Below are 288,358 nucleotides of genomic sequence, written 5' to 3'. Positions count from 1 at the left end.
TTAATATTTATTAATTGGCTATGAATATTTATTCTTAACTTCTTATAGACTCATTTGTAGTCCCAAGGCACACAGCCCTGCAAGGAAATCTACTCAGTTGTAAAAATAAAAGTTTTTTTGTTTAAAGCATTAGCAATGCAGGTCACTAAGCAATTGAGCTAGAATTAGATTACTTTTGCCGCCTTGTGGTTTTTCGGAAGGGGGGAACAATCAGGTCGATAGGATTGTGCTTTGAATAAGTAAAGAGACTGTAGATTAGAAGTCAACTGTGCCTCCCAGATTTCAGATTTGCTGCTAATTGGAATATGTACATGTCCAATCTTGCCTCGTTGGCAAAGCTTCCTTAGCAAATAAGTGGTGACACTTCGTTGTGCCTTGGTTTGGACAATTCTTATCACTTGAAATTATCTGGATGAGACCTGAGATACTGCATATGCAAAGCACACGTTGGGGAGGCGGCACACAAAGAGATGGACAAATCCATCAACTTCAGCTCCTCTCTATTTTCCTTTCTTTTTCAGTCTTAAATTCAGTTATTCCACATCCTCATGAAGATTTGCCATTGTTTTGGTGTGAATTTCTCCTAACACACATTTTTGTATGCTGTTTTGAGTAATGTGCACAATTTGCGAGCACTTCCCCCTAATATAAAAAGGTAAGGTAAAGGTACCCCTGCCCGCACGGGCCAGTCGTGTCCAATTCTAGGGTTGTGCGCCCATCTCACTTAAGAGGCCGGGGGCCAGCGCTGTCCGGAGACACTTCCGGGTTACGTGGCCAGCGTGACGAAGCTGCTCTGGTGAGCCAGCACCAGCGCAGCACACGGAAACGCCGTTTACCTTCCCGCCGGAGCGGTACCTATTTATCTACTTGCAATTAGGGGTGCTTTCAAACTGCTAGGTGGGCAGGAGCTGGGACCGAAAGACGGGAGCTCACCCCGCCGCGGGGATTCGAACCGCCGACCGTGCGATCGGCAAGCCCTAGGCGCTGAGGTTTTACCCACAGCGCCACCCTAATATAGTTCACCCTGAATGTTCTTTTCACTAACAAATGCATCTTTTGTTTGGGTTCAAGCATTTGTTCAAGTGCTAATTAGATGGTTTCCCATTAAAATGCAAACAAAATTGGATTTCTCCCTGAACCCTAAACACACAACTTGTGACTTGGATGTGACCCTACTGACCCAATGACTAACACTCCTCTCCCTTAGAGCACACATTTTGCTATAGCAATCTACTCTGTCTACAAGCAGCATTTGAAAAAGGCAATAAGAACATAAGATGAGCCTGCTAGATCTACTGGCCCATCTAATCCAAAATCCTATTCTCACAGTGGCCACTCAAGATGCCTGTAAGAATCCTGCTGCATTACCATCGCTTTACACACACAGGTTGGACTTGTAATTTGTGACTTTGGGAAATAATACTGAAGAATAAACTTCCCAGGCATGGCATGCAAATTCTCACCTGCCCACTTACTGTTTCATTGCTTTCTGGCCTAATGAGCACTAAAAAGGTGCATGTATCTTAGATTCAGTGTGGTGGTTCTATTGCTAAGCAGCTGTCTTTACTTTTTGAAATACTGTCAAAAGTTCTCCTGAGCAGATTTGGAAATGAACTGAGGACATGTAACACCCACCTCAAGATGAAGTGACTTTTATGAGCTGAATTCTTCTTCAGCTCAGAGAAGCATTCTGACCCATCTCTGTTGCCCAGGAGCAGTTGGCAAGGAGGGGCACCTCTGTGGACCTGGCGTTCCAGCAGTGGCATTGCTGGTACTTACCACAAAGGAGGAGGAGGAGGTAGTAGGGACACTAGGGCTATAAGGGGACACTGGTGGACCAGGCTTCTGCACCTAAGCAGCCCTGACCTCCCTGCCGCCGTATCTCTCCCCACTGGCCACTCCTGCCGCTGCTGAAGAAGAAGAAGAGTTTGGATTTGATATCCCGCCTTTCACTCCCTATAAGGAGTCTCAAAGCGGCTTAACATTCTCCTTTCCCTTCCTCCTCCACAACAGACACTCTGTGAGGTGAGTGGGGCTGAGAGACTTCAAAGAAGTGTGACTGGCCCAAGGTCACCCAGCAGCTGCATGTGGAGGAGCGGAGACGTGAACCCGGTTCATCAGATTACGAGACTACCGCTCTTAACCACTACACCACACTGGCTGACACTTCCCACTACTCAAAGTTGTCACAACCTTCTGCACCCTTCACTTTGTCAGTTGAGCAGGAGCAGCAACAAAGGTGACAATCAGCTACAGGAGGAGTTTCCCTCCTCTCTCCTCCCTGTCATGTTGGCTGACCATGCACTAGGTTGTGAGGAACATAAGACATGCAGTTCTTCCATATGCGAGGGGGAAATTAATCTACTTTGCAGGTGGCCCATGTAGTGTCCTCTAGATCCCATGAAGAGACCTCCAACCCTTTCTGCAAAACACCGCTTTTATTTATTGTCCTGTCTGGAAACCCAAACGAGGAGAATGAGTCATTTCCCTGCTTTCTCCTCCGTTCAGGGACCAGCCACCTTCCAACTTAAAGAAGGCCCGTTAACGAGAGAAATTCTTCATTCCACGGAAATTAGGCTGAAACCGGGAACGCCCCAGGGCAAGTTCACAGAATTCCAAACCCCCATCCGCACCGTTGTCTTCTCAAAACTCCAAAACCTAAGCCTTTATCAGTTTGGTCCCCAGTCTTGCCTCAAGATAATGGGGAATCTGCTTTAAGGAAGACTTCAGAGCTGACTCGGATGAGCTGCAACCCGTTATGGAGACAGCCCTAGAGTAGTTCCACCTCCAGAATGCCAGACTGGAGCCTGTCCATTGGACTTTGTTTCTTTGACACCGAAGAGACTGCATGCCTTCATCTTTGAAGTCTGTCCTTGAGCTTTGGCAACTGCTTAGTCGTCTTCTGCCTGCTGGCATGAGTCGGTGTCTTCAGCGGTTGTGAAGATGTGGGCCGCAGCTGCTCTCCTCTCCTTTTAGTCAGCAGATCCCGCATTGCTTGCATCAGCTGCTGCACTTTCCTATCCTGCACTCGGAAGAAGAGTTCCGCCAAGCTGGCAGTAGGTTGAAGATACTCTTGGGGCTTGGGGATCTCCTCCTGTTGCGTGACAACAACGGGGCTTGTTGCAGTCGGCAGCAGAGTTGAGGTCCCGACCACATCCTCAGGCTTAGCTTTCTGCTGCTCCGTGGAAGTTGGGGTGATGACAGTGGGCTTGCTCGAGCTGGACTGGGGAGTCTCTTTCTGGGCAACAGAGGGCGTTGAGACAAGCGGTTGGGGAGAAGTCGTGATTGTGGAGGACGTGGTAGCCGTGGGCGCTTTGGTGGTGGTGGTGGTGGCCTCTTTGGGCAAGGTGGGAGATTCGGAGACACAGAGGCACAGAGCTTTGGCAGAGGTAGTTGTTGATGCAGCAGTGGTAGTAGTATTGGGGTGTGTGGCAGAACTTTCTGCAGCAGTGGAGACTGTGCTGTTAGGAGGCTTAGAAGAGTGCTCTGTAGTTGTGGCAACACTAGTATTGTCGGGAGCAGCAGTGGTTATATTACTTTCTGTGGCAGAAGGGCTCGTGGAAAAGGATGCTGCAGTCGTGGCTTTAGATCCTGTGGTGGCAAGATCAGGAGAGGATTCTGTGAAGGTGGAGAGTTCAGTGGTGGTGTCCAGTGTAGGGGGAGATTCAGTAGCATTTGAGGCAGAGTGAGTAGTAATGGAGGTGGGGGAGGGGGTGGAGGAGGGGGAAGGGGTGGAGGTGGAGGAGGGGGTGGTGGTGGAGGTGGGGGAAGGGGTGGAGGTGGGGGAGGGGGTGGTGGTGGAGGTGGTGGAAGGGATGGAGGTGGGGGAGGGGATGGAGGAGGGGGAAGGGGTGGAGGTGGGGGAGGGGGTGGAGGTGGTGGAGGGGGTGGTGGTGGAGGTGGTGGAAGGGATGGAGGTGGGGGAGGGGATGGAGGAGGGGGAAGGGGTGGAGGTGGGGGAGGGGGTGGAGGTGGGGGAGGGGGTGGAGGAGGGGAAAGGGGTGGAGGTGGAGGAGGGGGTGGAGGTGGAGGTGGAGGAGGGGGTGGAGGTGGGGGAGGGGGTGGAGGAGGGGGAAGGGGTGGTGGTGGAGATGGGGGAAAGGGTGGAGGTGGGGGAGGGGAAGGTGGGGGAAGGGGTGGAGGTGGAGGTGGAGGTGGAAAGCTCATCAACAAATTCTTGAAGTTCCATGGCAGCAGAGGTAGAGTTGTACTGAAGAAAGGACTCTGTGGACGTTGCCACAGTGGTGGTGAGAGGTTCAGGAAAACTCCCACTGGCTGACACTGGAGGAGAAGGGCTGAGGATCTGAGGCGAGGGTTCTGCAGCAGTTGAGGTAGCAGTGGATACAGGAGGCTCAGGAGAAGACCCTGAAAGCACTCCAGGCAAGAGCTCTGTAGTGATTGGGGCAGAAGTAGCATAAGTCATCTTGGAAATGGACTCCGCAGTGGCAACAGCATCAGTGGTGGTGAGAAATGCAGGAGTGGTCTCTGTGGCAGAGGTGGGCGTGGCCATGGGGGGGTCAGTTGGGTCAGAGGTAGTGACAAGAGGCTCCAGCAAAGATTCTGATGCGATGGTGGCAACACTTTGGGCGAGGTTATCGAGAGAAGACTCTTCGATAAGTTCCAATGGGGATTTAGTTGCAATGGTGGTTGTAGAGGACACATGGGAAAGCTCTTCTAAAATGTCAGGCAAGGGCTCTGTAGTAGCTTTGTCAGAAGTGACAGTGAGACGCTCAGGAGCCAACTCTGTGGCAGCCAGAGCAGCAGGGGCGCGGAGAAGCTCAGAAAAGAACTTAGCAGCATCTGTCGTAGAGGGCGACACGGCTGCGAGAAGCTCAGGAAACATCTCTGGGGTGGTCATGGAAGCTGCAGGAGAGGCCCTGAGCAGGTTAGTCAAAGCTTCTTCTATAGATGATTGCACAATCTCATCAGGTTCTGTCGGGGGGCTGATGATCTGTAAAAATGTCCTTGCTTTGTTCCTGTCACCTGGGCACGGAACCCGCTAAACAGAAAAATAAAATCAGCATGCAAAACGGAAACAGAAATCTTCCTCTGGGGTGCAACAGCTCATCAAAGCTATCAGTTCTCTGCCTTTCTTTTGAATGAGGCTGCATATACCCCTTACATTTTAAGCAAATTTGTTGGGAGCTCTAGTTCCCCCCTCACAGAGCAGTCTTAAGAAACTACAGTTCCCAGGATTCTTGGGGAGGGTGGAGGTATGTGCTTTAAATGTCTGGTGTTGCATACAGCCAGAAATCGGGACTCCTCCTTATTTCTCTAGGAAGATGCTTTATACCGAGTCAGAACCATTGACCCATCTAGCTCAGTACAGTCTACACTGACTGGCAGTAGTTTTCCTGGAGACATGGGGGGTTGAGCTTGGGACCTTCTGAATGCAAGACCTTGTGCTCTCCTGCAGAGCTGCATCCCTTCCCCAAGGGTTAGGCCAAAAGGGAAAAGCTCACATCTGAAGCTTCCAGAAAGAGATTGAACTGACCCACCTTAAATCTAAACATCCTTTTTTCAATCACCACCACCACCACCCCTTCCTCTCAAGGCCTGGGGCAGAGATGGCACCCTCCTCATTCCACATACAGAAGCTCACCTTACACCTTAAGAACAACAGTAGAGATGGGGTCACATCCTCCACCACAGCTGAGGGGAGCCAACTACTTTAGGGAGCACAAGGCCTAGGAACAGACAAAGCTCCCTTCCTTAGGTTGTGTAAACATGACACTTTAAAAGTGCTTCCTTTCCCTCAAAGAATTCTGTGCTCTGTATTTTAACTCTCATGTATTTATGATTCCCAGCAACTGTTAACAAAGCCCAGTGCCCAGATTTCTCTGAGGGGGAAAGGTGTTTTAAAGGTATAACATGTATATAACCTCATACTGAGTCAGACTACTGGTCTGCCAGCTCAGTACTGTCCACAAACTGGCAGCCATTGTTCACATATGGCAAGATTGATAACCAAGAACAGACCATGACTTATGAGCAGGTTCATGGTTAACAAACCTTGGTGAAGCCCCCAAGTCTGGTTCAGACAATCCAATTAAACCATGGTTTCTAACTATGGTTAAGTGTTATGTGCAGAGCGAATGAATGGTGTATTCAGTGAGACCTAAGTTATAGTGGGATCAAACCTACTTTCCTTGAAAGGTTCTCCCCTTCTTTTTTATCTACCTCTGCCATAGCTCCTTGTTTTCTTGGGCTATCCTTTCTTCCTAATAGATTTCCCAGGCTCGCCTCTTTCCCTCACCTTCACATAGTACTTCCTCAAGGCGCAGCGATAAAAAGCAAGGTTACAAAAATCTGGGAAAGTTGAATGTTCTTCCAAGTCAGAGCACACCCGCCCTAGGAGAGAGAGAGAGGCTGAGAGTTAGAGAAGAGCAGATGATCTATCCCTACTCACTCCTTCCATTTGATCTCAGTTAGGAGACACTGCCTACCAGAGCTTCACTGTAATAGTGACTGTATCATCATGGTCCGCACCAGGGGTGCCAACTTGAATAAAATATGGAGGGAGGGCAGGTGAGCCCCACATAATCGATCACAGGATGACACATGCACACCATTTGAATGGCAATGCCCATCAACTGGGGGGCAGCCCCCTCAAATATTTTATTAGGGGGCCAAAGGGACTTCGGCCCCAAGGTGTTGGCTCCTATGGTCCATGCCCACTGTTGGGAATCTGAAAGAGGGGTGTGCAGTAGGGGTCTCTTTTCATCTGGGTGCTGACCCCTTTGGCATGACCAAACATTAAATTAATTGCAGTTGCAACTTGGAGATCCGCACTGTTATCAGTTATCAGCGCCAGCAGTTGCTGACTGGTGACTCAGAAGGGCTCCTCATCAGTCCAGCCTGGCTCTGCCACCTTGCTGGGGTCTGAGCAGTGGGCAAGCAGCAGCCCTACTTTCCAAAAAGACCATCTGTGGCGGTTGCCCCATCATTTTAATTTATCCAAAATTTAATGTTGCCGGGTACAGAGTTATGGGACTCCCGAGCCAAGGAGATAAGTAGCTGCATAAAGGCAGCCCTGTATAGGCAAGTGGTTTTTTTAAATGTTTAATGTTTAATTATGTTTTTATATATGTTGGAAGCTGTCCAGAGTGGCAGTCAAATGGGTGGGGAATAATAATAGTAGTAGTAGTAGTAGTAATAATAATAATAATAATAATAATAATAATAATAATAATAATAATAGTAATAATAAGTTCCTATTTTCATCGGAGAAATGTTGGAGGATATGCAACAATCTCTGTAGGGCTCCACATTGGCTATCTCTGCAGTAGGCGCTGATGCAAGTGTGGTTCCTCCCATATTTTATTTTAAACACGTCCAAAACAAGACTGCCAGTTAGGTTTGGCAAAAGTTATTTTAGTGAAGGTTTCAGAGGAGCTGAAGTCTTGCAAGGAGCTTTGTTACGATCTAAGAGCTGGGATTTCCCCAAGGCTAGTCCCAATCAGTTTACAGAAAAGCTGAGACAACCCTGTCATTCTTATTGTTTACCTTCAGGAACGACTCCATGGTTTTCATACTGGTCCAGTGCCCGGATCAAGGAATTCTGGCAGCCATACATGGCTCTTAAGAAGCAAACAGCACGGATTCGACGAGGGCTACGAAGGATGCTAAAGAAGTGCTCATATTCGGCATCTGAGAGTGGCATTCCAGCTAGCGATGGCTCTTGTATCTGTGTGTCTGCTGCAGCGAGGAGCCATTTTGAGAGTACTGTGCAAACCAAACAAAAGAGGCAAAGGAGTGAGCCTTGGCTTAAGCCTCTATAATGCGTATCAAGGTTGCAAGGCATAGATCCCACAACTTGGGCTGCTGTGCTTTGAATGCCAGCCCTGGTTTTTTTTAAGCCCCGGAGCATCCTTGGCCACAGGGGATGATGTTGACTGAAGGATTCTGTGGCCCTGTCTCTACACTGTAGGTTCATGGAGTAAGGAAATGTGTAGATCAGCTCTAGGCAGCATTCCCACCAGCCCCAGTCGGTGCCTGACTGGGGCTGATGGGAGTTGTAGTCTAAAACATCTTGGCCAAGGCTTGGGCAGATAAACGGTCTCACTCACCAAGAGCAAACAGGAACACCTGTGTGGCTGAAAGCCCCCTCATCTTCCTTGCTGAGGCTTTGGGCACAGGGTCGGTCTGAAGGAGGAACCATTAGCAGGCTGTACAGATAAAGGAAGTTCCTGGGTTCTTTTGAATCCTCACTTTATTCTGTTTGCTGGACCACTGCTTTGGTGGGGTATCAAGGGGAAGCGGCATGAAAGGCCAACCAGGAGCTCCTGCCGTGGCCTAGGTAACCAGGAATGCTTGTGACATCACTGGGCAGCAAGGTTCTTCCCTTCTCACCTTTGCCAGTGAAATGGTGTGGCCTGATTCTGCGTTGCTTCCTCTCCTCGTGGGAAACTTGCTGCTTTTGATGGCGGAACCAGCTGGGCATGAACTTGGCTGCCATCTCTCTCAAGAAATAAGGATGTGGTGAGTACTCCTGTGAGTGCGGCTACAACCTTTTTATCAGTCAATTAATCAACCCGTTTTAAATCAGATTGGCTGAGAACCCCGTATTATTTTTTAAAACTGCTTATGTTCTGATGTATGGGTATCGCAGGGACTGCAAAATTATGGAGAGAAGGAGGACCTTCCACGAACCTGCCTGGCCTCTCCCAGCAAGTCTTTCAGTGGCCAATCTCTTTGCAACATAGCAGAAGGAACAGTGAGGCCAATTCTGGCCTATATCTGTTGAAATCTTTTGATCTTTGTAAACTGATGATGATAATTATAATTATTTACATTTATATCCCAACTTTCCTCGAAGGAACTGGTGGCATAGATGGTTCTCGCTCTCATCGTTTTATCCTCACAAGAACCTTGTGAGGTAGGGTTAAACTGAGAGTCGATGACTGGTCCATGGTCACAGTGTGAGCTTCATGGCTGAGTGGAGACTTGAACCCTGGTCTCTCAGGTGCAAGTCCAGCACTCTAACCACTACACCACACTGGCTCAGGAAGAGACCTCTGCCTGAAACTCAGGATAACTACTACCTGTGAATATGCACACTAATGCTTGCTGTTTCAATGTTCTGACTTGGTTCCAAGGTTTGTTCCTGTGTACTTTTTATATCAATTAGTTCACACATTAGCTTTGCGTTGTCAAGCATACCAAAATAAAGCACAAAAGAATTGAGTGATATATCTGAATGAGAGAACTTCGCCCTTGCAATATATATATTATTTGGGTATGTGTGTAGAAAACTAGCAAACCTAATAGACCTGGCAAGCCTGTAGGCCTGAACCTATTAGCCAAGCCTATTGCATTTTGTAGGGCTTGTATAAGCCTAAACATTTTTGGGGTTGCAGTTTTAAGGTAGGGTTGCTTCCTATGTGATTTACTTATGTGGGCTACTTACTCATTTGAAAAAATCTAAAAGCACCGTGTGCTGTAAAAACAACAACATACCCTGGTTTTCATTTCTATATTAGATAGCGTGCACTGTCATATGTGACAAACTGAAGATTGACTGTTCTGTGAAAGGTATAAATAAAACTACAAGAAAAACAACAAGCACAGTCTGCAATGCAAAGCTGGAAGCAATACAAAGTAATTTTGGTTGCAATCCCAAACCCACTTATATGCAAATAAATTTGATTACAATCAGTGGAGATTACTTCCAAATAAATAAGGTTACAAATAGGATGTAAATAAGAGATGCTAACACCTGAAGGGATTAAATAAAGAGAATACAGCAGTGGTTGCAAGCAAGGGTTAATGCTCAAGGGGGGAGGGAATACAATTTAGAAAACCTCATATTTAAAAGGTAGGATGAACTGCAAAGAGGGGGGTTAGAGCAGTGTTTCCCAACCTTTTTTGGGCAAAGGCACACTTGTTTCATGAAAAAAATCTCGAGGCACACCACCATTACAGCCCCGTGACGTCAGCGCGCAGCGTCACGTCGGGAGGGACGCACGAAAGTGTAAGTTTCAATTTCCCCCCCTCCCCCTTGCCTTCCTTCTGTGCCAACCGCCAAAAAGCCAAGAATTGCGGGACCGCCGGCGGAGGGGGGGAGGGCGAGCGGAGGCAGCGGCGAGCCCCGTTCCTCCCCATCCTCCCCATTCCGTGCAAGGAGCGCGAACAGGTGTGAGAAGGGGGTCAAACCTGCAGGTCGGCGCCGGGGAACCTCCAAGCTTTGGGGGTGGGGGGGGGAGGAGGCAGCAAAGCGAGGCAGGAAGGAGAGCGCGGCTTGGCTGGGTGAGCTTTGGCAGGGGCAGGGAATGAGAGCCGCGAGGCGGGCGCTGCGGACGGAGGCGCTGCCCGCCGAGCTCGCAGGCAGCCAGGCAGGCAGACGGCGAGAGCCCCGCGCTGGGCGGCCTCTCCTCGCCGCCCCGCCTCTCGCCGCCCGACTCGCCCGCCTCCCTCCGGGGACGGCGCCCCAATCTAAAATTTGACTTTTTTAAAAAAAAACTTTCGAATTTTTTAATTTTTGCCGCGGCACACCAGGCAACATCTCGCGGCACACTAGTGTGCCGCGGAACAGTGGTTGAAAAACACTGGGTTAGAGGTCTTTCCTCCTTTCTCCCCCCCTTTTTTTTGCATTTGAGTCTAGGCACTTAAAGTGCTTCTAGGTAGCTTTGAGCATTGATTTTGATTTGTTTGCAGGAAGATTTCACAATGCTGGCTACTTAACGAACATTTATTCTACAAGTTTGTTGTGCAAGACCTCCCAATCAACGGTAATGGCACGACCCGAATTTTCTGGTATGTGACTGAATTTCCACCTGAAAACAGAAAGTTTAGAAAAGTCTTGCCAAAACTAATTTAAATCCGTGGATTGAAGTGCACCTAACTTGCAGTGCAGTCCTGTGCATGCTTACTCAGAAATAAATGCCACTATGTTCAGCGGCGCTTGCTACCAGTGACATGTGCTTGGGGTGGGAATCTTGGCATAGGATGGCAGTCTTAGGGTGTGTCTATGCTAAATGCTTTAGTGTGGCATTGCAACATTTCTTTGTCTTGTTATCTCTTTCATGAAAGAAGGTAGCAGCAGGTGCATATTGAAGCATGGACAGTTACAAAGCATACAATGGTTTCCCACACTGAGTGGGCAATGCTAAATATTGTCCCTTTGGAAGTATCCTTATATCATCCCATGGATATTTTCTCAGAAACAAGTCCTGCTCTTCCACCTAGGGTTGCAGCTTTATGATTTTCCATCCCTTTGCTTTGAAGTCTGTCCCCTTGTTTAGGTTTCTACTGTTTCATCTATTGTTGTTTTATATTCTTATTGTCTATGTATGTGTGTGTGTGTGTGTGTATGTATAGTCTCACCCTTCAATAAAACATCCAAGTAAGCTACCTCACAGGGATGTTGCGATATCATATCAAAATGGGGAGAACCATGTAGATCCTTCTTGGAGAAAAGGCAGGATGTAAATGCAATAAATAAAATAAGTGTGTATAGGACTGCAGTCTTAGCAGGCTTCTGATGCCAACCTTTGCTGTTGTTGGTTTTTGCAGTAAGACTGACTAGGAAACCTATACCAAACTTTCCCTACGATTAAGTCGTCCTGGTGTAGTGGGTAAGAGTGTGCGACTAGGACCTGCGAGACCAGGGTTCAAATCTCATGAAGTTCACTGTATCCCTACCTCGCAGGGCTGTTGTGGAGGTTTAAATGAGGAAAGGGATGTATATGCCACCTCGGGCTCTTGGTGGAATGGGATGTCAGCGCAAATAAAATAGAATAGAATAAAAATAAACGGGGATTGCTTCTGAGTGTACATGCTGTGAGACAACTTCCCATTGGTGACGAAACGGCGCGCGCGGAGGCGGTGTCATGTTCTTGTTGTTTTTCTTTCCCCGGGCGGCTCACTCGATTGGCTGACGGGACTTTTCCCTAGCCAATAAAATTTGGGCGGGGAAAAAACCAACCCGCCCCGTCAGGCGGGGCCTTAATAGCTGAGTGGCTCGCTCTTTCTCTCGGGAAACCTCTGACGTCAGCGGGAGGGAGGCGGGCCGAAGTAGCTCTTCTCAGTTTGGCGCGCTTTCGAGCAATTCCAGAAGGGTCCGTGGCGGCGGGATATTTGGGGGGAGGGGTGCGGGTTGGATGGTGGCCGCAAAGGGTAAGAGGTGGCTGAGTAGGGCGCTTCGCGGAGGGAAACAGAAACGTGCTGGGATTCCAGGAATCCTGTGCTCTCTTGCCAGGAAGTACAGTGGGACCTCTCTTTTTTTTGGGGGGGGGGGCAGGAGGGGACGCGGAAAGCTCCTACCAAGTTAGACTGTTGGTCCACCTAGCTGACTGGCAGCAGCTGTGCAAGATTTGCAACAGGACTTTTCCAGGCGTACCTGCAGGCGCAAATTAGAACCTGGGAGGTTTTTCATGAAAAACGCTGTGGCCCCGCATAGGATTGTGTTGCAAGCCCAGCCCTACAAGGTTTTGGAGCCTCCCCCCCCCAACACTGAGGCTCTAAAATGCCGCCTTCTCGTCCCCTTAGATGTTAGCCAGGACTTGCAGTGAAATCATATGCATGTGTGTGCAGGATGGCATATATATTTTTTTCTAAACCACCAGTAGCTTATCTTGTTTTAAGTACTTGGGCAATTGTGCAACAAGTACAGAGTATGAAAGGGAGAGATGCTCCATGGTGTACTGGTGAATATGCAGCCTTGCCCTGTCTCTAATATCTTGGAATTACTGTAGTTTGTCCTTGATTACAGAAACAGGAAGCAGCACAGAAGCTGAGGGGCATATGGGAGGGTGTGTGTGTGTGTGTGTGTGTGTGTGTGTTTGTGTATAGAGGGAGTGTTCAAAGATGCCAACTCCCCCCACCAGCAGTCTTGAAGAGGGAGAGTCCAGAATTCTCCCATTTTAAGCAGCATAATGTAGGCCTAGTATTAAGGTTGAAGCTAGAGTTGCCCTTTTTCGGCAAAATTGCAAAAAACATACCGTTTTTGAGCTATTTTTCTGAATAATCGGCAAAAACAACATTGCCAACATGGGCTGCCGTACGTCTGGATTTCCCCAGACATTTTTGCTGATTTCTGCCTGGACGCTACTGCCAGCTGCAGTATTCCAGATATGTCCTGACCTATGCCAGTCTTAGTTGAAGCTGGTTGTGTAGAATGCTGCACCGGTAAGCAGCGTTTTGCCACCTTGTTGGCACAGTTGACGCAAGCTGCATAGCTCATCTGCTTTGCATGCAGAAGATCAATCCCTGGCATCCCCAGATAATGCTCCTTGCCTGAAGCCCCAGAGGGTCACTGCCAGTCAAGGTACTGAGCTAGTTAAATCTAATGGTCTGGCCTGGTACGAGGAATCTTTTGAGAGCCTGCATGGCATAGCAGTTATTGTGTTGGGCTAGGACCTGGGAGACCAGGGTTCACATATCCACTCAATCATGAAGCTAAGTGTGTGACCTTGGGCCAGTCATGGTCTCTCAGCCTAATTTAACCTCAAAAAAGTGTTGTCAGCATAAAAAGGGGAATAGGGGGGGAAAGGAAGTTGCAGCACCTTGAGCTCCTTGGAGGAGCAGTGGGATACAAATGTAATAAATAATGATAATATTAAGGTGGTTTGGAATGCCTTGTAGGCATTGGGCGTAATCTTTGATAGATTCCACTATTGGCTGGGTTCCTGGGATAACTTCAGATGCGCACGTAATGGGAGAGGGCCATCTTTACCGTCCTCCACAGGGCCTCCCTTGTGGCTCGTGTAATGTTTTATTTCAGCTGTGCTGATAATGTCCTTTTTGCCCGCCTTTGTAGAAATGCTAGTTTATATATGGTCAGGGTTAAGGTGATTCAGATAACTGTTTTATGGGTTTCTTTTTCATTTCAGGAGATGGCTGGGGAGAGCCAAGAAGCCGCCAAAACGAAGTTTCCATTTCCTTATGTGCCATACCCCATTCAAGAAGAATTCATGGCTAAACTTTATCAGGTCTTGGAGACTGGGAAGATTGGTATATTTGAAAGCCCAACTGGCACAGTAATTCTCTCTTTATTTTTTAATAATATTTGAAGCGCTGACAATTCCTCATCTTTCTGCTACCTAGGCCTCAAGGTGGCTGTGGGAGCTTCATATGGCTGGAGAAGGAATGCCTTGCAACATGGAGGAAAGGCTCTCAGGACTTGGTTGCAGCCAGGGAGTGGGGTGCTGTGGAAGGAGGGGAGGGAACGGGAGAAATAGTGTGGTTTGCTGCTTAGGAACATAAGGAGCTGCCTCACAGCAAGACAGACCATTGGCCCACTTTGCTTGGTGTCGTCTACACTGACTGGCAGCAGCTGTTTCTCCTGGTCCTACCTGGAAATACTGGGGATTAAGCCTAGTGTGCAAAGCACATGCTCTACCACTGAGCTACAGCTCTTCCCCAAAGTGCTGTAGCAACCCAGAATTCTTAGCTATGTGGGTTGCAGCAATAATCTGTCATTGTGAATAGACAACAAACAGGTATTGGCTTGTTGGGAACTGTAAATAATGTCTGGGCTTTTGTATTCTAAATTTAAATGCAGCTGCCTAGATTCTTGAATAAGTGGTACAAAGGCAACAGCAGCAACTCTGAATTTTATTTTTAGGGGAAATCTTTGAGTCTCATTTGTGGAGCCCTCTCGTGGCTCCGAGACTTTGAAGAGAAAAAGAGACAGGAAGAGGCCCGCCTGCTGGCAAACGGAAGTAATGGGAAGAGTGCCAAAGAGCAGCCTGAGAAGGGAAGCCAGGCATCGGCCGGGGAGCCCGACTGGATCACCCAGTTTGTGCAGAAGAAAGAAGAACGGGAAATGGTCCACAGGCTGAAGGTAATGCTGCTTATTAATTAGAGCAAAGCCTGTCTAGGTGGCGAATTCAGAGATGTAACTGTAAAAGAATGATGAGAACATTAAAAAAATAATCAAGAGATAGCAAAAGCCTTGCTGGATCATGCCAAAGGCTCTTCTGGTCCAGCATCTTGTTCTCACAGTGCTAAACAGATGCCTATGGCAAATGCCTGAAAGCAGGACTAAAGTGCAACAGCAACTCTCCCCTCCTGTGATTCCCAGCAATTGGTATTCAGAGGCATGCTGCCTCTAACAGTGGAGGTAGGCAGAGTCAGTAGACACTGGATGTAGGAATCATTTTTCATCTTGTAGCTTCAGTTCTTCTCTCTGAGCCATGTACATTTAGCATCACCTTTAAATCTTTTGCATGTGCCATCTCTTTAAAGAACCCAGAAATACTAGTTTAATATAGAACAATAATTTGTAACTCCAAGCCAGAAAGAGAATGGTGTCCAAACCATAAGGAAAAAACTTAACTGAAACGTTTAAAACTCATGGCCTATGGCTACACTCCTGCATAGAGCCAATAGCTGGAAAATTATCTCCACAGGAGTATAAGATGGCAGCCCTTCCAACTCGAATACCATTAAACTGTGGTGGTATTGCAACACCGAAAGAACAAAAAAAGTTTCAAATATTTAATAGAGAACTAAATAAGTATTTGCTCACAAGTCTCACTTTACTCAAAAGTTCTCTTAGAAAATGCTACTTAAGCTATTTTTAAAAAGAGAAAGATTCTGGCTAGTAGCATCTTGAAATGTACCAGGTGCTACATTTCCTTGTTAAATATGACAGTGTCTTTAGTGTTTCGTACTACTGCATAACCATCTTGATTCTGCCTGCCCATTGAGTACAAGGTGAATTAGAAATGGGGGAAACATATAAAGTGAAAGATTCTTCTGGGGTATTTTCTCACGAGCCTCTTTCACCTGTGTGAAAACTGGGTTATAGCCACTGTTTTAAAACCTTATGCACCAGGTGGTCTAGAAACGTATATAACCTAGGAAAGACTGAAGTTGGGAGGCTCTAACGTGCTTGGGATTCACAGTGGGTACGGAAACGGCTTGCTGTTTTCGTTCCAGGACTTATGGTTGACTTTCACAGACTGTTGTTTCAATTTTTAGGAGGAGCAGGTCAGGAGGAAGAAGCGAGAAGAACGTCTGGAGCAAATTCGCCACAACGTGCAGCTGAAATACACTTCTAAAAGAAAGGTGAGAGGACTCAGATACCACAGGCCTATCCTTCGGTTGCCAACAGCACAATCCCAACCATGTTTAATTGCAGCTTCGTTGATAAGTTGTGGTTCCCGGAATGCTGAGAGTTCCATGGTTCGTGTATTGAACGCTAACTAACTATTGGCAGGGAGAAAATGATGAAAAACTGAGCCAGGGGAGTAGAATAAAATGACTGGCACTCTAAAGAGGAAAACTCTGCACTTGTTGAAGGCCCCACTTGTTATTCATTATAAGGCTGCTGTATTGAGTGGTTGGGTTCCCCCCCCCCCACATTTGCTTTGATTGCTCTTGTTATTGACACAGTAGTTGCCTACTGCTTGTGTTCTCTGAGAAATTTCAAGGAATACAAATAGCATTTTTCTCTGGTTTCTGGGGGTTGAACACTAAGTTCCTTAAACACTAAGGGTTTGGAGCCTTTCCTTATAGGACAGTGAGCTAACTGACTTGGAGGGGCTGACAGTTCCATTATGCTTATTTCAGAGGATGGAGGCGGAAGAGGCAGAGCAGCTACTCCAGCTCAGTAAGGACATGTTGTCTCACCCGGATGAGTTGGGTACTTTGGAGCCGTTGGATCGGAGTGAGGAAGATCTGATCCTTGCAGAGTACGAGAGCGATGAGGAGAAGAAAGTGGGAAGTAGGTAAGGATGGCAATAAGATGGCAAGATAAAGGGGCATCAGAAGCAGGCTACTTGAGAGCCAGTGTGGTGTAGTGGTTAAGAGCGGTAGACTCGTAATCTGGGGAACCGGGTTCGCGTCTCCGCTCCTCCACATGCAGCTGCTGGGTGACCTTGGGCTAGTCACACTTCTCTGATGTCTCTCAGCCCCACTCACCTCACAGAGTGTTGGTTGTGGGGGAGGAAGGGAAAGGAGAATGTGAGCCGCTTTGAGACTCCTTCAGGTAGTGATAAAGTTGGATATCAAATCCAAACTCTTCTCCTCTTCTACTTGGTCCTACGATCGCATACTAGACCTAGTGGTCACCAAGAAGAAGGAAGCAGCAAATCACAAGCAGCGAAGGCCCCATCTGCTCTTCTCATGAAGATTGCAGCACCTTCTAGGTGTAGAAGTACAACTTGGGTTTAAGGGTTGGATATGCCAGAATAATCATCCTCTAATGCTGTGGATTGTCTTTTATGGCGTATCTCGAAAAGCATTTCACTCATTGTAAAATAAAATATTTCATAGGAAGTCTCTCTCCCCCCCCCCCCCGTGTTCTGCAAAGTCATCAGAAAAAAATGAGGGGAAACTTATGTCCTCCCCACTCCATTTCCCCTCTTTTGTGCCTTCGCATTGCTAAATAGGAATGTGCTGGCTCTCTGTCGTATGTGGACAGAGACCTGCTTAAAGATGGGGAGAGACGGTGTCATACGTGCTCTGGATTATGACACAGATGTTTCAGAGGGGCTACAGGAAAGAGAGACACAATTGTGCTTTCACCCCTTAGGTTAAGTGAAGAAGACGATGATGAAGATATAGAGGAGGAGCATGTAACTAAGGTAAGGCTTCAAGGGGCATCTGGTTCCTGCTCCAGCAGCTGACCTTCAAATCTGTAGGTGGGAAGTTTCATGACAAATTGGCAAGAATTCCTCCAGCTTCTAAGGCTCAAATTAGATAACTGCACACATACATACATACATACATACATACATACATAATACAGTTAAAATCCAGTGAGAATCCCATCTGACTTTCCTACCCTCAGTCCAGTCACTATCTCAGTTGCTGAAGTCTATCCCAAGTGGAAGAGTTTTGCCTGTTTTTCAAATGATGTTCACATCTGGCTTTAGTGAGCCCAGGGTCAGGCTGATGCCGTTGCATACAAAATGTTTCCCTTCTGGCTGTTTGATCCCTTCTGAGATGCATGGGCCCAAGCAGTTGCCTGAGAGCAGACTCTGGGCCAGAGTGAGCCCCCTAGGAGCCAAAGTTTTGTATTTGTTGGGCAGGCCTTGCAGATGCCTCTGTCCTACTGCAGAACAAGAGGAAGAGAGCACAAATCCTGCATTTCTAACACATCTCAACTGGCCCTGTATGAATTGCTTCCCGGTTGTGTTTCTCTTCTGTTTCTCTTCCTCAGATTTACTACTGCAGCCGAACACATTCGCAGCTGGCTCAGTTTGTACATGAGGTTCAGAAGAGCCCTTTCGGCAAGGAGACGCGACTGGTCTCCTTGGGGTCTAGGCAGGTGCGTAGCCCTCTGCTTTTCCTTGGGCAAGCTGGGTTGCTAATGAAATTTCCCCATGGGCGGAACTAGACAGTGCTGACCACTGGGTTGCCATCAAGGTTAGCTAGCTGTTTTCCCAGTTCCTCCTCCCCTTCCCAGGTCTATCCAGGTGTTCAGTCTGCATTCTGGCCCCGGCCCTCCATTCCTGAAGGGAGGTTCTAATCACATTCAGCCTAAGGCACTTGAAAGCTTTATGGTAATTGCCCCCCCCCCTTATTATCAGTGTATCCTCTTACAGAGAGGCTTCGAAATGGGCTGAAAATGTGAAGGTCAGGAACGAGGCGGAGGGGCACAGTCCACACGTGGTATGTGCCCTCCCCGTCCATTTGCTGAATTCTTTAACACAGTGGTACCTCGGGTTAAGAACTTAATTCGTTCTGGAGGTCCATTCTTAACCTGAAACTGTTCTTAACCTGAAGCACCACTTTAGCCTATGGGGCCTCCCGCTGCTGCTGTGCCACCGCTGTGCAATTTCTGTTCTCATCCTGAAGCAAAGTTCTTAACCTGAGGTACTATTTCTGGGTTAGCGGAGTCTAACCTGAAGCGTATGTAACACGAGGTACCACTGTGGAGCTGTTGAGTAAGGGTATGGAGTATCCTGCTTGCCTTGTGCGATCTTCCCCACATCAGTCAATAAAATGGGGCAAGGGAACACTTGGCGTGATGATGCTACGTCACGTGTCTCCCTTTCTAAACGTTTATGGGGAGAAGAGGAGGAACTGAATGTATTGTCATTGTGGAAACACCTTGTGATCTACATTGTGTCTATTCTTAGAACTCCCTAGCATGGAAATAGTTTCTTGGTGGCACTTAGGAGCAGTTGAAACAGTGATGTGTGATATATATATATATATATATATATATATATAGGCTATATATATATAGTGAAATGCCACAAGGTTAGGAATTGCTGCATCCACCCCCCCCCCACGTTTGTTGTATTTTTAGGACCCACCCTGATTTTTGTGACTGTATTCTCTGTTTGTTTTTTTAAAAGATTGTTATTAATTTTGCATTTTAAATGGTCATAACCCACCCTGGGACCTTAGACTGAAGGGCGGGTGCAAATGATAATTATTTAATTAAAATGTTCAAGATGCAAACCAGAAAAATCATCTTTAGAAATACAAATTCTGAGTAAGAAATTGGATACTGAGCAGCATGACACCCTTGTGATATTACAAATACTGAACACCCTTTGTCCTGGATTTGTGTGTCTGCAATGCTTATGGCACTTCATACCACAGAAACGATAATCTCAAATAGTTTTCCATTCCAAAGATTCTGAGGTGCTGGAGGGGGAAACATTTAAATATGGTTTATTCATTTTTTACCTATACATACATACAAAAAAGTATATAACTTTATAGGGCGGCAGTCAGTGCTAGTCTAATTCTGAGCTTGAAGTTGATGGGCATAACTAATTTAGGTTCATTAATTTCAGTAGATCTTGGTTGAATACAACCCATACATTATAAATAAGTTATTCTTGTAATCCTATTACTTTTATTTCATTATTTATAAGTAATTATTCTAACCTGCTGCCTTATAGATTAGTAATAAAGTCTTTCAATGTTTTTTATATTTCGTCTCAACCGCAAGAAAAACTCAAACAATTCGCCTCTCATAATTCTGCTCCGTGTATGTTGTGAATGTCTCTCTCTCTCTCTGTTTTTGTAACTGGTTTCTGCTTTTTCCTGCCTTACCTGTCTCAGAACCTCTGTGTGAATGAGGAAGTGAGGCACCTGGGAGCCGTCCAGCTCATCAACGACCGTTGTATAGAGATGCAGAAGAATAAACATGGTAGGAAAGTGTCACATGCTGGGAACAATGACTTAAATGGTGCCTAGTGTATTTCAATAAAACAATGAACAGGGTGGTGATACAATGACTACGGCAATCAACACAAGTTAATGTCACAAAGGGAGCTGTCTGTAAACAAACAATAAACGTCCATAAAAATTGCAAAAGTAGTTTCTTTCCCAAATAGGTTTTATCTTTTTTTAATGTATTTTTATTAAAGATTTTCTTGATTTACAAAAGTATGTGTAATGTCTCTCTCTCATATTTTTTCCATGTAACATTTTTACAAATCAGTTTCATTTGTTGAGACATTAGGAAAAAAAGGGGGAAAGAGGTGGAGGTGGGAAAGGTGAGTGGGGTTGGGTGATGATGTTTCTATTTTACCTAATATATGTAGGGTTTTGTGTCAGCATTGCTTGTGCAGGTTCTTTGCTGTTCACTTGTGTTCCTTTGGTGGTGAGAGAGGTTGGGGTTGGCCTAGGGTGTGGTTGTTCATTTGTGGTTGGCTGTGGTGGTCTTTGTTTTTGTGTGTGAGTGGGGTGTTTTGGATCAGGTTAGCCATATTGATTTGTATGCTGTTGGTGGATTTTTGTCATTGACTTTTTGGGCTGTGTGTGTGATAAAGGGGAACCATACCAGGGTGAAGGTGTCCCTGTGTCAGTTTCAGTTTATTGCTTAATTTTTTCTAGTAAGGCTGTTTCCCATACTATTTGGTACCATTGGTCCATGCTTACTCCTGACAGGTCTCTCCAGTGTCTGGCTATGATGTTTCTGGCTGCTGAAAGTAGGTGGGTTATAAGTTCTTTGTGGTTTAAGTGGGCATTATTGTCTTGGAAGATGTTTAGTAGGGCCATTTCTGGGGTGATTTCTAATCCTTTCTTGGTTATTTTACATATTTCTCGTATGGTTGTTGTCCAGAATAGTTGGATTTTGGGACACTCCCACCACATGTGGAGGTATGTGCCTGTAATAGGTTTTATCTTAAACAATTGCAAACATAGTAAATAAAAAGTTCGCTTGTATTATATCAGTGGTTCAGTTCTCATTTCTTCTCTTTCCAAAATAGATCTTATCTTGAACAATTACAAATGCAGTAATAAAGAGCCCACTTGTGATATACCAGTGGTTCAGTGCTCCAACATTGCTAAAGACCTCGAGCTTTGTAGTAAATAATGTACAAGAGAAGAAAGCACGTAAATGACTTAAAGCAGGGGTATATCTGTCCCCATCTGCATATTCCCATCGGGAGGAGCATAGAAAGAGGATGATGTCCTTCAGTTAGTTAAAACGACTTGCCATTTTTATGGACATTTATTGTTTGTTCACAGATAGTTGCCTTGGTGGTACTATATAGTGCAATTCAATGGCAGGTTCTACCATCATCAGTAAAGTGGGGCCTGCAGTAAAATGTTTTTTTTTTTTTTATAAAATTTTTATTGGTTTTACAGATTTTTTTAAAGACAAACAAACACCTAAAAAGACATACAAACACGTATAATTTCAAACCTCTTTTCATACACCTCTTTTCCGGGACTCCCCCATACCCCCCCTTTCTGCATCCCAATGTCCATAATTTTGCCTGCAGTAAAATGTTGCAGTGGGGAGTGCTCCTGTTCAGGGTTCCAGCCAGCCATGTCCCCAGAGCACTTTCATCTCTGCTCACCAGCGGCTGGCAGCCCCTGGTGGATTACCCTCAAGGGGAATCGGCCCTCTAGAGAAAAAAAGGTTGCCCACCTTTGTTGTAGGAAGGGCCCCTCGCACTGCTTTCACTCACGTTAATATGAACGCCTCTTTCCACTTGGCTCTCACAACTCTTCTTTCTGACCTTTTTTCCAGAGAAGAGTAGCACAGGAGAGGAGGCAGAGGGGAAGAAAAGGCGTGTGAGCCGAACAGTTTGTCCATTTTACTCCTATGAGCCCATGCAGCTCCTTCGGGATGAAGTTCTGGTTGAGGTGAAAGATATTGAGCAGCTGGTGACTCTGGGGAAGGGAATGAAGGCCTGCCCGTATTATGGAAGCCGATATGCTATCCCAGCTGCTCAGGTGAGTCCCACAAAAAGGCAAACCAGCCGCTTTCCTTTAGCCTCAAATTCTTCAGCTGTTGAGCAAGGCAGGTGAAAACCATGGTGCTGCATTTGTGTGTGTCTCAAACACTGGGCTAGAAAATAAAGTAGGCGAAAGCACATTTAGAGCCAAGTGCACAAACTTGGACTTCACGATTGCTAATTGTTAGAATTACCTAAATAGTTTACCTCACCTAGTAGCATCAGTTGCCTTAATTGGCTATGTAAAAGACCTACCGTATTTTTCGGTCCATAACACGCACCTGACCATAGCACACACATAGTTTTTAGAAGAGGAAAACAAGAAAAAAATGTTCTAAACGAAACAGTGGATGTATGATTTTTGTAGTTCATGCTGTGGCCACAGACGTGATCTGACGGTGAGTTTGGAGTAGCCCAATGCAAAAATCCTGAGGATCCATGTGGATCCATGCTTTGTAACCACGTTTTTGCGCCATTGCAGCCCCATGAAACAGTGGGTGCGTGTGTGTTTTTTGGTGCAGGCTGTAGCCATGAATATGCTATGTGATCTGATGGTGAACTTGGGGTGACCCAGTGCAAAAATCCTGAGGATCCATGTGGATCCGTGCTTTGTAACCACGTTTTAAGTGGGGAGGGAAGGAAAAGCATTCAAGGGACAAGGAGCACGCATGGGGTGGGTGGAGAAGGATGCTGCTAATGATGCAGAAGAGGGGTTTAAGGGGAGAAGGAGCTCACGTGGGGTGTGTGGAAAAGGAGCTTTTCGGCGAGCTGAGCAGGGAGGGGGGAGAGAAAGAGCACTGTTGCTTTAAAGGAGCCAACCGGACAACAGCCACTTACAGCAGTGTAAGCAGCTCCTTTCCTCTCACGCTTTGCTCCTTCTCTCCCTCTTTGCTGCTTTACGCAGCTAATGGCAAATCCCCTGCAACCCAAGTCCTGCTCAGAGGATCAGCTGAGACGCTGGGAGAATCGTAATTTCCCACTCTCCCTTACCCCGTGCCCTCCTGTCCCCAGCAGCCTTTTAAAAAACTTTTTTACTGGTTTTCACTGCGCTCGTGGCTCAGAGCCCTCCTGTGCCCTGCCGTCCCTCTGCAGCCTCATTGCTCCGTTTAGAGAGTGTTGCTAGCTGAGACTACAGCAGCTGTTGCTGGCTACGCGGCGCTTTTTCCGGCTCGCTATGGCTCCCGTCTGTCCCTTCTCGCGTGTAAGCGGCTGCTGCCCGCTTTGCTGCCATGGCTCTCCCTCCCTCCCTCCTCCTTGACTCCTCCCCCTCCTCTTGACTGACGGCAGCCATGGCTCCAGTCGAGTGCATTCGCTCCGTAACACGCACAGGCATTTCCCCTTACTTTCTAGGAGCAAAAAAGTGCGTGTTTTGGAGCGAAAATTACGGTAGTCCTGTTGGGAGATAGATAAATTACAGAAATTGCCTCCACCCCATCGCTGCTGATTAATTAAAGTGCTTTCCGTCGGCGGAGGGGACGCTGTTGGATATGACCCAGATCAGATCAACCAAAAGTGATTTAATTGCCTGGCAGCAGAAACCTGGTAGTGGCTTCCTTTCGAACTGTTGCCCTGTTGGAGCAGCGGTAGCCAATGTCGTGCCCTTCAGATGCTGTAGACTGTGGCGCCCATCATTCCTGACCATTGAGGGCACCCTATTGCCTAACTCTACAATGGAGGAAAAGGGCTCCGTTTGTTGCCTCCTGCCTTATATGCCTCTCCCAGGACCTTTTTGCCTGCTATGCACTGGCAACCTTGGGTTTGCCACTGAAAGTACACTCAGTGGGGACTAGAAAGTAGTCCATATTTGCAAACGCATCTCGCCCCTACTTCCTGTTCACTCTTAATTTTTTGTGTGTGTTTTGGGAATGCATTTGCACCATGTGTGGTGGACCTTACTTACCTTTACTCCCATAAACGTGACAAATCGCCCTTGTAACCCAAGCCTGTGTCCCTCCTTCAGCTGGTGGTGTTGCCATATCAAATGCTTCTGCATGGAGCTACTAGAAGTGCGTCTGGGATCAAGCTGAAGGATCAGGTGGTGATCATTGACGAAGCCCACAATCTGATAGATACCCTCACCTGTATCTACAGTGCCCAGGTTAGCGGTTCTCAGGTGAGCCAGACCTCAGAGCCCCTGCTCTGCTGCGTGTTTTTTGGTCTTCCACCATAGAGTTCACATTTCCACAGTGGTGGGTTTCTCTTTTAAGCTGCCTTCAATGCCAACATTTTATTTCTATTATAGCTGTGCTGCGCCCATTCCCAGCTGTTGCAGTACATGGAGCGCTACAGGTAAAGCTATTTACAACTCGGGTTGACATGTTTGAGCACAGTGTGAAACTAGGGTTTTTTGCTATTTACATGACTGCCAATCTATAAAATTATTCAGGTGGCTTACAAAGTAGAAACAAGCATCATAAATGGCCCAGTTTGGACATTATGCTAAAACCAAACCATGGCTTTGCACCAATGAGCAAACATGTAGGCTCTTGGATGTAAGATGGCAGCCACACCCCTCTTCCCTGGGACCTGCTGCTCCTGTGCTAGGCAGGACTAAGCCATGGTTTGGCTTACTGCTATACCCAAATCAGAACTTGTGGTTTGTCTCACTCCAGACAAACCACAAGCAGTAACTAAAGGTTTGTTCTTGGTTTACTGCTCTTGGTTTGTCTGGAGAGAGACAAACCACAGTCTTAGGTTTGGATGTAGCACTAGGCCAAACCATGGCTTCGCCTCGGATAGCATAGCAGCAATAGAGCAACATTGCACTGCAGTGCATGTTTTCTCACACGTGCTCAGCCATGTTTTAAAAATTCAACTGTGGGAAAAGGCGAAAACAAGCATAAAGCACAGCACAAAACTTTCCTTCTAGCAGAGAGAGTGTAAATCAATTTAAAACTATATTCTCCCTTTGCATGTTGAAGAAAGGAGGGGGAGCTTGCAAGTCCCAAGAGGAGGTTGCTCATCCGTGAAACAGCAATACGTGGTTTGCCATTACAGTAAGGCGCCAGTCATAGTTGTCTATATGTGGCAGTGCTTATTCACCACCAAGGGCTTCATTCTCCACCAGGGGCATAATTCTAAAGCCCAACGTAAGCTCTGTTGTGTCAGGAGCACTGCCTGTTTGCATTGAGACACCGTTTTATTTCTGTAATAGGAAGCGCTTGAAAGCAAAGAACCTGATGTACATTAAGCAGATTCTGTTTCTGCTGGAGAAGTTTGTGGCTGTTCTTGGAGGTAAGAGAGAATGTGGGTTTGTTGGTTTCCACTCTGCTGGGAACAGGTTCCTGCTACTTTCCTCAAGCCAAACCAGACTTTGAGAGACAGTGTTTGTCTCAAGGGAGGTGAAGCTGATCCCTCATTATATGGGCTCCCATTGCTCTGGGAGCCTCTGAATTTTCTTGTGTGTGAATATGCAAGAGAAAAATTGAGGAGAGCCTGAACAGTCCCAGTTGCCTGTACTGACCTTGTTTCTCCCCTTTCCCCAACCCAGTCCTCCTTCGGTCACCTCTGTCTTCCACCTCTGCCTCAACCTTTTCCCGGTTGCCATTTTTGTTCATTCTAATAGGAAACTATGCAGCAAAATGAAGGTTTTTAAAGAGGTACATAAAGAGGAATCTGCTTATTGCACGTGGGTCCCCCCCCCCAAGTGTCTGCTCGTGCTTTGGCTATACGCCATATAATTAAGTCAACTTCCTGTATTTACCGAACTTGCTACCAGCTTAATGTAATCAAATTCCAAATTGCTTGTTGAATTATTTTTTTAAAGCATGTACAAATGCAATAAGCCCTTTAATGAGAAGCAAATTGGAATCTGTGTTTAGGGATGGATACAGCCGTGAATGCACAGCACTGGAACAAAATATTTCCTTGTAGGTGGCAGCCTTGGAGAGTGACAGAACTTCAGAATTGCGTGGCCTCTTAGACATAACCTACTTCTGCCTCTTGCTCAGTGTAGGGGTCTGCAGCTATAGCGTCCTTGACAAGTGGTTGGCCATCCCCTGCAATGGAAAGCCCATCATCCCTGCCCCACCTCAAGGCAGTCTATTCCACTGTCAAATAGCTCTTGCTGTTCTTAGTGTCTCCTCAAGTTTGGCTGAAATCTGCTTCCTTTCCATTTCTACCCATGAGTCCTTCTGGAGCAACAGAAGGACTGCTCATCTGCAGTTACTCGAAGGCAGCTCTCATGCCTCCCTTTAGTATCTTACCCACATTTTTCACCCGTTCCCTCATATAGACGTGGTTTCCTGATCCCTCACCCGATAGCTCACTTCTGGACATATTCCAGTTTAAAAAAATAAACAGAAATCATACGTTGAACCCGGAAGTAGACACGGTACTCCAGGTACCAGTTTCTAGGCAGCTGCTGTCTGCAGCTGTAAATGATTCTTTATATGGCAGAATCCTAAGCATGGCAACTCAGAAGTCACCCCTGCTTTCAGTGGCACGTGTGAGCTAATATGTGCACTTAGGAGTCCGCCCTTGTCATCTCAGCTCCCTGTTTAGGATTTTTTGGGAAACAGCACTTTTAATTCAGAGTGGCTTTTTTGTAAACTATTTCTCATTGCTCTGCTCTTTGTGTTCTACAGGAAATATAAATCAGAATCCAAACACTCAGAGCATTCCACAAGCAGGTACGTCATGCCTCCAATGTCTGAAATGACATGGATCAGCTGGATATATGGGGTACCTAATTGGGAGTGAATAAGGAATATCTCTCTAGGATAATTCTCTCTCTCTTTTTCTTTCCCGCCCCCCCCAGGGGTGCAGCTGAAATCTATCAATGACTTTCTGTTCCAGTGCCAGATTGACAACATCAACCTCTTCAAGGTTAGGAATGGATTGATTTGTTCCAGTGTCTATAATTGTGCTAATAGGATTTTTGTGAAGCTGAGAACTCAACGTCCCAGCTCTGAAGAGTGTTTTGTTGTTTTTGTTTCAACTACTTATTTGTATTTTTAGCTTGTGAACCATCCAGAGATCTTTTGATGAAGGGTGGTATAATAAAAAGAATAATAATACTAATAATAATAATACTAATAATAATACTAATACTAATAATAATAATAATAATAATAATAATATGCTCTGTTTCCAAATCAAAACATACTGCATTCCAGTATGTGTTTTTATTTCCTCCTCTGGACTTGTTAAGCAACAAAGTTTAAAGTGGTGGTGTTCCCTTTAGTCAGCTCCCCCTGTTTTCCAGGTGTCATCCACAGTGGGGAGCTGGGGCTTCTTGATATTCAGGGATGGGAAAATGAGTGGTAGCATGTGAGAAGGCCTTTTCCTGGCTGTGGAATGCCCTTGCCATGGAAGTAAGGACAATAGGAAGCTGCCTTATACCAAATTGTTCCATCTAGCACTGTATTGTCTACACTAACTGGCAATGGCTCTCCAGAGTTTCAGGCATAGGATGTTCCCAGCCCTCAATGGAGCTGCCAAGGATTGAACCTGTGACCTTTTGCATGCAAATCAGATTCCCCACCACTGAGCTCTGGCCCTGCCCTGGTGTTGACAACATTCTCCTTCCGGTGCCAGCTTAAAATATAACCTGTTTTCCCTGGCATTTATGTGAGATACGTCTGCCTGAATCATCCACAGCATCTTCTCAGTTTATTTTAATAGATATTATCTACACTGGTTTGTAGTACAGTGGTACCTCAGGTTAAGTACTTAATTCGTTCTGGAGGTCCGTTCTTAACCTGAAGCACCACTTTAGCTAATGGGGCCTCCTGCTGACGCTGCGCTGCCAGAACACGATTTCTGTTCTCATCCTGAAGCAAAGTTCTTAACCCGAGGTACTATTTCTGGGTTAGCGGAGTCTGTAACCTGAAGCGTCTGTGACCTGAAGCGTCTGTAACGTGAGGTGCCACTGTATTACACTTTTAAAAACTTATTTATAGGGTTTCTTGAATTTCTTTCCTGCCTATCAGCATAAGGTCTTTGGGCAGGTGAAAACAATATAAAAACGCAGTATTAAAACCAATTCAAACAGTTTACAGACGGAACGATAGGGTGGGCCATAAAGTACATGAATGTCAGGCGTCAAAGGCAGACAGCAGGAGCTAGGTAAGGTAACCTATTCTGGAAATGGCTGCACTTGAGGCTAGGATCTAAACCTTTTAAATATGCAAAACTGGATATTATAACAGACCTCTTGTTTCCACCAGAGGCCTTCAGGCTTTCCCAGACCCAGGAACCACCCAACCAGTGATGTTTCCAATTTATTTGATCCCCGCCCCCAGTTTATTATTTTGGTCAATTCCCTCTTTTATCCTCTATTGAAACCTGGCCTGATCTAAGCAGAATGATAATATAAAATAGGCTACTCTGTTTCTGTCAGCTCTTATTTTATTTGGAGAAGCATTAAAAATTATATACTCCATGCATGCAAACCTAGCACAACCTAGCACGTTGAAACGTTTACCCCGCTTCCTCTCTACTGTGCTGATTTTCTACTGGGAAGGCACATACTCCATCTCTCTAGAAGAAAATGCATGTGTATGTTACTTAACAATGATCAGGGACTTTCTCCTCCTAGAAGAGCCAGCCACATGCATGGCAGTGGCAGAGTGGCGACTCTCGAAGCTTGAGCATCCTTGGAGCGTGGTAGGAATCCTTTGGAGGACTGCTTGCTTCTGCCTCTTACAAATCCACCTCTAACTTAAACCTGTGAAGTGAAGTGTAGTTCAGTCTTCTGCTGGAGCAACTAATAAAAGTAGTTGAGTTGTGACAGTTGGACAGAGGCGGCTGGGATATGGAGCTAAGCAAATAAGTTGAGTAAGAGCGTTCCATTGTGTGTTCTCTCTCTTCCAACAGGTTCAACACTACTGTGCGAAAAGCCTCATCAGCAGGAAGGTATTGTTCTCTCTGCCTTTTATTCTGCTAGAATGTGGGGGCAGGTACTTTCTGCTCAGATGCCTGTACAAAAGCTGCTTGTTGCTGCAGCATTTTTGCAGGTTTCTCTCTGCAGTCTTGGGGACTAGAAACTCTTCCCCCCCCCTTTCTCCCCTGCAAAGAAAATCCGAGGTACTTAATGGAACTGATTTCTGCAATTTCACAGAAAAGGTCACTTATATGAAGTTGCTCTGAATGGTTGCCAGTTTGAATTTTCAGAGCAAAAAGGTAGCACTGGGGAGGGGACTGTTTTCTGGGGGTGGAAATTAATAATGAAAATATTGTTTTAATTTTTTTTGTCTGTTCCCATATCTGCTGCTGCTTTGATACCATTATATTCCTGGTTAGGGCTTCTGTCTCCTTACTCTTTTTTAAAAAATGTTTTTATAAGATTTGCAAATGCAACAAGCAAAATATCAAAGTAAAAAAATAATTAAAACAGCCACAAAGAGGAATAAAAATGGAAGATAATAATAATAATAATAATAATAATAATAATAATAATAATAATAATAATACAGTACAACAACAAGAAGAAGCTTAACAAAGAATGACTAGCATAAAATATATTTCATCTCCTTTCTGCAGTGATCCCAGCCAATTGGGCATCACTTTATAGCCAAACCTGTACATTGTCTGAATGTAGAAGTTGCAGTGGGTTCTAAAGTTGTTGTTTTTAACCATGCAAGATTCTGCAGACTTTGCAGGAAAGGTCCCTGAGCGTAGAACCAGTTGTTATGGGCAATACCTTAATACTACTTCTAATCTGTCTACATTTTGGCAGCTCTTTGGCTTTATCGAAAGGTACGGGGCGTCTGGAGCTCTGAAAACTCGGAAAGAAGACCAGAAGATATCGGGCTTGCAGAATTTCCTGCAAACTTTGAACAAGAGGCAAGGGAAGGAAGGTGGGCTCAGGTGTTGAGTTGTGAAATGGGCTAGAAAAGGCAGAACCAATGATAATGGTTGCCAGTGCAGTGATTTCGTAACCCCATGGGGATGCTGGTGTATCCGTGGAGCTCCTCTGCCTGCCCTTCCTCTCAATGGAATCAGAGGACCCACATGTATTCTTTTACATGCATGGGTTTGCTCGCTCTGTGGAAATGAATGGGGCCTTTTCAAGCATGCAAGAGCTTCAGGTCCATGTGGACCAGGGTGTGTCCGTTCACTCCACCCTGGGGAGCAAGTTAATTTACTGAAGCTGTTTCCTGAATGCCGTTTCCTCATTTAGGGGGAAACAGCTTGAATTTTTTCCTTCTTTCCAAAATAAATTAAGTTTTGATGGGGCTGTGGGCATTTTTACACAGGGCGCTTAGACCACGAGCAGAAAACCTGCATTGGCAAGAGTTTCATCAGTTTCTCTGCTTGATCTCATTAACAATTTTCAGATGTGGTATGAATGAAAATTGTCTTCTGAGCTTGTTACCCTCCTAGCTGCCGAGCATCCCCTGGCTTTGTGGCACTAAGTTCACCATCTGAGGTTGCTCTTTTGGTTTGCAGGGACTCAACACAGCTCCCCTGGAGAGGCTGAGGATGAGCAGCCAAAAATGGCATCTCCCCTAATGCACATTGAGGGGTTTCTGGCTGCGCTCACAAACGCAAACCAAGATGGAAGAGTCATCCTCACCCGGCAAGGTACGGGGCAAGTTGACGGGCGTACATTATTTAACTAACTAAAATTGCAGTTGCTGGTATAGATTGAGGCCTGGGCCACAAGGATTGAAAAGCCACTTGCTTCTGTGAGAAGCCACTCTCTCCTTCAGAGAGTCGTCCCCCGTCTCCCCCCCCCCCCCAGTTTAGTTCAAAGCAGCCTGAAAATCTGCAAGGATCTGTTTGCTTGGAGCCAGAAGTTGGACAGGAAAACCAACAGTGCTCTTCTGGTACAGGCAGCGATGGTGCTGTCAAACCCCACCCCCCCATGCTCTCAAAATGTATCTTTTGGTGAAATTACAGTGTTGGGTAGATGAATGGCCCACTGTCAGGGATGCTTTAGCTGAGATTCCTGCATTGCTGGGGATTGGACTAGATGGCTCTTGGGGTCCCTTCCAATTCTATGATTCCTTTTCCAGGCACTTTAGCTCAGAGCAGCCTCAAGTTTCTTCTTCTGAATCCGGCGGTGCACTTTGCCCAGGTGCTGAAGGAGTGTCGGGCCGTGGTCATTGCTGGAGGCACCATGCAGCCGGTGAGAGACGTTTCTTGACATCTCTAGACTTTTGTTTGGTCTGAATAGCGGTTGCTTACAAGCAGGCAGTGGTAGAAGGGGCTACATGCTGTCTTTAGGAAGCTGTGAACTCACACTGAAGGTTAACCAACGAACTTGCACTGCTTTTATCCTAGTTGCAGAATTTGGAGCAGGAAGTATTGTAACCTTGGTGATAGATGGGACCCATCAATCACCATGAACATAAAAGGGGGGGGGGGGAAAGGCTCACACAATGCGCTTCCAGAATGCCCACCGTTGGGTAACAATTTTATGTCTGGTTCTTTCTCTCCTACCATGTTATCAAAGGATCAGGAAACTCTGAATTAAATAAGCGTTGGAGGGGGAGTGTAGGTTTCCCTTTGGATGACAACAATATGTGGGTGGTGTCAAACACTTGCACAACTGGAGGCCCCCAAATCCACTTTAAACTGGTGGTGTACACAACCTAAGCAAATCCTCCATAACCTTTATGGAGCAGGCCCTTCCTGGTAAAAGAACAGAATCTGCTAGGTTTATAAGGTGTCTCTTTGAGTCTTTGGCTCACATTATTATTATTATTATTATTATTATTATTATTATTATTATTATTAATTTATTTATTAGCTTGACATTCAAGCCTGTGCTTCTTTGCCTTATTTCTTCAGGCTGCCTGCTGCTTTTGATAAGTCCTGGATCCTTAGCCTCTTGTGTTTGACCTTCAAGCGGTGATCTTGCCAGGAGGGGTCATTTCAGAAAAATCAGGATTTCAGTAACACCATGGTGGCAGGACCAGTCTCTGCCAGGCTTTTTGCATCTGAGCCCCAACTGCTGGCAGGGTATAAGTGGAGCTGCAGAATATAGGGGGTGGGGAAAGGAGTAAGCCGTGGGTGGATAGCTAACTAGCAATCCCAGTTGGAAGGGGGCTGTGCTTGTTTCAGAAGTCAGGGAGGAATGTTTTTGTTAATTCTGCTTTCCTGCTTAAGGTGTGTGCGTACACACACACACACGAGATCCCAAATTCAATCCCTGGCATCTCCACCTAGGGCTGGGAATGTTCACGGTCTGAAACCCTGTAGAGCTGCTGTCAGTCAGGGGGCACAATGCTGAGGTAGATGAACCCAGTGGTGTCATCTGGTCTAAGTCAGCTTCATATAGTCATATAACTAGGCATGGAAATTGTTGGTATGGATTTCTTTACAGTCCCATACAGTGGTGCCCCGCAAGACGAATGCCTCGCAAGACGAAAAACTCGCTAGACGAAAGGGTTTTCCGTTTTTGCGTTGCCTCGCTAGACGAATTTCCCTATGGGCTTGCTTCGCAAGACGAAAACGTCTTGCGCTTTTTTAAAAAAGCCGCTTTAAGAGGCGCAGTTGCGATGGACCGTGCTTCGCAAGACGAAAAACATCGCAAGACGAAAAGAGGCACCACTGTAGCTCTAAGCTGTACCATATGAGGCCAGTACAAGCCTCTTAACTGGGGAAGAGGGAGGAGGATGGGCTTTGACAACGCATAGCTCAGTTGGTAGAGCATGAGACATTGTGGCTTCGAGCCCCCCGTTGGGCAAGGTTACAATACTTCCTGCTCCAAATTCTGCAGCTAGGATAAAAACAGTGCAACTTCATTGGTTCATGATTATGGAGCTGCGCTGGCTGCCAGTGCTCTGTCTCCAAGGCCTTAACATTGGTTTATAAAACCCAAAGCAACCTGGGTTCTGTGTACTGTGAGGGAGGACTGCAGCTGAGTTGTAGAGCATCTCTGCATGTGGAAGGCTCCAGGTTCAGTCCCCAGCATCTCTGAAACCCTGGAGAGCTGCTGCCAGTCAGTGTAGACAGTACTAAGCTAGATGGACCAATTGCTTGACTCGGTATAAGGCAGCTTCCTATGTACTTTAAAAGGCCACCTTATTCCCTTGACCACTGCACAGTCTTCGTATTCGGCCACTGAGGCATGTCAGCTGTCCATGACGAGAAGTTGTGCATGGAGTGTGGCGTCATGGAGACTGTGGAACTCTCTGCCTCATGAAATCAAGCTGGCACCATCTGCTGTGAGCTTTAGGTGCCAACTATAAAAGGCTTAGTTACTTCAAACCTTCTTAAGAAAAAAAGATGCATTTGTTTTACAAAACCTTGTTAGATGGTCCATTTTGTCCTTGCTGTTTTCTTGAATATATCTTGCTTCAGTTTTTTATTTTTTAGGATGTTTCGCTTTTAACCGAGATCTGATAGTGTTCTCCTTGCAGTGCAGCAATTAAACAGTTATCACATTTGCAAAGCTAAGCTGGGTTTGGTATGCTTTCAAACTGGATGGGGTTCTGCAGTTTTCTGCATTGCAGGGGGTTCGGCTAGATGACCCCAGGGGTCCCTTCCAACTCTAATGGTTCTGTGTTTGCAATATAGTAAAGGTAAAGGGACCCCTGACCATTAGGTCCAGTCGTGACCGACTCTGGGGTTGCGGCGCTCATCTCGCTTTATTGGCCAAGGGAGCCGGCGTACAGCTTCCGGGTCATGTGGCCAGCATGACTAAGCCGCTTCTGGCAAACCAGAGCAGCACACGGAAACGCCAATTACCTTCCTGCTGGAGTGGTACCTATTTATCTACTTGCACTTTGACGTGCTTTCGAACTGCTAGGTTGGCAGGAGCTGGGACCGAACAACAGGAGCTCACCCCGGCACGGGGATTCGAACCGCCAACCTTCTGATCGACAAGTCCTAGGCTCTGTAGTTTAACCCACAGCGCCACCCGCGTCCCTATGTTTGCAATATAGAAAGGAATAAAATAAACAAAATCTGACGATGTGTTGAAGGAGCCACTTGGTGGCAGTACTGTACTTCATTTCCTAGCATGGCCAGTGGGACTGAGGGAGACAGAGTTGCTTGCACCATCTGGAAAATCAAGTCATATGGGACAGAAATAAGAGAAATGGTCAGGGCATGCACTGTATTCCTGAAATATGGGATGGGGCACAAGCTTTGCAATGGTCTTGTGGCCATTTACTCTTCTGGATGCAGCCTAATAATTACACCAACCTTGTGGTGCAGATGCCACTTTGTTCTTCCACATGTGGCACACAACTGGTTGGTGTCGCAGTTCAGTTGCGATGTTGACAACCTGCTGGTGTGCAGCCAGCCTTAAAAGGATAGTTTGCAGATCTGGGTTTGTCTTTCCACGCAGGCATTATCTGGAGGACTTTTCACTGGGGGTTTCTGAGTGTTATTTTTGAACGTTACTTATTTTAGGCTGCCTTTCTGAACAAAGTCTGTTCAGTGCATTTATAGAACATAAAATCGAGATAATACAACATTAATACTTTAAAACTTTTTTTAAAGTTCCAAAAAATTCAAAGTAAGCAACAACAGTTTAAAACATAGTGGAGCCCAGAAAAAAATTAATAAGAAAAGACCACACACCAGAGTGATAAATTTATTAGAAAGTTGCTCTCTTACTCGTGTGCTCTGGAGATGTAATGGAAAGAGTTGGGCCTGCTCTTTGTTTTGCTTATTTATTTTATTAGGTGCATTTATAACCCACCTTTCATTTTAGCAGATTCCCAGGGCAGATGACAAGATACAGATTCAATAAAATTGCAGAAAAACAGCTATAAATCATAAAAGCTAGCTTGACAGCAGCTAAAGTCACAGGGCAGGCTGGCAACCACAGCTGAACATTACTACAGTGCACCACTGAAATATTTGCCTTGTGGGTGAAAGAGATTGTGGGAGGTTCTGTAGGCATCTCAGAAACAGGGAGGCGATATGCTGAGAGGGTTGGTTCAGTCTCTTGAATGGCTTCTTCCCGTGGTGCAATGGGTCAGTGCGTCTGACTGGACCATAGTTTGCTAAGGGAGCTCATTCCTTGCACGCAGGACACCCAGGTTCAGTTCTTGCAATTTTCACTTAAAAAGATCTCAACTAGCAGAGCTCTTTCGAGCTGCTGCCAGACAGAGTAGACGATACTGGGCTCTATGGACAAGTAGCATGAACTGGTATATATACAGCATCTTCCTACATAGGTAGCAGGATTTGGTTTCTGCGTAGGAGGACTTTGGCCCATGTGCTCTGCCCTTGATTTTGGCCAAGGTCACCCATCTAGCCCTGCCTGCTGCTTGAGCCTTCCTATTTTTTTATGAAAGCCTTGTGACTTGCAGGTGGCCGATTTCCGGGAGCAACTGCTTGTCTGCGCTGGTGTCGGTGCCGACAGGATCGAGGAGTTCTCCTGCGGTGAGCCTCGGAGACAGGGAAGGGAAAGGAGTGCTTTTAAAATTACTATTATCATCCAGCAAATTGCAGTGGGCAGATGGACCCTGCCTGCCTGTTGCTATGGCACTGTGTGTAGCAAAACGTTCCCTGCTCCATCCTTGCCTGCCGAAATGCTGCAGCCCAGTGGCCTCCCACCTCCAGCACCACTTTACACGGGGAATCCCTGGCAGCATCCATACTGGTGAATGCAGCTGTACTTGCAATAAGCTGAAAGCAGAAGGGCCAGAACTGCTGTCTCCCTCCCTCCACTTTAAAAACCCAAGATGGAAAATGCAACTATGGCTGCAAATTCCAGTGAATTAACTAGGGCTTTCTGCCATATAAACATGACTGTGTAGGACAGGGACGAAACACTGCTCCCATTCAGGGTTCCAGCCAGCCATGCCTGCTTCCAGCAGACTCCAATCCATGCCCCCCAAGTCAGTTGTCATTCCTTGCCCACTGAGAATTTGTCTGCATTGGAGTGTTGAGTGTGTGTGTGTGTGTGTGTGTGTGTGGTGTCCACTTAGGCTTTCTCTCTCTCTTTTTGTACTTCTCAAACCTTGGGGTTTCCCTAAGCATTCCCACCTCCCCCAGTTTTGTTTGTGGGTGGTGCCCTTTTGGATTCACACTTGGGTAATCGAATTTGCTATTAGCATATGATAGTTAAGAGCCAAATGATCTTTCTCTCCTGCTTGCCAGTAGGAGTGATTCAGGGCATTGTTTCAAAGACCCGTTTCTTTAGGAGGAGAGAATCTTGAAGGCGTGGGTGTCGCCATGGAAATATGCCTGTTTACAGATCTCCAGGCTGAGAAGAAATGTCACGAAATCAGCAGTCAGCGTGGCTCATGCCAGTCCCCAGACAGAATCAGTGCTTGCTATGAGAATCCACGGCTACTTGTGTTATGCACAGGTGTCAGTGCCAAACTCACATCCCACCTTGCTTCCCGTGTCACCCCTTCAGTTGTGACTTTCAAGCGTTCAGTCAGGGAGTAAGGAATCCTTGCTCCGATTAAATTACACCTTGTGTTTTTAGTGGCTCTCTTTAAGGTGACTCTGCCACACAATTTGCTTGACCACTGAAATCTGATGGTGGCCCGTGGGTCCAGAGGTGGGCTCGGGTACGGCTTTGCTTCCAAGCGGCTATGAATAGGGATGGCTGTTCAGCTTCGCTGCCTCTCATTCCTTCTGCCTGCTCATATGTTGTCAGGTCACGTGATTCCCCCAGACAACATTTTACCCATCATCCTCTGCAGTGGCCCATCCAACCAGCAGCTGGAATTCACCTATGAGAAGCGAGGCCTACCTCAGATGGTCAGTATCCGTCCCATTACTTTGACTGTTCAAGATATGTCGCTTCATGTTTTGAGCTTGCTGGGGGAGATGCAACCGGCCTTGCTGGATCAGACCAGGCACCCGTCAAACCCAGCATTCTCTTATCACAGCAGCTGTTTGGATGTAGCAAAACTTACTCCATTTTGATAGCCTTTTCAGAACTGGCAGTGCATTCCGTACAAAATAATAAGCCGCTGCTGGGACAAATGGGGTGGAGGAGAGGAGGGTAGCGGGTGGGGCTTGGGGGCTGGCCCCTTCCTCTGGGCCTAATATACAGGCAGTGGCTTTTGAACCCGGTGCCCTAAAGAGTGTGGTGGCTTCTTTTCTCTCTTTAGATGGCTGAGGTGGGGCGGATACTTTGCAACCTGTGCAACGTCGTCCCTGGGGGCGTGGTGTGCTTCTTCCCCTCTTACGAGTATGAGAAGCAGGTTTATACGCATTGGGAGAAGACCGGGGTGCTTACCCAGCTGGCCTCTAAAAAGAAGGTAATTGCTCAGCCTGGTGCTGCTGGTGCTTTTAAGCGGAAGCCATTCGTTCCGGAATCAAACCATTATTGGCTGATTACAGTCCTCTGCTCTGTTTTTTGTTCCCTCTCCTTGAGTTGTTCCCGCTGCCTGCACAGTGAAGCAGAGAGGATGTTTGTTTATATGTCCAATTCCCCTCCACCCCCCCCCCCCCAATAATGAATAAGCAATACTTGCTGGGCGACTGATTGGTGTACTTGGGTCTAAATTAGATTAAGCGCTGCTCCATGCTTTCTCAAAGCGCAGCAAGCTTGGCTCTTTGGCAGCGGAGGCAGACAAGAGCCCAGAGATGACGGCCATTTGAAATTTATTTTGCAAATCGAAAATTAAGCTTCTGTAACCTGGAGAGCTAAATCCTGAGAGTTCATTGTGAGCACAACAAATCATGAGCAAACAGGACATATGGCATTGCATAATAAAAACCCATTCAGTTGTGTGTGTGTGATTCTCAATTTGTGTCCTCTTCCTCCAAGGAGCAACCATTCAACCTCATAACCGGGTTGCCCAGGACCTACTTGAGGAGCATCACAGTCAATTGGGGATCGGAACCTTAGTTTCCTACTGACAAAATCTGTGTTTTTAATTAAAAATAAATAAAAGCAAAGCCAAGATCCTCTTGCTGTGATGGTGCAGATGCTACACAGGTCTGAAGGGGGTTATTCTGGTACTAAGTCTTTTGTCGTCTTCCTCCATGTTTCCTGCTATGATGCTGCCTGAACTGGTAATGCCAAAGGAGCAGTTAATTCTCAGTGGGGAAGCTGAGGCCTCCATATTGGGTCAGATTCACCTGATTCTTGTCTAATCTGTAGTGAATTTAGAAGCAGCTGCTGGAATATTTTGTACCAAGGTTGAGTTGTATTTGCTACTGCCTGGAGGTGTAATGTTGCTACACTTGCTGAATTGAAATTCTGGGGTGGGTTTTTTTGTTTTTTTGTATTCTGTTAAGTTTGTTTGCTTTTATGAAATTGTTCTTGCAGTGGTTGATCCTGTGATGTATTGCTTGTGTTAAGCAACTTTCAGCATGATTTTTGTGTGCAGAAAGACAACATGCAGCTAAACTGATAATGACGATCTGCTTTGGGCAAGTTCAGCATCTCTCTCCATCAGCTGATGTTTTCTGCGTTTTTTAAACAGATATTTCAGGAACCAAAGCGAGCGAACCAGGTGGAGCAGGTGTTGGCTGAATATGCCAAGAGCATCAAGGTGAGAGCCAAGGGGTTGGCAGGCTGCTAAGGTACTTAGTGGAAAAAGGCAATGCCCTTGTATCAGCTAAGCTGAACTCTGCTGCTTTGGCCTAGAGGTGCGCTTGTTTCCCATCTTTTAACCACCCACCCCCTGGGGGCGGGCTTTCTTTTATGCAGCGTTGCAGCCAATCAGGAGGCCCCATGACAGGAGCGCTGCTGTTCTCTGTCGTTGGTGGGAAAATGAGCGAAGGAATCAATTTTTCCGATGACCTGGGAAGGTAAATGACTGGCTTGTGATCAGAGATGTGGGAAACGCCCCCCATTAACCCTTTCTCTCCAGTGCAGTTCTGCAGCTGAAATAAATACTTTCTTCTAGTTCAAGTTTTTGATTTTGGCAGTGAGGTAGAGGGGCAAAGGAACTGTTTTTCTGTGGGGTTTTTTCCCTTTTTTGCTGGAAGCTGCCCAGAATGGCCAGGGCAGCCCAGTCAGATGGGTGACATATAAATAATAAAATTATTAAATGCATAGACTGGAGACTAGCAGCCTCTGGATGTTGGAAGTACTTCCTTAAGCGATGATTTGCCTTTAGCATTTCCTCTTAAGGCTCTGTCCTACCCCACTGTTACTTAGAGGACTAAAATCGGTTTCAGAAATTGAATTGAGCTAGAAGTGCTCCTCCTAGAGGGACAGTTTGCACAGGGAGCAAACTTACGCTAGATTAAACCTCCTTCTGCCACACACATCCCCGCCCCCCAGGGCAAAAAATGGTTGCCCAAATTCTGTTTATTTGAAAGTTTCCTGAGCTCTTATGCATGATTCCAGGGGGAGGAAAACTGTCTTGTATCTAATGTACTTGCTCCACAATCCTATTAATGCAATGTTAGGATGAAACATGGCCTCTTTGACGTTTTCCTGCTAAAAGGGGCATTGCGGTATTATTACAAAAGCTAACGAAATACCTGTGGTTGGTGGGTGTCTGTCTTTCTCTCTTGCCTCCCCCCCCCCCATTCCTAGGTGTGTGATCATGGTGGGCATGCCTTACCCCAACATCAAGTCGCCAGAACTTCAAGAGAAAATGGCATACCTTGACAAGACTATGGTAACTGTCCACCCCTTTCCACTCTTGCTGTATCCGCTTTGCAACGTGGCAAAGCAGTGTAGGGACACACTTGCATTATGGAGAACTCTTTTCATAGCCATGTACCTTTTTGCTGTTCTTGGGAAAGAGCTACTTCCCCCCCCACCTCCCCCCCCCCAATTGGCCACCCAAATTAGAAAGTTAATGTTGCTCCTTTAAAGCCAGAGTGCTTAAACACACACACACACACACACACACACACACACACACACACATGCTTCATTCATCTTAAGTGAGAGAGGCTTGTAATGATTCCCCATTCTTACATGAGGTTAACAGCTTGGTCCTTGTAATGGAATTTAACTACTGCAGTATCAAATTAGTGGCTGGTAATAGAGGCTCATAGCATCAGGCAGAACAGCGCTTAGGGCTTCTTCACGGGGAGCTCATAAGGCAGCCTCAGCTGAAAACTTTATTACATCTGAGGTGAGGGGGAAACTGTGCACAGTTCCTCTTAGGTGGCTGATCCATCGCTCCTTGATACTGTGACATGATTCGCTCGTTGTGCATGAGCCATGCATGTTGTTTTAATTGCCCTTAATGTCCCTGTACTTGGAGAGCACTGGCTGTTTATTGGCTTGGGAATGAGCTGGTGCTGCTGCTTTCATGATGTAAGGTTTTTGGGGGGGTTGTTCTTTGGTAAATCAGGCAGGATGTGTGTTTGTACCTCAAGCAGCACATTCCATGCTCAGTTCCTGGGACACCTCTTATTTTTGCTTCTTATGCAGGGCCCAAATCAAGATGGAATCTCAGGCTTTGAAATTCATTTGTTGTTACCTTATTCTAAAGCTAAACACCTAGACAGGTGTTTCCCCATTATTTAGGATAGCTCCCTACTGTGTACTTTTGACTCCTCCTTTTACCCTTACTTCAAGCCCAGCTCCAGCTAGTACTGGATATGCAACCTGACTTGACTGGCAGGCCAAAATGTAGTTCAAGTCCTTGCTACTTTCATGCCTGCTCTGGTGCTGCCCTCTGCATTGAGGGTGGGTAGCCAGGAAGGCTCTTGACTCTGGGGATACTTTGCTCATTCTTACCTTCCTCTGTCATCTTGGTTTCCCTCCTCCAGCCCAAAACCGCAGGCCAGGCACCAGGCAGAACTCTGATTGAGAACTTGTGCATGAAAGCGGTCAACCAGTCAATAGGTAAGTGCAGAATTCGCAAGTGGGTTTTGATGTTCTCCAACAGAGCACTGATGGTGGCTTCCTGTGGGCTGGCAGAGTTTAGAAGCAGCTATTTCTGATGCATGTAGCCTGAATCTCAAGCAGTGAAAGCAACAGGAACAAAAGTACCAACTTGTCAATATTTTTGCGCAGTCCTCAAGCTGCCATCCACCATGTTAACCCAGCCTTGTTAATAGCCACATGCCTAGCTGTTCATGGTGAGAGAGAATCTCCCCATAGCAGTAACTGGGCAAGGAAGCTTTTGTAAGCCAGAAGAGGAACTGGTTTTCTTTCTCATGCAGCTGTTATCTCATACGTGGGGGGTGGGGGGAGAGGACAGTAATTCTGTGAACATGTGTAAGGTTGCCTTAGTGCATCACGTTGGCTGCTCCTGCTGTAATAAGTTGACAGCTGACTGATTTATGTGTGTGGCTTCTCTTAACAGGGAGAGCAATTCGCCATCAGAAGGACTTTGCCAGCATTGTGCTCTTAGATCACAGGTATGCCCGTCCAGCTATTTTCAACAAACTACCTCAGTGGATCAAGAGCAGGACTCAGACCAAACCTGTCTTTGGGCCAGCCTTTGCAGCACTAAGAAAGGTGAGTCACAATGCCAGGCTCTGCTTATTCCCACAACACACACACACACACACACACACACACACACACACACACTGGATGGAATGAGAATCTTGGCATTGGTCTGCAATGGAGGTTGGTTCATGAGGACATGTGGAGCACCAGTTCACCAACATCATCACATGCCTGCCTTCTTTCTTAAATCTAGTTAGGCATAAAATTTATGGAAATTTCAAAGCTATTGAAAGGGGGAAAATACTTTTTCCTCCGGTTTTTTCCATGTCATTTTATTTCTTGATTTGGTGTATTTCCAAGCACAGACCAGGTTCCCCCTCCCCACACGCTGCAGAAAATGGAAGTGTGTAAGAAAGCAAGAGGAGTTGGAGGCTGTATTGAGCAAAGCTCTTGCCACCATGTTGCAGGAGGGATGTGCTTGGCAGAATTCCAGGCTGCATTCCTTGGTCTTGTTGTGCAGTCAAATGCAGAAGTGGTGTTATAATCGCTTACGTTTTTGTCTTTTGAATTTTTGATCCAACAGATTTGCAGCAGCATGAATTGGATGGCAACAATATTAACGTTGCTCAGTTCTTTCTCCCACTCCCAAGTTCTTTGAGGCCTAGTTGAGGGCAGAAACATGCACTGGCTGTGCCAATGAGAGGGCCACAAGCAAAGAAGGCACGGAGTCCTTCTCCCTTCTCTTGTGACAATGGCAGTGCCCTCCGAGAGGCAGATATACATCTTGCGCTTAGATTTGAGAGTATACAACTTGGTGCTTGCTTGTCCTTGGTGTATGTGTTTTGTAATGATACCGTACATAGTTTTACAAAGAAGTCTTCCTGTTAAGAGTTTCAGAAATCATTTTAGGAGACTAACTATATTAACATCTGGTCTTAAACATTTGTGTATTGTTTGGAAAGAAGGTATTTCATAATCCTTTTTTCCCTTCAATTTTTTTTGGGGGGGAAAACAAACAAAAAAAAGACTTGGGGGAAAAGTCCTCCCCCCCCCCCGAGTTCTTCCATTCCCCCTAGGCTGTCACCTCTCTACATCCAGTCCATGGGGGTGGCCCTGCCTAGCAGCTTCCTCCTGTGTCGCCTCAATGTTGGCATTGTAGACCTCGGTGGGAGAAATGGTGGGGGCACAACTTGGAACTAGTTAGTTCTGCCTCCCCCCTCCCCAGTTCCAGCAGGTGCTTAAGCCTGCTTATGGCTCGGCTGTTGGGATTGTGCTCCTTGTTGCTTCTGGTGGTTCCATGCCTGATGTAATTTCCATTTTCTGTTCTGCAGTTTCATGTGGAGAAGAGATCAAGTTGTGAGTCTTCACCCTTCAGATAACGGAAATGCTTGCAGCTGCCTCGTCCCTCTGTGTGAAGTGCCTTCAGTGTTTGTTTATGTCAGTATTGTTTTTGAATTTCTCAATAGCTAAAGCATTCTTTCAAACTTCATGCTCAAGGAGTTTTGTGTTGCCAAGCCTTTAAGGCATGTTGCACTAGGAGTTCAGGTTACAGAAACCCTGTGGGAGGAGAGGAGTGCTCTTCTATTTGTGCTAGACAAGAGGTGCTCTGTTCCTGAGGGTAAGGGAGCAGCTGCATCCCTTGTGATGTATCCCTTGTTCATTAGTTCCTCCCCTTGCATATTTGCACCAGTGGTGGTTCTGGCCCCCCCCTCTCTTGTCATCTCTAGAGATAAGGGCTGCCACGCGTCTGGATTTTCCCGGACATTACAGGGATTTTCATTAGTGGAACTGATGCACTTTGTCCTGGACCCATAGCTGTCAACGTTTCCCTTTTTTAAAGGGAAATTCCCTTATTCCGAATAGGATTCCTCACAAGGAAAGGGATAAGTTGACAGCTATGCCTGGATCTCAGACAAGTCAATGGAAAAATTGTGTTTTTGGTTTTTTAGAACTGGCTCAGATGGGAGGGAGAGAAAACCCAAGCAGAGGTTTTGGAGAATTGTAGAGGTCTGTTTTAAATATGCTTTAAAGCGTGAGAAGCCAAAGCTTCTTTCCCCTTCCCCTCTGCTCGAATGTGACCAACTACAAAGTGAAAGAGAGCGAACGTGTGTCAGGAGGACACTGACTGGGGTCACTTCAGCTTTTGAAGCTGTAAGCCTGGCTGATGAGAAGTTTAAACTGAATAAATCCTTTCAGCAAAGGGAGTGCTAAGCTTTCAGCTTGCTTATCTGAACTTTAAGCAAAAAAGTTCCTGTTGTCAGAGCAACAGTCACAGGACTGGTGAAGTAGTTACTGGTCCATCCAGGGAAGAAGACAAGCTGTGTTTACGGGGGGAGAAGGAAGAGAGTGTGATCCCCTTTTTCACTTTTAAAGCCTCAGGAAAGAAGGCACAGATCTTGCATGCATGCAAGAACTAAAGAACGGAAGGCTTCGTTAAACCACTTGCTCCTTACAGCCCTCCATGCATTAAAAGTGGGACCCACCTTTTACAGTTCCTGAAGTATTATATAAATGGGAGACCATAGCCATTTGATAGCTAAGAACTCCCGGCCAATTATACGTCCCTGTTAAAGATGCATCCAGCCGTTAAGTGCTCCCCAGAGCAACTAGAAAGAGCTTCCACTGCCTTAACCTAATGTGACCATAAGCAAATGTAATCTTTCGTCCACAGTTAATAGAGGGTAAGGAGAAAGGGGAGAGGTAGATTTACCTCCTGTATATGATGATCTCCTATTGTTTGGGGGCACAGAAGAGAAAACTGGAGAGTGAGGGTTTTTATACTACAGTAGTGTAATTAAGCTTCTCCTGTGGCCATTCAAATGGGGCAAGGCCTATGTGTGGTGTCTCAAAAAAGCTTAGCTCCGCTGGCTGTAAAAAAAAAAGTGGCATCACCCCTGTCTTCCTGGGTATCAGATTTTTAATTCTGTCTTTTACAGTCTGCACTGAAGATAAATAGCAGAAAACAAATCAGCAGTTAACTTGCATTTGACTTTTAAAAAATCAGTACTCTATTGCATTGACAGGTCAGGGTGCTGCTTCCTTGCACAGCCGACTACATAGAAAAGTGGGCTGAGAGAGAAAATAAAAAACCTCTCCCCGTCCTTAGGCACCCTTAAAAGCACACATCTCTCCCCCCTGCAGGCCTCAGACCAAGGAGGGAAATGTTTTTTTGCTGACCAGAAAGGCCTTGATGATGCTCTTTCATGCAGCCCATCCCATTGCAGGGGCAGCTCTTCTCAGAAGTAGAGAAAATAACCTGACTTTGGTCTTCTGAGCATGAGCAGCAGGTCCTGCAGAGAGGGCAACTTGAGATGGTTCACACAGCTGGGCGGAAGCAGCAGCTGTCCATCAATAAGCATACTTGGCAAGAGTTAGAAACAAGCCAGAACGGGGAAAGACAAACATACGATCTCTCGATGACACCAGTGTGTCCCTGACCAGAGGTTGCCTCTCTCTTACTGAAGCGCTTTCTTCAGCCCAGCAGCCGTCCCAGGTTAACAGAATGGAAGTGAACTCACAACAAAGTCCCGAAAGCAGATCTAGGACTCCCAGTCATCTTCATCCTCTTCGCCAGCTGGCTGCTGGGGTGGCGGCAGAGGGGGGATTGTATCAGAGATGCGGCCGAAGGCGCCCGCTGGCACGTTGGGGGTGTTGCTGTCTCCTCCAGCTGCAGGCCCTTTGCCGGAGATGCCTGCGTTGGGAGGAAAGGAAAGCACACGGTGCATGAAGGCAGCCGGTGAGCTAGAGGGCAAGGGAAGCAAACTAGCTCAGCAAACAGAAGCAGGGTGAACCGGGAAGCCGCCTGTCGAATCCTGTGCCAGTCCCAGGAAAGGAAGGCTTAAGGCAGGGACAGAGAACCTTTGCCCCTCCAAGCTGCTTTTGCACTATAGCTGCCCCCTGTCCCAGCCAGCATAGCCAGTTGTCAGGGGTGATGGGAGAGAGAAATTCCTCATTACGGGCTTAATGGGAAGAGAATGCCTCATAGTCCACAGAGAACACCATGGTCAGGCCTGGGCCTAATTCTGTAGCAAGTGTTTTGTCTTGCCACTGCTCATGTTCCCTTCTTGGGAACTCAAGAACAAAAGTAGCCTGCAGCATTTGGGACTTTAGAGAAAAGTATTATGCAGGGCATGGAGAAAGAGGATACAGAAGATTTTCTCTTTCTCTTTATCTAACACTAGAACTTGTGGACATCCAACAAGGCTGAATGTTGGAATAACTTAGGACAGGTAAAAGCTTTAAAAGGATTTTGGACAAATTCATGGAGGAGGAGGAGGGCTGTCAGTGTGGAGGCAGTAATTTGTCTGCGTACCCATAAACCATGGGCAGGGCAGAGAGCTTTTGTGCTCATGTTCTGTTTGCTGCTTTCCTAGAGGCATCTGGTTGGCCACTGAGAGCAGGATGGTGGACTAGATGGGCCACTGGCCGGATCCAGCAGGCTCTTATGTACAGCCATCACAGCCAAGTCAGCCAAAAGCAATCCGGTGTTGCATCTTCCGTGCTATTTTGCTGCACATGGATTTTCAAACTGTTGCAGTGAGTTTCACATTAAGAAACACAGTTGGAGCCTGTTTCACTTGGTAGGGGGCTGCAGATCTTGCTCCCAGATGTAACAGATCTGGGAGCAAACTGAATCGTTGTGGTGGGGAGGCAAGAGAAGAGTCCTGCTGTTGCAGTGCACCCACTACAGAAGTCTTCTAGTTGTGCTTGATTTGGCAAACCCTGCCAATCTTTTGGGAGTGACATTAATACCTTTCTAGTACAGATGAAACCTAGAGACGGCATGAATTTTCATAGCAGGGTTGGGTGCATCTGGTTTGAACAGGTCAGCCCCAATTTAAGCGAAAGGGAGCCATCCATTGAGCATTGCTCCACTCAAGCTGGGCTTGCCCCTTGCCACCCCTGCTGCCATGCCCTCCCTGCGCCTTTCCCCCACCCAAAAGGGCCTTAAAACCCTGGGGAAGGAGGAAGAGTTAACAAGCAGCAGAGGGCAAGAAGAGCAGCTTAGCTGGGATATCTGAGTGTTCATATCCAACACTTGAGAAACCTCTTGACATTATCTGAGTGACTGATTAGTTTGGAACACTTTGAGAATCCAAATTCATTTTGACAGGGGCAAAAAATACCTCCTAACAGCAAGCCACCCAGTTGACAGAACAGAGCAGCAGGTAATTCTGCTAGTAGGCATGAGACCCTCCCTCTGGACAGGAGGGTGCAAAAGTCTCATCTAGTCCAGCATTTCCCACAGTGGCCTGGGACGTCGAGTGCACCTGACCCCCCCCCCCATAGGGAATCTCTCTCTCACACACACAACTGATTTTGAAGGTTTGAAAAAAGTACTGGGGGGGAATCTAAATCTACATAATGTGTAACTTGGCTCTGAACCTCTTGATCAACTGCAAGAAGAAAGCCATACTTTCTGCCATCAGGAGGCTCCCTAATTTTTTGCCTTGCTAGAAACCTGCAGAGGGAACAGTTTGATGCATCTTAACGTACCTTTGCGTCGGAGGACCAGTTTGTTGAAGAGATCTGACATGAGGTCTCCACCCTGCCCTGTGGCTCTCACTGGGGGGAAACAAAACCACAAATACAAAATCAGACAGACAATAATGGAATGCAGAAAGTAGCGGAAGTCTGCTGGCAAATATATATATCGCTCTGAAAGTCGATAGCAATACTTGTATACAATACATGGGCAGGGCTATGAGTGTGTTGCAGTGCCAAAGGAGCACAGAAACCAGGTCCAGAGCTTTCCTTTTAAAAAGCAACAAGGTTCTAGCTCTCGTGGCTGGGCAGATGGGGACAAAACCTAGCATTAGTTAACTCAAACCCCCTTGTGCTTGCCTCCCTGCCACCTGCCCTACCAGACCAAATGGGCCCTATTAGCACCACACAGTTTATTTGAAACAAGCCTAAGGAAATGCAAGGCTGTGATGTAGCCCAAGCAGAGAGTGAAGAGGGCTTATAAAAAGGCTAAGCCACGTTTTTAAGAGGCCACTTCCTCTAACCTGCCTCCTTGGTTCTCAGTATGAGAATGCTTCCCGTAATAACCTTTCTAACCAGCCAAGTCATTCCTAAGGAAACGCAGTAATGTAGTCTTGCAGTTGGGAGGTTAAATGTGGTCAGTAAATACAGGGCCCAGTCTGCTGGAGGGGGCACCTTAGGCTCCGCCATGTTTGATCCCATTTGACACAACCCATTGGTTCTGACTGGGGGGAAACAGAACGGGGAGAGCAGCCAGCACCTTGTTCTTGCTCCTTCTGCTTCTTCTTTTCCAGCTTCCGCTCTTTGACACTGCGGAGGTTTGCCTTCCCAATGCCGCCAGCCTGGCGGATGGACTCCAGCAGAGTGGCCCTGCCGCTCGACGGGTTCACAACCTCCTTTGGCGCCCCCTGAACAGCAGCTGCAGAGAGGGAGAGAAATGGGCTCTTCAAAAGACCCACAATGTGGTCCCCAGCAGGGACTGCATGCCTGAATTGGCTTTGGGACCAGTCTAAAAGGATGCGGCAAGATGCCTTGCTAAAGAGCTCTGCTGTTTTTGCCCTGGGAGCTTTGGAGTTCTCGTGTCGTGGCTTCCTGGGCATCATATGTTAAACCACTCCACTCCCTCCCTCAAGGTCCCCCTGCTCTCTAGGTGCAAATCCCAGGGGAGGGACCAAGCTCAAGAAAATCTCCTTTAAAGGAGAGGTCAAGCTAACTACAAATTTAACAAATGCTGGTGTAGTGGCTAGAGAGACTGAGCTGCAAAGCAGGAAGTCCTCAGTCCAACTCTCACCCCAGCCCTGAACTTGCTAAGTGGACTTAGGCAGGCCACTGTCAGCCTCAGCTCCTCCTCACTCCCTCTGCACCCCAAATCTGTCATATGGGGGACAGTAATGAGCAGGGGTGTGGAACCTGTGGCCCACCAGATGTTGCTAGGCTCCAACTCCCATCAACCGCAGCCAGCATGGCTCAGTGGTCAGAGATGATGGGAGTCGAGGTCTAGCAATATTCCCCACCCTTCCACCTGCAGGTTAGCCACCCCTGTTGTAAGAATTACAATTAGATTGTGCAGATTCTTGAACACATGAAAAGGCTATACAATTGCATTACAATTCAATCTTCCAAATAACCCAGAAGCGTGCCAGCTTACCTGATGCTGCTGCACTGCTCTCTTTGCTCCCTTGAGACTTGGAGAGAGGTGGGGCCTGAGGAGGGGGTGGGGGAGGTGGGGCACTCGCAGGGGGTGGGGGTGGAGGTGGGGGAGGAGGCGGTGGTGGGGGTGCATCCTCCTGAAGATCTGAAAGAGGGACAACGGAATAAAGATTAACAAAATGAAAGGGGAGTGCAAACGCAAGCCCTCTTTCCGCAACACTATGTTGAATGGTTTCTTTAAATGTAAAGGTTCATCACTGTTCCACCCGATGTATGTGTCTTTAAGGGGCCAGAGCAAGGGCCAGAGCAAACTAATGAGACCCAGCTTTACAGCTGTGAAACATAGCAGGTGCTGCTGAGTTGTACTGATTAAACTGTGTCAGGAATTGGGTAGAGTATATAAGGAGCAGCACCTAGCTCTCCCATTACACTGGGGGATGGGTTGGTGGTTGGGTCTGGTTTGTTGTTGACGTATTTAGTGTAAATGGAGTTTTTGTTTTTCTTATTAAAACCTTGTTTAAGTTATTTTTGAGTCCCTTTTTAATGCATGGTCTCCCCAGCAAGCTCTATGCAGCGCTACCATACTGCAAAAAGCCAACACACTAGTCCTCCCCCCTAGATGGAGGCTGCTGAGGCTGTGGCCCTTTAGCTCTTACTGAACTACAGCTCCCATTGCTCCTGACCACTGGCCATGCTAGCTGAAGTCAGTAGAAGGGAGTCGCCAACATCTGGAGCACCACAAGTTTCCCAACCCTGTCCTGGATGCGCCTGAGTTTTCAGTTCTGCAGGCCTTTAGGACAGCAATTAGTTGTACCCCCATGTTTCAAGAAAAAATACAATTATCACACAGGCGGGGGGCGGAATGCAATAGTAATAAGTCACAGAAGGAAATGGTCTGACCCCTCTGCAACCAAATCAGACACTGTCACAATCCCAAACCTCCTAAGAAACAGGACCACCATACAAGTCAGCCCCAAATCACTATTCCCCAATGTTCACCAGAACCATTAAACTAAATCAAGGGTGTTCTGGGTCTAATTCTTTACATCAGGAGCAGGGATCAAGGGTCATGAGCTAACATCGGTATGCTCTCTCCTTCCACCTACATTTCAGAAACAAACAACAAATAATGTAGAAAGTTAGCAGACCTTGCATAGGATTCTACTTAAGGCAAGAAGAGCCTGCCGGATCAACCCAATGGCCATTCTCACAGTGGCCAGCTAGATGCCTGTGGGAAACCTGCAAGCAGGACCCCAGCACTAGAGAACTTGCCCCTCTTGCGGTTTCCAGCAGCTGGTATTCAGAAGCATTGCTGCCCGTGACTGTGGAGGCAGAGTACAGCCATCTTGGCTGGTTAATGGCAAAAAAGGAGGAGGAATACCTTGCCGGAAGGGCTCTGCCGTCTCGGTGCTGAAGGTGGGGAGATCCAGTACAACGGGACCAGGAGCAGAAGGCGCAATGCCAGGCCCAAGGTCAGCACTGTACATGAGGTCAGCAGCGATGCCAGGCAGGTCGGGCAGATAGGAAGGCACATCTATCTCGGGCACCTGCCCTAGATCGGGCACGTAGAAGTAATTTTCAGCCACCTGGAATATACACAAAAAGTGAGACTATTAGTTGTGGTTAACAGCAAGATACACACACACACACACGCGCGCGCGCAGGACAACCAGGAGGAACATGGGGAGAAACTGCAACCAGAGCCTCCCTCTTCTCAGAACCTGGAAAAATATGTCATGGTATGATAAACTGGTGTTTCTTTTTTTAATGTACATGCTACTGGCCCTCGCCGGTTTCTTGGCAAGCTCACGGTGACCTTTCTCTGAAATCAAATGTGAGGTAGTTAAGAGCTAACAACAGGCCTCTCAGAAAGGTGTGGGGAGGCAACGGATCTCTTTCAGAGGACACCCTCATCACCAACACTTGGATCCCAGCCCTGGGAAGACGGGCAATTTGGAATCTCTTCACCTGCACCAAAAAAGACCACCTTCCCCTCTGTGAACCTCCCCAGACCCCGAGAGAAGTCCTCTGAGGTCCTCCTCTGCATGCCACATCTGAGGGAGGTGTGGAGAGTCATGACAGAATGGGATGTCTCTCCAGCAGCCTCCTGCAACTTATGGCAGGCTTTCCCCAGAAAGCTCTGCCTGGCACCAACCTGGTCATTTCAGCATCAGGCAAATGCATTTTTTTTTCATTCCTGGGCAGCATCAGTGATAACAACAGTACTGTTAAATCTGTTTTTAATAATTTTTGTGTGATTTAATCACTGCAATATTATTCTACGGTGGTTATAAATCGCTTTGGGACATTCAGAGTGGGAAGCAACGCACACATTTAAGAAACCTAAACCTTCCCTGGCTCCTCAACCTCACACCCCAGAATGTCTCACCTGCTGATCCAGCTGTCCTCTCTTGGTGATGGAGAGCGGGGCATCGAAGAGCTTCTCTTCTGTCTCTGTCGCTAGAGCCACATGGGTCTTGGTTACCGCTCCAGCCAGAGGATCAAGGAAAACATACTTCTTGTAACTGGCCACAAAGGAGGGGGGGGGGGAGAATCACATTAGTCCATCTCAACCAGAGCACAGCAGACTCACGCAAGCAGGAATGTGGGGCCAGACTAAAACAAAAATGAGTTCCTGCTCCAATTATCAGGATTTCACCTTCTTGCAGACTCCACAGAGAGCCAAGAAATGCTGCCACAAGCCTGAACCTGCACAGATCTCCCTCAAAGCAACACAACAGACAGTAGCTCTACCTCTGATTTATTGTAGGATAACAAAACTTATTTGAAAAATTTAAAAAAGAATTTCAAAAACAGTAACCTTGAAGAGTCAGACAACAGCAGCTCCCAAGTCAGAGGAAGATTTGAAACATATCTGTATCTTCACTTCCTTAAATTTTGTTCCTGCTCTCTAGCCAGATCATCATTGCTCCCATTTTGCTGATGAAAAACTAAGGTTAAAAGATTCTACCTTGCCCAAGGAAGCCGCAGCAGACAAACGTCTAAAATCCTGCTCACAATTAATTCACTGGGCCACAAAACTGCATAACATTGCACCAGCTAGGGCCCAAGTCAAGGGCAAGTATTCTTCCACAGGCATAGAGCAGGAACTGAGATCCGAGGGTACCATAAAGGGGAACGTGAAAGAGCAGGGACACATCTATCAACCTGTTGACATTTCTCCTGCTCAAACCTCCCCTCCCCCTCCCCCTTCATTTCTTACTTTTTATACTGTTGTCCAGGGCAAATCCAGTGCCCCAAGAACACACCTCTTTCAAGTGCACATGCAGCTGGTGCTTCAGAATGTTATAAGCACAATTATTTATGAGAAGACAAAAAAAGGGGGGGGGGAAGGAACAGGAAGATGGTGGGTGGGAAGAAGGAGGGAGGAGAATCCGCATAACAGGAAGAGGCTGGGAAGGAAACCAGGCTTCAGATGGGTGGGTTTCACAGGGAGAAACAGGACTAAGGGGGGTTCAGGTGTGGCTGCTTCAGAAATAAAACAAGTTCAGCAGGTGTGATGCAGCTCTGCCTTGCCCTAGCCTGTTTCCTTTAAGACAGCCACATTCTCCAGTCCTTCACTATGTCCATTAGAAAAGTCACAGCTCCTCCTGAGAAGCTGGCCGTCTACAAGGAAAGCTGGACCACTTGGGCAGAAATCAACACTGAAGCTGCCCAATCTCTTAATTTCCAGATAGATGTCGTCTGCGCCTTCCTGGCTATGTGTAGCCTCTCTGACTGGCTACCCTGGAGTCACATGTCAATCAGGAGCCCATCCAGGCTAAGAGCCCTTACAAATAAAATGCTGCCAACAATCCTGCAACCAGCTGCAGGAGCTGCCAGCTTCAGAGATTACAGTGTGCTGTGTTTGTTTGCCTAGTTTAGAATGAATTAGTCTAGTTCAGTGTTTTATTACCCTTTGGATTGTGCACGCTCTCTGTTTCTCTCCGCTTTTTAAAAATGCACCTCTTAAATAAACTGCTTAATTGGATTTCTGGGCTGTACTGGTTACTGGGCACACTCAGGTGTTGGCTGTCCTTCATGTTGCTTGGACTATTTCATCTAAAAAAGGTACGCTACTGGTTTAACGTGTGTGGGAGATCAGAAGGGGTGGTGGGCCAAAGGGACCAGGCAGGAGACTTTGAATTTGGCTGGCAGTCTTCCCAAGAAGACCACTGTAAGGAAGTGAGAATCCTTCATCCCTTGCCATAAGTGAGCAGTGGCAAGAAAAGAAAAAAGGAGGGGAGGTTCATCTATGGTAGTGAGCTACCATATTGGGTTGGGGCTGCAGGAGGGTGTCAGCGTCCTTCACAGCAGGTATTTCAGTCCACTTGGGACTAGCAAAAAGCATCAATTAGCAGACAACACTTACAGGTTCTCTGTGGTATTGAAGAGCAGCAGAGAACTCAGAGAACTAATATTCCCAGGGAGGCTTCCGAGACCTTCTTCTGCATCGTCTTCCTGATGGACTTTTGCAGTGACACAAACTGGGAAGTACTTCAGTTTCTCCTGCAAAACAGAAACAATGCACCTGTCAACAACGTAGACGAGGCGGTGGGTTCTTTGCCCATTTCCCAGGAAATGGGGTGCCACCTCTGTCTCTCAAGCACATTGCACTGCTTGCCACACTTTCTCTTGGGTTGAGAGGGGTGGGTGGGTCAAACAGTATTGCTCCTTCCCTGTGCACTCTGGGGTTGCCTTTGAAAGAGACATTGCTCCAGCTCAGGGAACCCCCTGTGAGGTCCCTGCCAAGGTTGGAGGGCAGGTTTTCCGCCACCCACTCACTGCAACTCTGTCCTCCAAATATAGCACTGCATTCCCCGCTCCCACAAATGCATAGGAATGATTACAACCAAGTACTTAGATGGAAGAGAGGAAGATGTTTCCTCTAACACTTCACAAGTAAAAAAATCAAAACACGCAAGCTGGCCTCCCTGGCCTCCTATCCGAGTTCACCATCTCACCTATTCCAAATGCTGCCTGCCATGTCTTCTTTGACTCTGCAGTAGCCTCCCCTGCTCTCTTCCAAATGGGTGATTTGGAGGTGGGGGGGAGATTAAAGATATAGGGGGTTTGGTTGGTTAAAGGTATGAGTAGTTCAAAGTCTTGTGACCAGCATGGAAGACTGTGACCTGAAAACCTGAAAGATGACTTGCCACTGCATAGATCTGTTAGATAGCTCAGATCATTTGGGGAATTTTGCCCATGGCACTGCAGCCTTCAGAATATCACAGGGTGGTGACCTTCAAAATATTCATTTTCCCACCATTGCTCCTGCACTGTGGAATGCTCTTCCCTTTGCTGTACGTTGAGCAGCACAAATCAGGTGCTTCAGATGTCTTGTAAAGACATACCTTTTTGCCCAGGCTCTGTGAGACCCATAAGACTGGGCCCTGTTACTACTGAATTCCTGCTTCATCCGTTTTCATTATGCCACTGAACTTGTTTTTATGTTGTATTTCTGTTTTATGGTACTGCTTTATTGGAAATATAGCTATATCTCCTCAATAAAACTCTCTCTCTCTCTCTCTCTCTCTCTCTCTCTCTCTCTCTCTCTCTCTGTGTGTGTGTGTGTACACATATATACCTAGTAGTGCAGCAATAAAACTGCTAGTGCATTTGCAAAAAGCTAAGCAGGGTTCCATATGGTTTCAAATTGGATATGGTTGGACTAGATGACTCTCGGGGTCTCTTCTAACTCTATGATGCTATGATATATGGTACACATACACACACACACACTTTTGAGTAAGAAAGAGAGAGAGACTCTGTAGATAAACTGAAATACACTGAGAAATGAACATCTTAACATGTTCCAAGGTAAAAGGAAAGGACGAACTGTTATTGGGGAAGGGGTCAATAAACTTCAGAAATAAAACCTTCCCTCTGAGCATTAATATTCATGCACCAACATTTAATTTTTAAGCACCACAGAGTGCTGATGCCTTTGCTAGCAGCATTCCCTGTCCTCGTTTAGTCCTGGAGCAGCGAGTGGTTGCAAAAGCCTCCCTTTGATAAATTTCAATTAGCACTGCATGCATGCCACTCTGTCTGATGGGTCTCGCTTCGCATCTCTCATGATGCTGTAGCTTCGCACTTGCCTCCCCGCTATAGCATAGGTGTGATGGGTTCAGCAGGTATTCAAACATTAAATGGAGAATTATACTCCACTGCGGTGCTAGCTCTACAGAGGTCTTCCCAACTCGTACTTTCCGGATTTTAAAATGAGCCTTGCACGTGGGAAGCGAAACAGACTAGATTGCCCACCCAGCCCAAAGCAGCAGTGGCTCACTAAAATTCTTGGCAGAGATCTTTCGCCGCCATCTTTGATGTATCATAGTATTTTATTATTCTTTTGGAAGCCGCCCAGAGTGGCTGGGGAAGCCCAGCCAGATGGACGGGGTATAAATAATAAATTATTATTATTTGCTAACTGATACTCTTAACTCAGTGGTGGGGAGTGTTGTTTTTGTTTCATTTCATGAGAATATGTGAGAATTGAATGGCCATCTTTGTGAGGACTAGCGACATGCTTCCAGATATGCCTGCTATGTGTCCTTCAGAGAGAAGCACATGGCATATTTTATCAGCCTCCCTTTGAAAAATGTCACTGGCAGACTCCAGCTGACTAGCGAGGGCCAGAGGGGAGCAGCTGGGAGCAGCCCTGCCTTTGGGTGGGCTAACAAGCTCTCCGCACACTTCCCATGACTTCCGAGCCCAGTCTGAAATATTCATGTCACTTTTTACTGTGACAGACTCTGCTTCCATTAAACTGCAGGAAAGTTTAAGGCGCTGAATAATTCAAAGGCAGCTTTATTTTTGGGTTCTCTAGGAAGGAGGAAAGAAAGAGTGCACCCAGAAGCAGTTTATAGTTGATCTCTGGTCTGAAAAAAAGAAGAAGAGTTTTCCCATCTGTTCCAGGTCCCAGAACTGCCTGTTAGCCACGTCCGAGGAAGGCAGCATCACATGCTGGCACTCCTCTTGAGGATAAGAACGTTTCCCTGGCTAAAATAAGACCTGTAAAATGATTGGTGAGCTATATTGCTTGCCACTCTCGGGTACTTAACTGGCTGATTCTCCGCAGCCAACAAGGGAATCCCAGAGGGAATCCTAAGAGCCGGAGGAACTGCCAGTTGCATTATAAAACTTACTTGCTAAAAGGAAAAATACTCCAGGTTTGTGGGCACAGACTCTGCTTCGGAGGCTCCAATGTTCTAGCGAGGGCAGAACACTCTGAAATGGAGCTCCTTGTGAATAGGAAGCTCACGTTATGGAGAACACTTTAAGAACTATCCAAAGAACTTCCTAGGCATAAGAATTTGAAAACCTCCGGACCAGAGCCTGGGAGAAGTAGACAATTACCAAGGGAACTGAGAGCTTCTTTCCTCTCTTCTTCCTCAGCCTGTCCGTGTGGGCCCCAAACAACTCAGAAAGCAGTTTGTCCCCCACCTCTGGGTGACACAGTCAATAGGGCACACGGACGCATGTATGCGCATGCACGCACACACACTTGCCACCCTGATTTGGTACCCTGGTACAGCAACAGGGGTAGAGAACCCCCCGGTTCTCTGCCATACTTCTGATTCCCTAGGGTTCTCCTAATGCTATTCCTGCCGCCCCAATTAAGGCTTTCATCCACACATCCCAACCATTCAAAATCCAAACCCAAGAGGAGTCCCATCCCTGCGGATACAGGATGCTGCCAAGCTGTCTGCCTTACCTGCAGAGTTTTCTCATCTAATACTCTGTGCTTGCTCTGAATCTTGCGCCTTGGTCGTTTCTGCGCATCCAGGTCCTCAGCACCGGCAAAAATAGAGGAGTACTCTTGCAGCCGCTCGGGAGCAGGGTATTTGGAACTGGAGAACACCTGGGAGGACAAACGCAAAGGGAGAAATAGAACCCGAACAGGAAAAGGGCATGTTGCCTGGACACATGCAATGTGGCGATGGAAAGTGAGCACATATGGGATCAGTCTGTTAATGCAAAGTTAGGACTCATGAACGGCATTTGGGTGCTTTCAATTCCTAGCTTTCAATTCCTTACCAGTGCAATAAACCTACAAGTCATGCTGAGGCACTCTGGGATATGAAATATACTTGTAAAGAAATCACTCCCCCTTTTTGACTCATTTTAAAATGGCTTTTTATTGAGAATTAGAGTACAGTCTCCACTGAGGGGGAAAAGCTCCATTAATTAGTTCATCTTGCCACCTGTGGGTGTCTGGTGCCAAGGTCACGATGTACAGGAATTAACTGAGCAGCTGCATGGTCAACCTGAACGTACAGCCTCCAGCGATAGAGGGGAGATGCCCCAAGACCCTGATTGGCTAAGCAAAATCTACCCTTCTCTATTAAAATGGTCTCCGACTTTGGTCTGATGGCCCTGGCTCAAAGAAGGGTCGTGAATTGCAACCTCTATGCAGGCCTGGGTGTAGCCTGCTGCCTCAGTGGGGCCCATGACTTTAATGGTTGGTATTAGGGTGAGAGAAGCTGGCTTTGTTATTTCCTCCTCTGCACTCGAATTCCTGAATGCATTTTTGAACCGTTAGCCTTTTCTTAAAGGTAAAGGGTAAAGGGAACCCTGACCATTAGGTCCAGTCACGAACGACTCTGGGGTTGCAGTGCTCATCTCGCTTTATTAGCTAGCGCACAGCTTCTGGGTCATGTGGCCAGCATGACTAAGCCGCTTTTGGAGAACCAGAGCAGCGCACAGAAACGCCATTTACCTCCCCGCCAGAGCGGTACCTATTTATCTACTTGGACTTTGATGTGCTTTCGAACTGCTAGGTTGGCAGGAGCAGGGACTGAGCAACGGGAGCTCACCCCGTCATGGGGATTCAAACTGCTGACCTTCTGATTGGCAAGCCCAAGAGGCTCAGTGGTTTAGACCACAGCGCCACCCGTGTCCTTAGCCTTTTCTTAGTTGTCTTTTATTGGCAGTGGGTTTTATGCTTATACCCTCCTGAATAAAGTATTGCACTTATCCTGCTGTGGCTCTAAATCTGGTACCTGGGTGCTTGGTGTTATGCTGTTGAGTAACTGTGGGCTTGGGGCTCAAAGGACAGCGATTGGTCTGTCTTTTGCCTCTGAGAATCCCAAGGATGTCCAGAAAGAGCCTGAGTTTCCCCTGGCTCAGGTGGCAGCAGGTACTACCTGGCAGGGTTGGTTTTTATCCTGGTCATTCAGCATCTCTCTTCCAAGGAACTCCTGAGTAGGTGGGGTTGTCTAAGGGCACCCTCCCAGGAGAACCCTTTACAACAATGCACTTAGTGGACTCAAACTCATAGGCATAATATGAGAATGGAGCACTTGCAATGTAACTAGTGAGACCCCTTGTGGGTCAATGTGATTCCAGACAGGGGAAATCAGTTTAAGCCATGTCTCAGCTAACAGTTCCCCAGTGACTGTGGGCGAGCCCTCATCTCTGACTTCTAACACTCAAACTCAGCCATTTGCCAATGAAAGAAAGATAGAAATACTGCAAGGCACTTTATGCACTCAGGGAGGAGGAGAAATGTGGCAGAAATAATAAAAGAGAAGAGGACTTTGGAATATTGGAAAGCAGGGGCATCTATTGAGGAACATCCTTTGGGCTCAGTAATGCTCTAGGATTTAATAGGAGAAACTGAATTGGGGAGATTAAAGGCAATAGAATTCCACCCCCACTCCTCCAAAAAGAGAAGAGAGGCTTGCTGCAGATGAACTTAGAGCTGTGCAGTGCTTCAGCATAACAGCTCTGAAAAATTCCAAACACCTCGAATTTGTGGTTGTAATGCCCTGCATTTTTCTGCCAGTGAAAACTTCCTCTTCCTCCGACCCAAATCAAAGGATAACTAAAGTCCATAAAGGGGACACTGGTGTTACATATAGGGCCCCAACTCCCAGCAGCCCCAGCTGGCAAGGGCGATGGTCAGGGATGACGAGAGGTGAGGTCCACCAATATTTGGAGGGCATGACATTGGCTTTCCTTGCATGCGGAATATATTTGGACCATCAGGTCAGGGAAAACATTTCTTCCAGTACAGAGGCCAAGAGCAGGGGGCGAAATCTGGACTGGGCAACTGCAAGAATCCACCAACACCAGATTCCAATATTTAATAAGTTGGGCCCTTTAGTCAAACCAGTGTGAGGGATTTCAGAAGAGTAGCCACAGCAAGCATGCGGTACCTTGATGGCTTTCTTGCTGCCCTTTATCTTCTCGATTTTGGCTTGAGCAAGGGTGACTCTCTCATCAATAGCCCGCAGCTGTGTCCAGCTAGCCTCCACTTGCTGGGAAATCCTAAGAAAGAATCCAACGTTCAGACGAAATACTCAACTGTTAAGCCAACAAACCACTTAACTGCTCAGCCACCTACACTTTTCAGACTTTTCCTGTGGCCTCTGAAACCAGCTATTCTTGCTATTTCTGCATTTGTCTGCAGCAGGGGCGGGGAACATTCTACAGGCTGAGGGCCGCATTCCTTTCTGGGTAGCCTTTGGAGGGCCACATGCCGGTGGTGGGTGAGGTCAGAGACAAAAGTGGGCAGACCAAATAATGCAAAATTTACCTTTATACACACATTCACACACCCCTCTTTAACCTACGTCTGGAAAAACAAGAGGCGTTATCAGAGTTCAGGCACACATTCTGGCTGGGCAAAGGCCCTTTGAGTGTGAAATTGGGCTAGTGAAGGATGTGGCCTGCAGAGAGTTCCAAGGGCCACACAGAGAGGGCTGGAGGGCCGTATTGGAGTCCTAGGCCTGAGGGTCCCCATCCCTGTGCTACCATCTGGCAAACATTTTAGCTTTCTTGGATCTCAATGTGGTTGTTTACACTGTCCTCTATAAACCACCTCCAAGATTTGGCAGTGCTGAGTGACCAGGCGAACACTTTGCTTGTGTTAGATGACAGAAGGATTGAGAAAGCGACAGGGTTGAGGGTCTGACAGTGCTTGGTTTTGTTTTGATGGGAAAATATTAGAATCCAGCTCTGCTGGAGTGGCAATGTAGTGGGCAGGCCAAATAACTAACATTGCTTCATTTTGCACCTGCCTTTACTCCCTCCCCCCATTAAGAAACCTACCCCTCCCACCCAAATTTAATCCTTCCGAGCTTTTCACCAGTGCCAGCAAAATCTCCGCCCGAGGCACATACAAGTGCTCAAACTGCATATAAGATCCCCAAGTCAATAATCCAATTGTTGCTGACTAAGGGAGGTTACAAAGTGATTGTTACTGCAGCCTTGCTAGGGCAGCAAATTCACAACACATCTGTAGAGAACCTAAAAATAAAACCAAGAAACTGAGGGATACACACTGTTACTTCTGCACTGCATCCTAGAGTAGGCTCTATACTTACAGGTGTGACTATGAACAAGAAATTTTTATTTATTTCAACCATAGTTTGGAACTTTCCCTGCTATTTACTGTCATTGTGTATTTGTAATATTTCATAAAATATTGAAACAAGAAGAACACTTTGAATTCGAAAGCTGCCTCACAGCGAACAATGGCACCTCCAATAACTTCCACATGAAAAGGAAAAAAACTGCACAGCTGAGCATGCCAGCATCATTTTACCTTTTCATTTTCGAATGAATATGTGCCCTATTCCAAGTCAGACTAGCAGCCCGCCCACCCAAGTTCTATCTACTCTGAATGGAATAGGCTCTCTGTGGCCTTCGGGTCTGATATCTTAAGATCCCTAAACTCAAAACCCAAAGGACTAAACCTGGGATCTTAAATATGCAAAGCACATGCCTTTAAGCCTTTCACATTTTAACTCCTGGGGTAGCTCAATTGGTAGAGCAATGAGACTCATAATCTCAGGGTTGCAGGTTCAAGCCCTGTGTTGGGCAATAGATTCCTGAACTGCAGGGGGTTGGACTAAATGACCCCTAGGATTCCTTACAACTCTACCACTCTGTGATTCTATTATTCTTCCTTTCTGTCCTCTTCCCACATGATACTGATATTGTTGCAAGGGTTCTCAATCCACAAAGGAAGCATGTCAACACTCAGAGCACCAGGGCAATGAGTTGTGACTAACTGAAGCTCCATGGGGTTCAAACAGGAATTAAGGATGAAGACAGAGAACATTTTAATAATTGAGAAGTCACCACATCATGCATATGACTACTTGGCAAGCTGGTCACTGGTATTGCCTTCCTCTTCCTGCTCCTTAAATTTCTGATCAGATACAGAAGCTTGCCAAGGTTTCCTTCCCAAGTTGCAAGCCAATGCAGATGAAGATGACTTACTTCCCAAGTGGTTACAGGGAATCACAACCACAGTGTAACAGGATGGCAAAAATTACTTGGCAAACAGTCATCTGCATGCACCCCAATTGTAGTTGGGCTGTGATCCGCAATGCATTTTATATTCACCTTATACTATATTTAGGGCTTCCTTGACTTAACCAGCTGGAATGCCGTGTTATGTCTCCTCTCTAAGTACAGCCTGAAGTTCTGCTATGAAAAATCAAGGATTCCTTTCAGGCGAGTCTTAAGGACACGTTTAGAAACAGAGAGCGGCAGAGGTCCTTTCTTTAAGAGGCAGATAAAGGTGTGAGTCCAACCTACAGTTCAAACAAACCAACATCTGCCCCCTTTCTCTGAATTGCAAAAGCACTAGAATATAAATCTGTTCAAGGCAGAAGGACAGAGAGAGTGTGGTGATGGGGGGAGCACCGATAAGGGTCTCAGATGGCCAGGACTCTGTAGCAGAATGGTAAACAGCAGGCAGCAGCAAACCAGGGGAAACCCACAAACAAGACCAGAGCACGAGAGCACATTTCCCTCCTGTGGTTTCCAGCAACGGGTATTCAGAAGCATTACTGCCTCCAATTGTGAAGCCATTGCTCTGCAGGCAATCTGTCCAGATCTTTGGCAAGAGAGTGATCTCACCCTCCCCAGGTAGCCCGCTGGGTGGGGAAGGAAGGAAGGAAGGAAGGAAGGAAGGAAGGAGGGCTCCCCACCCCCCATGCTCGGCTCTGGTCCCCTTTCAATTTAACCCTGAGGGAATGCAACCTTTAACAAGAAAAGATTCCTCGTCCCTGGTTTGATTATTAGAGTATCAACCTAAGACTGGGGAGACCTGGGTCCAAATCCCTACTTCAGGTCAGTCACCATCTCACAGTCAAATGCAAGGATAGGGAATGTGAGGTTCTCTAGATGTTGTTGGACTACAGCTCCCATCATCCCTGACCGCTGGCTATGTTAGCTGAGGCTGACGGGAGCTGGGAGTCCCAACAGGTTCCCCAGTCCCGGCCTAAGAGTCGCTATGAAGGCAAAATATGGAACAGGAAGACAAAAGTGTATGCCACCCTGAGCTCCTTATACAATCATAAAGTTGGAAGGGAGCTTGAGGATCATCTAGTCCAACTCCCTACAATGCAGGGATATGCAGCTGTTCCATATGGGGATCGAACCAGCAACCTTGGCGTTAAGACTTTGAAAAATTATCCATGTTCAGCTTCCATGGACCACTGAATACCAGCAGGTAAATAGCAGGGCATGCCCTTGTTGCTGTCATGCCCTTGTTAGCTGGTCCTTCAGAATCACCCAGTTAGCCACTGTTGAAATCAGGATGCTAAGGCTTGATCAGGGTAGTCAACATGGTGGCCTACGGTTGATATGGACTACATCTCTCAGGATATATCCATTGACCATCCTGTCTGGAGCTGATAGAAGTTAGTTCACAACATCTGCTGGGCAAAACATTGGCTACCCTTGGACTTAAATGGACACTGGATTTGTCTGTTTGGCCTCTTCATAAGCTCCCTATTCTAACCTGTATACAGATGACCAGTGCATTTCCAGAATCTCCATGCTTTATGGCAACTTTGTCAAGCCATACTCTTAATGCATAAGTGAGAGCATAACTTTGTTCATCGGTGATCTTCACAACTATGCAGTGCCTTTTGTCTGATGGGATAAGGCACCGATGCTCTGGTAGCAGCTGTTGCCCCTGGATTTGATGCATGCAGTGATGGAAGAGGGGCCTGAATAAGATAGAGAGGCCATATTAGGAGTTAAAGAGAGTGAACTCCAGTGTGGTTTATAAGGTCTTGGATTCACAGGGCAATACAGGGCTAGGGATGGCTCAGAAATGAAGGTCAGTGTTCACAATTAATATGTGCCAAACTGCTCGATAAACAAGAGACCAGCCGGCACTAACTGCCTGAGGCAGATAAGTCATCGAAGGGTCATTTGTAATCAGTAGCTGGGTCCTAGGCAGGCACAAATCGACTAACAATAACTCACTCCAATAAAGAGAGGGCCCCCGAAAGAATGGGAGGAGGTTAGGCAATTACAGCTGAGCACCAGAAACGTCAAGGAAAGCTGCGAAGTAGACCTTCCCAGAATACCAAGCAACTCCAATTTCATGTCTCAAGTAGAAAAGTAAATGATCAGTCAAGGAGAAAGAACATTACAGAACGAAATGAGAAATGAACAGCACAAGAGGATAAAACAGCTCAAGTATTAAATGACTGTCCCCCTAAGACCTACTGCATATGTATAGGATAGAGCAGTAAAAGAGAGGGGGGGCAGGCGAAGGGAAAGGTGGTCTGTACAGCTGCCAGCCTTGGGTGCTGAAACCAGTCGCCAGCAGGAATGCCCTGTGGTTTTGCAGGTTGGCAGACGCCAAGCATAGGAGCTCCTGAAGCCCATCTTTCGTACATGCAAAATGGCAGATTAAGGGTGAGCACAAGGCTGAATTCCAGACAGAAACTATTGTGTACACACAAACTCCCCGACCTCACAGGTTTGGGTGGCAACAGTAAAAAGGGGGAATTGAAGTATAGACTCAGCACTGCGGTGGGCAGAGAGGTGTGTGTGTGTGTGTGCGCGCGCGTATGAGTTCAAGAGTGTGGGGCAGCCACAGCACTACTGGGGTGCAGGGCCAAGAATGAATTTTCATTTCGTTTCATTTCACTTTTAATTTGTATGCCGCCCTTCAATATTGCTATGCACATGGTGACTTACAGCATCAAAATATACCACAAAGAACACACAGCTTATAATAATCTGATTCAATACAAAAGGTAATAATAAAACCTAACTTTAAAATGAAACGACTTATATCAAATAAAGTAATATTTAATCATCTATTGGAATATAATAGTACGCTATAAAATTAACTCTCAAAACATCAGCAAATGGTAATTAGAAATTCACTCTTGATAATTACAATACTTACTAAACTATGAATAATAAAAATAACTGCAAGTCCCAATGCATAAAATGCCACAATAGATACAAAACCACATGGAGGATGGAGCAAGCTTGCTTTCTCCTGCTCCAGAGGGTAGGACTCTGGAAAGGAGATTCTGACTAAACAACAGGAAGAACTTTCTGGTGGTAAAATCTGTTTGACAGTGGAATGGACTTCTTCAGAAGTTTCAGGACTCTCCTTCATTGGAAGTTTTTAAGCAGAGGTTGGATGGCCATCTGCCATGGATGCTTCAGCTGTGATTCCTGCAGTGCAGGGGTCAGACTAAACGACCTTTGGGTGTCCCTTCCCAACTCTAAAATTCTATGATTCTCTCCTTCAAGCATGATACCAGCTTAGACAGCTGCTGTTCCTGTGTGGAGGGGCAGAGGGAGGCCGGCAATGGCTTTTCAGAGTCAGGAGAGAGTTGGAGACATCGGTGCCCTTGGAGAGTGCTGCACATTCAATAAAACCCCCGCACAAAACTTCTTCTATACAGTCAATTATTTGCTCGTGAAAGCACAGAGGGAAACAGCAGACACTTCCAATTTATGGGTGATCAGGGATGCATTTAAAGACCATTATAAATGCCAATTTTCCCTCAAAAGTTTGAAAGGCAACAAATTATTGTATGTGTGTGTATTTTCCCCACAGGAAAGCCAAATAAGTTCAAGTGTTCGGTCACAAGGGGGGAAAAACATCCCAGCCCTACTTGTTTGCCTCTTCCCCCCCTTTCACATTCAAAGCAGCTTCTCCACGTCTTACTTCATGTCTGAGTAAGTGCAATCAAAAACTTGACGGGTAGAATTCCCATGAGGGAAAAACGTAATCAAGATTTCTTCTTCCACCCCCATTAAGCTATTGGCGATTATCCTAATTAATGTTTATCACACTTTGATTACTCCTTGAGCCTGATTTGCAGGTGCTGAAATGCTAGCAGACAGTCCCACTTAGGGAGGTGCTAAACTGCCTTGTGGGGAATTGTAAAGATCAGAGCTGTCAGGCTGCACACAGGCAGACATAAAGACATCTCACCCATACACTTACCAGTACATGGAGAAAGGGTGTGTTTTTTTCTGCAGCAGATTCAACAGGGCATGTTTTCACCCTATCTATTTGCTTTGATTTCCAAACTTTACATTTAAATTGAGTTGCTCCCCAGAGTTAAAAAGGTATCAGTTCGACTTCCGGGTTAACACCATCGGCGAATGGCGGAGTTCCTCCGACCAGAGGAACTGGCTCTGTGGAAACTGGGTCTTCCTGCCGCGGCGAAGGTGGGGACCCGCTAGAAATCCCAGGCGCAGGAAACCTGGGAACGTGGGGTTCGGCAGGGCACCAGGAGCGCCCCCCTACGCACCAGGAACCCCATTTTGGGGCTCCGGAGTGAAGTGGGGTGAGCGGCGCGGTGCTGCGAACTGATTGCTACTTTCACGGAGTGAAGCCACACAGCCATTGCCGGAGAGCGCTGACTTTTTCCTGTGGACAATTGGATTTAAAACAAGTACTCGTGAGTAGAAACGGAAAATTGGATCAAGAAATATCTTAATTTGGCACCGAAGCGGGAAGGTTCAAAACAGGAAGTCCGCCTTCCGCTTTTTGTACATAGACTGAAGCAAAAACCTTGTAAGCTAAAGCCTGGAAAGTCATTAAAAAAGTTTAAATTTCCTTCATTTATAATTACTGAAACCCCCTTGGAAGCAGGAGAAAAGGGGGGGGGACTTTGTTTAACGCCTGCAGGAGAGGGAGTGAAGAAAGATAAGTTTCCACTGTCTCTAACCTGGGAACGGGGTGTCAGAGACAGAAATTCTTGGAGAGGTTCATTGCCTGTGAATGGAATACTTTGACAGATAGCTAAAGAAGAGAAATAAATTGATTCCAATGTTGCCTTCTGCATTCTAAAGAAACAAAATATCTGAAAAATGAAAGTAATTTTCCTTTGTTGGACTTGCCTTAAAAAAAATGGATACAAATAGAAATTGTCTCCTCTGGAGGGAGCTTGCTAAACTGTTGCTGCAGTCTACTTGAGGACTCTACAGCTGTCAGATTAAGATCGTGCGACCAGTCCTTTTTGACCTTGACTAAATATGAGCTGGGAGGAAGTTTTGGTGCTTGCTTTATGCAAGACAAGTGCCTTGCTGGAACAGATGCATGAGAAGATGGATTTGATGAATGAGAAAATGGATTTGATGACTGTTGTGGTTAATAACTGTGGACAAACAGGGAATATTGATACAGAAACTATTCAGGGACCAACTCAGGAACCTGTACTAATTGGGCAAGTGCAGAAGATAATGGAGGAGGTTGCGGTTGCACCTCAAATAATACAAATGGAGAGACCCGAGGCCCTACAGGAGCATAAGCTGCTGTCTTTGAAGATTGAAGTTGGAGTCGGCCAGGGGGAGTCTGGAGCTGAGGAGGTTCTTAACTTTGGAGAGACCTCGAAATATGTTTTTAAATATTTTTTGGACTACACTGATAACTGTGGGGAGTGGGACTCTGGGGAATGGGCTGGTTGGATGAAGGGAGACGAAGATAATTTTGGGTTGGAATCCCCCAGAGACCTACTCCCCAACGAGAAAGGAAAGAAACTAAGAAAGAGACCAACAAAAGACAAGGAAAAGTGCAAGTATAAACAAGAAGAAGATCTGCAGAAGGGACATGGAAGAGACTTAAGGGCCTCGGACATTAGATTACCAGGTTGATGGACTAGATGGAATGGACAGTAAGGACTGACACGACCCGAGACCAGGAAGAAGAGACGTTGGATGAAGATTGGAAGAAAATTTATAAAGAATTTTTCCCCCCTAGGGAATTAGTCTAAAATTAATGAACATTAGGGAAAATGTTGGAATGCAACTATATGACTCTAGTAGAAAAGATATCAGGAGTTATGTATAATCGAGTATTAAGCGTTAAGCTCTAAAGTATTTTTTTGGTAAGATAAGGTTAAATAACTTAAGGTAATTTGAATAACAGAATATGGGGAAAGGATGGAAAGGATTTGTTGAGTTAATTAATAGGTTAAATTGTTAAGATAAATTAGTTAGTAAAAATTGAGAAAGATGGAAAGAATTTGCTGAAATAATCAATCAAACTAGAATACAAAAAGGGAGGTGTGAGGAGGTCAATGAAACAAGCAAATGGAAGTTAAAGATATGTAATATGGGATTTGTGTCTCTCCCCCCCCCCTTCTTTTTTATCTTTTTGCTGTATTGTTGCATTGGTTTTTATGTCTTGGTTTTTTTCCTTGTTTTCCCCCCCTATGTATTGTAGTGTTGTTTGTATTTTTTTCTTTCTTTTCTGTAATTTTGAAATTATTACTAAATATTATTTTTTTAAAAAAGAAAAGAAAGAAAAAATAAAATAAAAAGGTATCAGTTCTCAGACCTCCAATTTTTAAAATATCTTCTTCATGTTGCTCCAGCAGGGAAGGGCTACATAATCTTATTGTTGCTGGCATCCGTCTGTCTTGAGCGACAATGGAGTGCGCCTCCAGAGGTGAAATCAAACTGCTCCTTAGCAGCACCAAAGTGACCTCCCGGGGTGGAAGCCTGGGCGAGTGTGCCTGGAGGTCCAGGGCTGCCCATGCGACAAGACCCCCCTCTTGGCCTCGCTGATGTGGTCCAAAGGAAAGTAGAGCAATACATTTGGCACCAGCTTGGCTGTAGCAGTTGCCAGAAGGAGATGTACAAGACGCCATCCAATTGTCTTAGGGACTCCATTCCAGATTTGTGCAGGGTTTACTCCATAGCCTTTCCCCCCCCCAAAGATAAGCAGTAAGACAGCGGAGGTTTACAACCAGAGCTTTCCTTCTCCTAGATGGGCTACCTTCTCAGGTTGACGAACCCCATCTGCCCCTCACTTCCCTCTACAGCAAGTGCACGCCTCCTTGACCACTGGACGTACTACTGGATGGTCTATTCTGCTCAACCGGTCAAAGCCTATCTTTTGCTTGCAGGGGAAGTTCCTAATTCACCGAGGGTTTGAGACCCATCGGCTACCCTCACCTGGTTTAGCCGTCCAGTCAAAGCCATTCTTGGGATGCGGCCACTGTCACATGCTGACAGCTTCTAGTAGCCACAGGTGAGAGCTGAGTGCAGGGCGGGGACCACAGGTGGTCAAAGTACCCCAGAAAGAGCACAAGGTGTCCCCCAACAGAGGTACTCCTCCTCCCCTAACACCCCATACACCCTCTCCGTCTTACGATGCTCAGGTAATGTCAAACATCCTAGGCCAGGGGTGTCCAACTGGTCGATCGCGATCAACAGGTCAATCCCCAGATTACCGTGGTCGATCACAGGATCACTCGCATTGCTTGTAAGCCGCTCTGAGCCCGGCCTTGGCTGGGGAGGGCGGGGTATAAATAAAAAATTATTATTATTATTATTATTATAACAATGCCTCCGCCCCCCTCGGTCTTTCCCTGCATTGCGTTTAGTGTTCGTTCCTTCTTGTATGCTGTCACACTGTGTTCGTTTGTTAGCAGATGCTGTTGGTGAGCGATTTACTTTAATTCCGCACACTTACTGTTTTTAAAAAGGGCAAAGTCAACAACTTTCTGCTCCTCCCCTAAAAAAAGTTCAACAACCTCGACCTGCCCCCCTAAAAAAAAAAAAAAAGCTCAACAACTCTGAACTCCAGTTTTTCCCCCTGGGAGTTGGATGTCCCTGTCCTAGGCCACACTGAATGAGTCCACTATGCAGCTCCTTCCTCCAAAAGCACTGCCCTAGTTTCTGGGAGGGGGTAGGGAGAACGATGGACACTGTTTCCTCTGTGCAGTTCAGGGCTCTTTAATGACATCGCCTTAAGAGCACAGGATGGAGCTGAACAAGGGTTAAGTGGAAGATTTTTGGTACTAACATACAGTATAAGGGCCCTATTCAGATCAGGATTGGGTTACCTGAGAGACCACCTGCGTTCTGCAGGAGAATTTCTCATTAAAGACCCCAAAATATCAGTAGCTCACTGCACAGTAACTGAGAGCAAGGCTTTCAGTGTGGCTAGAGAATCCACTGTGTGTACTTTCCAGAAACTATTAAATACATTTTGTTTTGACACATTTTTCCAGCTAGATTAAAAGGTGCTTATTTTGCCTTAGGTGTTCATTTTTGTTTCTAAGCCTATTTTTAATTGTGGTTTGTTTGTTTTTTGGTATTGTGGCTGTTTAAAGGGTACGTTTGTCAACTGCCTTGAGATGGATATACAGTAAAGGTAAAGGGACCCCTGACCATTAGGTCCAGTCGTGACCGACTCTGGGGTTGCGGTGCTCATCTCGCTTTATTGGCCGAGGGAGCCAATAAAGGGTCCGAGGGTCGAGGGTCATGTGGCCAGCATGACTAAGCCGCTTCTGGAGAACCAGAGCAGCGCACAGAAATGCCATTTACCTTCCCACCAGAGCGGTACCTATTTATCTACTTGTACTTTGACGTGCTTTCAAACTGCTAGGTTGGCAGGAGCAGGGACTGAGCAACGGGAGCTCACCCCGTCGCGGGGGTTTGAACCGCCGACTTTCTGATCAGCAAGCCCTAGGCTCTGTGGTTTAACCTACAGCGCCACCCGCGTCCCTTCTGAGATGGATATAAAAGACAATTAATAATATTAATAATAATACCCGAGAAAGCAGTAGAAAAATGGAAGCCTTTTTCGCAGCAACGAAACACCTTTGAGAGACCAAGTTTCTACAGAGCACTAGTTTAAATGGGTCTGGGAGAGAAAATCTACGGTGATTCTCGGTATGTTTATCAATTCTGCTCATAACCTTGACGGGGAACTTCTCTATTGATGCAGAAACAGTGATGGAACAAAGCAAGATCTCATCTGACTGTTTTGACGAATTAAACGTTGTAAAATTGACTTGGAAATATTGAACAGACAGTTACATAAGTACACAAAATCTATCATTCTGGAAAAAACAGTTTATATACATTTTGCAAGTTGCGGTTGCAGGCATCTATTGTTAACTCAGCTTTTCACTTGCATTATTATTTTAAAAAGCCCCATTGCATGCTCACCCATTTTTTGTTATCATAATGACACTTAAGAACAGGCAAGGGTTTAAGTTACTGGAGGTTTTTAGTATAAAAGCAAGTCAACTTGGCCATCTGTCATGGGTAAAAGCTGTCTTTAAACAAGGCTCCTCACACATTATGTTGTTTATATGTACACTGAAAAAGTAACAGATGATAAGCCTACATGCTGGCACACTTGTCAGGAAGCTGGGATAGCCAGCAGCTCCACTATTGCTGCATAATGTGTGCTACAGCCCCCTTGCCCCTGGTTCTCAGAGAGAACCAGTCCTCTGCCTGGACTGGACCACTTCAAGGAGCAAAGTGGGGGCTCACGTGACTGAATGCTCCCCCATACGAGGGGGGGGGAACCCATTCAGACAGTCAGTGTGTCCAATAGAAGAAGACTTCTACCCTAACCTCCCCTCCTGCAACCAAATGGAATTTTCAGTCTGTATAGAACTATTTTTTTGTGTGGAGAACTATTTTATTTATTTATTTCTTACATACTGCCCTCTTGCAAAACATCAGAAAGGCATACAGCAACACTTAAAAACTCTTAAAGTAATTCAGGCGGAGGCCATTTTGGGCACATCCAATTGACGCAATGGACCCAGAAGAAGGCAGAACGGGGGTGAAATTGAGGCGGGGCAAAAAACTGCTTATATGCGCCCTGTTGACACATGTGGGGGGCGGGAACAGAACTCTTGTGTGATATGGTTATTGGCTGTATAGAACAATCATTAAAATAACTGGATGCTGAAGAAGATGTTAAACAATTGCATAGGCCTGTTGACATTTAAAAAAAGTATTCAAGAGACGCCTGGAAGTCAAAAGTAGAGATGGCTGCCCAATCCCACAGCTTGGGACTGGCGACACCAAGGGATCACCCACACTTTCACTTGACCTGTATTTCAATTGTATTATGTAACAATTAATTCCCCCGGGTCCAAGAGCTTTTCTTACTGTTCCACGGCTGTGCCCTGTGAAAATCCAATCGCACCCGTTGAATTGGATCTTATCAGATGCACAGAAAAGAGTTGTTTTGCTTAACCAAGCTTTAATTCAGCGGGTAAGGTCAGATTTCAACAACCAACAGTGCCTGGAGACAATAAGTCAGGTCATGAATCCACAGAAGTGACCAGAGGAGGAATGACCACTGGGAGGAGTGTAGAAAGAAGAAACGCTATGGTACATTTGCATCAGCACGGATGCCTTTTTCTGCCTGCCCAGCTGCAACAAAACAAGTCTCTTCCATATTGGTCTCTACAGCCACAGCAGGCATTGTAACTCTCCAACAGCTTGACTTGACCCCCAACAGCACACTCTTCTATTATCTCTTGAGACAGACAGATGCCAACGTATGTTTCTTGTACAGATCTATAGTAGTGGGACCTTCATGTAAAATCTGTGAATCTTTATTGTGCTATTGGAAAACTGGAGACTGGAAGATGGTTGTCAAATCTGCGCTAAACAATACTCAAGCAAGTATATAAAAGGAAGCTGACTCCGGCATCAACCTTCATTAAATGACACTGACATGAGTATTATTACAGCTGCATGTTCAGGATGAGATGCAAACCTATCCTTTTTTTAATAATAAAAAAGTAGCACTTCTGACATACACTTTGTAGACTGCACACTTCTAACTTCCTGCAGCTTTTCCTTCCTCTGTATTTTTCACTCTTCAATTTCAAATCAGTTCATAAGTTTGCCACTTCCATTTGCACAATCTCTAAGATCCAGTCTTCCTTCTGTGTCAACGCTGCTGTTCTTCCGGCTGTCTCTTGCTATCGTACATCTGCACTATTGCAATGTTCTCTTTGTTGATTTTACCCATTTCTCATCTCCCAACCTCTTGTTTGCATTCTTCGTTTTGCCGCTCGACTTGGATTTTTCTGCCTGCTGTTCCATCCTCATCTTTGCCCTTCCTATAGGTCTTCCTGTCTAACTCCCTTATCCTTTTTGTAGTCAGTATAAGCTGCTCGTTTGTTCTTAAGATTTTAGTTTATCTGTCTACATGGTGTTTTACAAAGCAGCATAAGCACAAGGCAGATCCCTGATCTGAAGGGTCTTGCACACTGCTCTAGCATTTTAAAAAGTAAAATAATGCTGGTGGTGTTAGTTCATTTAAAGTTCTCTTTTTTAAAGAAAGGGAGGGGAAGCTCCAATGTGCCGCCAAAAATCCACAGGAATGATAGTACTAAATAAAATCCATTGTGTGCCCCTGGGCAAATTAAGATAGTCAACTTGGGTATCACTAGCACTGCATTTTGCCACACAACCACCCACCCTTTAAAGCAAGAAAACAAAATTTTAGTTTAAAAGGGGGTAAGATGGGGTTGTCGTATTTAAAAAAGTGGAAATATGGACACAACAGTTGTTGAGTTTTGCCCCAAGTTGTTGAGCTTCTTCAACAAGAAAGAGTTCTTGAGCTATTTTTAATGAAATTCGACAAAATCTACACTTTCCACCCAGACACTGTTTACGAGGGCAAAATACCAGCTATGTCCAGGAAGTTGCGGATGTGTGGCAACCCTAGGGTAAGAATTGGAGATTAGGCATCTTGCCCCAAAGACCCAGGGCTTGGAGTCCCTAGGCCACCCCCTAACAAGGCCTCTGGCACCCACATTGGTTTTTAAAATGGCTATCTCCCTGAATAAAGTTGTGTTGTGTTCACACATACTGTATTGGCCTGAATATAAGCCTCACTTTTTTCCCAAATTCTTACCATTGTTATCACACCATAAAAAGTTAAAGTGTAGCTTAAATTCGCGACCTTACAAAAACTGGCTTTTACGATATCGCTGCTGAAACAGACATATGGTAAAATGGAACGGGTGTGAGTGCCTGCAGAATTTTAAGGGAGCGGCTTATATTCAGGTATTGTCTTTTCTCTCTCTCTCCCCCCCCCCTTGAATTTTAAAGGTGCAGCTTATATTCAGATGCTGCTTATATTTGGGCCAATACGGTAGTAAATCTGTCCATGCAGTTACGGGTCCTGTGTAGTTCTCCTGACATCCTTGGTGCTCTCCGGTCACAGAGAAATTTCTTCTCCCCAAACTACTGAGAGATTTGTCCTTTTTCATGAGTCTGTTAACAAAAGACTTTACGTGCCCCCCCCCCCAGCCTCCGAGCCCTTTCTAATTTCAGACACGGCCCATTGACAGTACATTTAGTCAAAAAGGAAAGACTAGAGAGAGGGAGAGGGAGAGATAGCGTAATCTTCCATCCAAGTGTGAAGAGCAGACCTTTCGCACTTCTTCTCCCTCCCCTCCCCACTTGGTTGCTGGGAGTTTGCAGCAAGAGATATTTCAAGCTGCAGAGTGTTATATTTCCAGACAGCTCCCTCCTCACCAAACCTCTGACTGAAGTCATGCCTGTAAAGTGAAGTGACTTCTCTGAATCTGCTCCTTGGGGGCCCAATGAATGGAAGAAACGTACCCATAAGAAAAGAACATGAAATTGAACTCCAGTGGGAGGGCTTAGGGGTTGACTGTGATGGGAAAAGGCAGGCCTTCCCGCTTTTATTAAGATAAACAAGACTGGCAAAGGAAACCTGCATATGATGCCTTCTTGCAAATCACAAGAGACCCGAAAAAAGTGGGTGGGGAGGGGGCCGGTATATCATGCAACTGGAGGTAAACTTCCTTGGTGAGTGTTGCTAAATTATTTAAAGGAGTGTGCAGATAGCATTGATGTTGAGATGGTTGTCAAATTTGTTCACGTCTGCTAATATCTAAGGGTATTTTATAATGGAAAAGAAGCACTGTCCGCCACAAAAAAAACCCATTGCCTTCCCTTTCACCTGAGCAAACCAGATACATCCTTCACACCAAGTTCCCAAATAAAGGTTCTGTCAGGCACCAACCAATTTAATCAGTCTCCTCTGCTGAGCTATCACTATCAGTGGCTGTTTCTTTGCATTTGTCGTCAAATTTCATAGAATTGGAGAGTTGGAAGGGGCCCTAGGGATCATCTAGTCTTGGGGTCAGCAAGGCTCACTGGGCATGGGCCGGATCACTCCTGCAGAGATCCTCCGTGGGCCGGGCTGGTGCAGCATGACGCCAGAAATCACATCTGCGCGTGTCCACGGTGCCGGAAATCGCTTCTGCACATGCCCAGATGCTGAAAATCATCCTGCGCAGATGCAATTTCTGGCATCAGGGCATGTGCAGAAGCGCTTTCCGGCGTCTGGGCATGCGCAGGAGCGATTTCCGGAGCTGCGGAAGAGAGTCCCCGCACCGTGCTGGTTTAGCATGGGGAATTGCCGAATGGGCGGCTCACTTTGGGAGCAGCTCATGGGCCGGTTAAACAGCCTCCGTGGGCCGCCTCTGGCCCATGGGCCTTAGGTTGCTGACCCCTGAATTCTAGTCCAACCCCCTCCAATGCAGGAATATGCAGCTGTCCCATACAGGGATCGAACCTGCAACCTTGGCATTATCAGCACCATGCTCTAACCAATTGAGCTATCCAGGGATGGACCTCTAAAAACTGAAGGTATGCTGGGACTGAAACAAGCTTCTCTATCCTTTCACATGTAACAGTCCAATTTTTGGGGCAAAAATTGGCTTCAGGAGAAGAACTAAGGAAAATGGGGTCCCCTCCCCACTTTTTTCCTGAGCCTTCACATCTCTACGACTCTTTCCTCCTGGGAAGCGAGTGGTTCCTCTAGGGCCTCCTCAATTTCTTAGGAGAGGCATGTTCAGCCCTTGAGTGGGTAGCTGAATGAGCCAAACGCGTCCGGACCAAGCTGCCATGACAGAGGACCCCACCCTAGAGCAACCTGTCTAGACAAGCATGACCCTTCCACATTTAAGGAAATTGGCCACAGCCAAAGCTGATTAAGGACACAACTTCCATAGGGACTCTCTCTGGATGTGCTATGTATGAGCACAGGAAGCTGCCTTGTGCAGAGTCAAAGCACTGGTCCAACTAGCTCACCTTTCCAGCATTTCGGACAGGTGTATTTCCCAGCTTTACCTGGATCTGAAGCTGAGACTTCCTGCACGCATGCTAAGCAGACACTCTACCATTCCGCTCTGGCCCTTCCCTGCCATTTAAGTGCTAACTATACTAGCAAGCTGAAGACCGTTCCCCTGAAGCCTGACCTTCGTATAATATATGGGGAAAGGAAGAACTGCAGCCAGATTTGCTAAATACACCAGGCATTTAGAGTCGAAGCATGTAGGGGCTAACTATATCAACCTTCTGCACTTGGCATTTCCCAGAACACAATTTGCTGGCTTAAGAGACGTTATGCTATTGAACTGCTTAGAGGGTATACATACATTAGGGGCCAGCAAGCATACACATGCAGTGAGTAACACGCCTTCCTGGGGAGTTGAGAGTCACCATGCAGAGATGCTAGAACAAGTTGTCCTTAAGCGATACAAAGCTCTGTTCTCCCAGGGCACTGGTCCCTAATTGGTGGGTGTATGGCTCTCATTCAACGACATTTGACTCTTGTTCTGAAATCTATGCTGCATTTTAAGAAATATACTGGTGCCAGTTGCAATTCCAGCCAAGATCCCTGGGGTTGGCCCTCTGTGGATGTTGCTTATGAGGTCCTGCTAACTGCAGTATAGGAAGGACAGGGAAGGTGTCAAAATGCCCTGTAAGTCCCACAAGCAGCTATGCCGGTAAGGCTTATAAAATGGTGCTGCTGAGTGTTGCCAGCCATTACGGAATGGTATGCCTACCATGCCAGCACTGCCCTGGTGGCATCCAAAGTTGATCTGATCATCGGCTTGAGCCAAAGGTCTCAGGCTACAGAGCAGAGGCCACTTGTTTTTCAAGTGCCACTAAAAACCTCCTTCAGTTTCTTTCAGAAGCAAAGAGTCCTGCCTGCAAAATCCCAGACTCTTCAAAACGCACGTGGCATCGATCAAGCATCACTCGGCACGACATGTGTACACAGCATTATGGTGAGCGAGGGTGGCAAGTACAACTCTCCCCAGTACGTTTTTAGCAGGTATTGCTTGGCAGCAGGGACAGTGTTCCATTTTGGAAGGGTAGCCACGCCGGTCTGTTATGAGGACAATGAAAAGCCTCCTGGCACCTTAAAGACTAACAAATGCATTGTGCCGTGAACTTCTTTTGTGGCATGATAAAACTTAATTCATCCATTTTTATGTGCTTTTTAAAAAAGAGCTCGGACTCTGGCCTGCCACCTAACTACATTGAGCAACTCATGTACTCAGCATGTCTTTGGGAACATTTGTTTAACTGAAGTGCTGGAACCCAGGATACGAGGGGACAGAGTCCTGTGCAATTTATAAGGACTGGCTAGGATTGGTCTCCCAAGCTGCTGTGGAAACTCTCTTGAGGGAGGCGAGCAATTAGGTCATTGTGTGGGCAGGGGTATAGGAAAGGGAGGCGGGGGGCGGTCCGCCCCAGGTGCCATCATGGAGGGGGGTGACAAATTATCAAGGAACAATTACTGCCCTACTAGGGCGGTTCATAAAAAACTTTTTTTATAATGCCTGCTCCAAAGGTCTTATCTTACTGCACTAGGGATTATATAGCTACATATGAAATTTCATGCATATCAGTTAATATCTCGACCCTCCTCCACGAAAATAGCTGTTTACTTGACCGTTTTCCTATGTCATGAAGGCTGAAATTTCAACAAAGCACGTGCCTTTGCTAGACTCTTTAAGGGCACCTGCTAAAAGCATTCTTCTTTAAGCAAGCATACCTAGATGCTTAGGAACTTGAAGTAAGCACCAGCACCAGCGCAGTACACGGAAACGCCGTTTACCTTCCCGCTATAAAGCGGTACCTATTTATCTACTTGTACTTAGGGGTGCTTTCGAACTGCTAGGTGGGCAGGAGCTGGGACCGAACGGCGGGAGCTCACCCCGCCACGGGGATTCGAACCGCCGACCATGCAATCAGCAGGTCCTAGGCACTGAAGTTTTACCCACAGCGCCACCCACGTCCCCTTTTGGTGTTTAGGTAGAAGTAAAACACCAGCAGATGCAGAGTCCTGCCTTACATACAAACACACCTTTAGGATGAGGGGAAAATCTTAGTGCACATTCACCCCAAAGAAGTCCTGTGATGGTGTGATATAAGGCCCAGAGAGAGTCCTTCCGACCAGTTCACTGCAGATGCTACACCAGAGGCACTCCAATCCATACCCTCAGCACAACTCCCTCTTTGAAGGCTCAAAGCTTAACACTTCACCCTGATAAGCCAGAGCTCTCCCCCACCCCCAAATGTGAGATCCATACACCTTATCTCAAGATAGCAGAAAGAAAAGGTCATTCTCTGCTAAGTGGTGAGATTCTCACCTTGAAAGCTTTCCCTCTGATTGGTACAGAACACCCAAGGTTATGGAACTTTTAATCAGACGCCTGCATAATTACCGAATCATTATTAATTATATCAGAGGGCTCCAAGGAAAGGCAAAGCAAACAAAAGGCCTGATGGAGTCTCTCCTGTTGTAGGAAAGAATTAGTAATTACAAGCCAGAAGTGCACTCAAGAGTAAGGGAGCAGTGCCACGGCTGGCGTTCCGAGATTTGAGTGTGACAGGCATGCTAAGAGAGGGAGCCCTTTCTCCCGGGGAAGGATGGGAGGGGCACTGCGGTATACAGAAATAACTCATACGTTCCCGTGGCTAGAAGGCAAGGGTGGTTAATCTGTGCCCCTTCCAGATGTTGCCAGACTACAGATCCCATCATCCCTGACTGGACTGGCTGAGAATGATGGGAGTTGTAGTTCAGCAACATCTGGAGGGTTGCAGGTTAGTCACCCCAGTGTAAAATGTAAGACCACTTCAAGAAAAAGGGCCACCTGTGAACTGGAGTCCTGCCTCTATCTTTTGTCATAATTTTTTAGACATCCCTTCCTGACATTCTGCCTTCTGCTTCTGTACAAGGGGAAGCATCTGGGGCAGAATGCCCCTGAATAGCAGTTTCTGAGGATCATGAGAAAGCTGCTAAGCTCATGTCTTGCTTGTGAGCTTCTCATAAGCACCTGGTTGGCCACTATGACAGCAGAATGCTGGACTTGACAGGCCTGTGGCAAGCAGGACCTGACTGCAACAGCACAAGCTCCACTTGCAATTCCTGGCCACTGGGAATGTTTGCGTTTTTAACATTTACTTGTTTTGTGGTGGGTGGGTGAAAAGAGTGGCTTTGCTATACACTTCTCAGCAGTTACCTTAACTGGCCTCTTCAGTGCACATTACAGTGGTACCTCGGGTTAAGTACTCAATTCGTTCCGGAGGTCCGTACTTAACCTGAAACTGTTCTTAACCTGAAGCACCACTTTAGCTAATGGGGCCTCCTACTGCTGCCGCGCCGCTGGAGCACAATTTCTGTTCTCATCCTGAAGCAAAGTTCTTCACCCGAGGTACTATTTCTGGGTTAGCGGAGTCTGTAACCTGAAGCGTATGTAACCTGAAGCGTATGTAACACAAGGTACCACTGTACTGCTTTAAAACCACACAGATCCAAGGCTACATTTGTGATGTGCATGTAGACAAGGGTACAGAAATAAGATCTTGCAGTCGGTGTAGCTGTTGATGCAACAGCACTTAATTTGTCACAGCCTAACAGTGCTCAGAATTAAAACTGTAAGAACAAAGAATGCCTGAAGTCTAAATCGCACCCGCTTTCTTGAAAGCTGAATTATATTTGGAAAGTGGCACCCTCACCCCCAACACCCATTTGCGGTATTCCAAATTCTGACAGCCCCACTGCAACTGGAGGGTTGATTTGTTTAATTTAGACCATTTATATATCCCACGTCTCCATATGCTCGAGGCAGCCCACGAATAGATACACAACACTCCATTTAAGAACAGCAGCAACTTAATAGACTAAAAAAACCTAAGCAACGTCAGAGTAACACTTGTGTCTCAGTGACAGTTCAAATCATAATGCAATAACTGCCCAATATAGTAATTCAGTCTCATTTTACAAGGTAGGCAGGCTCTGCCATGTTTCCTAAAAGCTGCTGGGGGAGACACAGATGGAGATTGCTCCATAAACATGAGGCTACTGCTGTAAGGCCCTGCTACTTGCTATGTCATGGGTCCCCACCTCAGGCCTGGAGTTCCGAATGTGGCCCCAGGTCTCTCTGCATGGTCTTTGGGACTCTGTCCAGGCAACACACATCCTTGCTATACCTCTTAACTGGCCCTGCTCTGCACCCTCCTCTACTGATTTCATGTAACTGGAATGTGTCCTTGACCTGTGATAAGGCCTCTGGTTTGTCAGCATGGAGAGTGGAGAATGTCTGGCCAACCTTGTTGGCCCCAGAAGGTTGAGCATGGGGGACTGTGGCCAGGATGCCCATGCCTGCTATAGATATTCAACAACACACAAAGAAGTAATGCAGAACAGGGCCCTTTTAGACTATCTTAACAGGTGGTACCAAGCAAAATATCGAACACATTTTTTGTTACCGTCAACATTCCTGTGGAAAAGATTCTGGACTAGATTTCTGCATAGCAGGGGGCCTACAGGAGACTTTCCTAACATATTATTGTTGCTGGGAGAGCTACCAGAATTTTGATCATCTTTTTTGGGGGTGGGGCAGGGGGAGACTTTTCAATTCTTAATTTGTTAGGCATTAATCAACCTCCTCTGTTGTGTGGGGGACGAGGCAGGAGCAAGGGCTGCCTGGACTCACAGAGCTGCTGCTTTCATAACACTGATCCATCACACAGAGATGTGAGGGCAGGCAGCAATCTGGGCCTATTCAGAGCTGAGCTTTCTTCACTTCTTGGACTGCCAGACACCCAGAGGCTAAAAAACCCCAAGTGGGTGATTAAGCACCCCCCCACACACAATGTACTTCTTCGTTTCCCACCGCACAATATGGCTGAACCATACCTGTTGAAGATATCGCTTGAGACTTTCTGCAGGTACTGAAGTGCATCTGCTATCTGGTGAATAGTTTCTTCCCTGTGGAGGTCAGGCTGGATGAGGGGAACAGAGTACGTCTGTCCCTCAAGGAAATACTTCCGGGTCACAGTAGCCATTTTTGCCTGAGAAGACAACCAACAGCTTGTTAAAAGTTTATTCATGCCCATGTCAGCATCCTGATTCCTGGGAGTAGAGTTCTGTTCTAGCCGCCCCACACCTATTGCCCCCCAGATGCTATGGACAACAACTTCCATCAGCCCCAGCCAGCATGGCCAATAGCCAGGGACGATGGAGTTCTAGTCCAACAACCAGCTCCAAAAGGTTGCCTTGCCAACCCCCGAGTTTTCTAGTGCCATGCAACGCTCTACGGCAGAAGGCTTTTGATAGTGTTGATTGTTACCTCCAAGTCCATCCCTCTGGACTTCTAGAGGGTCTGGGATCATAAGCCCATGGCAATTATTTCAAAGATGCAAGAGCAGATCAAATTCACAGACGCAACTGCATTAGTGAGTTAGTTGGTTTTGCTCAACCTCACACCCTATGCACCAACTAGTGCCTCCAACCATTATTTGTACACAATATTAGTAATTGCGAAAATCCAAGTGCTGCTACATGAAATTAGAGCTCCCCGATTTACTCCTCTGCAGGGCCTGTACCAGGATTTGGGGACTGTCAGGCTACAGAGGATTTGGGATGGGGAACGCAACCCTTCATTTTCCACTGGGTGCTTGAGAAGATCAAAGTGAACCTCAGGGGCCCAGGCATTTGGTCAACCCAGCAAACCTCTAGCACCAGCTCCACTCCTCTAGAAGCACGTGCCCAGAAGTCCAAGTGGGATTCATTTATTACTAGGAGATGAAGGCAGACTGGTAAGACAAAAGCGAAAGGAAAAAGCTTAGGCCAACAGAGCCCATCCGACAAACTGGAATTTACTCCACCACCTTCTGAGATTGTTCCCCCCATGAAGAAGTGATAAAGAGAGCATCAGACAGTGGGTCATAGGATTTGGCAGCTCCATCATCAAAATAAGTCAGGAGTGTTGAGCAGTATCAATTCAAAACGACAGACTGGCAGGAGAAGCCAGAAACACCCTTGAAGTTGCGATTTTTTTTATAAAAAAAATGAAAAGTTGTCAAAGAGGCTTTTATCTCCCCTTGTGACAGACAGAAGTGGGCCAAGCAGTGGCCCATTTTGAGAGGGCTACACCTCACTTCCAGATGAGAAGTTGTAGGACAGCAGGGATGTCAAGTAGAAGAATTGGAACACTTTTTTGGAACACATCTAACCACAGTGGGCTTCCTCAGGTTGAAAAACAACAGCAACTTGTGCTGAGGTTCTGGAAGTAGCAAACACAAGTGGGAGATAAAGGAGTGTATTTAACCTTTTGTTTGAATGGACTCACAGAGAGCAGAATCAGCCATTTTGATCCCACTTAAGACAATTTTTTAGCACAGTGTCCAAGAGGGCTTATGTGCATACAAACTGTCCATGTAAAGGTTGCGTCTGCTTGGCTAGCTATTCAAGGATCCGAGAAAGTGCAGGCACAGCCTACATGGTATAACGAGTCCCTTGTAGAGAGATCTCAGAACCTTTTGAGGACAAGAACTGGCTGGACCCTGTCTGATAGTTTCTGTGATCTGTTGGCGCACCACAATCAAACCATTACAAACAAGGTCGCCACCTTTAGGCAACAAATTCACTGCAATTTTCTAAAGATGTCCTCTATGGACTGCAAAGAGGATCATCCACAATAGTATTTTGCTGGTGGTGTTAATCTCAATTTGTACTGATAATTTTGAGTGTTGCATATTAGTACTATGAATTGTCCCTGCTTCCCTAGTGTTTGTCCTAGAAGGAGTTTAGATCTGCTACCAATTTGTGATTGTGGGTACCTGTACCATTCGCATGTTTTGTAATGTTCACTGTGCCACAGATAAATAAAAGTGCTCTGGACAAAGAGGAGGGAGGGGATAGTTGTCACAAGCCCTTCACGGTAGCAGACTTCAGATCTGAAAGTTTTGTGGACACAGAAAACATCCAGCAATTCTGCCCAAGCTTTCTTAAGCACACCCACAAATGCTGTTCCTTAGTGCTCTATTAGCAGTTTGATATTTGCATGTAGTTTTTGGAAAATGCAAATCCTTCTGAAGCTACACTGCCATTCTGTCAAATCCTATCTGCGTTGCCCAGCAGATTATTGGTCCTCTTGTCTGTATTTGCATCCAATGGGGGAAAGCATTATGTATTCTGTCCTGAAGGAGAACAAATCAGATAGATAAATCTTTGGAGAGTGGAGGATAAACTCTTGATTCAGCAGAGCTATTTGAGGGTGGAGATGTGTTGATCTCCAAGTCAAGCAACCTTCAATTTGCATTTATTTAGAATAAGCAAGGAGGTGGCAGATACCTAGGTAAGACAAAATGAAGAAGGGTTTTTTTTGGGGGGGGGGAGAGAGCTGAAGTCTATTTATACCCTGCTTTAATTAAACTGTGTTCCATGGTGTTATTAAGCAGCAATCAAAGATGCAGATGGTACTGATTTGATTGGCATGAGTTTCACTGCACTGAATAATAAGAAACTTGCCCCTATAAATAGGTCTAATCATCATCTGATGGGTGGAAGGAAGAGCTTGGGGGAAAAGCATAAGTATAGGTGTAATTAGGCCCTCCAGCAGATTGCACTTCACAGGCTGTTTGGCTGTTCTCATTACCTGGCACTTCTCTAAATACAGCTTCTGTGCTGATGAGCAGAGCCTGGATAAAGATCTTAAGAACCAACATCAACTTAATTCAAACAGCTCTGGGCCATATTCACTGTCAAAATGCACTGTTCTGCAGCAAGGGAGGCCAGGTGGAGCTAGCCTCCCAAGATCTAAAGTGGGCAAGTGCCCCAACAGGGAATTGTTATCTCCAGCTGTGCCCTCCTTCCCAAGTCTCAGGATGAGCTAATTAAAGTGGGCAGGCACAGCCCGTCCAAGTACACAGAGGAGCTGGCAGAAGAGGCAAACAGTTCCGCAGCTTTCAAAGATATGGTGGTTATCTTTTCCCTTGACAGAAAGCCAGTAGTTCAAAGCGTGTCCCACAAGCAGGCAGCTGGAACTCAGAAGGTTTAACTTCCTGATTCACACAAGAGACAAAATGTTCACATACAAATGGTTTAAACCATGAGTTTCCAAACGGCGGCTGCAAATTTCGCCAAGGTGGACTGCAGCGTGTCTGTGAAGGATGGTGGGACAAAGATCCTCCTGAGGCCCATTTAGCTACATAATAGGTTTCCGTCAGCCATCTTCATGACGGCTTTTCTGGAATGCGTGGTTGCATGAGAGCATTACATGATAGCTTCCCCCGCGCTCAGAACGCTATAGCTATGCCGACATCAAATAGGAAACAAGAAAAGAACATAAGAAGGAAGGACTTCTGCTGGATCAGGCCAAGGGTCCATCTAGTTCAGCACCCTTTTCTGACAGTGGCCAACCAGATGCCCATGGGAAGTCTACCAGCAAGACCTGAGGGCAACATCACTCTCCCCACCTGTAGCAACATGCACACACACAACAAAAAAGAGAAGTTTGAAGCTCAGGGACTCATTTTGAACAAACTCGGTGTTCCCCGTGGCAGAAACTTTATGGATTTCTAAAGTATTTGGTCAACTAAAACTGACCGACTCTATCTGTTCCAGCTTGTATGTATGCTTGTTTAATTCTGTTTGTGGGTCAGTGTCTATCAGAGAAGAAAGCCTCAAATTATCTCCCATTCCATTAAATAACTGATCCTAACACAGAGAGTCCCATGAGTGCTTTAGACAAGTCTTTTCTCAAGGCTTTTTCTCAATCTATTTAACAGCTCAACATTTAAGACAGGGGTGGGCAACCTGTTGTCCCCCAGATGCTGTTGGACTATGGCTCTCATCCTGGTGGGAGCTGAAGTCTAATGACAGCTGGAAGGTCACAGCTTCCCCACTCTTTTCAAATCCCTCCTTCTTTTGCATGAAGAGTATTAGTGACCTTCAAGTGCCAGCAGCATCTTCCATTGGCTGCTACAAGCGGAGTTTTCATAACCTTGTCAGATATGGTAGGCCCAGTTCCACAAGGGAGTTCAGCCATTCCTTGACCCTATCAAGGTGTTAACCTCGGCCCAGCTATGCATGCATAACCAGCAGTTATGACGGCAAGTTGAGCAGCCATGATGGATCAAGATGGATGCCACTGTTGTGTCTGTGATATGTTTGTGTAAGCTGCCTGGATCTCTGTGAAAGTTTTTGTTGCTGTACTAATTGAAATGCTGGCATTATGGTAACAGCAGCAGAAAAACAGTCGCAAAGCCAAAACAAAGGCGAAAGCATATCATGTTTTGTCAAGCGAAGGCTGGGATGTGTCAAAGTGTCCTGTGTGGAAACCCACTGGTAAAGGAAGAGTCCCAGTTACTTTCTTACCCGATCAACAAATATTATTGTACTTCACAGTCTACATCTTAAATGGGTGTACCCATAACAAAATCAATGCAAAATTGATGGAAAAGTCCACCCTCCTGGTTCTCTTACTAATTGGTGTATTCAGGGTTTCTTTCTTGCTGTGTTATTTGCCTTGCTTTGCATGCTTCACCCAACTGGACACCACAAAGCCTAGCCTACTGCCTTCGATTGGTAACTATGAATTTTATTAATCTAATATACTAGGAAACATACAACTGCTTCACAACCAGATAAGCTGAACGGAGTTAGGAGACCGATTGCATTGCCAATACTATTCATTAGTTCATACCATTATTAAACCACTAATTCATTGCTGTGTTATATCCAGTTGTTTTAAGATGCTATGAATTTCGTCATATATAACTTGCTTTATTTTCTGATATTTATCTTAGGTAACCTATCTCCTATAAATTCTATAAACTTTCATGTTACCATTAAGCTCTGAACACAAAAAAACCTAAGTGATTTGTTTCAGGTGCACCCTTGAGTCTGTGATTTTCATTGGTAATGCTTAAAAATCCCTGTTCCCCCCCGGGGTTGCTGCTGAGCAAATTCCAGCCAGGATTGGGGGAGCCAATGAGTATTAGTGGATTTGTCAGGGTGTGGTGTGGCATGTACCAGTCTTGAATGGATCAAATTCAACACAGGGATCTCTGTTTTGGACTCCGCTAACCTGCATATAAATTAAAAATTTGCCCAGGTATTTTATTGAAAAGAAGCTGGCACATCACCTTTCAGAAAGAGAGCAGTGAAGCAAGAGCTGTCTCACCCTCATTGTCCTTTCAATCACAATATACTTCCTTCCAGACAGATAAGTGCCGATCTTAAGGAACACCTTAGCCATTTTGACATCCTTTCCTATTTTCGTCAGTAATTGACAAGACACTGGAAAAGGCCAGCTTCAAAGCTAACTTCCCCATTATCTGGTCCCATGGAGGCAAGGCACTGAGGCCTCACAGTCAGACGCAAAACTCCCTACCCCACACTGAAAAGTGCTTTTAAGAAAAAGACAGTCCGTGTTGTTGAACTCCAACCCCCATCAGCCCCAGCCAGCAGAGCCAATGAGCAGTTGTAGTCCCACATGTGGAGGGCACCACGTTGGCTACCCCCCTTTTAGGACTTTTCTTAGGAGGTAAATTCAGAATACAGTGGTACCTCTGGTTAAGTACTTAATTCGTTCTGGAGGTCCGTTCTTAACCTGAAACTGTTCTTAACCTGAAGCACCACTTTAGCTAATGGGGCCTCCTGCTGCCACTGCGCCGCTGGAGCACGATTTCTGTTCTCATCCTGAAGCAAAGTTCTTAACCCGAGGTACTATTTCTGGGTTAGTGGAGTCTGTAACCTGAAGCGTATGTAGCCTGAAGCGTATGTAACCTGAGGTACCACTGTACTCAGCAATTTTCATTGGAATTTGGAAGGCATGGTGGTTATATTTCTGTATCTGACCTAAGCTTACTTTTCTTTGTATGTGGAGGGAACTAGCCTATCCACTAGCCACAGCAGATACACTCTGCCTCCAGGGTCAGAGTACGCAAGATGATACTTCTGAACACGAGTTGCTGGAAACTGCAGGAGGTGAGAGTGCGCACGTCCTCAGGCTTCCCCCAGGCACCTGGTTGGCCACTGGCCAGACTCAGCAGGCTCTTCTTGCGTTTATGAAGACGTGCTTGGGGCGTCTGAATGAACAACACCACATTAGATGGCTGTTTCTCGAGTCCTTCTAGATAAAAGTAAATAAAAGCATACGCTTGCCCTACTGAAGAAATACCACTGCTCCCAATTCACGCAGCACAATGAGGGTGCTGCCACACATGCACTGGCATATGCCTGGCAAACGTTATGTTATAAACTATAAAATGGAAAACTGTGTTGGTAAACACACAGTGGGATGCAGACAAACACATGCCACGATGCCCTGAATGCCCGTGGCTTGCTAGTGTAGCGGTATTCAATTTCACATTCTGTGATCTATGTCAAGCGCATGGCAAAGCAAAAACCCTTGCCACATAAAGCAGGAATAGGTTCTGTGGATAGGCTGTTGGAGAAGTTTCCAGACTGAGTTCTTACCCCTGCCCCACACTACACATGTTAGAAAAATTAAAGTAAAAGAGTCATATGAAGACACAGTAGAGTCCATAACTAGATAAAGAACATGTCTTCTTCCCAAACTTGGCTTCATAGCTATTTTCGCTCTCCAGGAAATCCAGGAACTAACAGTCATGTGAAGTTGCAGGAACTCTCGTTCAGTGTTTCAATTTTGGGAGGGGAAGCCACTTTAATCCAAAGCTGATATAGAAGTATGCCCCGCCAGTGTAAAATAGGCCTGTTTTTTAAATAGTTTTCTCCCTTCCTTTCCCATTCACGCTTATTTCCTACAAACCAGAGCACATCCCCTCTATATCTAGTCATTGCCAACAAATCTGTAGACACTGCATTGAGTACAGGAAACCCTATGCAGCCTGACCATGGCCAAACCTATCGTGCTCATCCCACCAATCTTTTACACTTGGCACTAAAGAGAGAATCTGTGCTCCTTACAAACTGAGGCAGCCCTGAGTGCTTCTGTACTCTCTCTCTCTCTCTCTCTCTCTCTCTCTCTCTCTCACACACACACACACACACACACACACACCCCAAAGCTGCAAGGAAGTGGGTCTTAATAGCACCTAGCAATCACCAGTAGGAAACACCCCAGTGGGAACGGCTGCCAAGGGACGTGTCCTATTTCTTCGGGCCCAGCATTTTATTTGCCCTGGAAATCAATAAGCTAGAAAATAAAGGCAGGTTGGGTTGCTTCTGGACAAAGATTATCTCAGGATGGGGTCAGCACCGAGGTTATTAAGAGACAAAATTGCTTTCCAGCACTAAAAAACAATTTGCTTTGCTCTCCTGCTCTGCAGCCAAAGAACACAACCTTGCTGTTTTCTTAACAGTTTACTCTCGGGAGAAGGAAGAGGAACGCTATAACTCTTGTCCATCCTCTTTAATCTACTGCAAGTGTGTGCTTTATACCTGGAAGTTAATCAGGCTGGTTCTCAATGAGAATAATAAAGATGCCACAAAATACACATGCCGCATTTGTAGGAACTCGATTGTTTAGTGTGGCAGCACCTGCAACTTTGGAACTCCCTGCCTATTGAGATCAAGCAGGTGCCTTTACTGTACTTTTAAAAAAACCTGATAAAAACATTCTTGTTTAGGCAAGCCTACCCAGATGCTTAGAAAGCTGGGGTGATTTTAATCTGTTTTAGTATTTTAACTTTTGTATGTTTTAAAGTATGGCTGTGATTTCCCCCCTCGATTTTATTGTTTTATCTTTTTGTGAACCGCTTTGAGGTTTCTTACAATCAAGCGGTGTATATCTTTTTATTAAATCAATCAATCAATCAATCAATCAATCAATCAATCAATAAAATAATAACTAGCCATGTCCCATCCCTTATTTGAATACAAGGGTACATTTAAGCTATGAAGCATAATAAGAGTCTGGCATATCTCAAGCATTTGGGGGGAACCAAAGGACAGTATGATTTGCCTTCTTTGCTCCATATTCACTAAAATCCCCATTACTTGCATGGAGCAGAGAAAGGAACTGGAATCTGGGGAATCCCTGTTTTTCTGGGATGGGATGATAACCCTGGTGCTCCTAAAATTCTGCCAGTCCAGGCAGCTGCCTGTTGAGCTGTGATAAAGCTAAAGAAAGCTGACAGTAAAAAAAAAAGATGCCAAATTTGCATTTTGGGTTTTTTTAAAAAATAAAAAATTCACAAGCTACAGCTAAGTGAGTCAGGAAGCCTCCAGTTCAAATTTCTCAGCCATGAACTCACAAGCAGTCCTTAAGAAGGCCATTATTAAGAGGATACTTATACTAGCCTAGCTTTCCCGGTGGCTATAAGGATTACAGAGATAAAGAGATAATGTGCATGTAGTGCTGAAAACAACCCCAGTTTACTACATTTTATTATTTTACAAGTCAAGTAAGTGCTGTCTCTCGTTCATCAGGCAAAAGGTGAGCATAAGTGCTCCCTTGAGGCCTAAATGCTCCCTAGAGAACTACGTGAGATTTAACCATTTTAAAAAATACTTTCCTGTATTCAAACAGATCTTTTTCCATTCCTGCTCCCATTCCTATGAAAATTTCAGCGCTGACTATACTTCAGCAAAAGTGTTGAGCTATTCCACCTATATAATTACCTTAAAGTGGCCGTTCTTGAGCAAAGGAACTTCAAAGGGAGAAGCCAGCATGAAACCACCGTTCAGTTCTGTCACCTGTGGCCTGAATAGAGATAATGGGTTTTTACCCCACTAGTACCAAAGCTTAAGATTCTCACGCATCCCTCCTAAACCATGTGTATATATGCCTCCTAACGTAGGACATTTTATGTATATCTAGTCCACAAATGTTTTTGTCAGAATAAAATGTGTTATGCCTTTCAGGCGCCACAAGACTCTTTGCTGCTCTTTCGGAAACAGACTAACATGACTACCTACATGGGAAACAATACCCCTTCTCCCATTCCACAAGAAAAACATTTCATGCTGTGAAATGTTTTGTGAATACCCGAAGATTCATTGTGATAAGAGAGTATGGAAGATGCTGCCCACTTCTACCCTAGTTCATCTTGCAAGCAGCAATTCATTCATATAACCATGAGCTTCCATCCCTTTAATGGTGCTTCTCCTGGGATCTTCACAACTAATGCCTGTACCTTTGAGCAAGAAATAAACTGACTTGAATCCAGCTGCCAAGGATGGGGCATTAAATGAAGTTCCAACAAGCACACTTGACAAGTGTTAAATATTTTGCTTCAGCTGAATGGTTTATATTATGTTGATGCATGAGATGAAATGCGTCAAAGCTTTTGACGTTTTCATTAACTTCTCCAATTTGGAAAACATACATTTTACAGTAGCAGACTGTTACAGCAGTGTGCTTGCAAAGGCACAGCCTCACTCAGGTTTTCTGCCACTCTCAAATGGTATCTGGGAAGAAAGTCTTGGGTTTGCATGCTTCCTTCCCTGCTCATTCCCTCGTTGGGGAGAAAAGTGAAAGATGGAAAAAGAAAATCACACATTTACGTAAACGTGGGGATTCCTTGAGCCTGCAAGATGAGATGTGGCATTTCTTGTTTGGACGGTGTGAGACGGTGGTGCGAGAGAACACAAACCCCCAGGACCCACAAGACCCATGCTGGCAATCTCCCCAGAAAAATCCAAGGGAGGAAATATAATCAGATGGATGAATCAGAGAACGCTTACCCACAGTATTGGCTGCTAGAGACAGCTGACCTACATAGGCAATGAGAGCTCTGCAGCATTATGAAGGTAATCTAAAGCTGCACGTACATTTCCCTGCCAGGTAGAGTAAAACAGCTGCTCAAAGGGGGGGGGGTTCTACTTTGATTCAAAATATAGGATGCATATCACATTGCCAGTGGCTGCTTTTGCATAATACTAGGCTATGGCCCATTTTAGTCTTGGTTTGTTCAACATGCTGCTATGAGGGTTTGGAGTTTGCTTGCTTGCTTTTTTGGAGCAGGAGTAAGCTGTATGCCTGAGCCCTGCTTCTAATTCCTGGATCCAGCATAGATTCAATTGCTGGAATAGACAAAAGGAAAGAGTGGAGGCTTGAGTTATGTGAGCTAAAAGCTGCAAGAAAAGGGGGCAGGCTGAAAAGGTCGAGAGATAGAGCCATGCCTGATTTCTGCTGAAATCCAAGGCTGTGGCTATGGGAGAAGACAGATCATCTTGGGGTGTTAATGCTGTGAACCCCTCCATCAGGGGCTCAGGTAGTAAATAAACCATATATCATAAAGACACCACAAACTTCACTGTACCTCATTCCAAAGGAAACATCGACCTTAGGGTAAGCTCCTAGAATACCTGGAATCTCACATCCCTCAGAGATTGGAATGGCATGCAATAATACTATGAGTTGTCCCACAGACAAGTCACATCTTTTCTCACTAAAGCTTTCCCTGTTTTCCAGCAGCTCTTGCCCTTGGCCATTGTAACTTGATGAATGTTTGGGGTGGGATAGCTAAACAAACCATGGTTAAGTAAGGCTACCACTGTATTCAGACATAACACCAAACCACAGTTAAAAGTAAGCCATGGATCATATATCAGCAACAAATCATAGCTTCACATCATGGCTTGTTAGCTGAAACAAACCATAGTTAGTCGGCTGGACTTGGTTTACAACATGATCAAATAAGCTCTGGCTTAGTGTTAATGTGCAAACCAGGCCATTGTGGCTTATTCCCAGTTGAAAAGGACATTATTTCTCCAGGCCAAAAGTTTTACAGCCCTTACCATTCTACCTTTAAGGAAATCCTTAATAGCCTTGTACTCGGTATATATACATTGCCCTTCTGGAAGGGATATCCCCTAACACACCTTTTGATCAAAGTTTCTGCACTTGGGGGCTCAGTGGGAAAGAGGACATTATCCGCTATGTATTAAGTTGTTCTTTATATAAGCATCCCAGCAGCAGCTCTTTTGCTAGTACTTATTAATAGGCCACTCCTGAGAATATATGTATTCTCTTTGCAGGCAGTCATAAGGTCTAGTGGTAGGTGCCAATTATAATGTTTAGAAGTTAAAATTATCTTCTTTTTTTTAAAGGAATAGGTACTAAGTGGGCATGGTTAGAGGAGAAAAAACATGAGGCTACAAAATCAATACCATTAGTGTAAAAAAAAAGTCTAGTTCCACTAATATTTCAGCTTTAGACTAGTAAAAATGTTTTTCAAGGAACCAGGTAGGATAATTAAATAGTTGAATAGCAGAGATATCACACTTGTTAAGACCCCATGCAAGGGACAAACAAGATTTACAAAGCTGTAAATACAGTGGACCAATGTAAGAGAGAAGCCCATCTGGGCCCCAAAAGTTGTGGGTGGATGGGAAAAGAAACAGAATAGATGCATATTACACCTGGATTTTTTCAAACACAGTACTACTGTCCCATAGTTTATGACTCACATGCTTATTAAAATTATATTTAAGTAACTAGTGGGTTTCTGCAAATGAAAAAGCAGCTGTATTTCTAAGAAAGGAAGGGAAAGAGAGAACTGGGACCCAAAAAACTTGGGTGTGGGAGAGAAAACAGTGGTACCTCGGTCTACAAACAGCCCTGTTAATGAACAATTTGGTGAACAGACTCCACAAAACTGGAAGTAGGTGTTCCGGTTAGCGAACGGTGGAAGGGCACTGGCAGTGGGAGGCCTCAGCAGGGAAAGTGCGCCTTGGTTTAAGAACGCTTTGGTTTAAGAACGGACTTCCAGAACGAATTAAGTTCATAAACTGAGCTACCACTGTATTCTGTGGACATACAGAAGAAAGGGGAAAGTTACGCTCAGCAGCAACAAGTCAGCCACAATTGTAAACTTGCCAAAGGCAATGCAACAGCAGCAGAGCAGAACAGATCTGATGGAACCAGGGAAATCAGCCAACAAGTATAAAGCAACCAAAGGAGCCAAAGTAATCAATGTAAATAAGGCAACAGGAGCAAATTAGCGCAGGCAATAGAGCTTAGAAATAGGAGTTTGCATTTTATGGACACCAAAAAATGCAGGCAGACAAGCAAGGAAATAGGTTCCCAAAGTGCTTGTCTCATAAGTTATTCTGAATTGTCCTGTAAGGTTTGCCATGAGGAGAAAAGTCCTGTCAACCTCTGGTCCTCATTCTAGCAGGTTGTGGCTGATGACAGTGGCCAAGCCACTAAGACAAGTGAGCAGGATCTAGAGTGGACCACGGTGCCTGCCAACTCCTTGGTGAGTTCGCAGCTCGTCTCACAAGGCTGCTCATCTAAGGATTACAATAAATGCACAGCAAACTTTTCATGTGCTTTTTCACACATCTCATAGCCAACCCATGAGGGCCTGAAGCCTAGTTGAAGCCACAGCAGCAATAGGAGATTGTACAGAAAGGCCAGTTGTCACACCATCCGTGGTTGGGTGCAGAGGGTCAGTCTGGCCTGTGAATGGAGGGCTGGCAGAAACACTTGAGAAACTTTGTGCTACGGAGAGCAGGAAAAAAATGTTGCCACATGGAGTGCTCCTCTGCAAGGTTCTAGCCAAGATATTCTACTGCATTTCCTCCCAGGCTTTCTGTGTGCCCCCACCCCACCCCAGAGTTACCCATCATTCCATAGACACTGAGCAGTTTGGGAGGGGATTTTACAATGTATTATTTTCTTTAACAAAACATTTTTGTAGTGCTGTAAACCCCAGGTTTCCCCTGAGCCTGATGTTAACTCCTCTTTTTCAAGGATTGACACTCAGAGTTTAGTATTAGTAAAATATAGTAGAAATGTTCATCTCAGCACTGTTGATAGTGGTCATTGTGTAGACTGTCTCATTTTGCAAGGACAGCTATTGTATGGTGAAATCTACCTCAATAAAGAAAGAAGTAGCAGACACAGCCAAGTTGCCAAAAAGATCTGGAAATGACATTTTTGTTTTATCAGTAACAGAACCACTCCTCTCAAGGACTCTGAAGATGCAGTATTAAACTCGCCTCTTCAGGGTATTGTTCAGCCTCTCAGAGTTCCACATACATTACAAAAATCTCAACAAAGATCTATGGGTCAGCATGCAAAAGTGTTTGCTGTGCCCACCTCTGCTGATGTGGGTTTTGTAACAGCATTTTCCACAGCACGTCTGCCTATCTGAGACAGCAATCTCCCTCTGAGCACAAAACTAAATTTTAACACCACTGCAAATGCTATTAACAGTTCACCGAGTCATTTCTTTTTTTTAATTTTACTTTAGGCAGTGGAGAATTTCGATCACAACAAAGGCATTCATCATAGCAGCACCTGTATTCATTTTACAAACGTTAGTAATGAGAGGATAGAGGCAGGGTTGATTGAGATCCCCAGTGTTTGCGGATCAAAATGCAGAGTTAGTGTCGTCAGTGGTTAGTAACATTATTTCAGGTGGCTTAGTCTTCTCCAAGGATGGGGAACCTGTGGCCCTCCAGATGCTCGTCTACTCAAAATCCCATGGCCAATGATCAGCTATAACAGGAACTGTAATCCAACAACATCTGGTGGGCCAGAGATTTCCCATTCCTGCTCTAATGGTTAAGAGACTGAGCTGTGAATCAGATTGTATGTCTCATAAAGACAGTAGGGATCTCAGTACCAGCTACAAGGGAGCAAGAACAGGAGGGAGGAAGTATTGCCCTCATGTTCTGTCAATGGGCTTCCCAGAAGTATATGGTTAGTCACTGTAGGAAACAGAATATATTCATAGATAAGGCTTCAGGCTAAGCTATGAAGGTGGTTCTTCTTCTTTATTATTTTTTAAAAGAATTACTGTGGAGACAACAAGTACAATCCTCCAAAGCAAGAACGTAAAAAAATGTAATAAAACAACTCTGATGCCCCAAACCTGGGTAAGGTAAGATATATGTTGCAGGTATAATAGAACAGTAACATTAATATTGATAAGGAAACCAGATGATAATTTAAGAAGAGCCATGGAGGAAGACTCTTATATAAAAAGTCCCAGATTTTTGCTCAACCATAGTTTCCTGAGGTAAGCCAACATCTCTCCACAGCAGCCCTATTATCTATAATACGGTAAAAAGAATATGAATTGGTTTACAGGGCCGTGCAAAGAATGACCAAGATATGGTACTGTGAAGCAAGCCATCGTTTTTCAGCTTGAGTTTCCGTACCTCTAAAATGAGAAGAGCTACAGCTTCTCCTACAGGATTCTCTAAGAATAAGTACCCCCTCAACAGTTTTCATATCTAAAATGTTCTTAACATGTACTGTCAACTTTGGAATTACAGATGGTAACTATTTTGTGTGGGGGTTGTGTTCCCAGCCCCCATGCATGTTGGTGGAGCACGAATAAGCATGCTGTACCCCAGCCCTGTTCTGCCCTATTCTGGGTCAAAAAGGACCCTTGCATCAGCAATTGTGCATCAATTAAGGTAAAGGTAAAGGTACCCCTGCCCGTACGGGCCAGTCGTGACCGACTCTGGGGTTGCATGCTCATCTCGCTTAAGAGGCCGGGAGCCAGCGCTGCCCGGAGACACTTCCGGGTCACTTGGCCAGCGTGATGAAGCTGCTCTGGCGAGCCAGCAACAGCGCAGCGCACGGAAACGCCGTTACCTTCCCGCTATAAAGCGGTACCTATTTATCTACTTGCACTTAGTGGTGCTTTCGAACTGCTAGGTGGGCAGGAGCTGGGACCGAACGGCAGGAGCTCACCCCGCCACGGGAATTCGAACTGCCGACCATACGATCGGCAAGTCCTAGGCACTGAGGTTTTACCCACAGCGCCACCCACGTCCCCCTGTGCATCAATTGGAGACGGCCATCAATTGGACACTATGCCATATATAGCATAAGGTATGAGCAGAATAGGTAATAAAAACATTGTAGCCTGTTAACATTTGTACGTGTAAAGGCAGCAACCATATTTTTTTTTGTGCATCAATTGGAGACGCCTAAAATGGTTGCTGCCTTTACACGTACAAATGTTAACAGGCTGCAATGTTTTTATTACCTATTCTGTTCATACCTTATGCTATATATGGCATAGTGAAAGTCCAAACTGGGGATTGGAGAGTACCAGGTTGCTTCCATTTTATAAAAAAAGCAGCTTGCCTGGAGAGTTTTCATTTGACCAGGTAAGCGACTATTTACAAGCCAAGGCTCGGGAGCATCAAGGTGAAATTTACAACAGAACTGTATTCGTGAAATCATTTCTACAAGGAACACAAGGGGTTTTAATACAGCATCAAAACAGAAAATGCTTTGAGACAAAATACTGGTACATTTTGCAAAGCTTAGTCATCAGCTCAATCCATCACTTGCTTTAACTGCAAGCACTCAGTATACATACGAATCTTTCACAAAGTAATATTCAGAGCTTTAATGCATGCCACCAGCTGGAGATCTGGGTAATGAGAACCAGTCAACACCCTGCAGCTTCTTCTAATGCCTCAAGTAGGAGGCAACTGGGGAGAGGGGGAGTCTCTGGAGAGGCTGGTCCTATCTCATTCAAGACGCATCGATTAAAACTGAGCAATGTATACCCCACAGCTTTCTTCTGAAAGCTGCATTCTGAATGGCTTGCACCTATCCCCCTAATCCACTCCTAGAGTCAGCCCAACAAAAACAAATGAGAAAAAAATATATTCCAAAGGGGCAGTCATGTTAGCATGATGCAGAAGAGAAATATTTTTGCGAAACCTGAAAGTGCTGCTCAAAATGCAGATCACAATCCACAGGTGATATTCTGACGTTTCTACGTGGCTCATCCAACATGGGGCATTTTTTTCCATTTTCAGGGGTGTTTCCCCTCCCCCCAAGACAACCCACAGTCACCAATGTGCAGCCTGCTTTGGACAGAGTCTCATTCATTTGCTCCGTCAGCCCCTACAGGCTGCTTAGGCTCTGCTGCTTATATAAACCTACATTAATATTTAAAAATAAAATATAACTTGTTCAATGTTAACCACAGATGCAATAATATTGCATTTTCCAGTGCAGAGGGAAGATGTAGAGATTAAAAGGGGAAAGTTTAACAGTGAATCATTTGTCAGATGCATGAAATAATAATTTCAGTGGGTAGGTGTCTATACAGTGGGTGGTATGTGACTAAGTCATAGAGAAAACCCACTGAAATGAATGGACAAGTTAGAATCTTCAGACTGGAGTCTTCAGACTGGAGTCAGGCTCTGTAAGCATTTTGCTGAATTGTAAGAGAGAGGCTTTAAAATGCACTCAAACCCTGCGTGCAGTTTATCTGTTTTCATTTTTAATTTTTTTTTACAAAATTAGTTTTACAATATCAAAAAAACCCTGAAATGCAAACAATTTATCATATATATCTTATCTTGACTCCCCTCCCCCTCTTTCTGTGGCTCCTTATTTTTATATTTTACTGCATTTCCAAATTAAACCAATTTATTATTTATCCCTTATGTTCCATATACATTTATTTTCCACTGCTGCACGTTTTAAGCCTGCTAACGTCTTAATTTGTTTACAATAATTTTGTATATACGTACTCTATAAATGATTTCCGTTCTTTCTGCAGGTTATCTGTTTTCAGTTAACATACCTCTGGGCAAATAACTAGCACCTCAGCTAATCATGATTATCTACTAAATAAGCCAGCCGGACTCTTTTTCAAAAGGACTGCATTTATGCCGCTAAGAAAATCCCTTTCACAACACATGCGATAATTTTGCTGCTGCGTTAAATGACAGTACACATGGTATTTATTTCACAGACTGCCTTTATCTTGTAAGAAAATACCAGTAATTATGGACAACTTCAATGGTTAATATGTGGATTTCTGACTCCGTACAACGGCTGGCAACATGGCTTTGCACACATTACATTAAATCCTCTTTCTGTGGCTGAGGCGACTGTTCCTCTAAACTAGAAGTGAGAGCAGTCAGGCCTGGGAACAAAACGCAGCCCAATCGGAACCATGAATGTTAGATGAGAGCAAGAAGCAACACAAAAACAAGATGAAAGAGGGACCCAGGGAAGGTGCTCACGCCACATTTAGTAGGAGCGTGCACTCAATGAGATGCACCTCAGCATCTGGACAACTTTTCCAAATACACAAAAAGTCCTCTTTAAAAGTATCATAGTGAAGAAAATTTCTCAAACAAAATCAAAATAAATTTAAGCAACTCCCAATGCCTGCGAGTCCAAGCTTATCCAAGCTGTCTGAAACAACTTGGAAAGGTCAACCACCCAGCATTTATGCCAATGCAAAATTGGAGAGCCATTGCTCATTGACAAAGAACATGCTTTGCACGCAGAAAGTCTAAAAGTTCAGTCTCTGACCTCTCAGGATCTCAGTCAACAAAAGTTGGTAGAGACTTCAGAGACTGCTGTCAAAGTGGGCAAAAACAACAGAGTGTTCTCTGTTATTTCACGTGGCGGCTTCTGTAGCTGCATTTGGATGTAACACTAAACCACAGTTTATGGTCCTGAGACTCATGCATACATCCCCCACCCCGACACAGAAACAAAAAGATTGGAAGCACCCAGTTCTTTAACCACACGTTATCATTTCACCTGAACTGGGACAAACTGTACTGGTAGTTATTTTAGCCACTGTTTTTCCAAAACCATCCAAGATCAGAAAATACCCTTTGACAAATTGAGGCTAGTTGAAAACAGAAACAGATGCTTTTGGTTTCCTTGCTTCTGCACCAGAGCACAGCAATAAGCATGAACTTAAGGCTCATTTGTGTAGCACTACACTATGGTTTAACATTACATCCAAATTCCATGTTATTACGCTAGCACTAAGACAAGTTAAAAGGAACTTTTCTCACTCAGAAATCCTAAGTACTATAGTTCTTGAGAGTGGAAGTCTCAACAGCTATATTAGTTTTCATCTATAGCATAAAATCTGTTTGAGGCTTTTCCAAACAATTCCAAAAAAGCATGTTTGAAATTATCCAGTGCAATTTCATGTGTGTATAAATGTTATCCATATGGGACAGAAGGCAGCCAGATGTACACTGTAACCATGTAGGCTTCCCATGCTCATTGCAAATAATACAAGTAATAAAAAAACTCTCACACGGAAACATCTTGTTAGGGCAACACTCTATGGGTGGGTACACACAAGCCCTATAAGCTACGAGAGGTCAATGTTTTGTTCGTACAAGTTGCCCTTTAATCAACAGCCCAAACAGCCTCATGCAAGTCAAGTCACAAACACACAGAACACATTCACAGCACAAATCACATTGCTTTTATACTAAATTAATTGTCATGGTGCTACCCAAAGAATCATGTATACTGGCAAGGATACTGAGGATTCTCTGTTTGGTATCCATGTCCCATGGGACAGTCTCAAAGGCATATTTTATCTCAGGCTTGCTGAAGCTAACAGCACAATCCTACAAATAGATTATAGAATGATATAGGCCATCCAGTTTATAGACAATTCAGTCCACCTCCTGTTTGATACAGGAAATCCAAATAGGGTGCTCCCAACACACAGCTCAACCCACTTCCAGTAAGCAAGAGTCCCCAAATAAAGTGGGTGGAGCTTTTGCTCGGGAGGGAGGGCAGGAGGCATGCAGCCCGACCCTGTGCATTTTGGGCTGGGGGAGGGGTGGCGATGGCGCTCTGCTGGAGGGGCGCCGGAGATTATTGGGGGGCGGAGCCCCCACAAACGAATTTTTGAGGGGGCTCGGGCCCCCTCAAGCCCCATGGAGTCGGCGCCTATGGGTATTTTGTTATTACTGTTTAGTCATTTAGTCGTGTCCGACTCTATACAAATCTAATAAACTACAACAACAATAATAATAACATGGGACAAAAGGTTGCAGAAGACTGCCGGTTTATAGGAAAAGCGCTGTTGTTAAAAACAACAGCAGCGCAGCCCTATTTCCTCAAGACACCCGAGGGTGGGTGTGAGAGAGAAAATCACTCTGTAATGCATTGCAGGTGAGGAGAGGGAGGCTGGAATTCTGTCTTTTCGAGCGACGGACACTGGGAAACTATTCTTCATAAAACACGGATTAAAAGTGGCTTGACGTGGTAAATTAAGGGCACGCGGATTCCTTTTCCCAATAGCCCGCTCCCCTTTCCGGCCCTTCGCATCCAAACCTTCCTCAAAGGCAGCTGCCCTAAACGAGCAGCCGACCGCCCTGCCCTGGAGCCAGACCCCAAGCGGCGGCTCCTGCCCTACGAGAGGCCCTCGCTCGCCGCCCTAGAGAGAGAGAGGTGAACGGGCGAGGCCGCCGCCCCGTCTGAGCTCGGGCCCAGGTGGGCGAGCCTTGCGAAGGACCCTCCCGGCTTCTCACCTGCACGGAGAGACTCGAGGCAGGCCGCCCCACTCCTAGCAACCGAGGAGGTGAGGGACGCAGCGAGGAAGCAGCACGACGCGGGACTTCCGCCCACACCTTAAATTCACTTCCGCCCCAACAAGGGCGCTCGGCTGCTTCACCGGCTCCAGCGGCTCTTGCTTCCGCCCGCCGTTGGCAAGACTCCGCGTGCCTACGGATCATCGGAGGTCCCAAAAGAGCTGATCTCTCGAACTCGGTCTAGGCGTCCTCTTGCTGCGATCTGCGTGGTGCCTTTCACGTTTCTGCAGCCTGCCTTCTTAATACAGTATAAAGCGCGGAGCAAAGTTGCCAGTATAGTTTATAAGCATAATAAGCAACCGTCTGTTTTCAGGGAGAGAGACTCTTGGGCAGGGGTAATTTAAGGGGCTGGGAATTGTTGCTGTTATCGGTATTAATTTTGTTTACGTGTTTTTTAGGTCTTGAGATTTATGTGAAAATTGTGTATTTTTTATGTTTTGATGTTTATGACTACTTTTGTTATGTTTAACTTATGCACTTTTTTTCATATTCCAAGCCGCCTTGGGCATGGCTTGAACTATGGAAAGTTAGCATACAAATAAAATTTATGAGAGAAGTTAGGGGGCTTTTATAGCCAGAAATATCAACCGCTGTATTTTTCTTCTTTTCAGCAGGTCTTGGGGCAACCAGAGCCTCATTGCTGCCAATTCCCCTCCCTGCTGGAAAGCTTACCCATTATTTTGTGGACGCTTTTCCGCCTGGAATCAATTTGATTCCCTCCCCCTCTTTCTTTTTTCCTTTCTCCTTCTGTGTTGGAACTCCTAATTGGGGACTTCCCTGGCTTTTTTCTGGCCCATGTAGGACCAGTCTGGATAGTTAGCCTTGGTGAAGACTTGACGTTTTTATCCCCAAAAAGGTTTTTGATTGAGTTTCCACTGAAATGAGGCTGCATTTTAATGTTTTAATGTTGTATTTTAATCTTGGTTTTTAAGCTGTATTTCAATCAATTGTTTTTATATTTGGTGTTAGCTGCCCTGAGCCCGGTCTTGGCTGGGGAGGGTGGGGTATAAATAAAATAATTATTATTATTATTATTATTATTATTATTATTATTATTATTATTATTATCATCATCATCATTATTATTATGGTTGGCCTAATCAATGTATTTCCCTATTATGAATTTTGGAATTTTGCTTACAGGTCAGCATGGCTCTCTTTATATTCCTTAATGTGATGTGCCGAAGAATAATGGATTTACAGTGCACTCCTACACATGTCGATTCTGAGGGAAACCCAGCACTGAGTTCAACGGGACCTACTCCCAAGTAAATGTGTACTGTGTAGAATTGCAGCCTTAATCTGGCATGAACTTTCATGAACTATAGCTTGTTTCATCAAATGAATGAAGCCAACATATAGTTAAACTATGGAACTTGCTCCTACAGTAGGCAGTGATGGCCAACAACTTGGATGGCTTTAAAATAGGAGTAGATGAATTAATGGAGGCGAGGCCTTGCCACAATGGCTGTGCTGTGCCTCCACAGTGAAAGGCAGCAATATTTCTGAATACCAGTTGCTGGAAACCACAGGAGTGCTCCTGTGCCCGAATCCTGCCTGCTGGTTTCCCACTGGCATCTGTTTGATCACTGAGAACAGGGTTCTGAACTAGGTGAGCTATTGGCCTGATCCAAAAGGATGTTCTTAATTGTCACAGTTGGCAGAGCTCCCTCTCTCTCTCGCACTCTCTCTCTCTCTCTCTCTCTCTCTCACACACACACACATTACAGAGAGAAATTGTAGGTAGAGAGGATCCAAAGAGACAGGGGGTACATTTCCTAACCCAACCCCTATCAGTATCTCCTTGTGTAGATTACAGTGGTACCTCGGGTTACATACGCTTCAGGTTACAGACTCCGCTAACCCAGAAATAGTACCTCGGGTTAAGAAGTTAAGAACTTTGCTTCAGGATGAGAACAGAAATTGTGCTCCGGCAGCGGGAGGCCCCATTAGCTAAAGTGATGCTTCAGGTTAAGAACAGTTTCAGGTTAAGAACGGACCTCCGGAACGAATTAAGTACTTGACCTGAGGTACCACTGTATATGCCAACTAAGGGTAACATTTTATGCATCTGATTCACAAACAGGCCACATTTAATACAGTAAATACTAGCCTTTTGTTCTTTATGTTGCAAGAAATTTGACACTGTTGTTCTTAACAGCTGTAGTGCGAGCAAAAATGCAACAGGTGATTAGTTGTATCCACAAAACAAGTATGGTGACATCACTTTTTGGTGGAAGTGGATATACAGCACTTCCTTGTTGATCAATACGATCTCTCCTGCCTTGGTGTTCTGACAGCTAGCTTTATGTTTATACTCAACATTAAACCCATAATGCAGTGGTGATTCCCACATGAGGAACCTTTTGGAAACCATGTGGCAATGGTGGTTGGGATCAGAGGCAGCAGGGGTCAGCAAACTTTTTCAGCAGGGGGCCGGTCCACTGTCCCTCAGACCTTGTTGGGGGGGGGGCTGACTATATTTTGGAAAGAAAAAAAAATGAACGAATTCCTCCACCCCACAAATAACCCAGAGATGCATTTTAAATAAAAGGACACATTGTACTCATGTAAAAACACGCTGATTCCTGGACCATCCGCGAGCCAGATTTAGAAGGCGATTGGGCCGGATCCAGCCCCCGGGCCTTAGTTTGCCTACCCATTGCATAGAGCAATGAATGTGATTCTTACCTATGCACAGTCTGCTGCATTCCAGCTACGTAAAAGTCCAGAGATTTCCACGCACCTCTCTCTCCACCCAGGCAAGCTGGAGACACTATCATTAATTAATTAATGTAAACAAGTAATATCACAGTTCCGTGACACGTTCCACCCAGGCAAGTGGAATGAGCAGGGGGAGCAGCACTTAGTTTATGGTCCAGCACAGCGGCCTCTCTTTTACTATTGCTTTTTTTGTATTGCAACCTAATTGGTTGTACACCACCCAGAAAACCTATCAGGAAGGAAAGCTGTATATACTGTATTTTTTGCTCTATAAGACTCACTTTTTCCCTCCTAAAAAGTAAGGGGGAATGTGTGTGCGTCTTATGGAGCGAATGCAGGCTGCGCAGCTATCCCAGAAGCCAGAACAGCAAGAGGGATTGCTGCTTTCACTGCACAGCGATCCCTCTTGCTGTTCTGGCTTCTGAGATTCAGAATATATTTTTTATTGTTTTCCTCTTCCAAAAACTAGGTGCATCTTCTGGTCTGGTGCGTCTTATAGAGCAAAAAATACGGTAAATGTTTTTACATACATAAAATAAATAAAAGCAATTCGGGGGGGGTGGCTACTGTTCTGGGGAGAAAGGCTTTTGTGGGTAAAGCTGGTCCGACTCTATGCAGGGAAATACCAGCTAGACAAAACTTTTCTTTGCAGCCTGGGATAAAGCAGAGAAAAACAGAAATTGTTTTATTCCTCATTGAAGTGGTAATGCCAGCAGTAAGAAAGGAATGATCAACGTGGGTGTAAATTGCTGCAGTTTGAGCAGGTAGGTGTGCTGGCATTCTCAGAACCCATCTTTTCACAGACGCATCGTTTCCTATTCGTTCTGGGGGCCTGCAGCTTGCAGCACAGTATCTCCTCTGCTTTCCTTTCCTTTTGTCTTCCCACTTCTGTGTACTACTGCTTTGAATGGTGTGGGGGGGGGGTGGAGTGAGAGAGAAGAAGAAATAAAGGAAGTCGCTGGGAAGTGGTGACTCACATTCACGTGCTTGCTCTTTCCTCCCTCCGGAACTCCTTTGTGATTCCGAGCAATTAAAATGTAGTTGAAATAAATGAACAATTGGCTGAGTTTCTTGACTGATTCATTTGCAGGTAGGGGGATGCTTTTTTAAAAGTGATTCTCAGCTCTCCCACCTAGCAGTGGTTATATTAATAGTAATAGTAATAATAATAATAATAGTGGAACATGAACTTGAAAGGCTGGTGTGGTGCACAAAGAGTAGTTGAAAGCAATATACACACACACAGAGAGAGAGAGAGAGACAGACAGACAGACAGACAGACAGACATGTAAGGCTGCCATCATGCTGCAGTCTGCATGACGACAGGGTGGCAGGCAGCCCAGGCAAGCTGTTTAAGGGAGGTGGGGCGAGGTGTTTCACAGAGATGTTGGGGGCAAGCTGGGAGGGGAGAGGTGAGGGGGTGGGTGAGGTATAAAAGGAGGGTAGTTTAAGTCAGGTGTAGGGGAAGGCAAAGTACCAAAGGGGTAGGCTTCTACATGCTTGGACAGGTGTCGTGAGGCTAAGGTGGATCCTTATGAGGTGGAACGTCCTCACAACCAGCCCTGCAAGCTCAGGATATCATGTGGTGGCACAAGAACTTCCCTTACTGTTCGTCCATCCTCCTCCTCCTCTATTCTTGGACAGCTCTATAGCCCAGGAGAGCCTTCAAAAACGCAATCATAAGCCAAAGAAAAAATTCAGTTTATTCCGCCACCTCATCCTGCTGCGTGTGTTGACCAGGCCTGCGAGACAACAAGCTGTAAGCAACTCTGAGCACGGAGCACATGTGTGGGTGTAGGAGCCTGTCAGAACCAGAAAGAAGGCAGCGGATGAAGCAGCAGTAATCCAATCTATTCCAATCCATTTTTATTTATTCTGTGGCTGATGGAAAGCTCTTCAAGTGCTTCACAATTACTTCAGATAAAAATCCAATCCAATCCAATTCAGAAAACCCAGCGTTAAGAGGACAGGGGGAACTGGCAGCTGTCAAGACCACAGGACCCTGCTGAGAATGGGAAGGAAGCCGGTGGTGAGATAGAAAGAAACCCCAGAATGAGGCAGGTTGGGATATTTCATTAAAAAAACCAAAAAAAACTGGGCTACGGGGAATTAACACTGTACCATCAAGGTATTAAGCTATCAGTAACATATCTAATTGCCTAATTGTACTAGAGTCAATGAACTGAGGCTGTAATGTTTATGTGTACAATGAGATCCTAGAAATTATTTAGCACAGCAGCCAAGCTGAACCAGAAAGTACTTCATTAAAATCTCACCTCTGCCGTGAACTTGCTAGGTGGCCCCAGCCTCAACGATCTGAAAATTTTTGGTAAGAATTATGGCTGCCTAATCATAGAATTGTAGAGTTGGAAGGGACCATGAGGGTCGTCTAGTCTAACCCCCTGCAATGCAGGAATCTTTTTGCCCCGAGATTAAGAGCCAACTAATCTATGATCCATATCTGAAGGCACCCACTAGGTTCAGTCACCTGAGGTGAAGCACTGTGTGGAATGTTTCCTCCCTCTTCTTTCTTCCCCGCTCCAGCCTTTTTCAACCTTGGGTCCACAGATATTGTTGGACTACAACTCCCATCATCCCTGGCCACTGGTCCTGCTAGCTAGGGACGATATTTGTAGCCCAACAACATTTGGTCACCTAAGGTTGAAAAAGACAGAGAGAGTCAGTCGTGTACAAAGCTCAGAAGACTAGCAGTTGAGTCTCTGCCCCATTGCAGTGGTAATGGAACAACACCCTCCATTGTTCCCAAAGCAGCAGGCTTGTTTAGAGTGCAAAGGGTTGACCACATGCCACAAACACCTTTCTCTTCTGCCACCTTGCTGTTACTCCCAGCCCTCAGCATCTCCTACGTGAGGAAGCTGGCTCACTTCGCCTGATGGTAGGACCGGTCCCCACCATTTTGTGTGTGTTCCTTGGCTTTTCGGGTATAGGTGATATTGTTAAGAGGAAGCTGGTAGCCAAATGCATTATGATACAATGCTGTGGTGATTGAAAGTCTAGTGTGACGTGACCTGTTCCTGATTATATTTGAACTAGCCCTGACATGACATCTCTGGATAATCCTCTGAGTTACTGCAGAAACTGTAAAAATGCTGAATTGAGTGCACAGTGTCCCTAATACGCAGATGACATCATTTTGCAGTGGCAACCACGTCGTCAGCCTGCTAGGGATAAAACAATCTGGATTGCGCTGAAAATGTCAGTGGCCTGGAGAAAATCAATACTTTTGAATATTCAACTTGAGACGTTGGAGGTGGAACAGATAGAGAGCAAGCAAGGAAGGAAACAGGTAGAATGCAATTATCATCAATGAACTGGGAAGGTTCTTTTGGAGGAGCCAAAAGATCTCCAGAAGGCTGTCATGAGGGATTGCCATTGAAGAGCTGCCAATTGGTAGAATGGTAAAAGACATGTAGGGAGACTTGGAAGAAGGACATCAAAAGAGAACAGCCTGTTGCGTCAACGACTCCAAGGTTTGAGCTAAAGGCAGAGTTAAGCCATAGGTGGCCGTCAAGTGGGAACCAAGGAGGCTGAGCCAGGAGAAACTGGTCAGGAGTCATATCACTCTTGCCCAGGTTTCTCAGTGGGTCTTTCTTTGAGCATCAAGGTCTACTTGAGTTCTAACATCCTTTCCCCCCTGGTATCGCTGTCCCATCTTTCCTCTTGACTTGTTCTTCAGGGAGGTCAAGGGGATAGAGCAGCTCCCCTATGAGGAAAGGCTGCGGCATTTGGGACTTTTCAGTTTAGAGCAAAGGAGAGAGACATAATAAAAGTTCATAAAAGCCCTAAACAGCCTCGGTCCTGTATACCTGAAGGAGTGTCTCCATCATCCAGCCCAAACACTGAGGTCCAGCGCCGAGGGCCTTCTGGCGGTTCCCTCGCTGCGAGAAGCGAGGTTACATGGAACCAGGCAGAGGGCCTTCTCGGTAGTGGCACCTGCCCTATGGAATGCCCTCCCAGCAGATGTCAAGGCAATAAATAACTATTTTACTTTTAAAAGACAACTGAAGGAAGCCCTGTTTAGGGAAGTTTTTAATGTCTGGTACTGTATTGTTTTTAATATTCGGTTGGAAGCCGCCCAGAGTGGCTGGGGAAACCCAGCCAGTTGGGCGGGGTATAAATAATAAATTATTATAATATTATTATTATAAAATTATGCACAGTGCAGAGGAAGTGGACAGAGTACAGTTGTTCCCCCTCTCTTGTAACACAAAAGCTCATGGACGTTCAATGAAGTTGAATGTCCGAAGATTGAGGGCAGATAAAAGAAAGTCCTTCTTCATGGCCCGCATAGCTGAACAATGGATCTGACTCTCCCAGGATGGTCACCAACTGGGATGGCTTTAATAGAGCGTTGGACAAACTAATGAAACATAAGGCTATCAATTAATACTAGCTATCAGTGGCGTAGCGTGGGTTGTCAGCACCCGGGGCAAGGCAAGTAATTTGCGCCCCTTAACCCGTGGATTTGCGTCCCCTAACCCTAACCCCCAGATGATGCGCCCGGTGCGGCCGGCCCCCCCTGCACCCCCCACGCTACGCCACTGCTAGCTATGATGACTATGCTCTACCTCTATGGTCAGAGGCCTCAATACTTCTGAAAGGCCACTGCTAGCTATGATGACTATGCTCTACCTCTATGGTCAGAGGCCTCAATACTTCTGAAAGGCCACTGCTAGCTATGATGACTATGCTCTACCTCTATGGTCAGAGGCCTCAATACTTCTAGTTTCTGGAAAGCACTGGAGAATGCTCTTGTGCTTGGCTCATGGGTGAAGGTTTACTACATGCAATTTTGGGAGGAATGTGGGTTATATAAGAACATAAGAAGAGCCTGCTGGATCAGGCCAGTAACCTATCTAGTTCAGCAACCTGTTCTCACAGTGACCAGCCAAATGTCTGTGGGAAACTCGCAAGCTGGAACCGATCACAACAGCACACTCCCCACCAACTGTTATTGAGAAGCATTACAACCTTTGACCATGGAGAGCTCCACTGTGGGTCTGTTGCATAAGAGCAGGCTTCCTCAAACTCAGCCCTCCAGATGATTTTTTGGCCTACAACTCCCATGATCCCTAGCTAGTAGGACCAGTGGTCAGGGATGATGGGAATTGTAGTCTCATATGGTGGGCCGAGTTTGAGGAAGCCTGCATAAGAGCTTCAAATCAGCTATAATTTTGATCTGAATTTGCCAGTACACATTTGAATCCATCCAAAAATAGTGACCACGTTGAAGCACCATCGGATTGCTCTTTGCTCCCCAACTCCCAGTTCACCACTCCCAACTCACTCCAGATGGCTGCCCAGGTCCCAGCCCTGACAGTTTGCTTGAGCAAACAAGCCCCAAGCAGGGACAAGATAGATGCCAGTCCACCTTGGCCCTCATTCGCCTTCTCCACAGCCTGTGGGGTGTGGAGCTTTACAGACTGAGGGATGGGTCCTTGAGGACCATGCGTTCCATGGCAACACCTATGGCCAGTGATGCTGGAGGCCACTGAGGTTCCTGGAACTCATCTGCCCTCACTGCTTAAAGGGTTGTCAAAGGCCCCCTTGGCTGGTACATGCAGTGATATTTCACACTCACTGACAAGCAATCTGCTCCTTCTTTGTCCTTTGCCAGGTGCATTCAATTAGTCTTTGCATAAAAGATTTGATGTTTGCTTCCAGCGGTTCTCAACCTGTGGGTCCCCAGATGTTGTTGGACTACAACTCCCATCGTCCCTAAGCTCTGGCCTTGCTAGCTAGGGGTGATGGGAGTTGTAGTTCAACAACATCTGGGTACCCACAGGTTGAGAAAGGCTGGCTTAACCCATCCATGCCAGCTACTTCAGAACTGTCCCATCATCAAAGTTAACTGGAGGCTTCCAGACCCCAAACTGCAACTGGAACACAGAGTAACATGTCATTTAGCTCTCATTTTATTCACTTTAAAAGGTATTGGGAGATCACTGGGTTTTCCTCCACCCCTATGATTTCATTTTTTAAAATATACAAACCTTAACAGGGATAGCCAACATGGTGTCCTCCAAATTTTGTTGGACTACATGCCAGCACAGACAACAGTCAGGGATGATGGAAGTTGTAATCCAACAACATCCAGAGGGGTACCCCTGCCGTAAGAGATTTCCTGGCTACTCCTGGCTTTTCTTCAACTTCTGCCTTGGACATATTGCTCTTGTTCTACCTCAGTTTCTCATTTGTATAATGGGAATAATAGAGCTAATGGCTGCAATTCAAGTAAGTTAACTCATGTCCATTGATTTCAATGTGTCTACTCTGGGTAAAACTTAGCTGATCACTACTCTTACTTCCCATATTTGTTATGCAAACCTCAGTCCATTCAATAAACGAGAACGGTACAATAAATGAGAAATGCACTGCTTCACATTCCACCTGTAACCAAATCTTCGTGAAGGGGTGTTTCTATGCTAGAACCACAGATACAGAATACTCTTCCTCAATAAGCCTACCTTGCTACTTCATTGCTAAACAAGGACTGTAGGCAGATATAATTTTAGTAGTAAGTCTATTGAGGAAGCACACTCACCGTCTTTGGGTCAGGTGTATAACTTTCTAACGTAGATCAAGCTCAGGGGAAATACATTCTTCCTGTTTGGGCTGGGAAATGGTGAAACCACTAACTCACTCCCCTTCCTCCCCAGCGCAATCTTTCAATGTTTCAGAAACTGATTCTGCTTTAAACAAAATTGAAAGGCAAGAGATTGATCTACATCTAATTTAATAAATTTGCATATGACAATTTTAAAAATAAAAAGAATGGACAGCTTGCCTGAAGTATCAAAGGATGGGCACAACAGAAGTACAAATCTGCTTTCCATGGATTGGTCACTATGCTTGTCAAACACATTGCAATGGCAGATGGAACAGAAGACAGGCTCAAGCCATTGGGGAGAGGTGCAGTGGACCCTGATTTATATGGGCATCTGTATTGAGTTTTAGAAAAATGAAAGTCTGTCCAACAGGCCTTTGGCGGTACCTAACGGAGATTGTTTAATTGCAACTTCTCTTTCATTCACTGCAGGTTGTTGTATTACCGGGATTTCTTTTTTAAAAAATAATTAAGAATTGTAAACTGTAAGTGGTTTTCACATACTGTGCATTGCCTCGAGTGATTTATAGCAGAGTGGCAATTTATAAATGTTTATAAAGAAACATTACCAGTGAATACAAGAAAGAATGCAAGGAACTTTGCAAGTGATTGGAGAAATTAGAGCAGTAATCATGTACATCCTTCTTTAAGGAAGAAGAATGGATCTAATTGGTCAGAGGGGTGGGGGGGAAATGCTATTTCAGGCCTGTAGTGGGTTTGACTGCTGTTAGGAAACTTCAAAGGCCCTGTTTGCCCTTGTTGAAACCATACTTGAACCAGACTGCCCTTCAAAGGAGGCATATAAGGCGCCATCTAACTGTATTAGGACTCCACTGCAGATTTCTGTAGTTTACTCCTTAGCTTTCCCCACTCCCTGAAGATATCCTGCAAGGCAGTGGAGGTTTAGGATCAGAAATGTCCTGTTCCTAGATGGGTTACCTTCCCAGGTTGATGAGTCCCATCTGTCCCTCACTTCCTGTGCAGAAACTGCCTTGACCATTGGACCCACTATTGGTCTCATCTGCTCAATTGCACAGAGTCTGTCTTTGCATGCAGAAGAAGTCCCTAATTCACTGAGAGTTTGAGACCCATTGGCTACCCTCACCTGGTTTAGCCGGCCTGTCAAAGCTGTCCCCAGGGTGTGGCCGCTGCTGCATATGGATAGCTTCTAGGAGCCGCAGGTGAGAGCTGAGTGCAGGATGGGGAACATAGGTGGGCAAACTACCCCAGAAGGAGCACAACATGCCCCCCCACTAGAGGTACTGCCCTTCCCCCTTAGCAAAGAGCCTCTTTAGCATTCAACCAATGATGCTAATTCTGCTGAAATAGGATGCCTTCTAATGACATCACCAGAGGTGCATTGAGAATTTCTGAAGAAGATGGTATCCTGCAATTGCAGCTACATCAGAGGGAGAACTGAGGCAGAGGTGGAAATGAGATCATGGGGTAATAAAATGGGTATCATATTAATACATCAGCTAAGACTGTTATTTCAGAAGCTTTGATTCTGTTCTGATACCCCTGAAGAGGAAAGGAAGCTCCCTTAAAACACTAATGTCTCAACAAATAAAACTGACCTGTAGAAAATGTAACTTGAAAAAAAAAAAGACATTGCACATACTTTTGTAAACCAAGAAATCTTTAAAAATACATTAAATAAGGACATACATGAAGCCTGGGCATGACTCCATTTCAGCAGGAAGGATTTAAAGCACTTACTGAAATGACTGAGACTTAAGAGGTGTTTAACTTTGGCTAAATTATAGTTGTACCCTTTTCTTAAGCTCAGCTTTGAGGGAAAAGATATAGAAACAAATTATCTTATTAGAATGGAAGGGAAGAAAGGGTAATCAGAGTTGGGGACGGGGACATGTATCTTAGAATATCTGACACTTGAAAGCAGCAAGTTCCTTCAAAGGCAGTTTTCTCCCTTGAGATCCATCTGCTAGTCCCACACAAGTCCTGAACAAGGTTGGCTTTGCTCAGCACATCTGATATTTAAGGCTGTGTGCATGCCATACATCAAAAGCTACATGATTTCTTCCCAAGGAATCCTGGGAACTGTAGCTTGTTAGAGCTTAGAATTGGAGCATTCTGGCTGCCTTTATCCTTGCATCAAGGAATCTCAAGGAACTAGGACTGGGCTCAGCCTATAAACTTCTGCATGATAACAGCAAAAACAACAACAAGAAGAAGACTCAAGGTCAAATCTGGGCTGCAACCCAAAATGTTGATCAATTAATCATATGAGTTATAATTAATTAATGCATTAATCCATCAAGTTCACTAGCAGAGGATATGTTTGCTAAGGGTGTTGGGAATTGTAGTTTTTTGTGGGGAAAGCTATAGCCATATGCTTTCAGTGGACATTAAGTGTGCTTTAATTGCATGGTGTGGATCTGCCCTTAGTCAAATTGCTTAGCATGATTTCAAACTTGTATTTTATATATACCGTATATTGTTGTAACCTGCCCTGGGACCTTATGGTGAAGGGTGGTCATTAGTTTGTCAATGAGCAGAATCCTCTTGCTTATCTTCCAGAGCTGCGGCTGTGCTATAGCATGTGCATAAACACTGACAACTGGGAAACACTGGCCCGCGAGCGCTCCAGTGAATAGCCTTTACCAAAGGTGTCATGGGCTTTGAAGACACTCGAACTCAGGACGCAAGGGAGAAAAGTGCTAAGAGGAAGGCATGCTTGGCAAATCCACACCGTGATCAACTCCCACCCAGAAACCAATGTCCCCACTGTGGAAGGACGTGTGGATCCAGAATTGGCCTCCACAGTCACTTACGGACTCATTGTTAAAACCATGTTTATGGAAGACAATCTTACTTGGCTACGAGTTATCGCCAAAGAAGAAGAAGAAGAAGAAAAGAAGAAGAAGAAAAGAAGAAGAAGAAGAAGAAGAAGAAGAAGAAGAAGAAGAAGAAGAAGAAGAAGAGCAGCATTTGAGATAGGGACGCAACATTTACAACATCCATTGGTTAGATCAACCCATTTAAAAACATTTGACCAACTAAAAGGTTTCCCCAATAACTTATCATGCAATCAGGGTAAGCGTGGGGCTTACAGAACTGTTCCTTACAACTGTCACCCATATTTTGTGGAGTCAAGCTGCATCCCTTCCCGAGCAGTGATTCAAGGTGGTTCTTCTCCAGCACAAAATCCCCTGGAGCTCTTTCCATCTGCCTTCCTTCTATGGGAAGCAGTGTATGCAAAAGAACTTTGGAACCTGACCTTTTCAGCAAATGGCAAAGTGGGCTGGGCGTTGATAAGGCTCGGACAGCAAAGTCAAAGAGCATTAAGGACAAAGCGACTGCAAAAGTAGCCTTGTGGAGAAAGTGCCAATGTACTATTATTTTTTAAAAATAGTACAAATAAAGTAGTCAAATAAAAAAGTCTACACTTTTTTTAAGCAAAGAGTTTAAATAAGGTTATACAGACAGCTCTGGGCAACACCAGAACCGATCTGCATTGGACTCATCTGGACTATCAAATCTTTTTGAAAACCTTGACTGCTACCGTCTCTGTGGCTGTCCTATGAGTACCGTACATAAGAATAACTCTCCTGGATCAGGTCAAAAGACCATCTAGTCCAGCATCCTGTTCTCACAGGGGTCAACTAGACCAGTGTTTCCTAATCTTGGGCCTCCAGCTCTTTTTAGACTACAACTCCCACCATCCCTAGCTAGCAAGACCAGTGCTCAGGAATGATGGGAAATGTAGTCCGAAAACAGCTGGAGACCCAAGGTTGGGAAACACTGAACTAGACGCCTATGAGTATTTCACATTAAGGGATATTTGAAAAAAAATTGTTAGTATTTAAATCTTATAATAGCTTTGGAAGTGGATATAGGCTGTAGGGTTAGAAGTAGAAGATAGGGTATTTTAAAATAGTATTATTTGTAAGAGATAAAATGTGAAGTTATTTTAAGTGTGATAAAAAAAAGATGGTTAGAAATTATGATATATGTAAACTGCTAAAGATGAATGAAAATGAAAATCAGACTTGGGGAAGCCCACTTAACAATGTTGAGAAAAATAAGGATATGACAAGAATTTGTTTGTATTGTTTGTCTTTTCTGTTTGTGTTTTTTATTTGTGTTATAAAATGAATAAAAAATTTTGAAGAAAGAGAATTTCACAAACAGGACCTGAATGCAGTAGCACTCTCACTACGTGGGACTCCCAGCAACTGGTCTTCAGAGGCATACTGCCTTTGACTGTGGAGGGAGAACGTACCCATCATGGCTAGCTTAATTCTCCTTTAAAGCCACCCAGGTTGGGGGACATCGCTACATCTTGTGAGCGTGAGCATGGTCAATGGTCAGAGATACTAGGAGCTGTCATCCAAAACATATGGAGGGAGGGGGGCCACTAGGGGGCGCATTGGAAGATGGCTGACAATAACATCTCTCCGACCCACACGAGGTAATTTGGAGGCTATGATGGGGGATTGTGGGGGGGACAGCCCTTGCCTGTTGTGCCCTATACCACCCCCGAATTTGTAGGGGTGGGGGCACTAGGCACAAAGCCCTCCTGTGGGATTTCGGCACTCCTGAACGCCGTCCCTGATTCGCGCCACTAGATGCAGAACTTCAAAGGAAACAATTTGGATGAAAGGAATGCACATATTTCAAGAAAGAAGGGGGAGTAAAGACTGCTAACAGAAGAGATCTCTGACAAAACAAGATAAGAATAAAATATGAGAAGATACGCCAAGACAAGGTATGGCAAATGACTGATGGGGGAGGGGGAAAAAACCTCTCCCTTCTTTCCCTATGTGATTAAACAAGAATCCCCTCCCCTCATGAGTCAGAAATGTCATTTTAAGGACTTAAGCTGCGGATCTAAGGCTGTGTGGAGATAAACTTTCGAACCAAAGCATGTTTTAAGAAGAGCGAGGAATGTATAAGAGCTTGGGAATGACGCAGTTAAAAATGCTGTCGCCATATTGGGAAGTTCTGTCGGAGGTCTTGAGTCTGGGAGGAGAAAGAGAGAAATAGAGCTGTTTATATATGTGGGTTAAACTCCTCAGTGGGACTTAAGAGTGACAGCTTTACGAGACTATGATGGAAAGAGTGATGTTATCTATGAAGGAGACGATATATGGAAACCATCTCGATTTGAGGATTGGAAGAACGGAAAATTCACACAGGACTATTATTACTATTGGTGTTTATCAGCTTAAGGAGACTATCAGAAGAGATCATAAAGAAAAAAGAGAAAATATATGAACAAGATGTGATGTGGAAACAGCAAGACAAGATGGGATAGAACTATAAACTTTGTTTGGACTGATTTGGACTGATTGGGACATTAAGGCAGCAGCAAGAAGATAATCAGAATCCCCCTTCGGATCTTGAAATATGGGTCCCCCCAACAAAATTTAAAATTCGGCTTTGTAATTCGGAATTTATGTGATATGATTTAATTTGGTGTGATTGGCCAGTTAATAAAAATTATTTAAAACAAAACAAAACAAAACAAAACAAAACATATGGAGGGCAACAAGTTGGGGAAGGCTGGCTTACTGTGATGTGTGAATGCAATAGACACCCAGAGATGATGACCTCTTACTAGCTTCACCACCTCACTTCATTTTAATCCACCTCAGGTCCTCCTCTAAACTTTTGCAAAACAATAAGCTTGATCAGTTTGAGATATTATGCTGCGTTGGAAGGGTATAAACTGCTGGAGGTCTGTGATACAGGAATTTTTTTGGGGGGGATCAGATGACGTTCTACTGCCTTAAATCAGTGGAATCTGTAGATTTTACTTATTTAGTAAACAAATCTGTAAAAGAATGCCATTTTAATTTCAGTTGCTAAGTAAATATTTAAAAATAAATTTAAAAATCCCAATACGTAGCCAAAAGAAGTTCACCTGAAATATTTGTTTAGGGACAAAAATCCATGAAGTACTTAGCGTGATTAACATACTAATGTTAGCCTGCCTGGAGAGCTATGTGCACAAATTTACATGCTTCCTAGAGACTGTCACTTGAAAAGAAATTAATTACTGGTTTTGATTTTAAATTTGACTAGTGTTGTAATCCTTTACAGTTGCCCAGTTTAACTTCTTGGCCGTCTATTATGTTGCACATTAATTTTATAGAACAATACATTTTCTAAAGGCTGTTCCCACTGCCCCTGTATATATATAGTAAGTGGGGGTGGGGTTTCACCCTATATCATGACTAGTGGCTAGGTTCAATTACTGTCACAAAGCTATGCTAACATTCTCCCCTCCATTTTGGTGAAAGCAATTAGCGGATTAGTTTTGCATGTGGAATAAGCTTGCCCCTAGGCAGCGGATCGTCTATGCTTTCCTCAGATTTCTGGGACATTCAAGGGCTGCTGACTGCTTCAGTTCAATTGATCAGTTTGCTAGGCATTGATCAAGGCCAGCATGGCTTAGCATACCAAAGTAGTTCTTCCCCTGTGGGCTCTTGCTTGCAAAAAATTGCTTACAGCTTAATTTTGACTGTCATTCAAACAAAGACATCTTTGCACCACTCAGACAGGAAATTAGCAGCAGGCTAGATTCCTCCCCACCCACCTCTGCATAAATATGAATTGCTTCCAAATATTTCACAGAGAGTGAAATTGTCTGAGGCTTTTTCTCCAAGGAGCTCAATGTGGTGTACATAAGTTGTTCCCATCTTCATTTAATTCCCACAACAACCCTGCGATGTAGACTAAGCTTATACAGTTATTATATCTGTATTTATTCTCATTGTCATGGAAGGAAATTGTAGAGGGAATTACTGTACTTGCTGTATCACTGTGCTCTATGGGTAGCATGCAGCGTTGGCCTGTGGTGAACGTTCCATGTGTGCAAGCATTGCAGCTTCCCCCCAACGTGTTTTCTTTTTTGGGGGGGTGTTCTCTCAATCCTCCAGAGCCAATTTTGGGTTGTGCAGGAGGGGAGGACCCCATTCAGGACCAGGGAGTCCCCCACACCGGCAAAGTGCAGAGGGGAGACAGAAATAGAGGACTCACACACTGCATACATCCCAGAAGTAATTTAATGCTGAGTTAATCGAAGCCCTCCATTCTTAAGGAAATCAGCCCTGAGTGCTCACTGGAAGGACAGATCCTGAAGCTGAGGCTCCGATACTTTGGCCACCTCATGAGAAGAGAAGACTCCCTGGAAAAGACCCTGATGTTGGGAAAGATGGAGGGCACAAGGAGAAGGGGACGACAGAGGACGAGATGGTTGGATAGTGTTCTCGAAGCTACCAGCATGAGTTTGACCAAACTGCAGGAGGCAGTGGAAGACAGGAGTGCCTGGTGTGCTCTGGTCCATGGGGTCACGAAGAGTCGGACACGACTAAACGACTAAACAACAACAACACAATCGAAGCCCAAGCAAGGATGGGAAGCTTTGGGACCTCCAGGTGTTGTTGGACTACAACCCCCACCGTTTCTGACCATCTGTCATGCTGGCTGGGGCTGATGGGAGTTGGAGTCCAGCAACATCTTGAGGGCCAAAGTCTTCCCATTCCTGCTGCTTCCAGCGGCAGAAGCACGCCCAGCAGTAATCCAGGGATGGGACAAACTGCCAAGTGCAAAAACACTCTCAGCGTGCCAGGACCACTAACATTTTCTTTACACTCTTGGCCTCCCTGGCTATATGCATATGATACGCATTATGTATCCTATTAGCAGAACACAAAAGCTGGTTTCTCATTCTCCCTCTCTCTTTCTCCACTCTCATTTAATTTGATAAACATGACTTTCCCTTTGAGAGATGGATTGGATTTACACTGTCGGCCTTGGCAGCCATTTTCACGTCAACTTGGCTAGAAAACTGAAATTTGTTTTTGGGATTCTCCACATGAAGGGAGAGCAGGAAGAATAAGCAACTTGTTATCTATGGAAGGGTTTGTGATGAACGGCTCTGCCACAGATAAGATGCACTTATTATTCTAATTACACTCATTGGTCATGATTTAGAGAGGCATCTATTCTTTCGGATGGGCTTCAATTTTTTCCCCTTCTGCAAATGTGTTTTGTCTTTATCATATTTCTTTCTGTCATGGTTGGATGACTCCCCCCCCCCCCCCGTTAATGGGTATTGTATTCATGTGCTGATCTCTGCAAGAGAACATAGCAGACAGGAAATTCACAAGCAAAATATGAATGCACCCAGAGTTGTTTCCTAGTCAGATCTGTCCTTCAATGATTTAATCGTGTACAAAACAAGAAACAGGCAGCTTTAAACCCTGTTAGTACTGGCTTCCAGTGTTACAAAAGGCCATTATCTAAAGTGTGTTGGAGTCCATGACTAACCTTCCATCAAAAGGTAATAAATGTAAAAAAAAGTAGAGATTGAGCTGTGAGGCAAGAAGTATCTATTTCAGCATTGATCTTTAAAGCACATCCAATTCACATTTAAAGCACATGGATTCCCCCAGAGAATTCTGGGATCTGTAGCCCTCACAGAGCTACAATTGCCAGCACCCTTAACAAACAGTGATTCCCACTGATTCTCCGGGGGAAAGTCATATGTTTTAAATATGCATTGGATGTACTTCAAATGTGGATTGATTCCCAAACCTTTCCCCCACAACTAGTAAATTGCTGAGGGTCTTGGCATACCACTTAATGGGTTTTTCGCTCATTGTGGCAAATATCATGAGCTGTGGTAGACGATGTATAATTTTGGTTGTATTTTTATTGCTTCTTTTATTTCTTACACTGTGTTTTATAATATTCCATGGAATTCCAAGCGTAAAACAATAAAATGCAACATAATAAATAAAAGAAGCAATTAAAATTCAATATGAATATTTAATGTGATAGATGTGCCTTCTCCCAACTTCTGCCACAAATCCACAGACATGCCATGGACCACTGGCAGTCTACAGACTACTATTTGGGAACAAACCAAAAGAATGGAAGAAAACAACAATGGGGGTGGGGGAATGAAGATAACAAACTTGGGATTTGAACCTGTATCTCCCTGGTCCAAGTGCAACATTCTCCATCTTTATTTATGGGGTACCTTGTGCTTGCTACTTTCTCAAGACTGGCTCAAGAAATTTTGTTGCCTGAGACAAAGGACAAAATTATGTCTCCCACATTACATGAACAGAAGCTGAGCAGAGTGATAGATGAATTTTACTTCAATGCTGTTCCTGGGTCAAAGTACTTCACTGTACCAGAGGGCAGCAAGGTATCCTAAGGGGTGTAAGGCAAACTGCATGACACATAACTCTGTTGCCTAATGGTAGAGTCGGCCCTACTCTCTCTTAGCTTAATCTACTTCACAGAGTTCTTAAGATAAAATAGAATATTCCTCATGCATTCTGCCTTTGGTTACTTGGAGGATGGCCGGAAATCACATGTAATTATAGCTATCCTGTCAAATGTCCCAACAAAAAAAAAGCCAGGTCTTTGTGTATTGCTGCCTATTCAGCTGCCTTGTGCATTCATTGCCAAAGTTAAGGTGATGGCACACATGTCCTGTTCCAGATTTGGCAACCTCTGGCCCTCTGGATGCTCCTGAACTACATCTTGCATCATCCTTGACCCTTGGCCATGCTGCCTGGGGTTGACGGGAGTTGGAGCCCAACAACACCTGGAGGGCCACATGTTCCTTTAATTCTGTCCTAATGTGTGCTTCCATCTTGGATTGTGCTCTATGCCCAGTACAGGCTCCACACATACCTGGTAGTATTATAACAAGGAGGGAGAAAGGTGTTTATTCTGTCTAGCATGGCCCATTCTTGAGCATTCATCTAGTTGTGCAGGGCCAATGGAAATAGGTAGGACCTGAGTGGAGGATTCTGTGGAGGTTGAAAGGAGTAGCTGTGGGAAATTCAACATCATTTTAACCAACATGCTTAGTTCTAGTTAATACATGAAGGAGTTAAGACCATAGAATAAGCTATTCTCCTAGACTTAACTAGGTCACATCCTCTCACCTGGGAAGAAATGAAGTCAGGTTTTCTTGTTCACTCTTTTCCACCATGTGAACCCAACCAGATAGGATGTGAGCTTGATTGCTATAATCTCAGACCACGTGTTCAGAAGCTTTTCACCATATTCTACAACATACCATATTTTTCGCCCTATAGTACGCAATTTTCCCCCTCCAAAAATGAAGGGGAAATGTGTGTGTGTCCTATGGGGCGAATCTAGGCTTCAGGAAGTTATCCGCAAGCCTTGGGAGCCCGCAGGAGTTCCCGCTGGTCTCCCCAGGCTTGCGGAGAGCTACCTGCATCCTGAAGCGTGGGGCGCGCTGAGAAGCGCGCCCCAGGCTTCGGGCAGCTCTCCGCAAGCCTGGGGAGACCGGCGCGACTTCCCGCCGGGCTCCCTAGGCTTGTGGATATCAGCCTGTTCTGGGGGCTGGGGTCGGGGGAAGCTCGGGCTTCCCCCAGCCCCGCGCCTGGGGGGGGAAAATAAATTTTTTTCTTTATTCCCCCCTAAAAAAACTAGGTGCGCCCTATGGGGCGAAAAATACGGTAATATTTCTGCTTGTATTTTCTTGCTGCTGTATGGAAAAATGCATGAATCTGACCTTTGAAAAGTTTGTAACTAAGAACAATTTTAACTTACCAAACTGTGGTTTTTTCTGTAGAAAGGGGAAACACTGTAAGTGACTTAAAGTGGAACATTTAACAGGTCTAATAGCCTATACAGTGGTACCTGGGGTTACATACGCTTCAGGTTACATATGCTTCAGGTTACAGACTCTGCTAACCCAGAAATAGTACCTCAGGTTAAGAACTTTGCTTCAGGATGAGAACAGAAATAGTGCAGCAGTGGCGCGGCGGTAGCAGGAGGAGGCCCCATTAGCTAAAGTGGTGCTTCAGGTTAAGAACAGTTTCAGGTTAAGTACGGACCTCCGGAATGAATTAAGTACTTAACCCGAGGTACCACTGTAGTCCCATCCTTTCCTTTGCTGCATGTTTTGTGTTTTAAAACCTCTGCCAGGGATCTCTTTTACTGGAGAGTATTCTGACCCATGTTTGGATCTAAGGTTCTAATGAATTCTTCTTTATTTAACTAAATAACCAAGAGAAGCAAGCTCTGCTTATGTGTGTTTATCCCAAATCTAATAACATCTTCTGTATGTGAGATTTCTTTATCTGCATGCGTGCTTGATCTCTAACCTGCCATTGCCATCATTCTCTGCAAAGTTCCTCAAAATATTGTCACAAAACTCCACAGTATGTTGGATACAGGCTCAATGGAGCTGTTTCATTGTTAATTCATTCGGTTATGAGGGGGAAAAAATATCCAAAGCAAGGGGGAGACATACTGCTTTATAAATTAGACAAATGTGAAGCATGTTAACCAGAAAGGATTTGTTTTCTCTAATGCTTTTTTAAAATAGCTTATTTGACTACTGGTACATGGATGTATGCATATTTTAAACACTGTGTTACCAGCTGATGAACAAATCCAGTGTTCTAGCATCCCAGGAGATGGGTACTTTGCACTTTGGGTGATGTTATTTGTAGCTTACCCTTGCTGCTTCTGCTCAGGCAAACAGCCCACCATGCAACTGGCTAATTTTCATACAATCTATTGCAGGCAAAGCCAACATGGCGCACTCCAAATATGGTTGGTCTACAACTCCCACCACCCTTGCTCATTGGCCCTGCTGGTTGTGCCTGATAGGAGCTGTAGTCCAACAACAGCAGACCAAAATAATCCCTGTCCATCAAATGCCTAGCTAGGGAAAAAGGTAAGTCTTAACCAGGTACCGAGATGTTGTGAATAGAGGGACTGATTTAAGGCATATCATAGGAACATCAGAAGCTGCCTGATATCGAGCGACACCATTGGTTCATCTAGTTCAGTATTGTCTACATTGATTGGCCGTTTGTCTCTAGGACTTCAGACAGGGTTCTCTCTCAGTCCCAACCTGGAGATGCTGGGGATTGAACCAAGATGAAATAGATGTGGTAAAAAAGAAAGAAAAAAATACTAAATGTTTTTATATTTCAATTTAATACAAATGCACATCAAGGCTTTCCTAGAATCCCACTGAAGTGAAAAGGAGATTGGCATCCTCTAGATTTGGCTGGGTGCTCTTGTACATGTTTAATGTCAAGATTGTGAGTAGCTCTTTTGATACTAATGGCCCCAAAATGAATGATGTACTTAAAAGGTTTGTTACATCCTGTGCTGAGCCAAGCTCTCAAGGAAGTATTACCATAAATGACTTATGTCACTGCTGCTCATAAACCGTGCTTAGAATTACTGAGCTTTCCTTGAATGTGTGCGCCACTTTCAAACCACTCCCTTTAATGCTTACAAGAACTTTTACTCAAGAGCAGAAGCTCGTTTCTTGTCCATTTTGTGCAGCAGAAGCTGCCAACGATTTTGGGCAACTTGGTACATTTGTGAATCTTGAGGAAGTGCTATGGATGTCAGTTACAAAATGGCTGCCATAGGAAGCATGGCATGACACAAAATGGCTACCATGGTGTGTAGCGTAACACAGAATGGCTGCTACATCTAATGAGAAGAAAACAAAGCAGTGCGAGCTTGCCCCACCGCCCCAGTCACCCAAAGTGCAGAAAGGCACCTACATCAACCACTGCCATTCTTCTTCGAGAAAGAAAAACTCTTTGGACTTCTCTTTTGTTCAGAATGGATGGGAGAATGGGTATCCATGAAATGTGGGCATGTTTAAGGGAGCTCGTTCAATGCTGGGAGAGGCTGAACAGGAACTGAGTGGCAGATAGTTGGTCAACGTGTAGTAGCAGGATCAGCATTGCCAAGATTGCAAGCAGGATCAGGGCACAAGTACTGAGCAACAGTAAAACCAGAAACACATTAAAAAGGAGCCAAAACTGGAGGCTAGTTTAGGAATCCATCCAATAGGATTGAAGCAGAGATACGTAGAGGAAAGGGATCAAACTGGCAAGCAAAGCCAGATTGAAGAGGGCAGGAATAAGGAGTGGAGCACAATAAGAAGACTGGTCCAGAAGTGGTCTGTAGAAGGAAATCCAGCCTTCTTTTTTCCTGAGGACATTAAAAGAACAAGAGCCAATCTTAAGTGAAGAGAGCTTAGCTAGAGTTGCTGGGCCCTAGATATCTTCACTGTCTCTTTAAATTTCCCACACAATTCAGCAGCTGCAGCTTCTCCCATCCTTCCCCACCTGTTGTAACAAACAAGGCTCCAGGTGTGTTGCCCAGAAGGCAAGGGTGAAGAAAGAAGACGACAGCAGTAGGAGGCAAGAGATGCTACAGCTGCATCAGGGAATATAAGGGTGTGGGACGGAATAGAGGATGCGGCCTGATACAGAAAAAGGCCATTGAGCTCTGTAGTCTGTACACTGGTTGGCAGCAGCTCTCCAGGGTTCTAGACAGGGAGGAGTGTTCCCAGCCCTATAAATAAATGCCAGGGACTGAACCTGGGTCCATCTGCAGGTGAAGCAGATGCTCTTAGCACTGAGCAATCCAAAACACAGTGTAGAGCAACCGAATCCAAAAAGAGATAATGAAACAAGGTAAAGAAGAGAAACAAAGTGGCCACTTGTAAATAAAATGATACATGTGAAACAAATATTTAATAACGTTGGTACAATATGTGAAGTTTCAGCATCAACATTCATAACATTGCAGGATCCTGATATGAAAGTAGTACACTCGTAAAAGAAAGGTCTCACATTCATTACTCAAACAAAACTCTAAATCTCTCTAGAGATGACACCAAACTATGGCAAAACTATCTGTCTTAACTCCAACAGGAGGCCTGCTTCAAAATGTATCTTCAAGGAGATCAAATGTTAAGTCAAAGTTGCTAGACATCCAGAAAGACACCAGACATTTTGGTATGCCTAAGTGAAAATACCTCTTTGAACAAATGGCAACTTGTCTGACTGAACTTCCGTTCCAGTTCTATACACTGAATGGGCAGGGGGGCACCATCTTGCCCTTCGTCTTAGGCCTGAAAATGACTGAAGCCCACCTGTTGCTCCACAGGTAAAGTAAATCCTATTTACAGCTAATAGCAGGTATTAAGTAGTGGGTTGACATAGCAGCCGGCACAGCGATTTCTTCAAGTAGCTCTTTATTAAGACAAGCTGGAATAGAACTGACTGTGAACAGCTCAGCCGGCCTGTATTTATAGGCAGCCGGCTGTCAACATTGTAACCACAACAGCTCAGAGTTCCCGCCTAAACTAACTGCCGCGGACCTGAGTGAAAACTATCTACAGACCTGAGTGAAAACTATATACAGTATCCCCCTGTTGGCCCAGGGTGAAACTACACTACATAACACCCCTCCCCACCGAGATAAGGCGTTAGTTACAATCGTAATGGTTTCCTTATATACAGCACTACGCGTAATGGTTCAATTAGGCACAAAAGCATATCGGTTACATTTCCCATACTTAGACCAACAGTGATACCTGTCCAACAACGTAGTCCTTTAAATGAGTTGGGCGCTTGGAAACTCTGCCAGACCGCCGGGGACTGGTAGCCAAGTCCGGAGGGCCACACAGTTCTCGCTGAGGCTGTGGTGCGACCCTAGGTGGCGTTGGAACCAACTCCCCTGGATCCGCTGCTGTGGGTGGAGCCTCCGCAGGTGGAGTGGTCTGAGTCTGTTCTGAGACGGCTTGGTTCGGCTCCACGCTGGCAGTTTGCGAGGGAGGTGTAGGTGGGGCCTCGCCATCTGTACGTGTTTCTTCTGGAGCCGCAAACGCAGTTGGGGGCACCTCGGTAGTGTCTAAGTCGCCAACCCTGCGCCTAAGCTGGTCTATGTGCCGTCGCCACAAACGTCCGTCTTCGAGTGCCACCTGGTACGAGCGAGGTCCAGTGACTCCCACTACTGTGGCTGGCACCCAAGGAATGTCCCCCACATAGTTCCGGGCAAAGACCTGGTTTCCTGGGACAAATGACCGTGGTGCGTTGGCACAGCCTGGGGGTTCAGCCACGGCAAAGTCTGGGTGTAGCCGGTCGAGCGGTGACCTGAGGCGGCGGCCCATAAGCAGTTCAGCAGGACTCCTCCCTGTGGCCGCATGAGGAGTGATGTGCTGCATGAACAAGTATTCGGCGACCCGCTCATGCCAGTCTCCCCGGTCCAGGCGCGCCAGTGCCTCTTTTGTCGAGCGCACCATTCTTTCCGCTTGCCCGTTGCTGGATGGATGAAAAGGTGCCGTTAGGGCATGGCGGATGCCCAGTCCCAAAAGATACCGCTCAAACGTGCCTGACGTGAACTGCGGTCCGTTGTCAGAGACAAGGACATCAGGACACCCATGCGTTGCAAACAGGCCTCGCAGCACCCGGATGACAGCTTCGGTAGTGGTGGAGGGCATCAGGGCGATCTCCAGCCATTTGGAATAGGCGTCCACCACTACCATAAAGGTCCGGCCGTGAAAGGGGCCAGCCAGATCGATGTGCACCCTCGACCAGGGTGTCTTTGGCGTCTCCCAGGTGTGTCCCTTAGCTGCCGGTGGTGCAGGCCTCGACTCTTGGCACGCTTGATAGGCGGATACCCAGGCAGTGATGGCATCATCCATATTAGGCCACCAGACATAACATCGAGCCAACGCCTTCATTTTGACAATTCCCGGGTGGCCAACGTGCAGAGCCTCCAGGACGCGCTGACGGAGTCCCTGGGGAATCACGACGCGGTCTCCCCACAGCAGACAGCCGCGATGAGCTGAGAGCTCATGTTGTCTGGTTGCGAAGGGCTGGAACTCCGATGCAAAAGGCCCTTGTGGCCACCCCCTCCACACCCAGTTGAGCACCCGGCTGATGGTGCGATCCTGGGCAGACGTGGAGGCCACAGTGGCAGCCGATACAGGCGCTGCCGGAAGATCCTCAATCAGAAGGAGCGATGAAGCTGGAGCCGGGTCTTCCACAAATGCTGGAAGAGGGCAACGGCTGAGGGCGTCGGCATGGCCCATCGATTTCCCCGGGCGATGGATGAGCTGGTAGTGGTAGGCAGCCAGGAAAACAGTCCATCGCAGCATGCGTGGTGAGAGGACCGGTGGAGTTGGACGATCACCGGCGAGGAGGCCCAGGAGTGGCTTGTGGTCAGTGATGAGGTCAAAAGTCCTGCCATAGAGGTATTCATGGAACCTCTTCACTCCAGCCACAAGTGCCAATGCCTCCTTGTCGAGCTGGCTGTAATTCCGTTCTGCCGGAGATAGTGTCCTGGAAAAGTAGGCGAGCGGTGGTTCTCTTCCATCTGGAAAACGGTGACTAAGGACAGCACCGATGCCAAAAGGTGAGGCGTCGCAGGCAAGGACCAGCGGTCTGGATTCACTGTACTGTACCAGCACACTGTCTGAAGAAAGGAGAGCCTTGACCGCGTTGAAGGCCGCCGTCTCTCGATGACCCCAGGCCCAAGGCGTCTTAGCGCTAAGGAGTCGGTGAAGAGGCTCAGCCACTGTGGCTTTGTGGGGCAGGAACATGTTATAAAAGTTCAGCAGCCCCAGGAATGCCTGCAACTCCGTTTTGTCCTTCGGGGTGGGGGCCTGCTGGATAGCGCGGATCTTGGATGTGGTTGGATGAAGGCCGGAGGCATCGATAAGATAGCCCAGGAACTCTACCTGTGGAACGGCAATCAGGCACTTCTCCCTCTTTACCTTGAGCCCGGCCTCCTGGAACCTGGTCAGCACGGCACGGAGGCGCTCGAACAGCTGCTGGTGTGATTCTGCAGACACCAAGACGTCATCAAAATATGGTACCACGCCTGGAAGGCCTTGCAGGAGACGCTCCATAAGGCTTTGGAAGATGCCAGGAGCCACACTCACCCCGAACTGCAACCGGCGGCAACGGAATGCCCCCCGGTGGGTGACGATCGTCTGGGCTTCAGCAGTGGCATCATCGACTGGCAGTTGTTGATAGGCTTGGGCAAGGTCCAGCTTAGCGAAGACCTTACCCTCACCCAGGGAATGCAGCAGGTGTTGGACAACAGGAACCGGATAAGCGTGCTGCTGAAGTGCCTTGTTGATTGTGCACTTGTAGTCAGCGCAGATTCTCACCGACCCATCTGGCTTGACAGGCGTGACGATGGGGGTTTCCCACTTTGCGTGGTCAACGGGCTCCAAAACTCCTTGGGCGATCAGTTTGTCCAGTTGTTCGTCCACCTTAGCCTTAAGAGCAAAGGGAACCCGGCGTGGCTTAAGCTTGATGGGGGCGACTTGTGGATCAAGGCTAAAGGAGATGGGCGTACCAGTATATTGTCCCAAGGTGCCGTCAAAAACCTCGGCAAAGTCTTTGACCAGACCCTCAGTCTCTGCGTTAGAGATGCAGTTGATGCCGGTGACTTCCAGGCCGAGGGCATCAAACCAGTCTAGCCCTAGGAGGCTTGGCCGCTGACCTTCGACCACCACCAACCGGAGCAGGCCCGAAAAATCCTTGAAGGCGATCCGGAACCGGCCAACGCCTACCACGGGAATGTCGTTTCCCTGGTAGTCTCTCAGGTGTACGCGGTGAGAGTCGAGTTGCCTTTTGGATACTCTGGGTACCAGTCTTTTGATGGTGCTCCATGACACGACGGACAGGGCAGACCCGGTGTCGATCTCCATGTCACATGGAGCTCCTTCAATGAGCACCGTGACGTTCAGCTTGCGTCGCGTAGACGAGTCGGTTTGGCCAATCGTGGTTCCAGACGGGCAGCGGCAGTTGGTGAGAGCGAAACAACTTTCCTTGGCAGACTGGAGTGAAGACTTGAACTTGCGAGTCGATGAAGGGGGGGTGTCAGACGGAGCCGATCGGCAGACCTTAGCGATGTGGCCCCTTCTGGAACACCTCCTACAGATGGCGTCTCTGAATCGACACTTGGCACGGGAATGGTCGCCTCCGCAGCCAGCACATTCCGGTTGGCCCTTGGACTTCTGTTGGAGCTTCCGGCGCTCCCGCTTTGTCTGGTGCACGTCATCGTCTTCACTGGAGGATGCCTCATCACTGCTGGCCTCTTCATGATGCACCGGAACTGGCCCCCTAGCAAGACGCGGGCTGCTGGACTTGCGGATCTCCTGGGCGGAGCGTTCAGCAGCTTCTGAGGCCACAGCCTCCTCAATGGCTTTCTGTAGCGTGAGGTCTGGCTTGGCTAGGAGACGCCGTTGCAGATGGATGTCCCGGACTCCGCAGACGATTCGATCCATCAGGGCATCGTCTAAGTCTCGGAACTCACAGTGCATTGCAGCCTGTCGCAGAGCGGTGGCGTAGTTGTTGATTGACTCTCCCTCTGCCTGGTTCCGGTGGTAGAACGCATGGCGGGCAGCAATCTTGGACGGCTTTGGTGCGTAGTGGTTGCGGAGCTTCTCTTGGATCGTGTCCCATGGTGTTGCCTGGACTGCTTCAGGCGCAACCAATGCTCGGGCCGTCTCAAACACCTCAGGCCCACAGAGGCTGAGAAATAGGCCCCGCTTCCGATCGACTGATACTGCTGTCAGCTCGTTGGCTTGGAGGTAGCAGTCGAACCGAGCGAGGTAGGAGTCCCATGACTCAGAGGCTGGCGCAAACGGCGGTAGAGGCACAAGTGAAGCCATGATTCCGATGCCGGCGTGAAGGGCGATGGATGGAACACAGTGCTCTAGCCAGAACAGTCAGCTCTGAATTGGTTCTGCCCAGTGATTTCGCTCAGTGATTTCGCTCAGTGATTTCGCTCTGTGATTCAGCTCAGTTCAGAGGCTGGCCGCATCTGGCTGTGCTCTGATGTCCATCCATCCCATCCTCGTCGCCAGTATTAAGTAGTGGGTTGACATAGCAGCCGGCACAGCGATTTCTTCAAGTAGCTCTTTATTAAGACAAGCTGGAATAGAACTGACTGTGAACAGCTCAGCCGGCCTGTATTTATAGGCAGCCGGCTGTCAACATTGTAACCACAACAGCTCAGAGTTCCCGCCTAAACTAACTGCCGCGGACCTGAGTGAAAACTATCTACAGACCTGAGTGAAAACTATATACAGTATCCCCCTGTTGGCCCAGGGTGAAACTACACTACATAACAGCAGGCATAGGCAAAATTGGCCCTCCAGATGTTTTGGGACTACAACTCCCATCATCCCTAGCTAACAGGACCAGTGGTCAGGGATGATGGGAGTTATAGTCCCAAAACATCTGGAGGGTCGAATTTGCCTATGCCTGGCTAATAGTCTTGCATAATGACAAGCCTTTGCTCTGCCTACTGAAGGTGTGGGGAACCTCTGGCCCACCAGATGTTGCTGAACAACTCCCATTAACCCTAACAAGCATGACAAATGGCAAGGGGTGATGGAAGTTGTAGTTCAGCAACAACTGCAGGTCCAAAGATTCCCCATGCTGGGTCTATTGCCCTGCTGTAATTGAGAATGTAAGAAGATCTTAAACTGGAGAAGCCCATAGGCAGGACCTGAGCACAGCAACACCCCCCCTTCCAGCAGTTGCCAGCAATTGGTACTCAGAAGCACAATGCCTTCAACAGTGGGGGTAGAACATAGCCATCAGTAAGTCACAATGGATAGCCTTATCGTCCATGAATCATAGAATCATAGAATCATAGAATCATAGAGTTGGAAGAGACCACAAGGGCCATCGAGTCCAACCCCCTGCCAAGCAGGAAACAATTTGCCATGAATTTGCCTAATTCTCTTTTAAAGCCACCCACAATAGTGTTCATCACTGCCTCTTGTGGGAGTGAATTTCATAGTTTACCTAGAGATTTCCACACCCTTTGGCGCCATAACCAATGAAACTCTGTCCACGGAGCTTTATTATGGGCTGGAAAACAGGCCCTCTGGTGCTAATTTCAAGGATTAGGCACATTGACATGGTTGGAAGTAATTCTAAAGATAACCAGTCCCCAAACAATTCATATTTCACCCCCTCCATGTAATACTTCTTTAAAAATACAGTACAGTCATACCTTGGTTCCTGAACGTCTTGGTACTCGGACGTTCTGGCTCCCAAATGCCACAAACCCGGAAGTGAGTGTTCCGGTTTGTGAATGTTCTTTGGAACCCTTGTGGACCTCTCCTGCAGAAGCCATAGCAGTCAAAAAAAGGAATATGAAAAAGGAATGGCCCACCTATCGAGTACTGCTAGTATTTGTTGAAGATAAGCCAATCCTGAAAAATATGATGAAATTAAAAGCCACTTGACAGACTGGCTCCAATATTTTCAAATAAACCAAAGATTGAGTTTAGACAAGAGAGATGGTCTGGCAAAAGAAACTTCCAAGTTTGAAAAAGAGCTAACTCACAATAAAGGAAAGCATATTTCAGGAATATACAACTATTTATTAGAATGGGAAGTGAAAGAAGAGCAAGTTAAAGTTGTAATGGTGAGATGGACACAAGATCTTGGAAAGAATATCTACAGTGGTACCTCAAGTTACATACGCTTCAGGTTACAGACTCCACTAACCCAGAAATAGTACCTCAGGTTAAGAACTTTGCTTCAGGATGAGAACAGAAATTGTGCTCCGGTGGTGCGGCGAAGAATGGAAAATATTCAAAGATTACCTAAAAACGTTTTGTCCAAACAATCTCCTTGCGGAATTAAACTGATCCTTGTAAATTACAATATGCAAATGCTAATTTATTGGAGTACCCGAAAACAAATTAGAGTAATAGAAGGCTGTGCACTAAACGTAAACAATAATACAAGTACAATGAGAAAAATTGGAAGTCTTTTATTTAGAAATTCAATGAACGACTGTATAATAATGCAAATTCTTGTTTTGTATGTTTTTGTCCTTGTGTCCTTTTTCTTTTCTTGTCCTGATCTTTTCTTTTTTGCATTTGTGTATGTATATATATTTGTGTTTTGATTCAATAAAGATGATTTTTTTTAAAAAGGAACCTGAACGTCCAACGGGGCTCCAGCAGCTTCTGATGGCTACAGGAGCTTCCTGCAGCCAATCGGAAGATGCACTTTGGTTTCTGAACATTTTGGAAGTCGAATGGACTTCCAGAATGGACTTCCAAGGCACAACTGTAATTAGTGTACCACTGTTTAATATTGGCATGCAAGGCTAAAAAAAGGAGCTGCATCTGTTGACATTCCCTTTTCTGCATTACTGTTAATGACTTAGGAGCCCTACCACCTTAGACCTGGTCACCCTGTGTGACTCTGGATCTCTCAGCTGTAACACTAGGCTGGTCACAGTACTTGGGAATGGAGGAAGAATGAAGCCATCGTTTTTATTTGTTGCCATGGCATAGATCACTAGATGGCACTGTGGCACACAGTCTTAACCAAATAGATATATAGATATATTTCTTGGTATCTGTGTATGTGTTGTGTGTGTGTGTGTGAATTCTGAAAAAAACACACTGATGGCAGTGAGAAGTGTAGGTTAAGGCAGCTGACCTATAGCAAACAGCAAGCAGTTTTTCATAGAATAATTGCAACAGCAGGATGGGAGTCAGACTTATATAACCCCAGAGGTCTTTCTGATTGCTTATGTCTTGGGAATAAACTGCTGAACACTCCCCAAATCCTGGACCCACACTGTGACTTCTTAACATGCAAATTAATAACATGGATGAAATACAGGAATGAAAGCTGCCACAAGACTGGGGTGGGGGTGACAGCATCAAGAGTGGGCCAGCAAATTTATTGAGGACTATCACTGGCTACTAGTCATGATGGCTTTATACAATCTTCATGTTCAAAGTCAGTAAATGTGAAGGGGTACCATCTGCTGGGGACCAAGAGTGGAAGAGGGCTGTTGTATTTGTGTCCTGCTCAGAGGCTTCATGGAGGCATCTGGTTGGCCAACAAGATCTAGATTTTGGTCTGATCCAGGAGGGCTCTTCAGAACAAAGCCCTGCAGTTCCTGTCTCAGGCATTCTTCTCTTTCCTCTTTCCCATTGGCCCAACTCTACTCCAGGCATTTTCCCATTCAATGTGGACTGAGCTCCCGCAAACCATCTGCAAATCCAGTTCATATCCCTTGCTCCAAGTCCTGCATTAGGTAATTCTTACTGCTTCTCAAGCCTATTTCTCACTAAGGTGCTAAACCTGTGTCTGGGCTGCACCACTTCAGACAGCCAGGGCTGGGTGGGGGTAGTTCTCGCAACTGAATCTTAAATTCAGTATACAAAACAACTCGCTCCATGTAGTAAGCTAACATATCAGGGAACAAGTAAGCTAGAGCCCTTCTCATGGATATCTAGTTTTCAGGGTGGAGGGGTATTTTTGGACGGAGGGCCATTTAATGGCCTTGCTGAAGTGGTACAGCCCAGATGCAGGTTTATCACCTAAGATGCTTCAATCCAGCTAAGCAGCTTTGCTTCCTATAATGCTGGCTGCTGTGCTCTTATTAAACTGTTTTTTCCTATATGTACACACTCACGCGTGCACACACACAAGCACAAATGCAGAGTAAAAACTGGCCGTTGCTTGTCTGTCATCTCTCCCCCTGTGCTCCAGCTGTTGCCTGATATTCTGCCTGCTCAGGATGATGGTGTCAGCAACAGAATGTTGATGAACAGAGCTCTGCCTGTGCAAATTCTGACACCAAGGTACTTTTGTGTAGGAACTCCTGTCTTGCCTTGGAACATCTCTAGGGAGAAGGAGCAACCTTCCTGAAGCTGCCTGAATGGTAGCTTGTAAGAGTTTTCTATTTGGTCTTGTCTACACATCTGCTTGAGCTGTGCCATTCATAAGCTGCCTCCCTCACATTAATGAGATAAATTGGATGATAGCCAGTTTCGATGGAAGACAACATTTTTCATTTTGCTTTAAAGGAAAGGAGGGGGAAAACCCCAAACAGAAACACACTGTAGGCTTATTGATCATACTTAATGCTCAGTCTTCTGGGAAATTGCAAAAGAAACATAAGAAACCTGTAGATATAGAAGCCAGCTTCCAATAATTCCTCCACGGTGCAGTGTGGGCAAGAAACAGAACACAGGTTGGAACCAACACAAGGTGCTGTTCAGGTAGGACTAGGCTTGATTCTCAATGGTTGAGGTCATTGGGGGTCTCTCTTTATTTCTCCCATAGATGTGAATGGTTACTATTTAATCCCATGGGAAAAGCAAAGTTGGGGTTCTGCTGCAGCAAAGCCTGCCCTATATGCTGAAACTGGGTCTCCTGGCACCCACTGGCATAAACCCTGCAGGGGGTGCAGTGTTTCTTTGTGGGTGTTTCCAGACAGGTATTTATTGTGGAATTGGTGATCTTCATGCATGCATTTTATTTGATTTTTGCAGCATCCATATGGCATGGTTGGCATCAAATTGAGTCTGTTATTTCCCTCCCCATTTAATCCAGATTGGCCCTTCCCAGGGGCGGCGGCGGGGGGGGGGATCCCATAAATTGCAATACCTGAAAAGTCCATTAACTAAGCCCCTGTCTAAAAGCACCCTATGGTTGCAGAGATGCAACCCACCCCCTCTCCTGTTGCTGTAGTATACAAAACATCCTTCACCCAACATAATGATGGAGTAGGAAACTCCCCCTCCCCCAAATTATTTGTACACTTCCTGCCCCAACAACAACTTGTCAGATGTAGTGTTGCCATGTTCTAGGAGAGCATATTTTTCCTGGAGTGCATTAACTCATCACTGGTTACTTTGAAAGACAATTTATAGCCAACTGTATCCCCCGCCCCCATCACTGTATAGAATTTTGCATTCTTAAAGACACCCCCTTCTTTCTGATCATGTGAATCAATGAATAAGTATTTATCAACCGAATGGCTTGGTTGGCATGTAATAATAAACCAAACCATGCCTAAACACTAATGAGTGCATGGAGCAAAAATTATGGCCACTTCACTCCTCCCTTGGTTCTACTGCTGTTATGCTACCTAGAACTAAACCATGGTTTGACTTAGCATTATGTGTGACCCCGTGCTTGTGGCTTATCTCTACCACCAGGCAAACTGCAAATGATAAACCATGAACAAACCTGGTCTATGGCTCACACTGTGGAGCAGGCATAAACAAACCCAGCCCGGAACCACAACTCCCACAATGCCTAGCTAACAGGACTAGCGGTCAGGGATGATGGGAATTGTAGTCCTGAAACATCTGGAGGGCTGAGTTCGCCTATGCCAGCTTTGGAGTGAACTAAGCCGAACAACAGCTTAGCACAGAAGTAGCAGGACTGGGAGAGGAGAGAAGCAGTCATTATTTTCCCTCTGAGTACCTACATGGCTCATGCATAGCCATGATTTGTCTTAGCGCTATGTGGAATTGAACGTGAAGCAACTGGCTATAAATCCACAGCATTAACAGATTTGTCCAAAATTAACAGAAAGAGAAAAGTACAGCTAGCTTTTATTGAAGCTTGTTAAATCGTACGAATTATGACTATGAAATATCACTCCCCTCCCCCCACTTATACAGCCTGAGCCCATCTTTGCCAAGGGTGAAGAATCTCACCCCTTATCTCTCACTCTCAGATAATCCAACCCACTAATTTAAATTCCTGTGAGAAACACTATGATGGTGGCATGCCACTTATCAATATATACATTAGTCCAAATCTTCCTGACAATTTTCAGTGGGAATTGAGTCAATTCAAACTTTCACATGTTCTATGACAATAGAACACAGAAATATCATCGAAATATGAAGTAGTAATGTTCTGTGTCAACATTCAAGTTACAGCATTTGCACCCGAGACACTACAGCTCAGGTTTTTTCCAGGAGCCTTGGCTGCCATCCAGCATGCAACTGGAAGAATAGAGTTTCATCAAGAGCTGGGACAACAGGTGAGAATCCATTGAGAACAGGACTGGAGTCTGCCAACCAGATAGTTCATGACGATCATGGTTGAAGCAGCCCTTTTAAACTACCTGCACTATCTCTTACTTTGTTCTTACCTTTGGCTCTTGTTCTCTTTCATCTGTTCATCCTAATGTTGAATGGCCTCCTTGGACATTGGCCTCTGTTGCCGGCTCAACTCTAGCAATTCATTTTGGCTCCGAATGGCCTGCGACCGGCAATGTGTTTCTGTTTCGCAGAGTATGCAGATACATTGCACCCCCTATTATTTACTGAATCTATAAGTCACCATCCTTTTTTTTTTTTAACAAAAGGAAACTCAAAGTGGCTTACAAAACAGGGGCCCTGAAATTTATCAGGCCCTCCTTCTACATACAAAATGCCCAACAGCGAGTGGCAGGCATAGGAAGAGCCCTGCTGGATTAGCTCAAGGGTCCATCCAGTCCAGAACTGGAGGACCTTAGGCTTGGGGGCCTTTCTGGCCCTCAAAAGTCTCTCCAGGCCACACTCTTCACCAGCTCTGTTCTGTGCCCCCGCCCATGTGCTTTTGCCTCCCTGGAATGTGTCCTAAAAACTGCAATAATCCTCTTGCTTGCTTGAATGGAGGGTGGGTGGAGAACTTCCTCTCCTTCATTGGAGGTTTTTAGGCAGATGCTGGATGCCCACCTGTCATGTATGCTTTAATTGAGACTCCTGCATAGCAGGGGGTTGGACTAGATGACCCTCAGGACCTCTTCTAACTCTACAATTCTGATTCCAAGCAGGTGTGTGTGTGTAGGTGTAGAAACCCCTGGCTCTTGCATGGCTGGAATGCAGCCTACTGTACAAAGGTTAGAATCACTCCCCACATTTTTTGTCTCTGGCCTCACCTACCACTGGCATGTGGTTCCTTATAATGGCATGAGGCCCTTGAAAAAAAATCCCCATCCCTGATCTAGTCAACCCCCTGGCTTCTCACAGTGGCTAACTAGATACCTCTAACAAGCTACGCAAGCAGGACATGAATCGTTCCCCAAAAGCTGGTATAAAGGTAAAGGGGCCCCTGACCATTAGGTCCAGTCGGTCGTGGCTGACTCTGGGGTTGCGGCACTCATCTCGCTTTATTGGCCGAGGGAGCCGGCATACAGCTTCCGGGTCATGTGGCCAGCATGACTAAGCCGCTTCTGGTGAACAACAGCAGCACACAGAAACGCCGTTTACCTTCCCGCTGGAGCGGTACCTATTTATCTACTTGCACTTTGACGTGCTTTCGAACTGCTAGGTTGGCAGGAGCCGGGACCGAGCAACAGGAGCTCATCCCGTCATGGGGATTCGAACTGCCAACCTTCTGATCGGCAAGCCCTAGGCTCTGTGGTTTAACCCACAGTGCCACCCGTGTCCCAAAAGCTGGTATACAGTGGCACAACAAGAGGTTCCATTCTCCTGAGCATATACAAAATTCTTTTCCCTGCTTGGCTGAATAACCAGGACAATATCACACTCTTCTGAGACTGCAGGTAAAGGTTCCAAGCCAGAAGTAGAAGCAGAAGAAGGAGAAGTGCAACTCTCACTTTGGTTTGAGCTATAACGTTTATCCTTAAGAAATTAAGCAGAAAATGGAGAAAGGCAAACTGGGGAATTATATCAATAAGCATAGGAGAATAAAATACACCAGTAAAGGAGACTTTCACGCAGAACTTTAAGGGAAGGAGGGGGATGCAATATTTCTGTTACTAATAAATATACCTTTGTTTCATAGGGATTTATGTTCTTTTCTTCCAGCTGCTCCATATTAGGAGAGGAAGTGGATGCCAGAGCATTATTGAGAATGCCAGTCAAAAGCATGCCAGAATTATTCTGCACATTTTGTATAAAACGCTGGCCTGGAATATTAAGGGCAAAATCTAGAAAATTAGTTCCTACGATGAGGAAAAATGAAAGCAACCCAGGCCTGCCGCATCGGATGGCTGTGGGGTTTCTATGATGTAACAGCTCCTCTTGCTCACGGGGCTGGAAGTCGGAACTGTTCCATGGCATTTGCAAGAAAGGCAGTGAGGGAAACAGGAGAGCGAGGGAAGCAGAGTAAATCTGGGCAGAGGTGGTACACAGCAGTTTCTCTAGAAAAGAAAATGAAGAATCTTTCATGCTATTGACTAAGTGCTGATATTTAAGAAATACGATATATATGGTGTCCTGCTTTCCCCTCCAAAAGGAATCTAAACAAGAAGCACCAACCCACCCATCATGCAAAACGAAAAGTAAAAAAGATCAGCAAATAACACAGCAGCAATTGGCTGCTGAAAGCTGCAGAATAAGAAGAATACACAGCAGCCCACGACTAGCTAACCGTTTCTGTCGAAAGCTCCCCAAATTGCCACGTTTCGGTCAGGGAATGGAATCTGCTCAAGGATGGGTCTAGGCAGGCCTCTCGAGGGGGCGCACAAGAGAAATGGCCAACTCCTTCTGTCCGCACCAAGGGGCACGTTGAACAGGTCTTCTGGTGTTGATGGGAGTGCGGGGGGGGGGAAATGGGGTGGAAGGCAGCCACAGTATACAGTGAAAAGGTCTAGGCTGCACGCACGCTATACCTTTGAAGCACATTTGAAGCACATTTTCCCCTCCTCAAAGAATTCTGGGCCCTGTGGTTGGTTAAAGCGTTGTTAGGAACGGTATTTCATTGAGGGGCGAACTACAATGGCCAGAATCCCCCGAGGGAAGCAGTGGGCTTCGAGGTGCGCACGAGGCCATTTGCCCTGTGCCCCCTCCTTTTCCACACAGCCCTTCATTTTCCTACCTCGCTTCCTTCTCCCACATCCTTGCTTCCCCGCACGTCGTCTGCCTTCCTTCCTCCCGCTCTAAAGGGCCCCCTTTCTCCCTCACGCTCCCGGACCCTCTCCTTTTGCTTTCGTGACTCCGCTCACCTTTCCCCCCCCTTCCGTCCCGCGCCTCCCCTCCGTCCTGCCCCCGCGCTCGCGCTCTCGTTCTCCCGCCGCCTCTCTTGCCCGCCCCCCCCCGCTGCCCTCCTCCACCCCAATTTCTCTCCCTCGCCCCCCTTCGCCGGGCTACGCGGGGCGGGAGGGGCGAGGAGGGCAGGCCTGTTCCAGAAAGTCTCGTCACGCGCTCCTCCCCACCAGCCTCTCTCCAGCCCTGCTCGCCTTACGCTCGCCGCCAACTTCGCCCCCTCGCCCGCCTCTCCCCGGGGGAAGCGCCCCGGCCTCGCGGTCTCCTTCCCGCCCGAGCGGGTGGGCGGCGCGTCTCCGCCCTGGGCCCGCCCCGCTTGCGCGTGACGCGGAGGCCGCGAGGCTGCCGCCCGCCGCCCTTGCTGCGTGTGTAGGCTCTGGGCTGCGTGTGCGCGTGTGTCCACGCGAGCGAGGGAGCGAGGAGAAGGCGCGCGGGCGCGGAGGCGGCATCCTCCTCCTCCTGCTGCTGCTGCTGCTGCTGCTCCTCGTCTCCCCTCGGCCGGAGTCCCCTGTCAGGCGGAAGGCGAGGCGAGGCGGGCGCCCGGGCCCGCCGCGGGGCATGGAGAGCCTGCTGGAGAACCCGGTGCGCGCCGTGCTCTACCTGAAGGAGCTCACCGCCATCGTGCAGAACCAGCAGAGCCTCATCCACACGCAGCGCCAGCGCATCGACGAGCTGGAGAGGCGCCTGGACGAGCTCAGCACCGAGAACCGCAGCCTCCGCCAGCAGCACGCGCTGCCCGAAGAGCCCACGCAGCAGCCGCAGCAGCAGCAGCCCAGGCTCCCCGCTCCGCCGCCGGCTTGCCCACCGGGTCCTCCCCAGGGCCAGCAGCAGCAGCAGCAGCCTTCGCCGCCGCTGCCGCCGCCGCCACCGCCGGAGCAGCCTCGGCAGGAGCAGCTTCAGCACCCGCAACAGCTCCCGGCGCCTCCGCAGCCTCCCAGCAGCAGCAAGCAAGCTCAGGCCAGCCCCAGCGGCAGCCGGACGCCCGCCCCCCACCAGCACCCTCCGCTCCACCACCACCACCACCACCCCGAGAAGGACGGCAGGGAGAAGAGCTGTTGCGCGGTCCTGCTCCAGCACAAACCACCCCCGGCCATCGCCAAAGGCGTCTTGAGCAGGAGACCAGAGTAAGTCAGGAAGGGGAGGGGAAGGGGGAGGGAGGCGAGGAGGAAAGAGCCAGCCCCCCCGCCGCCCCAAAGATGAGAAATTCATTTATTTGGAGCCTTCATACACCCCGCTTAACGCTGCCGTCTCCATCGGTGTGCAATCCGCTTCAAAAGACGGCAGGAAGATGGTCCTAGGAGCAAGGATCCTGCCCCGCATACTGCCGCTGCAATCTGACGGAGTGGGCGGGTGGGGAAATCCCTTCCCCGGTGTATTTCCAATTTCCATAGGATGCCAGAGAAACGAAATGCTGCCTAGGCAAGAGGCGTTCAGTTCCCTGCTTCCGAGCTTCCTTTCTGCTATGTGTGATGATATATCGTCAGAAGAAGTTTACATTTTTGAAAACACAAGCCACTCTCTCCCCCCCCCTATTTGTTGCAAAGCATGCCTTGGTTGTTTTCTGCCGGTTGTAAATATGTTTGCGATAGCCAAAGCAGGAAAGAATGATTTCCTAGGAAGGCATAGGCTGGTGTCAGATTTTGCTCAATTGTTTGGGCAGTGCAGCTGCTTTACAGAACAAAAATTTCCAAACAGTAATAGCTCCTATTACACAACTAGGATTTCCCCTTTCATTAAAGATGCAGTAGGGAAACATTGCAGATACCTTTTCCTATTGACACAAACCCTTCATATATTTGTGATTCAGATTTCTTTTACCTGTGGGTTTATATAGTGTGTTTGGGTGACTCTCGGATTCTGAAGTGGCAAAGAATTGTTTTATGGGGTTTTCTTTATCAGCAAAGAAAGCCTGGTTGTGTGTTTGTGTACAGTGTGACTGTGTGCTCGTGTGTGCATCTTATATATGCATATGTGTTATTCAAGAGCTCAAATTTTGCTGCAATGAAGGTTCTAAAGTGGTACAGAAGAATTATGTTTTTTCCTGGGTTATGCATAAACTGAATTGTAATTGCCTAGTACCTTTGCAAATGCATCTAGCTTAGAGATATCTCACCTTTCTCTCCAAGGTCTTTTCAGTCGACAGATTCCATTAACCTCTTTGCATACATGTGGATGATAGAAGCCAGAGCTGCTATGGTACAGGGGAGAGACAAGAATAAAAATTCACTTGCAGGTACTTCAGGGATGTAGAAGTAAAGTTGTGTTTTTAAATTCCAGCCTTGACCTTTGACTTTAATGGCACTGAGGTCCATGAACAACATTTCATTTATAGTTTCAGGAGTGGGTTTCTTGCTTCCTTCCACCCTCTCCTATTTGTTGTAAGTGGGGAATCTTTTCTGATCTTCATTTGTATATAGGATGTTTTCTGTAAATATGGGACTAGCAGCAGAACTGTGAAATCTTTCATTGTTTGAAGAGGTGGTCCATTTCTCTCTGAATGAGGCTGGTCAGAGAAAAGAACACATAATGCTAGTCATCTTTCCCTCAATGTACAAAATGAATATTTCTCCAAACTATAGCTAGCCCTTTGCTATGAGCAGCTTGTAATCAAAAAGTCAACATCTTGTTTATTGACTAACAGTAGTATGTGTTTTGCAGGTATGTGTTTTGCCAGGGGGTAAATAAATTGCAGGATTGGGCCCATATTCCTTCCAAATGAAGCTGCAAGGTCTCTTCTGCTGCAAATTCCATGTATTGAAATGCAATTCAAACGGCGCTACTATATCAGTGTAAAAACAATTGTGTTAGAGAGGAATTTCAGAAATCTATTTAAAAAACCCAAAACCTAGTGGGTTTTATGCAGTGAAGCCAGTGTTACAAATGTAGTATTGACAAGATTTCCCTTTCATCTCCTCCTAATTTCTCACATACGTCACTAAGCAGAATGATGAGTCGGTTTCAATGCATGGTTCTGAATAGCTCTTTCCTGGGATACGAATCTTATTTATTGCAAAGAGGGAAGAAGGGGATGGGACTATACCTGGTTAGTTCTTAGCCAAATGCCCAGGTCTTCAGGACTCTGAGACTCATTGTTGAAAGGAGACAGCAGAGCAACCCCTGGTGCCCTCTCTGCTCACCGTAATTAAGATAGCCTTCTGTTTTATTCTATAGCTTAGCCAGATAAAAAGTTTGAGTGAAGATGCAAAGTGCAACATGTTTGGGAGATTTGTCTTAAACACCCCTTATACATAACAAGAACTTCCTCTTGAAATATCTTTTACTGCTCTTGACTACTGTGTTGAATATTCCCCAAGTACCTACAAGGCAATATCAGGGTCTTTTTATGCAGTAAATTTTGGGTGGGTAGGTGGTGGTGACAGGAAATATGTGTTATTGAAAGTACCCTATGTTCAAAACCACACATGAGCAAAGCTATCTCTACCACCCTTTGTCTATAATATTCTAGTATTTTCACAGTCGTAATTTGAACCCTAAATGCTGTAGTAGCTGCTTTTGGAACTGCTTCTTTCGTCTGATCCGGGACTCCAGTTGCTTGACTGGAATGATAATCGGGGTAGAAAATGGCCACTCTCTAAGCAGTACACACATGAGATTCCTTAATATGTAACTATCATGTATGGGTAGAAGAGGCTTGAACTGATTCCCTCCCCACATCACCTGAAAGGGCTGAATAATGATATTGTAGTGCCTTGCAAATGCATTATGTTTTGGAAACAAAACTGCAGACAGCTCATTCTGCTGCATGTATATGTATGCCCTCTCATCTTCAAGGACCACTCGAAGGCCTTGTTTTATTATGATATCATTACTGTGATATCATTTGGGAACCAGTCTGCTCTGAAGACACTGTAGTCATGCGTTAGAAGAGCTCACTGTGCAAAGCACAGAATGGAAAGGGGGTTGCTCTGGACTTCATGAAATCCAGATTGAACACATCTGCTGTGCCACTAACTTCCCGTGCTTAGTCCTTCTATTATCTTCAGCTGAAGATGTCATAAAAGAGATGCGGGTGGCGCTGTGGTCTAAATCACTGAGCCTAGGGCTTGCCAATCGGTCGGATCCCAGCAACAGGGTGAGCACCCGTTGCCCGGTCCCTGCTCCTGCCAACCTAGCAGTTCGGAAGCACATCTAAGTGCAAGTAGATAAATAGGTACTGCTCTGGTGGGAAGGTAAACGGCGTTTCCGTGCGCTGCTCTGGTTTCGCCAGAAGCGGCTTAGTCATGCTGGCCACATGACCCGCAAAATCTATTTGCGGACAAACATTGGCTCCCTTAGCCGGTAAAGCAAGATGAGCGTCGCAACCACAGAGTCGTTTGCAACTGGACTTAACTGTTAGGGGTCCTTTACCTTTTTAAAGTTCTCATGTATCATGGTTGGGAATGCATATTGTGAAGAGAGCACTTTGGGGTGGCTTTTACTTAGGGGATGATCCACTGGAGAGATCTCCTGCATGGAGTATTCTTGCACACTTCCTGGTGTGGTGCTGGCATTGTGTAGTTTCATCATGTCCCCTCCTGTTCTTATGACCTTGGAAGTGAAGCAGTCACATAGGAAACTGGTTTGATGCCGTAACTTCCTGTGCCAACAGTGTTGGCATGGTAGGTCTACAGTCACCTGGAGGCAATGGTTTTCCTTTTACAGGTACTGGAGGTGTATGAGGAGGAGCTGTGCTGCAGTCCCCATCCCCCCGTCATTCCAGATAGATATGTAAAGGGCCTATTGGCTTCCATCCTGGTCTCAGGGTGTGCTCTGAAGGCACATGAGGCCACCACGTTGATGAAACTAGTTATATCTTGATGTGGCTAGTTTTTGGATGGGTGACCATCTAAGAACACCACGTATGCATTGGAGGAAAGACTGGATAGCAGAGTAACAAAATAGACAGGTAAAATGGTGAAGGAGAACTTCACCACAAAGAACTATACTCCACAAAGCACTTAAACAAAGTTACCTTTTGAATAGTTCTCCATCTCTGTCTTGCTCATACTTGGTTATCAGTAAGTCCCATTGATTTCAGTGGCATTTGCTTTCAAATAAGTCCTATTCTGAGGATGACAGCTTATCAAACTCGGCCCTGTCTGCTGGTCTGTGGCACCGGTGTGTTGCATTGCCAGTACAATGCTATATTTTGTGAACTTACTCTGGTGTAGCTTTAGGCATTCCTCATCCTAAGCACTTGATGCACTACTGGTGAGTCTTAGGATCAGGGTGCTATCCGGAGGCTTCTGTGAAATGAAACTAGCTTAAATTCTGATTTTAAAAGTGTCCTGTCTTTCTTGAACTCAATGTACTTTTTATACTTATACTGTACGTATAAGTATAAAAGTATAATCATTTTATAAAAACAGTATTGGAACTGTAATGAAAGAGCATCACAAGCAGAAATAAAGAGCCAGCTAAAAATCTCGGTCTTTTGGGTGTAATAGCAAGGCATGTTCGAACAAGAATACAGGAACACCTTCGCTACTCTGTAGGATTAATTTTTAAAGAGAAATAAGGACTGGAACTGATGAGGTTCCCCAAGGAGGTAATTCAACATACAGTGGTACCTCGGGTTAAGTACTTAATTCATTCCGGAGGTCCGTTCTTAACCTGAAACTGTTCTTAACCTGAGGCACCACTTTAGCTAATGGGGCCTCCTGCTGCTGCTGCGCCGCTGGAGCACGATTTCTGTTCTCATCCTGAAGCAAAGTTCTTAACCTGAAGCACTATTTCTGGGTTAGCAGAGTCTGTAACCTGAAGTGCATGTAACCTGAGGTACCACTGTAACTGGAACTACCAGTTAGGTCTTTTTCTCAACCTTGCTGATGTTACTTTGTGAGTGAGGATACTTAGTGGGGATATGTATTCTTTCAGTCATGTTGAACCCACACCATTTGTGTATCCATGTTTGTGGCTCAGGCTGCCTACTCACATTCTGAGTTTTGTGACATGGGCTCATTTTCTTTCCTATAGTTCTGTGTGTTCCCTATTCCAGTAACTCTAAATAGCAAAGTTTACATCTGTTATACTGGAGATGGTTTAAAGGTCTCCCCAGCAGGTTCTCACTTAGCTCACTTAGAGCAGTGTTTCCCAAACTTGGGTCTCCAGCTATTTTTGGACTACATTTCCCATTATCCCTGACCACTGTTCTTGCTAGCTAGGGATGATGGGAGTAGTGGTCCAAAAACTTCTGGAGACCCAACTTTGGAAAACACTTGAGTTAGACGCTTGTAGTTACCCATGAGCTAAAGCAGAGATAGGGAACCTATGGATCTCCAGGCATTGCTGAGCAACAACTGCAATCAGCCCGAGCCATGGTCAGGAACGATGGGAGCTGTAGTCCAGCAACATCTGGAGAGCCACAGGCTGCTAAATACAAAAGTTACATCTTGATAGAGCAAGCAAAAGGTAAAATGTCTGAAATCCTGGAAGGTGTCAGTGTAGACCAGACTGAGCTGGATGGACCCGTGTCCTGACTCAGTACAAGACAGCTTCCGATGTTCTTCCACTAAGCCTTTAACCCCTGAATCCCCATCCACTAGCTGAAAGGCAGCCTAACTGCATTTTTCTGTGCATTCACCCTCTGTTTCCCTTTCTTCTTTCTGCCATCTCTTCCTCCATTCGTAGAGATGCAGATTTTAAATGCCTTGTAGGTGGTAGGATTTGTTTCATTTATGTTGTGCTGTGAAGCATTGTGTGGATTGGTGATGCTGTGTTCACAATGCTTTTCCCTTGTAAATGTTCCTTAAAAGGAATTGTAGGCAAAAGCAACCAAAACACACATACAAATTCACAAAACTGTACACTATAGTTCTAATAACAGTGAGTATTATTTCTCTGGCAAGGAAGAGATCACTTATGCAGAGAACTGTTAATTGCTGCTATGCATAAAAAGTGGTTGAGGCCTAATGCGGATCTTTCCTGCAGAACGAGAGGTGGAGGAATAGATGGGAGGGGGGGTGCATGTGTTGATTTTACTGCGGGAATGAGGCTGGTTGCTCCATTTCATTCCTCTTTTCTGTCTAAGAACCTCTTGCATGAGTGCTGCTCTTAAATCTTTAGAGGCCAACCATTTCCCTCACCCAAATGCAAAAAATAAAATTAAATTAAAAATAAGGTAATCTGTTCTGGAATGTTTGGTGTCTCCCCCTCTCCTACCCCCAGAAGAGCATGTCAGATTAGTATCCGACAGAAGCAGGCAAGAAAGCTACCTTGATCAGACAATTTCCTGTTGTAAGACTCAGCTTCAAATTACTCCCAGATGCATGGAGCATAATTTCTGCCCCCGCACCATTTTTCAGAACACTAGGCAACCATCCCCATTTTTTCGCTGTTCCCTCAAGACCCTTTTTATGATTGAATTACAGCAAGGGAAGAATTACACACCTTAACCTAGATGGTCTCACATCCTGCTGCCTTCCTATCTTGACAGAATTCTCTTGGGGGGGGCTCACTTGCATAATCAGAAGCCCAAAACAGGCATTCCTGGGCACACAGACAACTTGGTTGTGAGTCTGAACCATTTGTGTGTGGCGGGGGGGGGGGAGGCAGGAATTAGAACCCAATAACTTACAATGTTTGGGGGCTTTTTTTGTCACTGACCTGTAAAAAGCAGACATTAAAGTGTTTCATGGCTTCATGCTCAACACGAATAAACATTGTTAGTCTGAATTATTTAAAGTAACTGTCATCAAGCACAAATTATTGACGATGCGGAATACTGACTGCTGGGCCACTTGAGTGACACAGATTGTGCCACCTTGCTTGCATCAAAGAGGTCAGTGTTGCAGGCAAAAGGACCAGTGTAAATAAGAATGTCAGGCGAGCCTGGCTACTGGGTTAGCTTTTCTTGTCCAGCATCCTCTGCCCCACAATGGCCAACTGGTCAAATCATACACAGGCAGGACAAGAACACAATAGTAATAAAGAGCATTTATACAGCTGTTGAGTGTGTGTGTATACCACCCTTATAGCGAAAGTCAGTGTTATTGTTATAATGCAGATGTGAGGATGTGGCACAACTAAGGTTGGGTAACTTCAAGTCAGGGTTTTGGGGTAGAGGGTAGAGTTTTCAGTGTGTGTGCATAGGAGAGAAAGGGAGTCAAGATCGCAGCATGGTTCAAAAGGCTTGCTCTTAAATATATTCAAGGCAATTACGAATAGAGAGTGCCAGTGTGCAATGTTTGTTGTTGTTACATCATAATAATCAGCTATGGGTGTTTTTGAATAATAATGTGTGGTCTGAAATGTGAAGTAGAGTGGGGGTTTTTTGGGGGGGAGGGAAGCCTTCCAATAATGAACTCATGTGGCAAATTCTGGCAGAAATGGAGTCAAGCTGTGGTCAGTGTGGAGCAAGGTATTGGCATATTTGGGGAATCCTAATGTTTTGTGAAAGTACAGAGAATATATATGTCTAAGGGGGCACAAACCAATCCTTTGAGAATTGAGCATGTTGGCTTTCTGTTAGAAAAGCCTGCTTAGCTTAAGTAAAGTAACTTCATCAGCTGCCTTAAGATGAGGGGTAGCTAACCTGTGGTCCTCCAAACATTGTGGGACTGCAGGTTCCATCACCACTGACCACACCGCCTGGGGTTGATGGGAGTTCGAGTCCAACAAAATCTGGAGGTCCACAGGGTTGCTACCTCTTCTTAACACCATGCCCTGAGAGCTTAGGGATTGGATAATGTGTGCTATCCTGTACATGTTTACTCAGAAGTAACTCAGAAGTTAAGTAAGCATTACTTCCATGTAAGGGTACATAAACTTGCAGCCCTAACTTTTAGTTGAATCCCCTGCACGTTGATTTGGAAATAAATCCTACTGTAATTCACTTCAACTTACAAGGCCCATAGATGTCTAAACTAACTTTCTCGCTAGATTTCAGTAGATCTATGGCTTAAAGCATGGTTGCCATGTTGGCCCTCAAGGAAAAGAAACATGAAATAGCTGAGAACTTTTTTCTTGCCTCATCAAGAGGTCTGTGATCTTCAAACACTTGCATCCTCCTTGTATCTGAATAAATTTTGCGTTGCCAGGAACGAAACCTGATTCTGATGAATCAAAGATGGGTTCGTGCAACAAAAGTGATTAGTCATATGGTATAAACCCAATCTAGTGCTCGGTCCCCGTCCCCCTCCCCAGTTTCTTAGGGATGCACCACCCTTGAACTCTGCTGTATTTGCCTTCATTTCTGTTCCCCATAGGTATTTTTTGTGAAGGGAGAAGCCAACAAACCAAGCTCAGCTACTCTATGTGTCCAACCATACTTTCCCAAGCATTAGAACTTCACCCTTTCTTTGTCACCCATCTTTCTGCTCAAAACCACCCCAACAATTTCTCACTTGGGCTCTAGGTGTATAATTACTTTTATAGACACAGATATGGAACCCCCTCTCCCTCCCTCTCTCTCCCCCTCCCTTCCTGTGCATCTTTGTGCAAAGGAATGCAGAAAATGCCTAGTGGGGCAAGGAATAATCGTTGCCTTCCAAGGCTGTTTCTTATTTTTTAAAATAGTTGGGATTTTCATTACGCGCATTATGTGTGTAACATGCAGTTTGCCCTCCAGCACTGGGTTACATTGCATCTTACGTAGGTCTTACGTAGGTCTGTTCACAAGATGTGAACGAAAAGATAAATATGAGAACCATTTGGGGTTTTTTGTTTTGTTTTGTTTTGCTAAGAGTTGAGGCCATTATGTTCTTTTTTTTTCTTTAGTTCAATAAACACAGTTATGTAAGTTTCAAACAGAAATTGCATTTGCAGGAGGTGCTGTTCTCCATTTGGGGGGGAAAAGCAGGCTATGCATTAGTTCTTTATATAATGGATTTTCTCTGCGATAAAGTCGTTACACAACCCCAAACAGCTACTTACTTTAGCACTAAAATTAGAGTAAATATTATGAGCCATTACTCGTGTTAAAATAATTCTGGCTATATTTGTTCATTGCCCCAGTAAAATGAATATAATTGAGTAATGATCCTGCATTCTCAGAATCTTGAGTGATTGGATTTAAAGAGGGGCAAGGGTTGAACACAGCTGGAATAAGAAACGCAGGACTGACTGTCTTCCATGCCAATGTCTTGTTCTCAGATTCAGCCATGATGCTTTGAGGCTTTATCTTCTGTCATCACCCAAGGATGTCACCCTGAAAATTATGGCAGCAAATCAAGTTATGAAGTGCACATATTTATCTGCATTCTGGATTTGTTTGCAGTGCTGATGCACCTCCTCTGTGATTCTGTCATGCCTCCCAAAAAATTGAAACAGTATCCTTCCAGCTGAATGCCCGGGCTCAACCAGCGACATGGTGTTAAAAGAGATTTAGAGTTCAGGACAGAAGAGTTGACACAGAACAGATTCAGTACCATGGACAGCAACTAAGCTATCAGCCTGTTTGAAACAGAGTTGTGTCCCAACGTCCTCTTGAATAATGTTCACCCTATTTGTGGGCAGAGAAATTATGGGGTGGGAACCATTTTACTGAATTTCTGTAGGGAGAAGAAAAAATTGCAGGCTGTTTCTTGAGGGGAGATGGTGGTATCACAGGTTTCTTCTTCTTCTCCGAATGGTAGTTCCGCCCACTTTTGCCACTGAAAGTTGAGCAGATGTGTTGACGGCTTAGGCACTGTTTTGTATTCCCAGCAGTTCTCCAATACTTGCATTATGATGGGATGTTGTGAGGGAAGGGAATGGCAGGTACCACACAAAAGTTCTGCAAAAGTTGCCTTTTCCTAAGGGGTTAGAAAGAAGAAAATATTGGGCTCATCTGTAGTTTAAAATGTATTGAACGTGTATATGCATCAAGAAATGGAGGTGTTACAGCAGTGATGTACAAGCCAAATATCCACAGCTTTTGCTGCAATGATTAAAGGACACTCCACTACTAACAGGTTTAATGGTGCAGGCCCAGTTATTACTCCTGATCTCAGGCAGGTGAGTCAAGGACCTTTGAGATTTCATCCACACTGTGTGGTGGACCTTTGAACAAGACAGCACTGCAGTGGAATAATAATAATAATAATAATAATAATAATAATAATAATAATAATAATAATTCCAACAAAATATTAATAGACAATATTCCAACAAAATATTAATAGACAAAGAACCTCAAACATTAAAAAATTCTGTACAGGGCTGCATTCATATGTCTTCTAAAAGTCAGATAGATGTTTATTTCCTTGGGAGGTCATTGCACAGGGCAGGCACCACTACTGAGAAGGCCCTCTGCCTGGTTCCCTTTAACCTCACTTCTTGCAATGAGGGTACCATCAGAAGGCCCTCGGATGAAACCATGGAAAAACAGATCCCACATCAATTCTTCAATATGTAAAGAAGACTATAAAAAGTGAAACAAATATTTGCAAATGCTCAAAATTCACCAACATTTCCAGTTTTGCCACTCATCTCTTGAAAGTGAAATTCAGACTTCAGAATTTGGATTTTAAATACAAACTTCTAACCTCAAAATGTGAGGCCATCTCTTGATAGCTTTAGCAGGCATCAGATTAGTCACCTGACTAATACCATTGCATGTCATCCATCAGATGCTAAAACAATTGCATGAAAAATATAAATGGGTGTCAGCCATTAAATGGTGTCAAATACACATTACATATCAACTGCCAAATAGCAATTGTCATTCATTCATTGAATATTCAAGTCAAGTGTCATGGTGTGTCAAATATTTGGGAAATATTAAGCAAATATGCAAGTATATTCATGATCAAAAATTGCAGCTGGAAATTTCGAGCAGCAAATTAAAGTCCTTCACCAAAGGAACTGTTTTGAATTCTGCCTTTTAATAGACATTCTGTCATTTAAGAGATATTAATAGTTATTTCAAAACATTTATTGCAAATAGGAGTCTGCAGAACTTGTACTACATGTGGGTGATGGATGCATGCTGCCTATTTATAAGTCCAGGGTACAATAGAACCCCATTCTATAGAACTCCTTGACTGAGTTAACTGGGTTGGTTCCAATTCAGGATGGCATTGTGATCATTGTGAACTGCCCTATTTATTAAATCATCTGAGTCAGTTGTTCATATGGGCAAGCAATTTTATGCCGTGGTTAAGGCAGGGCTAGGGAACCTGGGCCTTCCAGAGGCTGTTAGGCTCTAACTCCCATCAGCCCCGTACAGTATAGCCAATGGTCAGGGATGATGGGAATTGTATCTGGGTTATTGTGTCAGACTTGGACTGGGCTGAAATCCCCACTCAGCCAAGAAACTCACTGGGTGACCTTGAGCCAGTCCTATTCCTTCAGGCTCACCTGTGTCACAAGGCACTTGTGAGGATAAGGTACGTGTGCTGCTTTGGGCTCCTTGAGGGCCATGTGCATGTAATACATAAATAAATATACAGCAGTCATTTTAACTTACCGTTGCTTAGAGAGCAAGGAAAATTGCATGGCATGAACGGAATAATCAGGTTTGTGCAACATAAAAATGCATCAGAGCCTGGCAAAGCAAAATGGGTGGACAGTGGCATGGATGCAGTGAGACATGCCAGGCAGAGGGACAAAGAGCCCTTGGCTAAGGACAGATCCCTGTGAAATTCAAGCTGAGAAGTGAAGGCTTTGGCAAAGGAACCCAGCCAAAGAGACTGGATCCTAGTGTGGAGAACTGATAACCATACAAGATGCGGCACTGCTTAAGAATGCTGCAGAAATAAGGGCTTTACTAATGCTGTCAACACGATAGGGTGCTAGGAGCAATAGAGCAATCTAGATCTGCTAGTCTGACTCTTGGAACCAGTCGATTAAAGTACACCAGGACCCTATTTTGAGTAATATGAAACACATTTCTGCCAGCTGAGGTCATGCTTGGACTTGATAAAATCCAGACGTGGTAGAATGGACTGTTGTCAATTCAGGCTGCAGGTGGAGGGATATTTCTTCTGAATGCTCCTCCATATAGAATCAGAAAGGTTTTAGGAAATCATAAAGGAACATTTTTTAAAAAAGTGATCGGCCATCCAGAGGCTGAAGCGTCACAGCCATTTAACCCTTTGGTTGTCTCTCCTGTAGACCACTGTCCCCCTTACTACACTGTGCAGGCAATACTGACCCATCTTGTTGGCAGTGACCTGAGGGGGTCACTCTTTGTTGCTGCTGTTGCTGATTTCATGTTTACATTAGCCTTCCTTCCATGGGAGTGAACAGCAATAAAAATACCATCAATACAGTAAAAGACTAAGAATACTGTATATCCTTAAGAACCCAATATAAATAACACCAGCTGCTGGGATTGCAGGAGACATTTGTGAACAAATACATCTTTAGTCTGCATGTAGTAGTGACCCATAACGTTTGTTCTGCACTTGTGAGAAATCAATCTTTTAGTGTGGCAGCACCTGTTCTCTGGAATTTACTGCCTATTTGTATTACGCAGGAGCCTTCATTGCATGGTTTTTGACACCTTCTAAAAGCTTTTATGCTGCTTCGACAAGCCTACCTTGTAATTTTTTTACCTTCCCCTCCGCCCTTTTAAGCCATTCTGTATTCTGCTCTGGTCAGACCTCACCTGGAGTACTGTGTCCAGTTCTGGGCACCACAGTTCAAGAAGGACACTGACAAACTGGAACGTGTCCAGAGGAGGGCAACCAAAATGGTCAAAGGCCTGGAAACGATGCCTTATGAGGAACGGCTAAGGGAGTTGGGCATGTTTAGCCTGGAGAAGAGGAGGTTAAGGGGTGATATGATAGCCATGTTCAAATATATAAAAGGCTGTCACACAGAGGAGGGAGAAAGGTTGTTTTCTGCTGCTCCAGAGAAGCGGACACGGAGCAATGGATCCAAACTACAAGAAAGAAGATTCCACCTAAACATTAGGAAGAACTTCCTGACAGTAAGAGCTGTTCGACAGTGGAATTTGCTGCCAAGGAGTGTGGTGGAGTCTCCTTCTTTGGAGGTCTTTAAGCAGAGGCTTGACAACCATATGTCAGGAGTGCTCTGATGGTGTTTCCTGCTTGGCAGGGGGTTGGACTCGATGGCCCTTGTGGTCTCTTCCAACTCTACGATTCTATGATTCTATGATTCTAAGCTGCTGATTTTATCTGTATTTTGATAATTCACACAATCGTAGAATTGTAGAGTTGGAAGGGACCCCCAAAGTCATCTAGACTCCTGTAATGCAGGAATCTCAGCTAAAGCATCCATGACAGATGACCATCCAACCTCTGCTTAAAAACCTCCATAAAGGAGAGTCCACCACCTCTTGTGGGAGTCTGTTCCACTGTTGAACAGCTCTTACTGTCAGAAAGTTCTTCCTGATGTGTGGTCGGAATCTCCTTTTTTTTTGTAACTTGAAGCCATTGGTTGTATTATGTCCACTGTTTTTCATGTCTGTATTTATTGCTATTTTTTAAATTAATATTTTATACCCCTTAGAGATCGTTTTATTAAGTGGTTGGTGTGTGTACCGTATCTTACCGTGTATAAGACACCTCCATTTATAAGATGACCCCTATTTTTTTTTTTTACCCCAAATTAAGAAATTAAGTTGTTTAGCTTTTTGGGGGGGTGGGGTGGGGGAGGTCACTTCCGCCAATCGCTTACCCGTCTGCCCACCACTGCTGATCACTTGCCACAGCCACTGCCCATCGCACACCTTGCCGCAGCCACCAATTGTCTGCCCGCTCACCGCCACCAACAGCCCATCTGCCCACTTACCGCAGCTGCCAATCACCTGCCCGCCTTGCCACAGCCACCAATTGCCTGCCCAATTGCTGCAGCCACAGCCAATCGCCAGCAGGCCTTGCCGCAGCCACCAATCACCCGCCCAGTTGCCGCTGTCAATCTCCTTCTTGCTGCTGCCATTAATCGCACGTCTCCCCTCTGGATTCACTATCCGTGTATAAGACGACACCCAATTTTTGCCAATTTTTTTTAAAGCAAAAAGCATCATCTTACACACGGAAAATACAGTATATACGAAAAATAGGTAGGGGACAAACATATCTTACCTTGGGGGGGGGGCATCCTGGCAGTGTGGTGAGTTTCAGGTGAAAGGTACTGTTTAGGAAAAAGTATGGGCTTTACCCCTTGACATACTTTGAGTGAAGACTTTGGCCCTTCAGTTTATTTGAACTAAACACCCCCTGACGTACATGAAATTTGGTACTGATCAGTTATCTTACCTAACAGATTTATGACAAGCAGAATTCACCCTGTGCTAGCAAGTCTTCCACTTGAAGCAGAGGGACAGTCAATTAATGCTTTAAAATGCTGTGAAACAAAAATCTGATCTGATTCTTTGGGTTTGTCAGAAAAAAAAGGTATTGAGGACAAATTAGGATTATGACCACGTATTGTCTAATGGTGGTTCTGGCTGACTTATTAATGGGTGGTGATAATGCAAACTATTATTAGGGCTAAATGTGATGTAAGCGCCACATCTGCTGCTGTTTCTCAGTCTCTTTTTAAAATTCCTCTTAACATCAAATAGAAATAGCATGTGACATGAAATCACGATGTGAGACAAGGCAGGGAGATGTGTCGTTTTGTGATGGCTAATTCAGCTCATTCTGTCCAGATGCTAAACTGGGTGCTGCTCATAAACTGGGGAAGGATCCAAATTCACCAGCTTATCTTAAAAAGAAAGAAAGAAAGTGTGGAATCTATGTAGGGAAAAATGAGCTAAATTAGAGTATATTAGAAAATTGTTTGTTTAGATATCCTGAGATACAGTAGGCTTTTTGTTTCCTATTGGAGAATTCATTGGCAAAGTCACCATTTTGGAAACACAACGAGTTGCTTAACCCATGATTTCACAAATGCATTCTGGAAGACATAGACTTTTAGTGGCTGATGAGTTAACTTTTATGATGTCAATTATGTAATTTAAGATAATTATTTTAATGTTTTTGTTTGCTATGTTTTTATATTATCTTACATTTCTAAACCACCCTGTCACAATTTTTTGTGAAGGGCAGTATAGAAATAACTAATTATGTTTTTGTTGTAGTTAATCTTTAAGGTGCCACACTATTCTTTTGTTGGTGTTTTTTATAAGCGCAGCATTTTTAAAAATGCTGATTTGAATTGATATCTGATTTATTCTTTGCTTCTTAATTGATTGTATGTGAGTTTTCTTTGGTTTGTAAATTTTCTTTGGTTTATTAATTGAACAAAAACTTTAATGAAAAATTGCTTTTCCTTTTCCTGAAACCATTAGGGAGAAGGAGGCACGGTCGCCTTAGCTGATGATGATGGGATGATATAATAGTAGCCAGAAGTTGCATATGCCATTCACTTTATAAAGACTGGCTAGAGATAGTCAGAACTGAAGATAACAAGCCTGACACAACTGCTTACAGATTGTATTGCTTTCCTATTTAAATTCTTATTTTATTTGTTTTAAATATATGACCATATTGTTATAATCCACCCTGGAACACTTCTGCTGAAATCCTATAATAAATACATAAGAATCTGAGCAGGAACCTCTCTGAGCCTGCTGTATGAAATAATTTTAACTAGGGGCATCAGAGTTTGATCTTTGCAACTTTCTGAGTTACAATCCTTTCCAAACCTAATCTAAATTCAATTAGATTGGCTAATTTATCAAGCTTAAATTATGCAAATTAGCATTTATTTAATTACATTGACATTGTTTATTCTGTTTTTTTTTAGACTTGAACAAATGTAGTTCCCTACATTAAGCAGGGAACAGATACCCCTATTCTCCTTTCAGCTGGAAAAAAAACCTTTCTAGCATTCATTTTACCCTCCAACCCTTCCTCACTAGGCTTACCCAAACCCTTCCAAGACTATCATGATCCCTCTTTAAAAGTGGAAATTCCTTGCATCTTGAATTCTGTGCCAGATATTTGTGCCTTGCCTAGTGCATTAGTGACATTGCAGGATAGACACAACCCTGTTTATGATTAACCGGAAGTATTTATCCAGGAACATACTATTGGCAAGCAGTTCCTAGCATTGCTGGTCCAGTTCTCATGTACTTTATTATTTGTCTGTGTCAGTGCTGGGCTGCAGGGAACCAAAAGTCAGGAACAAGGAGACATCGTCCAGAAGTCAGAAGATAGGGGTCAGTAGAGACTTGTTGCCCAGGCAAAGTCATAACCTGACCTGGAAGCGCTTTTAGTCCTTCCAGGTCAGGGACAGCCAAAGCCAGCTTTGACGACTGGCACCACTGGAACTGGAGACCCAATGGACATTCACACCAGTGTAGCCCGAGTGGCTCAACACAAAGGACAAGCAGTGCACAGATCTGTGGTTTCCTGGTTCTAGTCCTGCCAGGGAAAAATCTGAGGGGTACAGCTGAAAAGTGAAAACTGTGAACGTGAGAAACAGATGTTTGAAACCACGTGTCTCTCACAGGTGCATTCATTAGAGAGGTTGTACTGGATCAAGCTCCTTGCTAGGTATACGCTTTGTGGCAAACCTCAGTTCACTGCAGTTTAAGTTTATAAAGCTGCCTAAGTTATCAGGTACCATAATTGCCTGAGGTTGTGTTTTGGAGAACGGGATCAGCTTGTTGTTGCATGTGTTCTCTAACAACACAAATGCTTTGTAATACTATACTGTGTAAACTGTTAATCCTCTTTTTATGCAGCATAGAAACAGACTGCCCACGCAGTCATAGTGTAGTGATTAAAAATGCTCACTAGTACGCCACGTCAAGAATTAAAATGTGCTCATGGTCAGATTTAGCCACAGATATGTGAGATGAAGAGATTTTTTTTTTTTTTTTACTGCTAGGCAGAGTTCTTGCCTTCTGTCTGGTGGTTGAGAATAAGAATACATCTTGGGGAGATTACTTTGGAATAGCTACTTGGAGATGCTACTTTGGCTGGCTGGAATAGTTTCCTGATCCCTCATTGGTTTTAGCTTTTCAAGGTGTGAGAGAAGACAGCCCACTGTCTCCTTGCCCATCCAATCTGCCCCCTCCCCACACTGCTTCTCGTTTACTTTGCTTTGTCTGCTAGATTATTCCTTCTCCTGGATTTGCCTGGGATTTCATCTACCTCTCTCTCTCTCAACTGTGAATTTGCTTCTTATTATTTTCTCTCTCGTCTTTTCAGCATTCAGTTATGGTTTATTTCTTCCTCTTTATCTCTGATAAGAATCCTTCTTTTATTTTCCCCTCGGGGAGGAAAGACCATTAGAGAAAGCAGAAAGAAATGTTCTCAATGCAACAGATGGGAGGGGGGATTATTTGATTTGTTACAAAATTGCATCTCTTGTGTTATCTTTAGTTGCGCTGCAGCCAGAGAAGAATAGGGAGAAGAAGGAAATAATAATGTATGATAGGTTAGTAAGCTGGAGACAGGGACTTGCCTTTACTACACAGCACCTAGCACAACTTGAATGCTTGATAAATAACTACTGCAGAGGTGGGAAACCTTCTATGACTTGGTGGGCCAGATCTTTATCTCCTCTCACCCCACGGACAGGAGCAGAGCCACCCACCTGTCAATCATCTGACAGCATGATTATAGCAAGTGACTGATGGGTGGTAGACAGGAAACATTCTGGTGAAGCAGTACCCACTAGGACTTTCCTACACATCAGCTGATGGGTGGAGAGTTTGTTCCTGCTCTTTGCAGGGTCTGCTTTGCCAGTGCATTTAATCCACTGCTGTCAGCTGATAGGTGGGTATGGCTTTGGGAAAATGGACCTGTGGACCAGTTTGGACCCCTTAGCAGGGTCAAGGCAGGCAGGTAGGATGGCAGTTCCCCATCCCTGAACTAGAGGGTTTGCCTGCTAAGCAGGAAGAAGGTATAGTGAAATTCTGACCTTCAGGAAAAGAAGCAAAGTTGGGAGGAAGCTGGCTAAGAGGCCTGCACAGGAGTGGGCTGACTCTGAATGGCAAGATCAATCACATAGATATATATATAGAGAGAGCGCACAAGTCTCCCAAGGTCCACCAACTGGACCAAAGCCAATGTACAACATTTTGATGCATGAGGTGGAGCAGCAAATGGCACATAGCACCCAAGGCTTGTTTAGTTATTTTGGCATCTGAGGTAAAAAAGAAAGAAGAAGTCCATAAGTGTGTTTCACTCTCCTTCCAACCATGGTAGGCAAAAGTTATACCGGGGTGTACTGGAGGATTTTGGGGTAATTTACAGCTAATGAGGAAGAGGCTGCTTCAACAGGGCAGATTTAGTGGACTCAGTAGGATTCTTGGCATATTTTTCACAGTACTGTCCTCGTCAGTAGGTCGCCTCAGATATTTCCTCCATTTAACATGGATGTATCATTTCTGTGTTTGTCATGTATTAAGGTTTCCCACACAAATAGTAAATCCATTCACCCTCTGCCCCCCACCCCAGGTCCATGCACCGTCCCCGGGGGTGTGTGTGCGCGAAGCCACAACCACCACAAGCGTCCGCAACGTAGGCGATGCCACTGCGCACTGCAAAACTTTCCTATGCTCGGCCATCACTGAAAAATGCTGTGGGACATTTGTTTTTATTGAGGGGTGGTGGTAATTCAACCAGTGGACGACTAACAGGGGTTTTAACAAGGTTGCCCAAGGTCCATCTGTCCATAAGACCTGCTTGTATTCAAGGGCACAACAGTTTTATTTCCTGGCTAGAAGGCTAACAAGGTCAAGAGCTGTTGCTAAGACAGTGTGCGTAAGGGACACAGTAGAAACATGGCAGGCCTGTACGACAAATACTTTGTGGTGTAGTGTGGCCAGTGTGGTGTAGTGGTTAAGAGCGGTAGTCTCGCAATCTGGGGAACCGGGTTTGTGTCTCCGCTTCTCCACATGCAGCTGCTGGGTGACCTTGGGCCAGTCATACTTCTCTGAAGTCTCTCAGCCCCACTCACCTCACAGAGTGTTTGTTGTGGGGGAGGAAGGCAAAGGAGAATGTTAGCCGCTTTGAGACTCCTGAAGGGGAGTGAAAGGCGGGATATCAAATCCAAACTCTTCTTCTTCTTTGGATTTGCTGTGAAAGAGGTGGCTTGGGATTCCGGGCATTCAATCCTTGTGCTTCTCAAGTACGTATTGCAGTTTTGGCCAAACGGTTGACAGAGACGGCTCTTGTCACTCCGGTAAAATGGCACCAGTGGCGGTAGAGCTAGCACAAAGAAAGGCTGATGAGACAAACATGAACCCAAAGTGGAGGCTATGTTGTATAACCTTTAGCTACAGTTCTGCTGAATGTGATGCTTTGGGTGCCTGCTTTGTGACAGGGCCTTTTTCAGTGGTGGTCCCTCACTTTCTGAATTCTCTCCCCAGCGCAGCATGCCTGGTTTCATCTTGTTATATATTTTTAGGGACCAGGCAAAGGCTCGTCACTCTGGCTTTTTAGCCTTTCCTCTGAAAGGTGGTGGTGTGGCCTGAACGAATAAGCATCTCAAACTGAGCAGCTGGAACTGGCGCTGCGTTTGAGAACTTCATTAACTGTGTGTTGCAAAATGACAAGAAAATATGGAGGATCCAAATGTAAGCTAACTTTTTAATTAAAACCAGTTAAATTTAATGAAATGGCCATGACTGCAAAATGTTTTTCATTCTTTTTTACTGTGTTACCACACAGCCTGTGCTCCACACTCACCAAGAGCAAAGAATCTCCCGCTTTTGTGGAAATTCATCCCTCTATGTGGAATTTCTGTTTCCCTCATCAGTGCTAATGTAATTGAGGGCAGGAGTGTCCAGTTCTTTGTTTACACTTTTAAAAGCTCTAGATGAGGCACATAATTATATCCTATCTTGCCCCAAATTTTATTACCACAACTGTCCTACGGGGTACGTCAGGCTGAGAGCGGCGAAGTATCCGTCCTAATGTTATCCAACATGCTTCATGGCTGAGAGGCAATTTGAAACCAGGTCTCTACAGTCCCTATAGTTTAGTTGCTTGGACTCTGAAAATGGAAGCAAACCTGGCTGAGAGAAAGGAACAACTTTAACAAAACCCCAGTTTTTAAAAAGGCATTGGAGGTCTCTTACGTGTGTTTGTACTTAATGTGTGTTTAGCCCCCAAAGATTGCGAATCCACCCATTGCGTTTCTCACATAATAGGATGCTTTAAAGCCCAACAAAGTGGTTTATTTGCATTTAGAAAAGATAAGTTGGTTCTGTGAGCATGACAGGTGCTGCAAGAGCAGTAAACAAAGTCCACTCTGGCACTCCTTAATGACCTCTCAGGATCAAGCCTTACCTATATTATTTTGCCAGAAGTGGTCGCTAATCCCTTCTTTAGATTTCCCATCTCAGGTGCTTCTTTCAGTTCTGTTATTTATTTCATGTCTTGTCTTCTCTTTCTCTATCTCTCTTTCAGCGGTGTTGTATAAATGAAGTGCTATTGCCTCAGTGAGGCTGGGAAAATGTGATTCACATTTCCTTTTTTTCTTCCTTCATGGTGATGCACCCATGTGTTGAGTTTGGCTTTTCACCTGTACTTTAATCAGAGCACAGCCGGTTAACCATTTTGTCTGCTTGGTTGGGCATGTGTCAGGGGCCCATTCACTGCTCCTGCCCCTGGATCTGCTCCTCTTCTTCACTATTTGCAACCTGCTTCTCCACCCGCCTCTCATTTTGGCCCAAACAATGGTGGAGCAGTAGACAAAGGAGAATCAGCTCCCTGCTTGCTTCGTGACTCTCTTCCTGGCAGGCAAGCAAGTGACAGCAATGAGGAGGAAAGGGAGCAGGAGCAGCAACTGGGGGAGTTCTGTAGCTCACTGAGAGAGCATCTGCTTGGCATTCAGAAGGTCCCAGGTTCAGTCCCCAGCATCTCCAGGTAGGGCTGGGAAAAACCCTTGTCTCAAACCCTGGACAGCCACTACCAGCCAGTGTAGGAAATACTGAACCAAATGGACCCAATGGTCTGACTCACTATATTGCAACTTTCTGCATTGCAAATGCACCAGTATAATGAGTGATGAACAATTAGACCTGCTTTATTATTATTATTGAAGGGACACGGGTGGCGCTGTGGGTTAAACCACAGAGCCTAGGACTTGCCGATCAGAAGGTCGGCGGTTCGAATCCCTGCAACGGGGTGAGCTCCCGTTGTTCAGTCCCTGCTCCTGCCAACCTAGCAGTTTGAAAGCACGTCAAAGTGCAAATAGATAAATAGGTACCGCTCCGGCGGGAAGGAAAATGGCATTTCCGTGCGCTGCTCTGGTTTGCCAGAAGTGGCTTAGTCATGCTGGCCACATGACCTGGAAGCTGTACACCGGCTCCCTCGGCCAATAAAGCGAGATGAGTGCCGCAACCCCAGAGTTGGTCACGACTGGACCTAATGGTCAGGGGTCCCTTTACCTTTATTATTATTATTTTAAAAATAGTAAAGTTTTTATTTAAATGTTTAAATTTGCATCTGAGCCAAAATGCACCCCTGTAGTCACTGCCCCATTCCCATATGGTGAAAGCAGGTAGGGGCATTTCTGTGTTGTTTTTCCACAGGGATAGCGGGCAATATTCAGTGAAGCGGAAAATAGAATATGCAGCAGGAACGGTGCCCCTTCTAACAGCTGCCACCTGCATTTTCCAGAACCTTCATCAGAAGGATTCCACATATATAATCATAGAGCATTCCTTAGAGGCAGTTTGAGGAACGAACTGCCGGCTGCTTGCAGGTAGACTGTAGCTCATGTAATGCAGTTGTGGAGAACCTTTGGTTCTGTTACGTAACGGCAGTGCCCATCACCCCTAGCCATTGACTATACTTGTTAGAGCTGATAGGAGTTACAGTTCAGCAACATTTGCAGGGCCAAAGGTTCCCCACACCTGATTTAATGGCATGGGAAATGCACTTTGCACATGCTCAGAGGCATTCCTGATGTTGTTCCATCTTCCTTTTGCATGGCTCAGCTCCAGATTTTAGGGTTGACCATGGTGAGGTTGGGCTCAGATTAACTGGGGATCAAAGGATATGCAAATGTGAGGTCATGAGTGTATGTTAAAATCCAGGCATTGTTTGTGTTCCCCCTGGCAAGGCAAGGGTTTGTTTGGTGGAAGTGCATGGCTTAATTGATTCAGGATTGCAGCTTTTATTTCTGGTAATAAGTCGATTGCTTCACCTCTCCTGTTTGACATACAACACTGATGCTGCAAAATGCTTTGCTCCCTTGTCCTGATTAGCAGCAAATGGTAATGTGTAGGGCCAAAACTCCCACATTCTTGATGGGGTAAAAATCAACTCGGCCTGTAAGTTTCATTAAGTTATATATGCAGCATTTACCTCCCAGCTGAGAGTCTTGCTTTGTGCGAAGATGATGGCAGAAAAAAGCCCATTTGCAACTCAGATAAGTATACTTCTTTGCACACTGAAACCAAAGTTCCCTTCAAGTTCTCTTTATATCTGCATCGCTAACCTCTTTTCAGCAGGGCAGTCCCTTAACTGATCAACATGTCTGACTATGCAGCTGCATAGGGGTATTGTACGCTCCAGGCTACTAGTCATTGTGATGGCTAGACATCTTCCTTGTGTCTGGTCACTTGGAAAAAAGATGCTGAACTGTAGGCACTTCATCTGATTTGGTTGAACTTTTCTGATGTTCTAGTAGTATTTCTCTACTGAGAAGTATGAACAAATGTGGGTGTTGGGATGGGCAGGCAGTCATAGACCATTGACTTCTTTCTTTCTTTCTTTCTTTCTTTCTTTCTTTCTTTCTTTCTTTCTTTCTTTCTTTCTTTCTTTCTTTCTTTCTAGCAGCCATGTTGGAGGAAAAACACACATCAAAATTCGCAGTAGGGCAATAGCTGTTAGGATTTTTTCTTTTTTGGGGAAAAAAAATGTTGCCAAATTTTTTACAAGCTTTCAAGTTCTCCAGAATTCCTCACCAGCCAGAAGCAGGAATTGGGGGAACTCTGGAAAACCTAAGAGTTTGTGCACTATTTTGCAATGTAAAGGTAATGTCCAACCGTGAATATCAGAGAGCCTCATCCTTCCAATTCCTGCCTCTTACAAACCAAGACCCCTGTCCTTGTTTTCATATGCCTTGGAGAGTTTCACATGGTTTTCTACCTCTACCACCTGAAAAGTAACTTTGCATTTTGAAGGGTGCATGCACCCTTAACTGCCAGGATAAGACTACACAATTTTGCTACATTTTTGCCTATTCACCATGAAAATCAAACATTGGATCTTCTAATATAAAGACTGCTATGTTTTTCTTTGTATTTGCTTTGTGCCTAACCAGGAACCAGTGTGTTTTCCTTAAGGCATGAGTCAGAACTGGGTTACACCTGGGTATTTTTGTTTCCAAAAATGGAAATAAGCCACTGTTGCTTCATTCCAGAATCCTAGCTGCAACCTGATACCTGCAAGCACCTAGCAGAGACCAATCCAGTCTTCACTCTTCATCTGCAGACTTGGGTTGATGTAAATGAGGATCTCTCAGCTTTTAAGTCAATCCTCATTTTAGTATTCCTCTTCTCCTGCCACCTCCAGCCCTGTGCCTGATGATGATGTGTCACTGTGAGCGTAAAATGAGCAGGGGTTAATATGTACATGTTTTGTGGGCTTTGCGTATTGTTGTTGTTAATTGTTGCACTTGTTATACAAAAAGAAATATCTCAAAGTGAGTTAGCAACAAAATAAAGGCAAACAGATAAAATCAGTCAGAAAGCCAAAATTGAAAGTAAGTGCAATTCAAAATTCCTGAAATGCTTGTATGGCAATACTATAAAACCTTGAGTAAACAAAAATGTCTTAGCTTGACCTCTAAAAACTGACAGTGATGGCACTAGGTGTGTTTTCCTGGGGAGAGCATTCCATAGATGGGGAACCACACACACATATATATAAATGTAATTGATTAAATTAAGTAAGCCTAAAATGTGGGTGACTCCTGTACTCTGTAAGCAGTGCCCTTGCGTATGAACAATTTTTTCCATCTCCTCTGCAGACCCAGTTGCAGAACATCTGCTTTGTGTGCAGATTCAATCCCTGGCAGCTCCAGTTAGGGCAGGGAGAGCTGCCAGACAGTGTAGCCCAATGGTCTGAACTCGGTATAAAGCAGCTTCCTTATGTTCATGCAGCTGCATAACCCGACATCAGTGGGAGGAATTATGGTTTATACCCCATCTACTCACAGACTGTGCCTTCAGTTTCACAGGCTTCGTGTAAAGGTCTAGATTGACCTTGAACAGAACTGACGGAAGTGATTTCAGTCTGTTCCCTGGAGGGAATTACGGTATGTTGCAAGTCAGGTCAAATTTATTATTAGTTTTTGCTGAAGTCATAACAACATAAGGTATGTTGCAGAAACTTGCCAATATTTTGGTAGATTGCAAAAATATGCCAAAGTCCATTACAGCTCGGCATCTGTCTTCCCAGAATGTATCATTGCTGCATTAGTGAAGTTGTACTGCAGGCTGCAAATGAGAGGTGCTGGGAGATGGTGTATATAGATTTTCTTTCTTTCTTTTTTTAAGGACAAATGGGTGACAGATGAATAGACAAGGAGACTGGAATGCGGGTGTTCTGGAGGGGTTCTCTAGAACAACAGAACCAGTGATGGCTGGAGGTGAACTGATGGAACTGCCTGAACAACAAGCATTGCATTGCAGTTGGGTGGTGATGCTTACAAAACATCATATGCATATACGAGGCCATTAGTGTGCATTAAAATGCATATATTAATTAGAATAGCACACAAAAACACATTAAATCAGGGTAAATAGCTTTGCAGAGATGTGTGTCACATGCAAAATTGCATAAAGGGCATGTTCATATTCGGAGAAACTTTGGACTAAAATGCTGATAAATTTTCATGAAGTCTTTGTTTTAAAAAGAGAAACTGAGAGAAGCAGACATTGACAGACCCACCAGTTCTACAACATCCTTTTTGAGATGCAGTGTACAGAACCGTACACACTATCCCAAATGCAACTGCACCAAATACTTACATAAAAGGGATTACAACGCTGGCAGTTTTATTTTCAGTCCTTTTCCTAATAATAGCATGGCATTTCTGTGTCCCCCGTCCCCCCCCGGACGCTGCATGCAGAGGTTTCAGTTAGATGTCTACCACAAACTCAAGATGACTTTCTTGATTAATCACTGCCAGTTCAGGTATAGCTTTACTTTTATAGACTTCTATTTTCATGGCTTGCTTCACTTTCTATTTACACAGACTTATCCCCTTCTAGCACTACTGGCACAGAGGTTGTGTGTGTGTGTGTGTGAACACTGAATTGGAGCATGGGTGCAATGCTGCAAGCTGATCTCTTCCTCCCCTTGTAAAGAAAGTCACCCTGATGGGGAAGGGCTATAGATTAGTGGTGGGGCAGAAGAGCCCACGTCCAATCCCCAGCATCTGAGCTGGGAGATGCCTGAAAACTCTGGAAAGCTACTATCAGAGCGTGTAGACAATACTGAGCTAGATGGACCCAATGATCTGACTCTGTATAAGGCAAAAGGAACAGGACAGGGCACCGGAGGAGCCGAGTTATGAGATTAAGTCAACACCATGCACTCAGTAAATGGCAAAATGCCTATACAGAACTGCATGAACATGATTTGGAAGCATTAGCAGAAGACCCCTGCAGATTCGGTTTTTTGATTTGTTGCAGGGCAGCGGTACATTTGGCAGGGCTGGAAGAAGGGCAGGTCTTTGTTCATGCAGAACCTGGCACCACCCCAGTATTATTCATCTCCCTCTTCTAAAAAATTCATATGAATTATGTAAAAAAAAGATTCCCAAATGCCATAGAAGGCGCTGTTTAGCTTCATATTTATGAACTCATATCAAGGGGAACTTGGTATGAATCTAGAAATGTGACATCTCAATTTTGTCCTGTCCATCAAAATGATGAGTGTAGGATGATTACCAGGTACTGACCTGGCTGCTTTAATGCTCTGTTTATCCAGGGAGCTACGTGGTGTTATTCCCTTTCAGCGGCACAGTCTGTTCTCAATCAGTTCAGCTTGGTGATGGTTTTCAGTTAATGCAAGTTAACAATACCTGCTAATGGAATTTCTAGAGAATAATATACCAGATCCTCCACTACAAAGGATTCTGTTGACTTGCTCTGTGAATGAAATGTTGAGAGAGTCATTGCAGAACGGTTCTGGCGACACAGAACTGAATTAGTTTTTAAACTCTGGTGAAGAATTGTAAATCGCTTTTGGGATGTGTCATGGGAAACAGTTCATAAATAAATAAATAAGCAAATCTGTATCAGTAAAGGGGTTTTTATATCTGGAGTTTCAACACCACAGTCAGAAAGTAGCAATTAAACAGAGCATCCTCTTTGGGTTCAAAATAAGCATTATGGATAAAAAAAAAACCAGCTATGAAAATACAAGGAAAATTCCACATGGAATAGTAAACTGTTAAGCAAAATACAGTGGTACCTTGGGTTTCAGACGCTTCAGGTTACAGACTCCGTTAACGCAGAAATAGTACCTCGGGTTAAGAATTTTGCTTCAGGATGAGAACAGAAATTGTGCTCCGGCAGCGCAGCGGCAGCAGAAGGCCCCATTAGCTAAAGTGGTGCTTCAGGTTAAGAACAGTTTCAGGTTAAGAACGGACCTCCGGAATGAATTAACCTGAGGTACCACTGTATCTCCTAAACATTGGGAAATGAAATATTACAATTAGAAATCAGCCAAAATGTATAAATTCCACATTTTAAAATAACCTTATTATTATTACATTTACATTCTACCTTTTCCCTAAGAAGTTCAAAGTGGCGCTCATGGTTCCTGCCGGTCCTCTCCATTTCATCCTCACCACAACCCTCTAAGGTAGGTTATCTTGAAAGAAAGTAACTGACCCAATGAACTTCATGGCTGAGTGGGAATTTGAACCCTGGTCTTCCAGGTCCCAGTCCAACAACTAGGCAATTTACTACAGAAGGTCCTAAAAGGCTGAGATGAGTTTTCCTCAGGAGATCATTTCAAAGACTGGGCACAGCCACTGAAATCTCTCTCTCTCTCTCTCTCTCTCTCTCTGATTCCAACAATGACTGGGGGAAGTGTGGGACACTCAGTAGGGCCTCTTGAGATTATCTCAATGGGTAGGTGCTGCTGCCATGGAATCCTGACCCAAGACCCAAGTCAGCACTTCCTTGGTGGGCTTGGATGTTACTCAGAACCTAGGGTCAAATCAAGGTAGTAACTGCCACCACTCATGTTGCCTGCCCACCCAACTTGGGCCAGGAGATTCTCAGGCTGTACTCTGGACATTCCCCAAAATCTCAAGGAGCAAGAGCTAAAGAACCAATCTTTGCTTCTTCAGGCCTCAGGCAAATTACACAGCAGCCATTGTGCCTTGAAGAGATTCAAGACACTGGTTTTTAAACCAAGTCTAAATCAACACACCAAATTGAAGAATATGTATTATATTACTAGTAACTAAAATAGTAGCATAGTATGAAACCTGATACCAAACAGGAATGAAAGGAATAAGGGAAATATTGATTTTGCTATAAAGGGTTTTGCAACCAAGGCCGGCCCTAGTGTTAGACAGAGTGAGATGGCCACTTCAAGTGGCAATTTCTGATGGGCAGCGTCTGTCCCTTCTGAACCTCCCAGCTGTTCCTCTATTGGAAAGCAGAGCTGTATATGTCACATGGCCTGTCCCTGTCCCCCCCAAACCAGTCTGCTGCCTCAGGTGTAGTGGAAGACACAATCCTGTTGCCAGTTTTGAAATGAGAGTCCTCTGCCAGTCCAGTCCACTTCTCTATGCGGGATGGTGAGGGGGTGCCATGTTGTCCTTTGCCCAGAGCAACAAAGTGTCTTGGACTGTCCCTGTTTGCAGCTTTGCACCTGAACATCATATGCACACACCAAAGCTAAATGATGTAGACTCAGACCATTGGTTTTTCAAGCCCAGGAATAAGGGACCTTTAGCCTTCTCAATGTTATTGGATTCCAAATCCCACCAGCCTGCATAGCCAGTAATAAAGGGAGTTGTATCGCAACAACCTCTGGAGGGCCACAGGTTTCCAACCCCTGACATAAGCCCATAATGACTACTTCACTGCTAGTACCTCTCAAAAGTGCTGCCTTTTTCAGGCCTGATCTATGTGTGCAGTAAGACATCAGAAAGCTGAGGTGGCACAGTGGACAGCACTAGTTCTAATGCCAGGGAATCTACCTGCAGCCTGGAATGGAGTAATCCGGTCTACTGCCTTGTAGATGCATCTAATCTGCTGAGCCAGGAAGTAGGCAGCAAAGTCTAGAAATGGAAGGCCTATGGGGTGTGTGTGTCTTGTTCTTCCACTAGCCACAACACATGTTCCTGCTGCCCGTGCAACTTGTGGTATTCCGTGCCCCAGGTTGGCCAACTATTGGTTAAGCAAGCCGTGGCACAAACGAGAGTGTTAATTGCAACGATGGATTGCCATTTCTGTTGTTTGTCAAAAGCCCCCAGGCTAATTGGCTGCAGATTCATCTATCAAGTTCACCAGAAGCGTAAATCAGGCATAACCAAACAGAAGGTGGTGAGGGATTAGGGGATGGAGGTTTACTTTTTGAACGGAACCGACATGATAAACTTTCTTTTTTCCTTTCAAGCTTGAAGCTAAAAGGACCAAAGTGGCACAAACCACCAGAGCCTGACTTTGTGTAAACAGGTGCAAATGAGAGATGAGAGAGAGCCTTTTGTTCTAATGTTACTCATGGGAAGCTGATTACCCAATTCATTACTGTGTGATGTATTTATTTATTTTTGTATCGACAATGAAGGAGAACAGTCACTCCAGCACTGCAAAGTGGGCTGGTGACATTGCACACATTTCTGTTTCCTCTGCCTAGATATAGTTCAGGGTGGGATATTTTTATTTTCTTTTATTTAACGAGATGCATATATACAGCTTCATAAAAACGCCAACACTTCCCTCAAGCAGGTAACATAAAATAATATGAAATATTCATAAGAAAGTGCAAATACAAGAGCCAGTGTGGCAAAATGGTTGGAATGTTGGGCTAGGTCCTGGAATAGCAGGGTTCGAATCCCCACTCAGCCATGAAGCTCACTGGGAGACCTTGGACCAGGCAACCTCTCTTAACCTAACCTATCTCACAGGTTTGTTATGAGGATGAAATTGTGAGAAGGAGAACCATGTCCACCACCTTGAGATCCTTGGAAGATAGCCTTGTAATAAACAAACAAACAAATCAGACTTTACAAACAAGTAGACATAATAAAATTACCTAAATGTGGCGAAAAAATTCAACATTAAAAAAACACAAAGACGTAATCAAATTACCTGTCTGGATTGCTTGCCAGAATACATGGGTTTATCCACACAATAACTCTGTGAAGTAGTTTGGGTTAGGTTATGGTGATACACTCAGCAGGGATTTGATCCTGATCTTCTTCAATTATCTGTAGGCAACATATTATACTGGCACTCTTGCCCAGGGTGGGGCTGGGGGCTGGCAGCCCCTCAAGCACTATCAGGGTGTGGAAGGGTGAATGATGGGGTCTGCACATCAAGCAGCAGTAGGGCCAGCTGGCACCATGCAGCCAAAGCCATCTTAATTTTCCCAGAATGCCTCTGGAACAGAGATTAGCCACATGATGCTACTTTTCTCAGGGCTTCATTAAATGTACAACCCCTAAATTCTTCCCCGGTTTGGATTTTAATCTGAGCTAGAGGAGAATCCCATGCTTCCTTTCCACATGGCCTTCAGAACAGAGAACAAGCACAACCCATTCATCAGGATCGTTAGAAATTCCACATCTCTCCTCCTCCTCCACACTTACTCTCTTGGTGGCAGCTGCTACTGCTACAGCAACAGAGTTAGAAAGTGGGAGGGAGGAAAGGCAGGCAGGCTGTGTCTCGTCTCTCCTTCTCTGCCCCTGCCTTTGGTGCCTGGTGTGGTGCCACACAGTGCACCAGATGCAAAGTGCCCCAATAAATTTCATTTCCCCAAAAGGTAATGCAGTAAACTTGAAATTGGATGGACTGCAAAATTGAATTGGCTTGGGGAAAACTGGAGCAATTCCCCAATAGCTTGGGTTATTCTGAGCCATATTCTGAGCCAACTGAGCTGAGTCATATTCTCAGCCAATAACATTTAAGTCCAGGAGAACTCTTCCACCAGGTCCTTTGAAAGCTGTGTCCAGTTTCCTCCAGCACCTTCAGTGGGTCCCCTGCTAGGCCCTTAAATTGCTCCAGCTGAGTCATTTGCTGCTTTTTCGTCATTTGATAACAGGGGCTGTAAAATTGGTCTCCATAAGAGTGTCTTCCCCTTTCATTTTAATGCTCTATAATATGAGACTTGGTCATCGTTAGAGTCCCTTGTTTTGAATGCTTAATGAGTCCTCTTCACTCTGCCCTCTGCATTAGAAGCTTGAAGGTCTGCAAGCCGCCTGCAGACCTTCCAGAAATGAGATAATAAAGAGAACATTGATGCAAGAACTTGTTAAGACAAATGAGTTTTTGCAGGAATGATTTATGCTGATGAATTCATGTGGGATCCAGTAATCAGTCTGGTGCCGGCAATATCCATTAGCAATTTTATTCACGAAGGGTGTTAAATAGAAGGCCGATGGTACTCAGTTTTCTCCCTCCGAAGGCTGGGTTAATTAAAACAGGAGTCACTGCAGGATATTTGGGACACAAACATCAAGATGGATCACTTTCCAGTTATCAGATAGGTGCCTTGTCAGGAGCTGCAAAACTACTTGTGATGTTTGTTTGCTTCTTACATTTTAGTTGTTTTTTGTATTTATGGAAGTCAGGGGTCTGCTGCTTTGGAAAGCAAGCTCTCTTCTAATTGAGATGCATCCCAAAGCCACAGAAACTTTACAAAAAAGAGAGCTAAGACTCTGCAAGGTTATGAAGTCGCTCTTCCAGATTCAGCAAGTAAGGCTCTTTGCAGGCTCAGGTGATGCTGCTCAGGAGGGGTTCAGTCCTTCTAGGACTGCATACCTGGTGCCTTACCTTAGTTAGTAGGCATCCTTTCCATCATCTCCATGGGTGCATTTCACTTCTCCACAGCTCAGGATTTGCCTTTTATGTCTCCTCCCAGCATAGACCTCTTGTATAGTTGAAACCTCTCATGGTTCCTTCTTTCTTTTTTCCCCAGTTTTCTACCCTCTGCCCCCAATTTCTGGTTGGTGGATCTGTGCTGCCTGTTTGTGATATGCCTAAGCACTACCCACAAATGTAGATGGCTTTAAAAGGGATTAAATGCATTTGTAAAGGAAACAGCTATTGGGATCAACCCTGAAGTGCTGCCGCCAGACGGTGTAGACTTTACTGAGCTAGATAGACCAATGGCCTGACTCAATATAAGACAGTTTCCTGTGTTCCTATGTTGCTCCTCCATAGCCATCTTCTAAGCATAAGTGGCCCTGGGAGAGGGTAAGGGGTGGGGAAGCTCCCCCCAGCAAATAGCTTGCCTCCCTCTCCCCCTGCCAAGTGTGGGATCTTTGTGGTTACTTGACGGAAAGGCAAGCTTCACATTCTGATTATAACTTGCAGTGCAATCCTGTGCACATCTATGGAGAAGATTATTCTTGCATTATAGAATTCCCTGCACATTCCCGTTTCTATGTTCCTGAGTGCTGCCTGTCCTCCTTTATAAGAGATGCCATGGCTGAAAAATGAATAGTATTGGAGGTTTATCCTATTCTTTGAATGCCTCAGGCTGCTAAGTGTACATTTTATAGCTTGCCTAAAGCAGAATTTCTCCTCCTTTGGTTTGGATGTGCCCTGCATGAGAAAATATGTAAAAAGGCACAATTCTCTCTCCATCCTCTGTCCCTGTTGCTATAAGTACTTATGAGCAACTCCCTTCCACATTCGGCATACAGGGAGAGCTTGCCTATCCTGCTGCAATTTTCCAGTGTAAATGGCTGCCAGGTCGCAGCTGGAGTACTGTGTCCAGCACCGGGCACCTGAATTTAAGAAGGATATTGACAAGCTGGATCGCGTGTAGAGGAGGGCGCCCAAGATGATTAAGGGTCTGGAAACCAATTGAGGAAACTGGGTGTGTTTAGCCTAGAAAAGAGGAAACTGAGAGGAAATATGAGACCCATCTTCAAGGGTTGTCACATGGAAGATGAAGCAAGCTTGCTTCCTCCTGTTCCAGAAGGTAGGATTCGAATCAAAGTCTTCAAGTTATATGAAAGGAGATTCCAATTCAACATCTGAAAGCACTTTCTGCGGGAATTTGAATATATTTTCCATGGTGTACTACTTGAAGGTGCGTCTTGCTTTGCTCTCAGAACAGCACAATAATGTCCTGGTGGCTCTCTCCTTCCACAGTCTTTTATGATGTAAAGGGACACATGGTTTCATAAGTGGCAAAGTGCCCCTTGATGGGCTGTCTTTGACATCAGTGCCCCCCTCCCAGCCCTGAGAGTTCTGGTCTGTGTGTGTGTGTGTGTGTGTGTGTGTGTGTGTGTGTGTGAAGGAGTTCAAGGTCCAACCAAGCAGGGTCTGGTGAAGCTAAGCGTGGCAAGGCAGATCAGGGTGAAACAAGGCAAGGCAAAACAAAGGGAGAGATTTTGGATGCAGGTAGCACCCTGGACAGCTCCACTGAGACCTCCAGATAGAAACTCACAGCAGCAAGTCTCAAACAGGCAATCCCAGGCTGAGGTCACATTAACACCATGCATTTGAAACACATGGCTTCCCCCAGAGAATCCTGGGAACTGTAGTTTGTCCCCAACAGAGCCATTATTCCCAACCCTCTTGATAAACTACAGTTCCCAAGATTCTTTAGGTGAAGCCATTTGCTTTAAAGGTGCATTAAATAATATGTTTTAAATGTATGGTGCGAATGTGACCCAAGTCTTAAATAAAGCTGCATGTCATTCTGGGTGGCTAACTCTGGTCCAATTTAAAGTATCTTTCATATGAATAGTATAGGATAGAACACTGGGTTCTGGAAATTGTAGCTATCTGAGGGGTATTTTAATAACTCTTAGCCCCTTCAGCAAATCACAGTTCCCAAAATTCTTTGGGGGAAGCAGTGACTGTTAAACATGGCGTAAGAGTGCTTTCTATGTAGGGTGTGAATGTGACCTTAGAACTTCCTATGTGCTGTTCTAGGTGGAGGCTCTCATTTTGAAAATATTCTTGACATGTGCACCTGGGAGAGGATTAGGCTGATTGTTCCCTGTGTGCTATTTATTTGTTTGTTTGAACTTCACTTATCATTTAATAGTTGTAGATAATTGCAAAGGCTAAGCTTCCTTCTCAGTTTTTATTCAGTGTGTGCGTGTTGGGGAGGGAAACCCACAAAAGCAAGTTGTCATCCCAAATCTTCATTTCACTGAAGATTTCTTGACCATCTAATACAATAACTCATCGAGTGTGATTGTTCCCTTGTTGCCTGCAGCTGTCTGTTTCCAGCAGCGAAGATACTTAAATGATAGGGTATGATTTTCAGGATGGTGCTAAAGCAAACAGGCTGTGTCAGGTCTTTATCACAGCCACACAGATGAAACAGTGTGTGTCTAACAGTGTGTAATGGAATGCCGTTTATGACTCCTTGGGCTATGCTCATGTCAAATTTCATCAGCTAAGAGAATCAGGCCTGGTCAGGGGTTGGATGGGAGACCTCTGAAGGAAAACAAAAACCCCTTCTTCTAAAGAAGCCATTCTGGTGGTGGCGCTCCCCTCTCATGAGATGATTCTAATGGCTATGAAGCTGCCAGAGGTCTTGCCTTTCTCAAAACGTTTCATTCTGGTCAGGCCTTTCAATATATGAAGTACTGCCTTTTCATCTGTGAACCTGCCTATCTGCTGAGATCATCATCTGAGGCTGTGCTCTGGGCTCTGCTACCTTGGGAAGGAAGATGGGCAGTCAGGGCCTTCTTTGTGGTGGCGCCTTGATTGCAGAAATCCCTCCCCAGACACATTAGCTTTTGTGCTGACTCTGCTATCCTTATATTATTTCTTTATTGAAGCATTTATATGCTGCTGTTATGCAGGCATCTTAAGGTGGCTCACAACGTAGGCTCCTCGGTCAGGTTCATGGTTCTTGTGCTCATTTACAAAACCCTTTACAACCTGGGCTCAGGATACCTCAGGGACTGCCTGATCCTCCATATCCCTGCCTGATCACAGAGGTCTTTGGGGGAGTCACTGATAGTGATCCCCCACTCATATCCACTAAGAGCTGTGTGTTGGTATTTTATGGAACTCTCTTTCACTTGAGGTGAGACAGACCCCCCCACCCACCCAGCCACTGAACTTTTGACACCTACCGAAGACTTCCAAAAGTTTGGAAGGGATTGCCCAAAAGAAAGTGAATTGGGAAATTCGTTTCTGATATATTTGGGCCAAGTTTAACACACTTTAAGGCAGCAAATAACTTGCTAGCCTAGCCTTGTGTGCAGAGCTATCACTCTCTCCCATACCCATCACCCACCTCCAGCGCCAGGGTCCCACAGCTGCTTACCAAGGCTGGCCTGTCTGCGCAGATGTGCATAAAATCGCTTTTCAGTTCCCCAGCCGCCCATATATATTTTCTTCCTCTTTTTTTCTTTCTGCCAGCCACAATTATACCTCGGAGGCAGCATAATAAATGCAGGCTATCCAGAACTAATAAATAGTGCATACATTTTAATGTGTATTTAATTCAGCCTTTCACAAAGGGGGAAAGGAGGCCTGTTGATCTAAACAAAAACTGGTCCATGATAACTTCCCTCTAGAAATGGCCATTATTGCACCATCAGTCCTCCTATACAAGGCAATCATCACTCCTTTCCTAGGACATCTCTAGGCATGTAAGGAATTCATTCTGAGGTACTGTAGCTTGGTTGCTAGATAGTAGCTCAGTCAGTGGCAGAGGGTTAATAAACATGTAAATAGGTATGACAAAGCAATGACAAACCTAGACAGCATCTTAAAAAGCAGAGACATCACCTTGCCAACAAAGGTCCGTATAGTTAAAGCTATGGTTTTCCTAGTAGTGATGTATGGAAGTGAGAGCTGGACCATAAAGAAGGCTGATCGCCAAAGAATTGATGCTTTTGAATTATGGTGCTGGAGGAGACTCTTGAGAGTCCCATGGACTGCAAGAAGATCAAGCCTATCCATTCTTAAGGAAATGGGTGCTCTGAGTGCTCACTGGAAGGACAGATCGTGCTGAGGCTCCAATACTTTGGCCACCTCATGAGAAGAGAAGACTCCCTGGAAAAGACCCTAATGTTGGGAAAGATTGAGGGCACCAAGGAGAAGGGGGTGACAGAGGATGAGATGGTTGGACAGTGTTGTCGAAGCTACCAGCATGAGCTTGACCAAATTGCGGGAGGCAGTGGAAGACAGGAGTGCCTGGCGTGCTCTGGTCCATGGGGTCACGAAGAGTCGGACACAACTAAACGACTAAACAACAACAACAACAAAATAGATATGAGCAGGAGTGACCAGCGTGGGGTCAGGATCACCGTTGTTTATTGAGACAAGGTGGGGTCAGGGCAGCAGCGAGTTAGGGGCAGGGTGGGCACACAGGTAGGACTGCCAGATTGCTAATCCTGGTAAGCATGCTTACCTTTCTCCTGGGTATGAAGGGAGAGATGAAGTTGACCTGCTTGCTGTGGATGTCACAAAAGCATTCTGCTTTGCAGATCTAGGCAGCCTTGTCATTTTTCCTCCACTGGCAATTCTTAGGAGAAGAGAAACTTTCTCCAAAGAAAACTTTGTTGCAAGTTATTGAAAAAAGAAAGCCTATTAGCAACCTACCATCCAATTTAACTTCTTCCAAGCCATGTTTGAGGCCATGGCGAGAATTGTTTTGTCGGAAAACAGATGTGCAGATAGATTTGTGAATGCAGAATGCTTATGGGGCTAGATTTGGCAGAATAAAAGAGCAGCAAGAGAATGCAGCCTGGTCTTTGGATTGCTTTAATTTTACACGAAGATGTGTGAGAATGGAACTCAGTTGTGATGATTTATTCTCGGCTGTGGGAAGTTCAGCCATAACTCCATAGTGCAGAGCTCAGTCTTTTGTGTGCATCTCTAAGTGGAGAGCCACTGCCAACCAGTATAGCTGAGGCTGAACTATAAGTATTGGTATAAGGCAGCTACTTACGTTCCAGTGTAAAGTGTCCATCACCATTAGGGTTGACCAGCTGCTAGTCTAGAAGGAAAGCATGTAGAATTCATTGCAAGTTGAGCCATCCATTGTTGGCTGTAGAAGGAAAGTTTTACTCTTCACTATTTCCCATAGGTATGAGTCTCAGCCATTCATTCACAGCAGAGATGGGGGACCTGCAGCCCTCTATACAATGTTGGATTACAGTGACCATTCAACTCTGAACATTGGCCATACTGGTTGGGGCTGATGAGAGTTAGAGTCAACAACACCTGGAGAGCCACAGGATCCCTACCTCTTACCTACATGGGGGAAAGTTAAAAGAGTTGCTCTTTGGGAAGCCCTGCTGTCCAGAAGCTGGTGGGGAACTTCAGACCCAGGGGCCAAATGCAGCCCTCTAAGTCTCTCTGCTTGGCCCTCGGAACTCTCCCAAGGCCACACCCCCTCCCTCCAGGCCACACCCACTCACTGGGCCTAAATATTTCTGCTTGTATCCTTGCATCCTGATAAAGCATCTTGTTTGTCTAGTTGAAGGGCAGAGAGGGGTCTCTCTCTCTCTCTGTGTAGTTACTAGCCCATATTGTACAAAGGTAAAATTTACACCAATTGCTCCACGTGTTTTTGCCACTGTCCCTGTCCACCACCTAGGAAGTAGCTCTCAGAAGGTTTCTCAAAAGGTAGGACAGCTCTCAGACAGTCTTAGATATTGAGAATCAAGCTTGCTCATAACTGCCTAGCTGTTTCGTAGGCTGTTGTTCACACTAGAATCTGCTAGGATGTTGGAAAGGTGCATGTGGTGGAACCTTTGCCCCCCCCCCCAATGTACTGAACTATAATTCCCAGCAGCCCTAGTAAACATGGCCAATGGCTTGATCTGAAGGGCCAAAGGTCCTTGCAGGATGATTTATGGTTTCATATGGTCTCAAGAACATTCTGTACATCAGATCAGTTATATAAATCCATATTTGATATTCATTTTTTTTAAGAAATAAAGGAGTGGTATTAGCTGGAAATTGCCGTTTTGGTTGCCAGTGATTATGCTTCCTTCTTAGTGCGCACATTCAAGGTTGCTCTGCATGCTTTTGTGAAGCATTCCTGCGTGCCTTCGTGGGTGCTGGCCATGCTACAACCCTTAAACGGCACACTGGCGAGAAATCTAAATGGCTTTATTTCAACCTTCCTTTTTTTCTTTGTTGCTTCAACAACCCGGCTCTCGACACTTTCCCCCCTAGTGTGAAAGCAGTTGTTCACATGGGATAGATGGCATTAGCTGCCCCATGGGAAGGGAAATGATGTCATGTTCCTGTTTGGTCCTACTGCAGAGGTGTCTCTCTTTGCAAGTGGAGTGCAAAGGCAGAAATAGCATTTCCTTGTTTGTTGGGACTCTGGCAATTCCATATGAGTGCTGAGACATTATCCCTGTGCCAAAAGCTAAGGTCTGATGCAGTCTGTACACAAAAGGAGGGAAACATGTTAATTGACCTGGTACATGCATAACCGTTTTGCATAGCAACTAGGCATTTGCTCTAAAAGCATGTAGAGCCTTTCTGTATGTTGCAGCTATTAGACTAAAGACTCCAGTCTGCAGGTTATCCTGTTGCTGGCATTTAGCTGCGAGTTGCCTTGAAGAACTACAGATGGGAATCAATTATGTGAGGCAACGTTTTCTTCCTCTGTGCTCTTTAGTGTGGTGAAAAGCATTCTCTGACGTTCCTGCTGCCTGTCTCTGAGGCTCTAGTGATACTATTACCTGTTCCTGCTGGAGCCCTTCTTGGGACTATGTTATTTCTCTCCCCCCCCTACTCAGCACCCTGATTTGCTGTACTATTCGTGGCAATCACTTGGCTAAAGGTATGATTTTGTTGCCTGTTTGAGGTACGCCGTGATAAGCCTGGCTTTCTTTTCTACCATATCCAATATTCAGTTCTTGTTCCTTGTTCTTTCTACTCATGCCATCTCTGCTGCAGATAGATTACATGCAGGCAGGTGGGAATCTATTTAATCACCCTCCTTTATTGATTTGTTGGGGTGTCTGGCCTCTCTCCTCTTTCCGAGGGCTTATTGAGGTTAACAGCATTGAGGTTAAAATCCAATGCCATGCATGTATAAGCTGGTTGTGACTTTGAGGGGTTTGCTGCAGCCGAGTACCGTATTTCCCCCTCTATAAGACACACTTTTTCCCTCCTAAAAAGTAAGGGGAAATGTGTGTGCGTCTTATGGAGCGAATGCTGGCTGTGCAGCTTTCGCTGAAGCCAGGAGAGCAAGAGGGATCGGTGCGCACCGATCCCTCTTGCTCTCCTGGCTTTGCTTTGCTGGAGAGGTGCTGCGCAGCTTTCCCTCTCTGTGCAGCACCCCTTGAGCGAAGTGGGAGGAGAAATGGAAGGGGCTCCATTTCTCCTGCTGCTTTGCTGAAGGGGCGCTGTGCAGAGAGGGAGAGAACATTTTTTTTCTTGTTCTCCTCCTCTGAAACTAGGTGCATCTTATAGAGTGAAAAATATGGTATTCCTCAAAGGGAAATGTACACTGCAGGCTACCCTGAAGCTTCTCACCCTCCTTTCTGCAGTGGGTTCTAATGCAATACGAAAACGGTGCACCAGCAGCTGAGAGCATTAGGGCCAGAAGGCAATGCTCATGAGTAAAAGTGCAGCCCAGACTAGTGCAATAAAGCAGTAATTGTGCAACAGAGCTGTGGGCAATGGATTGAAAGTGGTATTTCTGATCAAATGTCATTTAATGGCATATTACTTCAGATTGCATAGGTACATAATTTTAGTGCAATTGGACATAATTTTGGACAATTGAGGACAGCATAAGACTGAAGCCACAAAGGGCTTTCTATGTCAAGTCCAGAACATTGAATTTTGCCTGTAAGATACTAAGAAGCCATTGCGGATGCTGGAGCAGTGATGTAATAAGCTCTCTGTGGCTACATCCATTGGAAGGCAGGCCAGTGCATTTGAGGACACTCATCTAGAGTCACCCAATTAGACTGTGTATTATCTAACCTCGAAGTTAAGAAGGCGTGAATGATAGTCTTTAGGACTGAATTGGACAAAAATTATGGCAAACTTCTCACCAGCTGATTATGTTCCTTTTTTATTCTTCCAAGAGAAGAATTGAACAATTAAGTCCAGTTGTTTAGTTCCCTTTGCATGTAACTTCTTCTTTTCTGTGTCACTAATAGGATTCTCAACTTATTAACTTTTCCAGCCAATTAACTATTAATAGTGGATTAACAATTAATTAAACTTTGAGTGTCCCGTCCCCCCACTGCCATTAAGCTGCTCTTTTCTGGATCACGTTAACATTCACAGATTGGTCTTTCAGCCTACTAATATTAGCAGTTGGTTAACAAATACTTCTTTTTTTAAAAGGAGAGTTATTAGTTTCTTTGAATTTTTACCCTGCTATATCCCCGAAAGGGAGATATTATTTACTAGTGATAATTATTCTTCCATCTTTTGTGAGCTTCCAGTGCTTGTGCACTTCCAACTCTTTTGTACTGCACCCAGCCAGCCCCAGCCAGCAGGGAGGCTGCCTGCCTGGGTCCTGCCGATTAGAGTTGCAGTCCAAAATGTAGAAGGCATCAGGTTGAGGGAAACTGTTTTAGTGAATAGTGAATTCCACCAATTATTGCCTATATAGGACACTCGGGGTACGTTCTTTACATCGCACTCTCTTGAGATGAAACAGAAGCGAGTCACAAGAGCACAAGAAGAGCCTGCAGGATCAGGCCAAAGGCCCGTGTAGTCCTGCATCCTGTTTTCACAGTGGCCAGCCAGATGCCTATCGGGAACCTGCAAGCAGGACCTGAGCACAAGAGAAGTACGGGGAATTTGTATTCTCCTAACTTTGACTTCAACTCTGCAATTCTACAGTTCTAGTATTCTTCCCTCCTGCAGTTTCCAGCAACTATCATTCAGAAGCATTACTGCCTCTGACCATGGAAGCAGACCATAGCCATTGTGGCTAGTAACCATTGATAGGCTTATCCTCCATGAATTTGTCCAATCCTCTATCAGTACCTCCCTATTTTCTCATTTTTAAAAAAACTTGCTGGCTTCTGTTTCAGTTTTAGAACAGGATGAATGAAGGGGTTATATCCTTAAGGCAAACGTCCAGACGGTAATTCTCTGAAAGTCTTCAACTGGGCCATAGGAAGTAAAAACAATATGTGGTTGCTGGAGAAGCTCATCCAATGGGAATTAAGGGCAAGAGTCAGAAAGCTGGGTAAGCAAATAGAGAAAGCCAGGAGGAGTGAAGCCTACCTGAGACGGCCACACAGAGAGGATGTGGCAAGCAGTGAAGAGATGTGTATAGATACAACAATTCTGGCAAGGGTGAAGAGTAAACTTGCAAGCTCTTACAGTTGGCTCCAGTCAAACTTTTGTTATATATATTTCCACTTGTGTCCTGCCTTTTACCCAAGGTGGCATTTGTGGCATTTCCCCCCTGCCTTGTTGTCTGACGCCCATTGGAACTGGTTGGGCTGGAAGTCTCAGCAGTAGCTGGAGCCATAGGCAATGTCAGACAGAGCCAACTCATTTGAGTTCTGTCCTTGCCGAGTTTTACAAGGGCAAAACTGAGGCTAAGGAGAGGGAAGCTGAGAGTCAGGGCCACCTGCTGGAGTCGGGAGGCAAGCAGATGGGGTCTGGCTGAAGGCTGACTAAAGCTGATGGGGCACTTTCCCAAATCGACATTGTAGCTTCATAACTGGAATGGACAAGCAAGAGAGAGAACATGATTCAGGTTAGTGCCTTAGCTGAGGAGGGATTTAATCTGGCTCTCCCTGGTCTAAGTCAAACACTCTATTGCATGACATGCTGCCAGGAATGTGGGGGGAATTTTTTTTTTTTAAGTATTCTGGTAGTTTAGTTCATTTAATGTGATTCCTCTCTGGAAACATGGGTTTCCATAGCAGTAGTGGGTTGATGTAAAATGGTAATGAAGACGCTCTGGTGAGTCATTTCTAGCTTCATCGCATGGTGTCCACTTTTGACTACTGGATCAACAAGTTATCAGAATAAGAACAATTACATTATTTTAGTGAAGTTGGGATGTCTGATAAAACGCTGTGGCTCAGAACTTATGGATATGGATGGGTTTGAAATGCAGCTGGAAGGTTGAGTCAAATCACTGGGGAACTGAGCACTTATGGGTATGATTGGGTTTAAAATGTGACTGGAATAATGTTTTAATCTCCCGTGGTTCGTTTTAGATGTTTATGCTGTTTTATGATTTTAATGATGGTGTTTGTTCTTCCTTTCCTTGCCTTTCCTCTCCTCTCCTCTGCATTCTTCCAAATGATTTCCCCCCTAAGCTACTACATGCGACTTATTAACGGAGGATAGAAATCCTATATATAAGAACAACTAAATCCTCAGAGACATACAGGCTAGAAACTTCCCTTTAAAAATATATTCTCAGCAAACTGATTTGCCCGCCCACCCGCCATTAAATAACTACCTTCTGTGTTTGCGTCGAACATCAGAAAATGCACAGCTCTGTTTACTGTGAAGGGATCAGTGTATTGGAATGAACTGCACAGACGAGAATGATCCCTTTCCCACTTGTTGGAATCTCAGCAGCGAGCTCTCCCATATGTGGAAAATTAACTTGGCTCAAATTCAAAGCTTGTGAAGTGCTTCACTTAATCCTCCACATGCAGTTGCATTCATGAATAAACAAGAGTGTGTGCTTTGCCACTTAAAGGCAAGATTCAAAAGCTTCAGGCTACAGTCCTGCCCCATCTACGCACAAAGCACAAGGTGTGGAGTGGCTCCCCATGGGCATAACTCTCCCCTCCCCTCTGCTGGTGTCACCAGCTAAGTGGATGGCTGCTGTCCCCGATACGCTGCAGTGCACCAGGCCATTCGCTTCAGAGATGGGTGAGCAGCCTTATGCTCGCCCGGAAAATGATTTGGGCCCTTTGAGCATTCCATTAGTGTGCTCGAAAACCTCCAGCGGTATGTTTTGAGCATTTAAAAAGCAGCTTTCAAAGAGTCTGGTTCTCTTTGCTGTCTGCTTATCCATGCCCAAGTGAAAAAGCTTACTTTGGGGTCCCTGATGGGGCAGCAGATGAGCTAGAGGCAGTTCCCTTGAAGATGGGAGAAGCCAGCTTGGAAGAAGGCCTGTAGAGCAGCTGTTTCACATGCAGAAGGTCACAGATTCAGTCCCCCACATCTCCATGTAGGACTTGGAGATACCACCATCTGAAACCCTAGAGAGCCACTTCCAGCCAGATGGACCAATGGCCTGACTGCTGAGTCATGTTTCTGTGGTCCTGATGATGCCTTCTTCTCCAAACTGTGTGTAAAATGAAGACAGCACCTTTTTGCTGTGGATCACTGGGGTTGTAGTTAAATGCCCATAATTCTCGGTAGAAAAAGAGGCCAGCCGGTGATAGCGCCAGTGCGACAGCAGCATCTTATCTTTAGAGTCAGGGGAAGGAGGAGAAACCCTGCAAGCCGCTCCTGTCTTGGAAGGAGCCCCTGTTGTTTCCCTATAAAGAGTTTGTTGCTGCTTCAGGCTAGGGTACCCAGCAGCAGAGGGGACTGCCTGCAAGCAAAAACAAGCATGCTGTGAGCAGCCAGTGTTTGCCATGAGTCTTCCTGGAAGAATTTGAAGGTGCTTGAACCCTCGCTCCAATTCTCACCATGCTTCCTAATTCCATTCAAGCCTGCTTTTCATCCAGCAGCCCTCTTTGGCCCAGACTCCTGCTGCAAAGAGCCTGGGCAACAGGACTTGTGGGATCAGCAAGTGCAGGACTGTAGCATCAGTTTATAGTCTTCACAGCTTGGAGCCCATCAAACCCAACATAACCTACCAGCTGTGTAGGGCAGCCACTTAGAAGTCAAACTCAGGTAACTTACCACTGCTCAGCGAAAGTGGAAGTGTTTAATATACCTGTAGGCATGAATGTATATCCACAGTGGTATTATGCTCATGCTCTGCTTGTTTTGCCAGTACCCCCTTTTGTACATGAGTATCTCTGCATGGGTTCTCTAGTCTAATGAAATCCTTTCTTTTTAGAAATATCCGACCCAGCTTTTATAAATTTATAGTGCAGCTCTGAATTACTAAAAGAGGCCATGACATTCCCCAATTAAACAGAGGTGGGTGAATAATATACCCAAAGCGCTGAGTAATTTATTGGAGAAATACTGCAGAATTCATTACAGACTGCCCATAGTAACATCAATGGGATGCTTCATCCAGCTCTGTAGTTGGGCTATTAATAAAGCATAAAATTACTTCTATTAATTATTCCAGAAATATCAAGCCAGTTCCACTGAAGGAGAAAACTAAGTTTCCTTGTGCTGATGTTGGGGAGAGATAGCGGTTAATTTTGTAATATGAGGCATTGGGGCTTTCTAATTCCTTCCCTAAAGCCTAGGCATTTGGTGTGAAAAGAAAGCCACTCTGGACATGCCCAGACACTCTTAAGCTCCGGGAGCTCAGTTTTGGTGTGGTACTTGCATCACTGAAACACCTTTTGTCTAGGAGAAGACTTGGAGATGCAGAAGGCTCTAAGTTCTGACTTTGGCACCTTCCATTAATCAGACCTCTGGTGGCATGACTTGAGAAGACCTTCACCCAAGACCCTGGAGATCAGGGATGTGGAGCCTCAGTCCTGGGTGACAAATGTGGCCCTCTAAGCCTCCCTGTCTGGCCCTTGAAAGTCTTTCCAGGCTACATCCCTTACCAGCCCTTCTTCTTCCTGGGCAGTCTCAGTCTTGAGGGGAAACCCTTAATCAATTTGAAAGGGAAACCCCATTGGAAACTACCCTTTTCTATGGCAATGTAGAAGTCATTTCTTTCTGCAACCTACGCATTGTTTAAAAAAAGACTCAGGTGATTAAATCTGATGGCATTAAGGTCTGACCAATTATCAAAATAGGCTTCTGTTGCATCAGTGTTTTTAAAGTACTGCCAAGCAGTTTTATAAGAACATCTCTGAGATGTTTATCTGGACCTGCATAATGAGGTTGCCGTCTCAGCTCGAACCTGTGAGTCTTTTAGAGCTTCTTCTGCCTGCAAGTCTAATTAAGAAAAAAACAACCCTCCCCAGATTTCAGTGGAGCTGCTTTTTCCTACTCCATCGGGGATTAAAAATAAATTAACTGAATATCAGTAAGCATGTCCACTTGCACATCACCAAAACAGAAATACATCACTCCAAAGAGGGCAAAAGTGGGCATAGATTTTGCAATATTTGCATAGTCTAATTTGTATGCAAAGATGCAAATGTAGAAATCATTTCTATAATTTAAATAGGAGTACATTTCCTCTAGTGGGGGAAACTGTGACCTGTCTACTTGCTCATTTTGCTGTCCAGGTTCTAGCTGTTGATGGGCTACATTAAGATTCTCGTCTGCTCTCTCTTCTGATGGTTTAAATCATCTTTAAACAAGATTTGGACTGCACAGTCCTTCAAATAGAAACTCTTTCAGACTGCACTTTTATATCCCTTCAAATAGACGGCTGTCTCTGTAATGTAGGAAACATGGCTGGTTGTTTAATTCCCCAGTGCTGTTGCTGTTCTAAGAGATAGGTGCAAACCCACCCTAAAGAGCAAAAACCCAGGATGGATGGAAAACCTTAACATTCCCAGGCAGCTTGCACCTCCCTGATAAGGCAAAAGCTAGAAGCCTGGTTGACCAGGGTAGATAGAAATTCATTCACCCACCACTACCTTGAAGAAGGAGTGTTTAATCTCCATGGCACATTAAGCATAATTAAGCAAGCTCCATTTCATCTGCAGTGAGACAAAACAGTGCCACTAATGAAAACCTGTCACAGCCTGTTACAGACCTTCCCCCCTAGATACATGGTGCAACTGGGATGTGACCAAAAGTTACCTTTTTCTTTTTGGGAGCGTAAAAATACTTAGTGTCAACTGGGCATTCTCATGTGCTTGTGTGTTGGGATGTGTTTGTTCAACAAGCAATCTTTTGACCTCATCCATTTCATTCGACATTTCATTGGTGTGCAATCCTTTTTCTTTGGCTGGCTGCTTGAGCTTTTCCCAGCCCGTTATGCCTTTGACTAGTATTATTACAATTCTACCCCACTTTTTCTCCCGCCAAGGAGCTCAAGCTGGTGTACGTGGTTCGCCACTCCTCACAGAATCCCCACACAACAACCCTCTGAAGTAGGATTGGGCAGTGACTGGCCCAAGGGACTTCATGGCAAGTTGAAACCTGGTCTCTCAAGTCCTTCTCCAACATGCCGCTAGCAGCAGGCCTTCACACATCTTGCCTATAGTGTTTTGACCACCTCACAAAGCAAAACAGGGGAAACAGGTTGGCACTTGAGGAATCCTACAAGGCCCAGTTCCCGCAGTCCCACTATTTTATTTCCTCTTCCAGCCAACTCTGCTTCTGCTTTGCCCTCAGGAGAAAGGAAGTTGAAATGTAGCAGAACGGAGTGATTCATGACTCTGCTGCCACTGCCCTGCAATTTCCTATGCGGGGATGGCACCTCCCCATTGACTTCCTAGTGACCTCCAGATTGGCACTTGATCATAAATTCCCATGCTGCCCTGCTGCCATGCTATCTTGCAGTTGTGGAAATGCCAGCTGCCAATCAAAGGCAACTTCTCCTCTCACTCCCATTATGTCTCGAGAATGACTCCATCAAGCCCAGCAGAGGTCCAAAGTGGCACACAAATGAGATGGCAATCAGGGCCCTTGGAATAGTTGAAATTGTGCCTTTTCCATCTTAAGACGCAGGGGATTTGCATGTTTATGGAGTCCCAGATTATCTCTGAAAAGAGCTCTGATTTATATTGCTTTGCCTTTCACCTTGCAAGGCTCCCATTGCAGAGGCTGAAATTTGATTATGGTAATCTTTAGAATATCTTTGGATTGTCTGTCTGTCCTCTTCCTTTCACCACTTCCCTCGGCTGCCGTCGCTTTTACCTCTCTCGCTGTTTTGGATTTTTGTTTTGTTTTGTTAAAGGAATTAAAAAGTTACCCAGAAAAGTGGGTGATGAGCATGGAAGAAACAGGAGAAATAAATGAAGCAAATTAAAATGAGAAACCATTACAGACAAATGTGTGTAAATGAATGGAGGCACATTTTCTATGTCTCATCCAAGGATGTTCTTATTCAAGACTGAGTAATTTAATCTTTAAAATTCCACTGGGACCTCACAATCCCAAGAGTAAGGAAAGGGCTACCAATTTCACAGATAAAATCTTAGAGCTTTCATGAGGGTTCATCATGCATGTTAGAAGGGCAAAAAGGAAGTGGTGTTTTATTTTGCTGCTTATTTTTCATTTTTAAACTCCACTAACACAGCACATGGGCACAAAGAGTGAGACTTTAAAAAAATAAAATCTCTTTGGGATGAATCCATATTCAAAGGTATCAGTATGACAAACTATAATTAAGACCAGAAGAACTGGAGAGGATTTAGAGAACGTTCATCAGCATAATTAAAAACGAGCATTTCGCTGTTACTAATTTCCTTTGTAATTAAAGCTTTTGCTTGTTTGAGCAGAAGAACATACATTGGTGAGCATGCAGTCTGCTAAGATCTGCTCCCAAAAGGTCTGCTGCTTTGTTCTGTGGGGCCTGGGAAGGAGAAGAGACTGTAACTAGACTGTAACTAGACTGTAACCCTTTGTGAATCAACCTGAGTTCAGTTCCAGGTGTATTCATCCCATCTCTGTACATCAGGGAAGCAGGTAATTAAGTCTTGGGAATGGCTTAGAGTGGCTGGATGCAGAAGATGGCAATCCTTTCTGCACTTTTAATATTTATTTATTTCACAAAGGTAAGACACACTTGATGGTAAAAAAACCCTCAAAACAGTTTACAACAAAGCGGTCTCTGCATACTGGCACACACCTCCATTTCTGGCTAAGCAAGCAAGAGGCATAAACACATTCTAGCCATATAAAAGCACTCAGAGGTTGGTGAGGGAGTGAGGACTAGGGAGAGTCCTACCTCACCACAGTCCAGACTGGGGCCTCCTACAGCTTCTATTTGCAGATGAAACATACAAGATGAAACCAGAGGTTTGATGAAATGTGGAGTTTGCCATTTATTTCATGGCATCCAACCAGTTTGTGAGTATTATGTGACCCTGACTACTGGTCATGCTGGATAGGAATGATGGGAGTTGTAGCCCAACCACATCTAGGGACCCAAGATTGAGAAAGGCTGGGGTAGACAGTCTTGGGTAGCAAGACTGAGACTTCCTCCTAGGGCCCAGGAGAGCTGATACGAGCCAGGGTAGACTAAATTGCTGGATAATCCAGTAGTGTGACTTGGTATAAGACAGAATATGAAAACTGTAGAAAACCCTTTTGGATAACACATGAATTTTGATGCCCATTTTAATATGAAAGGAAGGACAAGAATTAAAGGGCCAATTCCTTTCCAGCTTTGCAGAAATGGAACAATTCCAAAGTTTGCGATTAAGTTAATAAATCTTTCTATGTGACCTGGGTTGGTATGTGTGCGTGACTCAGCATTTTAGAAGTTTGATGTAATATTTTTCCTGCAGAAAGATTACAAGGTATTGGCAGGATAATTTGCACCTTGCAAAATGTCCTGCGTCTAGATTTTTCTTGATATGTGAATCACTCCAAAAGCAGGTGTTGTAATTGAATTTTGTTAGGGGTTGCCAGTTGACCAGAATACACAACCTGCTGTTCTCTCACTCCTTTAACAACAGCTTAATACAAAGAAATCAACTGGCAGCACTTCCTCCAGATTGCTTGATTCACAACCTTAAAAAACAACCAGCAGCTCAGTTTTACATTTGAGCCCAGTGAGGGTCTAAAAGCAGGACTTCCGGGTTGGTGCCTCCGGTAATGGCGGAATTCCTTTGATCGGGAGGAATTTGCTCTGTGGGAATTTGGGTCTGGCCGCCACGGCGAAGGCGGAGACCCACAAAAAATCACAGGCGGGAGAAGCCTGTGAACGTGGGATTCGGCGGGCACCCTTTGCGCCTCCCCTACTCGCGGGGAAACCCGGTTTCGGGGGTCCGGAGCAACATGGGGTGAGCGGCGCGGTGCTTCGAATCGTCTGCATCTTCCATGGAGTGAAGCCGCATAGCTGTTGCCGGAGAGCACTGACTTTTTCCTGTGGACAATTTGACTTCAAAGTAATTACCCGTGAGTAGAGCTGAAGCGGGAGAATTGGATTTTTAAACATTCAATTTGGTATCGAAACGGGGAGGTTCAATACAGGAAGTCCGCCTTCCCCTTTTGTAAATAGACTGAAGCAATGAGGCTGCAAGCTGAAGTCTTGGAAAGCCTTTTGTAAAAGACTAAATTTCCATCGGTAAAGAACATTAAACCCCCCCCCTTGGAGGCAGGAGAGGGGGGGAGTTGTGGACTGAGTATGCCTGCAGGAGAGAGTGAAGAGAGCTAAAATACCGCCGCTCTGACCCTGGAAACGGGCTGCTAGCAGGACTGACTTTTTTGGAATGTTCATTGACAGCGTTTAGAACGTTCATTGACAGTTAGCTAAATAAGAGAAATACATTGTTTCTACGGTCTCCGCCTGCTTTTAAAAAGGAGTAAAAGTAACTGAAAACTGAAACTAACTTTGGATTGTTTGAACTGTATTTAAAAGAGGACATTATTGACTAATATAAATAGAAACTGTTTCCCCCTAGTGGAAGCCTTTGAAACTGGTTGCTTTATAAGGGCTAGGGCTAGGGGAATTTCCAGCTGCAAGATAAAAAACTGTGAGACTCTGGGACTGACCTTGAATCTTTTAAGTGCTATGGTAAATGGAAAGGAAAAAAAACAGACCAGTCAACTGCTGAAAAAACATTAAGGTCTGGGAGGAATTAGCAGCAACCCAGGAGAGGTTCAACATCAGGCCCCCCTGCTTCTTCTGCTGCCGCCTCTGTACCAGTACACTCAAAACCAAGAGGAATGTCAACAGAAGAGGCCTTAGTGGTTGCATTACATACGATAAATGATTCACAGGAACAGCTTCACAAGAAAATAGACGTGATAAATGCGAAAGTGGATGTTGCAATTACTAAAATCGACTTAAATACAGAAAGTATAAACAATACCAATACAGAAACCACCCAGAAATTGATACAGGAATCTACTTTGATACGGCAAACTGCGGAGGAAGCCAGGGAGAAAGCTGTTGCTGCTGAATGTAAAGTAACACAACTGGAGAGAGAGAGAGAGTACCAGCCCTAAAGAGGCAACTTGATGAACATAAGTTGACGCTTGCTATGATTGAAGTTAAAGAAAAACAGACGAATTCTAGGAGATGATTTATAACGAAATGAAAAAGGTATTTAAATATACCCTCCTGAAGAAACCAGAGGCCTTTCTGGTTGGCATGGTCGGCCAATTGGTGTTAAAGAAGGATAGAACTTTTTTTACATATGCAACAACAGCAGCAAGAATACTCATCGTGAAGTACAGTGGTGCCCCGCAAGACGAATGCCTCGCAAGACAAAAAACTCGCTAGACGAAAGGTTTTTTCATTCGCGATTTGCCTCGCAAGACGAATTCCCCTATGGGCTTGCTTCGCAAGACGAAAACGTCTTGCGACTTTGTTAAACCGTTTAAACCGTGCTTCGCAAGAAGAAAAATTCATAAGACGGCAAAAATTGCGGAACGAATTAATTTCGTCTTGCGGGGCACCACTGTATTGGAAGACACAAGGTTTACCTACCCGGGAAGAATGGCAGATGAAGTTGATGGACTATATGGAACTGGCGGAAATGACTGGCAGAAATCCGAGACCAGGGAGAAGAGTTGGTGGAAGAAGACTGGGAAAAGTTTAAAGACTATTTACAGAAATACTGTAAAATTAATGAATGTTAGAAGAATGTTGGAATGAAGTTATATGGCTTTAGTAGAAATGTTATAAGGAATTAAGTATAAATAGATTAATAGAATATTAAAGGAAAAATAAGGTTAGAATGTGTTAAGATAATTATAGGATAGAAAACAAAGGAAGATGGAAAGGAATTGCTGAAACAATTAATAGAAGTGGAATACAAAAAGGGAGCTGTGAGGAGGTCGTTGAAATAAGTGAATGAAAGATAAGATATTGAAGTTGTTTGATGTGTTTTAAATTGTTTTTGTTTTGTTTTGTTAATGTGTTAGTGTTATGTAGTGTTTGTGTATTGTATTGTATTGTATTGTATTGTATTGTATTGTATTGTTCTTTTTGTGTGTGTAGTGTTTAAATTGTTGGAAAAGTAATAAATATTATTTTTAAAAAAATAAAAATAAAAGCAGAACATACTGCTATAGCCATGCTATTATTGAACAGGCTGATGCATGGATGGGAGAGCACGTGTAGCTCCACCTAAGCTGCCTTGTGCTTTTCAGTGAAAGATGGGATTTGAGTGGGTAGGTGGGTGCAAAAATAGGCCAGGGCTCCCTCACCTTCAATAGTTGTGTAGGTAAGGGAATTTCAGCAGGTGCCATTTGCATGCAACACCTGCTGGAATTCTTTTTCTTGCACAACTGTTAAAAAAATCTAAATCTTTTCTAAATCTGGCCACCCTAGATGCAGAAGAAGCATAATACCCAGGTTGGGGGGACCTTGTAGACTTACAGAATCTGTAGTTATGTGGGGGCGTGCCAGTGCAAGTAGATAAATAGGTACTGCTGTGGCGGGAAGGTAGACGGCATTTCCGTGCGCTCTGGCTTCCGTCACGGTGTTCTGTTGCACCAGAAGTGGTTTAGTGATGCTGGCCACATGCCCTGGAGAGCTGTCTGTGGACAAACGCCAGCTCCCTCGGCCTGAAAGCGAGATGAGCACCACAAGTCCATAGTCGCCTTTGACTGGACTTAACCATCCAGGGGTCCTTTACTTTTACCTTTACTGCCCAATACCATGGCATCCCCCATGCTACTTAACATCCATATGAAACGCCTAGGTGCTGTCATCAGGAGATTCAAGTGAAGTATCCCCAATATGCAAACAACACACACATATATTTCTTTGTTCCGTGGGAAACAGGAGAGATGGCTGAGGTGCTAGACAGGTGTTTGGGCTGGATGTGGCTAACAAATCAAAACTCAGTCCTGAAAATATAGAGGTAGTATGTGTTCCCGGTTCTTGAGCCCAGGAGGTGAGAAGGTGGCTTGTCCTGGATTGGGGTTGCACTTCCCTTGAAGGAGCAGGTTCTTAGCTTGGATGTACTCTTGGATCCAACGTTGTCCCTTGAGGCCCAGGTGGTCTCAATGGCTAGCCGTATCTGTTTCCAGCTATGGCTGCTTCATGAGCTATAACCCCCTTTGGATGCTACTGTCCAGACTGGATTATTGCAGTTTGTTCTACTTAGGGCTGCCCTTGAAGATGACTCAGAAACTTTGACTGGTCCAAAATGTGGTGGCCAGATAAGAACTCATATAACCCCTGTTCCAAAACAGCTGCATAGCTTGCCAGTTCATTTCCAGTCCCAAATCAAGGTGCTCATGGCAGTGTTTAAAACCCTTAGGCTTCATATAGCTGAGAGACTGCCGTCTTCCCTGCAGACCATCTCAGGTGTTAAGATCTACAGAGGGGGGCTCTTTGGTAGCTGCACCATCCTCAGTAGTTTGGTGTGTGTGCCCCCCCCAGGAGATGGCATTATTTGTGGTGGCTCCTGTGTTGTGTAACTCCCTCTCCACATATTTGCATCTGGCACCTACATTATACAGCTTGTAGTGAATACTGAAGCTGTAACTCTTTATCCAGGCTTTTGACACCTAAGATGTGTGTTTTTAGGACCCACCCCATTCCTCTGACTGTAATATATTCCAACTGTTGTTAATGCTGAATTTTAAATTGTTGCAACCCATCCAGGGACCTGCTGGTGAATGGCGGGTAATAAATTTAACAGCAACAATAAAATGAAATATTAATAGCCATACATGTGCAAATTTATATTTTCATCAATTTACATGCTGGTGCCCTACATTCATAAGTTTTGCCTGTGAGAGAAACCTACAGCAGTCCAACCCCCACCCGCCCGCAATCTTACTCTCTTTATAGTGAGTGCTCTCACAGCAGCTTTGTGAAATAGGTCACACTATTTCATTTTCATTTGATGGATTGGGGTCTGAGACTAAGACTTGCCCAGGGCCTCACAATGAATCTGCGCAGGCTTGTGTTTACAGCAGGGCTGGGGAAACTGTGGCCCTCTCCATCTGCTGCTGGACTCCCACTTCCCATCCTCCCTGACCAATAGGGAGCTGGCGGTCCCAACCACATCTGGCGGGCAACGCAGGTGCATCTCCAGCCCCAATTTACAGCCTGCTTGCAAACACCTGCATATATTTGGGAAGGCACCTGCAATGCTTCCCTATGACTTCAAATTATTGATGCATGTTAACTGAGTAACACAGCTGTCTTGTTACCCACTAGACCAGGGCAGTCCACCCTCCCAGAACAAGTGGGACGCAAGAGCACTTTGACACAGAACCTGTGGGGCCCACACAGCCTTGTCACACAGTTGGGGCGGTGTGTGTGAGGCTAAAATTTGACACCCCCTCCAACCCCTGCACTGCCTTCCCAGAGCCAGGTAAATGAGGCACTGGGCTTTGGGAAGAAGGTCAAGGCTCTGGCAGGGTCCTAGAGCCCTCCCACATCCTTCCCAAAACTGGGAAAGCACTAACTAGGTTTTGGGAAGGAAGCAGCAGGACGCTAGGACCCTGTCAGAGCTGTCATGGCTCCTTCCCAAAGCACAGCTGTGTCAAATGTTGTTGAGGGCCATCAAAAAAGGCCTCGGGCTACATGCGGTTCCTGGGACCACCTTGCACCAGACATTATTGAAGGTGCCATCATACTTGCAGCTTTAGGGTGGACTTTCAGAGTTTTCAAAGCACATCATATCACAGAGCAGGAAGGGACCTCAAAGGGGCATCAGGCCCAAAATGCTGCTGATGCAGGAAATCCACAGTTGCAGCATCCCTTCTAGGTGGTCATGCAGCCTCTGCTTAAAAACCTCCAATGAAGGGGAGTCCACCACCTTCCAAGGCAGTCTGTTCCCCTCTTGGAACAGCTTATACTACCAGGCAATCCTTTGTAATGTTTAGTAAAACAACAACAACAACCCCTTATTGTCATTTGGACCTTTTAGTTCAGATCCTTCTATCTGGAACAACAGCAAATAAATCTGCTTCATCGTGTATGTAACAGGGTTCCACCCTTTCCCTTGCCACACCTGCTTCCCATAGTGGAGGCATCCCGGGGAGGGCTCCTACTGATGACCTCAGTGTGCAGGCAGGCTCATGTTGGATACGGTACACTGCTCCCAAGCCATTCAGGCCTTTAAAGGAAGCACTGACACTTTCAATTGTGCTGGAAAGTGACAGGAAGCCAGTGTGGTATAAGCACCAGAGAGAGCTGCCCGTGTACTGGAGAGAGATGATCCAAGTCAGCAGCCTAGCAGTTGTGTTTTGAACAGTCTCCAAAGGCAGCCTCACATACAGCGTGTCACAGCAGTCTAATATGAAGGCTGGGAGAGCACAGATGCTGGTGACTAGGCTGTCTCTGCCAAGAGGAGGAGGTCACAGTTGGCACCTGCCTCAACTGGTTGGAGTGGTTTGAGCTTCTAGTAGCAAACCTGGATTTCAGAGCAGTCCTGACTGTAAACCTCGGTCTGTGGTGTGGATGCTCTGGGACTCATCCCAAGCCTATTTGGGCATCCTCATTATTCATTGGGACACAGTATCTCTGCACAGCTGTTCTGCTGGGACTGCTCCCAAGAAACCGATTTAGTGTTAATGATAGTGAATGGGAAATAGCTGTTGCTTAACCAAGAAGGCGTTCACATGAGTTGTACTTGTGCCAGGTGGCTTAATGGTGATTAAAGCAGGTGCTAAAATAGGTGCTGGGTTCCAAACTTTGATCTCTTCATATGCAACATGCCAAGAGAAAAGGCTTTCCTGAGTGATGCTTCAATCCAGCAAACTGTTCTCTTGGTTACGGAGAGAGTTTTCACCAATTTCCATTTAAAGCGAAACATGAAGGATCCACACAAAACATCTGAAGGAATTCTGGAGAAAGTGAAACGAATTCCTGTGGGATTCTGAATTCTTTTTGCCTGTGTGCTTCTCGCTCCCAAGGAATTGCTGCTGATCTGGGCCACTGACATTGGGCAGCCTTCCATTACCGCCTCCTGCTCCCTAGGGCTGTCACATCTTCCTTTCTGCCGCCACCACCTCCCTCATTTTCCTCCTTTGCTGCCTCTCCTTTGGCTTCCTCCCTGCACTGCTCACTTGCTCCGCATTCTTCCTCTCTCCCACCCTCCTGGCTGCAGCAGAGGAGTGGGTGCTCGGAGCTTTCAGGCTGCGGAACGGCTCCTTCCTCGAAGCGAGGCATTGTGGGCAGGGGGATCCAGAGAGCGCCTGTGCTACTGCTGCTTTGCAGCACTTTGAAAATCCAAGCAAAGGAATTCAACTTGTATTTTAAAGTGCCCGAGAGTATTTTGGTAGCTCAGGCACTCTCTGGGTGGCACCTGCCACAGCGCCTCACTCTGAGGAAGGACCCGTTCCTGAGAGCAAAGGCAGGGACATCTGCACCACTACTGCAAGGGGCCAGGCAAGCAGAAGCGAGGAGAGGCAGCAGCAGCAACAGTCTTGACTGGACAGTTCTCCAGCTGGTAGATTTGCAGCAGTGGCTGGGTGACTGACTGGTCCTGTTGGTGGCGAATGAGGAGTGCACAGTTGGCCACCCTCTCCATCTGCTGCCTGACCACGTAGTTCCTGATGGGCTAGCCCTGCTACTGATGCTTGCCTGCATAGCTCAGAGGCCGGGCAGACATGCTTTGCATGCGGAATGTTGTCAATTCAATTCCTGGCATCTCCAGTTAAAAGGACGAGGTTGCAGATGCTGTGAAAGATCTTTGCTTGAGAACTTGAAAAGACATTGCCGGCCAAAGCAGGACGTTCTAGCTGACACAGACAAATAGCTTGACCTGGTAGAAATCAAGCTTCTTATATGCCTGTAACTTATAAAAAGTGACAAGTTTGAGATTCCTGTCGTACGTGAAGCATTCAGACAACCCCACGCAGAATAGAATGCTTCTTTTTAAAATAAAAGCCCCCACACTGTTTATAATACACTACAGCTAATTACTTTTAATCAAATTTACATCCAGTTTCCTTTCCAATAAAAGTTTCCTGTTACTGCCTGCTGTCTTTTACACCAACACAGCTTGTTATTTTTGACACAATTGTGCTTTTCTTAGCTGCTTATCTGCTAATAGAAATAGCCCCACTCTCTTTATGTTTTCCCCACCACCTCTGGAACACCCTGACCAGTTACGGGTGTCAGATTTTAAGAAGTTCATTGATCAACTGCAAGATGTCCAGGGGAAGGTGAAGAGCCTGGGAACCAAGTCCTTTGATGAATAGTTAACAGACCTGGGTATACTTAGCTTAGAGAAGAGGAGATTGCAGGGAGACCTCACAGCAATCTTCAGATATTTAAACGGCTGCCGTTTATCAGAGATGTTGCTCTTGTATCTTGCATGATAGAGAGTGATGGCTGGTGCCCTTTAGGACTGGTAGGGAGGAAGGCAAGCAGGTGGAACCAGAAGAAAGACAGAGCCTACTAACTGTAGTTTTGTCCCATTTCCCTTCTTCCTGGACTGGATGCAAATCAGAAGGCAAGCAGGTGATGGGCTGGCTTTGAGCAGAGTGAGGTTGGTTGGGCAGTCCTCCATTTGGCCTAATGGACCAACCTCCACTGACTGCAGATCTGCATTGAACTGGGAGTTGAACTAGTTGGCCTTCAAGGTTGTTAACAAGTCTCTGGTTCTGCTTTCCAGTCTTTGGGGTAAATCACCCTTGGCTGCCACAGTAATAGAAGTGATGTTTTCTTTTATAAGTTGTCAAACAAAGCAGGGTCAAAGCTGGACCTTAAAACCTATTATTTCATTCATTGATTTTGCAATAGTTTTCCAGTATTGTTTTGCTTCGGGGCAGAATCCAACATAAATGAACGAGTGTGCCAGCACACGAATGACATTTCCAACACAAGATGGAGAGCCTCTATATGGAAGGAACATGGTGCATTTCATGTGTGAACATGTACACATCTATGCCATTGCAATCTGCGTCTGGTGGTGTGTGAGTGTGTATGTCATAATAATGTGTGATTTAGTTTGCATGCCTTGTTTATCAGAAAGTCTGGTCCCTGTGCAATGGCCCTTTTCAGCTAGGCTGGGGCCAAAGAAGACTTGCTGTGAATGCAAAATGTGCCATCTCCTTCCTGAAGCCCTGGAAAGCTGCTACCAGTTTGTGGGCAACACATCACAAAATGCGATGATAATGATGATAAAATAATCACCCCATTAAAGCCACATTACACCCCCTTAAAACTGAACCCAAGCAGTTAGAACATTAGCAGGCAGTTGAAAAAAGCAGTAGAAATGTATAAAAACCAGATTGAAATAAAAACACGTAGACACTACTGAGCTAGATGCAAGGCAGCTTCATACAATCAATTTGTTCTGTGAATCAAAGACAAATATTAAAAATTATTTGGAAAACTAATGCATGTAGCATTTTAGGGTAAGAAGGGGTGCTGACGGATTGGACTCTGGAGCCTAATTGCAGCTGTCAGGCGTTTGGTGTAGGGAGAGGAATAGCTCTCAATGTTCCCTTGAGGTTCTGCTCCACCCTCCTCCCAGCAAATGGAAAAAAAAACATGGAGAAGTGGGAAATTATAATCTTGCCTCCCCTCTTCCCACCTGCTAAATCTGTGCTCCCATTTCTCAGACTTTTTATAGTTCCATCTTTAGCCATCTGTCTGTGCGAATCTGCAGGGCAGTTTGTGTCAGGAATTATACAGAGCCTTCTTGTGCGGCTCATTCAGGGTTTAATATTTATATCATTTTTTTAATCATTTCCAAAGCCAAGAAAAGGAAGATTATATAAATTGCCTTCCTACTCTTCGTCTTTGTGCTGTTGAGGATCTCTTCGCGGTTAACTGCGGTTCTCTTGGTAAGCCTTCGTGGTTGCATGGGAAACCCTGCACATTCAGTCTTGCAGGATACTTATATCTCCACCCTCGCCATTGTGCCTCAGAGGAAAGCCACATGGTCTACCAAGGTTACTCTCCCCCCTGGAATGGTTGCAAACCCTTGGAGATCAGCAGCCTTGAGGCAATGGAATGACCTGCCTCCCAGAGTCACAAATGCAAGAATCCAAGATTCTGTGATTCTTCAGCCATCTCTGCAGGTGCTTAAAGCAATCCGACTCAGTTAGCAAAATAATGATTATGTTGGCTTCTGGCGAAGGAAAGGATACAGTCACCCTCCACTTGTGTGCTTTTAATCCTCTTTCCAAGTGTTCACTTTCCCATTATTTCATCTGCCTTAGTGGCATCAGTCCCAGGGAAAGTGCAGAACCAGAGGGGATTGACAAAGCAGCTGAGAACCCTACACACGGAGACTTCTGGCTACCCCTCACAGTGCTGGCGGAGTGGTTGGGGGGTTACATAATGCTGGTGTCCAAAAGTAAGCAACAGATTCACAGGATCGTGTTGCAAAATCTGAGCACATCGTTGTGGCATGAGTCACTCCTGGGAGGTCAGGAGAGGCTGTGCTGCTTTCTTTCCAAGTGCACGGGCCCAGCTTGTTGGCAGGTACAGACCATTCAGGTGACTGAGCTCTTAAAACTGAGCCATAATAATATGGGGAGAGCTGGTTAACACAGGGGAGTGGTGGCAAATGGCAAAACCTGCTCTCCCTTGCAGTTGTGGGGCGAGCATGGTGGGAGAGAGTGAGTCAATGACAGTTGCTGAAGGAAAATTACAGTTTAGATATGAGCCAGCCAAGCAGAACTTGCAAAATTGCTTACAAGGGGCTGCTTTTATATCTCCAATAAACAAGAGGGATTAACAGTTAGATCCAGCCTAGCATGCAGAGATCCATCTTCTGTTGTGCAGACTGCTGGAGCAGCTAAAGGCATCCCAAGGTACAGGACCACACAGCCTGATGGATGCAGCTCTGGGGTGTTGGGTTTTTTTAATAAGGTTTAGCAGAGAATTCTGGGGCCAAAGCATGGGATTGTGCAGAGCCAGACAGGATACAACACCGTCTGCCAACCTGATGTCCTCTGAATGTTTTGGACTACAGTTCCCAACTGCCCCAGACAGCACAATCTGCATAAATAAGGGAGTTGTCATCCAAAACATCTGGAGAATACCAGGTTGGTAAAGGCTGGACTGTGCCTGGAATTTGCGCCAAAGCTTCTTCTATGGCATTGTATGACACGGCCATATCTTTTCTAGGATTGCTCTTTGGACTACGCAGAGTCATAAAACGAATAACTTTCATCAAAAGTAGCACTGCTAACAAAGAAGTATGTGAGCTTTTGAGCTGAACAAAATTCATCCTTATGCTGGGAATGTTAAAAAATACCTAAAATGGGGTTGGGAAAATTGTGTGACAGCAAAAAGTTAAGACTAGCCTGCAGCTTATTTCAGACTTCATATTGAAATGGAAGAAACATCTGACCCTTGTTTAGGTTAACTTTGTGTCCTGTGCAAAAACACAGTCCTCATCAGGGCTTGTTGCTAAGCCCCACCATGCCTGGCACCTCACTTTCATCCTGTGAAGGCAGGCAAAGGGTCAAAGCAAGGAGCCTCCCGTCTGTGTGTGATTTAAAACCCTGCATAGTTACGCAAGACAGCTGTCATGTCTACTTCCGTAGCTTGTGGTAGAGAGCATGGAACTGGAGATGTCCAGAGAATTTGAACAGGTCATAACTGAACACTCCTGCTTGAATTCTTGTAAGTGGAATCAAGGCACTAATTGCTTGCAGACTCTACAAGATCCGCCTAACTTCACCCAACCTCTGTTATTGGCTCTTGCCCCCAAAAATCTAGCTTCTGGCAAAGGTGAGGTAGTGGGAGAAGTGGACACTCCTAGTCCTCAGCAGAACAGCTTTTACCGCCTGGGACTAGGACTACAAATCCCATAATCCTTGGCAGGAAACTTCACATCCCTTCCCCAGTGCCTTCTCTCAGGTTCCAGACCATCTGAGGTACAGCATGTGGCCACTTGAGAAAGGGTCTTCTCAGTGGTGGCACCTTGGTTTAGGACTGTTCTCCCCAGGTGGACTTGCCTCTGATGCCTTTCTGAATCCAGGCAAAGTCCTTTTTTATTTTATCAAACTTTGAATGTTTTTAACTTTGTTGATCTCTTTTATTTGGGTGCTGCTGTTATAGACTGACTCTTTTTAGCTTATAAGTGACTTTATGGTGTTTTTAATATTTTATTTTAAGCCATTCTTATGAAGTATTTGAAAGGTGGGGCATAAGTCTGCATAATATATAAGCTGAAAGGGATCTTGAACTGTAATAATACTCGCTGTTGGAAATTTAATCTTGTTAATGCAGGAGCATTTTTGTTGCAGATTTGTTTTTGGAGAGCCCCAAATTATTGCTGCCTATTGGTTAGAAGTATTAATAAAATTGTGGAAGAGATGATGGGCTGTGGCGTTCCAGCAGATTGTTTCATCGGCTCAACTGCATTGGTCATTTGATGATTCTGACTGTGAGGTTTTGTGAGATTCATTAACATGGCAATTGCTAGCAACTGGAAGGATAAAGTGCCCTCATCTTTAATGAGCTGGTGCTTCAGAATGTGGTTTCTATAACAAAGTTTACCAATATTGTTCAGCAGAAGGAAGGAAGACAGCAGAATTGATTATGTAAAAATAATGGTTTTGTTTTGGAATAACAAATACGAGAGCAATGTAAATCCATGTAGTTCACTTTCTTTTTTATAATCATTTTTAGAGTGATATTAAAAATAACATACACATACCTTTGTGTGTGTACCAGCCTTCCCCAACTGCTGTTGTCCAGGCATGCTTGGATAGCTCCCATTTTCCATGATCCTTGGCTATGCTGGCTGGAGCTGATGGGTGTTGTAATCCAAAATGTTTGGAGGCTAATAAGTTGGGGAAGACAGGCCTATTTCATGGACAGCAGACTTGTCCATCTTCAGCCCAGTATGAGGAAGGAACTGGATTAATTTATTTAATGTGTTGCTTCCAACTACATGGATTTTATGTGTGAGTTTTGAACAAGATGCTCAGCAAGACACACGGTACAGTCCTGCCCATGACTTTTCCAATTCAGATATTTATATTGGGGGGTGGTGGTTTGGGTGTTTTGCCATGCATCTCCCCCACCTCTCCTATAATATGAAGGTAGAAGAAGAAGAAGAAGAGTTTGGATTTGATATCCCGCCTTTCACTCCCCTTCAGGAGTCTCAAAGCGGCTAACATTCTCCTTTCCCTTCCTCCCCCACAACAAACACTCTGTGAGGTGAGTGGGGCTGAGAGACTTCAAAGAAGTGTGACTGGCCCAAGGTCACCCAGCAGCTGCATGTGGAGGAGCGGAGACGCGAACCCGGTTCCCCAGATTACGAGACTACCGCTCTTAACCACTACACCACGCTGGCTCTCAGAACATCAAGGTAGAACATCAAGGAGCCTTCTGCCTAAGCATTCTCCTTGATTTTCTGGAAGGATCTTAACAAAGAGGAGAATCCAAGCATGAAATGCCACATGCACACATCCTGTGTATATCTGAGATGGTGTGGTCCTGTGACGACTGTTCCGTGTGCTCTGCGGACTGTCTGGATTGGCTTTCAGGGTTATGCTGCTGATCACTTGACACAGTGCAGGAGTTTCATTTTTTAATAATCCAAGTTTTCCTTGGACCGACACCAGCAGTGGGAATCAGTGGCCAGGAGTGGATGTGGACCAGAGGACATGACCCCCTTAGCTTGCCATTGAGTGAGCCGAACTCTTACCAGCCCCTGTTTGTCTTCTGTTACAGGAATGAGACTGTTTTACACCAGTTCTGCTGCCCTGCAGCTGACGCTGAGCAGAAGTCTTCATCGGCAGACTCTTCTCCAAGGTGGGAAACTTTGTCGATTCATACCCTGCTTGCTCCTGTGTTCCTCCTCCAGCCTTCCCTTCCCTGCTTTCACCTGCACACAAAACATGCAGGCTTCATTTCATTCACAACCAAAACACTGGGATTAGCTGCACCGAGAAGTGGCTGGCAGGGGGTCCTCTTTCTTTTGCACAAGCATGAAATTGGATAAACTTTCCTTTCCCAGCCCCGGTTGTGTAGTTCTCTTACGTTGGAGGAGCCTTCCCCAACCTGGTGGCCTCCAGATGTTTTGGACTACAACTCCCATCATCCTTAAGCATTGGCCATGGTGTTGAGAGTTGTTGGGAGTTTCTGCAGGTTGGGGGAGGCTCAAGGCAGAAGGGACAGAATAGAAGGAACGACAATAGAGAGAAGTGTTATTCAGTGTTGAGGCAACACGCTCCAAAAGGCCCCCACCTTCCTTAACAAATACGTGAAGCATGCACCCTATTTGACATTGGTGGTGTTCATACTCCTTGCTGCTGCCCAGTGCCATTTCCTTAATATTCCTTACACATGCAAAGTCAAATCAGAGTGAGAGCAGGAAGCATAATTTGCTGTTGAATGCCTCGCTCCGGATGGGCTTCATGACAATGCAAATGAAGAACAGAAGCATCACCACTTCCAAAACAACCTGAACAGGGGTGGTGGCAGTTGGGAGTGGGGAAGCCTGGGGTTTTCTGAAACCTTTATACAGTACATACATACACATGCTCTCTCTCTCTCTCTCTCTCTCTCTCTCTCACACACACACACACACACACACACACAGCCCTGCCCTTGAGCCAAAAAAGTTTTCCAAAGAGCTTTCAGCTAAGGATGCTTCTAGTAGCAGTTGGTGGGTAGGGTGGGAGCAAATTAGGAGGCCTGCAGGTCCAGAGGTGGCTGCAAAATAAATGGTGGTAGTTCACTGGATGTGGGGAGAAGGTGCTAGAAACAAGGCAAGAAAGCTTAAGACCAGTCCTCTCCACGTTTGCTTCCTGCGACCAAGCTTCCTGTCTTCATTGGTTCCTCTGTTTAAACATGCAGATGAAATGCTTGTCATATATATATATATATATATATATATATATATATATATATATATATGATAATCTTATTTAATTATTTATTTACAAAACAGTCACATTAATTCACTTGCTATGGTGCATTCACCTTCTATTTGCATTCCTAGTTGGCTCACTTAACTGAACTGGGACTTAGCCAGGTTTGGAAACAAAATAATGATTCCTGATGTGGATTATTATCAATGCCCATTTAAATTTTAGAATACTGCGAAAAAGCTCCAGATGTTCATCTGAACAGACTTGAACAGTGAGAACCACTGTTATTCCAACTGCACTGCATTTTTAAAGAATTGGACTGTGAATCTGTCCCCGCTCCTGCCAACTAGCTCTGTATCGGTAGTATTACCTATTAGTCAAGCATTTGATTATCTTGAGCTCAGTCCCCCAGCCCTCTCTGTTTGGCGCTCAGGATTCTCCCCTGGCCACATTCTTCCTCCAGCTACATCCTCTCTCCAGGTCACTCCCCTTCCTGGCCCTGATTTGCCCCCCCCCTTGTTTTGCAGGAAATTGTGCAAAACACCTTCCACACTACAGAAATATTGCAGAACTCGCTAGATTTTTTTCTGATAGATGTGGGGGAAAATGGGTTGATGGCCCAAATGTTCTGGAATAGCGATGAAACAATAATGATACCATGTGGAAGCATGAAAAAAAAAATCTCCCCCGAAAGAGCAGTTGTAGTATTCAATGTGTTATGTCTTGAAAGCACCAGAGGTTAGGTAATTCAAATAAGTTGAATCACCACTTACTCCGGCTCCATCGCAATCCCACCAGTGGCGTTTGAAACTACAAGCTAGTGCAACACACAGGTTCTTGGTTAGGCAGAAAGAAGCAGTTAAAACTAATATTCTCAAGCCAATATTCTCAAGACACTGGGTTTATCTTATTTGCTGCACTGATGCAGTTGCCCTCCCATTTGCAGATCTCTCCAGGGATGGAATGAATATTCAGGGAGGGAGGGGTGGAGCTCTTGAGAAAGCACTGACAACAAGTGATCTTGTAACTGATGCACTTTCCCCTTGAGAGCGAGCGCTGCGATAGCAAAGTTGCATTTACCATGGAATTGAGGGAATGTAGGGGAATTAATTACAATATATCTTGTAACTTGTAATCATGCCCGTCCTCCCCAAAGTAGTTTGCATCGAGGCGCTCTCGCTGGGGATGCGGTGAAGTTATTATATCAGGCAACTGCAGAAACTCCCAACTCAGCACTTTGATGGCTGCTAACAAGCTGAGATGCTATAATAGAGAAAAGTTGTGCGTAACTAATTCCTTCTATGTCCAAGGAGAAACATAGCTCTCTGGCTGAGATTTTATGGCAAACACAGAGAATTGGATTGCACACTTGCATTTTTATCTTAATCTCGCACATGTGCCGCCTAGGAGCACACAATCTCCTTTTCTGTCTGCCTATGTCTCTAGAACTTGCACAGTTCTGCAGAACTCTCCCACCAGAATGGAACCTGTTCTTGCGATGCAAAATGCTCTTTAATTTTATGGTAAATGCAGTGAGGCTTTTTTTTGCAGTGTGCAAACTGTTTCTTTCACTCAAAGTCTCATGTATGCATTAGCCTATATGGACACCTCACCGCGGCTGGCCACATCACCCCACCCAGCATCTACCCAACAGTAGAGCTGGCCCTTCTTGTGGAACAGGCACAATGGTCCTTGTTTTATCACCTGATTACAGCAATCCTTTTGCAATAGGTCCATCTTTCCATGACCTGTCTCTGCTTCTAGAATAACAAAAAACTATCTCTTCTCCTACTACCCTCCTGAGAAAAAACCACACCCTACCCTCCCACTATATATAAAAGGGTCTGGTGACTTCTGTTTCAGTGTATCTGAAGAAGTGTGCATGCACATGAAAGCTTATACCAAGAACAAACTTAGTTGGTCTCTAAGTTGCTACTGGACATATATATATATATATATATATATATATATATATATATATATATATATATATATATGCTTTCGTAGATTTTCACGGGTACAGGAATGCAGGTTTTGGTGTTTTCGGGTATCTTCCCGTGTAAGAGTTGGGGTGTCTAGGCGACGTTTCGACGAGGTCTCACTCGTCATCTTCAGGCTGGTGCTTTCGGCTTCTTGTTACTAGAACAGAGCAGGATCTCAGTGTTTGAGTTCCTATAAATACTGTTGAGGGGGTGTGGTGTATAGCCTCCAACGTTCTGGGCAGAGAGGAAGTTCCCAGGTTATTGTGCCTTTTCTTCTTTTGTTCATTAATTACTTGAGGGATATCTTGAGTGATTTCTTGAGTGATATTCTGAGTACCACTTAGGAGGGTCATTAGGTGTGGATTAGTTGCTAAAGCTTTCGTGTCTTGACCTCTTGAGCTTGTGAAGAGTTTTTCTGAGTTTTTCTGAGAAGAGTTTTTCTGAGAAGATGGCTGTACTGCACTTAGTTGTGCTCTGGCTTGGCTTCGTGTATAGGGGCGAGCTGTGGTTTTGTGCCCTGTGCCAGCCAGATCTGTGTAGGGATTGCAGGGGGGTGCAGCATCCGGAGGTGCCACTATGGTTTGGCTACTGGATGGTATCTGTAATTTATCTGTGGAGAGGGTCTGGGTTTGGGTCTGGTGTGGTTGATTGGAGATGGCGTTCTGTGTGCCTCTGGTTCTGGTGTCGGTTTTTGTGGGGAGGGCTAATTTCCAGATGTCTGGCAGGCGGGACGTGTCGTCACGCTTGTTCATGTTGTGAGGGTGTTTCTCTATCTCGATGGCTTCCATGATTATTCTCTTGTGGTGATGTTCCATGTTAAAGAGCAATTTGGAATCTGCAAAATTAATTTCGTGTCCTGTTTCTTTCATGTGTTGGTAAAGAGAGGAAGTTTTTTCTTCTTTTTTGACGGCATTCTTGTGTTCTGCGATACGTGCATTTATTCGTCTGTTTGTTTGTCCAATGTACGTGGCTGGGCAGACTTTGCAGGGTATTTCATAGACCCCTTGGTTTTCTAACTGGATTTTATCTTTTGGGTTTCTGAGGATATTGGCTATTTTTTGGTTGGTGCAAAAGGCTGTTTTGATATTGTGTTTATGGAGGATTTTGCTAATTTTATCTGTGGTGCCCTTGATATAAGGAAGGAGGGCCATGCCATTGTTTTCTTCTGTGTCTTGGTTTTTGGGGGGTGTTTCTTTTTGGATTAGCTTCGTAACCCTGTTTTGCTGGTATCCGTTGGCGATTAACACATTTGAGAGATTCTGTAACTCAGTTGTCAAGTGGTCTTCGTCAGCCAGGCGTTTGGTTCTGGAGATGAGAGTCTTGGCTACGGAGTTTATTTGTGCAGGGTGGTGGTGTGATTGTGCATGTAAGTAGCGGTTGGTGTGTGTTTTTTTCCGGTAGATAGTGTGTCCTAGGGAGCCATCAGGTTTTTTGTAGATTAGGACGTCAAGGAAGGGAAGTTGGTTGTTGGCTTCTATTTCCATAGTGAATTGTATTTTGGGGTGTAGGCTGTTGAGATGTGTGAGGAAGCTATCTAGTTTTTCCTTCCCGTGTGGCCAAATTACAAAGGTGTCGTCAACATATCTGAGCCAAAGTTTGGGTTTGTGTTCTGACTTGTCTAAAGCATTGGTTTCAAAGTGTTCCATGTACAGATTTGCGATGACCGGTGAGAGGGGTGATCCCATAGGTGCTCCTTCTATCTGTTTGTATCTTTGTCCATTGTGGATGAAGTACGTGTTGGTTAGGCAGTGGTTGGTCAGGTCCAGGATGTATTCGGGGGGATTGTATTTGTTTTGAATGGCTGTCAAGGCTTCATTAATGGGCACTTGTGTGAAGAGAGATACAACATCGAAGCTCACAAGTAGGTCATCGGGATGTAGGTTTTGCTTCTTTATTGTTTCTATGAACTGGAAGGAGTTTGTAACGTGTGAAGCGATAGATTCTGCATAGGGCTGAAGTTGCTTAGCGAGAAATTTAGCGAGATTTTGTAGAGGTGAGCCTATGGAGCTGACTATTGGTCTGAGTGGTGTTCCTTCTTTGTGTATCTTGGGGAGACCGTAGAGTTTGGGGCATCTGGATGATTTTTCTCTGGGGATGATTCTTAGCTGGATTTCTTCACTGATAGGAGAGGCTTTTATTTTGGATTTGGTGGTTTTTTCCAGATAGGTGGTGGGATCTGTTTTTATAGGTTGGTAGGTAGGGTCTTGGAGTAGATTTGATAGTTTTGCTTGGTAGTCCGATGTGTTCATCACAACAGTGGCATTACCTTTGTCTGCTGGGAGAATGATTATGTTGTTGTCTTTCTTCAGGTTGGTGAGTGCTTTCTGTTCTTCTTTGTGTAAATTGCTTCTGGGTGGTTTGCTGGAGCAGAGGATGTTGGTGACTTCGAGTCTGATTTTATTGGCTTCATCTGGGTTGATTTTGGTTAGGCTAGCTTCGACTCCGCATATGATGTTTTCCGTGGGGATGCGTCTCGGGGCGACTGCAAAGTTGAAGCCTTTGGAGAGTACTTTGGTTTCAGTTGAGGTGAGGATCCTGTCTGATATGTTATGTACTGTTTGTTTCATGGGTTGTTGTGGAGGGTGGCTGGGCTTCTGGCGTTTCTCTAGTTTGTGGAGTTTGTTGGTGTGTGTGTCTGTCTTATGTGAGGACTCTGTTTCAGCTCTCCAAACGGCTAGTTGTTTGCATTTGTCCCAGAGTGCAGGGTGGATTTTGTTACAGAGTTTGAGGTGAAGAGTGAGCAGATCTTTGTTGGTTTGGTTTAGTAGGTATCTTTTCTTATGTAGTTCGTTTCTGATTAGGGATAGTTCAGTTCGTTTCAGGATCCTTTCGGTAGCTGGGGTTTTAGAGTGGAATTTAAGTTGGAAGCATGTGGGAATTAAGTTGTTGTCTCGGCAGTTGCGTAGGAACAAGAGATCACATAAGATGGTGGCTCTTCGGATTTCTAGTTTCTCGTAGGTTCTTGTCAGCTGGAAGGTTTCCTCCCCGTAGAGGTGAGATATTTGCTTTCGTAGATTTTCACGGGTACAGGAATGCAGGTTTTGGTGTTTTCGGGTATCTTCCCGTGTAAGAGTTGGGGTGTCTAGGCGACGTTTCGACGAGGTCTCACTCGTCATCTTCAGGCTGGTGCTTTCGGCTTCTTGTTACTAGAACAGAGCAGGATCTCAGTGTTTGAGTTCCTATAAATACTGTTGAGGCTATACACCACACCCCCTCAACAGTATTTATAGGAACTCAAACACTGAGATCCTGCTCTGTTCTAGTAACAAGAAGCCGAAAGCACCAGCCTGAAGATGACGAGTGAGACCTCGTCGAAACGTCGCCTAGACACCCCAACTCTTACACGGGAAGATACCCGAAAACACCAAAACCTGCATTCCTGTACCCGTGAAAATCTACGAAAGCAAATATCTCACCTCTACGGGGAGGAAACCTTCCAGCTGACAAGAACCTACGAGAAACTAGAAATCCGAAGAGCCACCATCTTATGTGATCTCTTGTTCCTACGCAACTGCCGAGACAACAACTTAATTCCCACATGCTTCCAACTTAAATTCCACTCTAAAACCCCAGCTACCGAAAGGATCCTGAAACGAACTGAACTATCCCTAATCAGAAACGAACTACATAAGAAAAGATACCTACTAAACCAAACCAACAAAGATCTGCTCACTCTTCACCTCAAACTCTGTAACAAAATCCACCCTGCACTCTGGGACAAATGCAAACAACTAGCCGTTTGGAGAGCTGAAACAGAGTCCTCACATAAGACAGACACACACACCAACAAACTCCACAAACTAGAGAAACGCCAGAAGCCCAGCCACCCTCCACAACAACCCATGAAACAAACAGTACATAACATATCAGACAGGATCCTCACCTCAACTGAAACCAAAGTACTCTCCAAAGGCTTCAACTTTGCAGTCGCCCCGAGACGCATCCCCACGGAAAACATCATATGCGGAGTCGAAGCTAGCCTAACCAAAATCAACCCAGATGAAGCCAATAAAATCAGACTCGAAGTCACCAACATCCTCTGCTCCAGCAAACCACCCAGAAGCAATTTACACAAAGAAGAACAGAAAGCACTCACCAACCTGAAGAAAGACAACAACATAATCATTCTCCCAGCAGACAAAGGTAATGCCACTGTTGTGATGAACACATCGGACTACCAAGCAAAACTATCAAATCTACTCCAAGACCCTACCTACCAACCTATAAAAACAGATCCCACCACCTATCTGGAAAAAACCACCAAATCCAAAATAAAAGCCTCTCCTATCAGTGAAGAAATCCAGCTAAGAATCATCCCCAGAGAAAAATCATCCAGATGCCCCAAACTCTACGGTCTCCCCAAGATACACAAAGAAGGAACACCACTCAGACCAATAGTCAGCTCCATAGGCTCACCTCTACAAAATCTCGCTAAATTTCTCGCTAAGCAACTTCAGCCCTATGCAGAATCTATCGCTTCACACGTTACAAACTCCTTCCAGTTCATAGAAACAATAAAGAAGCAAAACCTACATCCCGATGACCTACTTGTGAGCTTCGATGTTGTATCTCTCTTCACACAAGTGCCCATTAATGAAGCCTTGACAGCCATTCAAAACAAATACAATCCCCCCGAATACATCCTGGACCTGACCAACCACTGCCTAACCAACACGTACTTCATCCACAATGGACAAAGATACAAACAGATAGAAGGAGCACCTATGGGATCACCCCTCTCACCGGTCATCGCAAATCTGTACATGGAACACTTTGAAACCAATGCTTTAGACAAGTCAGAACACAAACCCAAACTTTGGCTCAGATATGTTGACGACACCTTTGTAATTTGGCCACACGGGAAGGAAAAACTAGATAGCTTCCTCACACATCTCAACAGCCTACACCCCAAAATACAATTCACTATGGAAATAGAAGCCAACAACCAACTTCCCTTCCTTGACGTCCTAATCTACAAAAAACCTGATGGCTCCCTAGGACACACTATCTACCGGAAAAAAACACACACCAACCGCTACTTACATGCACAATCACACCACCACCCTGCACAAATAAACTCCGTAGCCAAGACTCTCATCTCCAGAACCAAACGCCTGGCTGACGAAGACCACTTGACAACTGAGTTACAGAATCTCTCAAATGTGTTAATCGCCAACGGATACCAGCAAAACAGGGTTACGAAGCTAATCCAAAAAGAAACACCCCCCAAAAACCAAGACACAGAAGAAAACAATGGCATGGCCCTCCTTCCTTATATCAAGGGCACCACAGATAAAATTAGCAAAATCCTCCATAAACACAATATCAAAACAGCCTTTTGCACCAACCAAAAAATAGCCAATATCCTCAGAAACCCAAAAGATAAAATCCAGTTAGAAAACCAAGGGGTCTATGAAATACCCTGCAAAGTCTGCCCAGCCACGTACATTGGACAAACAAACAGACGAATAAATGCACGTATCGCAGAACACAAGAATGCCGTCAAAAAAGAAGAAAAAACTTCCTCTCTTTACCAACACATGAAAGAAACAGGACACGAAATTAATTTTGCAGATTCCAAATTGCTCTTTAACATGGAACATCACCACAAGAGAATAATCATGGAAGCCATCGAGATAGAGAAACACCCTCACAACATGAACAAGCGTGACGACACGTCCCGCCTGCCAGACATCTGGAAATTAGCCCTCCCCACAAAAACCGACACCAGAACCAGAGGCACACAGAACGCCATCTCCAATCAACCACACCAGACCCAAACCCAGACCCTCTCCACAGATAAATTACAGATACCATCCAGTAGCCAAACCATAGTGGCACCTCCGGATGCTGCACCCCCCTGCAATCCCTACACAGATCTGGCTGGCACAGGGCACAAAACCACAGCTCGCCCCTATACACGAAGCCAAGCCAGAGCACAACTAAGTGCAGTACAGCCATCTTCTCAGAAAAACTCTTCTCAGAAAAACTCAGAAAAACTCTTCACAAGCTCAAGAGGTCAAGACACGAAAGCTTTAGCAACTAATCCACACCTAATGACCCTCCTAAGTGGTACTCAGAATATCACTCAAGAAATCACTCAAGATATCCCTCAAGTAATTAATGAACAAAAGAAGAAAAGGCACAATAACCTGGGAACTTCCTCTCTGCCCAGAACGTTGGAGGCTATACACCACACCCCCTCAACAGTATTTATAGGAACTCAAACACTGAGATCCTGCTCTGTTCTAGTAACAAGAAGCCGAAAGCACCAGCCTGAAGATGACGAGTGAGACCTCGTCGAAACGTCGCCTAGACACCCCAACTCTTACACGGGAAGATACCCGAAAACACCAAAACCTGTATATATATATATATATATATATATATATATATATATATATATATGCTTTCGTAGATTTTCACGGGTACAGGAATGCAGGTTTTGGTGTCTTCGGGTGTCTTCCCGTGTAAGAGTTGGGGTGTCTAGGCGACGTTTCGACGAGGTCTCACTCGTCATCTTCAGGCTGGTGCTTTCGGCTTCTTGTTACTAGAACAGAGCTGAAGATGACGAGTTGAAGATGACGAGTGAGACCTCGTCGAAACGTCGCCTAGACACCCCAACTCTTACACGGGAAGACACCCGAAGACACCAAAACCTGCATATATATATATATATATATATATATATATATATATATATATATATCTATATATCTATATATATATATCTATATATATATATAAAGTTATGGGGACCTGAGAAAATATGGTGAGCAAGCAAGACCAATCAGGACTTAAATGAGCCAGCCTAGCATCCTGAATAAGCAGTCAGCTAAATCGGCTCACTTGGGGCCAATCAGATCTTTAGTATTAGCTCAACAGAACTCATGCTGAGGCAGCCATATTTCTAGAGGAGTCTAACTGGCTTTCCTGATGAGGCTAAGCCCTGATTTAGAGGCCTGCTCTCTTCGCCCCGCCCTGCTCTGCTTGCCTATTGCCGCTGCATCTTAAATTACATAACACAGAGTGAATTCTTCCCTGTTTCCCTTTTTCTTTTCCTGAACAGGCAGTTTTATTTTTTTATTTAATTTTTTTATTGTAAATGAGAAAGCCTGTCAGAAGTGATGCTGCTAATAACTGCCAGCCATCTAGTTTTAATTAGAGTTTTCTTCATTAATGCCTCGTCTCGTCTCCGTGTGATGGATTAAATAATGTACTTGCAGCTCATTTACACAAACCCCCAAACTGCAGGGCTGAGCCGCAATCCTTTAATTAAACAGCCCGGCTGATCCCTGCCGCTGCCTCGCTTCATCAGTCTAAGCCGATTAAATAGAATAGGGACTAATAAGGAGTATAAACGGAGAAGTGACTCTTGTCTCTTCAAGGGACCCGGGGGCCTCGGCAGCAGAGTGGGCGGGCTGCTTGGCTCCGCCTCCTCCTCCACTGCAGAAAGTGTGGTTGGAGCAAACCTGCCCCCCCCCATGGCTTGCAGAAGCTGCAAGATGCTTATCAACACTAAGGAACAGCAGGGAGGGGGAGGGTGGTGTTCTCCTCTGCAAAAGTGATTGTCAAATGTCCTGTTAAGGCTGTGTACACACCATGCATTTAAAGAGCAGTATGTCCCTCCCCACAAATATTCTGGGAGCTTTGTTTTGTTGCTGGGAATTGTAGCTCTGTGGAGGAGTAAACTACAGTTTCCAGGATTCCGGTGTGTGTCTGTGTGTGTGTGTGTGTGTGTGTGTGTGTGTGTGTGTGTAATTTGCTTTAAATGTATGGTGCGTATGCAGCCTTTGTCTCTGGGCATACCTATAGACCACAGACTTAATAGGTTTGTTAGACATTTTTCTTCTTCAAGGAAATCTAGGAAATGCAGTTCTGTAAAATGGAATGTCTAACAGAGAACGCTCAGCACTTCAATGGATTCTTTGCAGGAAACCATGATGGCTGAACACTCTTGAAACCAATATATATGTGTAGTGTAGATATACCATCTATTCTGGATAGCACTGTACTGAACCTTGCACTCGTTTCCCAAGAAAACTTGTGTTTCCTGTGAAAGAATGCAGGCATTGAGAACTTAGGGGGGAATTCTGAGTGGTCAGTATGTGTGTGTGCTTATGAAGTAGACATAGGATTCCCTTTCCTTTAAAACAGGTTTAAAGCACCCCCCCTTGTGCTCATAGTAGTGTGGCCCTCGTAGCAGTGTGGGGCTTGGTAAAATCATAGGAAGAGCTGGTCTGCTGGATCAGACCAAAGGCTCCATTTAGTCCTGTATCCTGTCCTCAGTGCAGCCAACCAGATGCCTATAGGAAGCCAGAAGCAGGGTGTCAGCTGAGTAGCCCTCTCTTTGAAGACAGACTTTTGACTTGGCAACACTTCTTAGTATGGCCGTGTGACTGCTGAGCTTGGAATCCTTTTCTTCAAAGAGCTCTGCCCCATTGCAAGTCCAATCAGGGCATTCTAAACCTGTTTTTTTAAGTGTGCATGAATGTGGAGTGGGGGATCTCCTTCAGCTGCCTTGTTGTGTTCATAAGGTAAACGCAAACAGACAAACACCAGTTCCTGGAATGTCTTTTTTTCTTTTCATGCAAACATCTACACACATGCTGTCCTTTTCTGAAACGTCTTCACTTTGCCCCCACTGCCTTTTGATTGGTCATAATAAAGACTGTTTGAAAATTCAGCTCAGCCCTAATTCTAGATTAGGAAGAAGGAACAGAAACATCTCCCTGCCTAAAGATGTGGTGAAATTCAACCCCACCATGCTTTAAATCTTCATAGCCAAGTCTCTGAAGCTGAAAATGGAATTTCAAGAATGCGCAATTCAGTTTCTGGATATTTAACTTAGTGAACTCGTGTGTGTGTGTGTGTGTGTGTTGGCTTTCTAATTTTATGGAATGGTTGAATAGATTTGTTTTCACCTCAAATGTTCTCTAAAATGACATTTAACAAGTGAAGCTTAGATATATATTAGATATATATTTTAAATTCAAAACTTGACATTTCAAATCTGGAAAATGTTGTGCATTTTGTATGTGAAACTTCGTTTCAGATTCACTTTCAAGCAGCTGCACTGCATTTTATTCTGGGCTACTAACTTGGCATGTGGTATTACTGGTACAACAAAATGTGACCAAGTTTAGTGTGGTGGTTAGACCAGTGTGTTTCACCTTGGGTCTCCAGATGTTGTTAGACTATAACTCCCATCATCCCTGATCGTAGACTAAGCTGGCTGAGAATGATAGGGACCTTCCAACACCTTGGAAACACTGGGTTGATTGCAGAGCCAGGCTCAGACCTGGGAGACACAGGTTCAGTTCCTGCTCTGCCACAAGGCTCAGTGTGTGTCCATGGGGCATTTGTTGTCTTTCGGTCTAATTTACTTCACCAAATTGTTGGGAGGATGAAACAGGGAACCATTTATGCTGCCCTTAGCTCCTTTGAGGAAGGAAGGAATACATAAATATGTCCTACTTACTAATAGCAAATTCATTCTCTTGAGTACTGATCTTTATTCAGCTATAATGGCACCATCCCTGCATAAGAACTAGGTATCAGCAGGTGTGGAGGGAACCCCATGGCTTACAGATGTACAATAATATTAAATTGATAATTGGTGAATGTGTTATGGTGCTTTGGAGGGAATCAGTGAAAGCATCATTAAACAGAATAAAAACTAGTAAAAATGTCATTATAATGGGTTATATCTAGTAAAATTTTATATATGTTCCACGCCATATAATTTTCTGTACTGAACCTCAGATTTTAGGCTTATTTTAGATATGATGGGTTGGTGGTGGTGGTTTTTTTTTTTTGGTTTTTTTTGGAAAATAACAAAAACAACAACTGAGAAAGGAACACCACCCTTAAAGGAAAACTCTGTCAGATGATGACTGAACTTTTGTGCTTAGTGGGCACAAAATGCTGGCTGGCAGATTGAGGATCAATAATAAGATTTGGGTATTTGTTGGGATTTGTAAATGGCTTGGAGATTCCCGTTGCACTATGAAGTCGTAAAAAAACAACAACTAATTAAGATGAATTAAAATGGAAAACAAGGTTAGGGAAGGAGAATGAAAGGAGCCTTACTTTCATTTCCTTTTGAAATGGCAATCATTTATAACACTGATGGAATGCAGGATAGCTATTAGCCACCATTGAATTTGAAACTACATGGACAGGGGTAGTCTGTCTCTGAATCTCCATAAGAGGCAGCCATCACTTTAAGTAACAGCCAGTGGAGCACTGTGGGTAGGGCTACATTGCTGTAGCATCATGGCCACTTGCACCTTCCTATTGCCACGCATCATGGGCTTTGGCAGAGGGGGCGAGACGAGGCAGCGGGAACTCCAGCATTCTGGCCACTTGCAGTTCACTTAAAATGATGGTGAAAGGCGATACAGATTTGCATAAAAGTAACACATTCTCATTTATATGTATAGACACAAAATTAGAAATGAGTACTGCAATTTAAATAATTTTTTATTCTGCAATTATTTATTTACTGAAAATATTTGTACCCCACCCATAGATACCAAGGAGAGTTACAGAACATAAAATGAACAATTACACAGTTGTATCAATAGAATAATTAGAAAACAATAGCATGCATCATCTAAAAATTGAGGCAGCAGAATAGGCTGAATACCAGCCGTGGTATTTATGACAACCCTGAGCCAAACACCATTTTCGGCAGACCCATGGCAAACTGATCCCAATTAACAAGTTAGGAAGACTGGACAAAGGCTGTGTCATTGGCGTGCCCCACTCTTTACTTGCGCTGCTGAATATAGACACAACCCCACAATTTCAAGAACAAGCGCCTTGTTTCCCTGCCAGCTTTTATCTGCTAGCGACAGGCCTGCATTCTGGGGATTTGAATAGGCCAGTAATTGCCTCACCATTTCTCCAAGTCTCACTCTGGTGGAATTTAGCATTCCAGAACAATGACCTTTAAAATGGTCCTGGCAAACCCTCCGCCTCTGACACGACGGCATCCCACACATTTGCTTTTGCGCAAGAAAGCACAATGCGATGGAACGGCACATGCGATGCTCTGGGGGGGTCAGCGTCCATCACAGAAGCTGGCCGGGGCTCCCCTGTGGAGATGAATGGAACAACAGCACAGAAACTCTACACCCTGGAGAAAGCATTCCAAAGCACGTAAAGCAGAAGATGCTGAAGGGGACTCATGCAGCCAATTAACTCTACAGTCCTTTTGAAGATCCATGTGTGGGTGAGCCAAGAGCAGGCATCCCCAAACTCGGTCCTCCAGCTGTTTTGGGACTACAATTCCCATCATCCCTGACCACTGGTCCTGTTAGCTAGGGATGATGGGAGTTGTAGTCCCAAAACATCTGGAGGGCCGAGTTTGGGGATGCCTGGCCAAGAGGAATGCATTGCTTCCATTTTGTTTATCTCTGATATATGAAAGACTGCTTTTCAGCATACACAGACACAAAAGTGGTTTACACAACAATCTACAGAACGACTTATTGCAGTGTGGCGCGCTTCTATTCAGGGTCCCAGCCAGCCACACCCTCCATCCTTCTCTCCTCCTTGTTTTCCATTCCCCCCTCCATCAGCCAGCATTCTGTGGTCAATGAGGGTGCTCAGCCCTCATTGGGCTGGTTTTCTTCCTCCACCCTAGTTCCCCCCCCCAAAGTTTTTTTTTTTGTATTTGTACAAATTTTGGAGGTTCCTCCAGGCATGCTAATATCTTATTCTTGTGCAAAAGATGGTGCTGTTTCTAGGCCACATAAGGATCCACTTTCAGAGAATGAGTTTACTATTCACTTGCCAGATGAAACTATTTCAGAAAGGCAAAAGTTTCCTCCAATCTTTCAGGAATCGAGATGTAGCATTAAGCCTACCTGAATGAAATTTAATGGGTGTTGCCATTTTGCAACCATCCACATTGTTCTGGTTTGAAAGGCACTTCACTTGCAAATGGATAACAAAGTCCGGATGTATCTTTAGACATAATTCCTCGCATCAATAAAGGAGACAAATTGTGAGGTTCAGTCTATCCCCCGCAGGGTTGGAGACCCTCAGGCTTAAGAGTCTGAAGATGACCCTCCAGCCTTCTCTATATGGTCCTCCTCCAAGCTAGGTCTTCTGTCCAGGCCACATCCCTCACTGGTCCTACTCGACAATCTCCATCAGTGCTTGGGGCAGCTTAGGATGTGTCCCGGAATTATGACAATGTTTCTTGTTTGCCCGGATGGAGAGAAGAATGTGTGGCGTATGTGTGTGGAAACCCCTGACTGTTGGGTGGCTGGAACATATCCTCCTGTACAAGGTAAGAATCACATCCGAGACTTCCGGGGTGGCGCCACCGGCAATGGCGGACTCCCTCTGAAACGGAGGGACAAGCTCCGCGAGAAACGGGTCTTTCCCGCTACGGCGAAGCGGGGACCCTTTAGAAATCACAGGCAGATGAAGCCTGTGACCTTGGGACTCGGCGGGCACCCTTAGCGCCCCCCCAACCCGCAAAGGAACCCAATAACGGGCTCCGAAGCGAAGAGGGGAAAGTGGCGCGGTGCTGAGAGTCTACCGCTATTTCCGCGGAGCGAAGCCGCACAGCTGCTGCCTTTTTCCTGGACAATTTGGATTTTAAAAAAACAACCATCGTGAGTACCTAAACCTTGGAAAATCGATTCACAATTTAAGGAATTGGGAAAGAAAGGAATCGGGCTCAAAATTTATTACAATTCGGCACTGAAACGGAAGGTCTAACAGGAAGTCAACCTTCCGTTTTTCTGTAGTCGGAACAAAGCAAAGACAAAGTAAACTGGAGTATTGAAAAATCATTTTAAAGGAGCGGATTTCATCACCTAAAATAGCTGAACCCCCCCCTTCAGCAGCAGGAGGAGAAGGGGGTGCTTTATTTGAACTGTTTTAACCTGCAGAAGTAAGTTTAAAATAAAGTAATTTTCCACCGTCCTGACCCAGGGAGCGGGGTGTCAGGATTGACGTTTGAAGCTCATTGACCAGGACAGAAGCTGTTTGACAGATAGCAAAAAGAAGGGAAAAAAATGGAATTCCACTGTCTTTTTTTTTTTTGCAACTTAAAAATAACAACGATAGACAAAGTATCTAAAAGTAAAAGAAACTTTGGGGCTGGATTTGTAATTTGCAACAGAAGTTTTCCCTCTGGGGGGGGATAGTGAAACTGTAACTAGGGAATTTCCAGCCGCTACAGTATATCCCGTGGGAATTGAGTGGTGACCTTGAAGGACAATGTGCTCAGAAATGTTGTTGTGTGCTTTTCTGAAAACAAATGCTTTACTGGAAGAAATTCATGAGGGAATGAATTTGATGACTGATTTGGTTGGAAATCTTAAGCAGAATGTGGGAAATCTTGGACAGGCAGTAGAAAAAAGTATGGAGTTTACCCAGGAATTATACCAGGACTGTGCCTTGTCAGAACAGAGGAAAGAAGAAGATTCTGCTGAACCTTGGGAGTCAGAAATGGAGCCACAGATGGAGGTTGTGGCCCTGCAGGAACATGAACCTTTGGAATTGGCAATTGACTTTCGTAAAAATCAGACTCGGAAAGATGAAGTTTCGACTGGACTGGAAATGGGGGGTTGGATTGACCCCCCTGAACAGGGACATATGGACTTTCCGAGTGTGGTAGTGGATTGTGAGAGGCTTGGAGATATGGGGATCCCAAAGTTTGGAGGGACTTTGAAACATGCATTTAAGTACTACATGGAGCTCAGTTTGGACTGTGGAAAAGGGACCTTTTGGTTGGAAGGAGGTAAAAGTATTATTAAATTGGAGACCACACGTGTGAAAAGAAAACATGAAGAAAAGCAGTGGAAGGGACATGGAAGGGATTTAAGAGCCTCGGATATAAGATCACCAGGTTAATGTTCCAGCTTAATGGGATAAATGGACTGACAAACCCGGGACCTGGGGGAAGGGACGTTGGATGAAGACTTTTATCTTTTGTTATTAGGACAATTTTATATAATTGATGAATATTAGAAGGATGCATGAAATGAAATTGCTTGGCTCTGGTATAAAAGTTTAAGGGATTAGGAAAGAATATAACGGTTAAGAGAAGTTATCAAAATAAAATTTAGGTTAAGGTTTTTTATAAGACAATGAGGAGAATAGAGTAAGGTAATGTAATGAAAGATTAGAATAGGGTAAAAACTTGATGGTAAGGATTTGCTGAACTAACAAATTGAACTGGAATACAAAAAAGGGAGGGATGAGGAGGTCTGGGGAAATAAGTGTAGAAGATATGTTAATTAATGTGTTTTTAACTGTTTCTATTTTCTATGTTTTTTGTTGTTTTTTATTTTTTCATTTGTTTTGTTATAATTTGGAAACTTTAATAAAATATCATTAAAAAAAAAAAGAATCACATCCATTGCTCTGCTCCCTTCTGACTCTGGTGCTGCCGACTATTGACATGTGGTTCCAAGAAATTTGCCCACAAGGGATTGCAGTCCTGAAAAAGATTCCTCACCTCTGATCCCCAGTAATCATAGAATCATGGAATTGTAGAGTTGGAAGGGACCACGAGGGTCATTTAGTCCAGCCCCTGCAATCTTCTGTCGAATGTGGGGCTCAAACCCACAACCCTGAGATTAAGAGTCTCATGCTCTACCATATGCTAAATATACATATACTAAATATAGGGGACACGGGTGGCACTGTGGTCTAAACCACTGAGCCTCTTGGGCTTGCCAATCAGAAGGTTGAGGGTTCAAATCTGTGCGATGGGGTGAGCTCCTGGTGCTCTCTCCCAGCTCCTGCCAACATAGCAGTTTGAAAACATACCAGTGCAAGTAGATAAATAGGTACTGCTGTGGCAGGAAAGTAAACGACGTTTCCACGCACTGTGGCTTCCATCATGGTGTCCCATTGCATAAGAAGCAGTTTAGTCATGCTGGCCACGTGACCCAGAAAGCTATCTGCAAACAAACACCAGCTCCCTCACCTTGACGCGAGATGAGCACCACACCCTATAGTCACCTTTGACTGGACTTAAGCATCCAGGGGTCCTTTACCTTTTTACCTCATACAAAATATACATATATTAAGTATTTATAACCAAAGATTCTGTGGTATTTTACACTAGTACCACCCGATAAATAAACCACCATGCTGCTGTTCAAGGCAATGCCCAAAAACAGTACTATGCATTATTATTATTATTATTATTATTATTATTATTATTACACATTATTATGGTATGTATTGCCTTTAGAGCAAACTCATATAGAAATTATTCTTAATAGCAACATCGATAGATATTATAGATCCAATACTGTTGTTCCCTTGTCCTATGGGAAACACTATCTGTATAATCTTTCCCCAGTTGCTTCTTAAAGTATCATCTATAGCAGATATTTCTACTCTGAGAGATGGCCGACAATTTCTGAGGAACAGAGTTAGTCAAAAATGGAGACAAGTGGAGGTGGAGTTTAGCATAATCACAAGGCAATTGCTGACATAATTTTCTGTGGGTATCTAATCCCTCTTTCAATATTGCTAAATTCTTTGCCGCAGCAATTTCCTTCTGGCAGGGAGTTCCATAGTTCAGCTTTCCTTTACTAAGTTCAGACATCGGCCTAGAGCTGTTGTGATTCAGCATCTCCCAGGTGTGTGTGTGTGGGGGGTTGGTCTTTGAGGTGATGTCTTACCAACTTTCCTCTGAATTGCTAAATTTGTCCTATTTGAGGGATTATTTATTACAATTCTGTCCCACCCTTCCTTTAAAGACATCGAGGTAGAGCACATGGTTCTCCTCCTGCTGCTCTTGACAACGACCCCATGAGGTAGACTAAAATGAGAGGTGGTAAGTGACCCAAGAGATTTGATTGAGCACAGATTTGAACCAGGGTCTCCCCAGTCAAAGTTCAATCTTCTAGCCATTGCACCAAACAGCCTCTGAGGTCCTCTCTCCCCAGCATCTCTAGAAAATGAGTGGATAATAGATGCACCTTTTGTATAGCACAGACCCATGTAGTGTTCAAGGTTGTGTTGCATTGATGCAGAATTGGGGGCTCCCACAGTCCTGGATATGGGAAACGACAGCTTTGGTGGATGGAGGTGGAGTTTCAAGCTGCACCTGGAAAAGGTTCCAGAAATTGAAATCCAGCAGAGGTGGATTTTTAATTACTGTAAAAAGAAGGGAGGCAGGGGGGCTCCCTGCCCATGGGTTTTGCATGCGTTAGCTTCCTTTTGAAGTTTAATTTTCTCGTGTATAAAGTGCTGCTTAGATCAGACTTGAAACATGATCAATGCAACTGGCAAGTGTTTACTTCGTGATTATGGAGCAATTAAATTCCAACTCAATACAGTTTAGGCATCAAACAGCTGTGCACTCATTCCTAAAGTGCCCACTGGATTACTCATCACGTCAACCAGGAGGCTGCCTGCAGCCTCAGCACCAATTAGCGGTGAAGAACATAATATAATCGATTTTCTTGGGTCTTGTCCTGGACCAGTTCTCTCTACAGTCTGGTCAGGCTGCTGCCTCCCCCGTTGTAACTTTGAATTGCTAAACACTTCTAACGTAAGAGCACAAGGTTGTGGATGGAGGAGATGGTGAAGGGTTTGATTTGATATTTCAAGAGCGTGGTAGAGTCATGGAGTCAGCCAAGGCTGCCCATGAAATGAGACACACTGTACAAAGGAGCCACAGGAAAAAAGGAAGCAACAACATAATATAACGCCTCTTAAGAATAACAGGAAGCAATGCAAACAACAAATAATACGTATCAGCAGCCAGTGACAAATCAAAATGCAGTCATGACGTGTATAAGGTCGAAAATAATCGCAGCCTGTTAAGTTGAATAACAAAGCCAAAAAATTCCATGAGTTCAATGTGGTCTAGGTTTCTCCTGGTGAGAATGTATAAAGAACATAAATACAAACCAATCCATGCATCACTCTACAGCTTTGTGTAACTTTGTCAGTCAAAGCCAAGTGCCACACCTTATCATACCTGCAGTACATGAGCCTATGCCTGGTGCATTATAAGCACATCGCTTCCTCCCAAAAATCCATGGAACTGCAGTATGTTAAAGGTGCTAGAGATTGTGGGTCTGTGAGGAGTAAGCTACAGTTCTCAGGTTTCTTTGGGAGAAGTCATGTGCCTTAAATATATATTGTGTATACAGCATGAGACTCACACTTCTGGTGGTGCTTGCTACAGGAAACCTGTGGTCAGTTGCTAGTGAGGCCACACCCACCACTTTGAATAAGGTCCCCCCTTTTTCATTCCAATTACTGATGGAATGAAAATTCCAGCTTTCAAATTCTCTGATGCAGAATTGGTTCATTAGCTTCCCAATGCCTTGCATTTTCCTGGTGTGTCCACCTGTCTTTATTAGTACACAGTACTGCCAGCGGCTATCAACTTTGTTAACCTATGGAGGTGGGGGGGGATACTAGTGCAAAAGGCTCTTTGCAGTTCATTTTGAAACTGAATTTCTCTGGTGGGATCCCTCTTCCATTGGCACTGATCTTCTAAAAAAAAGAAGAGAAAAGGCAATCATCAGTTTGCCCTTGAGGTCAGCGTCAGATAGCTGTGCCAGTTGGTTCCACTGGAGTTCATGACCCAGAGAAGTACCTCCAGTTTTTATGATGTGAGCAGCAGTTGTTCTGAAAAAATTAATGTGGCTTTCCCCTTGATGTCTGGTATTGTCAGAGCACCCCTTAAGCCAAAGACCAGACACATCCAGATGCTTCTAAGATTATTAATAATGGTTATAATACCACTTAGAGCAGTTTATTTTTCTCGTCTCTTTTATCTTGGCAATAGATTAGTGTGTGATCTATTACTATTACAAAAGGAGATGGAAGGCTGAGGGGTGGGGAAAGGTGCCAAATCATCCGCTGAGTTACTATTTGATCCAAGTTTTGGATGTGGGTATTTGATCACAAGATGCAGCTTCTAAAAAGATTCTGAAAAAGACAGGTGTTAGTGAGCTTAGACTAAAAATAACCATTCAGGTTCGTTATCTTTATCTTGACAATGGCTACACCCATATCGTTCATTTAAACTACTCCTATACCACTTTAAAGGGACACGGGAGGCTCTGTGGGTTAAACCACAGAGCCTAGGACTTGCCGATCAGAAGGTCAGTGGTTCGAATCCCCAGGACGGGGTGAGCTCCCGTTGCTCGGTCCCTGCTCCTGCCAACCTAGCAGTTCGAAAGCACGTCAACGTGCAAGTAGATAAATAGGTACCGCTCCGGCAGGAAGGTAAACGGCGTTTCCGTGCGCTGCTCTGGTTCGCCAGAAGCGGCTTAGTCGTGCTGGCCACATGACCCGGAAGCTGTATGCCGGCTCCCTCGGCCAATAAAGCGAGATGAGCGCTGCAACCCCAGAGTCGGCCACGACTGGACCTAATGGTCAGGGGTCCCTTTACCTTTACCTATACCACTTTAAACAGCCCTGGCTTTTCCCAAAGAATCCCGGGAACTGTAGTTTGCCTATTTATTGATTAATAAACATATCCATATGCTGCTGTATCATAAAAATATATTGCAGTGGTTTACAATCATTTCTGTTGGCATCCGTCTGCTCGAGAGACAATGGAGTCTGCTTCCGGGGGTGCAATAAAACTGCTGCGTTAGCAGCAGCGAAGTGACCTCCCTGGGGTGTAAGCCTGGGCAGTGTGTATGGAGCTCCTGAGCTGCCCAGACAAGAAGACTGGGTCTTTCTTACGTGGTCCAAAGGAAATCAGAGCAATGTGTTTAGCACCAGCTTGGCTACAGGAGTTGCTGGAAGAAGGCGTACAAGGCATTATCCAACCTTCTTAGGGACTCCACTCTGGATTTGGGTAGGGTTTACTCCTTAGCTTTTTCTTCTTCCAAAGATATCCTGTAAGGCAGTGGAGGTTTAGGACCAGTTTTCCTTCTCCTAGATGGGCTACCTTCCAAGATGGATGAGCTCCCCTTGCTCCTCACTACCCTCTCCAGCATGTGCAGAAAATGGCTTCTTGACCATTGGACCCATTATTGGTCTAGTCTGCACAATCGGCTAGAGCCTGTCTTCGCATGCAGGGGAAATTGCTAACTCACCAAGGTACCCTTCGGCTACCTTCACCATGCCTCATCTTTAAAAGCCTCATCTTTAAAAGCTTGGTGGAAGGGACAGGGAAACTTGTTGGGACATCTTTGTTGCTTCCATCCAGTCCGGAATTTCTTGCTCTTTTCTTGAACTCCTGAATTATGCCTCCTGAGTCTGCTACCGAGCTTGTACTGTTTCTTGCCTGAATAAAGATCTTTTTCTTACTTACAAGTAAAGACTGCTGTTTGTGCTTGTTGGGTAGTACCCTGGACAGCATGAGCTGGGATTTATTGGCTCTCTCCTTCCGAAGCTTTGGTTCCTTGCAAACTCATCCCTGTAGTAGCTGCAGCTATTTTCATCCTGGCTGCTGACGGATTCTGTGGCTGCCCTCAGGTGACTTGAGAGGGTTTTGTGAACAAAGCGAGGCGTTCTTAAGCGGGCTTTGAGGAGGGGAAAACAGGCAGACTCCAGTTATGTCATACATTTTCAGAAGTTGAGCTCTCTCTCTCTCGAGTTCCTTCCTCCTGAAGAGAAAGGAAGCAGAAAGGAAACAAGTTTCAAAGGAAGAAGTCAGAATGCATTAAGGATCATTGCACTTCGGATCCTGGAAGATTCGTTCTGATCATACATTGTTTGTGTTTTATGGGCAACTCATGTTGAGAGCCTCAGGCTGATAAACACAGAGAAAACAAATTTGTGGTTTTGTGTTTACCCTGCTTCACCCTTTCCCTTGTTCCCTTGTTTAAGGTTTGAGCATATATACACCATACTGTTTTAACAGTATTGAAAGGTATACTGTTATTACTGCAATGCCTTGATTTCTGTTTGCATGGGTACTGTAGTTACTGGCTGGTCACAACTCTTTTCTCTCCAGGAAAGAATGCTGTTGAGACATATAACTCAGGGGTGGAGAACATCAGGCCTGCCACCAACCAAAGCCCTCCAGCCTCATCTGTCTGGCCCCTTGGACTCTTCTTAGGCCACACTTTCAGCAGGCTTACTTCATACTCACCTTGAGTGTTCTCATGGAAGAGAGGGCTACCAGAGGCTACCAGCCGTCATGCCTATGCCCTCTCTCCACAGTCAGTGGTAGTAATGCTTCCCAATACCAGTTTCTGGAAACCACAGGAAAGGAGAGTTTTCTTGTGCTTGGTGTAGTATGGTGTAGTGGTTAAGAGCGGTAGTCTCGTAATCTGGTGAACCGGGTTCGATTCCCCGCTCCTCCACATGCAGCTGCTGGGTGACCTTGGGCTAGTCGCACTTCTTTGAAGTCTCTCAGCCCCACTCACCTCACAGAGTGTTTGTTGTGGGGGAGTGAAATATACTCGGAGTTGAGAGTGGATTTCATGTTCTTTATTCAGCTCATAGTAGTGAGGAGGAATGGAAGTTCCCCCACAATATCTGCTTTATATACATTATTTACACAATGGGCTGCATGTGATTGGCTAATTCCGGGATTCTCCTGTAAGCCAATCAGGTTGTGGATTCACTTCCACCTGGAGCTGGATTGGGTGGCTCCTGCGGACCAATCATACTGCTGCATTGTTCTAGGACCAATCAGACTGCTGCATTTTGGATCCTATTGTTCTAGGACCAATCAGACTGCTGCATTTTGGATCCTATTCAACTCAGTACATAACAGGGAGGAAGGGAAAGGAGAATGTTAGTCCTTTGAGACTCCTTTGGGTAGTGATAAAGTGGGATATCAAATCCAAACTCCTCCTCCTCCTCCTCCTCCTCCTCCTCCTCTTCTTCTTCTTGGGTCTCGCTTGTGGGTTTCCCATAGGGTGAGACCATTGGACTAGATGGGCTATTTGCCTGATCCAGCAGGCTCTTATTGTGTTCTTATGTTCCTGCCTCCCAGGAATGGAACTCTGTGATAATGCCTCTTCGTTGTGTGGATGGAGGATAGCAAAGGGATATTTGAGTGTTAAGAAAAACTAGCCCACTCTGCAAAGGTACATTTTCCCTTTTTTGCTTGGCATTCTTTTTGCCTCTGGCTGCACCCACCCTTGGCATGTTGCCCACATGGGAATGTGGGCACCTTGGCATGAAAAAGGTTCTCTGCTGCTGATATAAACCACATATGTAATAGCACAACACCGGTAACCATATAAAATCACCAAACCTTTGTGGCAAGAGAGGAAATCAAAAGCAGAGCTGCTGCAGATTAATCAATTAGGTTAAACCAATTAAAGACATTTTGATAGACTAAAAAAAAAGGTTCACCCAATTAATTGGTCAGCAGATTCTAAATTGGTTTTGGAGAAAAGTAAAGGCTCTGCAGATGGCAAGCAGCATCTTAAAGAGGCATTTCTTCCTGCTGTGTCACAGAGGTGTTCATAACTTTAAAACATCAGCCTGCCTCGAATGCAGGACAAAGTCACACATTCCACAGAGACAATCTGGGTTTGTGCATCTAGCAAGGAGCTGCAATCAATCATGGTTCTCTTCTGAGTATACCAGAGTGATACGGTACTTATATTTGCAAGGACAGACTTGTCTCATTAGTTTATTATAATTTTAGATATACATGCAAAACCTCTTCCAAAGTAAATTTTTTTTAGGTGTAACCCAAGTGTAGACCTAAAGATGTAAAATACGAATGGAACAAATGTTATGTTTGGAAGTACTTATAGTATATCAGGACTACACATGCCAGGTAGCTGTAGCTACTTGTTGAGTGAGCGCTGAGTTGACCTCTTCATAATGTGCAAAAGGGCCCTTGAGTGCATGCCTAAATAGTGTAAAAATGTGCTACGCAGCTGCTGATTTCTGTGGAGACTGAGTTGCAGGCCAGGTCAGGGACGTTGTCTACTCTGTGCTCATCCACTCTTCCGCTTGCCCCTTGCCTAGAAAGCACAGGTCCAAGCAGCTACTTCCTTGCCCTGCTCCTTTCCCAGGGAAACCTGCTGTTCAGTGCAGGGTCCTTGCCGCGGGATCACATTCATCCAGTGCTTTACCAACTGCACTGGCTCTCGGTGGAGTACAGGGTAAGGTTTAAGGTGCTGGTTTTGACTTTTAAAGCCCCATGCGGCCTAGGACCCATGCACATACTCTCCTGGTATGCCCCGCAGAGGACCTTAAGGTCCACAAATGACAACATTTTGGAGATCCCAAGTCACAAGGTGGTTAGATTGGTCTCAACTAGGGCTAGGACCTTTTCAGTACTGGCCCCGACTTGGTGGAATGCTCTGTCACAAGACACTAGGGCCCTGCGGGACTTGACATCTTTCCGCAGGGCCTGCAAGACAGAGCTGTTCCGCCTGGCCTTTGATTTGGACTCAGTCTGACCCTTATGTTTTCCCCTCTCCTTACGGTTTTGATCTAAGGGCTAATTTTAAAATGAGGCTGCATTTAAAACTGCATTTTAACCCGTATTTTAAATTGGTTCCCCCCTCCCCATTATGTTTTTATCATAATTTTACTGGTGTTAGCCACCCTGGGCCTGGCTCTGGCAGGGGAGGGCGGGGTAGTAATAATAATAATAATAATAATAATAATAATAATAATAATAATAATAATAATAATAATAATAATAATATTGGAGCAAAAGTCAATCTGGAGAAAACTTGAATTGCCCTTTGCTCTGATTGTGCACAAAAGAACACCCCCCCCCCCGGGAAACCAATGAGACAAGAGTAAGTGTGGACAAGCCCTCTAACTTTCATAATTTAACACATGTTAAGCTGTTGGAATTTAGGGAATGGCAACATACAAAATCATAGCTAAGGCCTAGCGGGTGCTGCTACTTACTATTGCTATGTTGCTTTATTCACTGCGTTCCACAGCAAATTGTAAATAATAGTAAAATACACAACACAATCTATGAAAAACAAAAATAAGAGTGAAGCATAATGCAAGACAATCAAACCATAGAAACAGCCACCCCCCCATCCTCTAACACAGGCATAGGCAAACTCGGCCCTCCAGATGTTTTGGGACTACAACTCCCATCGTCCCTAGCTAACAGGACCAGTGGTCAGGGATGATGGGAGTTGTAGTCCCAAAACATCTGGAGGGCCGAGTTTGCCTATGCCTGCTCTAACAAAACAAGTGTAACTACCATAGATAGCCAACTGCTGCAAAGAATAAAACAGCACTCAAATGGCTCTGAGGAAAGAAATGTCTTTGTCTGGCTCCAATAATATGTCAACACCAAGTGAGCCTCCATGGGATAGTATTTTTACTTTTATTATTATTGTACTGTGTTCAGTGCAGGAGGAGAGTCTTAAGGTAACTTAAATTGTAGTTTCTCAGCCTCAGTTCTCCTGTCTGTAAAACGGGAACAGCAGTAACAAACCCTTCTGGCCTCTGTGAAGGAGAACAAGAATGAAGCTGATGTCTGTTTGCATTGCAAACGGTAAATAAAGGGACCTTCGTAGTCATGTGATGTGCTTTATATGTAAGAATATCCTTTTGTCGGATGGAATATATTTCCTTCCTCATTCAGGCCTTGCTGCCTCACAACCCTCAGCTCAGCTCATTGTAACTGAGGGATTCTTTTTTATGCTCGGCTGCGCCAGCAGGCTTTTGTCAGCAAAATTGGTGATGTTCAGGTCTGCCTTGGGGACAAGAAGCTGAGAGAGATGAGTCGAAGTGGCAGAAAGACTGCTGCTGAGAGGCCAAGTTTTTCTTTCCCAGGGCGCCGAGCAGGCGGTTAACACTAATTCAGGCTGCCATCTGTTTCTTCCATCTCTAAAAGGTCATGTTTACCAAATAATGCAAAGGCAAGAGGAGTCTAGGGTTAAAGGGAACGTAATTAAACTTTGCAGTGAAGGAAACACTCTTCTTTCCATCCACTTCCTCTGTGTTGCCCCTGGTGCTTTCAAACCTCATTGATGTGTGTGTGTGTCTAGACTCCATGCAAGATAAGCATCCTGATTCCAACAACAGCTGTCCATCGAGGCGCAGGACAACTCTGTGTCCAGGGTGGCTGTCTGCCAACTCCATCTGGTACGCCAGCTGAGACCCTACCTTCCTGGACACTGTCTCGCCAGAGTGATGCATGCTCTGGTTATCTCCCGCTTGGACTACTGCCATGCGCTCTACTTGGGGCTACCTTTGAAGTTGACTCGGAAACTACAAATAATCCAGAATGCGGCTCCTAGACTGGTGACTGGGAGTGGCCACCAGGACTACATAACACTGTTGTTGCCCTTTAAAGCTCTAAACGGCCTCAGGCCTGTATACCTAAAGGAGCATCTCCACCCTCATCGTTCAGTTCCCTCACTGAGAGAAGTGAAACTACAGGGAAGCAGGTAGAAGGCCTTTTTGGTAGTTGCACCTGCCCTGTGGAATGCCCTTCCAGCAGATGTCAAAAAGACTATAGAACTTTTTGTAGACATCTGAAGGCAGCCCTGTTTCGGGAACCTTTTAATGTTTGTTGTTGTGGTCGTTGTTTCCCCCTGTAATTTTGTTGGAAGCTGCCCAGAGTGACTGGGGCATCCCACTCAGATGTGCAGGGTAAAACAAATAAACTATTATTATTATTATTATTATTATTATTATTATTATTATTATTATTATTATTATTATTATTATTGACAGGCTGGTATGTACTCTATTCTGAAAAGAGAATTCAATTCTGCACTGAGAGCACCATGAGAGCATTCACTGATAAACAATGAATCCTGTGATCTGCCTAAACAGTGCACTCCAAAACAGGATGGCTCCAGATATTAAGGAGATCCTCAGCAGAGTGCACTCTGATAGACCCCACCCTTTTTTGTGGATCCTGGTGGTGGCAGTGGCAGGTAGGCAGCGATTTTAATTTCTAGAAATGCTCTGGAGTTACCCTACATTGTAGGCATAATGGAAACTTAAAATACGAACATAGAAAGCTGTCTCACACCAACTCAGACCATGTGTCCATCTAGCCCAATGCTGTCTACACGGAATGGAGAGCTGATGGGGATTGAATAGCTGTGTGCTGCTGCCAGCCAGGCCTGTGGCCAAGAGTCCAGAGCAGGTGTAAGTGCCAGTGGGCCCTGCCGATTGCCAGGTGCTAAAGCCAGGCCTGAGCATAAAATGTTTGCATAAATTTGCACATCTATGCATTTAAATATCCACTGGCCTCTATGGAAGGTAGTTGCTGGCACTGGAACGTTCCAACGCACCCTCACTGAAAATTAGCTGCAGACATTTGCAGAGAAAGCATGGAATGCACCCAACAGATGGAAGCAGGAAGTTTTAAAATATTTATTTATGCAACAGTCACTCCACACTTACCAGCATTTGAACCAAGTTTTATTTGAAGCGATTTGGAGGGGAAGCTACAAGATCAGGGACTTGTGATCCACCTTTTGCATCCCAGATTAAGGAATCGTGTACACAATAGCAGAATTGATGGCTTCTGGCTGGAGTTCTTGGTTCCATAGAGAACAACAAGAGAGTCAGCAAAGGCCTGTGGCTGAAGCTTTCTGGAGTTCTCAGTTTTAAAGATTTTTTTATTAAAAGATTCTCATGAGCAACCCTGACGGCAGCTTTTCGCCTCTTCAGTTTTTAAAGTAAGACCAGGTAGTAGACATGAGGTCAAGAAGGCAGGCCCTCTTCTAGATTGGTAACTGTTTAAAGAATAAGAAGCAGACAGGGCAAATGAACATTGGTGCCTAAAATGCAGAAACAGACAATGGGAATGATAAAGTGGCTGACACACCTTTACTATAAGGGCAGAAGATAACTTAGGGGAAACACGATGTTTGTAAGATTATGAGTGGTGTGGACAGAGCGGATGGAGAGAAACTGTTCCCCCTCTCTCACCATTGTACCAGAACTACTATGGATCAAACAATGAAATTGAGGAGCAATAAATTCAGCAGAGGCAAATGAACTCACACAACACATAACTGTTGCTGCTACAAGTTGTGGTGATGGCTACTTACTTAGATGGTTTAAGGGGGGATTAGACAAATCAATGGAGGGCAGATTTTTTCCATAGGCTACTAATCATGATAACTTAGTGTCAACCTCAGTGTGATGTTAAATGTGTATTTTCATTTAATATACACATTTTCAAAACAAACACACAGATGATCTAACAAACTATGGCTTGTTCCTTCAAAGTTTGATTTGCATTGCTGCATTTGCGCTCATCTCATTCCTTTGGAGTTTGGTGAGCTTCTGGGAAGAGATGGTGAAACAAACCATGGTAAAGTAAGGGTCCTGGGTACACACGTGATTCAAAGCCACAGTTAAAACAAACCAAAATTCAGGAGCCAACAACAAACCATGACTTAAGATAATGGTTTGTCAGCAGTAAAAGAAATTATAGTTCAGCTGTTGGACCATAAATGTTATGTGTGATCCAGGCCAATGGGAACTTTCCTCTGAATGCAAACAGCATCTCTGGAGACGTGATTTTAATCAGAACTGTGATGAGGTTTATTGCCTCTCTCTCCTTGCCTGCTGTGATTCCATATTATCAGCCCCCTGCCCCCAGGAGTCACTACTTGTGCTTCTAAAATACATGCAGACTAAACGCAAATAGCATTTCACATCATGACGAGTTCAGCTCTGAAATGGCACCTCTCTTACTAGAAGCATTGTTTCTGCTGGGGATGGGGTGGGTATGGGGAGAGCAAGCAGCAGAGAAACATCTGGCTTGCCCACTATTTGAATGCAGAGTCAATGAGCTGTTGGTATGATCCGGCAGGGCTCTTATGAATTTGGAATGCTATCAGCAAAATAATATTAAAAAGTCACTATTGCATTCCCAACACCAAATTGACTACATCTGTTTCATATAAACCCTAACGACTTTTTTTGACAATGTGTAAATGATGCTGCCTAATTAAATTTATTTTAAACGAGGTAACAATTTTGTATTTGAATAAATGTTGTCTGTTTGTTAAATAGGTGCTGTGGGTTTTTAATGACGCTGCCAATTGATTCAACGCTTTCAGCCAATTCATTGTCTTGCTTTTTCCACGGAGCTGTTGATGAATAAACTCTTTGAAATAAATATTTCAGCCGCAACATCTCACTGTAGGCCATATTTTTAATCTAATGGAGATAGCTCTCTCTCTCTCTCTCTTAACAGATAAACACTGGCAAAAATAATTTCTTCCTTGAAAAATTACCCTCGATTGTGTCTGAATCTGGAGGCAGTCAGCAATTATTTATGGCTATTAGTAATCATTCATGATAATAGCAATTACTTGGTATTTCAGTGATTCACTTTTAAGGAGAATCTTGAAGCCAGAGAAAAAATGACACAGCCCTAGTCTAAATACCTGTTGGCTGTTCTGAAGAAACCCCTTTCATGACTTGAGGATTAAATGGGTGTGTGAGAGAATCAATTATGTCACCTTGAACTGCTGGGAGGAAAAGTGTAATAAATAATTTTCACAAAAGGGGGAGGGGACCCTTTGCCTTGCAAAGTTAGTAGCGAAAGATAAGCCTCCTCCCCAAAGCACAGATGATATGAGAGAGCAATAAGGAGAATGGCCTTTTCCCATTCAAGGGCCAAATTCTCTTTCAGGCAACTTTCCAAGGGCCACATGCCACTGAGGGGCGGAGCCAGGGACAAAAGTGGGCAGAGCAATAAATGCACATTTTACCTTTGTGGTATGGGCTAGTGGTTTCTGCACACTCTCACACTCCCCTTTCTTTTCTCTCTCCAGACAAGCAAGAGGCCTGATCAGAGTTCAAGAACATGTTTCAGTGAAAACATTCAGGGTGTGTTGGGTGTGGGCTGGAAGGAATTGAGGGCCAGGTGTGAGACCTAGTGGGCCGCTTTGGGGCAGCTGGGCTGGAAGTTTCCCATGCTTGTGACCAGGGCTTTTTTCCCCAGCCAGAAACTCACTTCTGGCCATGGGAGCCAACTCCTAGGGGCTGAGGTCCCTTCGGCCTCCCCAATAAAATATTTGAGGGGGCTGGCTCCCCCTAGTTGTTGGGAATTGCCGTTCAAATGGTGTGTGTGCACTGCAACATATGATTGATTATGTTTCATTATATTTTTAATTCAAGTTTTATATTATATTATATTATATTATATTATATTATATTATATTATATTATATTATATTATTATATTATATTATATTATATTATATTATATTATATTATATTATATTATATTATATTATATTATATTATATTATATTATATTATATTATATTATATTATATTATTAATTCAAGTTGGCACCCCTGGCTCCATCACCTCTCAGGTGGGTGCCATTGCCATTGCAAGAGAACAAGAGTTCATGGTGAGTTCCAGCACCATTTTTTCTAGAATTTTTCTTTGTAGAAAAATAATGTAGAGCTGTAGGCTGCCCTCCCGGATGTTGGAGGGCAGGGCCAGATAGCACACGGATGCTAGGGTTGGGGCTAGGAGGTGTGCTGCGCTTTCTCAGTACATACAGTGTGCATGTCGAGGGTGAATGAGTGCACAGCCCTTAAGGAAAACGCCAAACAGAATTCACTCAGTGGCTTGGGATCTTCTGCATGCAAAGCATACACTGAGCTACCGAGCTCTGGCCCCTTTTATGTACTAAGCTGACATGTCATGAATTTGTGTCTTGCCTGAGGATAAGAAAGGGTTGGGGTTTTTTCTTTTTTCTTTGGTTTTCTGTTTTGCATGTGCGGCTTTTAGAAAATTCTGAATAAAAATGGGCCTGGCATTCTTTCCTTTATACAACACACAAAGGCAAGGGAAACTCTCCTTACAATTCCTGTTCTAAAAATACACTTTGCAACCATTCTCTGACCATACAGGCAGCTTGAAACAGTAGGGGATTAGGAATTTTAAATTTAGCACGGAAATAACTCACACTGCAAAATGCCTCGCAGTGTTGCAGCACTGTTTGGTTTCGCTCTGACCGAGTTGTGACCCTTGTAAAATCCCTTGCCGGACATGCACAAACAGTTTGGAAATTGGAATGGGAGGGCTTGCTGTTTGTTAAAGGGCACAGCAAACTGGGGTTGCTTAGCATGGAAAATTGCACACTTTCATATGCCTCAAAGACAGAACCTAGGTCCTCCTAATGAGAGAACATAGACATTTGAGTCTGCTTCTGTCTGTTTTGAACTCTCTCCTACCAACAGCCACTATAGGCCGACAGAGCTGAAGAGGCTTGCAAGGGGCACCATTTTATTTCAGATCCTGGAGTGAAACAAGGAATTTTTATCTGTAGGAGCAAGATTTGCAGCAAGGTTCAAGGGCCTGCTCTAGAATATGGTCTAGATTCAATTCTGAAAAGCAGTATATGTGTGTGTGCTGATGCATGTGTTTATGGTGGTGCTGGTGGTGAGAGAATGTGGGTTGCCCATGCCCACTTTGCTCAGTCTTGTTCTGACCACATCCGCTGCTGGCAAGTGTCCTGCCATAGGGGTAGCCAAGAGAAAATGTGACCTTCTGGCTGAAAAAAGCACCCCCAGGTCTGTACTATATCAACCATAATAATAAATAGAAGCCCCCAAATAGGTAGCAGTAGGGCTCCAATACTTTGGCCACCTCATGAGAAGAGAAGACTCCCTGGAAAAGACCCTGATGTTGGGAAAGATTGAGAGCACAAGGAGAAGAGGACAACAGAGGACGAGATGGTTGGACAGTGTTCTCGAAGCTACCAACACGAGTTTGACCAAACTGTGAGAGGCAGTGGAAGACAGAAGTGCCTGGTGTGCTCTGGTCCATGGGGTCATGAAGAGTCGGACACGACTAAACGACTAAACAACAAGGGCTGTATAAGTGGCAGTGACAGGTTGGGAGGCAGATTTATATATGTATATAAAATTGGAGTACAATGGAAATCTCTGTGGTTTGAAGATTAACCAGGCGATGCACTGGAGAATTGGGTCATAGCTAAACTTACAATTTACTGAAATCTGTTAGTGCACTCCAGACTCTACTCAAAAGAGAGCTAGACTCCTATGGTGCCACCTCTCTACTTTCTCCTTGCCTTTGTCAGAAAAGAAACTGTGGGGTTGGAACTCTGATTCTCCTAGGGAGCTAGCAGGAAAGGTTTTCCCCCTCCTTCAGATACCATCTTCTGTTCTCAGGACAGAGGCTGCTTAAGGAGCTTAGTTTACTGCAGAACTTCCTGCATCTTCTCTAAAAAACACAATTCAGATACATTTGCCAGGTTTTTCTGGTTGGGTACCATTGACTTTCAAAGCTGGAGGACAAGCAGAAGCTGAACAAGTGAATCTGCCTTCATCAGCATCCCTCCGTGTCAGGAATAAGCACCACCTGCTGAATTTCTGAATGTTGTCCAAGTGTTGAAGGTGCAAGAGGCCAGACTAACATTTCTATTTGGCTTTGAGCTCATGGCCTGGGAGAGAGCAGGAAGGGTGGGAAGGGTTTCTGGGGATCCACAACTTGTGGAATAGGTTTCCCTTTCTGTGTTGCTACAGGGTTTGCCCCCATCTCCTCCCTCCCTCTGTAATGGCTAGGGCGGGAAGCTTAAGACATAGTGGGGACACGTACTGGGGGCTTGAAGTTGTTTTGATGCTTCTGTACAACTTGGGCATCCAAACCCATGTATGCAGCCATGTATGGTGGTACAATAAACATTCTGTTTCTGCTGCTTTTTTGAAACTGCAAAAATAGAGAGATTGTCAAGCACATCGTCAAACTTATCATCAATTATTATTATATTTGTAACCTGCTTTTCAATCTGAAGGTACCTTGCAGGACAGTCATTTGTGAATTGTGCTCAGAAACGTACTGGGAGCCAATGTATGTCTTTCAGGACCGGTGTTATGCGGTCTCGACGGCCACTCCCAGTCACCAGTCTAGCTGCCGCATTCTGGATTAATTGCAGTTTCCGGGTCACCTTCAAAGGTAGCCCCAAGTAGAGCGCATTGTAGTAGTCCAAGCTGGAGATAACTAGAGCATGCACCACTCTTGCGAGGCAGTCCGTGGGCAGGTAGGATCTCAACCTCCATACCAGATGGACCAAGGAGTTCTCCATATCTGCCTGCCCCTTGTTTCCCCAAAACAGTACTTCTGTCTTGTCAGAATTCAGCCTCAATCTGTATCATCCGCATACTGATCAACACCCAGCCCAACCCCCCTGATGATCTCTCCCAGTGGCTTCATATATAAACAGCAGTGAAATGGATGAACACAGATTGGAATGGAAATTGTTGTCTTACATCCATTGTTCTGAATAATGAGTGAGGTGGTTTTTATTTTTTTTTAAATTCTCCTGTATTCATTTTTGAATACAATCTTAACAATCTAAAAATAAAAGATCAGAAAGAAAAAGAAGGGAAAAGGAAGGACATTATGCAACACGCAGGGACCATTTTAAAAGTTCTTCCCATTCCCTACCAGCTTCTCCATCAAGCAAGTTTGCAGCAATGTGATCAGAACAATGCACCGCTTCTGTGCACTGCTTATTTATAGAACTGCTTGGTTCTTCATGCACAAGTTACATGTGCAATAGTTACCACAGGCAGGCCGCAAGACGCCTAGCACACCTGCACTTTTAGAAGCAATTCAACATGCTGGAGTACCGGTCTAGTTCAGGGGCCTGCTGCCCTTTCTGCCTCAGAAGGAACCTCACAGGGTGAAGGCCTAAAGACCTGGTATCCCTTCAGAGGTTGTGCTGGCCTGGCTTAGGGTGACCAGATCCAAAGGGGCACAGGGCCATTGGCTGTATTAAAGAAGGAATTCCAACAGGCACAACTTCTTTTTCATTTTCCAAATGACAAGCTTCATCTGCCAAAATTCACTTTCCCATGTAACTATTAAAGGCACATAATAACATTAAAAAGGCCTCTGCTGGATCAGACCAAATGCTAGCATTGAGTCCTGGATCCGGTCTCGCACACTAATCAACCAGATGCCTACAGGAAGCCCATAAAGGGACAGTGGAACTCTCCGACTCATGAACCCTATCAACTGATCCCTAGTGTAAGATGCAAGCTGTCTTTGATACTGGAGGCAGCATATAGCTATAATGACCAGTAGCTATCAATATCCATATGGTCCATGAATTTGTCTAATCTCATTCTAAAGCCATCACCATGCCCTGTGGAGGTGAATTCTATATTTAACTATGCACCGGAGAAGTACGGTACTTTCTTTTATCTGTCCTGAACCTTCCAACATTCAGTTTTATTAGATGACCTGACCTTCTAGTGTCCATGAGAGAGGAAGAAAAACTCCCCTCTGTGTATGCATAATTTTATAACCCATGTTTGCTATTTTATCTCTCTTACTCTCCAGTTTTTCTAAATTAAAACAAAACAAAACAACCAACCCAAACAGTGTAACCTTTCCTTGTAGGGGAGTTGCTCCCATGCCTTGATCATCTATCTGATCATCCCTTTCTGCACGCTTTCTGCACCCACAAGATTCCTCTCTTCCTCTTCTCCTGGTTATCTGAGTAAGGGCCAGGGAACGGTGCAATGTGTCTCTGAGGGGATGTTGATCTTTAGCAAAGCCAGTGTAATGTGGGTTGTTGCATGTATTCCCCCCCCCTAGTGCTAAAGCTCCTTTGCTTGTTTCAGCTCCATCTTCATCTTGCTGCTATGGAAATGAGAATTAGTAAAAGCTTTCTTTTTCTTTCTCTCCCTGGGAGAGCTGTCCTTGCATAATCCTGCAATGCATTAATATTCTTGTCTTCATGACATCACAGTGTGTTGCCATGGAAATTATTGTAATGTCACAAAAATTTGTGTTATGGATTCACTGAAAATGTAGGCGAAGTTTGGAGCATGGTTTAGGCCCTGATTTGCTCTGCAAATCAGCAGGAAGTTGGGAGCAAGTTAGTAGGAAGTGTTCGGGCTTACAGCTATTGTGAGGCAAAAGAGGTTTTAAAGTTTGATATTCCAAAGAGTGCCCGTCAAAATGCATTCTTGTACCAGTTTCTGCCCCCTTTCATTTTCATGGTAGCAACTATTCTTTTTTTTATTTTATTTTTTAAAAAATGATATTTATTGAGAATTTAAAATTACAGAGAAAAAAAGAAAAAGAAAAGAAAGAAAAAAAGAAATTAAACAATACAAGTCAATAAAAAGAAAGAAGAGAACAAAACACACAATACATCAAAACCAAAAACAAAAGCAAACAAAAAATTAAAAACAAATCCAATATTCCCAAATCTTTATCTTACGTTATCTTGTTTCATCGACCTCCTCACACCTCCCTTTTTTGTATTCTAGTTATTAATTATCTCAGCAAATCCTTTCCATCTTTCACTATGTTCTGTCATTAAATTGTCTTAATTTATTTTAACCTTATCTTACCATAAAAAGCCCTAAAACTTAAAACTTATTTGTACATAACTCCTTATAGCATTTCTACTAAAGCCAAATAGTTTCATTCCAACATTTTTTCTAACACTCGTTAATTTTACAATATTTCTCTAAATGAATTTTTAAACTTTCTTCCAATCTTCATCCACCGTCTCTTCTTCCTGGTCTCGGGTTCTGTCAGTCCTTTCTATCCATTCCATTTAGTCCATCAACCTGGTGATCTTCTATCTGAGGCTCTTAACTCTTTTCCATGTCCCTTCTGCAGATCTTCTTCATATTTTACTTTATCTTCTGCTGGTCTTGTTCTTAATTTCCTTCCTTTATCGCTGAGGAGTAGATCTCGGGGAGACTCCAACCTAACAATGTCTTTATCCCTTCTCGACAGGTCAGCCCATTCTCCATAGTCAGCACTAAAATCCAAAAGGTATTTCAAGGCATGTTTCAAAGTCCCTCCAAAGTTAAAGGCCCCGACAACTCCAGAGTCCCCCTGGTGCAGAACCAGATCCCAGAAGCCAGAACAGCCCTGCATAGGAGGATCTATCCAATTTCCCATCTCCAATCCAAACAAGACTCCATCTCTCCCAATCTGACTTTCTCCAGGTTCGGTCATCAAAAACAACAGCTTATGCTCCTGCAAGGCCGCGGCTTTCTCCACTTGTATTACTTGAGGTTCAACAGCAACCTCCTCCTTTGTCTTCTGCACAACTTGCCCTGTCAAAGCAGATTCCTGGGTCGGTTCCTGAGTGGTTTCTATATAGGTATTCACTGTTTGTCCAAAATTATTAACTGCAACAGTCATCAAATCCATCTTCTCATGTAGCTGTTCCAATAAAGTGCTTGTCTTGCAAAAAGCAATCACTAAGGCTTCTTCTGGGCACATTCTTGTTCAAGGTCAATTTCTGGTTCTCATGATCTTTAATCTCTACAGCTGGAGAATTCCCCAGATCGACTCCAACAACAGTTTCAAAAGCTCCCTCTAGGGGAAACAATTTCTATTTGTATCTGTCCTTTTAAAAGCAGATCCAGCAACAAAATTACTTTTGTTTTTCAAATATTTTGTTCCTTTTAAATGCAAAAGGAAACATTGGAATCAATATGTTTCTCTTTTTTAACTATCTATCAACAAACGTTTTATTCACAGTCAATGAACTTTCCCAAAAAGTCTGTCTTCCTAGCAACCCGTTCCCAAGTTCAAGGCGGTGGAAATTTATCTTTCTTTACTCTCTCTCCTGCAGGCTTGAACAATCTAAGATTTCCCCCTCTTCTCCTGCTTCCAAGGGGGGTTTAGTAGTTTTAGCCAATGGAAATTTAGTCCTTTGCAAAAGACTTTCCAGACTTTAGCTTGCAATGTCTTTGCTTCAAACTATTTACAAAAGCGGAAGGCAGACTTCCTGTTTAGAACCTTCCCACTTTGGTGCCAAATTAAGATGTTTCATAGTCCAATTTTCCGTTCTACTCATGGGTAGTTGTTTAAAGTCCAATTGTCCACAGGAAAAAGTCAGCGCTCTCCGGCAACAGCAATGCGGCTTCACTCCGTGAAAAGAGCAGTCGATTCGAAGCACCGCGCCGCTCATCCCACGTTGCTCCGGATCCCCAAAACCGGGTTTCCCCGCGAGTAGGGGAGGCGCAAAAGGTGCCTGCAGAATCCCACGTCCACAGGCTTCTCCCGCCTGTTATTTTTGATGGGTCTCCGCCTCACCGTGGCGGTCCAGACCCTAATTTCCACGAAGCGGATTCCTCCCAATCAGAGGAAATCTGCCATTGCCGGAGGCGCTAACCCGGAAGTCTCCCATGGTAGCAACTATTCTTCTCTTGCCAAACCACTAACCACTTCTTAAACTGTGTAAAGTTAAAAGGAAGGTTTTGGTTTTGATGTGTTTCAGAAGTCAGTGTGTTGGTGAAAATTATAGGGTGGGCCCTTAGATCAGTGCACACTGAATTTCTTTTTGTGTGTGCAAGTGTCTGTTGGATCATTGACTGTGTGTTACTGTTAGTGATATAATTTCTGTTCTGTTTTTGTTTTGTGCCCGAGGATGGGAGGAGTCTAGATGCAAATTCAGGATTTCAGCTCCATAGGTGTGTAGGGAAAGAAAACACACATTTTTCTGGGTGTCTCACTGAACACAATGGGCCTTACTTCTGAGTAAACATTCTCAGGCTAAGGCTTCAAGCAATAAAAAGAACAAATAGGGAACCAGCAACTTATCATAATTCGGCTACTTCCTCCTGATTGGCAGTAAGTTTTGCAGTAATTGTAACAGTGGTGGTTTTCTTTTTCTATTCATCTGTCAAACTGCTTTCACCACACTTCTACCTCCTTACCACTTAAAAAAACTTGTACATAAAGCTATGAGTACAAATATAAAACAAGCACCAAAAAGAACAAGTACATTACCTCATACTCTGCCTAAATGAAAAACACACAGTCTTACACAACACCACTCATTTCGAGAGTTAGACCTACAAAATATTCTGTTCATGCTGTTATCATTACATACTAATAAAAGTCCTTCTCTCTTAGGCCACACTTTATATAAGGGTGCTTACAGCACCAGAGAGTTGTATGGCTCTGATTTGGTCAGGGCTCTTTCATCTCACAATTTGGCTGTTACACTGCACATACCTGAGGCATACCCTGTAACGTATAAGTTGAATACAGACACTTTTGTTTTTATGCCTTGGTTGAAAAGGATTGGCCTATATCTGCCCCATGAACACACCCATTGTAGGCCACCTGCTAAGCATTTTGTCCTCTCAGGAGCTCAACAAGGCTCCCATTTTTTTGGAGTCTCAGGGAAGCAGCAACTGGGGGAAGTCATGACCCCAGTGGGTTACCATACATTGTGTGTGTGTTGGCTTGGTGAGCCACAGATGGTGTAGGCCTCCCCTCACTTTATACTGCCTCAACGGCCTTGGTGTGTAACACAGCGGAGGAGAGGAAAGAGCGATGGTTTCCCCTGCCCCTGCCACGCTCCTCGTAGTAGTGCAAGGGCCTACTCAGCGCCAGCTTTTTAACCGGAGCCCAGGAGCTTCCGTGCTTCTGCCCAACCACAGCGACGATGCTCTGCGGCTGTTTGCAAAGCCGATTAGCTACTGAAGGCTAGGGAATGAACACGAAAAGGGGATGCAAAAAAGCAAAAGAAAAACAAAAAAACCAAATAAACAAAAGAGAAACATTGCGTTTTGTTCACAGTGACGATCCCTGCGGTTCAGCCAGCAAGAAACCCGGGTGTGACGCGGAGGACCCGAAGGAGGCCAGCAGACAGGAAGGCAGGTCCGACACCTTGAAGTTAAAAGCCCGGCATGCGGAGCTGCAGGAAGAGCAGGCGGATCAGGCTGCGGGGTGCTCCCTTTTGGTGCAGAAGGCCAGCCTCCACCATACGGGTTCCCCCGTGAGAGGCCAGCGCAGCAAAGGGGCAGCCACATGTTCCCATGCTGCCACTTCCGATTATGAGCTCTCCCTTGACTTAAAGAATAAACAGGTACACCAGCTTCTCCTCATGCCGTGGGAGACGGGGCCGGGGCGGGCTGGGGGCCATTGATCCACTCTCTAGCTTAGTTTCCATGTGCATCACCACTGCCCCGCAGACCACCGCCATTGACGTGGGTTGTGGGGGGAACGGGCATAACAGATGGGGGAAACGACCGTGACTCAGAGGCAGAGCACACGTGTTGCATGCAGGGAGTCCCTGGCTTCAGTCCCTGGCATTTCCATTTAAAAGGAGCAGGTAGCAGACATTGTGAAAGACACCCACACCCACACCCACACCCATTTTCTCTCTGCCTGAGATTCTGGAAAGCTGCTGCTAGCCAGAGCTAGTCCTGGGCTAGATTGGAAAATAGGCTGACTTTCTACATTGCTCTTCAATGTTCCCGATGCAGGATTTCTGCACAGTTCAGCCAGAGGACAAGAAATTTGCCTAAAGGGCGCAGATTTCTGTCACGAAACCAAGACATAGACCAGCTCTCAGTGCCTGTTACTTTTGGCTCACGGTACCCAGGGATACATCATTCACCCCACAGACCCTTCACCAAGCAGTGCTATACAAGCTGCACCCCACAATTCAAAACTGGTCCTCTTACTCATCTGACAGATAGATCAAGGATTGAGGCTTTGCATACCTTACTTTGTCCCCCACAGTGAAAGGTGTCTGGAGCAGAAGAACTGCAATGTATATTCATCACTGCTCCCCACTTTCTAAAGTCAGCCATCCAAGGTCTGCTGTATACACTGCAGTTATCACAGGGGGTTCAAAGCCCAGGGAAAAGAAAACATGTAGATCTGGGTTGGTGTTTGTTAGATCACTGTGTTATGTGCCTGGGTCTAGCAGGGACCTGACACCTGATAATCAACAGAATATCACAACTGCACTGAAGATGAGCTCCTAGATTTGTTGTTTTGCGTGTTGGTCTTTTTTAAAAAATGTGAATAGACTCCTTCCTGTGCCTTTAGCAGCAGCATAGATGGGCTGACAAAATGCAAGGGGCTGAAACATGTCCAGTTATTGCACCTCCATACAGGGAAAATGACGCAGCTGAGATGCACCAGGAGCTGGTTCTTCACTGCATTTCTGGGTGCCAGGCCTAGCTTCTGATCTCATTGTGCGTTTATACATGTTTTTGGCTGCATCTATCACACATCTACCTGGCTGGGAGCAAGTCCCAATGGACTGAATAGATGCACCGAGGATTGTTGTGTTTACTTCTTCATTGTCACTGTTGTTGTTCACCCAGATAAATGTTTTGGCTCCTTCTGAGCATCCATTTCTCCATCCAAAGTCCAAGTTCATTACATTTCTAAACTTCTGCACTGAAACCTGTACTGCAGCCTTCTTCAACCTGGTGCCCCCCAGGTGTTTTTGAACTACAATTCCCATCAGCCCTAGCCCAGCATTATGGGAGTTGTAGTCCAAAACATCTGTAGGCCACCAAGTTGGAGATGGCTGAGGGCTAACGCCGAGAGAGGAACCCATAATGTGCATCCAGCTGTATACTGGGAAAATGATTTTCCAGTTATGCATTGGTGTCATGCCAAAGTTCCAAAGATGCTAGACTGAATTGGGATTTCCAGCTTTTAATCTTTTAAGAAATCCTGGTCAGGAGGTGGCGGTTCCACATCCTACAGAGTCTGACCAGTAGCAGAACCAATGGGTCAGAGCAGCATACTGAGGAGCCAGGCAAGTTGGGGTCGAACCTAGCAGAATCTGATGGAATAGGATAGAACATGGCAGAATCCAAAGTTTACTGGCTAGTACTAGTTTACTGTACCCGTTGCCTGAAGCCTTGCTGGCTGTGCCAGAAAATCCCGACTGGCTAATTGATACGTCTAAGAGAGAAACCAGTAGCTCTTTGCCAACTTGTTTGGAAGCAAAATGGGGACATTCATTCACCTTTTGTAGCCAAAGCAGCATTACCCACATACAGTGTGTTTCTGCATATCTGGGAGAAGTGTGCGAAAGGAGATTTCTTTTAAAAGCACTCCCCTGAAAGATGTTGAATTTCCTAACAAAGGGGGTAAAGAGGGGACTGCACATGCAGTCGCATTGCTCCAGTGACTGACGGTTTGTTTGCATTTTATCTGTTCTGGGCTACGCAGCTGCCATCAGATACACCCTCTTATCTTAGCATCCCCATTCCCTCCTGTCACCAGCTGAGTGGAGCTATAATGCCCCGATCTGTGTGAGTAAGAGCCCCTGACAGTAGCTAAAGGGCGAGTAGCCAAAGGGGAGGCTGAGCTTAAGTGGGGAATGGCATCTCCATGATTTCTTGAGCCTTGGCTGGCCTACTGGCTCAGAGGAGAAGAGAGGAATCTCCTTCACCGCCAGCCAGTCTCAGCTGAACAGAAAGGTTTGTAGGATCATGTAGTTGGGAGGGTCATCTAGCCCAACCCCCTGTAATTTGCATTTCTATGCCTTCTGCAGATAACTGCAATGGAAATAGAGATGTAGAGATAAAAATTCTAACTGGACAGAACGAGGGCAAGCTCAAGATACTGTGCTGCCTGAAGCAAAGGACAAGATGGCACCCTCTCCCATTCTATGTGCAGAAGCCAGCTGGGCTGGCAAGTCAAACTTACCTGAATATTGGTCATGGGTCAGTGTCTTCCACGAAGGCATAGGACAGGCTGTGTGCCACTCGCAGCTTCATCCTCCAAAGGTTATACCAGGATGAATGACTGGGCTGGCTACTTACCCCGTGCGCAGACCAGCTTGCATGCACCACCTGAGGCAGCTGCCTCACTTGTCTTATACCAAGGCTGGCCCTATGCTGAATTTGGCATGCAAAGATTTTTCCTCACTCTTGCAACACTGTGACACAAAAGCAACAAGCTCCACCCCCCAAAAAACCACACAACTATTGAAGGTACAGGAGTCTTACAGTCAACTACATCTGTTCGCCTGACCAACTTGCCCTCTAGCCCGTCAGCTGCTTCATTAATAAACATGGTAAAATATAAGAGGAAATCTACATAAAACTGCTCATAGTCACAGTCATTTTATTTATAAACTACAATTTCCACAAATGCATCTATATTCACAGCAAATGTATATACAAAAAAGAAGTCCAAATGCAGTAGAATAACAACAATGCATAATAGAAAGTATACTTATTGCTACAACAGAACAATAAAAAATACCAGCAATTAACATGCACCAACATTTAAGGAAATGTAAAGCTCACCAATAGGAAAAAAAAATACCTTCACATCCAAAAATTTGACCTAAAGCTGATGACACCAATAACTATCCAGCACCTGCAAAAAGCCAAAATTCCCCCTTGAAATTCAAACTGAAGTAGCTTCCTTAAGAGGGGTAGGGCAGTGCTTCTCACATTTTAGGTGTGGGGGTTTCACCTTGACCCAAGCTGAAACCTAGAAGTCAAGAATCAGCTACAAATTTATTTCTTGAGAAGAAGAGACTGCAACTTTTTCTATGTTGGCAAGCCTTGGTCCAACAGGACAAACTTTAAAAATCCAATCATTTCCTTTCTTTTTGTTTTCTTACTAGTTAAACCCAGAAAAAGTTTGAAAACTGGAGAAGTTCAAATGTTCCCACCACCTCCCTTGAGAAAGGCAAAATGAAGCAACAAGTATAATTGGAAATATATTGCATGGATAACTTTTTTTAAAAAAAATAAAGGATATAGGTGAAATCAAACAAACCCACAAAAAAATCCTGGGAAATGCAGTACAATTGGTATTTAATGAATCTAGAGATGAACAAATTAAATCTACAGTCCGCGATCAAGAATGAAAGCTAAAGCAGTAGCAGAGCTCTGTTCCAGTGAGCAGGCAGCCTCTGAAAAATGGAGATTAACAGCACAATCATGTGCATGGAAATAAGTCCCCCTGTGTTCAGTGGAGCTTACTCTCTGGTAAGCGTGCATGACATCTGCAGTCTAGCTTATTGAAAAATAAGCCAGCTATAGTTTATTCATTTTATTTTTTTTATTTTTTAAAAAGAAAACTTTACTGATTAATGCAGCCTTCATCAACCTGATATCTTCCAGATGTTTTGGACTACAACTTCCACCAGTCCCACCAAGCATAGTGTTGGTTGAGGTTGATGGGAGTTTTAGTCCAAAACATCAGGACAACACTACCAGGTTGGTGAAGGCTGACTTAATAAAAATCTCTATTTGGGGGAAAAAAAAATAGCACAGATAAAACTGAACAGTGTGTGAAACAGAATTAAAAATTAAGAGTCAAAGTCCAGAAAGGCTTGGGTAGAGATATGTGTTTTTAAGAGCTTAAAAGATCATTCCTGCCTCCCGGATTGCCCAAGGGAGGGTGTGGAGCAACCAGCAAGGTCCCCTTAGAAGATCTTGGTTAGGTCCCTACCCGGGGAGGTGGTCTGCTGGTCCAAAGTTGTTTAAGGCCGTAAATGTCAGCAACAGAACCTTGAACTACTTTTGGTAGCTAACAGTGTTTCTGAGAAGGTGGTATCCCATTGTATGGCCTGGTCTTAGCAACCAGTTAGGTCAGATACCCGCTGAACCTAGGTACCAAACCTCTTGTGCATTAGGTCCTATGCATAACTTCATTTTGCACAAGTTTCCACAAGTCTTTATTTTTTGCACTGAGATGCAGAAGTAGAAATATCTGCACGCATATCCCCCATGACGATGAGCCGGACCTTTGGGCCATCAAGCTCAGCATTGTCCCTACGGACCGGCAGTGGATTTCCAGGGTTCCCAGACAGAAAACATTCCCAGGCCTACCTGGAGGTGCTGAGAATTTGAACCTGGGACCTTCTGCCTATAAAGCAGGTTCTCCATCACTGTCATGTCTGTGTCATGCACTTAAACCACTTTCAAACCTGTTTCACCCTCATGGCTCACACAGGAAAACATCCAAGTTGCCTTACACTGAGTCAGATCATTGGTCCATCCAGCTCAGCACTGCATACACTGGTAGCAGGTCTTCAGGGTCGCAGGTAAGAGCCTCTCCCAGTCCTGCCTGCAGATGCTGGGGATGGAACCTGGGACTTTCTGCATGCAAGGCAGATAGAAAGAAATTTCCTGCTACTTTTGCAGCAAGGGCTTAGGCATTCAGTGAAGCCATTTAGGGCTGCCTCCATTATTAAAACAATGTCCCCCCCCCCCGGGAGCATTGCTTAGAAAAGTTTGTGCTCCTGCCACTTATTTAATTCTTATCAGGGATAATTCTTATCCAACAAGAAGCTGGAGGTGTAATTGTATAGTCCAGCCCAAGTTCAGAGTGTTTCAGTTCCTCCATTTTAAATGGAAATGTTAATGGACTGGGCTGTTTGGTGTTTGGTTATTGTTGTTTTTGAAGGGAGGGGTGTTGTTGCTGTTGTTTTTTAGTACCCAATTCAGATTTATGTGGAAGTTCAGTTGGGTTGCGTATTTTTTAATGTTTTGTTTGTTGTTTATGACCACTTTTGTTATGTTGTAGTTATGCATTACTTCACATTATAAGCTGGTTTGAATTGTGGAAAAGCAGCATACAAATAAAATTATTTGTGAATGTATGCATGTACGTACTTCCCTATGGCCCTTTCCCCCAAATCAAGGCTTCCAGTCAAGGTTTGCCTTGCCACGCAGCAGGGAGAAGCAAGAAGGCAGATATAGACAGGGATTGGCGCAGCAAGACTTTTTTTTAAGTGTTGGCCATAGCTGTGATTGTGTGTGTGTCATTTGAGCTCCACTCCAGGCAGCAGGGATTTCTTGGCCTGGCACAGTTCCCAGTTCCAAAAAACCATGTGTCCGTGATGGGGATCTTTGGCACAGAATTCTAAACAGCTTCCCCCAAATGTTAAGGCTACAACATTTAATCAATTAATTGGTTAGACGAGTCTAACTAAAAGCTGCCTGGTTAACCGAGCCACAGATTAGCATATTTTAATTTAAGTACTTAAAGCACACACACAGCTCCCCTATGAGGAAAGGTTACAACATTTGGGGCTTTTTTCGTCAGAAAGAAAGGCAGGTAAGGGAATGATAGAAGTCTGGACCTCTCTTCTTCCTAGCCCAAGCAAACCCACATGGCAACAATGGTGTGCTAGTTTTTAGCCAATTAGAGCTTTTCGTACATAAGGGAGCATTCAGACACATCTTTGTCCAAGGTGATGCCCAAGAAGTACTTCTCAAGGGGCTGATGGCAGCTGGTCTACATGTTACACCTACCATGGGGATTGTCACCCCTATGATGCCAGCTTCTCATCTCTTGAGCCCATCATGTAGTGAGTTCCTTCCTGCCCCAGATGGCAGACATGGCACTCTGCACAAAATACTGTATGTTCTGCTGGGAAAAGATGTTGGAAAGCTATACGATGCAAGCAGGTCACTTGCTCTATTTAATCTAGTCACACAGTCACTGTACCATGTTAAGGGTAGTCCTTTTATTTCAGGCTAGCAATTAAATCTCAAAATTTCAAATGAGAGAGGTTGAGTGGTTCCCATCTATTCACTCCTACACACAAACTCCTAGAGAAGCTGTTGATTCATCAGAAACCTCAAGTGGTCAACCACATAGCTGATGGTTCCTACTATTGTCGCCACCATGACATTTTCAGCTTTATTAATAGCAAGGCATACTTTAATCAGCTTTGTAACAACTAGGCCATACATTCAGGGTTCCAAGCTACACATTACTTAAAAGTGTGCTTATAAGTAGGCTTTCATCCTTAGCAAAAGCTGCTATTGGGGTTCAGATCCACATCAGCACTGCAGTACGTGGTGAGTCTAACCCTTTGTCCCATATTATTTACTCAGCAAAATTGCACCCTGGCGCTGCTGTTTGTCTCCAACAGTGCTATTTGCAGCAAATAGGACCACAGGAGAGACACTTCACTGCACAAGTATTATTTTATATATCTTTCTTTTTTAAATGTATATGCTTTATTTAAATGTGCTTATTTCCTCATGGGAATCTCAGGGCTTAGTGTGAGCTAAGGCTTTAATATGGGGTGCTGTTTTCTTCTTTTTATTCAAATAATCTACATTTTCAAGACAGCCTACAAAGAGAACCATAAAACAAATGTAAAACAGATCAGAAACATCAGAAACAACAGCAATTATCATACAAAAAATAAAAATAAAATAAAAATACAAAAATACAAAATAAAAATAAAAATACAAAAAGACAAAATAAAAATACAAAAAGGTATAAGATCAGTTAATATCCTGGGCAACTCCCCCCCCCTTTTTAAATGTCTAAAACATGGCTCTCCAGGCAACCCGGAGATATTTGATATCTCCGAGTTTCTCAGTTTCTGCGTAACAAGCCTAAGATACAATCTAATTTATGGATATTGTCTGCTGCGCTTATACCATGTGTCTGTTATAGTGGATAATGATTGGTCACGATTTTGGCCTTAAATGTAAATAATTCAATGCTAGTACACGTAACCATTTCCCCCAATGCTAATGCTGAATCTGCCGTGTGGAGTCTCCAGCACATGTTGCCGCATTGTGACTCAGCAAGTTGCACTTTGATCAGGACATGAGAGAGTGCAACCCAGACATGTGCTGAAGGGTTCATATGACCTGTGCAGCATTCCAGCATCATTGTAAAAATGGCAACATGTCAACCAGGCCATCTGAATTCATCCTAAATCATTTGCTTCTACTGTCCATCTCATATACTGGATAAAATGGGGTTGCAATAATGTTTTATTCATTAGAGTAGAGCCCAGTGGGCAGAAAGCGTTTAGTCCTCCTAATCACTCCTAGAACTTGGGAAATGGAAAAAGAGATGCTTTAATTATTCAGAGAAAGACCCTCAGCCCAAACTGATTCTGACTTATTGACAAAATCCATCCCTTAAGACATCCAAAAATAATTTGGGGGAAGTGGCACAACTCTATGCCACTCAGAATTCTGGCCCTAATTCTGGCTGCCTTCACGGGCAGCTAATTGTGCTCAACTGTGTCCCCATATGGCCATGTGCATCAGCAGATGCATCCAGCCAGTTCAGTGGGCCCTAGATAAGCACTGTGATGTATAGACATGCACATCAATATGTGCACATATACTTGTATCAGCTGCACCTGTGGAAGCTTGCTTTCACACACACGTCCTTTGCTGCCCCTGTTTCTAGTAACTGCTGATAGACAAGGCAGGGGAAGACGGAAGGAAATGTGCACTTCTGCAAAACCTCAGGATTCCCCCAAGCCTGTTGATACCTCTCTCCTGCAAGGATAGTGCCATTTTGGCTACATATGCAACAGCATTCATAACCTGAGCATTGGAAATAGAGGGAATTGTGTACATACTTGTGCAGGAGAGAAATAACTGGGGTGGACATTTCTTGAGAATCATGCAGTGTGATGCTCAAACTTATTCAGATGTACCTATGGGACCGCCTCTCCTGGTATGTCCCACAGAAGAACTGCAAATAAAAACAGAGAGGTTAGGCTGGCCTCAACTAGAGCCAGGGCTTTCTCGGCCGCGGCTCCAATCTGGTGGAACGCTCTGTCACAAGAGACTAGGGCCCTGCAGGACCTGACATCTTTCCGCAGGGCCTGTAAGACAGAGCTGTTCCACCAGGCCTTTGGTCAGGGCGCAGCCTGACCCCCTCCGCTGGCAATCTGCACAGAATTTTGTTTAATGGTTGCCATCAATTTGATTTTAATTAATTTTTATAATGAAAGGTTCTTAGAATGTTGGATTATTTTGATTGTTGTTAGCCGCCCTGAGCCCAGCTTCGGCTGGGGAGGGGAGGGTATAAATAAAATTTATTATTTATTATTCTAAGTAATGGCATCATTAGTAAGGGCAGAGAGCGGCTGGTGTTCCTGTGGCAGCATGATCAGTTGGGTTCCCATATGGTAGTCTGCTTATCAATGCAAAGGTGATTTCCATCACTTGGCCCTCCCTCTCCAATTCATTCATTTTATTAATTGAAATCTTACAAACCCCCGTTTCCTCCAGAACTCTGAAGAAGAACAAAGTAATTTATCAGGCGAAAGAAGAACGAAGCCAACCCTGGTCTCAGTAAATCTCTACGGGGATAATTAGTGTCCATCCTTTCAACTTTCTTCACCAATTCCATCCATCACCTGCATTAGCACCACCGCTGCCATTGTCACCTAATGATCATTCATGGGGACCAAAGCTGGGATGATGTATATGGTGTGGACTGAAAGCACACTCCAGTGGTCCTCTTGTTAAGCTTTTATCAGTGAAGTAGCAAGAAGGAGACTATTGGTACAAAAAGTCTTCAGACAAACTGGGCAGAGCATCCAGGCTCTGTGCACAATGCCCAGTTTGGCCATGGTTTCCTTGACTAATTCAGTGGTTTTTTTCTGGGCATTCATCAATAACTAGCCCATCCAGGGTGTTTGTATCTTCTCACTCCTCTTGATATTTATCCCTGGTGATATTTCTAACCTCTTAAACCAGATCTTCAGTTCTTTTTGGGGTGTCATTGCAGGACACAGATCACCACTATCTTTTTCTCCCTTGTTTATAGTTCTTGCATTGCTGATTATTATTAAGGAGCAAAATATTTAGAAGTGGAGGGAGGTTTTTGGTTCATCGATGTCCCTATCTTGCTGAGGAACATAAGGGTTATTTTTAATAATGATGATGTCCCACCTTCCACCCAGAACCAGGACTCAAGGCAGCTCACAAAAATTAAAACAAATGTAAATAAAACACAGAAAGTTAAAAATATAGAAATGATAATATGTAAAAGGTAATTAAACTATATAAAATTAAAAAGGGCCAAGAGTGCTCTATGGACCAGAAGTTTCTAACTCTTGGTGTATATGCTTGGATCGTTTGTTCTAACAAATAGGGTACATATAATAAATATTTTTAAGCAGCACAGCTGGAATCACAGAGTATGCAAATACATAAGGCTAGATTGGATCATACTCATCCCCTGACTCTGCCTAGCACATGGGGGGGGGGGGAGTGTGCCCGGCCCACAAGGGACTTCAGTCCCATTTCTACTGGCCCCATATGTACAGGTGGGGATGAAACATCCAAATATCGCTGATGTGCAGCAACATTTGGGCATTCTGCTCCTGCGTGCCCATGCTGAGACAGCAGAGGTGAAGCCACTGTCCCAGGTGTGTGGGAGGAAATACGGACCCTGGCCCCCCTTGACATAATGGCTCAAATTGGGAGAGATGCATCCTCTCATCCACCCCCTAGGTAGAACTGGATATGGGCCCTGCAAGAAAAGGAAACCATTCCTTTGTGAGCCAAGTAAATCGTTTCCAGAGCCCCTCAGTGCACACAGCAGGGAAAAGAGACTCACAAATGCAGTATTGAATTTTCGAGAGCATACTTAGAGAGCAATCTGTAAATTGAAGTCGCGGAAACTGGTTCAGAAATCAATTTTTAAAAATACTGCTTTTCTGTTTCAGATCGAAATGCTAGAGCACAAATATGGAGGCCACCTGGTCTCTCGGAGAGCAGCCTGCACCATCCAGACTGCCTTCCGCCAGTACCAGCTCAGCAAAAACTTTGAGAAGATACGGAACTCGCTCCTGGAGAGTCGCATGCCCCGGCGGATTTCACTGAGGAAAGTCCGAGTCCAAAACTCTGAAAGTTTTTCTGCTGAGAAGGCCCTTGTGGAAGGCTATAACTTTGTTGGCATCCCCTTGGTGAGGTCTCCGTCTTTGCCAGCTACCATAAGCGGGGCGCTGACTGAGCTGGAGGACTCTTTCACCGAGCAAGTCCAGTCTTTGGCCAAGTCTATAGATGACGCCCTCAGCACATGGAGCCTGAAGACGATGTGTTCCCTTCAAGATGGCAGCTCCTACCAGATAAGGGAGACATTCAGCGCGATGCAGCCAAACCAAGACTTGGAAGCCGAACTGAAGGATCAAGAGAAGGAGGAAGGGCTGCTGCCAGATACGTTGCCAAAGAGCAGCAGCACCCTCATGATGGCCTTTCGGGACGTCACCGTCCAGATTGACAACAAGAACTTCTCCGTCTCCTCATCTACCTCGGTGTCTATGGCAAACTGCCTTGCCAACAACACCCAGGCAGGGGTTTCTCAAGCTGCCAAAATAGAAGAAATCCCAGAGGAAGCTGGGAAAGAGAACCAAGAGCCTCAAGCTGTCTCCGAGGGGCAGCCTGACTCCGGAATCCTTCAGAATAGTCATACGGCAACTGAGGGGAACGTCAACACCAACGGCTTGGCGGGAGGGGAAGCAGACCAAGAACAAATGATGGTGCAGAAGCTGGAGTTCGGCTCCAGCCACGAGGCTGGGCAGAACAAGGGCTCGGAGGCAGAAAATGTGGACAATTCAGAGCAGCTGAGCAGCAGCAGCACCTCCACCTCGGCCAAGTCTGCCTCAGAGTTGTCTTCAAAGGAAGCCCTGCAGGCCATGATTTTGAGTCTCCCGCGGTATCACTGTGAAAACCCGGCCAGCTGCAAATCTCCTACTCTTTCCACGGACACCATGAGGAAACGCCTCTACCGCATTGGGCTAAACCTCTTTAACATGTAAGTGGCTAATAATAATAAATCTTTTAATCTCCCGTGGCTTTCCTCAATTTGCGACAACAAAGGCTGTTGGGGAAAAATGTTTTCTTCAAGTCACATTGCTTTCATGTTTAAGGGTTCGGCCACCTAAGAAATGCAGACCCTGTTTTATTGTGGGTCAGGCAGTTGCACTGAAGCTCTGTCGCAGAGGGGGAAAGAAAGTCCACAGCACTTGAGAGAGTTCTCTGGCTGCTATCTAAATAGGACTGTGTGAGAATGAGACATAAACATCCCAATTATCATCTGTGGATTTTAAAAAAGAATTTAAAAATTACCTCAGTTTTCATGCCCTCTCCACAGAGATTTGCCACTTTTGACCTGAGCATTTTGGCTGCCATTTTTCTTTTGGCGGGCTTGGTATAATTATATACCAGGCAGCAGCAAGTTAATATCTTTCTCACCCCTATCCCTCTCTCCTGCTTTCGCTCAGCTAAGGCAACTGTGCTGTGAAAAATAGCTGTAGGTATTGGGGGTGGGGGTGGGGAGGGAACCAGGCACAGCAGCCGGGAAACTGGAGTCAGGGGAGGTCAAAAACATTACATGTTGGACTCGGTTTTTGAAGAGGCACTTTGGGCCTCTTCTATTGGCTCTCAGCATGATTCTCTGAACCTCAGTAATCCTTGGGGGAATATTGTAATTTGCCCTTCTATAGCGTTGTCATGCACTTTAACAGTTGGTTATTATTCCATTTGTTGGATGGTAATAGCAGATGGCGTATCTCCGGGACTGCTCATTTTATTAACTCAAACATTAATATGAATGTAGAACTTGAAATACATGCATTTTTTTTGCATTTTTTTAATTTTTATCCCACCCTTCTCCCAGGGAGCTCAAGGCAGCATATACAGGGTTTTATCCCATTTTAGCCTCACAACACTTAGGGTTAGAAAACATGACTCACCCTGGGCTAACCCATGTGCTTCATGGCTGAGTGAAGAATTGGATCGAGGGCTGATGTTCTATCAATTGCACCCATATTGGCTCTCATATTTTTTTTTTTAAAAAAACTAAGCACATTCTACCAAACTTCGGGCGGCTTCATATGAATAATAACCTTTGCCCTGCGGCTGCCGTAAATCAAATTGCAGGAGGGCTGCCTTAGTGTTGTCAGCATACTCTCAGAATCATTTGCTATGTGAAGAATAGCTCTTTCGAGTGAAACAGTTTTTACTTGCCTTGAAACGAACTGAGAAGCAAGTGTCAAATGGATTTCTTAGGGGGAGATTCAGGGAGCCACCCCCAAGGCTTTGTCTCTGGTATTTACCCATTTGACACCTGAAGGCAGGATGTCTGGAGGAGGACCTCAATGGTTGCTTCAGTTAATGGGTCATATATTGGCTGGCAGCCAAGGTCAGCCAAAATTTGCAAAGCTCTGAAATCAAAGTTTAACGCTCCTAAGCTTCTTTTTTCAAGAACAAAAGATAATGGAGCACATGGTTAGCAGTTTGACTGAAAAAAGTGCTTATCTTTGGCTGGGTTGTGCCCAATATAAGTATTTGTACACACTAACCATGATAATAACGGGTTGTTTATTATAATTGCTTTGGTTTCTTTGATTGTGTCCAAAAAGGCCAATTTCATATCTTAGGTTACACCACCCACCTTTAGACTCACGTGTAGTTGGAATTATGCTGACAGCAGATTTCAGAGAAACATTTTGCTAGTTTTGCCCTTCAGATTTTTCTGTCCTCTATGTAGGTCGGTTCTCTGCCCAAGTCTTTTAGTGTACCTAAAACAGCTCTCTGAACCTCCACTCATAATTCTAAATTTATGGGAGAGAATTGCTGGAGTATTTCCTTTGACTTGAAATCATTACATGGGGAGCAGCTCTGAGATGCACAGCAGAAATAAAATGTGTTGTTTTTGGATTTGCTGTTTACCTGAGTGACCGCAGGGCACCTTCCTTTGCAATCAAAAGGGACATTCCGACTACTTTATTTGTTCTGTGTTTTGGCTTGCTGTGAAGACTGTTAGAAGAAAGGCTGTATTGCCACTTGAGTTGATGACATTTCTGGAAGGTAATTGGCATGGACACAGTTGCATTAGGTATGTCACAAACATTTCACCGAAAGCAAAATTCAAAGCAAAGGTGGGGCTTTCTCCAACCGATACTGCAACCTCTCAGTGGCATGGCTTCTTTCTTAGCGGCTATGATGTCAGCAACCTCACCATCATTTTCATCCCACACAATACTCCAGACTTTGCATTGATCCTGGGCACTGTGTGGGGAAAGGGAGACGGAGAATACTTGGAGACTATTCTGCAAAGTGGTCCTCTCTTTTTTTCAGAGGGGAACCAAAACACATACTCAGAAATTTTATTAGAAAAAAACCTTTTCTGAGAAATCACAGCTTGGCTCTAAGAACTCCATACTGCACATCTGTCTGGCCCAAGCTGTGGGTGTCAAGAGCGCCACCTAAGCTGCGCTACTAATTTGCTTTAGCATTCAGTCAGCTGGCCAGGCACTATAGCGTTCTGGCCTCAGAGCTGTCTACTCCACTTGAACAGTTCTTCTCTAGCATAAGGATTGCCTAGTTCTGTCTCTTTTCCTGATCTGGACCTCTGCCTGCCTTTAACCAGCCTCTGGTTTTGCCGCCACTGGAACCCAACCCCTGCCTGCTTTGGGCCACACACCCACATCTGGTCCACTTGGAATGCCAGCTCCCTGGGCAGTGGAACCTGCAACCAGACCCTGCTGTTTCCTGTTTCCTTCAAGTGAGGCTGAGTTAAGGCAGGGAAAGGGAGGTGGAGGAGAGCAGAAAAACAGGCGTGAGCACAGGCACAGTTGACTTCTGTAGACTTACCATGTCCAGCCCAAGCCTGTGGTAAGTCTGGGGCCAAGCAGATAGGTGCTATTATTCTTCCCCATGAATGAATAAGGAGGGAGGTGGCAGAATCCTAAGTGGTTCCCAAGAACAGACGTTAGAAAGACCAGAGAAGCAGCTAGCCCTGGGTAGAAAGCTAGTCTGTGTGGCTACAGACATGCCCTAGGAGTGGAGATGTTGCTGACCTATATAGCCTACCCAACTATCTACCTATCTCCTGTACAGTGGTACCTCGGGTTAAGTACTTAATTCGTACCGGAGGTCCGTTCTTAACCTGAAACTGTTCTTAACCTGAAGCACCACTTTAGCCAATGGGGCCTCCCACTGCTGCCGCGCTGCTGCAGCATGATTTCTGTTCTCATCCTGAAGCAAAGTTCTTAACCCGAGGTACTATTTCTGGGTTAGCGGAGTCTGTAACCTGAAGCGTATGTAACCTGAAGCATATGTAACCTGAGGTACCACTGTACTGTGGTTTCAGCTCAGTGGCATACCGTCTACTATGTGTACAGAAGGCCTTAATTGCTGGCATCTGTAGGCAGGACTGAGTTGTTGCCAGTTCATGCAGATAATACTGAACTACATGACTCAATATAAAGCAACTTGCTATGTTCCTACTGGATATGCAATCTGTTCTGGCCTTATTCTTGCTGCACCTATGGACATACTTAGAACCATAGAATTGTACAGTAGGAAGGGACCCCGAGTGTCATTTAGTCCAACCCCCTGAAATGCAGGAATCCTGCCCACAGACATTCCTGGTTGGGCTCGAACCACCAGCCTGGTTAGCAGCCAGATGCACTGATCCATTGGGGGCTTGGTGCAGGATTATTATATTTGCTCATTGCCTAGCACCCATGTTACCAGAATGAAGCCAGCCAGAATACTGCATCCCTTCTGCCTCAAACTGAAGAACAACATAAACATTGGCCCTCTTTAAAATCCAAATGGCCTACACTCAAGCAAATAACAGTTTGTGGTAAGTGCTGAGGGCTGGTCCTATTCCACACCTCCTCTCCATATGCACACGTACCTCATTTTGGACCACATTCTCAATCAGCTTTTTGCCCTGCTTTCCCCCAATGGAATTAATTACCCCTTGTGCAACACCCTCAGTGATGATAAAAAAATAATGACTTCTGGTTGCCAAATGGCTTTGATGCTGTTCCACTTCACCATTTGGCTGGGTATATGAGCCTTCAGTTACAGAAAATGCTCCCCGCAGAACAACAACTGTTATTGCTACCACTAATAAATGCCGGGATGCTTGGTTACATAAACCTTCCTGACAGGATTTAATAACACCAGTGGCTTACCTACAGCGTTATATAACCGCTGCCCAATACAAAATTGGGTCTATGTGGCCCAAGAGGTCTTCTGCATGGCCTTGTTCTCCATGCCTTCAATCATGCAACTCCCCCGTGAGCAATTATTGAGTAATATTCTGAATTGTGACAGCCTCCCGCAAATTGATTGAATGCATTTGTGACTCTGCACTTCAAGCGGCAACACATTCCAGAGCGAGTGGGTGGAATTCCTGGAATGGAGAAAGCCTCATTATGCAGTGTTGCTATAATAGCGGTGTTTGTGTAGGCGGCCATTTCCGTAGGTGGAAGGGAAAGCCAGGAGAGCTGTAGGAATCCCGCAGCACCCAGCCAAACTTGCTTAGCTCCTCAGGAAAACAGGAGGAAATATTGCCAGCTCAACCCATAAACAACACAGGCTGTGGTGTAAATCACATTGTGTAGAGCACTGAAAGTTTTTTAGGGCAATGTTACTGTGTGGTAACCTACATAGCACTTATTCCATGCGGCTATTTTACACCTGCATGCTAAGTAAATGGCGTAAGGAGCAAATTCAGCTTTCAATAACAATGAACTCAATGCTCAGAGGGCCCCCATGTGCAATGTCCTGACACACAGCACGCATGCGTGATGTCAGGACGTTGTGCAACGTCGCATCAGCCCCCTCAATCCTCTGGAAAAGATGGCGCCTCTGCGCTGGAGTCTCACTGAAAGAGTTAACCCTTTTAGAGAGTCCCAACACTTCAAACAGAATCAGTCAGATGACAGATTAAATTTACATACTGTCCAACTTTTTCAGACTCAGGATGTGCATCTTCTGGGACACGTTTCCAAGCTAGGTACGTGACCTGCGCCTCACTCTCACACTGACAAATAGGGGTGAGTTTTTTTGTGAGGAGAGCACACAACACAGCACCCCAAAATGCCCACTTTGGGTGCCGTGAAAGATCACAGCCCCCCCAAAAGTGATTTTTCAGATCTACAGTGCAGCAAGAGAGACTGTGGCACCCAAAATGGCTGCTATTTTTTTAAAATGGCTGTCAGTTTGACACCTTTATATATCTGGGGTGGGCCCACGAATAAGGCCACATTTGCACCATACATTTAAAGCACCATGATGCTAATTTCTACATTCATGGCTTCTCCCAAATAATTCCAGGAGTGCTGTTTCCCTCCCAGAGCTACTGTTGCCAGAGTGCCCCCTGAAGAGGGATTGATTGTTAAACCACTCAGGGCCTTGTAGCTCTGGGTAGGGAATAGCAACTTTCTGCTCCCCTAACAAACTACAGCTCCCAAAATTCTTTGGGGGAAGCCATGGCTATTTAAAATGGTATCATAGAGCTTTAAATGTATGGTGCAAATGTGGCCTAACAGAAGAACAGACAACAAAAGTGGATTCTGTGAGCAAGGGTGGAAAGACAAACACCCACCAGCTAGTACTCAGTGGCTTGAAGATTTCACTGCCCTTTCTATGTGGGGATCATTGATCTTGTTTAGATACTTATTTGGACATATGGACTATGTATCTTAATCTGTGCATTTAAACGAGGATTGATAGAATAATCATATTATTAGGGTCAGCTGGCAATATTTGTATTTTTTAAAAATCCCTTTTGTTAGATCTGCAAAGTAAAAAGTAAAATGAAAGTTGACACCACAGAAAGGAACTTATGTAACTGCCATTTGTGTGTCTTACTGCATATATATTCCACCTTTCTGCTAAGGAACTCTAAGGTGATTTGCAGTTTTTTTAAAAAACAACAACACACAGCCTGCAATCTAAGTTACATAATAGCCCTATTCAGGCTTTAAAGCCCTCATGCCATTTGAATTGTGTGAAGGTAGAGTGGGGATGCGCTAATTTTGCCTCTGCTTCTTGTCCCTTCTCTGTTACCCATCCTTACCTCCTCCCTGCATGCATTTAGAAACTTGCGCGATCAGGATTCTGAATTACACGGGGAGCCTATATAAGTGCTGTGGAATTGCTAGCTATGATGTCTTATGTTCTACCTCCATTGTACGATGCAGCAACGCTACTGAATACCAGTTGCTCGGAATCACAAATGGGTAGTAGATTCCTGTTGCACTCAGTTCCTACTTGCTGGCTCCTTACAGGTTGGTCTCTGCAAGAAGAGGATGCTGAACTAGATCAGCCTTTTTGTCTGACCCATCAGGGCTCTTCTTGCGCTCTGATATGATACAAGAAGTGCGCTTGAGATTGCTGTGCTCTTAAGTACTGAAGGGAATAGCAAGTTGACTCTTGACTCCCTCTACTTCCCAGAAATCCAGACAAGGGGATCCAGTTCCTTATATCTCGGGGCTTCATACCAGACACGCCGATTGGAGTGGCGCATTTCCTGTTGCAGCGCAAGGGGCTCAGCCGGCAGATGATCGGGGAGTTCCTGGGGAACAGCAAGAAACAGTTCAACCGGGATGTTCTAGAGTAAGTGGCCTTTCCAGACCCCATTCTTTTACTCACCCATCATCCACGACTCCTTCTACTGGCAGCTATTCCCCCCAGCTATCCCCCCCCCCAATTGCTGCTCTCTTCCTATTATTCTTTATTTGAAATAAATATGCATCTGCTTCTTGTTTGCATCTGGGGAGCATTGGGAATAATCCCACTGAAATCAGGCAGAGAAGCCCACAGCATTAAGGAAGGGAAAATCTGGCTGCCTGATTTGTTTGTATTCTGGTTTATAATACGTTAACAAATGGGAACAACTTGAGGAGGCGATAAATGCTCAGGCTGGGAATCAAGGGACCTGGATTATCCTTCTGCAAATATCTAATGACACTTACACTCCCAAATCAGTTAGAGACTTGGGGAAATTCCTGCCCCATTGCCCACCTTCTTTACGTTGACTCAGCACTAATAAATAGCATGACCCAAGCAAGGCCAGTGACATCATCCGCAGTGACGGCAGGCAAGGCGTACAAAGAATTCAAGCAATGAGCCTAGGGCAGTTGCAGCTCAAAACACCAGATTGAGGCTACTTGGACATGCATCACTGGGGCTAAAATATCTAAAGATGCGAGATGTAAAGACAGCTTGGAGCCTGTCTTCAAACATGAGCTGTCAGACATACCAGCATATCAAACGCTTGCTGAAGACCTTCAGCCTTGCCACTCTTTGCTAGCTCCATTGCTCTCTCCCTGCTGCAACCTGCTCCAACCCTGCAATCCTGTCCTCCATTGACTTAGCCTGGGGAAAGCCAAGGACACATCCCATAGCCAGAAGTAGTGCAGAAGAGGAGAGGAACGGGCAAGTGGAGGAGGCGGTGGTGGCAAGCAGGAAGCTTCAGCCAGTGTTTGATTGGCTGGTATGTCTGCCAGTTCAGGTTTGGAGGTGGGCTCAGAGCGTTGTGAATTTTCCCCAAGCACCCTTGTTATCTTGCTCCCTTCCCAGACCCCTTTGTGCACACTTTTCCTGTTCTGTTTCAAAGGCCTTGCTCTGTGATGACATTACAGTGGGTGCCATTCAGCTAGGTTTTACTCAGTGTAAACCCATGGACATTAATGAACTTGACTAAGTTTTACTCATTGTAGACCCACTGAAAGTAATGGACCTCCATTACTTTCAGTGGGTCTACACTGAGTAAAACTTAATTGAATACGGCCCAGCATGACTTTTGTATGCAGGTCAGGCCTTCTCTGATCTGGGATTATCTAGGATGTATTTACAGTACCAACTTAAATTACTTCTCCTCTGGGAACTATTTTTCCCATTTATGTACAGTACATACATTTATATCCCACTTTTCTTCCATCATGGGACCCCCAAGGCAGCATACATGCGTTTCCCAGGCAGGCACAGGCGTCCTAATTTAAAGGTCCACTTCTTCCTGTCAAACAGCCACCAGGCTTAATTCCTTGCAACCAGTGAAATGAATATTGATCCCCCTTTGTTTTTTAATATGCTGCATGCATATTGATCTGGACATAATCAAGGGCTCATGCTCCCTCCAATGTTCTTGTGACAAGCACCACAATTAAAAGTAACTAGGGCAGAAGCAATAGGGAGAGGGATAGCTGTGTGTCTGAGGAAGCAAGGGAAAGGTCACTTCAGTCACAGGCTAGAGGACCCAGAGCCACTGGCAGGTCGCACCCCTACCAGCAGAGGTTATTGGTTACCAGCCTCAGCCGTCATCCAGAGAACAAGCATCTGCAGTAAATCTTAATTCTCCCCTCAAAGCTGGAATAGCAGTTAAACTGTCAGTTGTCCTGTGACTGCCGAAGTGAGAGGAAGGACACTTTGGCCTAGCCACTAGCTAGAGGAGCAAAAGTCACTGAATGCCAGTCATTGGGAATGACAAGTGGGTAGAGCGCTGTTGCACTCAGGGCCTAGTACTTGCAGGCTTCCCATAGGCATCTGGTTTGCCACAGTGAGAAGAGGGTGATAGACCAGATGGGCACTCAGTGCGTTCTGATGATTGCTCCTGTTCCATCCCAGCGAGAACGCCAGGAAAGAGAATATCACTTTTATGCCAGTGGGCTGTAAATGCCACTTAACAACCCTATTTGTCCTGGCAGTGTCAAACTGCTCTCCCTCCTCTTCCTTCCCCCCTCCCAGTGTGGGTGTGTGTGTGATTTTCTAGATGGTAACCGCAAAGGCCGCTCCTGTGTTTTCCTTTTTTGGCTTTTGTGCAGTGCCTCATTAATATACAGGCACTCTAGAAACCAGTCAGTCAATAAGGCCGCCTGCCTCAGCTTTGCTTCCTCCACTGCTCAGACCTGCCTGGGTGCAGACTTCAAATGAATGGAAATAGATCCAAAGCAGCTTACAATTTGCTGATCAGGAGACCTCACTGCTTCCCCGGGACCAGGAATTCCAAAGCTCTAGGCTGCTTTCTTGTCTTCTTTTTCACTTCTCCCCTCTCTCTTTGCTTGTTTGGTCCTGTGTGGGGAGAGGTGGCTAGAGAGCGTGCAATAACTTGAGATGGGTGAATCTGTCCATTTTGGTTTCTTCCAGTTTCTCATCTTTGCAACCTTAAGTTCAGTTCACCCTGTTTCTACATCAGATAGCGAATTTTTTCCCCTTCCAAAAATACACAAAAAAATCCATATGCATTATTGTGTGTGTTTCTCTGGTATATTCATTTTTGTATGCAATTTGGCCTATATATGCATTTCTGCGAACAATTCCCCTCTGATACAATCAGGTTTTGTATATTATTTTCATTAATATATTCATTTGGTTTGAGAAGTGCATCACAAAATCCAGAAAAGTGTGAATTTTGAAAGCTTAGCAGTGTTTTGATGCACTTACTGGTGCAGGAAGTATGAATTAGGTAGGTTCACATAGGGGGAAAACCCCCAGATTGAATGAATTTATCCCCATTAAGAACTGTGAGAGAGCTGCAATGAAGAAAGTACACAGCATATGGCATGCTTCAAACATCCCCATCCCATCTACCCTGCATGTCATAACATGAGCCCTTTCTTCTCGATGCATTCACTGTCGATGGACAGGCTTCCTTAAGAGCAACACTATATGGTTTCACATACACACATTTCCCCTGCTCCAGTAGCCAAAGTGAGGGCTGCACTTACTCCCAGAAAGAGCCTCTATTATGATCAAAAATTAATCATAACTCACAGAAAAAGAGGGCCTTTCAGATGTGTCTGTTGAGATGCTTATCTCCAGTCATCCAACAGAACTGCTTTCCATGCAAGCTATCCACCAGCACTGCTGGAAGGCTTTGGTTTTTCTTTTGCACAGTAAACCCAAAGCAACTGGCTGTTTGAGCCTGTAGTTACTCCAGCTGCATGTGATAATGTGATAGTGGTGGTTTCTCATTGCAAATGCACACAGTTCCAAATCCACCACGGTTCTTCCCCTGCACTCCCCAGTTTGAAATTATTTGTAATTGCATCATCTTCCTGTGCCTGTCTAGCTTCAGTCTTGTATGAACATCGCCTGAAATGTGTACTGGAAGAATTGATCCAGCTAGTGCAGCCCTGCTAGATTAATCAAATCAAATGAGTGAATGATAGAATCCCTTTTAGAGAAGCTGTGAAACTCTCCATCGTGTGCCCCTGAGAAGACTGACCTCCCCACGGTCATAATAAGCCCCTGGCTTATCTCCGATGTTCTAATATAGTAAAGAGGTTTCAAATGACTTTTGGGTGTGAATAGCTGGCTAGAAACCTGCACAGGGAACAGCACTAATAAGATTCGATTGGCTAACTTGCAAGGGAGGGGCAATAGCTCAGTAGCCAATCACATGCTTTACATGCAGAAGGACCCAAGTTCTGGCACCTCCCTGGAAAGAGGGAAAACCCTCTGCATGAGACCATGGACAGCAGTCTGAACTGGGCTAGATGGACTAATAATCAGATGGATCTGATATAAGGCATCTCCCTGTTATTATCCTCTTCCCCCCATATTGCCAAAATTATGAGTGCTTCCTATTGCTAAGAAAGTGGAAACAGACAACAAGGAAGCACACAACATCCTCTGCCCTCCTCCCTTCACTGGTGTATATTCCTCCCTCCACCCTTCCCTGATTTGCCTAAACTATGGCTTAAGCATTACATCTGCAGTGATGCTCGCCATGGTGAATGCAGCTAAGATGTTTCTTAATCAGTGTGTGCAAACCCTTCAGTCCTTATTGTCACAATGGGGAACCTGGTTAGCATTAAGTATGGCTAGTATCTGTGCAGTTGTAATGGCGAAACACTGAGAAAGGAGGGGGAATACATGGCCAAAGGGGAAGGAAGGAGGGGAGCGACAGTGACCTGCACAGCCCACTCTCAATTTTTTAAGCGTGGTTGAGAGATCAGCTCCGTTATGCCTGTCCCACTGTCATTATCTCTATCCATTTGCTTTCCTCCGCCCTCCTGAGCATCCTTCTATGCCACCGTTTTGTTCTTGTCCATCTATCTTGCCCTGATTCTGTTCACCTTTTGTTCCTTATGTTTTGTCTCAAGAATGTCATACCCTCCCCGTTCATTCATAAGCTCCGCTGGGTAAGCAGTGGATGGCTCGTTCCATGAATGGAGCTGGCAGCATCACTGGGGGTGGGCTGTTTGTTGTGCAAGTCGAAGGATTCTGGGAAGGTCAGGCACAACTGTCGTCTTCAATTTATTTCCAAGGCGAGTGTTATTTTTCTGAATGCAAGAGGCATTCTGGTGAATGGGAGCAGGTTGTTTGTTACATTGGGGGCAGTATGCTCTGATCTATTTTCCTGGAGGGCGAACTGGTCTCCTTACTGTCCAGAGTTTGCAATTCCATTGTTTCCACTGAGAAATTGGCGGAAAGCAGCCGATCAGACTTTCAGGAAACGGACGTGCCATCCTGCCTCTTTTGTGCAATGCATAGTCATTTGTTCAGGACGAGCCTTGAAGGGGGTTCGATGAATGAGCAGGTGTGTTATGTTCTTTCTCAAAGGTCACAATGACAGGAAATGCTTTCAGTTCTCCCAGAAATATATAATAGTCAAAATGTAGCAAGTAGCAGAGGAACATCAGAAGAGACTGCCGGACCAGGCCAGGGACTCATCCAGTCCAGCATCCTGTTCTCACAGTGACCAACCAAATGCCTATGGGAAGCCAACAAGCAGGATTTGAGAGCCAGTGTGGTGTAGTGGTTAAGAGCGGTGGACTTGTAATCTGGTGAACCGGGTTCGCTTCTCTGCTCCTCCACATGTAGCTGCTGGGTGACCTTGGGCCAGTCACACTTTGAAGTCTCTCAGCCCCACTCACCTCACAGAGTGTTTGTTGTGGAGGAGGAAGGGAGAAGGAGATTGTTAGGCGCTTTGAGACTCCTTAAGGGGAGTGAAAGGTGAGATATCAAGTCCAAACTCCTCCTCCTCCTCTTCTTCTTCTTCTTCTTCTTGAACACTCTCCCCTTCTGCAGTTTCTAGCAAGTGGTATTCCGAAGCATTGCTGCCTCCAACTGTTATGGCAAAACGTAGCCATCAGAGGCAGGAGCCGTCAATTGCCCTCTCCTCCATGAATTGGTCTAATTTTCTTTTAAAGCCCTCCAGGTTAGAAGCCATCACCTCCTCCTGAAGGAGTGAGTTCCATAGTTTGACTGTGTGCGGCATGAAGAAGAAGCTCATTTGCTGTTTCCTCATCTAGCTCAGTGTTCCCTTTACTGACTGGCAGCAGCTTTCTGGGATAGGGGGTTTCCCCAGACCTACCCAGAGATGCCAGGAACTGAATCTGACATGTAAAACATGTGCTGGTGAGATTTAGCCCTTCAACAAAGGGCAATTTGGTGACTGGCTGGCAAATCCAGGGCTTTCTCAGCAGTCTCTCTGCGAAACTCCTCACTTGTTCCAGAAAGATGGTTGAGCCTTTCCAGTTCAGGAAGGCATTTGTTGTGCCTTCGCTAGATTTCTCTTGCTTGTCCTGGTGGTTTCATTGTTTTCATTGGGCTCTGCGTGTCTTGCCTTTTGTATGGGTTTTCGTCTTTTTGTGTGTATTTAACCATAAGCTGCTGTTGCAGCCCTGCGGGTTACAAATGTGGGGTAGACAGTTTGGAAACGAATTCATAAATAATCTTGACAGGTGCAAGGAACAAGTTCCCACTTTCCCCAAAGCATGGAGGGAATTCAGTGCATCTGTGTAGGAAGGAAATGCCCTTGGCTTCGCGTGGTCATCGCCATCACAATGAAACAGCAATACATTTCTCAGTTCATCTCCTCTATGAAACCAGCAGCCTCTGTGCTTGCCAGCCTTTGTTTCTTCCCCTGTGCCTTTAGCATCAGCCTATGCCGGGGACTGTTCAGTTTCTGCATGTGGGACTGCTGTTAAACATAAAGAAGATCCATAGTTCAGAGGTAGAACATCTGCTTTGCATGCAGAAGGTCCCAGTTTCAATCTCTGTTATTCCTAGGGAATGTCACTTGGGGCTTATCCACACCTCTGCTTGCTCTGCTGCTTCCCCCTGGTTTGGTGTTGAAATGGAAACAACGGCTATGGGGTTTCCCACATATTGCTTTTCATTCCAGTTTAGCACTAAAGAGCAGGTTTCTCAAGGGGAAAGCAGCAGAGCAAAAACTAGTGACAAGGAAAAGTGTGGATGAGTCCTTACTGAAGACAATACTAAGCTGGATGGACGATTGGCATGACTCGGTATAAGGCAGCTTCCTATATTCCTTTCATCCAAATGGATCTATTTGTCAAGTGTGTGCAATAGCTATTTTCCCTCTGTAGGTACCACTTGATGGTCTTTACTGATTTTGTCACTTGTGCAGAGATATCTTTGGGTTGGCCATGCCCACCTATTCAGTTTGGTGATGGGGAACAAGAGCAGGAGAAGGCTGTTGCCTTCAAACCCTTCATGGGGGCTTTTTGGGGGCTTCTGGTTGACCACTCCAGGAAAGAGGTAGAACACTAGAGTGGATGGACATTTGGGCTGACCCAACAGAGTTCTTCTTACGTTCAGTGTTCACCTAAGCATTCCCTTATATTCACTTAAAACACAATTTCATCTGGCAAATGTTGAAGGACCTGGAGGTCTCGGCGTTTTGGAGGAGCCTGGCATGAGTAATTGGGCCAGTGGCTTGGTGGCCAGGTTTTATCATTTTAAGCCTGCCTGACCAAAGTTGCTACATCTGTTACTCTTCAACAAGTATTCTGAGTGAGTAAATGTTATTTTTACCTTTTATAGGACTCTTTGTGTGATTGCTGTTTTAAGGGGGAGAGAAGGGGGAAATACCAGGAAAATCCAGTCTTCCTTAAAGCATCTTGGATTCACTGGAGAAGGAAGGAGGGGGTGCAGTGGGTGTGGCACCCCCCTGGGATGCTCGCCCCGTGCTCGGCTAGCCCCGCCCCCAAGTGCACACTATGTGTGCCGCTCCGGGTGCCGGAACAGCTAGCTCCACCTCTGCTTGGATTAAAGGTAAAGGTAAAGGGACCCCTGACCATTAGGTCCAGTCGTGACCGACTCTGGGGTTGCGGCACTCATCTCGCTTTACTGGCCGAGGGAGCCGGCGTACAGCTTCCGGGTCATGTGGCCAGCATGACTAAGCCGCTTCTGGCGAACCAGAGCAGCACACGGAAACGCCGTTTACCTTCCCGCCGGAGCGGTACCTATTTATCTACTTGCACTTTGACGTGCATTCGAACTGCTAGGTTAGCAGGAGCAGGGACCGAGCAACGGGAGCTCACCCCGTCACGGGGATTCGAACCGCGACCTTCTGATCAGCAAGTCCTAGGCTCAGTGGTTTAACCCACAGCACCACCTGCATTCTGCTTGGATTACTTAAACTAAAAGACTAAAACAAGCTTAGCTAAGCTTCCCTTTAAGCTGCAAATGGATGTCACTCAGCTACACTCACAAACGTGAGGAAGGAAAGATAATATCTCATAAATATTTCCTCTCCTAGCATCTATTCACATCCCAACAATTCAAACACTGTGCTCTTTTGCATCCGGTCTTCCTACCCACATTTCCCCACATTGCATATACCCATTCTTCCTAGGGGAGCAAGGTGCATTAGGGAAGGTAGATTGGTGTAAAGAGGGGGCAGCCACTGAGTTGTTTGTGACCCCACTGTGGGAACCATTGGTGAACAGGGATGTTGCCTGAGCAACGTGAGGCAAGTTCCCCTTCCCCTAGCTTGCCCTGAAGTTGTTTATTTCAGGGAGGGAAGAGGGCTGTTACTTATTAATATCTTTGTGTCTTGTGGTTTTAAGAGTTTCCACCTGGCTGCCTCTCCTCTGTTCCCTTCTTGAGTGTGGGCTACGAGTTCATTTTGCAGACGCTTTTAGTGGGAAGCTGCATTGTCACCTGAGCGGAAAAAGCTTGGAAAATAGGTCACTGCGCTTGGCTGAGCACATCCCCGGCCCACAACGGTACAGCTGCTTCCTGCCTTTCCCAAACCCTTGCACTGTGAGCCTCCGGTGCTGCGATGAGTCCTGTCCTAGGTGCCTTGTGGCAGAATATGCACTGGCAAGACACTGAGGTTTCTTCTGGCGATGGTACTTGTGGGCAGAAGGACCAACAAGAAATTACAGTGGTTGAAATTGTGATGAAAGTGATCTCAGGGGCTCTGGATTCAAGCACAATAGAATTGTGTCGTCAACGTCCCCCCCGCCGTGTTTTAAAGCTCTACTGGTGCTCAGTGATACTTAGGTTTATTATGTGCCGTCCATGTAAACCTGCCTCCGCATTAAAGGGATGTTTGGAAAAGTAGAAGAGACTATTCCAGGAGAGTCTTTAGTAACAATCAGCCAAACAGTAGCATCTGATGGATTTCAAGCTTGTGCGTAGCTGTTTGCCTACACGTTTATAAAAGCTCCATGCTAAAATCTGATCACTTGCTACAAAACGCACACACCGTCTTTATTTTGCATCGCTATACCTATTTGTTTGTTACATACATAACCAATACTCACGTTAAAATGCATTCTCTCTATGACTCAGTGCTCTATTTTTTTCCTCCCTTCAGAATAATAATGCTTGAAACATCCCCAAAGGTTATTAAAGAGAGCACCTTTGGGATAATCCTGTCTATATTGTGCAGCTTCAACAGTGTGGCTAGAAATGAAGGAAGAGGAATCTTGTTTTAAAGGGATTTCTACATGTGTAATTAAGCAGTTCCAGCCCAATCAATCTTTGCTTGCTTTTGAACCACCTCTTGTATCAAGCAGCTGCTTATGTCTGAACCACTTGTGTATTTGTGTATTATTATTATTTTTAAAGCCCAACTAATTACAGGCAAAATTAGATATGAAATAATATGTATATTATACATATGATATGTATAAAAGAGCCAAGCCCCGTGTTTTACTATATTTTGGCAACTAGCTACCTTTCTTTCTTGCTTGCTTGTTTTATTTATTTATTTATTTATTTGTTTGTTTGTTTGTTTGTTTGTTTGTTTAACTGCCCTTTATCCAAAGGGCCCAGGGCAGTGTACATTAAGAACATCATTTACGCAGCATAATAATAAAAACATAATACAGAGCATAATGAAACAACAATGACAACAACATTAGCACATACCAATTTAACAGGCCATAGATTATTTAATGGCTGATAGGCTGGGTAAAAAGGAATGTTTTCACCTGGTGCCTATAGACATGCAATGATGGCACCAGGCGAGCCTCTCTGGGGAGAGAATTCCACAGAGGGAGCCACCACAGAAAAGGCCTGTTGTTGTGTTGTCACCTTCCGAATCTCTCGGGAAGGCAGGACATAGAGAAGGGCCTTGGATGACAAACACAGGATTGCGAGGGGAGGTCCTTAAGGTATTGAGGCCTTGAATTTTTATGTATCCATTTTTGTGCTGGTTACTTTAGGAAATCACACATGGGATGGGTTCTGGTTGAGGGTAGTGTCATGTAAACAATGCCCAGAAATCAGCCTCAAATTCACAGTAAACACCAATGTGACAAGCCCCCTTGTCTTCTCCACCTCCCTCTTGGTCTTGCATTTGTTATGAATTATCATATTGCTGGCAAAAAGAAGAAGTAGCTAGGAGACACTGATGCACACCCCCACCATCAGAATGCAGCCTCAGATGTTCCCTTGATGGGGAAGATGGGATCTATAGTTCCCATTCTGTTGAGTAGGCTTCAGTCTTTAATGGTGTCTTCGTGCAAGGAAGCGCAATGCACTTCAAGTATTTATTTCTTTTTCTTTATTTCCTCCAAATTTTAAAGTCTCCAGGGGTGACTGCAGTGGTGAACCTGGTATTGATTAACTAGGAAATTTTCTGCAGTTATCAAAGCTAAGCATTTAGCAGCAAGAAGCCTTGATGTGACCCCATGGGAAGAAGAAGTGCATGTGTTAGTAAAATAAAAATAACAAACAGAGAGGAGGAGGGACAGGAGAGGAAGAGGGATAGCTCTTTAGTGCTCTTTCTCCTTCTGCAAGCATCCTCTGATCTGCCCCTTGAAGGGAAAAAATAAAGACTGCCTTGGGGGAATAGTCACATTGATTTTTCTCCCCTTTATACTTGAGTGTGGTATCAACAGTTCCTCTGGCACAGGAAAAAACCAAACCCAGGTCTCTGCAACTGGAGACAGATTATAGTTTTCTTCTTCTTCAGAGACTTAGTTTAGACCAAGTATTTGGACCCTTTTCAGTCCAGGGGCTGCATTTCCTCATGGGACACCTCGGGGGCTGTGTGCCAGGGTTGGGCAGGACCAGAGGCAAGGGTAGGTGGAGCAATGGATTTCAGCTTTGCAAGTTAGAGATATCTGCAGATGTGCATACCCCTACACCTCTCTGCCATTCATATAGGCAAACAAGAGACATTATCAAGGAGGGCATGGAGTACAGAGTACAGACGGGGTCTGTTTTGGGGGCAGGGTTGTGTTTGTCCTGGTGAGTCTTGAGGGGCAGGGAGAGAGGGCTGTATTCTGCCCATGGACCTCAGGCTCCCCACTGCTGGTTTAGGGGGTTATTTCCACCCAAATTTGAGTCCACACATACAGCAACACTTTAGTATCTGTACAACACTCACGGACTGTTCAAGGCACTTCACCTTGAGGCTGACCTGAAATGCTCTCTCCCCATTTGCCCACTCCCATTTAGGATAGGGCTATAACTCAGTAGCAGAACACACATTTCACATGCAAAAAACCCAAGGTTCAATCCCTGCCATCTCCAGGTAGGGTTGAGGAAATCTCTTGTCTAGAACCCTGCAGAGCCACTGCTAGCCATTGTGGACCAGCCTTCCCCAACTTGGTGCCTTCCAAATGTTGTTGGGCTAAAGCTTCCAGCGGCTCCAGCTAGCATGGACAGTGTTTAGGTGTTATGGAAACCACAGGCCAAAATTCCCAGAGGACACAAGACTGGAGAAGGCTAGATGAATACTAGCATTCAGTTAGAATGTTGGGACTAGGACCTAATACCCTGGGATTCAAATCCCCACTCAGCCATGAAGCTCACTGGGTGACCTTGGACCACTCCCACTTTCTCAATCTATCTACTTCACAGTGATGTTGAGGAGGGGTTTGTGGGATGAGCCATTCATACTGCCCTGCCCTACTTAGAGAGGAAGGGTGGGATAAAAATATAACTGAAATGTATCTTCAGTAGACCCAAGGCTTTTCCCGAGTGAGCTCGGATGTCAGCCAAAAGAGAGCAAGATACAGAAGCAAGATGGGGTGTAGTCACATCTTGATTTTTTTAGGAAGGAATAATGGGATTCCTGCTGAGATCTTCCATGTTGTTGTGATAGGCCTGTTTTTCCTTTGTACATCTCCATGGAGGCTGTTATGCAGAGATGATTGTATTAATGCTGTTTGTTCCCTTAGCTGTGTAGTAGATGAGATGGACTTCTCTGGCATGGAGCTTGATGAAGCTTTGCGGAAATTTCAAGCCCACATCCGGGTGCAGGGAGAGGCCCAGAAGGTGGAGAGGTTGATTGAAGCCTTCAGGTAAGAGCCGCACTGATGTGGTACTGATTGACAGGCAGCTGCTTCCAATGTTGGAGGTCAACTGTCTGAGGAGTAGCCAGATGTGCTTCCCCTCACCCAAGGAAGAGTAAACCTATGAGTAGGTCTTAAAGGTTCCTGTGGTGAGATTCTGCTGGGCCATGCGAGGTGTAGGGTCCCAAGATCTCATGAAGGGTGCTGCTCCTTCCCAGTTTTGTAGCTATGGTTGGTGTTGTGCTGCCCCACAAATCAGCCAGACGGCATTGACAGGTTCACCAGATGTAAGCCATTCCTACAAATTTACAATTTCATAAATGATGGGGAGGTCACATGTCAGGGAAAACCTTCTTACATCTTTAGCAGGTGCCTGTCTAATTTCATTTGGTAATTGATTCTAGAGGACTGGCTCCACAGCACTAACAGCCCTGTTTCTAGTGCTACACTTCTGAGGCATGTGGTACTCTCGGCAGTACTTCTGAGGCATGCGGAACTCAGACCCTTGTGAGAAGATTGCCACAAGCACACAGTTTTGTTGCAGGGAAGTTTCTGCACATATTCAAAAACAGTAAGCCCTCAGCATACGCGGGGGTTATGTTCCAGGGATCATGCCTAAAGCCAAAATCACGTATAGTCAAAACACATTGATGTGTTTTGGTGGTTGGGATTGCCAAAGTCTTTTCCCCCAGATGCCCATTTCTGTCATGGATCAGTTATTCTTGGGAAACAGACTTTTCCGTTTGTGTGCTTGTAGAACCAACTGATGCACTTCAAGCTGTGTATGTTAAGTCTAACATGCTTCCTGGTCTTTTGAATCTACTTAAAGTGATTGGCTTGTTCTTTTATTCTGAGTTATAGCTCTGGGATTGTAGGCCCAACCACTTTGAAGCATTTTTTTTTAAAACAGTCAAGTGGTGCATAGATTTTATGGAATAAAATAAACTTTGGTGTCATCATTGATAGTCAGACTGTAAGTAATCTGAGGATCCCCAGACATTTAAATCTATATATTAGTGGCATTTGATTTCCATTCATGTGTGTTGACTTTGTCTCCCCCACCTGCAGCCAGCGGTACTGCATGTGTAACCCTGACGTAGTCCAGCAATTCCATAACCCAGACACCATCTTCATCCTGGCCTTTGCCATCATCCTTCTCAACACGGATATGTACAGCCCTAACATCAAACCTGACAGGAAAATGATGCTGGAGGACTTTATTCGGAACCTCAGAGGTGAGGGCATTGCTTGGATGAGCCATAATCCCAGTGTGAAGTAGAATTCAAGACGGAGGTAGATGCACATAACACCAAAATAGCTAAAATATCTGCCCAAAGGGAGGAAAGTAGCATTGCCACCTCTCCGAGAGAGGGAGAAGAGCCTATTTGCATTGTTGATCTTGTAAATATATGTACATTTGAAATTGCTCACTAGCTAGTCATGAAATTGGGGGGGGGGAATGCATTCTTACAAATTTATAGTTATTGCACCTCAGCATAATCTCTGGTCCAACAGGTTTGCAGAGGCGATTCTTCTTTGGCCAGAGCCCTTACTAGGACAGAAATATATGACCATGTGCATTTATCACAGCCAACCATGACTCTATCTTCTCTTTCTCAAGCCTCTGAAAAAGCACACCCCCTTGTAGCCCAGGTTCATATTTTATCTCTGTTCTCATTGTTTATGCTTCACAGGAGTGGATGATGGAGCTGACATTCCCCGGGACTTGGTGGTGGGAATTTACGAGAGGATCCAACAGAGAGAGCTCAAATCAAATGAGGACCATGTAACCTATGTCACCAAAGTAGAAAAATCCATTGTTGGAATGAAAACGGTGAGCCTTTTGCCCATCACAAAGGCAATCTGCGTTACTGTTGTTGCTGTTGTTATCCCTTGTAATCGTGTTTGCTCCACGGTTACTTTTTCCTTATGAAGCTGCCTTGTGCCAGGTAAGTCCTGTTGGCCCAGTATTGACCTTCTCGGGAATGGGGAACCTGTTAGACTCCATCAGCTCCCATCAGTCCTAGCCAGCATGTCAAGGATGGTGGCAGATAGAGTCTAAACCGCGTCTGGAGGGTCAGAGATACAAACCCCTGCTTTGCACTGAACCGGCAAGGCCTCTTCATACAGAGTCTCAGGATGAAGTCTTTCCCATCACATCCTGCTTGTGATCTTTTTAACTAGAGATGTCAGGGGTTGAAGTAGGGGCCTTCTGCATTCAAAGCATGTGCTGTTCTGCCACTGAATGATATGATTAGCCTTCTCTTTCTGACTTGCGTTTTCCTTTAATGTGCCCATCTCCTCTTTTCTTTCTCTGCAGTGTTCTCTGATCTCATTTATAATTATTATTTTTCCGCATCGTTATTTCTTTATTTTGTTTGCCCTTGAAAATGGTCTTGAGTACGTCTGTCTGATTTTCCGGGCAGCAATCGTTCTTGCAGATCCTGCCTGCCTTGTAACCTGGAAGCCAAGTCCATAGGAAGGCACAAAAGGCTGAAGGTGTCTCAGGGCCTGTCTGTGTGTACAGAGACCACATGTGCCTGGGGTACAGGGTGGTGGGTTCTGCACAGGGCCTTTTAGTAGGTGTGGGGTATTCAGTTCACTTTTAATTTTAACAAGAGCCTACCTAAATCACACTTCCCAAAACAATGCACAAACCAACATCTTTTGTTAATTGCACTTCTCAAAATTTTGCAGTATGGTTCTCCAACCTGAATAACTTGTAAAGAAATGTGAATGTTTGGAGGGGGGAAAAATGTATGTAAATATACATATATTAGTAAAAATAACATATGAAGTTGCATTGTTTTAGGGCTGATTGTTTCATACTAGGCCAAATGCATACAGAAATTTATCGGTTAGAAGAAACACACATTAAAATGCTGATAAATTTTTGTGAGGACTTTTTTTCCCCCTTAAAAAAAAATCAGGCTAATGAGGAAATAGGGAGAACTGAGCTTAAAACTGGAAAAAATTGAGAAATTGAGAGAAGCTGAAATGGACAGATTTGTCTACCCCTTCCTGGGAGAATCACTGTGTAGATATTCCTGTGACGATCCAGCTGTTCTCCCTCTGATTTCTAAGCCATGAGCGGTAATTAGTTAGTTAGTCCTCCTCGCCCCTACTGAAATTAAGCTTCAGCACATGTAACTGCATTTTACATATACATTATGCCCCCCCCCCTTTTTTCCTGTCTCTCTCCTCTCCCTGCCCTCACTCTTTTGTTTTCCTTTCATCACAATTTAGACCATAAACTCCTTGAAGCAGAGGCCTGTCCTTTTTTGCTTATGTTATTCTGCAAAGTGCCATCTGCAGTGACAGCCCTGTATAAATCACTCCCTCTAATAGTGAACTCAGGTGGTGAGTGCCAATAAGACTGGAGCCAAAATGGGGCCACTGAGGAACAGAAACAGGAAGGTAGCAGTATGCTTGGAAGGACTCTGAGGTTTCCAGAAGCAGAAAAATACATTTTAAAACGAACAAACTTCTAAACAGTCCGCAGAGGACTACGTGTGCTCAGTAATCATAGGACATTGTGAGTCTTGCGGAAGAGAAAAATGGAAAACCTAGCAGTGGAGAGTCAAATGGCCTGCTGGGAGAAAATGGCTGGGAGGAACTCAGGACAGGAAATGCTCCTTTAATGAGGGAAGATGAACCCTGAAACACTTTGTTTCTGATTCCACTTGTGATCCATAACAATCAACATTGCCATTTCAGTTTCTATTTGCTTCTCTGCTGTCACGGGGGGTAAAAACTTGCTTTCCCTTCTTCCTCCAAGAAAAGGACCACACTTAGTAGACTTTGAATCACAGGCCCTATTATATTTTTGTGCTCATGCAAGCACCAAGGTCTTCCAATTCCATCAGGTGCAGCGAGATATTGCAGATCAGGGAAAGTCCTGAAATGAATGAACTCTGCCTGCCGTAATTGTGATAGGCTGCTCTGGTACATTCAGTGCCATTATGGAGCAGAAAATGTCCTGATGAGAACAGGCTGCACGTGGTGGTGGGGCAAAGCCATTGCAAAAGCTTGCTTGAAGTCATTTAACGTGCAATGCTTTGGGGTTGGTGGATAAGGAAGGGGACTGTTTCCACTCCGTCTCTGTCTTCCAGGTCCTCTCAGTGCCACATCGCCGGTTAGTTTGCTGCAGCCGACTTTACGAAGTGACGGACGTGAACAAAGTACAGAAGCAAGCTGCTCACCAGAGGGAGGTCTTCCTCTTCAATGATTTGCTGGTGGTGAGTGGCTTTTGGCCTTGAGAATCACAGCATCGCAAAGGGACTTAGAGCCAGTGTTCAGGAAAAGCACAGGACACGCGACTCCCCTAGGACGTCCAGGTTGGATTTGATGTGAGGCGTTGCATTCTCCCTTACTTATGAAACTCCCTTCTATGTAGAAAGGTAGCAATCAGGGAGAAGGTGCTTAGATACCTTTTTATCTGTGGTATGCTGGTTTTCTGTGGGTAGGAGGTTTGTTCTGCTGGTTGTTCTTTTGCTCAGGGGAGCATTCGGTCATGAAATCACCTACCTGCCTTCCAAACACTGCAACAAATGTGTTGTTGTATGTATGTATGTATTTGTGTAGATAGATATAAAAATCAGTCTTTAATGCCACCTTGTACTGTGCCCCACCATGACTCAAAGATTACAATTACAGCACCAGCAGAGATAAGACAACAAAATGAAATACAGCCTTAAAACAGCAATGGATTTGACACTTTCTAAGATGAATTAGCAGAGTCTTAGCTTGCTATATAAGTTCCATCTCTAAGCAAATGTTCTTCAGGAAGAAGCCCCATAGTCTAGGTGCATGACTGAGAGACCACAGCCTCCCTATACACATCAGACAGTGAGTGGGGCAGGAACAGAGGCTTTGAAGATGATCTTATTGAGCGGACAGGTTCATATGGGAGAAAGAACTCATGGAATAAAAGAATTGCAGAGTTGGAAGGGACTTTGAGGCTCATCTAGTCCAACCCCCTGCAATACAGGAAATATGCAGTTCTCCCATATGGGGATTGAACCTGCAACCTTGGCATTATCAGCACCACACTGTAACCAGCTGAGCTGTGCTGCTGAAAACAAGCAACTTTCCCAAAACTGAGTTAGGAGCCAGTGATGTGGGCATGGAGCTGAAGTTGTATGCTCCATGTGTGCACTTAGTATATTTTCAGCTACCTGCCAAGCCAATTGCCAATTATTCATGGAAATAAAGGGGCAGGTATGGACTCTCTGCATTTGTACACTTTTGCAAAGTGCAAGCAATAACTTTGTGGATGCACACTCAAGAGAATCCAGTTTCATGTTCCCCTGCATAGTGAAAGGAAAAGTCACCGCAGAATAAAAACACATCTCCATCTTAATCCATTCTACTTTGTTTCACAGGAGCTCAGTGAAACTAATAAGTTAAAATCTCTGTGAATCTGACAAGGTTGATTTGACAGGACTCCCTGGAGAGTAGAAAAAGAAACACCAAAGCATATTTCTCACTAAATTTCCTATGCTGTACATTCTGGTGACAGTTATCAGATTTTTTAAACGGTGCCGTTTATTTGAGCCAAACTGGACTTGACGCAGTTAGTAATTGTACGGCATGCTTCAAACAAGTAAATAGCAGGTACAGGGGGCATGATCCAGAATGTGATCATGATGGAGGAATAAGGGGGCTTTAACCCCTTGCTACCTTCTGTCCTGATCCAGCCCCTTTAAAGATAGGTGTTGTCCCTGCAACCACTTAAAGCTTGAAACAGTCTCTCGCATGTTCTTCTAGTGTGGATTTTATCAAGGGGTTAGGGAATGATTAATGTATCCCCTTACAAGACACTTTCATGGGCAATTCATTGTTCACCTTTCTGCACGCAAAGAAATTAAACCCGGGGTTCTTTCCAGACTGACTCTAGTTTCAAGTGGGATTAAATCACATGCTGGATAATTTGGGTGGTGTAATTGCAGTTGATTCCCCGAAAGATCAGGATTTATGCGATAAGGAAAGTGGTGGAAAAAATACATCTCCAAAAACAAATTAGAATGGATTCTCATTATATAGCCAGCCATCATCTGTGCAAATGTATTGGAATGAATGCCCAGTAAGCAGGTTTTCTGTAAGTGCCCTGGAATTATGACCACAGAGGACAAATGCTGTAGCATTTGTGTCAAGTGTCCTTCCATGAGGTCACTGTGAGGGAACTTTACCTGGGGGTAGTATTCAACTATGTTTTACTCAGGGAAGGCCTTTGCTGTTGCATCTGAAAAACTCTCTTCATTTCTCTGTCCTCAAACAGATTCTCAAGCTTTGCCCCAAGAAGAAAAGCTCTTCAACGTACACATTTTGCAAGTCAGTCGGCCTGTTAGGAATGCAGTTCCATCTCTTTGAGAATGAATGTAAGTTTGTCACAGTTTTGGTCACTCGCCAGATGACACTGGAGGACAAGATTTATAGTGTGAATTTTTATACAGCGGTAGTAGTTTGATGCCTTGGGCTGGAAAGATGTGTAGCCTGCTGCTTAATGAGAGAGTGGTTTGAAGCGACAATTTCAGTTTCCACCTGTTACCCATAACCTCTATATTTTGGCACCATGCAGTATTTGTGCAGGCACCTTAGATGTAAAAAAACTCCCACAAGCTTTTAAAGCTGGGGAAAGGATTTCCCCATTGTGCATTGCAGAGGAGTGGAGCATGGCTTGAAAGGATCCTGTTGCTTTGACCTTGGTGCTATTTTATTTTTTTTAAATGAGGTATCAGTACTCATATAAAAGTATTATGGGTGCCAGCATAAAGTGGCTGCCATTGGCAGGAAAGTAAGCAGTGCCAATACTGTGTACAAGTGAGTACTGTCACACAAAAAGGTCCTGGTGTTTCTTATATCTATATGGCTAGTTTCGTTGGCTGAAAACCAAATTGCTAGGTATTTCAAAACTTTAAATTGCTCTTGAATGTTTCCATCTATGTGACATTTATGTTTCACAGGCTTCCCACCAAATATTACCATCTTAATCTTGCTGAGGTTTATTTTAAGGAAAACTCTACCAAAATCAATAAGCTGGTACCTTGGACACCAATGAAAGTTTAATAGTTGGAACATACAATATTTGTATGTTAACAAGATAACACATCATCAAGCCACTCCATGGTTATCCAGGATAATTTAATCCAATACAGTGTTTTTTGTATAAAGCTTGAACAGGGTGCAAACACCTTTTAGGAACCCCACATAGAAATGATATATTATCAGCTGATATAGCAAGCCTAGTTGTGCTCTTAAGCAAGTATTGAAGCCTTAATGTTTTTAACTGTTGTAAGCCCCTTGAGTGATGCAAATGTAACTGCACTGCTTTGTTTCAAATATGTAGCTGGCAAAAAGAGGCTCATGTATGCTGCCTTTGAGGATGTATCCTCCTAACATTTAACTTAATCTACAGAAACAGACTGTGTTATATGTTATACCAAACTGATAAATGTCTCTTGTTGCAGGTTACTCACAACATTCTCTCTGCCTCTCAATTTCTCCAAGACTTTTGTGGTTTCCAAATTACCTGGGTTTTGTCATCAAATGGCACCCACCAATGCAAAAATGATCTGTGATTATTTTGAACTGGATTTCTGCAATTTGGTAAACACCAAGTCGTGTCAGTCAGTTGGTGCTTTTCTCAGTGTAGACTCAGCATCAGACTAAGCTCCCATGCCTTCTCTGGGTTGAGTCATACGCATAAGTGAAAGTATGCACTGAAATCTTGTACACAATCATTTTTGACTAGGTGTTTGTTCAGACTTGGAAATACTTGGGCAGGTTGTTCCATGCAGAAATCCATATCACCACCTGCATTATAGTGCTCAGATGGATGCTCCTTTTTGGTACACATGGAAATGCATATCCTCTTTCCATCCTGGGCCCTTTCTACCATTGATGTGAGCACTTGTTCATATGCACCACTGCAGAATCCCCTCCCCCAAAAAAGCGTGTTATTTCAATTTGCACAGCTGCTTATTTGTGTGAGTTACTTGGAAAAATCAACATGAACAAACTGAGGCAATATTTCATATGCATTCAGAACAAAGAAGTGCAGTTTCAAGAGGTGGCCTATGGCAGACTTATAGTGCAGTCTACTCTGAAGTAAACCTGGTTGACTTGAGAGGGATGGTATAGGATTGCAGCCTTAGAACCCCAACGCCCTCATCCATAAACCAGCTGGGTCCAGATTTTTATTCCAGACCAACCAATCCTCTTGTTTAGCAGGAACAAACCTGGCAGCGTTTAGCTGTGTTTATTATTATACTAATTGGTCTCATGAGTAGGATTATGTAGAAAGCTGCCTTAATAAGTAGGTCAGGCTGCTTGTCCGTCTAACTAAGGACTGTCTACTCTGACACAGGACTGTCTACTCTGACTTGGCAAGGATCTTCGTCAGAGAGGCCTTCCCCGGCTCCTGTCACATGATCCTCTTCACTGGAGATGCCAGGAATGGGGGCTTTCTCATCTGCTTTCCCACTGAGCTATGGTCTCTTCTCAGATTGCTTCAGCCTTTTTAATGTATAGAACCCACAACACTAGTTTTATGTCCCCTCTTCTCCTTTTTTTGTAGATTACCCACACGGCATCACCTTGGTGACTCCCCTTTCAGGCTCAGAGAAGAAACAGGTACTTCATTTCTGTGCTCTGGGAGCCGAGGAAATGCAGAAATTTGTGGAAGACCTAAAAGAGTCAATAGCAGAGGTGATGGAGCTAGAACAGATTCGAATTGAATGTAAGGCTCCCAGCGTGGCCCAGACTCCATGCAGTCATTCTGTCTGTATGTACATATGTCCGTGTCTTGTGTATTTTTGTGTCTCTTGTTAGCAGGGGTGCCATTTCACATTTCAGGAGGGGGGAGGGGGGCAGGAGTCCCAACAAGATTTAATGGTCCTCTCTTGAATATGTGCAAATTTAAATAAAAATGAATTTCGTCAATATTAAATAAAAATGAAGCTATTCAATATTAAATGGAAATGCAAAAGCTGGTGTATTTCAGAATATTTCTGTGATTTTAAAATATTTATGCTACAAAACAATTATAAAAATGTTATCAATACTGGATCATCAGACATCATTCTTTGCAAGTAATGAGATTCATGCCTTTGGCATGTGCATCTAGGGCAAGCCACACTTAATTTTTTGCAGCACTAATTTCTCAGCATTAGAACTGGCAAGTTTGCCAGAGATAAAATGTTCCTCATGAATAACCAGAGGTGGTGTAAACTATCATGGCCCCTTACTCAAAATGGCACCCTTGGTTGTGGAGCTGGATGAGGGTGGAGGGCTGGCTGTATCTTCTTGGGGTGGGAGGATTTTATTAGAAAGTGAGTGATGCTGATGTGTAAGTACAGTAAGCCACATAATGTGGACATAAATGCACACATTAGGGTAAAGGGTTTCTAAAATGCATATATTAGTGAAAGTGACATACAAAACGCATTATATAAGGAAAGATTGCTTTGCAAAAATGGTTTATTGGGCAAAATTGCATACAAAATGCATACATTCATGCTAAACTGCTGATGACTTTTCATGAGGATGTAATTCTCTCCCCCGCCCCCAAAACTGGTGTGGAAATGTGGAAAACGGAACCTAAGTCTGGGGGAAAGATTCACTCATCCTTAGGATGAGCCATGAGAAGGGTGCAGAACAGTTGAGAATATATGCACTTGGCCTTGATAAAACTGACAACTCCAGCATAACTTTATCCATAAAACAGACACATCTACCACACTAAAGAGATACTAAGGGTTTTTAAACATGAGCTGTTTATGTGCTTTGATTTGTGGAACAACAACAACAACAACAACATTAAGTGGTCCACTGAGTCCTGAAGTAATTTTCAAAAAGTCTGTAGGGTGGGTGTGGGAGTAGAACCACAGCTCTATAAAGTGCATTCCAAATTTGCCTGATAATTAACTATCTGTCTTGCCTGGATGCACAAAATCCTGCAATGTTCCCCTGTGTACTAGCACTGATTGATACTTCCTACCAGATTCTTCTCTCCCAAAGAACTGCTCCATAGCCAGCTTCCTATAGTGTTTCCCCCTATCCCAAACAGATAGTTAAGGAATGCCCAAATCTGGCTTCAGCTATTCACAGAGGAGCTGATTACAAGCTGTAGGAATGAATAAATGGATAGTGCTACACAGATGAATAGCTGAGAACTCCAGGATGCAGAGCTTCATTGCCTTGCCATTCCATTCAGGCCAAATAAATGTTTTTGAATATGTTCATTGTGCATAATTTTTACTGGTTGTAGAATTTGTGTTTCCTTGGCACAGGATGTAGATTCCAGGGCTAAAATGTTTAATATTTTTAAAGCACAGAATAGACACGTCCGTTGTGTGTGTGCATGCATGAATACACTTTCTCTAACCATTATTTCTCTGCTTGTCTCCTGTTGCTTCCACTTCCATATCTTCCTGTCTTTCTCTCTTTCTGCTCTACTTTTTAGTTCTGTCTCCATTCTCTCTTTAAAAAAATGTTCTTTCCGTGTATCTCAGGGGAGCTGGAGAAGCAACATGGGACAAAGAACCTTTCCTTAAAGTCCAATGGAGCTCAGATGGAAATACAGTCCAAGCAAGGATCTCCAACAGGTTAGTTTGCTTCTCTGGGTTCTTCTTCAGCTAATCCTCTGAGACTTGGCATAAAGGAATAGTAAGGACAAAATGTCTTCAAGTCTCTTTTAGCTGCCTGTTAGTCTGGAAACTCTGCAGCTATAGACTTCATGCTGATATATGTTGATTGGAAAGAACTGTATACATTGAACTGGAGTTGGCCCAGCAATAGATTGTATAAGCACAGTCTCTGAGATACTCAACTGGGTGGCCAAACATGTTTTTCTACCTGAGCTGGAATAGCAAATAAGAAAATCCAACGTGTGTCTTCCCCTATGACTAAAATTAAAATAATAAGACATTAAACAACTAAACAATTTTCATGACACACCAAACTGGCTGCCTGAGGTGGCTATCTCTTTGTGCCTAATGGCAGGGACAGGCTAGTCACACAAGTCTAACTTCTGGTTTCATTATGCTGAAATGGCCAAAGTGAGTTATGTGACTCTTGTTCAGGAAGGAGCAAAGAAGCGAAAATGTATGTTGTATGAGAGCTATAGGGATAAATGCCTCTTCTGGTCCTTCTTGTGGTGCCACAAGCTTGGATGAAACTAAGCAGATCAGCGTGGGGCAAAAAATGTGAAGACATTTCAACAGTGTGGTAGCATTTTTCCAGAATGAGATTTCAGTTTTGGTACCCATCCTTCCACTCAGTAGCTAGCTGGGAGAGGAAGGACAGACAGATGCAGAATGTATAGGATATTGAACAGTGTTCAAGAATGTTTTGGGTTTAGAAACTGCTGACCTAAGCAACTCATTCACCTGATGCCATCTTTGTGCTCTTTTTGGTGTCAGGAGAAGAGCCTTTTATTCATCTAGACCTTCTAAAAAACTTGTGCAGTCTGGACCTCTCAGTTCTAAAATCTGTACTTTAATTGTGGGGTTAGAGTTTTTGTTTCCTTGCAGTATTTATGCTACTTTTGATTTGTTTCATTAATTTTAAATTGTTTTTACGCTTATTAATAGTAAACCACCCAGAGAACTTTATGTTATTGGGCAACATGCAAACATTGTTAATAAATAAGTAAATAAATATTGCATTTCGTCACTGAGGAAGGGGGTCTCTTTTATTTTCAAAGCCAAAAGAGATTTGGGAGAGAAGGTTCCGGACAGCACAGTGGAGGTAAGTAGAACACACAGCAGCTGAGGTAAGTAATTCTCCCTCAGTTCAGCTCTTCTTACATTCTCTGTTGTTTCTTTTCTCAGGTTTTAATCAATGCCTCCCCTGCCAGACTGACAATTTTACCAATTTCCAGAGATACAATAAAAAGTTACTGCTAGGACGGGTAATACAACTTTCAAATCCAGATTAAACTTCAAAGCATTTTTTTTCAAGCCGTTTCAGTAACTGTTAACACATCCTTCATGGAGCGAGCGCCCGAACTCTGGAGACTAACCTGCTCCTTCCTCATCCCCACCCAACACACTTTCAGGAGAAATCAGAGACACATCTGAGGTGAACTCTGCTGGCAGGCCACCGCCATCGCAGGACCCCCCGCTAAAACTCACTGCTATGACCTTTCCCTCATAGCTTCTTCTGCCCTAGACACTGGGCCCTCGTCACAGGCTTCATATATTGAAAGCATAGACCAAACATTTCCCATATTCACTGGGACTCTTCTTAGGTTGAAAGCTTAGGCCAATCATTTCCAAATTTGGGGAGGGTTGTTGGAGGAACTTTCTTGCCTGTCCTTATTTGGGAGCAAGGACTCTGTTGTAGGAGTCTTCCTGTGGATCTCAGCTCACCAAGAAAGCTGTCATCTGGGAGAGATATCCAGAATATTTCGTTTGCCCCAGCTTTGCCCTTTCCCAAGCCTCTTTCACCAAGCAGATAGCTCCATCTCCCTGGAAGTGTTACTTGCCCTAGGGGCAGGAGCTGCAGTTCTTCTCAAACAAGCATTTCCTCAATCAGCCTCCATTTCCAGCTCCAACTCCTCTTTCTTGCGGATTAGGCCTCTTTCCACAGAGGCCATTTTACACCCATGCCCCAGCTTTCTGTTCCACGGCCTGGGAAAAACCCAGCTGCCACAGGCATAATTCCTCAGACCCAGTTCATGCTGGTTTCATAAACCCTATTTCATTACCCTGATGACATTCCTGCTGCTGGGGAGGAGGGACGGGCATCTCCACGGCCTCATACACAGCTGTTGGGCCTGCAAACATTTCTCCAGGAAGGGTTTTCAGTTCAGGGATGTAAAATTCCAAGGAGACAGTTCACAAATATATGTTCCTTCAGGTGATTCCAGAATCAGGCAGACAGGGCCCCAGATCTGTCCATCATGGAAGAGACCCTTCTCTTCCCATTCCTAGTTTCCTCCTCCTCCTCTCCTGGGGAGCTGTGTCCTTCTGAAACTCTTTATTCTAGGAGTTCTCCCCCTTGTACCATAAATAGCCCTTTCCACAGGGAGCCCAATTCCAGCCTAGTTCCTGCTTTCAGTCTAATGTTGGGAAACCCTGTGGGCTTTCTCTTCAAAGACACTTCAAGCCCTTCTTCCTCCCCTCTCCCTCTTCTTCCTCCTCTGCAGAAGTGAGCATCTCCATTTTCTCTGAGACTACCTGATCTGCTGCCATTCCATCAGATTTCTTTTCTTTTCTTTTTTTAACCATTGTACAAGCTAGATGGGTACTTTTTTCCTTTTCCTTTTTGGCGTGTGTAAAACCATTTCCTTTCACTTGCAAACCATCGAGTGGATCAGAGCGAGCTGCAAATTTGCTGAAATATGTCAGATTTCTGCTTTTTTTCTCTCTCGTCCCTGTTCCTTTTTTAATTTTCTCCTTTTGTAAACAGATTAGTGAGTCATGTGTGCACCTTCCTGCTTGGAAAGACAGGAGCTGGGAAGAGCTCAAGTCTTTCTCTGAGCATCAGCAAATCTCATTTTTTTCCTCCTTGCAAAGATGTGCAACCTCAATTATCCTCCCCGCTTTCTGCCTCGTTGGCCCATGGATTGCATGATGATTCAGGGTTTCGTAGGAACTCTGCTTGCAGAACAGAGCTCAGTCAAAGAGGGAACTTTATAACTACAAAGCAAAAATAAGAGAGTCCTTACCTCCAATTGCTTTCTTTCTCTTAAGTACCATAACAGCAGGAAAAAAGGGAAAAGGGGGTGTAATTGACAAAAAGAATAACCTAAGCAATAAGGCTGTTCTTCCTGGAATAAGAGGCAGTTGGGGCCAGGCCATTAGCAGCCTTCATTTTGTAAAGTTAAAATCTCTCCCTGACCTGCTCAAAGTGCCACAATTTGATTGCATTTGCTCAATCTGGATAGTTGAGGTTGTGCTGTATGTGGAAACAGCATCACCGCCTTTGCTGTAATGGGGATCTTTATTTTCTAGAAGGAACTTTTCTGGGGCCGTGCTTGTGGGGAGGTGGGAAAGAGGGGTGGAAGGAGGACCACGTTGGGGGAGGAGGAGATTCAGGGCTGTGGTTTGTGGGGGGGGAGGTCCATTGATGGAGGGTGGTCGGGTAAAGGGCAGCCCATAGCAGGAGATGGGAAGAAGTCTTGTAACATTTAATGCTTCTTTGACTGTTTCTAAACTAGGTGTCAATTCACAACAGGCTTCAAACGTACCAGCACAACTCTGTCCCGGGGCTCGAGAGTGGAATGCAGCCCAACATGCATCCTAACATGCCGCGGGAGAGGCTGGAGACAGCATTGGTGCCCTCTTACCCTGCCTCGGCAGGGACACTTGTACAGTGCCAGCAGATTGTCAAAGTTATAGTCTTGGACAAGCCGTGCCTCGCTCGCATGGAGCCGGCCCTCAACCAGACTCTGACACGCTACGTGTCCTCTGATTCCTGCAGCTCCACCCCCTTGCGTGGTCTAGGCAGCGGGCTCCAAGGGACTCCAGTGAAAATCATCCATCAGCCCCCGCTTCCGCCGCCGCCGCCGCCCTACAACCACCCGCACCAGACCTGTCCCCCCAGCTCCTTGCTTCAGAGGCGCCGGTATTCCAGCGGCTCACGCAGTCTAGTGTAGCAGCTCCACCAGCACTAGCCAAACAGCACAGACTTAACCATGGGACCCTTTTTCGGTCTTCAAAGAAAAATCTAGTTTGTGATTTATTTTTTAGTAAAACTGAAAAAAAAAACACGAGAGAGGGGGTCGGGGAAAGGCATGCGAGAAAAGCAAATGATAATAATGAAGGATAAGTAAATGACAGGTTGTGCAACAAACACGCCGTTATGGGACTAAAGTTGGTTATCATATCTCCTGGAATGATTGGTTCTGTTTGTGAGGGGCCAACCTGTGGAAACTGCCTGAGAGTTTCTGAAGATGTTTCCTGACCAGCCTTCCATCCATTCAGCCATGTACATTTAGCTCCCTTCCAACAAACATGGCGCTGTTCTGCCACTGTTTCTGACAGGCGTTACTTGGCTTTCTTTGCTCTTTGTTTTCCATTCCATTTCCTGTCTCTCTTTCCTTACCTCTTCAGCTTCTTTGTTTTATCACCATTCCCAGACCATTCCCAGGTTTCTGACCAAAATTGACTTGAGTTCCCTTATGGGGAGAGCACTGACTTTGATAGTCCACTTTGTTGGGGCCGAGGAACCGCTGTGGCTGCTGCCGCCGCCACCACTGCAGCTTGCTAAACTGGAGCTGAAAACTTGTGCCACTCATCACACTTTCTTCTCATTGCCTTTTGGGGCTGTCTTGTTCTCTCACAGCAAGCTGGTTGGAAGAGGAAAGCCAGAGAGAGAGAAAGAGAGGAAGGGAATGTGGAATTTGGAGACTGTTGTTCCCCACCCACCTCATGCTACAGCTGAACACAAAGATGGCCTCACTTTGGAGATAAAAAAAAACCCCTTCTGCATCGTACTCAGAAAACTTTGCTGGATGCCATCAGAAATGCACCACTTGTAAATACACATCTTTATGGTTTGATGCGTATGAACCCTGCTCACTAAAGGAAGACCTGGGCAGCTCTGGGGAGGTTTGGGTGAAGGCAGAGAATAGATCTTGAAATCTTCCTGACATGGCCACTTTCTCAGATTGATCATCTTGACAGGCTGAGCCTTCTGCACATTTTTTAAAAAATTGTGTGTGTGTTTAGTTATTTACTGTATTTATGTCCCACTTTGCAGCCTGTAGCAGGTCCGTGAGGTATCTCACAAAACAGAACAGGGTTAATTTGGCAAAAGGAAGGCTATCCCCACCCCTCAGAAATTCCCACCACAGCCCCCCTTTATAGGCTCTCCACTAACGTTTGTGCTTCCTTCACACAGAATCTGTATCTTTGGTGCACAAACAATTTGCAGAACCTCCAGTGACTTTGGGCTTCGTATGACATCCCCAGGAAAGGAGGGCAAAGAAGGCATGGGAGAAGCAGGGTAGCAGCTGCATCCATCCCCCTGTCATGCCACGAGTGCCCCTGTTTTAGAGCAGATTCCAGGTTCTCCTCTCTGCTTTCATGTTTCCTTTGGCCTCCCTCTATCTCATACGTTATCCTGAATCAGCAATAGATGTTCATGCAGGCAGGGAAACACATCATACATGTTGAGTCATGCTTTGGACATTTCTGTGTGCTCGAACTTCTGACCTTAACCTGCCTTAGTGTTTCCAAGAAGATGAAACGAAATCCTGTTTGCCGAGGAGGAGAGGCAAGGAGCAACTCATTATCCAAAGCCTCTTTTGTTTTGCTTTTATGAACATGTAAACAAATCATATTGTAGTGAATTAAGGGTTTGTTTATTGCTAATTATTTGTATCCCACCTTTCAGAGCAGGCTCTGATACTGTCTCACTGTAGCCAGCCATGTAAGCACAAACTCATTAACACCAGGTTGGTCCCTTCTTCGTTCTTTCCTCATCTCTCTCCACCCGCCCCAAAATATGGCAAGGTGGGTGGGGAGTCCCAGAGGGAGGAGCTGAAAGCAGAGCTCAGCTCATCGCTGTTTCCAGAGATGCTGACGTGCAGAAAGATGGTATTAAAATGGGCTATGGCTGTATTTTTAGAAAAAATATCTCCCCGCGCGCAAAGATGGGGAGGGGGGAAGTAGTATTAATTAGCTTAAGGGCTTTGCTCTTGCTCACTCGTATTTCCCTGTGAGGCTTAAGAAGATCAACTTTAGGATTTGGAAATAGGGCAGAACAAGTTCTAAGTCTCTTATTTATTTATTTTTAAAGACTGTTTGCGTGTGTGTGTGTGTGTGTGTGTGTGTGAGAGAGAGAGAGAGAGAGAGAGAGAGAGAGAGAGAGAGAGAGAGAGCGCTTTGGGTTTTCATTTCTCATGTGAGGCAGAAACACAGGAGTCAGCAGTTTTGGTGGCAAGGCCGGAGCCCTGCTGCAGTGGAGAGGCGCCCATGTAGCACCATCGAGTTAGAGCTACAGTGCGACGTTATGTCAAGTGGTTGCTTACAGCACACTTGCTGCTTTGGGCATTATGAGGCTTATTCACATGAGGAGGGCCTGAGGAATAAGGCAATGCCTTCTATACCTGGTTTTATGGCCCAGTGGTGGTTTTTTAACACATCCAGCACATGGCGTGTGGGATGGACACAGGCTTTCAGGCCTCTTCCAGGCTACATCCCCACCTCAGCCTTGGCCCTTCTTCACAGCCTCCTTATGCGTTTCTACCTTGCTGGAATCTGTCCCTGAACTCTAAACAATGCCTCTTGCTTGCCCAGATGTATGGTATAGATGCGGATAGAAAAAGACCTACCATAGAAAAGTTAGATTTACATGGGTTGCTACACCAGCTTTTGCCTCGGGCCCCAACTACCACTGGCATCTAGTAGGTTGGCCAGAAGGGAATGCACCCTTCAGGATGGAAAAGGTTCCCCGCCACTGACTTAGATCAAAATGTTGTCGCTGAATGGTGCTAAATTTAGTTGCAACTGCATTCATATTCTTTCTGTGTGCGCGCGTGTCTTTAAAATCCCTACGTAAGAAGACCCCTGCTGGGTCAGACCAAAGGCCCACCTAGACCAGCATTCTGTTTCCTCAGTGGCCAAACAAATGCCCATGGAAACTTCCAGAACATGGCTGCCACAGCACTCTTTTGGTCATGTTCTCAAGCAGCTGGTGTTTAGAGGCCTACTGCCTCTGATACCAGAGCGAGTGTATAGTCACCATGATTAGTAGCCTTATCCTCTGTGGATTTGTCTAATCCTCTAAAGCTGTCCAAGTTGGTGGACATCACAACTTCTCGTGGTAGCAGTTCCATTGTTCAGTTATGTACTGTGTGAAGGAGTTTTTCCTTTAGTCTGTCCTGAATCTTGCACCTTTCAGCTTCATTAGATGAGCCAAGGTTGTAGTATTATGAGAGGGAGAGAAGGATTTTCCTTCCTGCCCACTTTCTCTGAACTAAGGCATCTTTCTTGGCTGTGCTTTGTTAAGTTTTCGTTTTCAAGTCAGACCAGCCCAAGATCAGTTGCTGCCTGAGGTGCCGAATGCCAAAGTCAAGTCAAGTTATTTTGGTATCTGAGGCAGAAAATCCCACCAGCACCCCTCTCCTTCTCTGGCAATGAGAATTCAGCAGTAATAAATTAAGTAACTAAAGATTTTCTGCTAGAGGTGTGGGAGAAATTTGATTCAGCTTGCATCTAAAGGCAAGCCTACCGAATTCAAACTTTCTGAAGCAATCCAGGAACAGGAACACAGCTGTCCTTCAAACTTCGCACTTATCTGAATTTTGTAATTCAGTTCTCCAGTCAAGTCATGGGTACAAAATTGCATATACTGTATGCATAAAAAAATGCATACATTGCAAATTGCTCCAGAAATGCAGAGAATTGATTTTAGGATTGGGAAAATGAGAAACTGCAAGAATCAACTGACAGAGGGATCCATTCCTATTTTTATGGCTGCCAAAAATCAGACCGCCACTCTCAGGTTGCCTAATGAGAGGGCTGTCCCTGTTTAGTATGCCTGCTTTGGCCTTGTTGTCACCCACGTCCTGTTACCTGTGTACACACCTGTGTAGCCCAGGTGTGGCCTCTGAGGCAGGAGACATGAAGTTGCAAAATTAAGAATTAAAGCTGACCTCATACACACCTAAGAAGCTCCCCTCCCACAGTACTGGTAACTTTTAAGGGGAGAGGGAAGAGAAATGGAGGCAATATACAGTGTAATGTGCAATTCAACCTCTTCCCCCTTAATGGAAAGTTTTTTGCCAAGAGGGGCAATGATTGAAATGTTTGGGTCCAGACCTTTAACCTGGCTCTCTGTTCAGAGCATCTAGGAATCACTGTCAGTTTCTCTTTTGGCATCTGTTGCAGCCTTGGAAGGCATGTACGTTTCTGCACAGTTCCTTAGTTAAAGCATGGGTGGATCGGTGTGTTTAGATAAATAAATTAAATTTCACTTGACATTTAACACAAATTGGCTACAGAAACCTTGAAGTATTTGATGAAATAATTGTTTTTTGGATGAAATATTTATGGCAGTCTATGAAGTTCCGAGAAGAGAGAGAGATCAGGGTAATTAATAATAGATGTGGGATGATGTGAAGATATGTTTCATAGGATGTACTGCCTCAGATGTCAATCTCTCCCCTTCCTCTATTCTGTTTAATTTCTAACTTGAAAAGTCCTGGAGATTGAGAATGACTATTATTAAAGTATCAGATCATAGGAACATAAGAAACTACCTTATACTGAATCAGACTCTTGTCACACCTAGTTCAGTGCTGACTGCACTGACTGGAATCAACTTTCTTTCTTTCTTTCTTTCTTTCTTTCTTTCTTTCTTTCTTTCTTTCTTTCTTTCTTTCTTTCTTTCTTTTATTGCCAAATAGAGATAGAATAATTGAATTGTAGAATTGGAAGGAGCCATGGCGGTTATCCAGTCAAACCCAGGAATCTTTCACCCAATGTGGGACTCAAACCCACAACCCTGAGATTAAGAGTCTTGTGCTCTATCGACTGAGCTATCCTGCCTCATTCTCCCCAATCCCAGCTTGCTGCGCTTTGATTGCTTGATTGGCCCTGTGAGCAAATAGTGGGTATTCCTGAGCCTTTGGGGGTGGGGGTGATTTAACAGGTTTAAGGTATCTAAGATTTCCTAAGCACTGTCCATTTATTAAAAGATGGCAGTCCCCAATACAAGATGGAAAAGGCAAAACACATGGGGAGGGGAGGGGAAAGCAAGCATTGGGAGCAGCTGCTCCTTCCTGGGATGATGGATGGGACCAGTTTGGTCTCTCCTTTGCCATGACGTTCTTCCTGGGGGGGGGGGTAAGGTGTGTGTGCAGCCTCCCAGTGGCCCTTGGGGGGGCAGGGTCCAGAGTATGACTTTTCTAAAGGTCAGAAACAAATCCCTTCACCAGCAGCCCTCTCTGGCATTTTATTCTTATTCCACACACCCACACAGTTCCCTAAACATACAACTTGCTGGGAGCAGGGAGGAGGAAGGAAAAGAGCAGCCAATATTATTTATAAAAAGAAAGTTTCTGGCTAACTGCAATTAAGTACTAAGGCATGGTTACCAGATTTTTTTCAATGAATCCGGGGACACTTTTTTTTTTGAAGCTCAGTAGCAACAGGGAGTCAGTAGTGGGGATGGTGAGGCAAAAGACCCTAGGCCCAAGCACACATACATATTGTATACAGGTGCAAAGACCTTCTTTTGCACCCTGTGAAACATAAATGCGCAGTTTTTTAAAAACCGGGCAACAGCACTCCACAAGCCCATGACTCCTGAGCCTCCCCCAATCTCCTGCCCCCTTCCTCCTTTGTTTTGACTGATTGGGGCAGGCTCAGGAGTCACGGCAGGTGGCTGTTGCCCAGTTTTCCTTTAAAAAAACTCTGCACATTTATGTTTCACAGGGTGCAAAAGAAGGGTTTTGCACCTTGCCTGGCAGAGAAACCATGCGCCTTGCACCCCTCCTGGGCAACACCCACCTGTGACTCCTGAGCCTCCCCCGATCTGTCAAAACAAAGGGGGCAGGAGATCTGTACCGCCGGGCATCATTGATTTCCCTTCAGCAGTGGCAGCAAGCAGTGAGCAGCTCCTGAAGCCAGCCAGAGCCAACTGCGCTACCAGGCTGGCTCCGGGCTGCTGAGGCTGCCACTGCCACGTTTCCCAGGGACAAATTTGCAAATTTGGGGATATTCCGGGGACAGAATTTGTCCGGGCACAGATTTGCAAATCCGGGGATGTCTGGTAACCCTATACTAAGGGCATGTTGGAAACAGACTTTGGTTTTAGTCTTGGCTGATGTCCCCCCCACCCCCGTTTCTCTCCCACCCCCAAGTTTGATAAGTGTGGGGGAAAGTACAGGCTGGAACCAGAGGTGACCAGCCAAAGCAAAATTCAAACGAGAGATTGTAGTTCATAACGGCTAGGGGATTTCTGAGCAGGGAGGATGCTATTATCCAATCTCCCCTCCTTCCTGAAATTATTCTCGGTCCCTAATTGCTAGTATTATTATTTCACAAATTT

The 288,358-nt window shown here is 45.0% G+C and overlaps 4 protein-coding genes and 2 long non-coding RNA genes across 22 annotated transcripts; 3 read left to right on the top strand and 3 right to left on the bottom strand.

Annotated features, from left to right (window-relative positions):
* Positions 1 to 8,356: 8,356 nt before the first annotated feature.
* DDX11 (DEAD/H-box helicase 11) lies at positions 8,357 to 42,779 on the top strand. 4 transcript variants are annotated; one of them, XM_081209916.1, is made up of 28 exons: positions 8,357 to 8,493; positions 10,657 to 10,755; positions 13,833 to 13,979; positions 14,567 to 14,785; positions 15,928 to 16,014; positions 16,519 to 16,676; positions 17,483 to 17,534; positions 18,113 to 18,220; positions 19,975 to 20,062; positions 21,899 to 22,104; positions 24,067 to 24,219; positions 24,349 to 24,395; positions 25,261 to 25,340; positions 26,693 to 26,737; positions 26,866 to 26,933; positions 28,926 to 28,964; positions 29,788 to 29,908; positions 30,501 to 30,635; positions 31,070 to 31,182; positions 35,327 to 35,399; positions 36,628 to 36,731; positions 37,088 to 37,237; positions 38,411 to 38,479; positions 38,638 to 38,738; positions 39,475 to 39,559; positions 40,668 to 40,743; positions 41,207 to 41,361; positions 42,627 to 42,779. In XM_081209916.1, exons 3-28 carry the CDS (start codon positions 13,836 to 13,838, stop codon positions 42,672 to 42,674), a joined length of 2,724 nt encoding a protein of 907 aa, XP_081066042.1. In that variant the 5' UTR covers positions 8,357 to 8,493; positions 10,657 to 10,755; positions 13,833 to 13,835; the 3' UTR covers positions 42,675 to 42,779. The 4 variants fall into 4 exon arrangements, with proteins under 4 accessions (XP_081066042.1, XP_081066044.1, XP_081066043.1 ...); XM_081209918.1 differs by lacking the exon at positions 10,657 to 10,755 and having other exon boundaries at positions 8,363 to 8,493; XM_081209917.1 differs by lacking the exons at positions 8,357 to 8,493; positions 10,657 to 10,755 and adding an exon at positions 11,927 to 12,059.
* Positions 42,780 to 44,194: 1,415 nt separating this feature from the next.
* Positions 44,195 to 98,949, bottom strand: WASHC1 (WASH complex subunit 1). 3 transcript variants are annotated; one of them, XM_081210280.1, is made up of 11 exons: positions 98,792 to 98,949; positions 79,475 to 79,629; positions 58,596 to 58,707; positions 56,150 to 56,296; positions 52,802 to 52,938; positions 50,819 to 50,954; positions 49,811 to 50,015; positions 48,428 to 48,574; positions 47,540 to 47,698; positions 46,792 to 46,860; positions 44,195 to 44,986 (listed from the first exon to the last, which is right to left on the bottom strand). In XM_081210280.1, exons 2-11 carry the CDS (start codon positions 79,621 to 79,623, stop codon positions 44,835 to 44,837), a joined length of 1,413 nt encoding a protein of 470 aa, XP_081066406.1. In that variant the 5' UTR covers positions 79,624 to 79,629; positions 98,792 to 98,949; the 3' UTR covers positions 44,195 to 44,834. The 3 variants fall into 3 exon arrangements, with proteins under 3 accessions (XP_081066406.1, XP_081066404.1, XP_081066405.1); XM_081210278.1 differs by lacking the exon at positions 98,792 to 98,949 and adding an exon at positions 88,172 to 88,237; XM_081210279.1 differs by lacking the exon at positions 98,792 to 98,949 and adding an exon at positions 79,908 to 79,934.
* A 35,568-nt stretch (positions 98,950 to 134,517) lies between these two features.
* LOC308595940 lies at positions 134,518 to 135,694 on the bottom strand. 2 transcript variants are annotated; one of them, XR_014012238.1, is made up of 2 exons: positions 135,632 to 135,694; positions 134,518 to 134,954 (listed from the first exon to the last, which is right to left on the bottom strand). It is a non-coding gene; the product is annotated as an uncharacterized lncRNA (long non-coding RNA). The 2 variants fall into 2 exon arrangements; XR_014012239.1 differs by lacking the exon at positions 135,632 to 135,694 and adding an exon at positions 135,426 to 135,604.
* Positions 135,695 to 136,152: 458 nt separating this feature from the next.
* IQSEC3 (IQ motif and Sec7 domain ArfGEF 3) lies at positions 136,153 to 283,656 on the top strand. Of its 8 annotated transcripts, none has more exons than XM_081209855.1 (15): positions 136,153 to 136,922; positions 197,538 to 197,618; positions 237,112 to 237,400; positions 247,760 to 248,847; positions 255,294 to 255,455; positions 267,236 to 267,358; positions 268,418 to 268,584; positions 269,044 to 269,183; positions 271,462 to 271,587; positions 273,630 to 273,729; positions 275,928 to 276,134; positions 277,864 to 277,956; positions 279,057 to 279,100; positions 279,184 to 279,263; positions 281,534 to 281,624. In XM_081209855.1, exons 1-14 carry the CDS (start codon positions 136,357 to 136,359, stop codon positions 279,256 to 279,258), a joined length of 3,261 nt encoding a protein of 1,086 aa, XP_081065981.1. In that variant the 5' UTR covers positions 136,153 to 136,356; the 3' UTR covers positions 279,259 to 279,263; positions 281,534 to 281,624. The 8 variants fall into 8 exon arrangements, with proteins under 8 accessions (XP_081065981.1, XP_081065980.1, XP_081065982.1 ...); XM_081209854.1 differs by having other exon boundaries at positions 281,517 to 281,624; XM_081209856.1 differs by lacking the exon at positions 279,184 to 279,263 and having other exon boundaries at positions 281,534 to 281,740.
* LOC308596859 (uncharacterized protein) lies at positions 201,458 to 207,240 on the top strand (the record flags this gene model as incomplete). The annotated part of the gene is made up of 3 exons (XM_081212166.1): positions 201,458 to 201,476; positions 204,796 to 205,804; positions 207,216 to 207,240. The coding sequence occupies exons 2-3, from the start codon at positions 204,822 to 204,824 to the stop codon at positions 207,238 to 207,240; spliced, it is 1,008 nt and encodes a 335-aa protein (XP_081068292.1). The 5' UTR covers positions 201,458 to 201,476; positions 204,796 to 204,821.
* LOC308595855 lies at positions 250,399 to 257,299 on the bottom strand. 4 transcript variants are annotated; one of them, XR_014012125.1, is made up of 4 exons: positions 257,127 to 257,299; positions 255,023 to 255,414; positions 253,025 to 253,245; positions 250,399 to 251,105 (listed from the first exon to the last, which is right to left on the bottom strand). It is a non-coding gene; the product is annotated as an uncharacterized lncRNA (long non-coding RNA). The 4 variants fall into 4 exon arrangements; XR_014012126.1 differs by having other exon boundaries at positions 255,341 to 255,414; positions 257,127 to 257,287; XR_014012127.1 differs by lacking the exon at positions 257,127 to 257,299 and adding an exon at positions 256,759 to 257,119.
* Positions 283,657 to 288,358: the final 4,702 nt, after the last annotated feature.

Source organism: Podarcis bocagei, assembly GCF_964188305.1.
Source record: "Podarcis bocagei genome assembly, chromosome: 10".
Taxonomy (NCBI): Eukaryota; Metazoa; Chordata; class Lepidosauria; order Squamata; family Lacertidae; genus Podarcis; species Podarcis bocagei.
The sequence above is the reverse complement of the archived record's forward strand: the minus strand, read 5'-3'. Positions and strand labels throughout refer to the sequence as shown.

What these genes read in the sequence shown, in the direction of transcription:
- DDX11 (XM_081209916.1), top strand. Translation starts at nt 13,836, where the DNA reads ATGGCTGGGGAGAGCCAAGAAGCCGCCAAAACGAAGTTTCCATTTCCT. An exon ending in ACAACATCAACCTCTTCAAG is followed by an intron (nt 26,934 to 28,925) that starts GTTAGGAATGGA and finishes CTCTTCCAACAG; the next exon opens with GTTCAACACTACTGTGCGAA. An exon ending in GATCGAGGAGTTCTCCTGCG is followed by an intron (nt 35,400 to 36,627) that starts GTGAGCCTCGGA and finishes ATATGTTGTCAG; the next exon opens with GTCACGTGATTCCCCCAGAC.
- WASHC1 (XM_081210278.1), bottom strand. Translation starts at nt 88,222, where the DNA reads ATGCTGGCTTCTCCCTTTGAAGTTCCTTTGCTCAAGAACGGCCACTTT. An exon ending in GAGGACAGCTGGATCAGCAG is followed by an intron (nt 50,016 to 50,818) that starts GTGAGACATTCT and finishes TGTATATTCCAG; the next exon opens with GTGGCTGAAAATTACTTCTA. An exon ending in ACTGGTCCTCCGACGCAAAG is followed by an intron (nt 44,987 to 46,791) that starts GTACGTTAAGAT and finishes CTCCCAACGCAG; the next exon opens with GCATCTCCGGCAAAGGGCCT.
- IQSEC3 (XM_081209857.1), top strand. Translation starts at nt 136,357, where the DNA reads ATGGAGAGCCTGCTGGAGAACCCGGTGCGCGCCGTGCTCTACCTGAAG. An exon ending in TTGACTTAAAGAATAAACAG is followed by an intron (nt 237,401 to 247,759) that starts GTACACCAGCTT and finishes TTTCTGTTTCAG; the next exon opens with ATCGAAATGCTAGAGCACAA. An exon ending in CCATCTCTTTGAGAATGAAT is followed by an intron (nt 273,730 to 275,927) that starts GTAAGTTTGTCA and finishes CTTTTTTTGTAG; the next exon opens with ATTACCCACACGGCATCACC.